Source organism: Neopsephotus bourkii, unplaced genomic scaffold (assembly GCF_033783945.1).
Source record: "Neopsephotus bourkii isolate Nb327-2 ecotype Australia unplaced genomic scaffold, CSIRO-AGI_Nbou_v1 NB_1624, whole genome shotgun sequence".
In the NCBI taxonomy this organism is placed as follows: Eukaryota; Metazoa; Chordata; class Aves; order Psittaciformes; family Psittacidae; genus Neopsephotus; species Neopsephotus bourkii.
This window is the reverse complement of record NW_026902099.1, coordinates 7,350,345-7,638,702: the sequence shown is the minus strand read 5'-3', so window position 1 is coordinate 7,638,702 and position 288,358 is coordinate 7,350,345. Positions and strand designations below refer to the sequence as shown.

Here is a 288,358-nt window from a genome sequence, read left to right as displayed (position 1 = left end):
GAATAGAGATTATTTTTAAAGTGTAGGATGCTTCTGAAATCCATTACAGGATGTTCACCTTCTCGCATTTTGCTTGTGAGTGCTAATGATATACCTTCTCAGTACTATATTAGTCAGCAGGGAAGAAGAAAAAGATGAATGATTATTGAACTTTGCAGTAATGCCCTACTTAAAAAATCACTACTACAGGGCAAAACATCACCTCCAGTGGTTACAAATTGCCCCGAAGGAGAAAACTGTAGGCTGAACAAGAAGGTTTTGCGAAGTGCTTGTAATGGATTTATTGGGCCCCCACCTACTGTTGGGTAGTATAATTCTCTGAGGATCACCCTAGGATGCAAACTGTTTGCACTTCCCTCTCTAGCACCCATCCTGCTAGCATGAAAAGCAAAAGGGTGGTGCTATGCAGCATAAGGCTACTTCAAGTCTGGCTTTCAGTTGTAAGCTTGCAATTCCTCAACATATGCTGCTTCCACAAAGCTGCCTGATACCTCCTGCTTCCACAGAACAATTTCTGTAGATTTATATATGCAAAAGAACATGAAATGGAGACATTATTTCTTCTTAGTTGTAGTGTTTCCCTTTGCCTTCTGGTTTATTAATTACTTATTTATAGCATGTTCCAAAATAAAGTTTCTTTCACTTTCTAGAAATTAAAGCCAAACGCTGGGGAGGCTGAAGCCCTCTTTCATCCTGATAAGTAGTTCAGTGTGGGAAAGTTTGTGAACTAGGATAATACAGTTACAGCAGCTGAGAAGAAAGATCTGTGCCTGGAGAATCACATACATTCAACTTGGGCTCCTCTGCAGTGCAAATAAGGTGAGTTTTGCCATCCCAGAGTGAATTGACCATTTCTTCTACAATCAAGGTGCACAAGGTCAGAGGGTGGGATGGGATAGCTGGTGGAAGGGTCCAGGCAAGCTGGGCTTGCAGTCCCTGCAACACCTGGGGGTAGGGAGGGACAGAGGAGTGATTACAGTGGGTGTCAGAGCCACTTGTTCTGCAACCACAACCAGCTCACAACCCCTGCCCTCCCACTGACAGCAGCAAGAGCAATAGGTGGCCTGGCTTTCCTCAGCTCTTGCCCAGGGCCGGTGGATCCTAGGCTGTGACACTCCTTTGTTCTCCCCTTACTCCCCAGCAGTTCTACCCCATATCACCCCTGCCTCGAGGTAGTCTCAAAATAGGGTGGAACAGAGGTGACCAACCCAATGCCAATTTTCTGAAGAAAAGTGCAATTACAAAATAAAAGTGATGTAAGTTTTTGTAATATTCGATAGTAGGTGCAGCTTAGTGCAGAAAAAAAGACATAAAAATGAACACTAAAAATAAACCCTTTTAGTATATAACAAGCTTTTATTCAGCACTGACAGGATAATCTTCAATCCTACAAGGAAAGCTTTGCACACACTTTTCTTTTTCCAAGAGCACCATCATTAGTATTATTCCTTCATCTATAAAGTGAACTCATGACTCTGCATAATCACTCTCTCTCCTGTATGAAGCAGGATCAAACCTGAATTGCACATACCATTACTCCTGAAGGGCAGCTTCCAGAGCTGCATTTTGATTAGGGTGACATGTTTTGTCTCTAATGGTTCAAGCACACTAGTGGGTTTCTGAACTGTAATAACTTACTGCATGTCAGCCAAGGCAGGTGATTGCCAAAGTGCTTGCTCCTTCACTGGCATCTGCCAGGGAAAACATTTTTTCTCTTATTAGCTTATTCTGAAACTTGAGCTGAGACATTTTATATCACATCTGCAGTGAGGACCTCCAGTCAATTACCAGTAGCTTGTTAAACTGCAGGTGAAATAATCTTGTCTCTCAGTGTGGAGTGCTCACAGCAGAGCTGTGACATTGCCCATCATATTGTTGTTCTCAAGAGAGCTTGGTTAATGGGAAAGGGGAAAGTTCATCTTCCTTGCCTTCTGTTTCTTAAAAATGCATGGTAAATGAACCTCAAGTTAATTACATAGGTTTGCTGTCTGTAGGAGGAAAGATAGTTCTGTATGTTAATGATGAATTCACAGTCAGGTCATTTTATATGTTTTGACTATAAAATAGCATTGGGATTTTCTGATTCTGGCTCTTTCTTCCAATGTGCAGATACTGCAGTAATTTGGGATTGCAGCTTTCCTGTGTTACCTGGTGTCATTTAACCTTGCTCCAGCTTGTTTATTTATACAGAAAGTGAAGAAAGTAATCTTTATCTTTACCAGAAGGCCGTGAGGAAACTTTTATTGAATAATGGCTACAAAAATCCCTGGGAACTTTGGCTAGAAGAAATAACATAAACTGTTCATGTGCTCACATTATCTGAGGGTTTGTTTCTTAATGTTAGCATATTGGAGTATAAATTCTAGGATCATGCAGTCTTTCCAAGGAGACAACCGGTTATTTTTCTTTTGATGACAAATACTGATTTGCTATCCAAAATAAAGTTTATTTTCTTCACATTTTCGTTAATCCCACAAGCCAAAAAAGCACCGCATCTGTAAATTAACAAGGTAGGAAAAGATTGACATGCATCTTTTCCCCTTAAGGAATTTATACAATTTAGAGTGGGCTATTGCACAAGTTTGAAAAGCTCAAGAAGGTGGGAGTGTTATAGTTGGAAGTGTTGAATATATTCCTCTTGTAGTAAAACAAAATATATTTCAACTTTCTTATGCTGAAATTCTACAAACACAGGTGATGTATCTGTTCAGGTGGTGATTCACTGCATGACTTACTGTCTGAAGATGTGGTTGTCTCTTGGAACGGATGCGGGGTGCATATGCTTTTATCTGTGCTTTTTGAAGATGTGTCCGCACACATGCTGCACTGGCGTGTGAAAGCTCCCAGGCCTGGCAGTTCAGAGCAGGGCATTTCTGCATGTGCTTGGGAGCTTATCTCCCAAGTCCAAAGACTGCAAAGATAAGGTCCAGAGAAGCCATTAGGATTACAAGGTAGACACACAATAAGTGTAGATGCCAGATAGGCTTTACAAGTACAGAAAAGTAGGTGGTCTCAGTCGCATTATACCAAATTTCATTGTAGGTAGACACCTAAAATCCAGTTCTTAGGCAATTGCCACCTAATCCTCAAGGTGCTTTAAGTCCATAGGTATTAATGTTTCCAACATAAAGTATTGCCAGGTATTTGAAGTTTTTTCTTTGTAAGCTTTGGCATCTACAAAAGCTCAGCAAGCATTCCACATTAAGCCACACAATGATTTATAAAGTGGTATTTCTCAGCTGGGGGCTCAGCCTGGCAAGCATTTATATTATAATAAGTAGATCTCTCCCAGTACGTGGCTGGAAAGTGTGGTGGCAGTGCTGCTTTTCTTCTTTTTTGTGCAGATGTTCAAGGATTAACATTCAAGAGGAAAGAATTTGCATTCTGCCTCTTCTGCTGAAGGAGGTTGGAAGCTGTAAGCCTACACTCTCAGTAAAGCACCTGAAGTTGCTGTGTGTACAGTGGCACATGTTGTACTAGAGATTGTGGGTTCGTCAAAGCAGTGGGCATGACAGATGGGTATTGTGGGAATGAGTCAGTGATGTGATGATTCAGGAACCTGGGTGGAGACCTGACCTCTGGTTTGTGCTCTAACTTGTACACAAAGCATTAATGAGAGGAGAGACTGTCCTGCTTAGCTGTAAAGGCCTGATGGCACCACAAGATCTAGGCCCAGGCTCTTTTGTTAGGTGGACATTTTATCCGGCATCACAGTAAGACACACCCAAGAATCATCATAGAATAGTTAGGATTGGAAAGGACCTTAAAATCATCTAGTTCCAAATCCCCTGCCGTGGGCAGGGACACCTCACACTAAACCATGCCACCCAAGAGCAAGACCATTGACTCACTCATTTTAGACTAGTGGAAAACAATTTCTGTGCAAAGTGGGACTTTTAGGTTACATGATTTAAGGCTAATCACCATAAATGTGAGTAGGGGATCAACATCAGGCAGAGAAGCCCAGTTACCTAATCATTGCCAGCCAAGCACACCTACTCACTGGGTTACAACAGAGAGTAATCAGCCCCGCTGCCTGGTAGGCTCCCCTGGATTGACTGGGGATATGCCCTGCCTCCAAGGATATGAGATCTATTGTAGTATGCTGGGAAGAACATTTTGGCCATGCAAGAGATTTATTATAGGAGATTTGGGGGAGGAACCAATGGTCAGACAAGGGGAGGCATCAAGTTCGTTTGAGGAGCAACAAATGTGGAAAAATAGTTCAGAAAGTGGATAAAATGTGTAAACAGATGGTTGTGTTTAACAATGGCCCACAGCAGGTACGTGTTCTGGGAGGTGTGTGTGGTATGTGCATATATGTGTGAATGCACATGTGTGTGTAGGTCAGAGTACCAGCAGCTGGACTGGGGCAGTGTCTCAGTGCCAGTAGCAGGGGAGACTGGGAGCTAGGAGCAGCTACTAGTCATGTGCATATATATTTACGAATTTTCCAGTAATGGAATTTCATCCTGATCAGCCAGAGGTGGGAATAGGATTCGGCCTTTTGTGCTATGCTCACTGAAGTACTGTGTTTCCTGCCTGTGTGGCCAGCCATGTAGATGTGTAGATATATCTAGGTATATATGTGTATACGTGTGCATGTGTGTGTGGCTATCGGGTGTACCTGCTGGGGCTCACTACTGGCTGGATGTGGGGTCATGAAGCTGTGACAGCCTCACCTCAAGTGGGCTGCTGGCTCTGGCAAATTACAGCAGGTACAGTCCAAACCATGATCTGTGAATATGAGGACCCAGGAGAGAGTATGAATCCCTTTGCAGAGAAGAATAATGAAGACACCAACATCTCCTTTCCAGTCATAACTCTAGAAGAAGGCTATAGAAGCTAGGACAGGTTAAAACTCTTCAGTGGTGCCCTGATTAAGGTATTTATATTTCAGAAGGAAATTTAGGATATTTTGTAAGGATTAGCCCAGATGGCTACCTGTTCACTGAGCTCATTTGTCCAGATGATAGACTGCTCCCTTGCATTGAGGAAATTGATCCAGCCTGAAGGAGGGCCTTACTGCTTGGCTCACATAGTAATAGGCAATGTTATGATATTCTTTCTACATGCTTCATTATCATAGAATCATAGAATCATAGAATAGTTAGGGTTGGAAAGGACCTTAAGATCATCAAGTTCCAACCCCCCTGCCATGGGCTGGGACACCTCGCTCTAAACCATATCACCCAAGGCCTCATCCAACCTGGCCTTGAACACTGCCAGGGATGGAGCATTCACAACTTCCCTGGGCAACCTATTCCAGTGCCTCACCACCCTAACAGGAAAGATTTTCCTCCTTATATCCAATCTAAACTTCCCCTGTTTAAGTTTTAACCCATTACCCCTTGTCCTATCACTACAGCCCCTAATGAAGAGTCCATCTCCAGCATCCCTATATGCCCCCTTCAGATACTGGAAGGCTGCTATGAGGTCTCCACGCAGCCTTCTCTTCTCCAGGCTGAACAGCCCTAACTTTCTAAGCCTATCTTCATATGGGAGGTGCTCCAGTCCCTTGATCATCCTCGTGGCCCTCCTCTGCACTTGTTCCAACAGATCCATGTCCTTTTCATGTTGAGGACACCAGAAGTGCACACAATACTCCAAGGGAGGTCTCACGAGAGCAGAATAAAGGGGCAGGATCACCTCCTTCAACCTGCTGGTCACGCTCCTTTTGATGCAGCCCAGGATACGGTTGGCTTTCTGGGCTGCAAGCACATACTGAAGCCGGCTCATGTTCATTTTCTCATCGACCAGCACCCCCAAGTCCTTCTCCACAGGGCTGCTCTGAATCTCTTCCTGCCCAGCCTGTAGCTGTGCCTGGGACTGCTCCGACCCAGGTGTAGGAACTTGCACTTGGCATGGTTAAACTTCATGAGGTTGGCATCAGCTCACCTCACAAGCGTGTCAAGGTCCCTCTGGATGGCAGTCCTTCCCTCCAGTGTATCAACCGAACCACACAGCTTGGTGTCATCGGCAAACTTGCTGAGGGCGTACTCAATCCCACTGTCCATGTCAGTGACGAAGATGTTGAACAAGATCGGTCCCAACACTGATCCCTGAGGGACACCACCCATTACTGGTCTCCAGTAACGAGAAGTTCAGACTTGTTTAGTTGTGCAAAAACAGGAGAGGAAGAGAGAGAGTCATGTGCTGCTCATTTTTTTGAGTGGGAGAACTGGATGTTGCAGAAGTAGAAACTACTGTTTCTCAGGACTGTAAAGAGCATTCCAGCTGATACAAATGTCAAAATACAAAGGTATGAGCAGATAAAAAATAAGAAGAAAATTCAATGTCAACAATTAAAAGAAAAAGATTCCTGTGTTTATTGGCTGCTGTTATCTATGATAGTCTGGTCCTGGGGAAAAACCTACTATACATGAAATAAACGTGTGCTAATGTTCTATCCTCACACAAATCACATGGAATTTTATCACTTCAATGAAACAATTCCCCAAAAGTTCTGTTAAAATGTGCAGGGAAACTAATTGTACCTGATAGTATCTTGGTTTGGCTAAAGGTAGTGGGAAACGTTCCACCAAATTCTAGCAGAGAAGAATTTCTTAATGAGCAAAGCAAACCTTTGTTCTAGAAAAGTACAGGTAAAATACTATTGGGAGTAGCTGCCAATCCTTAACATGGCATTCATGGTACTGTACTGGGTTCAGTAAATAAATGTAGTACAGTTAAAACAGCACAGGGGTCCTAAAGATTAGCTGAATCGTGTATGGAGCCTTAGAGTAGGGAACCACGGAGGAGACATTTCCTAAAGTTTTGTTAGCTGACCTCTGACTGGAGTACTACAGTCCTTCAAAATACACTGGTCAGACTTTGCCTCTGTGTGCAATATTTGAGGCTTGTAAAAAGAATTGCAAGATTCAAATAAGCATTTGCTAATCTTTTCCTGATAAAAGTGGGAGTCTCCATCTTTGAGGGTAGGAGTGGAATCTCAACTTTCTAGCAAAAGCTATGAGAAGGATTTAAGAATTATACTAGGAGGAGAGCAACACAAATGGTAGCTTGCAGTATCTAGAGAAATCTTTTTGTTTCATGTCTGGTTTATGCCTGCAGTTCTTTTTGGTTATTAATATAAACTCACTAATAGAAGTTGCTTTGAATGTCTGCAGAAAAGTTTCATTATGGGAGAGAAAGGTTGTCGGGGAAAAGCTTTCTCAAAACAAACCTTAAGATTTGTGATTTTTATATGATTTCACATACCATTTTATTTTAATTCATACAGTTTTTATGGCTTCAGTAATGTAATTTAACTAGAGATACGTGCTGCAAGTCCAGTTCAAGAATTGCATAATGTATGTTCCAAGATGATTACATTCACTTGCATCTTTTCAAGTTGCACCCACTTTAGGTGATAAAATCTAAATACAATGAAAGGCAATATTTCCCCTCAGAGATTGCAATCACTAGTGATTTTGTCTATTCATATGGAGTAGCAGGCTCAGCAAGGTGCTGTCCTGAAACCTGCTGAGCACTTCAGAATGTCAAATTGACTCAGCTGCTGCCGAAGCCAGCATTGTGGAGCTGGCAGGTGTTTGGCATGTTACAAGACAAGCAGTGAAGTCACATTTTAGGACTTTTCCTTGTAATTACTTTGCCTATTGGGAACTCTGAATTTTCTTTATTCTTTTTCCTTTCACAGTTGATACAGTCATGTGAAGGTTACACATAAATGGGTCGGTCTCGTTTTATGAATATTTATCACCAATAATGTGATACTTGCAATAATGTACATCTGTATATATGGTACATATTGTAGCTGCAATTATCATGAACCGAATTTAAATTTAAAGGTCTTTTCTGTAATCCCTTCTGCAGGATATATAGAGAAAGAGCTGATTATTTCATCCTCTAAGGCTAGAGGGAAATGTCATTTATCCGAAGTGCTGAGATTTCTTTTGTACTCCACACTCCAACATGTACCCTTCATGATTTAAAGAGACTAAAAACTTCATAGACACACTCATATTCAAGCTTAGTGTGAAATTTGCTGTAGTAGGTCTATAATATTCAGCAGCATCTTTCATCGCAAAATCTCTTTATCACTCCAGTAATACTACTTATATTCATAGAATCATAGAATCATAGAATAGTTAGGGTTGGAAAAGACCTTAAAATCATCAAGTTCCAACCCCCCTGCCATGGGCAGGCACACCTCGCTCTAAACCATATCACCCAAGGCCTCGTCCAACCTGGCCTTGAACACTGCCAGGGATGGAGTATTCAGAACCTCCTTGGGCAACCTATTCCAGTACCTCACCACCCTAACAGGAAAGAATTTCCTCCTTATACTCAATCTAAACTTCCCCTATTTAAGTTTTAACCCATTACCCCTTGTCCTATCACTACTTGTCCTATCTTCATCACTAATGAAGAGTCCATCTCCAGCATCCCTATATGCCCCCTTCAGATACTGGAAGGCTGCTATGAGGTCTCCACGCAGCCTTCTCTTCTCCAGGCTGAACAGCCCCAACTTTCTCAGCCTATCTTCATATGAGAGGTGCTCCAGTCCCCTGATCATCCTCATGGCCCTCCTCTGGACTTGTTCCAACAGTTCCATGTCCTTTTCATGTTGAGGACACCAGAACTGCACACAATAATCCAAGTGAGAATAAACATGAATAATTTTATATAGCTTCTACTAGATGCCTGTCAGGTTTGGATAGTAAACTACTCCAACAAAACCTCTACTTTGAAATCAGGGTTTTTTTCCATAAGTAACAGTTTTCTTGAATGGTATATGTTGAGATTGTATATAATAATATGAGATATATTAATACTATATCTCATCCTCTTACCTCTGTTTACAACCCTTTCTGTCCCCTTAGGAGCCTATTACTGAGGTTTCTGAGGCTGCTTGGCAGCTGTGATATGACTCCAATTTTGCCTGTGTGGAAGAGAACTCTGAACTCAGTTACACCCCTGGAGCATCAACATGATGGGCTCTTTCACATTCACACCCACTGGGAATAATGCTGAGATTTATAAAAGAACTACAAAGATGGTACTTTTTAAATAAAGTAACATCTGTTCAAAATAAGAGATCCTACGTTATGAACTTTATATCCCTCTCCTCATCACTGTCGATATGTTCTGGTGATCTTTGTGTCATATTTTAGTCATCTCAGTTTGGGAGATGGGGTAATAGTATGTTTATAGCAAAAGCGATTTTTATGTAATTTATGAGGGAGAAATTATGATTATTATCAACAACAGCTCCTAGTGTTGCAGTATAATAATTTTATATTTTTATCCACAGTGACTGAAAGTAGGAGCAGAGGCTTAAAAAGGAATCTTCAAAGCTTGTGACTTGAAATTGCAGGTGATCATTCAATGACAGAAATCGTAAAGGTCCCTAAACAATCACAGTAGATTCAGAAAGGCCAGAGAAACCAGGCCAATGCACCTGCAGTGTACCAGAACCTGCACAGCACCTCCTACAACAAGCAAATTTCAAATATTTGCATATAATAAGCCAGAGGCATAAAAATTGCACAGGAACACTGCAGGAGAGACCAATGCCATGAGAACACCAGGAAGTTTGTTAGGATCTTAGGAAATGCTTCATGTTTCTGTCACGTACAGGAACAAACATTCCTCATACAATCTGGTTTAAGGGAATTCTTTTTCCTGAAGTCCATGACTATTTAAACTGCAAGAATATTCCCCAGACACAGCTATTAGTTACTCACAAGTTTCTCTGCTAACTAGTTAATCTTGCAAAAAATAATTTAAAACAGAATTGATGAATATCTGCCATCACCCTTTATTTACGCTGTCCCCTTGCTGTTTTGTGAAACTTTCCCCAGATTATCAGTGTTTCTTTCTATTTAACAGACAAAAAGTCAGCATGAATTGCCTAGATCAAGTCAACAAATTTCTGAGGGGTCATTTGCTAGAGATGAATGAAAAAATGAGTGAACTTCTGGCTTGGGAAAATCCAAAGATGAAAAAAAGGAACCTACACCTTAGTTTCATCTTATCTGAATTCTGCAGTTATGGAGACATTCAGATAAAAGCTTCCAAGGTCACATACTTTAGTGACTGCATGTGGAGATAAAAATGCAGGACTTGGATTCTGATCAGAGTCCTCTCACTGGGCCCTTGGCAGCTAGCACACTGAATTCAGGGATAGATTTGAAAGATACCGTTTAGATCTGTGCTCAGCATTTCCTTTGTGTCTATTTAAGTTTGATCCCATCTCTGTTAAACCATTATTCTATTAATCAAACTACCATATTACTACATAGCACAGTTATAAAATAGGCTTATAATCAAAGAATCCAAGGGGTGTATGTGAAAACTACAGCCAGCTTTCAGTAAGTTTGGGTTTGATGCATATCCTTTCAACATATGAATTACTCATTTATTATAGTGATGTTTGAGAAAGTTAGAAATCAGTATCCATCAGAAGTACACATATGACACGCTATGATGAACGGGTGTTCAAAACTGCTTTGTTTTCAGTAAAAGATTCTTATAAATCTTCATGAAACACTGACAGGATGATGCCTAAAGCATTTAGTTTAATAACTGCAGCTTGTGACAGTTGCTGGTGCTGTCAGTGCCATCTAGTGATGTTTGTGTGGAATTGAATTGTAGCTATTTTGACAGTATTACATACATGTTATGGATATATCCTATAAAAAAACAAACCTCTCCTAGACTAGCAATAATTTAAATATTTTTTCATGAAAATAACTCTAAATTCTGTTGTGCATTGATAATGTCAGAAATCACATATATATCAGCCATTTACTTCTAGACTGCAGTGTATTCAACTCTGAAGTGCAGACACTGGTGATGGGAAAACAAGGCAGTAATTCCAGCAGTCTTTCTAAAAGACAGAAATAATGCTAAATCCAATCTAAAGCAAATGCAAAACATATTTAAAATTAGTGAACCTGCCACATTTGAACTATCTAAAATGTAAGCTAGTGATATAGATGCTTGATGACCTGATAAAGCAGGAGACAGCAGACACTTGCTAACTTTGTGTCTTGCAGCTCTGGCCCTGCATCTTTTCTGGGTCAGTGATTTTCCCCCACCTCCTTTTCTATCTTTTCAGTGTCTGCTTTGTCTTCATAGACACCTTGAGAAAGGTTTGCTACTTAAAAAAAAATTAACTGAAGAAAAGTCATCACAGAAACTTTCAAGGTCCAAACCATGGGTGAGGAATTTACCTTCCACATTCAACACCATAATAACCCTGAGGTTACAGCCTTGACTGGTGACATTCACACGTGGTGTTCAAGGCCTATCTTTTAAACTTAAAATGGCTTGTTTGCTGTGTACTTACCTCTCTTTCTCTGGATTTTCTAGTGAATTGCTGAAAATCTTAAATACTGAGAAAAAGATCTTTTCTTCCTCCCTCTCCCTCAGGATATGAAAGCTCTTTATTGACCATTTTGGACTGTAGTGTTATCATGTCTGAATTTAAACCAGGTCATTTCTGAAATATTTATAGTATTACAGTCTTATCTTCAGGCCTTAGTTAGATGTCAATATTCTTTTATTGACTGAAAATAAAACACATATGAAGCGTGAATTCCTGTCTCAGCAGTGCACGCAGTCCAAGTCCTGAGTGCAACTGCACTTAAGTGGGCGTACTAACTGAATGGAAAAACTGGTTTTTTTTTGGAAGGCTGATAAAAAAACGCTAAAAGTGGGTCTATCTGGATGGTGGTGCAGATTTACACTTGCCCCTGCTCAGAACTGATGGAGCTCTTGCCTGAATGCCTGGGAGCTGAACTGAGCTGACATGCCTTTTGCAGGACAGGAGAGGCATCTGGTGGTGTCTGAATGTTTTGTATAGTGACACCCTCTATAAAATCTGTGCCAAGTGAACAGTTTTGTGTCTTGGAGAAAGAAAAGAAATATACAAGCAAGAGCTTATTTCCACTTTGTATTTAAACTGTATTTTAGCCCAATCTGTTTAAATGTGGCAGGGAAGAAGAACTCATTTCATAAATATTGCATGGGAGAGGGGACTGCTTAATATAGAAAACTTACTAGAAAGACCACTGGTTTCCCCTGGATCACCTAAACCTCACTGATGGGCCTGGGTCCTGGCACTGAAAAAGGCAAACTGTGAGAGAATGAGGAATTTTCCACGTTTATACATCTTTCATCTGCCAGATGAACTCATGAGAGAAATGGAGCCACAGACTGCATCAGTGCTCAATATTAACACAAAGCAAGTTGTATTCAGGGTTTTTGGTTTTGGTTTGGTTTCTTTGTTGTTTTGGGTTTGTTTTGTTTTGTTTTGTTTTGTTTTTTGTAAGACTTGGCACAACAACATCACCTCCTGTTCTTTGACAGGGATGTGTTTTGTGATTTAGAGTAATTAACCATGTGTCGACCTAACTTTCATCCGCAGCATCGCACACTGAGATTAGCTGAGTATTAGGTAAATTTGGGCTCAGAGTCCTAAAATACGTAGGAGAAGCATTTCATTACAGTTGCACACAACCTTCTCCTAGAGAAACTGATACGTTATGATCTAGACAAGTGGCCTGTGTGGTGGGTGGGGAACTGGCTGTATTGAGGGGGGTGAGAAATAGCTCTCTTTCAAACTGGAGACCTGTCACTAGTGGGGTCCCCCAGGGATCAATATTGAGCTCAGTGCTGTTTAACTTCTTAAGTTATCTGGGTGATAGATCAAGTGTACCGTAACAAGGTTTGACAACGCTACCAAACTGGGTGGGGACACAACCTCCAGGAGAGGCTGGAAGAGAGGGCTAACAAGAACCTGATGAAGTTCAGCAAGCACAAGTGTAAGGTCTTGCACCTGGGAAAATATAATCCAGGTGCACAGGCTGGAATCTACCCATCCAGGGAGCTGCTCTATAGAGAGGGACCTGGGGGTCCTGGTGGACAGCGAGCTCAGTACGAGCAAACAGTGTGATGCAGCAAAGAATGCCAGCAGAGTGCTGGGTTACATCAGCAAGGGGATCACCAGCAGTCTCTGCTCAGTGCTTGTCAGGCTACACCTGGAATACTGTGTTCAGATTTGGTCCCAGCTCTACAAAAAGGATGTGGACAGGCTGGAGATGGTCCGGAGACGGCCCACAGAGATGATCCAAGGACTGGGAAGCCTGCCATATGGGAAAAGGCTGAGAGCTGGGTTTGTTCAGCCTAGAGAACAGAAGGCTCAGGAAAGACTTTATTACCATGTTCCGGTATTTAGAAGATGGCTGGAAGGAAGCCAGAGATCCATTTTACAGAGAGTCACGTGGAAAAGATGAGAGGTAATGGGTACAAGTTATTCCCTGGGAGATTCCAATCTGACACAGAAGGAAAACTTCACAATGAGAACAATCAGCCTTTGGAATAATCTCCACATGGAAGTGATGGATTCCCCAACATTGTATGTTTTTAAGGTTTGGCTGGACAGAGTGCTGGGACACCTTGACTACTGCTCTTGCCAAGAGAGATGATCTTTGAGGTCCCTTCCAACCTGGTATTCTGTGACTCAGATCATTTGGGAAATCTCCTTTATGACAACAGTAGAAAAAAAAACAACTAACTGATGACATTCTAGCATCCCAGACAACCTATGACCGAAGAGCTTCTTTTATCTCTGATGTGAAGGGATTGTATTCCTTCCTCTCAGATGTGGTCCTTCTCGTTCCAACGTGTGTGAAATTATTGCATTTCTCAGCTGATCTTGGAGACCAAGTGGAAATTAAAATGAATTTAATGCCTGAATTGCACAGCCTTGAAGCAGTGCATCCCTGTAGCAGTATGGATATCAGATGGCTCCAGTCCTATATCATTGTCAAAGGGCTTGCCTTGACCTTTAAAGCTAGCAAAAATCTAGGTCAAGTTTTCAGAAAGGCTGACTGTTCTTTCGTGACCTTTGAAGCAAATAAAATATCTCTGATTTACGAGGAGGGGGAAGGAGTGAGGAAGGAGGCCATTTCAGGTTCTTTCCTAAAATATGGTCAGTGACAAAATATACCTGCAGTTGTAACAGGCAGTATCATCGGGCTCTGTCACAGCGCATATTACAAAAGAAGCTCATACTTACTGCCAAGTACAACAGAACTGTTAATATCTCTGAAGAAAGGATCCAATGGGATCTTTGGCAGCTGTGGATGGAGAGACCTGGTAACCTCCCTGCTGCTGCAAGCTCCCTCTGGGGAACTTAATCTCCTCATGCAGAGGAAGGCATTGGCACTGCTTCTTCTCCAGCCTTCTGTGGTAAGGGAGGCTCTCCTCTCTCCTTACCCTTCTGCGACCCAAGGTGCTCTGCACTCAACTCATCCATGTCAACTCTGCATTTCCCTTCTGGACAGAGAAAATTGCTGAGAGGGACAGAATAGACTGTGCAAAACATGGCACAAGGCTGGTTATGGGGTCTCTGATACTGCGATACTACTCTGATACTCTGATATGCCCAGGTTCCCTGGTGTTGTCTGGTGGTGGTTTAGCATTGTCTAAACCACCACAGCAGTACCTCTGTGTTTTGTCTGTGTGACATGGTACTAGACTTGGTTTATGCATCAATGTTTCATCAGGATTAACATCTGGCAGAACTCAGAAATTTATAAAATCCAGCTAAGCTTTCAAATTAACTTTGAAGCTGTCACAGCCACTAAGATAAGCCTCCTATCTCTTTCATGATGTAGATTTTTTTCAGTGGTTCATAAGGAAGTTAGCATTTCAGAAGGGTTTTCAGAAGGCAACTCATTAAACTCAACCGTACCAAGTTCAACTGCTTTCTGGAATGACCAGCATGTCAACTAAGCAAACCTTTTGTGAGTCCATTGTTTGTGATTAATTAGATTTCATCAGCCTGCTTCTTGCTTGTTTTCCGAAACCCATGGTAAACATCCATGACTTTCATATTCAGAAAATGACAGTGGCTCTATTGAACCAGACTAAAAGTTCCTGTAAATCCAGTATTCTGTTGCTGATACAGGCCAAAAGTGGATGCCTTGTATAAAAGCAGGAGGAGCTGTGCAATATATTCCCTTAGCAATCTCTGATCTCTAACCAGACCCTGATGCCTTCTAAGCTATATTCTCTATATTCTTTTTAACACAGATTATTTGTTCTTCAGAAACCTATCGAGCCTTCCCTTGAATCAATATAAACTTTGATGCCCACAGCCTTAAGCAAGGAGTTTTACAGCTTAAATACATCATGTGAGAAAAAACACCTTTTGTTTGTTTTGAGCTTGCCTCCTTACGGTTTCCTTGATATCACTTAGCTGATATACTGGAAGAGAGAGTGAACAGTCAATCCCTAGTCATCTTCTCATGCAATTCATCACTGAACACACCTCTTTCTAATTATGATCAAAACCTGTACTCTCTATTTCCATCACCTCTGAGTCTTGTCTGCATTCACTCCTGCTCTTAGCAGCAGTCTTCCCATGTCTACTATTAGCCTGGCTGCTTCTCTCTGTCTTGGAAACCCCTCCGGTACCTCTTTGCTCCCTTTCCTAACATGGATTTCTCCCTTATGGACCTCCTTTGACTTTAAGGCACAAAATAGATCCTCCTACAGCTGTCACACTGCATCTGTCAGTCTGCTGTTTATGCTATCCCTCTTAATGGTTAGTGTGTGTTACGCATGACACATGCAGCAGTACTGAATGACTGCTTTTCAGTATTCACAAGGCCCACTAGTAAAGCATGAGGCACTTTCCACCTTGCAGTATCTGAAGTCAAGACGAAAAGGTATAAGGACAGAACTATTGTTCTGATTAGAACAAATTGTTTCAATAATGCCAAGTTCTGGATAATGTAATCAAATTTTCCTGAGAAAGAAAAACACTCCACGCCGTTTTTCTTTTGCAGCAGGAAATCTAGCAGGCAGAGCATCTAATAGGATCCTCATCTAAAATTCCTAGTAGTTGAATAATAAGAAACCCTGATTACAGCCATGTATTGAGTCATACGTGGAATATTTAATGGGTTCTTTTTGACAGCTCTGAAGGTGGTTGCCATTTCTGTATGTAAAATTTGATGCAGCACAGGATTCATGCAGGTGGTCCCAAGAAAAAAAAAAGTCAGATGTCTTTGAAAAGCAGATGTCTCTATAAATCCCTGCTGAGTAGCTGAGAGCACTGTGGGCTGAAAGTCACAAGAGAAGGTAAAGCAGGTGTTCTGACAAACCTTGCTACTAATCAGAGCAGAAATAAGGCAACGACTAGTACTGTGCTTCAGCCAAACCTGTGTCTCCTGCTTTTGATTTAATAACTTTTTTTGCCTGGCAAGGTGCCTGCTGTGCAGTGATTCACTTCATATTTTAATAAAGAATAACTCAAGATAGAAAATGAAATATTGGATGGTAATGCAGTGTAGGGAGTTTTGATGACCTGCTGATGCACTGAATTCAACTTAAGTGGTTTGTGAACGACAACAAGCCCCTCATATTAAATTACAGTAGAGCATATATTTTCAATCATGCACTCTTTACTGTAATTTATAGCAAGAAAATAAAATCTATACCACAAACAGTACAGTAAGGCATAGATTTCTCTGCACAAGTATAAACCAGGTAGTTTGGGGTGATAATAGTACCTACCTCTGATTCATTAAAATGTAAATAAACACATTAACACCTTGATCTGTTTTGCTTGGAGCTGCTCCAGATGATAGATGAGCAACGTGGGCTGCAGAGTTAACCTGTGCCACAGCTGAACGGAGGTTTCTGTATGGTAGAAATGGAGTGGGTGGAGGAAGGAAGTTGTGTCCTAGCAGCAGCAGCAGCAGCAGCTGTGTTTTGGTATCTGATGTAGAAGTAGGATTATATTTGATAGAGTGAAAGAAGGATTACAGTGCATCTGACAGTAGAGGGGGCTTGCAGGAAAATTGCTTGCTATGGATTATGGGGACATAATCTTTAATGTCCCCAGTAAATGTTGATTTTGGAGGAAAGATAGATAAAGTGCATATTAATCTTTAGGGGGAAAGTGATTGTGTATGTAGGTTTCCGTAACAACCAAGTATGATTTTGATTTGCTTATTATTGAGAGGGATGATTTCATATCATGATGTTTGTTATACATAGAGCATGGCACATGTTTAAATATCACAGCTGTAAATAACAGACTTGGAAACAATCAAGAATGCTACATCTCTTTATCCAATACATTATTGATGTAGACTTCCTACCAGGAAGCCATGTTTTGAAATTATTCCATAATGCCTGTGAAGAAAAAAAAAAGAAAAACAAAGGTCGTGCTGACCCTTTTTATTTCTTCTTTTTAAATTCATAACTTGCTATCATCAGATAAGTAAAAACTTTGATGAATATGTGAATAATCTGGCAATGTTTGATATTTTCTTTCTTTAAAGAAGATTGAGCAGAAGTACATTTAAATAACCAGTATTATTACTCCACTTCTGGGAACTCATCCCCTAAAACTTGTGTGAACAAGCTTTTACTGTGGGGATATGAAGTATTAAATATCAAATCCAGTACAAGAAGATGCAAATCCCATTGAAAATCCTGCAGTTTCAATCTTGCCCCTTTCTCAAGTTTTCTTCCGTAAGCAAGCACTGACAAAGAGTGCTGGCAGCTCTGATGTGCACGTCTGAGTACATGCTGGATTGATGGGTATCCCTTGGGTCTCACACCTGAATAGCAAAACTTGGCTTACCTGCAGCTACTACTTGCTGCTGGTGAAGGCAGAGAGCAGTATACATACTGAGATGTTAAAAGCATATCCAAACATGGGCCAGAAGCTCAGGGCTCAGTCTGGTTTAACTTGTCTTTCTGACAATAAAGGCAATTGGCCTAATTTTTGTGATTGAAATCCGTGGGACCAGGATTTTGCTTTGGAATTATCTATTAGTATGTAATTATACACAAGAGGATTGTAGAAAAAGTATTTGAGGCTTAACTAGGAACTTTAGAATAAATAAATAAATAGAGAACAAAGCACTCGGTAAAACCATGTCACCTACCACAGGAATTTAATTAACGCCCCCCCAGGCACAATCTTCTTATTTGTATTTCGGTACTCAGAAAATGTGGGAATCACATCTGTTACCCCATAGCCTGACTTCCTTCTCAACAGAAAAAATCTTTCTCATGAGGATCAGAACAAATAGCAATGAGCAACTCTCTCAGTGAGCAGCCTTCCAATACATAAAGGGGGCATAAAAGAAGTCTGGAGAGAGACATTTTACAAGGGATGGGAGAGAAGGTAATGGCTTTAAACTGAAAGAGGATCGATATAGATTATATATAAGGAAGAGGTTCTTTACTGTGAGGATGGTGAGACACTGGAACTGGTTACTCAGAGAAGCCACTGATGCCCCATCCCTGGCAAATGTTCAAGGCCAGGCTGAATAGAGCCTGGGTGACATGGTCTAGTGTGAGGCATCCCGGCCCATGGCAGAGGGGGTGGAACTAGATGATCTTAAGGTCCTTTCCAACCCTAACTATTCTGTGATTCTGTGATTTTTATGATAGAGTTGCAATGCTCTGTGAGGTCCCACTAAAGGCTGTCCATGTCTGAGCTGCAGTACTTCTGCTGTTCAAACACAACACTTTAAATAGTGAGCAAAAAATGGCTCACTATCTAAATCCTCAGAGACCAAACTGGATGAATGGTTGTGTAATTCCTGCAAGACAGATGCGCTGTATTGTTATACCCCATCCAGGGATTTTATTTACTTGACAGAAGTTGAGGACAGTGAGTCTTCAAGCATCAGACCTCACATCTATGGCTGAAGCTCCAAACAAATCCTGCTCTCCTCAGGTTCTTGCTTATTGCTTCTGAAACCAACAGCAAACCTCACAATGACTTGCAGATAAAAGGAATTAGGCTCTTACGCCCTTTTGCAGACTATGGATGCATCTAATGTTAGTTTTGAGTAATGAATGTCATTTGCAAAAGCAGCTGAAATGCACGTGGCTGATTGTCAATGCTAGTACTAAGTTTTCCTCTGAAATATATTGCTTCTCATCTTCCAACCTTTTTCTGCACCTAATTAATCTACAAAACTTAAAAAGTCTTCAGGTATCTACATATTCTGCTTGATTACACTTCTATGGGTATGCAAAATTTATAAGAAAAGATTCTTCTGATTACACATGATTGAGGCAACATTTCTCTTTTCAAGGAATTTTTACTACAGCAGCTAGACCGTAACTAAAAATCATTGGCAGTGTTAAGTGGATTCCACTTAAACAATCACAACATAAGTGACGTTGATTGTCACAGAGTTTTATACAGCAGCATGACTAAATTTAATATGTGAAACAGAGCATTGATTCATTTCTCCTCTGGCAAAAAAAAAAATATCTTCATGCTTTTGCATAAGAGGTCATGGTAGTCTGCATCTTGAGCAAATGTGATCTTCAGAACAGAAAACATTCAGTTAAATATAATAAACTATGTAGACTCAGAAACCCTTTCTCTTTTCACTGGCTGCATTGCATTTCTGGTTAAAGAACCTCCTGCATGCTCAATAGGAGCTGACTGTTCCTGTGTACCTGAAAAATTGCCCATGGAAAGTAAATTCTCCAGGCAGTTAAATATTCGGTTAACTCTAGTTAACTGCTGTATTTGGTTAACATACTAGATGAGGGGTAAAGTGTCATCATGGTATAGGTACATATCACAGCTTCAAATTAGTCTGCAATAAAATTTCTAGTGAATTTATTTTCTTAAACAAGATAGTACTTCTGGTAGTTCTGTTGTGCTAAGAAATGAACTTTTATATTTACTGTAGAAGCAACTGATTGCAAACCACATTATCTTGGTTTGTGAACCTGTCATGGTCACATACAAACATCTGCCATCAGCGGGGCCCTGCTGTTTCATCAAGGTATATTCACTTTACCTGAAATGCTGTTGTATAGACTTTCTTGATATTGATGCAGGAAAATTACAGTCAGTCCACTAGCTGATTTGCATGTAGCTTGGTATTAAGGAATACATACTGTGAAGAATTTCAATAGACATTAGGGGTTTTATTTTTCCTTCTATAATTGCCTTTGTGTATGGATTTTAACTCATGATGTTGTATGATAAACAGTCCAAAGGAGCATGGCCAGCATCTCAAGGCAGGTGATTCTGCCCCCCTGCTCTGGTGAGACCACACCTTGAGTACTGAGTCCTCAGTGCACGAATGACATGGACCTGTTGGAGAGGGTCCACATGAGGACACAGAAATGATCAGAGGGATGGAGCACTTCTTCTGTGAGGAAAGTCTGAGAGAGTAAAGGTTGATCAGCCTAGAGAAGAGAGAACTCTGAAAGACCTTATTTGCAGTCTTTCAGTTCTTAAAAGGGGCCTATATGAAAGATGGGGAGAGACTTTTTAGCAAGGCCCGTTGTGGTAGGATGTGGGGTGATGGTTTTAGATTAAAGGAGGGGAGATACAGGATGGATGCGAGGAAAAAAATCTTTACCATAAGAGTGGTAAAACACCGGAACAGGTTGCCAGAGAGTTATTAGACACACTATCCCTGGGGACATTCAAGGCCAGGCTAGATGTGGCTCTGAGCAACCTGATCTAGTCAAAGATGTCCCTGCTTATTGCAATGTGATTGGACTAGATGAGCTTTGAAGGTCCCTTCCAACCCAAACTATTCTGTGATTCTACAAAATCATGCTGTTCTGGATAGGGCTTCGGGAATCATTTGTTTTTTTTTCTGTTCCTAGGGATAACAGGCTAAGTAAGAGAAACCTTAAGAACAGGCAGGGCAGTGCCATGAACACTGATGTTGTTGGTCAGGATCCTGAAGCAATGGGAAAGGTTGGACTTGTCTGCTTCAGCAGGACGGGAGAAAGCCCGGTTGCCACACTGTCACCTTGCAATAGTGGCTTCAGCAGTGTTTGGTCTCAAAAGTGATTGTGATTGGGTTTGGCAGCAAAACCCAAATGCCCACTGCCTTTGTTAGCAACAGAAAAGCAAAAATGCCAGGTTTGATGTCTGCAGGGAATCCTGGTTTAGTGTATTTCTTCTGACACACTGTAGCATGTCCCCAGGTCAGGAGACAAGGGGACAAGTCAGGTCTTGGTCACCCCATTGCCATTGTAAGAGTGGGAGCCAGCAAAGTAGTTAGTAAGAAAGGGCACTTCTGGAGGTCTACAGCAGCAGCAGGGCCACCTTGACCCCTTGTTTCAATGCATCAGGCTCTCTTGTGCGAGAAGTTCAGCTGTGAAGGTATTTTCCGTGACTTTCACAGGTTTTTGGCTTCACACCATATGTACAGCTGAGCGTAGGCTCCCAAGCAGCTGGCTAAATCTGAACACACACAGAAAATGACATAAGAATAAACCTAAAGCAATGGGGTCCAAAATAAGAGGTACCTTAAAACATGATGTAGAACGGTATGTAAAGAGCAAAAAAGCCAGGCATTTAAAGATAGAAAAATCACAGAATAGGTGAAATGAACTTGTGGGATTATACTTGCATGTTGAGCTGTAGGCAAAAGCAAGATTAACTGTATTGCGGTCAATAAATAAACCTCTCCTTCAGAAACAAATTACTTAATTTAGCTCTGTGGTGAGACAGAGCCATCTGCAATGCCCATCCACCATCAGAGGTTCTATAAATAGCTACTACTGTTGCACTAAAGCAAAGGAGGATTAAAGCTCTCATTTAGATCCCTTGCAGAGACAAAATACAAGTTTTTTACTGCATGTGAGCAGTGTAAGTGGTTGTTCAATGCCAGTGAATGATGGCTATCACAAAAACCTTCCCAGGGCACAGTGTGATGCCCTCATCTTTCCATTTGGAGCTAGTATTTCTAAATCAGGGACTGAAGAGAAAACCTTCCCAGAAAATAATTTATAGGAGTTAAAATGCAAAATGCAATTAAAAATCAAATCATTGGATGAGTTGAAACCTGGGTTACCAAGACAGTTTGGGACACAGAAAGGCTTTTTATGTCCCTTCATTTTTCTTCAACACATATTTTGATTATATAGGTGCCCTATCAAATGTCATAGAATCATGGAATGGTTTAAGTTGGAAGGGACCTTAAAGATCATCTAGTTCCAAACTCCCTGCCATGGACCAGGTTGCTGAAAGCACTCTCCAGGCTGGCCTTGAACAATGCCAAGGGTAGGGCATCCGCAACTTCTCTGGGCAACAAATGCCAGTGCTTTGCCACCCTCACAGTAAAGAACTACTTCTTTATATCTAATCTAAATCTACTCTCTTTCAGTTTAAAGCCACCCTGCCTTGTCCTATCACTACATGCCCTTGTTGAAAGTCCCTCTCTAGCTTTCTTGTAGGGTCCCCTTTAGGTACTGCAAAGGTGACTTCTCCAGGCTGAACAACTCTAGCTCTATCAGTCTGTCTTCCCAGGAGAGGGGCTTCAGCTCTCTGAGCATCTTTACGGCCTCCCCTGGACCTGCTTGAGTAGGTCCATATCCATCTTGTGAGGAGGAGAATCACCTCCCTCAACCTGTTGGTCATGCTTCTTTTGATGCAGCCCAGGACGTAGTTTGGCTTTCTTGGCTGCAACACACGCTGCTGGCTCATGCTGAGCTTCTTGTAAACCAAGACCCCAAGTCCTTCTCCTCAGGGCTGGTCTCAGTCCATTCATTTCCCAGCCTGTATGCACCCTCATGGCCTGTGCCATCCTCTGGGGAAGGTAGCTAACACAGATAAGAACTCTTCCTGGGAGCTTGGTAGTGACTGGATGGCATGGGAACGCAGATGTCACTGCTGGCGGCCCTGCCCTTACACTCTTTGCTTTACTAATAAAGCTGTAGCCCTGAAGACTGAAAGTGGCCAGAGAAATAGAGTGGGTGTTTTAATCTATCAATTATCTGGCAGTTTCTTGGTAAGTGGGAAAATTACTCCAAATGTTTTCATACCAAAATGTGTGCAGGACTCTTCTTTTGTATGTCTTTACAGCAGGATTTAAGGAGCTGTAAGGAGGAATTTTCAGCAGATCGCAGTAGAAAATAGTAATGAAAGGACAAAGAAGAGGCAATGTAATGAAATCAGAGAAGACCACAGGCCTTTGTCTTTTTTAAATATTTATAGATTCCTCTCCACACCTTTGACAATGCAGTCTTTCTTTTCTTCATCCTCTTCTTGTGTTTCCATCTCCTTTTCCTTATTCTTTTTCTCCCATTCTTATCATTAAAAATGTTTCCATTTCTTTTTTAATCCCCTTACTACAATGATTCTGCCTGCCTATTGCTCTCTGTCTCTTCAACCTACTGTTTCCCCCTCTGTTAAAGAATATTTCTGACAGTCACATGTTATGGGTAATCGACAGAAAACATTTCTATCCAAGAATAATAATTTTTCAGAACAAGAGACCAAGATTTTATTTTTTTTTTTCTTCAACATTATTGTCACGAAGCACTAAGGTATGATATAAGAGATTTTAAAAGATTAAGGGGTCAAGATAGCCTCTAGCAAGGAGTCTATTCCAGAAATGGATCATTATGGGAAAATATATTAGATGTTAAAAGTGGGAGAACCAACTGAAATTCAGGGAGCAATAAAGAGGAGATGAAGACCAGAGAATAAACATAAATGAGAAGGAGCCTCTGACCATAACACTGTGGAAAATCAGAAGGAATAGAGAGGTTTTATAATTTGATTTAAAAAAGTCAGAAGTCAACTCTGCACAATAAAGAGAAACTAGAAAAAGCCTGCATAAGTTTACATTATTCCCATGCTTTGTATCAAATAAAATTTTGGTTCCCTTAGTAGGCTCAAATCTGCTTACCTTTGACTGAATTTGGCCCATGTAATTTAGACAATGGCTGCTCAGATACGTCATTTGATTTCTAAGATAACTGACGTAATTAGTATAGTTAGTTTGCTTGTATACACATTTCAGAGTTCACACCCCTCACGGACATAGAGTTGAGTGCAAAGTTACTATTATGCACTTCAAAAGGATTGCTACAGTTCATAAAATTACAGAATCATTAAAAAAAGCTTTGGAAGGGATCTTTCAATATCATTTCATCTAATCCCCTGCTCAAAGCAGGTTCAGTTAGGTCACAGTGCTCAGAGCTTTGTTTTGAGTTATGACTATACCCTAGGTTTTGACTATAACCAAGGATAGACAATCCAGAACCTCCCTGGGCAACCTGTTCCAGTGTCTGACCACACTCACAGTGAAAAAACAAACTTTAAATCTAATTTGTATTTCATCTCTTTCAACTTGTGTTCTTTGCTTCCTGTATTGTCGTTGTACTTCTGTAAAGGGTCTGGATCCATCCTGTCATAACTTCCAATCAGATATTTGAGGATAACATTTAGATGTCCTTTCAGCCTTTTCTGCTTAAGACTGCAAAAACCCAGTTCTTTCACTTTCTTCTCATTATGTCCTGTCCTCCACCTCCCAGTGACTTTGGTGACCCTTTGCTGGACTTGCTTTGGTATGTCATTGCCTTTTTTGCATAGAAAAGACCCTAAAACTGGACTCAGTTCTCCAGGTGTGGTGTCAAAAGTGTCAGTAGAGTGGAATAACTATTTTCCTTGATCTGTTCACTACTGTCTTCCTAAATACAAATCAGTATTCAGCTGGGCCTTGTTCATGGAAAGGGACAACACTGCTGACTCACGTTCATCTTACTTTTCACCAGAATTTGCAGTTACTTTTCTTTAAAGCTATTTTCTACTCAGTTGGTGCCCAGCCTGTACTGTTGCATGAGATAACTCCCAGACATGGGACTCTTCACATGTCTTTGTTGAAACTGGAAGTCCTGATCAATCATTTTCCAATAGACATAGAGAAAGAAAATAACAGACATGATTCTCAAATGTAGTTGTTTGACTCATTTAGAAGAAAGGAGTCTTGCTTCCAGTATGGAGTACAGGGAAAGTTAAAATATCAAAAGACCTTAATAACTGGATTGAAAAATCATCTCTTTTCTCTGTTAGCTGAATACTGTAACTGCTAAACTATAGAATCCTATTATCTATCTGCTCAGTGAAACATGAGATGGGGCTGGAAAGAGAGAGAGTTTCATTCTAAAAGACTTGATAACTTAAAGATGAGAGCTGTGTTATACAATAACCTGATTCAAAGCTGCTCAGGAAAAGGAAAAAAACAAACCTAATTTGCTGTTGCCTGGACAAAGTCCACAACCACTAAGCCACATCATAAACATAGAATTATTTAACTTACAAGATTTGATAATTGAGCACTGATTCAGTCACTTATCTCCAGAAGAAGTTTGAAGACTATACATTATAATAGATAGGCATAATTTTGTAATCAAGGTTCATGTGTTTAACCTTGATGGCTTTAGTGTGATCCTCCCTCCACTGCTATTGCTGTGCTTAGATGCTAGCTTAGAGTCTTTCAGTGCAGCATGACAGGTTCTGTGGAGTAAGGTTTTATCTCATGCTCCTTGTCCGTGTAAGGCAGCTCCTTTAGGTATAACTCCATTGGGCTCCATTAGGTACCAAAGTCTAGTTCCATGTCAGATACTTTCGGGACTTTAGTTGTAATACCCTGGCGGTGTTCAAGGCCAGGTTGGACAGAGCCTTGAGTGACATGGTTTAGTGTGAGGTGTCCCTGCCCATGGCAGGGAGGTTAGAACTAGATGATCTTAAGGTTCTTTCCAACCCTTACTATTCTATGATTCTATGAATTCAGGGTGCAATAGCCAATGGAGAAAAAATTCCAAACAGTGGTTCATCTCAGAAATCTTCTGGACCATCCTTTGGAGGTACCATTGGCTGTCAAGGGAGCATACGATGCGGATGCTCTTGACCTAGCCATCTCAGGAAAATGTCTAAACATAAGTAAATTGATTCACAACCCTACTGTTAAAAGTCTGTGTAAATGTAACCCTAGTCTTAATGACTGGAATAGCTCATGGCAAGTAAGAAGACCCTCAGGGAGGATACAAACCATTTGGGGATTTTGTGCTCAAAATTATAGTAGCTGAAAATAAGCATTATAAATTGGCTGATGTGGGACTTCTTTTGTTTTGTGTATTTAGAATGGTTAATGTTGGATAAAACCTTCCTAGCTGATGGAAAATAAGCAAAATTTTATGTCTTGAAGGCATTACAAATAAGATACACAGTAACATCCATAAGGTTGTTGGGACTTCAGAAAAAAATAGTAGGCTGAAATTTGACAAATATTTAGCAACATTATAAGAATCTTCTGTGATAAATGATTTGGTGAATTGTATCAACACAGCGTGCTTGTCTAAACTGTTCTTTGATCATCACCCACATGGCAATAATGAACACTGAAAATAATATATGTTTTATTCAGCACATAAATATATTTTAAATGGTGTTAAAGTGAAAACTGTTACAGAAAATAGAACATGGAAATGCACTAAGTCCATGATATCAGAATTGCAACACTGACGAAATAGGAACCATTCTTTGACTCTAAGGGCAAGTGTTGTTGTGCTGCTTGAATTCACACAACTAAACAGTTTTCCTTTCCTTCCATAGACAAGGTGGTCTCATTCACACTTCCCTTTCAGATGAGTCCATGTTAGTACTGTGCACAGCACCTGAAATGGATCACAGTTGTTCCCAGGAACATTGAGTAATTAAACCATGTGGGCAACCATGAATGTGGTCTAACACGTATGGGTTATTCAGAAATCCATTCCTTGAGCCAGCTGGATTTTGAGTCTTGACCACATCTTGAATATTAATAATAAAATTAATGATGAATCTGATAATAAATTATTAAAATTAATATAAATATTAATAATATGTCCTAATATTCTATGCTGAGGGCAAGTGTCCCCTTAATTTAGGAAAACATCAGCTAATACTTTTTTCTGTTTTTCAAGGATAGCTATTTGTGTCTCGTTTATGACTGTTAAGTGCTAACCAGTGTTTTTATGGTGATAAACAGCAAACCTAATTTACTTCCGTTTCAAGTGGTTTCCATCCTTGTTTTCCCCCTGCAGCTTGCTCCTGTCCCATCAGCTAGAACAGAGACATTTGATTTGGAACAGCCGAGAGGATAGAGGTTTCTGGAAATGAAGCAATGCAGAACAAGCGAAGGGAAATTCTATCAGTGACTGTCAGGTCCCTGAGATGTGCAGCTGAATGTCAAATCAACTGTCTGCCTGGCTGCCTTTTAATCTCTGGTATGGGAGCGGTCAATAGGAAAAAGAGGGTTTTAATCTTTTTTTACTCCATATCACTTTGCAGCTGAGCTTTGCGGGCAAAATTAAAAGTCATGTTTCAACCCACAGATGGAATTGTTGCTGAAGCTATGGCTTATGCAGAGACCAGTTTTGATATCATGTTGTTAAAAGTCTCACTGGAAGGAAGATCAGAGTTGGCGTCCTGCCTGGATCACACCACTGTCTACAGAAAGGTTTCCATTGCCACCAGCTGCGCTAAAGCTCACCACAGAATTCTTCAGATTTCATGATCTGAAAGTGATTATGTACCTCTTCTTAGAATAACTTATCTGTACTCAGAGTTTACTTTTGCCTTCAGGGTAGAAAATTATATGGGAGCTAAGGGGGACTTAAAAGCTCCAGAACATAATTTTGTATCACTAAAATACCAATGAAAATGTCATTCTTGAGAAAAAGTGGCAAAGTAATGTTGCTTCTCAGGAAATGGAGACAGACAAGAGTGTTACTTTAATTGAGGTTAGAATAGAGGTTAGAATTTCTTCACTGCTCTATTTAAATACAGCAAATGCACTGCAGTTTCTGCTAATATTTGAATGTCAGAAACACTATTGTGCTAAAACAATTCAGGGATTAATAATTTCACTTTCCACACAACACTTGACAACTAATTTTTGCTCCATGTACCAACAGCACAACGTTTATGAGGGTCTTCAGGAGCAGTTCATGTAAAAGGTGTAGTTCACAGTGACAACATATTCCTACTCTCACACATGTGATGTTGAAGAAGATTTTAAGTCATTCTTTTCTCAGTTTAAAGAACTAAGTCCCAAAGAGGCTAGTGGCCTTTTGTCTCTCAGAATGGTGCTCCGTCGCTGCCTGTAGCTTCTGGGACTTTATAAGACTACTTGTGTGGTGTGTCCACGTCAAGGAGTTGATAAAAGTAGGGAAAAGCAGGTCCACATCAGGGAAAAACTATGGCTGAGGAGCTTTGATGTGCATGAGCATAGGTCTGAGACATATTGACTTAGCTGGAGAGGGAGAATTCAATTGTCTTCCAGCTTTGATCTCCAGGAATGCACCCAAAGAAATAGGATTTGCTATATTTACATTGCTCTGAGGCTCCTTTCTTGAAAGGATCTCCAACATGCTGTTTCATACTGTCAACCATGTTAAGGTTATTAACCTCATTATCCAAAGGAACAATGTCTGTATCCAGAGACAGTCCATCCCAGAGGAACCAACAAGCAGCAGCTGCCAGAGGCAATCTGTATCTATCAGTGAACGCTTGTACATGAGCAGGTTGTCAGCCCCTGTTTTAGTCCACTCCACTGTTCCATCCCACAGCTGACACTACAGACAAAAACTGCTTCTGGGTCTAGAAGTGGGTGGGCATGTCATTCTGGTCATGACAAACTAGAGACCCAAGGTACAGTGGTTTAGTGCTGGAATAGTTTACTGATTGCCATGGTACCTGGGGGCCTTACTGTGCCCATAAATGCCATTCATGCTCCTCAGAGCAATGTTCTATAATCATAAGAGAGACTATTCAGCACATCCTAGCACATCCCAGGACAACACAAGTTACCATAGACAACAAATGTGGAGTAGGATTAGTTATGCCTATATTGCATGTCAGGACCAGTGCCCTCAGCCTACGCTCCAGGAGCTTCTGCTGCCCTCAGTGAGACCTCTCTGTCATTTGCATCACTGCTGACTTGTCTGCAGCTTCTACACCTCCATACTTTACTGTGCAGTTACGCTTAGGAGGTTGCACATAGCAAGGCAACTTCGTGCCTACCACAGCCTCTCTGTGGCATTGTAATATGCTCTGATTTCTGATACTGAGGTCATTGTGAGGAAAAAATGCATTTTATTTTGAGAGAAAAAATGTTCTATTACCAGAAAACAATATTTTTTAAATACTTGTTTATTATTAGCAGATAATGGAAGGGAGAGAGCCAAAAATAAATTTCAACTTTTTTTGATTAAACTATGAAACAAGAAATGTGTCTGGTCCATTCAGAAGAAGACAGCCACCATTTATACATAGCTGTATATACAGTTCTAAAAATTCTCATAGACTCTTGAACTTCTGAAATAGAATAAATATATTAGCTGAAGGAGGGGAAAGAAAAGGTTTCCAATCTACACAAAACAACTGAAGATGTGTAATGGTGTTTGCAGGGTAATTAGATGAAGCATGAGAAAATTATCCATTATGAAGCATGAGAAAATTATCCATTATTCTGAAAGGCACATTTGAAAGAAAAATGTCAGCCTTATTATGTTATGAATAAATCCTGTGAGGTGTTGAGCAATAACCGGCCATCACACATCAGGATTTGGTCAGGATAAAGCCCTTGGTGGTCATGTCAAATTAGATGAACCTTCTTTAGTGTGCTGTTCAAAAAAATACTGGCAAATAAAAGTATTATGTAGTCTGGAACAACTAAGAAAACATATCCTAATGCAAATGAAAGAAGGAAGTGAGTAGCTGGTAAACATATTTGGGTTAACTGCTGAATTTTGGTTTGTTTACAGGCATAAGAAGTTTGGACATCATGGACAATAATTTATTCTTTTTCAGCTTTTTTTTCTGAACCAGAATCTGGATAAATTTACCAGAGACACAGAAAGATTTTTACAATGCATATTCATTTTAGTTTGCAGTGAAATTCAATATCTACTGAATTATTGGTGACTGCATGTTGGCACAAAGAAAACTGAAATAAATTATTCATTACAAGTAGCATAGAAGTGCAAGATTTCACAGGAGGGATTAAACTGCAGTGACTCATTCAATCTATCTTGGTGTTTACTGAGGTTTCAGTACTCTGGAAAGGGTGGAAAAATTGCTATGTGACTGAGGTCAGGTAAAGAGATGCTTTGAAAAAGTTAATTGTAACAGAAGTGTTTGAGTAATGCATTGTGTGGAGTACTGTTAAAAGGTATTAACAGCTTCCATGAAATGCTTCTTTGGCTTTAATTCAGAATAGCAGGCTAATCTACAGATGCTGGATATGTTAGGTCAATGAAACAAGCAATCAACTCTGTTCACAGAGAGTAACTTGAAACACCACTTAAAGCAACAAGATCATGAAAATACCTGATCAGAAGCTAGGACACAACACTGCTGGGTATCTGTATGCATTTGAGGCAGCAGGCAATGGCACAATCCATCAGAAAATAAAAAGCTTTCAAGAAGCAGCAAAACATTAGAATTTCTCTGGCCCAGAACTGCAGAAAGTTCAGATATGGCACCTGAAAGCAAAGAAATTGTCTGTTTCTTATATGCAAGAAAACACCTCTGTGTACATCCCCTGTAAGCAAGCATATTGCAGCAAAGCAGATCCAGCTCTTACCACTTGTCCCTCCATCAAAATTAGTCTTGCAAGTGCCTTACTAAAACCCAGATTAATGGGGCAAAATTATATTCAGAATCAAAAGACTTAGATGATGAGAAAGATGGCAACTTTTATAGTTCTGTAAGGGCCTTAAACATGTGTCTCTATCTGCCCATAGCAGCTTAAAGTCCTTTCCAAGATCATCTAATATCTCTCTGTGACATCCCAGAGTCTTTTACAGGAATTTGAAAGGATGGCAAGATTTTGACTGGAAGATGACTGTTAAAGAACGTTCTAGGATGCAAGTCAAGCTGAAGAGCAAAATTAGAGAAGAATTCATGATTAGAAGGCTATAGCAAGATGAAACTGCTAATAAGTATGTGTAATTTGCTGTGCAGCTTGAATTCTCCCTGGAGGTGTGAAATCGCTCACAGTTAAAATGCAATCTAAGTAAGAAGTGACAAGAAAAATTAAACTTCTCCAAGACTTGATTCTTGGCTGTGATCAATGCTCTGTAAACATATGCCCGATTTTTTTAATTAACATAATTAGTTAGAAGGATATTTGGTGCAAGAAATGTACTTTGGCCCAATGCTCTTAAAGCTAGTAAGCAATTTAAAATTAGTTGAATGTCTTTGTCACATTCTTAGCATTGATTCACTGCCTTGGATGATTTCTGCTGGTTTCAATGGTGTCAAAACCATCAGCTTACTAAATAGCAGCAGAGCAGCCATCTCTGAGTAAGCAAGTCCCCCGGCAATGGAACAGTATTTGTAGGTCTTGAAATACAGTGAAATTCAGGTGCAAATCTTCCAAGGCATAATTTTGTTACAAAAATGAATAATTGGAAGACGAATTTGATTGGAAAATGAATTACAGTAAGGAATTCACAAGATAGAGCCAGACTCAGGTATTCAGCACTGATCCTGGAAGCTCAGCAGTATGATGGGACTTTTTGCCAGGATGTTAAATAATTGTCATTTACGGTTATCAGACCATCTCAAGAACTCCTAAGTTTATTCTGTACTTCCAAAACCAAGAAAAATATTTCAAGGAGATTTGCTTAGTTGTGTATTCATCAACCTCATTTCTGCTCCACCTGCAGTCTGCAGAATTGCAGATGGTCAAAGTTTCTGGAACAAAGCTTCAGGATTTAATAAGTTCAATGATTTGTAAGACTTGTTTCCTTCGTATCTCTTGGGCTGGGACAAAGGATGGGTCTAACTAAATATTGCTGGTTTGGACAGAAGCATTTTAGCATTTTTTATGAATTCTGTATACCTTTGTACAAAAATTGAAATTAACATATGGATACAGATTTGATTTTCCAAAGAAGCTTGATTTTTATAGCTTTTTACTTTAAGTCTAATATTTCTGTAAATTATTTCAATGGCTACTGTCTTTCTCACCTTGACAGTTCAAGTTTTGGCCCCATGAATCAATCTTTTGATGTTACCTCATCAGTAAGACAGTACTGGTTTATGCATACACAACGTCAAGGTAACTGTATTTGTATTTGTGTTTCCACACTACTAAAAAAAAAAACCAAACCAACAAAACATGCTTAAATACAGTACAAGCACATCAATCATGCAGAAAAGTAGAACAAGAAGTACAAATGTGGTGGGAGAAACATCTGGATGCAACCATGATGGAGATACATCATCTCCATGCATCTCAGATCATCTGGAGATGCATAAGCCTCTGATTTCAGTAAAATGTTAAAAATAGAATCAGACAGTGATTTGAAATGGACTTCCACAGGTCATCCAGTTGACAAACTACAGGGATCAAAATAAGGTTTAGGCCACGTATACCTGTTTGGGGCTAAGACTCAGACCAAAAATAGGCCTCATGTTAGATTAGGGTTTTAGTGAGACAAAGGTTAGAACTTTCACTCACAATCTGCTTTTAATCTGAACAGTTGCTTCTGTTGTATTTGCAGTTTCTAAGGTGAGGAAACAAACCTTAGCCCCAGACCAGTGGCTTCATCCATCCGTGAAAGCATTAGCGCTAATGTAATTTATATCTGTCACAGCAAATATAATGAAAAATGGGAACAATGCAGCTTTTGATTTTCCCCAGAGAAGATCTGTTGGCCTTAGAAGCTGAAATGAGTTCAGATTTAGCTCAATTTTTTATGAGTGAAAGGAATTTCACCAGAATATGGAATTTTATCCTGGTTCTTAGTTTTAAACATAAGCTCAAGTACCACAGAAAAAAGTAACCGCATGTATGGCTAATTTTGAGCATCCAGCATTGGATTGTACTGATGTGTGAACATAAGGATTGATTTTAGCATGTATTAAGAGTTTGAAGGCTTATTTAAATTTCTTAGCACTGCTCAATCAGGCTCATTTTATATGAAAGAGACTCCTTTGCTGCACATGCAGGTTCTCCTGACATACTTAAGATGTTTTATTAAAGAATGTTCAAGCCACTCATATCCTAACACTGCATACACTGGAAGGAGAAAAAAAAAAAAATCCCGATTGTTTGAAGAGCTGAAATATTGAAAGAACAGAGCATATTCAGAAATCTCATGTGACTGTGAAGTCACTTGTCTGAAAAGGACTATAGCAGAAGCAGGATGGATAGAAAAGGCTTCTAATATCATCCATGTTAAATGGACTATTGAGTGCACACTGGGGAAACTAAGATAATTAGAAGGTTTCATAGTATGCTCCTAACATTTATAATCTTCCAAGCAACTGTCTCTACTTATTTTTTTTCTGCACTCCAAACAAAGAAAATCAAGGAAGAGGGCTGGTTTGGGAAGAGAAAAAGATTTTTGAAGAGCACATTACCGGTGTACATAAGGGATAATTTCAGTGATTACTGTGAGCTTGCCTGCTCACTTATATGCTTCTGGCATCTAGGGGTCAAGGGAAGGGAAGTCCTGAACACACTGTTCAGCTTTGCCTTCCCTTGGCTCCCACCTACCCTGTCTTAGAGTAGAAATGCACTCACACAGGAGATAATAACCTGTACTTAATCAATTGTCTTGTTAATATTGCTCTAAATAATGCAGAGCAGTATAGGCTTCACAGGCAAAAGGAGGTACAGAATAATATTATTCTACTTAATAAGGGCCTGAGTCTTCTTACCATTACAAATCCAGATCAATACAATTTAAATAAATCATGTCACTTGAGTCATGAGATTGTAGAGGAATAGAATTTGTCCTACAGCTGCGGGGGTCCTTACCCCTTAATCAGTTACAACTATGTTGTGCTACCTAAATCTGGTAGCAGAGACCACTATTCCCTCAAATATTCCTGGCAGGTGTAGATATAACCAAGAAAAGACATTACAGTGCATTAGTACTGCTCAGTGTTATAAGATGAGAAGATGGCTTTTTTGGTATTACTTACCTACTTCCTCCTCTCAGTTAACACTTCTGCTGTATCCCCACCTATACTGTTATCACATTGTGTAGACAGTAGACCTGGCTGTGAACTTTTGTTAGTATGAAAAACTAGCCCACATTGAATATGTATATGTTAGGAAATTCAACACTGCTTGCCAGCTCCCGAAGCTAAGTGTACCTGTAGGCAGATTTTCACTTTGACTTTAGAGGCAATTTCTCAAGAATGAGTGAACCTCCAGCTTTAATTATTTGTCCCAAAGCAGTGGGATGCAGGAGATTTTCAGGTAAAAATTGACATGTTACAATTTCCTGATCTCACTTCTGGAAACGAACCCTCAAATTGAAATTAAAAATAACCATTTTAGGTAGCCATCAGGACTTGACATATGTTTAAAGATTTCAGATTTGCAGTAGAAGAAAGGATCATATAATCAAAAACAATGATGTGAATTCCAGGCATCATTATAGGAAGCGTGCTGCCTATAGTGAAATCGGGCCCTTCATTAAACTATAGTTCTTAACCAATTAGAGCTTTAAACATGGTGTATTATAAAAATTATAGCAATGGCCATGATAATTAAGTAATCTGTGATTGCACATGATCTTAATGTCACGCTTAAGGCAGGAGGTGCATTTTATGCTTCAGAATGTTAATTGGCCTTTAGCAAAAGAAATATTGGACTTAATTTGAAGGACTAAATGGTACCTTGGACTGTGTTCCTAAGTAGTAGATTATAGGATAATAGCAACTGATCCCTATATGTCTCCATGACCTCCTTGGACTTCAGTAAAAAATATTTACCTGCATGCCTAAAAATTCATCAGTTTTAAGACTTCTTGCATTAAGCAAGAAGCAAGCCTTTTAGGCTGAGAAAGTTGGGGCTGGTCAGCCTGGAGAAGAGAAGGCTGTGTGGAGACCTCATAGCAGCCTTCCAGTATCTGAAGGGGGCCTATAGGGATTGTGAGGATGGACTCTTCATTAGGGACTGTAGTGATAGGACAAGGGGTAATGGGTTCAAACTTAAACAGGGGAAGTTTAGATTGGATATAAGGAGGAAATTCTTTCCTGTTAGGGTGGTGAGGCACTGGAATAGGTTGCCCAAGTAGGTTGTGAATGCTCCATCCCTGGCAGTGTTCAAGGCCAGGTTGGACGAGGCCTTGGGTGATATGGTTTAGAGCGAGGCCCATGACAGGGGGGTTGGAACTTGATGATCTTAAGGTCCTTTCCAACCCTAACTATTCTATGATTCTATGATTCTATGAAGAAAGACAATCACTCTTATTTTTTCTGTTCAAATTTTCAAGAATTTAAACATGCTAATAACAGTAGTTATTTTGTGGGTGGACATCTCTATAAACATCTACCATTAGTGACTGGCATGAGAACCTGGGCTCTTTAATGTTTTATGTTAACAGTAAAAACTAGAGAGCAAAGCACTGAGCTTTCAGGGAAAACCTTATATTAACTAACACTTGGGAGTAAAATAGGAGTCTTGCATTGTACAGGAAGTACAGGATCAGCCTGAACATATTTACAAGCCTGAATAGCCTGAAGGAGTCTGAAACAGCCTCAACAAAACTTGCAAAGCAGTTGTCAGATTAAAGCTAACTGAGATGTTTCCTTTCATTCCTTCTCCTTCCAATGGCCCGTGACTGCTGTGAAAGCATCACTGCAGTGTTCCGTCCACGCTGCCTTTGACATTAACTCATGGTCTCTCCAGCTCCTTGTTTGTCTTCATCTCTACCTCCCCATGCATGCAGTACTAAAGCAGGGATATCCATGCAGGTAAAATTATTATACTAGTATAACGGGTTTTTCACCTATGGAGACTTTCATTCCTTTTTTTGTTTATACTTTATTTTACTGTTTGTCACCTTGCTTTACACATCACATTGAAAATGTCTTTGTTCTCATCCCTGAGTGCACCTTTAATAACTAAAAGGGTCCTAATTTTTGTCAGATATCTCTGTAACTCAAGCACATAATTTGGCACACAATTTTCTTTGCTTTAGCTTGAGACTCCAGTGTGAGGGTCATTAGGCCACTAGGCTTGCTTGCAGGAAGAAGTGATGGGGGCACAAAGTACTTGTTGCTGCCCTTCTTAAATCCATGGTCTAAGCAGGCCTTACATGACATACCAGAAGCAGATGAAACTAGTTTACATGACCTGCCCCATTCTCTCTGCTCTGTGAGCAGAAAGACAAGAAAATCCATGGGTTTGCATCAGATATCCACCCTAATAAAAATAAAAAGCTGTTTGAGATGGTCTGTGGTATCCCACATTACCATTAGCTGGTGATCCAGAAATGCATGAGTCTTTCACAGGTTTTCAGTAGCTGTGTTTTACTGAGTCTGTTAAGCATCTCTCATCTGTTCCAGAGACAAGTATGTTGCTGGTACTTTCAGGTAAAAATCTGTGTTAGCTTTCCCCTCAGGCACTTGTTCTTTTCTCTGATAGAAGAGGAATGATCTTCTGTGAAGAGACCAACTTTATGTAAGAACTCCCTTAAGACATAATCTGCTGCCATACCCCTCAGTGGCTCCTGAACGAGTCGCTTCTAAAATGCAGTCTTCTTCCAGAAAGTGAGTAGGGACAGGACAAAGTTAGTGTTTGTAGGATTAGGAAGTCTTCAGAAATGTGAATAAACTTCCCCACCTCTGGAAAAGACTATCTAAATCTGCATCATCACCTGAATGAGGACATTCATATTCAAATGACCCCAGACTATCTTAGGATCTAGATAGATCTAGATCCCAAGGGGAGGTGAAGCTTGCTCCTACATCCCCCTTTTTCACTTTGTGAATTCTGGTAGACAGGATGCCTATATAGCTGGCAACCCTGAACATCTCACAAAGGAATCATCTTTTTAGCACCCTTTTTCCCTCCTACATTTTTGTTGCTTTGTATTTTAAGCAGCTCTTCAGAAAAGATTTCAGACTCACAGGGTCAGGTCACTTGAGGGGATACCCTTTAGGTTTGTTCCCCAGTTCATTCTGAGCGAAATTCACTTTTTTCTCCAGCGTCATCCTCTCTTTCCCCTAGACTCAAAAAACCTAGAAAGCTTAGTCAAAGAGGCAGAACATTAGTAAGAACGAGATGCTGACAAAAACACTTTGGCAGACACTCTGCTCTTATCCACAGAACTGTGCTGAATAAGAAAGTGATAGACAGAAGCATTCATGTTAGGTGCTTTCAGGATAAGGAATGTTAGAGAAGTGGTAAACAAAACAAGCATGGATAATTTAGCGTGCACAGCATGAAGCAGAAACTCTGGAGAATAGAAGAGTTAGAGCTGAATTTGTTCTCTGCCTCTAATGTGTGCTGTGGGCTCTGGCTTCTATTCATCTGAGGAAATTGAACATTACATGTAGGCATGCACAAAATTATGACTTTTTTTGCCTAAATTCTCAAGACCCTCTAAGTTTTAGCTCTCTCAAGATCCTGTATACTCAATGATGATTTTAAATTCTGACTATGTAGAAGCCAAGAAAACTGTATGACAGGTAACAGTGAAAGGGACAAGGTCCAAATATCCTCTTCAGCACCCTGATATGAGACTGTATCAAGATGCAAACACTATTACTGAGGCTATTTGGAAGTTGCTCATATTTTCTATTACTCCTTGCTTAGCCTTCTCTCTGTTTTCATATTGCAGTCTCTTGAGGGAACACAGCAGTCCAGTTCTGCCTGTTTCTTTCTTTTCTCCAGTGGATTTCTGGTCTCTCAAACCCACCACGCAGTGAGGTACAGGCTGCAGACATGCTGCAAGCTTCACATCTGATCCTGCTGCCCTGATAGCCACAGAAATGTTGTCACAGCTCACAAGGCTGGACTAGTGCCAGCTCAATATAGCTTTAATGGGATCACTTTCTCTGGTGACTGAGGAGGCTTAGCTGCCATATGGTCTCTTTAGGCTTCTTTTCTGCTAGTGCCATGGAAGTGAATTGCCCTGCCACAAGCTGCAGAAGGGGAGATCAAGAACCAGTGTTCAGAAAGAGGTGAAAGTACAAGACAACAGGCAGATTTATGGGTTAGCAGAGGAGTCATTTATCATGAAAACTAAGTCCTAGTGAAAGATGGCAGCAACTGAAGGGGCAGAAGACACAGTTCACTGTCCTGTACACATTTCCCTTCTAATATGGCATCTATCAGCAGGTTATTTACCTGTGTTTTTCTAGCATTTTCCAAACTCCTAAGAACTGAATGTTTAATATAGCACAGATGAGCCTGCAGAAAGTATCCAGCTGTGTTCAGAGAGCAGGCTTTGGCAGTTCCCACAGGAATACTGGGGAAAACAGTCCTAGCAAGGACCAGGGGTGTCCTGATGAAAGTAGCTATTGACTTTTCAGCACATCCTTGAACTGATAATTAGACCAAGTGAGATTAAGAACAAAGTAAGTGGTATTAACATGTAATCAGAGAGTGATAAATGCAAATGTCAATAATTTAATTAGTGCTATTCTTCCTTGAGAAGTAGCAAGTGAAAAAAATAAAATAACTGTAACCAAAACCCAAACTGAAACAGAAGATAGCAGTCTAGGACCAAATCTACACTTCAGGGCTGCCTGCTGTAGAGCTGAAACTCTATTGCAAAACCAGCTTTACTTTCACAGCTGTCCTTCCACCACCATGGCTGTTTCCTCATGGGAGACGTGGTTTAACTCTACCAATCCAGAGTATACGAAGTACTGAGACTGATGGAGGAACTGACTGAGACCTTCATGACTTACTGCTGATGGTATGGACTTACCCAAAGACTACACTGGCATAGCCTAAACAGTCAAGGCCCTTAGTTCATTGTTCAGAGTCAGTATCTATACATTAGAGCTTTTTCTGACTGATCCCCTTGAGGGAAACACAGGCAGTGCCTTGTTGAGACACACATCATACTTAGTGATGTTACCCTTGCCAGTGAAAGCATTCCTCCATTAGCCTGTTTCCACCTACATTAGCAGCTTTGTTGGCATAAGCATGTGAAACAGAGAATATGTTTTTTTCACACTCCCTTTGATGTCAGTATTTAATACAGCTGAACCCTCTATCAGTGTAACTTGAGGATCTTAAGCCAAATGCAAACAAGCTTTTGCTACGGTAGCAAGCGTTGGCTAAGACAGCATCCTCCCTAAGCAATTTGGTTACACCACCAAATGCTCCTTGTAGACCTGCCAAATGAAGAGTGGGGATTTTTTTCCCACTTTGTTTAGCTCTTTGAAGAGAGGTATGAGAGCTGCATCGTTAGAAAAAAACCTTTCCTGCTGCTGTTCCTCATTGCATCTCCACCAGAGGGCTCTGCTGGCGTACCTACATGGGCTCAGCCGGACTGGGAGCTGGATCCTCCTCCCTCAGATTCCTTTGATACCTCTGAACTGCCTGGCATCTATAGGACAGTCCCTCGCAAATCCCCAGACTGGCTGAGAAAACTTAAATACACCAAAGTCAAATGTGGACAAAAAACAAGAAAAAACTTAAAAAAAGCAAGCAAATCCACCAAAATCATATGTCCACCATTTTTTTCAGCCAGCAATGACAATTACAAAAGTCTTAACCCAATAAAGACGTGTGTTGTGGACTTCTTTACAATGTAAAGACCAAAGGTTGCCGTAAAGAGTTGAGCCCTGCCACAAAGCAAAAGACATACCCAATATGTCCCAAACTCTGCTCTCCAGTGCCTTTGGCTTTTCAGATACCAGGTGCGTTTTCCTCAGCAGTGTAAATACAGGTGTACAGAGTCTTCTCCCTAATGTGGACAGTGCAGTGCTTGCCCACTTCATGTGACAACCAAACTAGTGAGATCACTTTATTTCTCATTTGCCCCTGCATAACTGACCTCATACTCCTTCAGAAGAAGGTCAGTCTGTGTAACTGAGTGTAAGTGAAAGGAAACCTGAGGCTAAAGCTTCCTCCTGTGTACTCAGCATAAAATCTTCCTGCACTGAATGATGAGATTTCTGAAATGGAAGTTGACTCTGATTTGCAAAGCACCAGGAAAAAAGCAGAACACGTTTCACCATAGCAAGTGGTTAGCTCTATATATTGGAAAGTTGTGGAATATTATTTGTTTTCTAATAACAACTAATTCCTAGTTTTCTATGTAATAATTACAGTGGGTTTGCATGCCTAAGGCTTGCACATTTTTTTTTCTATTTTTGTATATATATGGAATATTGCTGTACTCTGAAGACTGTGTTTTCAAGACATTCTTTTAAAAACAGCTTCAGCAGTGTGAAATAACTGCAAGCCTAAAATCACCTTTGGTAATGTGGGTTATGAATTTGAGACTTTTATAATTTTATTCAATTGTCATGGATGCCACCTAGGTGAAGTTGTGAATATGGTTAAAGACATTTCTCCAAGGATCAACAGTGAACATAAAAAACAGCTGTAGTAGAGCTAACTACTGTCATCTTAGTTCACGGCCTGAGCTCTTATGTGAGCATAGAGCCCACACACCAGTTTGTACTCTGACTCATGTCTGCAATGAGACAGCTGGCTTCTCAGGCAAGAAAACTCATGTCTGGGCTAGATCTGCCTCACACGCTGATTTTGCCCTTCTAGGCAGAATAGGTACATCCAGCTCCAATTCCACAGCACCAGAAACAAGTATGAAAGTAACCACCAAATGTCTCTTATGCTTTAAATACGTGGGGGAGCAAAGCCCTGTGTGAGATTCTGTGTTTTCCTGTCTCAATGACTGTTGTTCTATGATCTGCATTTGAAGAATACCAGCAAATTTCAGCTGGTTCAAAATACAGAAGGCAGCTGCCTGCTCTTTCCTCAGCATATCTCCAAAGACATGCAGGGCACTGCATTGCACAGAGTGCCCTGGCTCCCAGGCCATTTCTAACCTACAGTCAGCTCTAGCCTATGGAGTGACATATCTTTTTGTCTTTGGGGTTTTTAGAATTTGTTGTCCCTTGTTCTGAGGTTAATGATGAAGTGCATTTTGGCAGCAGTGGTAGAACATTAGCGCTGAAATTAGGACTTTTATACAAACACAAATATGGTATAAAAATCTCACATAAAATTGAAGCAACAGTGTAACACTCCTTCCCCCAGCCATATGCCTTCTTGGTCTCTGTCACAGCTACTGAGTTCATTTGAGAAGACTAATCAGACACTATATCTGTTGATCTTCTGAGACTTAGTGATATGGTGGTCTCAAGGAAGGCATTCGAGTAGCACTTGCCTTAACCCTTCAGTGGCCTGGAGCTCTTAATTCCAGACTACGCTGAGACACCTTCCACTTCATCTGGCTTCTGATGAAGGAGGTTCATGATGAAGAGTAGCATTTTTAGACAAAGATGTTAAAATCTGATGTTTGGGGTTTTGAATTTTTTATTGTGTGACTCTGGATTTAATTGACTTTTGATATCTGTGTTTTCCCAAATGCTGAGATACATAATTTAATGAACTGGAAAATAAAATTGTAAATTGTCAGCATGACTGCTTAGAGATTGGACTGCTTAGTCACTCTCAAGCCTGTGACATTTTTAAAGGTTGCATGGGATTTGAGGTTGCATCGGTTCTGCTAAAGTCCTATCAAATCAGACACCTTTACCTCTCCCCTGTCAGCAACTAATAGGAGGAAAGAAGTCATCAGAATTAAAAGACCACACATGAGTTTGAAAAGATAAAGGCTTTTTCAGAAAACCTAGGGTGGGTTAAAATCTTGGTAGTTGGTCTGAAGATGTGAAGTACTGGTTAAAGAGAAGCATTTTTCACTTTACAGGCATCATTCCAGCAGAGAGAGACTTGCATCTAGAAGTGAGTATAGCCAGGGTATCTGTCAGTCTAGGTGTACGTAACAGCTTACTTCTGGTTTAAGGGGATTATCTGTAATTATTATGCTGGCATTTATATTATTATTTTAAAAATAAAAGAAAATGAAAGAAGAAGCGTGTCAGCAGCCATGTCAGTCAGGCATACGACACTCTCAGAAGAGTACGCAGTCTAATATTTTCAGGGGTAAACCCAATGCTAATCCAAATAGAAACCCTTTGCATCTACAAAGGTAGCCTATGGCAAACACCAGGCTGTGCCTTATATGATTTTTATTTATTTCCTCAAAATGCTAGGCAGGAATTGGGACAGTTTTCCCAAACCCACAATTTATACCTGTTCCATTTTTGTTTCAGACTGCAGGCTGAAGTCCATTTTTTTCAGGTTTTCAAATTTCAAACAGCTTTCTACAACCAGGTAGTGAGACATCGGGAAATCCCCCTTATTCATTATAGCAGCATGCTTAGCTTTGAAAACACAATCTCTACAACACAGCATGCAGGGGTTTGCCTTGCCTACTCTCTGAAATTCCTAGGATAATTCTGCTGTAGGTGCTGCTATAAAATTCAATGTTAAGAATTGTGTTCGAATGTCTTAATGACTTGCTCTTCTCATTCTTCTGCACCTAATTAGATTCAGATCAAATGAAGTCATAAGTGCCTAAGGATAAAGAATAATTCTTAAAGGGCAATTGACTCAGAGTGCAAGTCTCTAAGGGGACTTTGAAGCAAATGCAGTGATTAATTGGTTATTTAAACTTTGTGTGCTGAACTGTTCTGACAGGACAGGTATTTTCATGCCAACTGGCTGACTCCCTTGCAAAAGCAGTTTTGTTGTGTAAGAGTGCAGCAACGAAATGAAGAGATGGCCATATTATGTGCACATGGGGAGTGTATCATCAAAAGTAGCATATGGCAGCTGTGCTCAATATTTAATGAAGAGCTATAATAATTAGTGTAGGGAGCCTGAGAGTGTATTTGTAAGGCCTAGAGTACACTGAATGTTTGCCCCAAAATGAGCGAAGTTCGGAATGGTATGTCAAGTAATAAATATTTGGTTGAATAAATCTGACATCAGTGATTTGGAAGTAACTAATGGAAAATGTAAATTCTTTTGTATTATGATGAGAAAGTCTGAGAGAACATATACTGAACCAGCAGAACAATGGCACTGGGAACAAATGCAAAGTCCATCAGGACATATGGTATTATTGAGAAGCCATGTCCAAGCACTGGCACCTGCTCCCTCTAGCTCCTTATGGGGTTGACAGCGTGAGGATAGTTTTCTGAAATGTCAGTATGGTCCTGTTCTGCTCTGATCAGCCAGTGTTGAAAAGATACTCCATACTCTACACCTTCCATTCAGCTTCGCAATGCAAACTCTCAGTTTCTGTTTCATTTACTAACTTGGGAGCAAAACACCATTAGTAAGAGAAGGGATTTCACAACTTGGTGCCTTCCAGGCTACAACTGTACATAATTTCTGTCATATTACTTTGACCTTTTACGTATGCTGTATCAGTTGTCTTGTGAATGTACAGTTTGTTCTGAGTTTAGCTGCTAACAGTTGCCTCTGGGATTTCTTTGTGCTCCAGTACTGGAAGTACTTTGCATAACAGACTTTCTTGTAAGTGACTTTTTCCCATCATTCCCTTTCTGTCAATCTGCTTAGAGTTAGACTTGCATCCTGCCATCAGTTCCTTAGTCTTTCCTTGTTTTGTTCATTGCTCTCTCTTTCTTCTCATTTTTCTTTGCCTTCCCTTTTCCCTACTGCTGTGCCCTGTGCAGACACATGCCTCTTACTCTAACGTTGTGTTTGTCTTCTATTTTTATCTCAATTCTTTTTTTTTTTTTTTTTTAACAACATACACACTCAGGTATGCACAATGCCCAGACTAGCAAGACTCCTGAAGGAACAGAAAAAGAAACATAACAACACACTGTATTCTGGACTTGCTTCCCTTTGTTCTTCCCATTCTCCTGATTTTTTGGCTCCATCTGTCAGGAATAATCAAGCCAGATAAACACTCTGGAGTAGGTACTATATCCTTTATCAGTACAGCACCTAACACACTTTTGGATGCTATAAAAAGCTACAAGATGTGGTTGAAAATATTTGCCTTAAGAACTCACTGATATGGGTACTTAGCATTCAGACTTGATTATCTTTCTTCTGTTAGGCAATTGGCTCTGAAATAAGAACAGCAATAACAACATATGGAATTAGTCAGCTTGTATCAGTCAAGGGACTGCTCTTGGTTCATTTATAGCTTGTTTACATGGAAAAGAATAATCAAGGTACCTTTACTGTTTCTCTACAGCTTCTGCCTAGGAGTGGAATACTATTGCATTCAAGATTATACATTTAATTTCTAGAGGAAGAAGATCAGAACAAAAGCCTGTAAGGTGCAAATACTGCCCAAATTACATACTACATTTCTGTGTAATCGTGGTTCAGTGCTTTGAATTTTCTTGCTTTCGCAGAAGATTTTCCTACTGTGCATGCCCAGTGGTAAACTACAGGAGTGCCCTCATCACTAGATCCCTTCCCCAGGCAATCCCACCACACTCACAGTGCTTGCACTCCTTTTTAGTATATCTCGTGTTCAGCACAGGAGACACCAACCTTGCCCACAACTTGGTGGTTAGCAAACTTGCCTGGGATGTTTGAATTGTGGGTCTGAGTCTCTTCAGGTGCCTGTGCTAGGCCTGACAGACAAGTTTCTTCCCACACTTGCAGGAGTGCTGTGACCACTAGAATGTTTGCAGAGCATGGAGAGTATTGCAGCAGGCATGAAGAAGGCATTTAACTGTGCTGAGAGGGATAACAGAGAGATCATATGCCAGCTGCAGTCTCCAAGAGATACCAAAGAGAGGCAGAAGTTCAAACATAAGTTCCCCTTTGGATTTTGCTATGATATCCACCTACCCAAGTAGGTATAATCAGATATATAATAGTATAATCAGATAAATCTTAATTTCTATGCTACTATTCCTCTGTTCATTGCATATGAAATTCAATCAGAACTATTAAACACTGCCCAAAGAATCAGATAACTAACTGTTAGGATGACAAAATCAAAATCCTTCTTTGAAGCTGGTCTATAACTTTGTAACTGGAGTAGTTAGGCAGTGCATTAGACAGTGCACAGAGTGAGGCCTTTTCAAACTGATTCATTGCCAGGTATTAATGGCTTATTACAATTAAAATGTAATTAAAAATATTGAAGTGTTGGAAGAAAACAACAAGCCTGTTTTTTTTATTTCACCTCATACTTTTAAAGGGTATGTTTAAGAAATGCTTCATGTAAAATTAGCTTTAATGCATAACCTTTATGGAATTATGAATAATGCTACATTATTAAAAGTGAATCAGTCTGAAAAATACAGTTTCGCATTCTTGCTGCTGGCAAAGTTTTTGCATTTTATTCATCCGTTGTGACAAGTATAGACCTTCAGGTTATCATTTTGTTTCAATCTAGTCTTATATTTCACTTTGCAAACAGGACCAAGTTTTAGCAAGCACTGACTGGAATGTGGTTAAACTCCCTTTCACTGTATTTTTTTATACAATAGAAAAATGTGAATAGACTTCCAGTTTAGTATTTTTTCCCCAGTGCTAGACAACACAGCAAAGAGAACAAAAATAATCATCTCCTCCTCAGATAGGAGAGCTTTGAATCCAAAATGACATCATTAGATAATTTCAATGATGTTAATGTTCCAAGAACATTTCAGGACAGCACAGGTCAGCTATGATGCCAAGTACAACTGCCTGTCTTATATCATCCCTGGCCTTGTGTGGCTGTGGAGTGAGTACACAGGATCAGGGAATTGGTCTGATTAGAACTAAAGTAGAAATAAACAATTCAATCAGAGTCCCACTCTTCCATGTTGTGTGCCCCTTCTTTCCCCTTCCCTTCTCCCAAGAAAACAGTTATTTTTAATCCAGGTCAGTCTCCTGGCCACTTAGCAAGGTGAGTCCCTTGCAGGGTGTCTGAACCTCCAGTACAGTCAAGAGAGACCTAGGAAAGAATTTGGTGGGTGCCAACAAATATCTCAGATGCCCTAGGATATCTAAGGTATGTCCATGAAGCTTGCATGTCTGCTGCAAAATCTAGAGGAGACCTATGGCCTTCCAGATTGGTAGCTGGAGGGCAGTAGGTTAGTCTAGGGGCATACATGACACTAGATATATATGGTTAACCAACAGAATATTAATGTAGACACTTAACTGTCTTAACCTCAAGCTGAATCCCAACCCTAAACTACCTTAACCTACAGCAAGAATCCACTCACAAGCACTCCAGCACCAGGGAGAAAGGCATTGCAAGCTGCAGTTACTCTCAAAGGCAGTGGGAGTGAAAACTTTCTTTCTTACAGCAGAAAAACTTACTTCTGAGTTTTAAAATTGTGAAAGGAACAATGCTAGAGAGGTAAAAGAGGTTAAACAGAAATGGTTAAAGAGAAAACTCCTATTGACTGCTGATGGACACTAAACCAGAATGTTATTTAGACTATAACACTCCTTCACCTCTGCAAATCTCACAGATACCCAACGTATCTTAGCTTTAGCTACAAACCCAACAGTTTTAGTTTTACACTAAGCAGACATCCAAAGCGATCTGTACAGCCACACTACCATTCAGTACCTTCAAGGAGACTTCACTGAATTGAAATTTCCTTGTGTACAAGAAACAGTTTTTTATGAATATCATGCTATAGTAAAAGGAACAGCAATAACCTTTTTAACTTTTTCAGAATAGAAGAGGCCATTAGTTCCCCTTTAGCCTTGCAAAGCCCTCTGAGGAAAGAGGTCCAGCCCAGATGCACCTTCTTCTCTTGGCCTGCAGTTTCTATCTGAGCAAGAATTAGATTATTCTAGAATATTTTCTTGTAATTAATTTGAGCTTCTTTCTCCAGAGATCAGAGTCCCTGATACAAAGAGCTTCTGGACTCAGATTGTAAGGAGGTCAGCCAATAAGGCTTAGCCCCCATCAGTCTGGTAATGTCAGTGAACTCTGAGGGCAGTAAGAAAGTTGAGGTGAGGTTTCCTCCACTTCTAAAGCACTAAATTGACTGAAATTCAAATATGTGTGATTAAAAAGGATTAAAATTGTATTTCAGGGATGCAAACTCCTGCTGATTGTAGGATTCTACAACCAAATACATGGATAACCTGAAATGAGCAAGGATGAGAAGTCTAATTCTTCTAAAATTAATGACTTTCACTTTAACTCATTTTTCTTCTGAATTGATCTGAATTCCTCACCTTCCTCACCTCTTCCATAAAACTTATGGACAATAAGTTGGATTTTAATATTTCACCTCTAATGAAATCAAGCATTTCTACATCTTTCTGCTTAGGTGGGATTTCTATAAGGATTTTCCTACTGTGGGAAAAGAAGGAAAAAATCTGTTCATTTTGTATTATCATCTGGACCTTTCCTTCTTGGAGATTACTGCCTCATATCATTCCTCTTAATAGAGACTAAAAAAAAACAAGCTGAAAAAATGAAGCATTCCAGAAGCACAGAATCCTTCTTCAATGTAAAGTCTTTTTCCAGTAACCGTCGTTGCACAGTTTTTACATACATGAGCACTGAAGGCTCCAGACAGCAGTATGTAGCAGAAGAAGAATGGCAGAAAGCTTGTTCAGAGGGGCTGATTCAAGAGCTGGGAGCTGCCAGCCAGTCTCATGAGGCATGGGAAGAACGTTCTGGGAAGAGTTGTTGCAACTCAGAAAGTCACTGACTCGACTAAAACCAAACCTAGAAGCAAAAACTTGCCTGCAGGGACATCATGGGTAGAAGGAGAATTGGATATAATTCTCGCTTTCTTTTCTCCTCCTCTACTTGACCTTTTCATTTTGTATTTTCTCTGTGTAGTTAATTAGATCAGCTTGTGTAATTAATAATGCTTTTTGTCTTTAGAAGTTCTTTGGTCTTTGGAACTCCCACTATGAAAAAAAAGCTTAAGCCATGGGCTCAAAATCTCATTTAAACTCCCCATAAAATTCTCAGATAACAAAGTTCAAAATGTGAATTCTGAAGTGGTGAAGGAAACCATCACTGGTAGTTAAATAACAGGATCAAGAACTATGCGGCAACTTTGTAATAGCTTTACAATCAGAGAATACCAGGTTGAAAGGGACCTCAAGGACAATATAGTCCAACCTTTCCATTGTTTAGACTGCTTTTTTCCCTGGGAAAAGCAGAGTCTAAACAAGGTGGCCCAGCACCCTGTGCACATGAAGATTAAAAGTGTCATAAAGCAGGCATCTCACCAGGCATACTGAGAAGACCACGAATCAAGAAGCAAATTTGAAATAAGATAAAATCACAGAAGTATAAAAAAACACGAAATCAGAAACTATACCACATAAAATACAAAGTTATATCTTCCCTGGAAATCACCCATGGTTCTGTTCAAGAAGATGGTACATTGGGTTTACCTTCTGAGAATTACCTTCAACTGCCTACAATTGGGTAGGCATGCAGCAGTGCAACGAGAGCTTCTGCAGGAGACCTCGCAAGGATTAAAAAAGAAATAAATAAAAGTGAGCTTCCTCTTTAGCTCTTAGTCAGGCTGAACACCATCACGGATGACAGATGCTTTTGCTAAATACTATAGTAATTAAATATTTTAAATGGAGAGGGCCAACCTTTTTAGGAAAAGGCAGTTAATTATCTTCTCACCATACAAACAAACCAAGGGTACAGCTTTTTTTCTATTAACAGAAATGTTTTAATGTTATAGGTACAGCTACAATGTATTGAACATCTACTCAGAAGAGTCTCAGAGAAAATTCAAAGGTGCTTGAACCTGCTTGATCCAACTTAGCAAAGCGATGTAAATCATTGATTTCACAGTAGTTGACCTTCAAATATTATATGCACAGATAGTCTCCAAAGTTGTTAAGGGTGTTGAAAATCTCCTGACAAAAGTAGCAGAAAATAATAAAGTAACAGATATGCACATTCAAGATATTCTTCAGGTATGGTTTTCATTTAGGTCATTGCTAAATTGTTACTCTGTCTCATTTATTGTCAGCCAAATGCCAGCTCACAGAATAATCACTAAAATCAGCTTAGCGTATGTTTGCTAAGATCACCTAAATAACAGCTGCCTTCAGAAGCAGAGAGGCTAATCAAAATGGAAGATTGGTAACATTGAGCATAGCCATGCCCCTGTGCCTAACACTAACGTGTCTTTGACTTACAACAGGAGAATCAGAGCTGAACTGGCCTAAGTTTTCTCATATAGAGAAACTAGGAGAACACAGGTGCTTCAGAAAGTACTATAAATACATGTAACACAAAGACCTTGTTTGAAACTTGTCTGAATTTTTCAATTTATCATTACTTTTTGTTTTCTGGGAAAAAAAAACCAAACAAACCCAAACAAAGTCTTTGCAAGCAATTTCAGGCATTGTATTTCTCTGGGAAAAGAAATTGTACCCAGTGCTTCACTCGAAGCAGGACAGTATTTCTTCCAGATTCTTTTTTCACTGGTGCAATCTCCTAGATGCCTACACCCATGCTACACCTATACACCACATAGTGTTACATTATCCATAAAACTGAAATACAAAGATCATGTAGTTATCCCCAAAGTTCTTCGACTATTTACAGAAATTTGTTGAGTCTGGAAAGTCTGAAGTTCCCAAGATGAAGACAAAGATGTTGTATATTTAAAGACAAAAAGAAAAACTTGAAAGGATGAGCCTTAATGCTATGGAAGAGGTTGAATTCCTAGGACTTGATACTCTGACATTACAGAATTAAAACACGGTTTTAAGTCAATTCTCAATTTATTACCCTGGAGCCCTTTATTTTCTTGTCTAGCAGAGGACTTAGCTCATGATTTCTAATGTTAGCTTGGCAGCACTGATTACCCAGAGATGAGGTTAAACTTGACATCAAAAGGGCTACTTTCAAAATGAATCACATACTCAATGCATATGTGAAGCCAGAACAGGATTTAAGGAAAACGATAATGAATGAACACTTGAACACCTATCAGCCAGATGACTTAGGCCTTGATTCTTCAGACATTTTCAACATGTAGTACTTCACACAGTTAAATTAGTCACGTTGAAAATAACAGGACCGTTTGTGTGCACTGGTGTTTGAAAGACATGCTACAAAATTGGCAGGAGCTACTATGTATCTATTCTAAGTTACATAAGCTGAAAATCCCCAATCGTTCTTTGAATCCTTGACAATTTTGATTTTATTTTTCTCTTTACAGGTAGCGCTTTGGATGTCAGCTCTGTTCCTGCTAACTCAATTGTTTTGGTTGGTTGTCTCTGCTAGCCTGAAAACAGCAATTTCTCTAATCTGCAGCTTTTAAAATGTATTTCCCATAATCACCTGCTGTATAATATTTCTCCCTGCAGTATCTGCTCTGTAATTTGCCATGGATTTTTGACTGTTTCAGAGTGATCTGTAATACTAATACACTAAAATATTTTTGATAGATCTTCATGGGTATTTGATTTAACATCACATCTGTAGATTTTCACAAGAAAATGTATCTGGCCTCAATCAATTCCATAATCATTCCTTATAATATTTTAATTCTACCCCTTATGGATAACTAATACAGCAGTTGCATGTCTTTCTTTAACGACACTTTTTGCAAAACAGATACACTTAAGTATCTCAAAGAGGAAAATGCATCAAAACATTCTGGTTTTCTAGCTTCTAAAAATTCATGTGATTTCAAAGGCACTAAGTTTAACTGATTCAGCTCCCAGTCAGGAGTAAGAGGGACTTGTGTTATGGAATCTAACAATTCTCCTGTGAGAAAGGGTTTCAGCCTGGCTAAATCCAGCTACTTTCTACCATCACTTACCTCTGGAGGAGCCTAACTCCAGTGTATGCCTCATTGTTTAGCATGAAAGCACTTAGACACTCTAATACCTGCTCCTGGAAGGGGAATGCTTATTTCCCACTTGAGGCTTTTCTTCCTGGTAGTTCATTCAGATAGGCAGCATTTCAGTCCTGACAGGAGCCTGTAAAGTTAGTTGTGCTCAAAGCTAACAACTAATTTCTCCTGACCTACTGGTACCTTTTTCTTTCCCCACCCCTCTTTATAAGGATGTTTGAGGGGATAACTGAAAAGGGGCTGGCCTGCATGTGTGGTGTCTCTTCATTTGTGAAATATACCAAAAGTCACAAGTCCATGGACACTGGAAAGAGGAGTCTCCTGCCACTGGGGTTTTGCATTTTCTAAGAACAACCTGAAATTTACAGAGGACTGTTGCTGGGTAAAAACAAAACCAAGGCTGAAAGTAAGTTTATTTTAGATAGCAATTGCCATAATAATGAGACCAGAACCAGGCTTTAGCTTGACTGTTGTCCTCTGCCTTTTGCTCCCAGTAGGATGACACTCAGTTTTGACAGAGGAACAGGATGCCCTAATTTTCAGGCCAATGAATGACATGAATTTAGCTATTCTGAAGGTCTCAATCCTCTTTAGACTTGAGGATTCTAATCACCTAAGTCATCTCTCTTTCTAAGCAGTTTCATTAATTGTTAAGCTATTACATTAAAGATAAATATCACTGCTAACACACAGCTCCATTAAAGTTATGAACCTCAGAAAAGCAGGAGTAGAGTGCAACATGACTGACAGATAGCTAACATCAGCAATCTGACTCATCCCTCAAAGTTACCTAGATTTCCCACACAGTCAGAGGGAATTGCTTAAATTAAGCAATACAGGATTCAAACAGCATGGATTTTACATAACTTTTTTAATGGCATGGATTCAGAACCTGGGGGAAGCAAGTTCCCATCTGGCCACTGAACAACAGAATTGGGTAAGAGAGAGCTGAAATGACTATTTTGCAATACACATCATGATCAAACTGTTCTGTGATTGCAAAAAGTCAAATCAGGTGACTTACCCCTCTAAAAAAATCACATCTTGCTAGGGAGGGAGTTTTCTTATTTTGCACTATTTTATGTGTAAGATACTTCTAAAAAAAAAAAAAGGCACAGTGAAAGACCTTCTGGATGACTATTTTTCTATTGTTCTATTGTTCTTCAGGCATCCATTTATCTTAATGTTCCGCATTCTCTTACTTCTTTTTCATTAAGACAGGGAAAATGAAGGTCTCACAACTGTTGTGGTTCAGCTGAACTCTGTGGTTAGTTGCATTCCCTCCCTCTGAGAAGCCCCTTTATTTTAACAGAAAAATTATAGGAAAATGCACAGAGAAACTAACTTACTGGGGGATTCCTCCTATACTCCTTTTTCATCTTTTTAAAAATTTTTGCTTATGCAAGGCTAATAAGGAAAAGCAGTGCCGCTGTGATTGGATTGTCACTGGGTCAATGCTAATTCAGTGAAAGAAAAATGTGTTTTGCAGTATGGCAATGGATGCAAAAAGTTTACTTGGACTCTAGGGAAAAGACAAGCACTTGAAAAGAGGTTCATTACAGACTACAGAACCTACACTGGAAGCCTCCTGGACTGAAAATGGTCAGAGGCTGAGGGAGGTGGGAGAAGGGTACTAGAAATGCCTGTCCTCTTCTCACTCTTCCCCAGATGACTCCTCACAGTCACCACTGGAAACCAAATACTGGCTTAGAAGGAGCAATTGGGCTTTTCTTAGTGGATCCAGATTTTAAATAAAAAGTATTTCTGCCTCATAATTAACCAGAAGACTAAAAAATATATATCTCTAAGAAACATTTGAAGTCAGTTCATGTATCTAAATACGACAGTTAAACAAATTTTAACAATGAAAAACTTACTATGGAAGTCTTCCTCATCTCTGAATTTACCATTATAATATATACCTACAGGTCTGTAAGTCAGACCCCTTCTAACATATTTTCCCTCAGGAATTTTCACGTATTCTTTGTTTTCCTCACAGAGATTTTAAAAGCTTAGTTAAGAGCTTACAATGTGAAACAATTAAACAGTGTACAGTTACAAGAGTATTAACAACTACAACTGCAGCATTCTTTTTATATACAACCTTGTCTATAGTGTGTGAATAGTTCAAACTGTAATGCTGTGCACATGAATATGAATAGTCAGCAGTGAGACTGAGCTGTTACATCACATCCAGGGAACTAATATTTAGCATGTACATATTATTTTCATCCACAAAGAATTTCATGAGCAGCCATTCATCCCTGAAAGATGCTTCAAAGCCAAGCACGTAAATATTACCATATCTGCTTCTAAACATGAAAGACAGAAAGGATGGGAAAGTTAAGTAGGTGACTCACCCAAAGGCAATCAATAAAGTCAGTATCAGAGACATAATTATAAGCCAAACACACCTGATTATATCTAGACTTGCATGGAGCCTGAGGCCATGCAAGTTTAATACTTTCGTCAGCATTGAAAACATGAAGTGGTGGTGACTTTTGGATAAAGCCAAGGAAAGAAATTTTGGATTATTTTATCCTTTAGTGCAGCATGCCTGATGCAAACACCACCAGCAATGTTTCCACTGTTCCTTGCAGTATGATGAATGTACACTGAATTATGTGAGATCCCTGAGCACCTCTGCCCTGTGAGTGAGTGGGTTTTGTTGACAAAATAAAAACTCCTACTGTCAGCAGTATGGATTCATGAGATCAGTTAATGATGGAGAGCAAGCTGGGTTGAACCTGATGATTTCCAATCCTGAATGCATAAGGTGGGTGTGGTTGCCACTACTAGGTCTCCGGATTTGACCATGACTGCATTTTCCCACCCCTGCTCCTTTTATCGCTGTCACTTCCCTCTTGTGGAATCTCTCACAAATGTTCAGTCTTTTTTTTTGTATCTTACTCTTCCCTGCCTGTCCCACAGAAAAAGCCAAATCCTTTGTTCATACCCATGTGGAGGGTAGATGTGACTGTTGCCTATTGACTGTTACTTCATGATGAGGGAATTAAACTCATTCTCATAACAACATCATCTCTTATCTCTCATCCTTATTAGCTTCAGCACATAAACACTTCATAAGATTTCTACATTCTCCATAACCCATCTCCACAGCAACACAGTTCTACCTCATCTCTCACAAAGTTTATTAACCATTTTTTTAACTTCTTCTGTGCAATCTATCTCCAATCACATCTGTGCAGTTGATGTTGCCCTTCTCTCAATTCTATACCTGCAATTCACAGAGTAGCTAAAAAAAAATCTTGCTTTCTCCTCTCACTCTCAATCCTTTCACCCAAGCCCTCTGCACTTCAGCAAAAATCCTATCTCAGCACTCTTTCCCTCCTCACCAAAGGCTAAATACACCAAGGATATTAGCATAATTGAGCAACTGAGATGATTGCAACCAGGTGAAGGTTTGAGGTTCTGAAAAATCTTTACCCTATTCTCTTTAGCCTTAACCTCAACCCATCCTCCTCCACCCACACATAATCAATTCCTTCATAATTAATATCCTTGGTTTTTACGCCTATCAAACAACATATATCAGATTGTAGATGCAGATTGACTACACAGATAAGAGTTGCACATTTATTTGTAATTTTGTTCCTTGTAATTTACCATTTAAATGTGGTAAAGCCTAGAGCATTCAATGAACTGAATGAAGGGAGGATCTCCTTGCCTTAGTGGACGAATATCCAGAGCTCAGATATCTCTTTTCCATAGGCAAGAAAGGCAAGAATTGCCACGTTCTGCCAGCCTGCTTATTCACATAAAAACATATGCTTTCAGATCCACTTTCTTCTGTTTCTCTGTCTTTGTGGCCAGCACATGGCCAACTGTGAACAAATATACAGTGAAACTCTTTAATCATTAGCAAGCCCATTTTAATTGATTCATACCAGGGAACTCGTGATAAAGAAAATTGTAAAGAAGCAGTAAGCTTAAAGGATTGAATTCCCTAGACTTCAGAAAAATTCTTTGGTTTTGTTTGGTCTTCTTTTATTGTATTTCTTTTTCTTTCTTAGTTAATGAAGAATAGTGCAGCCTGGAAAGCTGAGCTTATCTCTGCTTTCAATGAAGAAAACTTGTCAGTAGAATTTGTCGATGAGTGAAAAAAGTGAAACCACAGAGACCCACTGATGGGATCCTTTTCTGAGATGAATCTTTTCTCTTTGCAGATATTTCCAACAGTTAAAGCAATTCACTACTGAAAAACAGTCTGAATGGTTGTAAAACACTTTGCAACCCTGCAGAAAACACACAGGAGACAGTATTTCCAGTACTGTAAATGAACCTACCACTCTCAACTTCAAAAGAACTAAGATGTTTCCCACCAGGTGAAGACCCAATCCCGTAGGAATTTCCTGTTGTGCCAGTGTTCAGTTTCTGTTGCACGTCTGGCTTCAGCTGATCTGGATCAAAAAGGTTCCCAGTCCCAGCTGCTTCTCACTGTCTCCTCTGAGGTTTATCCCCCTATTCCCCATGCTCCCCCTCTGATATGTGTACACAGTTGTTCCCTAACCCCATTCAATCACAATGAAACAGGTTAGGAAAAAACCCTACTATTTAAAGTGTGAGCTAACTGGATCATTTTGACTGAACTGGGTCAAGGAGTGATTATACGTGCAGTTATACCAGCTGAGTGAAAAGGAAGGGAGAATATTTGCTTGGCTTAGTAACAGTCAGAACAAGCCATAGGACTGCAGCTTTATGTGAACAATATTCATAGACTGGCTTTGGATGATAGAAACTGACATGTGTTCTAAGAGATGTCTCACTGTGCACAGCCACTTTCCTTTTGATGTAGTTTCTGCGTACCCAAAATGCCCCAGCAAATCCTCCTGAAACTGTAATTGAGGGGGCAAGTGGGCATTTTAGATCTCCCAGTGTGTTGATGCCTTGGGAATTTCTGCCACACACACTAGGTATGGCAAAACTCTTCAACCAAAATGGTTTAGAACAGTGCTGGGGGAGATTCAGGGCAAAACCTAACACATATGTTTTTTGAAATCAGCCCAACAGTTTTATTCTGGCAGGTAGAGGCAGCCTCCTTTCATCTGAACACGAGAAAGTATTCGCTATTAGCATCAGCATGTAAATATTACTGCATCCTGTCTAACAGATTTAACTATTCTTCAAGTGAGGAGAGTTAATGTACACATTTGGGTTTAACAGAAAGCAGTCTTTGTCAACAGCTCATTTTATATAACAAGCTTGTACTCTATATGACCTTTTATTTAGCAGAAGGCAAAACCATGACAGAGGCTGCATGGCCTTGGTTTTGTACATTTTGGGCATGGAAATCTAGGTCTTTCCAGAGCTAGGGCTAATATTATTACTCTGAAGCTTATTTTCTTCTTGCAAGGAGAAAAAAAATACCCCAAAAGCCTCCAGTGGTTTTGTTTGTTTCGTCTGTTACACGGAAATGTTCTTCACTGCAACTCCTCTGCCTCAGTTCTCCATTACTCAGGTACTGACAAGAGTAGAGTAACACTGTCCCAAATAAACCAACTTTCTAGGAATCATCTGGGAAATTACAAAATGGAACTCTAGAGAAGTAATACTCCTGCTTTGCCTAATTCACCCTGGTGTCTGCCTATCAGACTTGGGGCAGGAAACAATCTTGTCTTGCAGGCAACACCACCTGGATTTAGCACTACCATGCACTTTGAAAAAGGTCCCCTTGTCTCCAGTTCACTGACTTGCTGGCCATACAATGTTAGTTTAGTCATTTAACTTGTCTACACCTCTTTTGTAAAATAGTCTGGAGGATATCCTAGAACCATAGAACAGTTTGTGTTGGAAGGGACCTTTAAAGGTCATCTAGTCCAACCTCCCTGCAATAAGCAGGGACATCTTCAACTAGATCAGGTTGCTCAGAGCCCTGTCCAATCTGATCTTGAATGTGTTTCCAGGGATGGAGCGTCTACCACCCATCTCTGGGCAACCTGATCCAGTGCTTCACCACACACATAAAAAATTTCCCCCTTACATGTAGTCTGATTCTCTCCTCTTTTAGTCTAAAACCATTACTTCTTGCTCTGCCATAACAGGCTCTGCTAAACAGCTTGTGCTCAGCTTTCTTATAGGCCCTTTTAAGTACTGAAAAGCTGCTCTAAGGTCTCCCCTTCTCTTCTCCAGGCTGAACAAGCCCAGCTCTCTCAGCCTGTCTTCATAGGAGACATGCTCCATCCCTCTGATCAGGCTTGTCCTCTTCCGGACTCACTTGAGCAGGTCCATGTCCCTCTGGTGTTGAGGATCCCAGGAGCTGAACGCAGGATTCCAAATGGGGTCTCATGAGAGCAGGGTAGAGGGGCAGGATCACCTCCTTCAACCTGCTGGTCATGCTCCTCTTGATGCAGCCCAGGATACCGTTGGTTTCTGGGCTGTGAGAGCACACTGAAGCTGGCTCATGTTCAGCTTCTCATCAACAACACCCCAAAGCCCTTGTACACAGGGCTGCTCTGAATCCATTCATTTCCCATCCTGTATAGATATTGAGGGTTGCCCCAACCCAGGTGTCATGTACCTCGTATGGTGAGGTTAATGTGGGCTCATTTCTTATGGTCTCAGTTGAATTAAGAAGCTGAACAAGAGACAATTTTAATAATTTATTACAGATGCCCAGAAAATATTAATAAGCATTAAGTGTGGCTGCCAGTTCATGCTATTTGAAAATCCTCCCAAGAGCTTTGGTTCACAATTGCTCTCAAATTCAGCATTTTTTTCAGGCCCAAGGGTTAACTCCAGCTGATGGCAGTTTGCATGGGCACACTTGGCTGGGAGCTGTGGAGTGTGAAGAGCAGACACGTTGCATGCTGAACGGACTCTGAAGTGGATTGTTAATCTTTCCCGCAGGAAAAGGGTGGACAGCTGGAGGCAGTAACCTCTTTTGCCATTGTAGTTAAATCCATCAGAGACTGTGAATCAGAGCCCTTATTATTTTCCACATGAGTGTTCCCCATTTATGCTCTGATGAAATGATGCATTCAACAGAAAACAAAATGAAGTGCTGAAACCATTAAACTCTTTAATAACAGGAGACATGCAAGTTTTTGTCATTAATCTGCCATAATTAGGAGCTGCTGTTAATGTTTTTCAAAATACAGAATATTGAAATGTTATTACTGGAAATGTTATCATGAAATGATATGGTGGGATGCAGAATCTCATCTACACCATACCTTGCACTCCTGCTTTTGTTATGAATTAAAGTAGGAATAACACAAGCATAAACTTCAAACAGATGGTTTGAAATTAAAGTCTGATTTCCAGAATTATGGTTTGTTTTTTTTCCGAAAGGAAATTTTTCAAAACATAGGGGCTGTGAGGGGAAGATCACCTGTCTGACTGAAACAAAAAATGGCTGGTTTTGACTCCAAACTGAGATGAAATGAAATCACAACCCAAAATGTTGGAGTTCCAGGGCTTGAAATCACGGAAGTGGTAAGAATATGTGACATATCTATATAGAATGAGGAAGTTGTTTTCAGATTACCGATTTTAGGCCACATAAGTAGGACAAACTTGGCTACCTCTATTGTTACATACAATTTTTGTTGACTTTATACTTTCTGAAGCAGCACTGTGTGTATATGTGTGTCTGTGTGTATATACACATTTTATATACTATATATATATATTTTATATACTTTATATATATACTCCCCTTGTCGTGGAGAAAGAGCTTGCATACACTTCTGAGGTTGGGAGCTATTCTGGTGGTGGCACATGCCTCTGGTATGGTCTCCCATGCCAGACAGGTCCCAGCTGAAGGGTCAGACAACGTGTGTCCATGGGCAGGATGGGCTCACTATCCTTCGGACAACCATCCTAGGAGAAGGACAACTCTAACTTCAAACCCAGGCAGATGGAGCTCGTTTAGCTCTGTAAGGCCATCCAAATAAGAGAAGGACACTCTAACCAAACCTACGACCTGAGGACTTTGCTATCACCATCCAAGCTCTCTAGGCCCTGGCAGATAAACCTCAGGTGTGAAGGGTGGGACCAGTTCTGCCCACGCTGTGCCTCACCTAAAAAATCCACTGCACAGGCCCGAAGGGTTTACTCACACCTGCAAAGCCTTGTAATGACAGGAGAGGGTTGGTAGTAAGTGTGGGTAAAGCCCTTCCCAAATCTTCAGTAGCAAAGTCAAGCCATCATATATATTTACATAGGCATAGGTGTTTAGACAGGCAAGAACATCAATATAATAGTGTTACTTTTTAAATATACATATTTATGTAGTGTTTACAAGAATGACAGCAGCAGATAAGACCCTTTTCAAAGCAGAGCCTCTCAGATTTAACAGGCAAATGCAAAGCCAGTGTTGATTTGCAGAGACAAAAAAACAAAAAAGACAAAGATATTTTAAAAAATCCAGTCTGAAGAAGATCCTATCTTCTCCCCCAAGACTTTTCACTATTTCCAGGAAAAAAAAACCAAAACAACAAACAAAATGAACAAAACCCCAAACCACTTACTTATAAACAAAACTGAAAGTTTTCATTTCCACTGAAAAGCCTGGAAAGATGATTTTCCCTTCTTTCCCTCACCAATACAAGTTATGCTGCTGGCTCCTTTTGGAGCCAGGGTATTCAAACTTTCTGCCATACCTACAAGAGACAGAGAGACAAGAGAGAGGTAGAGAAGGCGCCAAGGCTTCCCACTAACTCTGCCTGTGGGTTCCCAACTGGAATAATCTTTTCAGCTCTCTTTTGTTGCTGGGTAAAAGCAAAAGTGGTGAGATACTGCTGGGCTTAGAGTTGTGATTTTAGTTTTGTGAGACGGAAATATTACTGACTATGCAAAAGGATAAAAAATCTGTTGACCCTATGCACAACCTTCTTTCCAGATGTATCACAGGAAATGGAATTAGTAAATAGTGTGAGGAGAGGAAGCAAAGTGAACACAACAACATTGTTATTCTTGATAGCAGTATTCATGCATCTCTTGATGGTTCTCTTCAATATGATTTTTTCATGGAAAATTCAATTTTCTTTTTGCAGACAGTGGAAATAGCATTAGGCATATGTTATCTTCTATTTTATTGCAAGATCTGTTTCATTCTGCAAGGCAATAAGACTGCTCACAACTAATTATCCTGTAAAGTCATATTCAAGCACAAAATGTGACAGAAACAGTGAAATTCTAGGAGATTGTTATGTATCATTTTTATTTATGGAATCCTTTGGTATTCTTGCCACTGTACAAGTCAGAAAGTCTCTTCCCTATGGAGCCCACAATCTATGGCTTACGCTGTTCAATTTAAGATAAACCTGAGCTTAAAGCAGTTGAGAACTGCCTCATTTCCTGCAGTGGGAACATGCCAGCTGCTGCCCTCCTTGTGAAGATAAAGCTTGCACATCTGGTGTGCTAAGACAGCTTTGCTGTTTCCTTTGGGTCAGTTCCATCCCCAGGGACACAGTGAAAATGTAAGATATAGCAGACCTTTGAAAGAGAAGCAAAGCCACCTTGAGGCACAGGCTATGCAGGCAGTTGTCTAGAGCAGCAGGCTGCTAAGCTTGCAAAATAGCCAAGATTTTATCATCTACCGTGTGCAGGACAGTCTAGATTTGCTGCTGCTGGCACTGTCACTGAGAAAGAGGTCAAGGTGGGTGAAACAATAGTTACTGGAATGTGGCAGCAACTCCAGTGCAATGCCTTTTTCCAAATGTCCCATTCCTACAGCAAGGTGGTCAGTCCATGACTTCCCACCTTCTGAGCAACAAAACTTAGATTTTCCTTAACTAGCTCTGAAAAAGAGAGCATGATATATACCTGTACAATTTATGCAGTGCTGTGTAGACAGCCCACTCTAGGGCGCGATAAACGAATATATGTTAATAGTACAGTACGTGGTCTTTCAGAGATATTAGCTTAGCTCCCAGAAGCATAAATTCATAATTTTCCACTGGGCAAGTTTGGATGATGCATCATTCTGACATGGCTATAACCCTCACAATTTTTCAGACAGTTCATTTGCAGACAGTTTGGGTATGCTACATGCTGCTACACTGCCTAATGTGGATTTATCCTTTGTGATCTTCCTGCCCTCACAGCCTCGATAGCTGAGTAATGACCCACCCCAGGCAGGTCCTAAATTTGCTAGAGCAGCTCAGACACTGGATATACTGAGTAAGCAGATGGTATGCCCAAATCAGAGTGGTTTAGATGTCATTTTTTGATTAAAAACTGCGTAGTGCACATAATTCTTGCAACAGACTACTCCAGTCACCAGTTAATCAGTTTGAAGGGAAGATATAATCTATTGCTAGTGTTTTAACTGTTGTGTACTAGCTGCACAGGTAACAGGTTATTTCTTCCCTATAGTGACAGAATGAATTGGAGGACACTTTTGTCATGTTCTTCCAGTCCCACAAATGCAGCTATATATCCCACAGTATGTATTACACAGAAAAAAATTGTTGACCAGTTACCTAGCTCTTGCTTTCTACAGAAGCCTGAATTTATCAGACTCAAAAACCCCAGTGTTCTTTCAGGAGCCATGCAAGGATAAACAGCAATGGTTCACACTACACATATGTATATTCATTGATATGTATTTTGGTTCTCTTGTGATACCTTCATGAAATTTTACTTTCTTTATAGGAAGTCATGGTCAATGCAAGTATTAATGTTCCATGTTTCACTCCCTGAGAGGACACGTCAACTTGCTAAATGCAAAAAGGCTCCTAGGGTAAAGTGATGTTTTGTCTCAGTTCCCAAATTCTCCAAATATGAACAATGACTCAGAACGTGTAAGTTGAGATCCAGGAGATCAGTTTTTTCTGAAAGTTAGGGGCTCACGTAGTTGTCCCTAAAATTGCCATAGCCTGAATTTTTAAAGTACCTTTAAAAATGCTCTTGGTGTTTCTTCTCTCTGCTTTCAGAATGTTTTGCCTAAATGCCCTTTCATATAGATGTCCTTCAGGATCCTCCCTACAATAAGCACACCTAAAAGTATTCAAACAAAAGCATGCTAGTCTCACTGAAGGTGCCTGGGGCTGCCCTATATAGAATATCCCATTGGTCAGGCACTCATCAATAGATGTTCTGTATTTCTCTTGACTTGAAAGCATTCAGACCCACAAAGCCCAGCTCCCAAGAAAATCAGTCATCAGACTATTATCAAGTTCCTTCCTTTTTAGCTGAAGATGGAATCACAATGGAAAAAAAAATGCAAACTTCAGGATGACAGAGAAAGGGGGTCAGATTCTGTAGCAGTTTTCTTCACATAATGGAATTCAACAAAGCAGACAAATAAACAAGATTACTCAAGGAATTTTGATGTTGAAAATTCATTAATATATGCAAAAAACATGCTACCATTAATTATGTAACTATCTCAGAGATGCTGCATTTTTTTCTCCTTCATAATACACATGGTACAGATATTCACTACTGAAACTATTATTAAATCATATACTGATGAATGAGCACAAAACTATTAATGGCACATAATTTGCAGTGCACATGTCCACTAGAGTATCTAGCAATCCATGTAAATCTTATAGTATGCCCTATGTGCTTTGATTTTCTCTGTTAGATGATTAATGAAAAATATTCATTAAGAGATTTCTCTAATGAGCTGTATTCAAGCATAAAATAGGCCACTCCTTTTATAATTTAAGTGTGGGGTTTGGAATATAAATATCCTCTGATTCCCTATAGGAACTGGCTTCAATTAGGGATTTTGTCTTAACACAGATTTCAGGATCTTTGAAGGGTCTTTGAAGTTTATAATTGGGTCCAAGCTGAAATGTGATGTCACTCACTCAAAACACTGGAGTTCTCATTACTTATGGTTGGTGGAAAAGATGCACTTTATTTTTCAAGATATATCCCAAATATTCTGTGGATACACACTTAGGCAGAAAGTTGGGAAAATATTCACATTACTAAATCAGTACAACCCACACTCATACACACACACACACACACACACACATCAGCCTCTGGTCAGTTAATCCTGGATCCCATTCATACAATTACATGAGCCCTAGCCTCTTTGGTTTTCATTAATTTATTAAAGATAGGGGGTGTTTTGCCTTTATTTATTCTGTTTTCATGTGAAAGGCGCTGAGAATGCTTAAGCAGAGCAATAGGCATTTTAAAAGAATATACATAAAGGCCAAATCTTATTAAAAGCAAAATAGCCCTCTCTCATCTACACAGGTGAAAAGCACAGTGTGAAACAGCCCTCTGAAATACCAAATGTATTACTCCTGTGTCTTTCTGAAGTCTGTTAGAAGTAGGAGCCTTTACAACATGTCCTGAGAGTGAAACAGATCTGAGCTTATGGCCTCCTTGGGGAAGTAAGCCTAGCTGAGGACATTGCTTGTCAGAAGTGGCATTTCTGAGCTGGATGAGCTCACTGTGATTTGCTGTCCCTTTTAAATGTTGAACAGAGTGATAGACCAGGAGCATTCTGCTTCAGTGAAGCTAAATAGCTAGTTGTATGTTAAAGTGAGGGGACTGAAGTACCTTTCCTTTGCTATTTCCTCTTTAGCCATGAACGATTCCTAGCTGTTGTTAAATTGAAAACTCACTTTAGCTTCAAACTCCCACCACAGCTGTCCAGCTAGGCATCAAGCCGGGTTACTGCACTCATCACTGCCTTGGCTTTCTCAAGTAGAGACAAAGGAGCCTTCACATGTTGGTAAATAAAGAAAACCAAAACCACACAGAAACAGAGAATAGACCTTGTCACAGAGATCTGACATTGGGTGATAGCATATTATAAGAAAAAACCCCCAACATTTTGTAACCTGTTATGTCTTCCAGTAGCTCAAAGAGAAGCACAAAACAGTGATTCAATCAGAATTAGACTGAGCCACCTAACACAGCTAAAGAGAGTTTGGTTTTAATCTAATGACTTATCTGGAGGGACAAGCATGGAAGGGCTCTGATCCCACAAGAATGGTCTGTCAATTAGGTTAAAGTTAGTTTCCTCATACTTTCTCTTCTTTTGTCTCTGTGGTCACTGGCCTCCTGGTGCACATTCGCATCCTCCTGAAACATGGAATGTATGAATTCAAGCCACTCTTCAGCTCAGAAGTCATTCTTCCTTGGCAAGTACCCAAGATGATACATTTTATGGTAAAGGATAATAGATGCCATCAAATTTAAGTCAGCCATGATTGTAGGTAGCCATCCAAACAGATTATGACAAAGAAAAAACACACATATTTGTAATGTAACGTATCAAGATGATCAAAATCTAGTATCAATCCTAACAACTTTTTTCTTTTTCCAGCAAAAACACTCTGGGGACAATTCTGATACTGTGTATGAGCATACTGTCACATCATAATTTAATCATTTCTTCCTTTTCCTTTCCTGGAAAGTCATCTTGAATGGTGTCTTCTGTGATGAACGCTACACAATCAAAATCCTATTATACTGTCAAGACGAAATTCATTATACTTCCCAACTGAATGTAGACAATTGCTCTTCAATATCATTGGTGTGGTCAGAATACTTTTTCAATTAATTTTCTATAAGAAAAGTCCAGGATTGGGAGTGAGCAGCAATTTGTGCTCCTGTAGGTCATATGTGCTTTTACATTGCCTCGGTTTTATGCAAAGGTTCAAAGACACATTTTGCAGTTCCTGTAAACTGGCAGTTTGTTCACTGAGACACAAGTGAACAAGTCAGGTAATTAGGCTAATCTTGACAGTCCTATATCACCTGTGCCTTCAAACCTGAAATTGGTATGAAAGCTTGTTTCTCAGACCAGAATTCAAAGAGACAAAACAGCCATTTTCAACATGATAAGCAGCTCATTTTCTTTTGAAGACACTTTTGATTGTTGCCTTCTATTTTTCTCACATCACTGAAAACAAGCATGAATTCAGTGCCCATACCTTAATAAAACTGACAGCTTTACTGCCTGACTAATCCACAGCCATTGCCAAGATAACCAGCCATTTTTAACGTGTATTTTGCTGCAATAAATACCACAGTGATCAAACTTCTGCTTGTTCTTTAATTCTCATCACTCAGCCAAGGCTTTCCAGTGGCTGCTCACAGTCCTGTGTGGGTTACAAACATCCACCATTCATTGTGAGAAATTCACTGTACTTCCTTAGTCATCATTCACTCTGGCACAGTTTTATGCCTTGAGAATACTCCATGAATAATCCACTCAGATCCAAGCTTCGCTATGGAAGCAGCTGAAAAGTTCTAGTGAAATGGGTACTGCTAATTGCAGGCACCTAAACGTTTTGTGAGCTTTCCCAGTGCTGGAGAAACCATGCTGCAAATAGTTTTCTACAAACACCTGTTTGATAAAGGAACATTTGGCAGCATTATAATATAAGTCTTATATTTAAAGTGCTGCACAGAGGGATAAAACTGTGCAGTGTGACTGGCCAAACATGCCAAAAAAGACACAGTAACTTCCTTTTTCTCCCTACATTCTTCTCTGCAGAAAATTCTGTATTTGAGGGCCCCTCTTAGTCATTATACCCGTGGCCAAGAGAGATGAGAATTCAAGTCACTACTAATCAACTAATGTCAGTTTATATGCTCAATGGAAAGAAGTACATGCAATGACAAGGTTAGAAGGACTTCAGTCTATAATTGCACAGATTTTATGTCTATGCGATTGAGCCAGTAGCTTGGGGCTAATACATGAAGAGCAGGTAAGAAAAAAGCAAAGCTTGCTCTACTTTTAATACCATACTGAATTACAAAGATGTCGTGCCTTCATACTGGCTGAATATGGCTTATATTCTGTTTCTGTACGAAGCATGAGAATCTCATTCATTCCATGAGGTTTTCAAATCCAGGCAGTCTCACTCGGGGCAATGCTGCAATGTCTGTGGCACTTCAACACATTTGTTCATTCTCCTTTTCACTCAAAGGCAGCTCACAAGACAAGTGGTATGGGGTTGCACTTCATCATGAGTTGGCAGAATTTGTTGCTTACTATGGAAAGTGTACTTAGTTGTGCTTAAAAGCTCTCCAAGTTCTGATCAAGCCTACCACTGATGTGACCAGACCTTCACTGTGTTTCTCCATTAAAAGGGGACTATAAGAAAGACAGGGAGAGATTTTTCAGCAGGGCTTCTTGCGATGAGGGGTGATGATTTTAAACTAAAAGAGGGGAGATTCAGACTGATGTAAGGAAGAAAGTTTTTACAGTAAAGGTGGTAAAACACTGGAGCAGGTTGCCCAGACAGTTGGTCGATGTCCCATACCTGGAGACATTCAAGGCCATGTTGGATATGGTTCTGGACCACCTGGTCTGTTTCAAGATGTTCCTGTTCATTGCAAGGGGGTTGAACTAGATGAGCTTTGAAGGTCCCTTCCAACACAAAGTATTCTGTAATTCTGTGATTCTATGTTCTTTTTTGAAGATGATTACTTTTCTGCAACTGAGGATCACTGTCACGTTCAGAAATGTAAGCCATCTGTTAACAATCTAGATCAGGGGCAAGAGAAGGTTTCTAAGGATATGTGAAGGCCAGTGTTGAACCAGGAGATGGGAATTTCTTAGTCTCCTGTAAACATGAAGATATATGATAGATGGCCTGGTTGGCAAATATCTGCCTGTGACAAATTCAGCAAGAGAAGAGTTTGTTATGAAAAGTCTGAATGGGGAAATGAGGAGATGTAAGAAAGATACAGGCTATTCTGACCTGCATATGGGAGGGATGTAATGGTCTGCATTTGGGTAAGGCAATTCTAGAAGCAGCAGCAGAGCCCTTGAGGAAGTACACAACGTTTCATATGAGCATCAGGCAACTTCAGCTCCTGCAGGCACTTTGCCTCTCACCGTCTATGGAGCAGTTACGACAGTGGTGGGCAAACTGCATAGGGGCTTCAGAAAAGCTTCAGCTGCAGTCAGCCACACACTCTATCCATTAGACCTCAACAGCCCGATTCCCCTGTCTGTTTCTCCATTGAGACAGGACAGTTTTCATTGTGTTCTCCTGCTGTTAGGTAACAAAGACTTCTGTTGGGCTGGCAGTGTAAAGTAGCATATGTACTGCAGCTACATGTTGTGGGGAAACTCTGTGATCTGAAATGACCTGGAAAATGCATTTTGTTTTTCAGATATGTTCTGGCATGCTCCAAAGCACACACAAACAGCCTCTTGCAAACCGAAAGGCTTTTTGGCATACCGCTTCAAACAAGCTTATCGAAGAAATACCTGTGGGAGATATGTCTCTGGGCAAAAACCCCAGAAGGAATTAATGACCATCCTCTGCATTCCCATGTATTTTACCACCTTGGAACTAACAGTGGTTTAGGAACTATAACTGTAATACTCCAGCAAGCAAGAGAGAAGTATTATTCTCCACTTCAATAGATGAAGAAGCTGAAGCTCAGACCAGGGAGATGACTCACCAGTGTAAGTAGGCGTATAAAACATCCCTGGAGTAGCTGAGATGAAAGTAACAAAGCAAGGCTAACAAAGAGCTTCATATGTGTATGTAACATAATTCCTGACAGTCACTTTCACTTGAAAAACATTTATTTTTGCCCTTTTTACTGTTATCATTCATCCTGCTCTTGCTCTAAATCCACAAAAACTGTACTAATTGTTCAGTCCAGTCACTTGCCATTTTTGTCTCACATAGTATTTTGTACTTGAGAAGTTTAAGTTGAATTCACCACCGAATCTCATTGTAGGTGGTCTTGCAGACGACATCCACTGACTTTCTGAAGTAATAGCTCATAAATTCTTCTACTCTTCCATTGTGTAGAAGCCAAGAACACTGGGAAAATCATTTTTAGTTAGCTTTCTGGTTCTTCCTCATTCTTTCTTAGGATTCTCCCTGAATAGTCTACTAGTCCAGCTGCTTTCAAAGAAATGTTATGCTATAATTCTGTTTCATTTGCAGCTTCCTGAACACCTTTGGGGCAAAGCAGAATATAAAATCTGTACCTTGATTCATTAAAATTTGCCATGGCAGCCCAGCTCTGAAAAACTTCTCTTTAAAGGCTAGCACATGTTAAACGTCTAAACAGTTCAATGCTGTTGCCTTTGGATACTGCATAACATGGTACTAAAATACGCGAAAGATACAGAACCAGAAATGCTGCACAGAAGTGCACTAATTAGATCATTGCTTATTCAAGGGAAGAGATCTTTCATCTCCAGGAACTCAGGCAATTAGGTGAGGTCCCTCACAGTACACCACAGGGGCAGTCAGCTGATACTAATGAGTTTTGTGCTGTAGTTGCGTAAACAACTGGTCATCACGGTCTCATTAAGGCTCTTCCATTTCCATGTTTTCTTATCAGACGCTGAGCTCTGTGGTCTGGTAATGTGTAAACGCCTTGTCATTACTTTGTGCCTGTACATATTGCTTCTGCTTTTTCCTTCTACTCTGTGCCCACACTGTTTTGTCTGCAGTGTGGGACTGGTGCTGACCCTGCCCATTCAGCCCTCACCCCATCCACATCATTTTTTCACATCCTAGCACAGCTTCCACTGAAATCACAAACCTGCTTATAGACCTGCCTCTTTCTTGAGGTTATTTTACCAGCAATGAAATTTCCAGTTACAGAGAATAACTCAGTCATGATCAGCTACAATGCTACTCAGGACAACAGTCATCACAACTTGATGAGTTTCAGGCTATTTTATAATGACCATCTACCATAAAGGAGCATATTTTTAAGGTACACCGACAGCACTTCTACTTCAAGCCATTCAATCACTTCAACACAGCTCATTTTCAGTACACCTCTTGAACCCGTTGATTGTTTTTTTATATATCAATTAATATTTTGTGGGTGTTTTTTCCAAAATAAAAATATCTGCACATGAGAAAATAACTAAAGTCTGAATGCAAATCTGCTTTGACATTTGAACTCATAAAGAAAGCAAAGACTGGCTCTAAAAACAGGTACACAAACAAATTTGTGGACTCTGGGCCAGACCGTGCTCTCCAGTGCATATCAGCCACAACTTTATATGGGAGTAAATGACAGTGCAGATGTGTTATGTGAGAGGTCATAAGAGGCCAGAATCTGAACAGCAGAGCTGGTCAAAGAATTTGGGGTAGCACTAGAGACTGATGGAATCGTCCATTCTGTTGAAATCTAAGAATTTATCAAATTGGATCAATATCACTTGTATTTTATTTTCAAAGACACCTAGACTACATTAATATACTGTTTTCTTAACCAGGGCAGTAATTCAATTCTTATTTATAATATTTCAACATAGATTCCTTTTCATAAGAGGAAATAAAAATATTTTCAATGAAACCAAAGATGTAATTCAGTTACTTAAACAGAGGTATCTATTGCCATTTAAGATGCACTGGCTGCATGCTGTTCTTCCAGAAAGGAGAAGGTTTCCTTTGAAGATCTTGTGTGCAATTAATATAGCACAGGTAGATAGATATAAATATATGCATAAGATGTTTCTATTTGAGCAACCAAATCACAGCACCAGTGACTGTCAATAAGTGCCTGGATACTTTTCAGCATTAAGATTAACATCTTTAGGTTTCTCTTGCAATTAAAGTATTTCCTGGTTTTACGGTCCTTGAAATTACCCCATAACATTTTCCTTAAAACACATTTGCTCCACCTCTTCTACATACTAGTCACTCTGATGCTTCTTGAGCTATAGAGGATAGTATTCCATTGTTTCTAATCAACAATAAGTTATTTTCATAAACAGATTTTTATAACATCTATCTTCATAGACTTTATTTGGGACTGCTTACCTTAAACAAAAAAATCAAAATTAAAACACTTAATCCAGGAGGAAACTATTTGGGAAATAGATAATTCCAGGAAAATGTGTTCTCATTTGAATAAGGTCTGTGCTTAGTCTTATACTTAATTCAATAGTTTTGCATGTATATACAGACATACATACATGTGTATTCCATCTTAATCCAAGGTAATTTTCAGATGCATGCAAAGCTGTAGCTATTTGCATTTAGTTATATGAAACAAGCTTTTTCTTGTTGTATGCTTTTCTTTCCCAACCTTTTCTTTCTTGAAGTAACCTAACCCTTTCAAACAGAAGCCTTCCAGACCGCAGAAGTCTGAAGTATCATTGAATAGGTACAAAGAGCATAAAAATGCCCAAGAAGTATGCTTTATATAAGCAGATTTAGGGAGCAGAACCTGTCTCAACTCTCAGCTTGAACATATTTCACAATAAGCAAAACAAAACATGAAACGGTGGGGAAAGCAAATGCCCACCTGTTTTAATGCCCTTTGAAATGGTAGTTTACTACAAAATTAACTTTAAGCTGAAGAGAGCCACTGACCATTCAAAGCATACTCAGCCACCAATTTTTTAAAATAGAGAAGGTTTTGGTTTGTTTGTATTTCCTTATGAAACACAAGGATCATGAGGTAAAGCAAAATGCAGAACTTTTTAGTGCAGATTCAGAGCTCGGTTTAAGTTTTGCTCTACCAGAATTTTGTAAATAATTAGAGAGCTAGACCCTATATGGAGTAGACCCATAAAGGGAGCCTTTAAATTGACCCTCAGACCTCTGCAGCCCATGGGCATGTGCTGAATGTTGACAGAGGTCTCAAGCTGGCTGCAGATGCGCAGAGGAGAATTCCATGTTTCACTTTCAAGAGATTCTTGAGGATAAGTTGAAACATATCCGCACTCCACTGACAAATGAAACCTAGTATAAACAGCTGAACCAGATGATTTCTGGGCAGGGGAGCTCCTAGATGGCAGACAGCTGAACACAGGGTCTTCCCCAGTCAAAAACCTGCCATACTTGCAAAGGATGTGCAACTGCATGTAGAGAAAGAGACTGAAGAAATGTCTGCCCCGCTTCCCCTGGCTCATTTATAAAGGCCTCTGATCTTTACAGCAGAGACAATTACACTTTTACACTTGCGAAGTAGGAGCTGTCTATGCTAGATTTAATGAATATACACTGCAATGTCAAAGAGAGGGTCAAGTCCAGTCATTTCATGTGGCTATTTTTTCTCATAGAGTGAGACCACCAATTATTTTTGCCCAGATAACCAAAAAGCTGTTGTGGTAAGGATACGGCTGGTCTTTTTTCAACTGAGCTGGGCTACCGCAAAAGTCATTGACCTGAAAGTGAGATAGCCGCATACCTTTATCCATCCGTGGATAAGTTGTTTTTTATCATACCTTTTTCTAAAGAATGACTAAGAATTGCTACTCACTTTTTTTAAAATTATTAAAAATTGAATTCTGTTCTCATTTACACCAGTGTTAATAACACCATGGAAGAATCTGATCCACAAACAAATGGCAAATATTTTCTCTGATATAAACACAACTCACTTTTCTGTTATGTAACTTGAACATATTTTTAGCTTTGTTTTCCTTTGTGGTTATTTCTTCTTTTTTTTCTATAGTTGTAGCATGAAAACAGATGGGAGTTCGGGTCAATATAGATACCCATGAAAGAGAGATAATTTTAATGCAGTGGCTTTAGCTATTACATAAATGAATGACTGTCCTGATCTTTGGCTTTTCAGTTATTTTTCTTTGTCTGTGGTTTACAAATGAACTTTTTTTTTCTTTAGTAGAAAAGGTCATTGTGTTCCTGTAATTTTCATGTTACATTTATGAGGCACATCCTGTTCATTATACCCAGTCACTCTTAACCAAAGCACCAAAAATTAAAAATACAACACTGCTTCATGCATGGGTGAAACACAATGAGGAACAATCCAACTAGGCATTGAAAATATTAGATAGTGTTGCAATGGCAAGAAACTTATCTATCAATTACAATAAATGAATTCCAGAAGGACACTTAGATACTTTAGTTGATACAAAGGAAAATACAGATACTTATCCAATTACAGGTAACATACTATTACAATCACATGGCTTCCTTAAGTGCCTTGTTATTGCATGCAATGTCTAAATAGACTATAACTATATTGAATAGCACTCTATAATGCAATATAGTATAAAGTAAAACTCCACTGTCATTATCATAGAAAAAACTTAGAAAAGACATTTCATAGTGAGTATTACATCTAAAAAAAAATCTTTAAAATGCCATTATTACTTTATCTGTTAAGTTTCCAAAGTTATTTCCATGTTAACCTTGTTCGCAATTGTTTATAATGTTCTGAAAGATTCTGTTTTCAGACTCAATGTCTCTGTGTTTTGCCTCAGATAAATAATATAAACTGTCTTCTTTGTGATCTGTTTTCCTTATAATACTTATGTCTCCTTGTTTGTTCTTTCTCTTTTCCGACCTCAGCTGAAGTGAGCCTAAGTACTGTGGCCTAAAATTACATTGAACAGCAAATCTTTGTGCAGCAAAACTCTAAATGTGTGCACTGACCTTTAAAGATTGTGCACAATAAATTCTAAACGCACCTGTGATTTTCTGTAAGCCACAAATGAAGATCAGCTTTTATGAATAATTGTGTGCAGTGACAGGTCTACTTCTTCACCAAAGGCAAAGCCTCTAACTCCACATACTGTTACGGTTCTCAAGCTGATAAAACAATGGGTTTATATATACAGAAGGAACTACATCCTATATTTCAATGTTGGTACTCTACCTCCCGTTCTGGTATCTGAAGTTGCATCTTACTGGCAAATAAAATAGAGGAGGTCCCATTCTTAGCAAGTTGCACCATGTAGATCATATATATGCAGCTGTTACATTACTATCCCCCACCTCTGAAAGACACTGTCCTTCCCTATACTCCTTACTGGAAACAGCTGTTGGTCTAACCTATTCCACATGCTGGGAGTGTTTGCTGGTTTAGATCAAACCAGTGTAAGTGTTTTAGCAATGTGAAGTGCTCAGTGCTGTGCTTTGGCCTAGTTTAGTGTAGTATTACAGGCAGCTCACGATTTCTGGTACTTGTTTAATTGGCATTTGATATTCAGTTGTCATTCATCATTTCTGCCTTGCAATTGTAGTTTGACTGTCCAGTATTACATAATGGATCATTTTTCCATGATGTTCAGTACACTTCCCTAGGTCATAAGAACTCCAGAGGAATGTAAATAAATCCTAGGGCATTTTCTAACTTTGTATTTGGATGTCTTTCCAGAAAGCAGATTTATCTAGATATATATTTATATTAGATATATTTATCTAGATAAATCTGCTTTCAGAGTATCTAGAGTCTCTGGAGAGAATGTAGACCTTCAGTGATGGATGTGATGCTTCTTCCCCCAGTGTCTTGGAAACAAGATATAAACTTTGTATAATACACTGCAGTTCCACCTTCCTGTTTGACCTACCCTGCATATTGTAGGGAACAATTCAGAGGATTAAGGGTCTGAATCTGTTTTTAACCCCCACTCTCAAACCTGAGTAAGTCCTGTGTTATACTAAAAGTATAGCATTGAGGAACTGCCAATTATGAATGATGTTAAATAATCATCAGTATGCAGTAAGTAACACAGTGGTATTTAAATGTGATGCTGAAGAGCCATGAAGCAAATGACTCTTGATTGTTAACATGACATAGTTATCTCCTCATGCAATGTGATTTTTATAGCAGGTAATGAAAGGCCTTTTCTGTAAAATATAACAACTGCTGCCACTAAAACTAACAATGAAATCTACATAGAGATACCTCTAGGGGAAAAGGGGAAACAAAATCTTTTTAGATAGTATGGGGAACATAGTCTCTAAATGGAGGGCTGACTCTGAAGTTTTTACATCATAACCTTACACAACATATTTTCTGGTTTGTGTTCTTCACTGATTATTATGATAGCTAAGTAATATTGTTTTGGAGTTGATATCATTAGACCAGAGCTTATACCTTTTTGCCTAGAGTGCTTAGGAGCCCTCAAGTATCAAAAGTTTATCACTGTATTTTCAGAGCTCAGTCCAGTCTGCTACCATCACACAGAATTATAAACCTGCAAACGATAAACAATTAACATGTTAGTGTTCAACAAAAGCCATGTGTGCTCTTAAGTTTTCTTGGAATGAAGAAAATGAAACATTTTATGTTTCATTATCCAAGACTCACACTCAGGGTTTATTCTTGAGTGCACCATGATAACTGAAAGTAAGCAGATACAAGATTTTAAAGTATTTCCAAAACATAAATATTTTATCATAAACATACACAGATCTAGAAAAAATAATTACACAGCTTCCAGAATTTCCCTTCCTCAGTTCCCTTCTTTTCAACCTTCATTGGATATGCTTCAGTGTCCGCTGAGAAATCCAGGGTCCTCCCCATACTGAATGTGAAAGCTCTCACCACACTCATGGCCTCTCTCAAACTCTCAAGCAAACGATTTTATTTCTTCTTTGGCTTGTCTCACCTGCTGTGGCTAACTATGGGGGATGGAGCTTAATGATGTGCTGTAAACTTTGGGCTTAGAAAATCTGCTAATGGCAAACCCACCTGAAACATATCTGGTTGCAATAACATCAGTTTATAAAAGCATTTTATGAATCAGTTCACAGGGAGCTGTAAAAATCTTGAAATAGAGAAAGAAATGAGACTCAGGTAGTTCAGGCTGCTTGAGGATGATTTTGAATATAATTGTAGTCATAGAATCATAGAATAGTTAGGGTTGGAAAGGACCTTAAGATCATCTAGTTTCACCCCCCCTGCCATGGGCAGGGACACCTCCCACTAAACCATGTCAGCCAATATACACGTGTGTTGTATGAATTCACCCAATATAGACTTGTGTTGTATGAATTCATGTCCCTTTTCTTCTGTCCAGCATTCCTTCATCAGTGTTATTTCTCCTCTAGTTCACCACATTTCAGCTATGGCACTTTTCACAGGCAGCTGTTCTACCCTTGGAGAAATCTAGCAGATTTCAGATGTTGGTGTGCTGCAGAACAAATGGAGAAATTATTTTTTCCTTGAATTTCTCAATCTCATTTCAAAGAGTTTTCTCTGGGCTATATCACCAACCCTTTATATCCTGCTCTAGTAAATAAGCAAAGACGACCCCCATATTCAAGCCAAGGTTGCAATCTGAACATGGCACATATAGGAAGTTCCAAAGTCACATCAGTGTTATAGTCTGCATTTAGATTAGGTGTTGATTATAAATTAAGGCATGCATTTATAGTTTTTAAAACCCTTAACCCAGTAATTTCGTTTACATAATTAAACAAGAAATGTTTTCATGACAATAAACATAGGCAGCAATTGCTTGTTTATTTCTTACAAGATGTGAAACAAAGTCTCTTGATAATCAGATTTCATTCATTGTTCTAAGGAAGAGTGAAGAAGGACAGTTGCGTTACATGCTTTTCCAAAAGTATTCATAATAAACTAAGAATATCCACATTAAAACCTTTGCTAACCACCACCACAGAATTTTCTGTCTGTTTCTGCTAAAGACAGCCCAAATAACACTTTATTTTAAGAAATTAATAAATAGTGGGCAATCTTGCGCTGGTTTTAGAATATCTGTTAGAATATCACTTGGGTTTTTTTGATGACAGTTGTCATTTATTTCTTTCACCTGGGAGAGGTGAATATTTAAAATGGTCATAATGAAGTTAGGGTTCAATCTTTGTCCTGCTTAAGTCAATGAGATACTACCTTCTGCATTTTTTTGGTAGTATTTTCACAGAATGAGAGAATAGTTGAGATTGGGAGGGATATATGGAGGTCATTTGGTCCAGCCCCCTTGCTCAAGCAGTCACCTAGAGCAAGTTGTCCAGGGCCACTTCCAGATGACACTTGAATATCTCCTAGGAGGGAGACTTCACAACATCTCTTTGTAAGCTGTGCCAGTTGTCAGTCATAGAGCACTGGATACTCAGGTCTTTTTCTGTAAAGTCACTTTCCAGCCAGGCAGCCTCCAACACCCTCCCCAGGCACAGGCCTCCATGAGGTATGAGGTTCCCTACAGCCCATTTCTCCATCTTGTCAAAGTCATACTGAATGGAAGCATGACCCTCTGGTGTATCTACTGTATCTACTGTAGCCACTTCTCTCCATTCTGTATCATCAGCAAAACTGTTAAGACTATGTTTCATCATCCAGATCATTAATGAAGATGTTGAAAAGTATTGTGCCCAATATTGACTCTTGGGGTACATCACTAGTTGCTAGGCTCCAATTAGACTTCATAACTCTGACCACTACCCTCTGATCTCAGCTGGGGTAGTTTTCAGTCATGTCACTGTCATCCCATCCAGCCCCTATTTCATCAGCTTTTCTAGAAGGATCTTACGGAAGACAGTGTTGAAAGTATATTGAAGTCAATATTGAAGCCCCCACTGCTCTCCACTCACCTACCAAACCAGTCATTTCACCATAGATAGTCACGGGTTTGGTTTGGGTGTTCTGATTGAGTCAGCAACAGGGGAACTGGTCTGCAAGTAGCAATATTTCACGCTGAAGCTTTCAGGGCTTCTGATGTCACTGAAGATCTAGAAAAGATTAGAGACAGAGTCCTAGATATAGCCGAGCTTGAACACTTAGAAAGGAATATAAGTTGGTTTCTGTCCAAAGACCTCCATAAGCATGAATGCAATGGTACAGGAAGGGACAAATCTATACAATTTTTTTAATTGAACAAAATAAGGTCTGAGAAAGAAGACTGTAGTGTTCTTCCTTTTCAGTTACAACAATGGAAACACTATAAGAGGACATCTAATTCTGTCTTAACTGACAGTAGAGTTAGTGCTAAATGAAAACTATCCTGAGTCAACACAGTAAGTAGTGGCATAGGTTTCTTGAACTGGCAGGAGACACCTGATTAAACTAACACTACCCCTGCTATAAAAATCTACTTCACAAAAAAAGAAAAGATCAACTGGAAACTAGAAAATAACTATTTTCAAAGACACTGAAGGAACTGAGACTACACTGCCTAGTTGTCTGTGTTAGGTCATGGGCAGGTACGTAGAGGTGGCTGTGTGCTTCCAACTCATTAGAAAGCTATTTGCAGAATCTTGAGATCTTTTTTTATTTCCTCATTTCAGTTTACCACAGTTTAAAAATCATTTGCTACCAGAAAATTAATTCTAATGGTGATCTTTGCAGTATCAAACTGCTCACTGAATTCTAATTTATTTATATATTAAACTGCAAATTCTATGCAAATGGTATAACATTACCTAGGTTGAATTGCCTAGGGAGTTGTCAGGGAGTAATGTGAAAAAAATCATAAAAGTAATAGGGTTTCATGTGTTTCAACTGATATGTCAAGGGTGGTGCTCTTTCCTTCCGGAAAATACGTGTTGAATTTTTCCTATTAGCTTCCACTGATGTTATTAAATAATAAAAAAAATCTAGTGAGAGATTTTAATAGTTCTTTTTATGTTCTTACTTAATCTTCCACATCATTATATTCTATGTCAAAAGTGGTTAAGAACAGAAAACATGACTGTACTAAGGCAATACAATTTTTTTGGCATGAAGGACTTACGGCACCATCTACGGTAATATTATACTAAAAGGTTATTATAGACAGGTTGAAAACTGTCACTTAACATTTTTTTTTAAGTAAACATGCCTATTCTATATGATGAAAGTGTAGCTATTAGAAACACAATCCAAAAATAGGTCAGCAGTGGATTACTGTGATGTTGTGGAGAGCACAGGTTTGCAAATGTTAGTCTTTAGGGGTCCTTTGAGAAGCTAGCTAAAAGTGATTTTGCTGAGCTAAACTAGATACACAGACCTTCTCAGTTCAATGTTCCCTAGTAAACATAGCCAAGAACCATAGCAGCAATTGATAGGAGTGACAAGTCCATGGGAATATAATGTAATGGCAGCTCTTACACTGATTTTGGCTAACGTCAGGTACAAGAACTGAACAAAGATGGATATTCATTAAAAAAGGCAATTTGAAACTGCTTTGTTTGGTTGTTCTTTTATTTTTTTCCCATGGATAGAGTTTCAAACAGGAATGATCAGTTAAACAATACATTTCTAATGAAGCATTAGCAAATAAATATACGTTCTTCTTGTGGAGAAAGGTATTTTCAAGTTTTACTCATCCAATTTGAGGAGGAAAGGAACATCATGTGATCAGCATGTTGCAGCACAGTTCAGATTTTGCATATTCCTGCCAGCAAAGTCTACATAGAAAAATGATTTACAAGAAATATCTGGCAAATAAATTAGAATTGCCAAATGTTTAATTAAAAAAAAACACAAACCCACAAGAAAACAAGCTATTTGACTATGAGAAAGAGCTAAAATAGCCAAATTATTAACTGGGGATTATCTACTTAGATTTACGTGAGACATTTTAATAGCTCGTTCTGAATAGGATAGCAGTTCAGTCTTTGTAAATATCACAGATTATCACTGAGAAAGATCAGTTGATCCAGGTAGTCAGATGATGGCATTGATATATGTGTAAATAAAAACTGAAGTCTTGTTGAGCTTTTCTAGTTGCTTATCATTTGATTCTGAGGGTGATTGCTTTTAAATATGTTAATGTTTGTATTAAAAGGTAAATAATTACTTATCAGATTCTTTTCTGCAAGACAACTGCTTCATATGTGTAAGCTCAGGCAGGCTATACTGACAAACAACATGCCCATAATCTGCCCAAGTAACTTACTTAGTTTATAAAGGGTGATCAACAGGTTTTCTTGGGTTGGGCTGGTTTTATTTCAGCATGTATGAAGAGTTGATTTCTGTCTTATGTAATGTGCTCAGTACATTCTTTTTCTCCAACAAGCAAATCTTGCAGTACCACATGATAAACACACTGTTTCTCAGCTGTTCAAAATCAGTATTTCATATCATAAATTTATAGCATGACACGTTACAACTGTGTCATTTTTCTCCATTGTCTGAAACTTTTTACAGGGCACTATATGAGAAATTATATTTCTTCTTTGAAAACTTCACCTCCCTTACCTCTGAGGAAACCATAGCTAATGAATTCAAACCAGCTACAATTTTTCTTTTCATTTGTAAAAATGTCCGTCAAATCTGTCCAGAATCTGACCATATCTAAATGCAGTGACCATCTTGTGGATTGCCCTCCTCTCACTCAATGGCATACTCATGCTATAAAATTCCAGCAATGCCTTTCACTGAAAATAGCACTGGCATAGTACTAGTTGCCTTTCAAATTTTTCAGTGAATGAGAAAAAGAAAGTTATTAACTCAAGTAATTGCTGACACAGGAATATGGATTCATACTCAGTATTAAGAAAAAATTCCAGTAATATGCTTAACCCTATACCTGTACACTTAGGAACTTTTCCACAGTCAGGAAAGGAGTGACACCAGTGACAACATCCCTGGCCCAACATGTTAAGGGTCTCAATATGTCTCTTAACAGGTGCAAATCCCTGATACTGGACTGTAGTGCAAGCACTGATCAGACTAGCTGAGGACTCAATATTTTTTCACAATGTCTTTCAGCAGCCTTCCAGTATCTGAAGGGAGCCTACAAGATTGTTGGGGAGGGACTCTTCATTAGGCACTGTAGCGATAGGACAAGGGGTAATGGTTAAAACTTAAACAGGGGAAGTTTAGATTGGATATAAGGAGAAAGTTCTTTACTGTAAGGGTGGTGAGACACTGCAATGGGTTGCTCAAGGAAGTTGCGAATGCTCTATTCCTGATGGTGTTCAAGGTCAGGTTGGACAGAGCCTTGGATGGCATGGTTTAGTGTGAGGTGTTCCTGCCCATGGCAGGGGGTCGGAACTAGATGATCTTAAGGTCCTTTCCAACCCTAACTAGTCTATCATTCTATGATTCTGTGATACGTGGAGGAGATATTGCCCTGGGTGATTTGAAAACATCTAAGGAGAAATTGCTATACACACATGTAAACGTGTAATCTGAATTCCTCTATAGAGAGCATTGAATGCATCCAAACACAACTACAGCAAATAATTCAAGTTTTAGATCAGTTTTTTAGTCTATACAGAAATACATTATCTGTCTTAATGTTGGATATTTCACTCCATTCCACTTTAAAATGTGACAAATTTCTTCTGAAGCTGAAGTTTTGTAGCTGTTAGCTAGAAATGTAATCTAAGTGAACCTCTCAGCTTTAACTGTCAAGACCTTAGAGGCCAAATAATTTGCTCAGACCTCAGTGACTAGGGTCATTTGATACTCCCTGGGGCTTATAAGTGTATGTGTATTTAGTTTGGCAGATGTGGCACAGGATCTATAGGAAATTTGATGGAGTGGCAGCTATGAGGTAAGAAAGACATCTTTGGGCAGCTTAAATGGAATTGGATACCCTCATGGAGACAGTAGAATCAAGATCTTGACATTTACAGACATATGTGAAGTGAACCTTTTTATAACTGTGATTGCTGATTTAAGTTCACCACACATTTTGCATTATTCTGGCACTGGGTAAAACTGTCCACTTAGCATACTAAGTTGACTGACTTTTGGGTTGTAGGGAATCTCTAAGGCCTTTGTGAAACATGTAGCAGCCAGGACATCATTATGCTCTAATGCTGTTAGAAGCTTTCATACTTCTCAGAAAACAGGGTCTTTGAAGATGGTGTTTTATTGGTCACTAAATCCTGGTGGAAGTGACAATAAAGCCATTAAAGCATTTATTAGATGCATTTAATTTGTATCACCTATATTTCAAGACTGATACCAGAAGGAAAAGATTTAGATATTTGACCTTTTTTTCTTTCTTATTTCTTTAAAAAATAACCCCGAACAACAACAACAACCAACAACAACAAAGTTTGGCTCCCATTTCAATTTTTAGATATCTCAAATTGGATTGTAAGGAGGACCAGAGAAATAGAAATTTATGTGGACTTCCTGGGTCTACCACAGCCAGCTTTTTTTTGCAGTCATGCAGTATACATATGTGACATGCGAGAACAAGACGACTGGAAGGCATGTTTATGAGTATATTTATGCATGTTTGCTTTGAATTCTAGTACACAGCAAAAGAGTTATGTGCAGAAAAAAATGTTTTATTGCTTTATGTGCAGAGAAAATGTTGAGCTGAGTATTGCACTGGTCCTGCTGTTTCAGGAATAAAATCTGAATGGTTTTCACAGCCTCTGCATGAAATGCATGCTCACAGGTCCTCACAATTACCACTGTACCTCACTTTGTTCTTGTTACCTTCTCTCTTCTCCCTTTTGCACACCTTCTTACCTCACATCCTCAGTTTTTAATGGTGAAAAAGAGGAAATATAAATATCCAGCCACAGTAGCAGAACCAGAAATTATTATCAAGTTAAATAACGAAAAAAGGGTTTTTCTCTGTGTCGGGGCATGTGTGATATTCTCACATGCAGAGAAAAGCAAGAATAGGTAACGTGTTGGAGACTATTGCATTTGGAAAATGTTTTGTTAGTTTTCAGGTAGGTTATACCTCATGTGATTTGTGGAATTACTTTCACTGTTTCTTTTTCATCCTAGTTAAGAGCAAAGATTTAAACACTATAAAGCACGTATGCTACAGAAAGGAGGTTAGAGGAATTCTCTGGTTATAGAAGTTCACCCAACTTTTTCACCAATTAATTTTCAAAGCTTTTCAAAAACCACTGCTGGCTTGTAAATTCTTGTTCTCTCATTATTTACTCTGCCCTGTGTGTAGAACCTGCAGAACATGTAAACACTCTGACATACTATGCTTATTTCTTATTTCAGCTAAGTGAGTGTCATGCCAGTGATTTTGGTGGAGTCATCCTTGTTCTAGGCCAGTCATGAATAGAAATCAAGCCTTTCAATAAAGAATGTTTGAACAAAAAAAGCATAATTGAGAAAACGGGAATGTATTATCAGCTGATTGCTTTCTAATACTTCTGCCTTCACACTGGTTGTGGTAAGGATGATGAACATCTTGTTCAGTTATACTTGTTAATGAGTCGGAAAGCTCTGAGGTGGGCAGAAGTGAAGCTCTATGTAAGACCCAGCCCAGCTATCTCCTCCTGCAAATCTGCGTCAGAATCTTCAGGCACAGAGATTAAATACAAATGTTTCTATTTTGGTGCTTTATCATAGTTGCCAAGGTTTGAAAACATTAGCCTAATTTTCTCACATATATTGTAAGAGAATTTTCCTTGGTCTTTTTGTAATTACAAATCCATTTTGTTTTACCCTCTGTATCCCCACCCCAATGTCTGTTTAGTTATTGTTTTGGGTTTTTTTTTTTGGTGTTTTTTTAATATAAATTAACATTTAAACATTCCTCTTGTGGAAAAGCAACTCTACGATGTAGGTATGCTACTTCTCTTTTTATAGCCATGTTTCTTTACTAGCATGAAAATTTATTAAAAATAATATAAATAATCATCTTTGTGGCATCTTTACACTCAAAGCCCTTTAGAGAGGCAAGAACCTCAATTTTCAAACAAAATCCAGTTTTTCAGAATGCCACTGGTTTGCACTTCTTCTAAGTGGCCTCTTGGAGGAAGCCTCTGTTTAACATCAAGCCATGAAACACACATGCTTGCAAATTGTTTTGGAAAATCATAGTCCCTTCAGTAAAATTTTATGTGTATTCAGCACCTAAAATAGGACAATTGAATGGCTTTCTAAAGACCTGTTTCCAAAGAACATGCTTTTTGTACCAATACCTAAAAAAATCTATTTCTAGGTAGATACACCAAATCACTAAGGGTTTTTTTTAATATATTGCTCATGAAAGTCCAGCTTCCATATGAATTCACAATCTTCATATGGTTTCCTTCACTTTGCACCTGGAAAAGTGCAAGACATTCTTATCATTTACTAAGCGATGTTGGTGGTGTTGGAACTTTCAAAACACATGGAAATGTGATTCTTGTCTTAAGGCTCAGTCAACCACAGAAAATGGTTCAGACATGTCTGAATATATGAAAGTAAGAAGATATTTATTTATATGCTTAATAAAGTGAGTGTGCTTGAAGGAATTGTTTGGTTGCAAGTTGGGAGCAATTCCCTGCAGGTAGAAGATCTTCCCATTTCTCCAAGAAAAGGTGGAAAAAGTTACTGCTACAAAGCTGAAGTCCCTAAAGCTCTTTAAAAAAAAAAAACAGAAATGTTTCCAATAAACAGGTTTAGGAAGCCAAAGTTGGTGAAGGACAGTTTTTTTCCCACCAGGGCAGTTTCTCAACCCAGCCAAATTCTAATGTGGGCAGTAGCAGTTTTCCCTGAAATCACTCACCAGGCTGAGCAGTGAGCCACCAGGCTAATTTAATTCAATTTTGGTGCACATCCATGAGAGAATTTAATAGTTCTTTCAGCACAGAAAGAGAAATACCACTAGCAGTTGCAGGGAGCCAGAGGCTATCTGGCTTTTGGAGTAGCAGGGAGAAGTTAAATAGGCTGGGAGCTGGCTGCAGAAAGAGGTCTTGGTAGTTTGGGTATTGGGATGAAAGTCTCAGAGCTGGCATGAGAAACAGTATGTTTCTGGTAAAGGGGCTTATAATAGCCATGAAAGAGCCTTGTGGGTGGCCCATTAAGAAGGGGGGTTACAGCTGTGTCTGAAGGAGGCTGGCAGAAGAGGGTTCCTGGATGTTGAGTTTGCCAGCCTGAGTATGCTTGTAGCAAGGCAATGACCTGCAGGGAGCTAGCTGGACAAAACATTTCTGTACCCAGCAGGCGCTGGGCTGTCTTTAGGGCTGAATGAAGTGTGGCAATTTTACATTGGTTGGTAGTCATTTGTATACACAGAATATGAGAAGAATATTCTTCAGAAACAAAGGTTGAGAAAGGGTACCTTCATTTCAATAGGATCAAGTGAACACAGCATTCCTGAGAAAAGCTTATTTAAATACATCTGTAATCCACCTGGTACTGAGGTTGCACATCCTCTTTAGATTAACTTTTCTAATTCTTTACTCATCTTAAAATTATAGAGTAATTCCAAATAAATAAAAAAAAGCATATTAAACTATTTCCTCGTTGCCCTACTCTCTGTGGACTTGGAATACAAAACTGTTACAGGATTGAAAGACTTTTAGTGTCTTTCCTCTCTTGTATACTTTGTTTATCTGTATGTTAAATATAACTGTATCTTTTTTATGGGTTCTATCTTCTGAAGAGCTTTTTTTTTTGCTATCTTTAGATTTTCTTTGATTGCATCTTTCTTAAAATAGGATGGCTTAGTTCAATATAGTACTCTAGCTAAGCCCTTACCAATGCCAGAGACAGCAGGACACCAAACTTCCAGACAATACAAAATGGCACATGCCTTTTTATAAGAGCATGACATACATAGTGAATTCTGAGTTAGTCTGTGAAGCTTTCTAACTTTTAGGTCCTTTCTGTGTTACTGCTGCCAATCACTTAATGCTGTCTTCTGTATTAAATCCCCAAATGCAATATATTGAATTTTACCTTTTATTGAAATTCACCTTTTTTAAATCAAATGATTTTTCAGACTATCAATCAAGATCATCTTTAGTGAACTTTGCTGCCATCTTCACTCACATTTTAAAGAAAATAAGTTCTTTCCTCCAAACTGTTAGAATACACTGAAGAATATTAAGCACAGGACAGAGACTTACAAAACCTAACATAACCAGTAATGATTGACAAATAGCTCTGAACCAGATGTGTGCTTTTAGCTGTGAGCCTGCCCAAGCCATCATCTATACAAGACTTTCTTAAGAGGGTGACATGTGGAAAGATCTCAGAGGCCAAAAGTTAAGATATGACCTCCTGCTGCCTCTCTTGCTGTATATAACATGTTTTTCTCTGAAAAAGAAAGGAATTACAGTGAATATGTTTAACCCTTCACAAATCAGTTGTCTTTTTTTTCTTATTATGTGATTTTATTTTAGATACTTCACAAGCTGCTTTCAGTAATTTGCTTTTGAATCTTCCCGGCCATCAAAACATTTTACTTTTATAATTCCATTCCACTCATTTCAAAATTAGAAAAACCTTTGCTCTCAGGTTACCTTGGCTCCCATGATCTCTTTAAGAAAATTGCTCCAATGTTGGGGGCTGCTGTAATACACCCCATCAAGACCTCCCACATTTGAGAATTTCTAAAATATTAAAAGTATTTTGAGCCTTGGTTCTTACTTCTGGTTTTAATTCTTCTTATTTTAAACATATAGAAAAAACAATTTTTCACAATACTTGAAATAAAAAAGATTTTTAATTTCTCAGCCTCTTTTCATCTATTACTTTCTCCCCTTCCCTGATTCCCTTGTAAGTACTGGACTTGTTCTTATCTTTTCCTTTCATTTGATTCTAAAGTACAATTAGAAGTTTTTCTTCTTGTTTATATTCTCTTGCTAGTCACCTAAACTGAAGCGTTTGATTGTATGCTCTCAATCAGTTGATTTTTTAATAATAACTTTAACAGTAATAATAAGCTGAACTATCTCAGCCTCCTGGCTCAATTACATCATTACAGCTTGTTCTACTTTAATCCTTCCCCAGAGTCCTTCAACAGATATGCTTCTGGTTTCTTGTAAGCCGTCACCTTAAGCTATTATTTTTTGATATATTACAGTGAAATATATGTTATATTTACTATGCTCAGGTACTTATATGAAGAGTGTCTAAGGAACAGAGGATTAGTGTGTCGTAAGAAGGTGGTCTCATAAATTATGGTGATTAATGGTCATAAAATCATAAGCATACTAAAAACGTAGATGAAAAAATGTGTACTGCTTTGCAACTCAATTCTTAAATGAAAAGAGAACTCCAGCTATATTGAATATCTCTTCAGCACACATTGGACAATTACTTTCTCTGTAAGCTAAAGTAACTTCCTGCACAGTGAACCAGTTCTCTTTCTCTTCTGTTGAGATTCCCATTCCCATGAGGAAGGAGAGCTGAGTGTCTTTTGTATTTTCCTGTGCCCTATGCTGAACAGAAAGCCTAAGGTCTTGCCTAGCATAAAGGAACTGAAATAAGTAGACAGTGTATGCAACGGTGGCTTCTGGGAATGGTTTCAGGACTTTGTATTTCCTACTTATTTTGTGCTTTTTTGTCAACGGGTAAACATTTCAAGCTAAATTATTCAGAAAGGATTTAGGAGGTGTTTTCTTTAAGTTCTGCTGAATACAAATGTGTGGAGAGAAAGAAAAATCAAGCATTCGGGTTTGGTTTTGTGTTTTTGTTCACTGGTTACACTGAGATCTTTGAGGAGAAGGATTGTATAGATGTATGGGGTAATCCAGTTCCCTCTCTTCCTGAGTAGGGTTCTCATGGAAGCCGCTCCAAACCACTACTTGAAGAGGGCTATCTCAAGCTTACTAAAGGAGAGAAAACAAAAATCCTGGCCTAAAGGAGAGAAAACAAAAATCCTGGCAAATGAAGACCCATGATAAAATCTGAATTGACTCTAGCATGAAGGCCACTATACTAGCCACAGTTCTTCAACAAATAGAGGGCACTGAGTACTTTCCAGGAGATGGTATTATGGAAAATGGTGTCATATTTTAACACTGCAAACACAGAATGAGGCCTCAGAATGTACAGTGAATTTGTCTTTCTGAAAAAAGATCTTCTTTACATGTAAGTGAAGGGATGTAGCTCCTAACTAAAAGTATAAGGCAGAAATTTAAGTAAGAGCCATGTGCTTCTGGATTATCACACTGAGAATACAGTGTATGCATACACCAAAGTGCTTGTAATTTAAACAAAACCAGCATCAGTAATTACTGGAACCATGACATACCCCAGCACATATAGTCTGCATGAAGCCAGAAAAATAGCCATTTGACCCCATACAGTGAAGCCTCCCCATAGGGCTGCTGGAAATGCCATCTTCCAGACTTGTGCTTCCTGCAGTACATGGGAGCAGATGGCCCGCCAGCACCCTGGGTTATGACCAACTGCAAATGAGGGCCTTGACTATGGCTCAAAATTTGTAATATATGTGTTTTGATATTTGTGAAGATGCTTATATGGGAGGTGACTGAGAGGGGAGCAGGAGTTCCTCTCAGAAAGGAGAAAAAATTACACAGTATTGTGCTCTCTAGTGATACTGAGGACTTAAGGCTTGGTTATGCTAAGCAACCTGCTGAACCTGTGTGCCTTGGTTAGGTTGAATAAAACTGAATGCTCTTAATAAGGTCACTGTCTCCCTTCAGTGTGCTCACAGTGTAATTTCAGTAGTGGAAGAAATATTAACCCCCGGAAAGCTATGTTCCCCATGGCAACCTGTCCCTAGAACAGTGGGCTGCCTCCTTTTACAATTGGGCTTTCTGGTACGCTGGCGTTCACCCATGCTAAGCATTATTCCTCTTATCTGCTATTAGAGATTTGACCTAATTCCATGTGATACAGAAGCATGTGTTTACTTTTAAACATGTGAACCACTATGCTGACTGCAGTACAGTTACTTTTTAACAACTGACCCCAGGACAACAATTCTGTTCCAAAGCAACATATTGTTCCAGGTATTTTTATAATGATATTCTTTCATAGTTCACAAAGTCATAGGTGACAAGGTGCAGGCACGCACAAGAAGTTGTGTACATACTGGTTTTTCAGACAGGAGATCCAGGTTTACCTCCCTGTCCTCTATCTCAGCATGATCTGTGATTGTTTAAGGCAGAGTTTTCAAGCTGGGACAGCTGTTTCTGGGTTGGTTTCCAGTATGTGACTGTGAGACTTGCTTGCTTGGAACCTTCTTGACATTAACTCTATTAAAATAAATTTTGGAGCTGCAAGAGAATACTACTCTTCCTGTGCTTAAAATTAAGTACATGCTTCACTTGTCTGAACTTGTGAATAAGAGTCCCCCAAACTAATCAGAAATGGGAGCGAGCTACTTATGAGAGAGTCCCAATGCAAAATGTAGTATTGAAAGATAAGGATGAGCTTGGTGGACAAACCCACAAATACAACCAATTCTCTTTATGACATATCCTTTGTAGATTCTATCATAAGCTTGAAATGTTGTAGCAACCTTGGAAGAATTTTAGGGATGTCCCTAAGGAAGAAATTATTTCCTAATTTGCATAGAAAGGGAAAGGGGTAAGGAGAGAGGAAAACCCTGCTGCTATACATTGCTTTTGATTCTTAAAATTCCTTGCCAGAAGTCAAGGTGTGAGACATGCAAGATTTGTTGGAAGAAAGCTAGAATTACATTTTGCTGTTTTGTTTTTCCCTTTGCCACTTTGTTTCCAACCCTGATATTAAGAATTTAAGATTTGCCTTTGCTCAAATAAGGTTGCATTAATTTTCCCCATCATCTTTCCCAGTGCCGGAGTTAAGGACAAGAGAAGCTGACAAATTCAGCTCATGTTCTGTTTGCTGGAGGTAAAGTATGCAAGTGCCAGCCTAACGCTTCCCTTATGAGGTGCACCCTGACATGGGCTGAATGCACTCAGCCAGCCTGGAAGGGTCAGCCGGGGCCTGGGAGTGCCAAGCACTGTATTGAGAAAGTTGTTGCTGGCAGTGCCAGAGAACACCCCTTCTTCCAGGAACAGGTAACAAAGAGAGACCCCTCACTGCAGACCCCCGGGGAACTTTTCAAACCAGTCCATGGCTCCAAGGGAAAATGCAGCAGCTTTCAGCACAGGAGAGAATGTTGAAACTGAATTAACTAACCGAAAATGTTGCACCACACTGATCTGTGAGACTTGTTTTTGAAAAAACAAAATTTACAACCCCTTTCTGCAAAGTTGCTACTACTGTAAAATATTCAGTAGAAGGTGTTTCCAGCAGAATTAAGAAGCAGCTCCCTTAGTGTAATCATTTTCAGGGAATCTAGTTCCCTTGACAACCCTTTGACCTGAGTTCCCTGCTGTAAAATGCTAGTCTGTTCTACCTGTTCTGAAAGGTATCTAGCAGTTTGCCCACTCAGGTAGGCAGTGTGACCATGCTGTTGTTTTTGTCACTTCAGTCCTTAAGGCTTCTCTCTGCACTGTCACACTCAGGAAAGTCACCAGGGGAATTATTTGAAAGTCTGCTTATAACCAAAACTCAGGTTTTGTAGTAGGTCATTAAACGCTAAGAAGCAGGCTACCAGGGTATAATCTTTTCATGGAGGTTCTCAATAAATAACAGAATACGGATTTTAAAAATATGTCTTACAGATGCTAAAGTGTATGCTACCTGATACTTATGCCAGGTCTCAGCTTACTTTCTCCAATCAGGTCCATGCTAGATGATAGACCCACCTGTACTCAAATCATAGTTCATTAAACTATGGTTGGATCTGTCATTTGACTATTATATTTCTTACTCCTTCCTTCAATAAGTCGGTCCTGTTTATGAACCATTTAGCGGGGGGGTGTGGTGGTGGTGGTGTTTCTCTAAGAGACGAAATGCCTTATATAAGTCTTTCACCTAATGAGCATAGGACAGCGTGTTTGTGAAATGCCATGTCTTCTCTGTTCCACATGGGAAAAAATAAAAAGCTCAACAAAGCTGTTTGTCTAATGAGAGCAGTAGGTAAGAAATAAAAACAAAAAAACCAAATGATGTTAACTGTAAAGAGCCATTTGTCTGAAACCTGTGGAATAACCAGTTTGTACTCATATTTCCATATGAAGTGCAAGCAGCTCTTGGAGTAAATTATGAACATGAAAGCCTGTGAAAAAGTATTTAATGCCACATAAACCCTGATATTCTTCTCAGATTTAAAAGGTAAACAAGATGTGGAGAGAGTTGTTATTTTTTCCTGCAGAATAGGTGGCAATTGCGCTGACATTGTTTTATAGCTGCTGTTGTTTTATAGCCATTGTTGGATTCTTTTTTAGGTTGGTACCAAAACAACAGACGCAAAAGATAAGATTATTTTAGAAGAGACTTATACAGGAGTGCATAGCTCCTCATATTCCCAGGTCCTTTAAAAAGATTATACTCCACTCTAATGGGAAACAAAATGTGCAGAAGGACAGTGCATTTCATTACAAGGAACCCAAGAGAACTGTCTGAGTATTCAGCCCCATATTAAATCAGTGTTAAAATAGAAACATGAACATTACATTTTCTAAAGACAATGGTGTGAAATGTTTTCCCTTGAGATGCTTTAAGACGAGATATCACCAATATTACCAAAAGGAGAGTGTCTTAAAAACTTATCTGATATTTTGTGTTTGTACTCATATACTTTTCTCTTTCCAATCCTTTTGCCTAATATAGGCAAAGCATTTAAAATAGAAAATGCCATATGAAAAAGTGCACATTGTGCAATAACATAAACAATACCACTATTTCAAATCACGGGAATGAAGTTGGAAACCAGGATACGCAGGGTGCATTGAAAGTAGTTTTAAAAGCCCTTCAGAGATATTAATTGCTGCCAAAATAATCAAAACAACTTTATTTGGAAGAAATGGAAACCAACAGTGTGGAAAGAACCCTATGCTCTTTGGCAGAAGAAATTCAAGTGCAGAACGCAGAACTGAAGTGATAGTAATTGCAGCTTGAAATGGGAAGCATAACAAATGAAAAGGCTTAGCTTAAAATAATAGTGCCCAAGGTCTTCCAAAAGGTCCTAATTAAGCAAAAAAGAATATTAGCCTCAGGAAACAGCTCCAGTAACCCGAGAACCATGACAGTGTAATTGATAAAATATTAAAGTGGTGGTTTTAATCCAACAGCAGTCCAGGTTAAGTCATGAACTTGTGAGGTAAGTGTGTGTTACTGAAACATCAGAACCTAAATTTACTCATAAAATATACAGTCTCAGAGAGGTGATCATACAGAGAACAAGCACACATCCACTGAAAGTAGGCAGCCATGCATGCAGAATTACCTCCTGTCTGTGTGGTGCAAAGGCGCTACTTAGATCTCTTCTGTGTTTCTTAATGGGGCTTAAAGAAGAGACAGCTTGGATACTGTGTATTGCTAATAATTGAAAAAGGTGCACTGGAGCCTGCATAACTAACTGTAAGAGAAAGGGTTATAGCAATGCCTGTGGGCAACTACAGAAAAAAATAGAGAACACTGGGCTGTAAAACATAGCTCATACTCCTCTTCTGTAAGGCTTTTTCTTACAACCCTAATTAGACACGTGCAAATAACTAATTTTTCAGTTTGGTGGCTGAACCTAAAAAATACTTCCTAATTTGTTGTAGGTCAAGCCTGAACTGATTTCCCTTTTTTAAACCAACAGCAACATGTGGGTTTCAAGAACTTTTTGAGTTTATGAAAAGAATTTTGTAGGTACTTTTTTTTTCCCAAATGAAATAAATGGGATTTGACTTCTGCAAGGAATAATCATTAAAACTTCTATTTCATGAAAACTTTTATTTAAAAAGAAAAATAAAAATTGGAATTTGATCCCATATCCACAAATTATTTTGGTAGACCTAAAACCTCCCTTCTCATGCAAGTTTTTCCCCATTCCAATGTGAATGAAGACACAATCTCCATTTTGAAAAGCCTTTACAGGTTTGTCTTCTAATTTCATGTTATTACACTTAACTCTGCCTTCATGTAAATGGAGCAACATAGCTTTCACAACCACAGGGTCCTGAATCAGCAAAGAACTTGTGTATTCCCTTAACGATAAAGAACCTGAGAAGTCATTTTTATTCTTTCTTAAAAACTGGGTCAACTAAACAAAAATAATAAGGTGAACATAATTTCAGCAGTTTATTTCTGCATTTGTGTCCCCCCCACATTGGTGTCTGCAATAAATATAGAAAATCTTCTGTGCCAAAAATCTTGTCTGTCCTGTCGGGGGTCCCCACAGCATACGCTGAGGGAGAAGTGATGGAAGGCGGTCTATAAGCTCCCAGTCCACACCACTGATTCTTGAACTGACGAGCCCTCTGGTTACTTCTGGTCTCCAAGGTCTAGATCCACACTTTTGCCACAAGCTGATTTTATCTTGGGGTGATCCCTGACTGTGTACAGCTCTTGCCACACTGATTATTGTGTGGAGGAGATCCAGGCATATGGGCTAGATGAGACCCAAGGGAGATTTAAGTCAAGCTGTCAGCTGGGTGAACCAGTATCCCTGAGTTTTCCCACAGTGTGAACCTTCTGCAGTTGAGGAGCTGTGGACTGTATTCATCCCACCATTGTCCCAGCAGTTAACCCCTTACAAGAAAACATCCAGGAGGTGCACAGTAAGACAGGAATTGACTGCATTGGCAAATGGGGAAAATTGACTTTGTCACTTGAGCAAAACCAATAAAATGAAGAACAGAAAAAAAATTCCTTAGCAATAATGGCTGCCACTTGCATCAGCAGTCCCCAGGACATTTAAAGAGGGATAGTGAGTGCTATACTGCTTCAACAAGTTGTCCAAACAACTTTATATTCTTTCAGGCTTTTTATTCTTTTCCTTATTTCAGTTACACATGAATTGTAGCTAAAGACAAAAGTAAAAACATTTCCTCCTATTTAGGGTGTGCTAGAGGAAGCTCAATTCAGGACATTAAAATCTCAGCCAGATCCAGAGCCCTTTGATAAAACCTGCTTTTGTAGCATCCAGACCCCTGCTGCTGCCTCTTTTCTGAAAACTGTGCCACTACTCTTGGCAAACTGGGCCTCCTCTCCTGTTCAGAGGATCCTCATTGGATTCAGACTAGGAAATCCTGTTTCTGAGTGGGGAATGAGGCAGTCCTTGCCATCTGCTCTGCCAGCTCTGTGAGTAGCACTTATTTTTCCTTTCTGTCTGTTCAGGCTCAGGCCCAGAAGTCTCTGCTCCAGACAGGGCTCATGCAACGCTCCTGTGCTTTAGGCCCAGCTCTGGTTCATGATCCCAGACCCAGTTGCTAATCAAACAACAATACATGCCTTCCTACTCTCAGTCCCAGCTGAAGTACAGATTTTGCCCCTTCCTTCCTTCCAAGTATTTATCAATTCCTATCCCTTCTCCCCCAAGCATTTAAAATTTGAAGATAATACTGATGCACAAATGTTAAAATCCCACAAAAGGGTCAAAGAGGTTTCAAACATCAAAAAGAGGTTTCTCAATGTGTGTTCACATCTCTTTTTATGTGTAAATCCATGTGAATGATGAAGAAGGTGAACAAACAGTGCTGCAGTGTCTGTGAGTCCTTCAAGATTCCCAGAGTTTGAAGGTGATGCAAAATGGGGCAACTGGCTTAGCTGTAGAAGAGAAACAAATCCAACTGAGTCATGCTGGCTTATTATGAAGCCACAGGTTTTCATCAGGTTTGTCACATCACTTGACTTAGATTTTAATAAGTCTGTGTCTGTGCTCCATGACAAAAATCTTCACAGCACCAAGACAAATACTGAACTTTGTTTCCCACAGTACTAGAATCTGCATGCATGTGCAGCTGACATTTATTACATATTTGGTACTGGCCTCCATGTCTTCTGCCAAAAGAGTTTTTCAAGGTGTGCATTTACAATGCATTCAAACAGCCTGGTTATAGCCTAATCTGGGCTGATCACTGTCTACACAAGCTGTTGCAGTGGACTACTATGTGGAACAGAAAGTAAATAGAAGGCAGAGGTAACCTGACCCTGGTGAACTCAGGGCAGTATCTGGGAGGAAGAAAGTCATGAAATCAGTCTCTATTCCCAACATTTCTTGCACATTTTGTCCAATAAGTGTTAAGCGCACTCAGCACAGGCAGTAGCAGCATGCGGTACAGCAACAATTACACAGGACCTACCCTCTCTCTCGTTATAGAAGCTCTGTACTGAAGGACCACACAGTCAGGTCACCTCTTAGTCTCTTTTTCACACAGGCTCCTCTAAGTGGTAAATGTCAACTTGTGAGCTAATGTCTGAGCTCCCGCTATAGTCAACTCTATGCATTCACCTAAAGATAAGCACCTACTGTTATTTGAGATGCCCTGGAGTCTCTGAGATGCCTGCACAGGTCTAGCAGGTATGAAGCAGGACTTATGGTAGTTTGGTGCTGAGCACTCCACAATACCAAAAATAGACAACCAAATGTGTTTAGACAACTGAATCCCATCCTAGACATCTAGGTGGCAGTGACAGTGGAAAACAGAAAGCATTCCAAATGTCTAAATATAGGTCAGCTTAAAAACAGTCTATCTTATGAGCTGTTGACTCAATCTACACTGTCTTTTTTGAGAGCTTCAACACTTAGTTAAGGTTTATAAGTAGACACCTAGTTTTAAGAATCTTACCTAGAGCTGTAACTATAGATGTATGGTCTTTTTTTCACAGCAACTTTATGCTGGCAGGTAGGACATCCAAAATGCTTAAACTCCATGACTGAAACTATATTGGCAATTGAATTTAGAGCCATACAGGCTTGGGTCTGAACTACTAGCTAATTTAGATAAACTAGGTTGTCAGAGTCCAGCCATTATTTCTGGATGCTACAATATCTAAAACTATTTGTTAGATTTATAACAAATAGGGTCAGATGATTTTAGAGCAAATGGAAAGAGCTGTCTGTGAGACTTCTGATTGAGCGCAAGGCTGGGTGCCAACATTTAACTGAAGCTTCTTGCAGGGGTAAAAAGACTTGCATTTATATCAAAGCCACTCATTCAAAACTATTATAACATTATAACCAGCTGCTTTTACTGTCTCACTGCCACTCAGTAGTGCCCATATATAATGATCACAGTCTATTTGCTGCACAAGGAGGTTCTATCATTGCAAAGGCTCCATTCAGCTCCCTCATACATAGTTTTTAAAGGAGACCAAAGAGAGAACTGTTACTAATGCTTTTACTCAACCTTGCAAGTTAGGCCTGAGCCACATTCACTGGACATTGTGTAAGGATAACAAATTGTATCTTTCCAACGTGTTTAATATGTGTTTTCTATTTCTAATTTGTCAGTCTGATAGCCTTCACTCAAATACCCATGCACATAAAATGAATACATAAATACAAAACAGCAGCATTATAATAAGCAGTGTCAAGAGGCTCTGAGAGAAACAGTAGATTACTTCTGACAAAAATATCTGTGAGCTCCAAAATGACAGCTGAAAAAATGCCAGAGGGGCAGGGAAAATGAGATCTTTTCTACGAGTTCTTAGTCAGAACCCGTAGAAAACTGAACTGTAGTGAGAAAGTTTTCCCTAACCTGTAATAATCTTAGCAAAAAATGAGGTCTACCTATCTAGTCTCTTGTACCTTGACCTCTCAATACGATGTCAAGCTTTTTTGCAGGTAAAGATATAAAGTAGAAAGGCAAACATTTTTAGAATGAAAATCTGCGGCTTATTGCAAACAGACTGACTTTGCTGTAGGAGCAAAGCGTCATTAAGTTGCCAGATTCTTTTCCAAAATAGCAAGACATTATTCCAAAAATGAAATCTAAGTGGTTTATCTTGTTATCTATACAGCTATCTATACTGTAAATTCAATTCCCATTCCCTCATCAAAGAGCTTAAATCTGAAAAATGTGGAACTGAAACTAACACACAAAAACTATGATAGGGAAAAGAGTGACAAGTTTAAAAGGGAAAATTAAACCCTGCAAACCATCAGTGGAATACAGTGTGTTAAGCACAGATTACCCAGACAGCTGTATGGGATTTGGGGAGTTCACTGTAGGGCAGGTTCAACCTTGTGCTGTCCCCCAGAGTGGGGATGTAACTGGTGATGTTCAGAGCCTGCAAAGAGCAGGGGCAGTAGCTATAGCTAATCCTCGACTCCAGGTTTGCAGATGAAGGTCACTTGTGATGGCCCAGGCCTCCAGCCTGATTCTCCTGTAAAGGACTGTCCTGGAGCAGGCAGGCCCTTTTCACTGAAACATACAGAAGTTACAAGCTCCAGTGAAGCAAGGTAAGGGTTACAATGGAAATTAAAAATTCTAGTGAAAAAATGTCTGAGCCAGGCAAACTGGAGAGGAGAAAGGAGTTGGGAGAAGATCCGCATAATGAATTATAAATAAGACACAGGCAACTTAGCTGCAGAAGACTCAAAGAAAAGCATCAGGTTTAGACAAAAAACTTTTCAAGGACAGGAGTGCTCCTGCAAGTCAAGGGTCAGTGCTGAATGCAACAGGAACGAAGAGTGATTCTTGTTCTGATACCTTGTTCTTGACCCTGCCTAAGTCCTCTTCACAGCATAACGGCAGGAAAGAGTTGTTAAGTGCATGAAACAGCTGTTGCTGTGCCTTCTGCTGTCTCACAGAGTCCTTTGATCACCAAAAAATATAAGCAGACGGCCAGGTTCATTGCTAAGCAACAGCCTGGTTAAACACATAGCTAAATTCAAGTGTGTCACAAAGTTCTGTTCATGTTGGTAGGACATAAGCTTGTAACTCATTTTAAATCCATGTGAATGTCTCGCTGAATATGGAGGTGAACTCTGCCCAACACAACTAATGTCAGAGAAGAGGTTACACAAAGCTACAGAGACATCAGACTTTAGCTGCTTTCTCAATGCTGCTTTTGAGCTCAGTGTTCTTAAAGGTCCTTTCTAACCTAAATGATTCTATGATTTAGCTTCAGCTGCTGCTGGTTTATGCCTGTTCATTCATTTTCCACAGCAGTTTCTGAGTTTCCCCTTGTCATGAATTAGGGAGAAATGGACCATGAGTAAAACATGAGAACATAACACATGAAGGGATCACTGGATCATCTAGTCCCATTACCACCACCATGGGACACCAAACACTAGGCTTTCAGGATCAGGGAAGCTCTATAGAACATCATCTCCAGCACCATAATCCTGGTTTATTGGACATAATATAATGTATTGCCCAACGTAGGACAGATTAATTTCTTGGTCTGTGCTGCAATTCAGCTCAAGCCAGCAGTCAGTGGGCTGGTTTAGGCTGATGAAATTTCTTCAAGGAACACTTGGGAACTTCTATTGGCATTCTGTTCTGAAATCACAGCTCATAAAAAAGAGGGGGAAAATGACAATGCTAATTCTGAAGCTGACTAACCCATGGGAAGACTGACACAGAAGAGAACAGTGTTAAAATGTTTCTTCTACTTAGATGAGACAGAACATACCTTAAGCCCTCTTGCAGTCTTATCACAGCAGAATAAAAGCTGTGTGAAAACCACAGTCTGAGAGGTTGAGGATTCATTTAAGGGCAAGTACATGATATGCTCTTTCCATCCTCCTCTATACATTGCCTTGGCTACCAGTTTCTTTCCAACATCAGTTTTGTTCACTAAAACCAATTTTTTCTGCATTTAGATTCCTTCTTCATGCCCCTTTCTTCTGCAAGAGGGGTGAGAGACACGATTTTTATGTGTAATTATGTGCAAATATGTCTGTATACAGAAATAAACAATATATAGACAAATATATGCATTTACACAGCTGCTTGCTTTCAAAACAGAAACATGAGAAAAGGAAATATGGGATCTGCTGTAGGATTCATGCTTCCTTGCCCAATATTGACTCTACTATTTGTTACATTCACTCTTCAGAGCACTATAGAAACAAGTTTATAAGCATTTGGCACCTAAGAAGTGCAATTCTGTTCAATCTCTCAAATCAATTGTTCTAGATGCTGCTTAAAATCTGCAAATGAATTAGTTGTATAACAGCCACTAAAATTGTCTTGGGGTAAAAAAAACTAACTGACCCATGATCTAAAGGAATCACAGATTTTCACAGTTATTCTATCTATTTTTACTAAAATCTACTAACAAAATGTACAAAGACAACAAGATGATGGCACCAACAGCCATCTGGGTTCTGGGCAAGCACCTTCATGGCTGAGAATGGTACCAAGGTTTTGGCAGCTGTTCTTCAAGAGACAGGAATAAGAACAAGAAATGCAAAGTCTCCCACAGAAGGAATTCCTCACAACTCATGCAGATGTTTGTAATGTAAATTCCTGTGTTTGAGGTAGCTATCCCCAGGTAATTTTACCTGGAGACAGAACATCTTCCCATTGCCAGATCCAGGAGTCAGCCTGACTCATCAGATGCAAGCAATGTGTAATTATATAGGCTAATTGTGGTTGTAATTTTCTCTGGTTGTAACTTTATTGTTATAAGGTTTGGAGATCTATTTAGTTCACTTGAACCACACCTGCTCAGAGAGCAATTCTAAAACTTTGCCTCATGTTTTTTTTTACTACTATAATGATTGTAATTATCACCCCACTTCAGGCAGCAATGCTTTTGATGTGGCTTCTGAGGGCTCAAAGTTGACTGTACAGCAAACAATATTCCTTAAAAAAAATGCTGATTTTTACTTATGTTAAATATTTCACACAAATATGAGTGTCATTCTGGACCCATCACTCTCTTCTTGCAAGTAGGAGATACATACAAGCAACCTTAATAAAAAGAACAGAGCAGCTCTGATTGAAACTAACCACAATGTAGCAGAAACAGTTAATCTTCCCCTCCACTTTTAACACAATGCTCACTTCAACAGGTCTGAAATGTATTTTGTCTTGATCAAAGGAAAAAAAATCATTTTCATGTCATCATTTCAATTATTGTGCTAAATGTTAATGTACATTCTTTCATAAAGTTAAAAACAATTTTTGTGTTTTATTGAAAGTAGACATAACACTGGAAGCAGTTTAATCTTATCCAAACAGACCACTGTGCATGTATGATGATGAAACAATCCAAGAAGACCAATCCAAATTTTTTCTTCTTTAGAATTTTGAAATATTTCGCTTCTCAACCCGTTTCATATCTCAGAGATCCTTCAGGATGGAAATTCAGATGAAGCCTGGTGAAATTCTTTTGGGAAGTAATATTCAAGTTCTCTGACGTTTATTCAAAGTCAACTACAACCCTCTCAAAGAATCATGCAGAATCATTCTTTCTAAAACCTAGATGAGTTTTTCAATTTGTGTGACTGTGGCACTCCATTAAAAAAATCCATACGATATAAATCAAAATCTCTGAATTACGATTACTGAGAAGACATAAAAAAATTTTGCACAGAAATAAATGAAGAGACAGTGCTTGATTTAGGTCTTCTCTCTGATCTCTTGGTATGACTTGGCGAGCTTATAAATTTAAGTCCCAGAATGATCAACTCATTACTGGTATTTTCAGTAACTTTAGAAAATGGTAATGAAAATCAATTAACTGGAAGCACTCAAAACAAAGTACTTAGATGTTATTTCAGACTCCAATTATAAAGACCAAAGAGCAAAACCTTCTAGCAATCACCAGCATCATGGGAGATCTTTTTACTAAGCTCATTTAAAACATAGATTTGCACCTAAATCCTTCTCATGATCTTCCTTCTGTCTAAAATTTCCCAGAAGCATAAATGTTGAGGCACTGGTGTGCAAACGGAGCAATTAAAAGTAAGATTAAAAGAAATTTAAAGAACATATTTCCTTCATAACTCCTGTTATAACTGCCCTGAATTTCCTCTAAGTCTCATTTGATTTCCCCGATGTATTTTTAGTTTTATTCTAGTACCAATATCAGTCACAATCTCTCCCATCAGAGTAACACATCTATTCTCAGGGAAAGGAAGGGCAGACACATAGAGAGCCTCTTCTAAATCAAGCCAGAAGTTTTGTGAACTAGTTATTCATTTTGTTTTCCTTCTGGCATTCTCACTGTAATAGAGAAGACACAGCAGGTAAAGAGGCACTCACTGTGGATAGAAAAATATCACAAATTTTATAAACTACAGTTAAGCCATGTGTTTCTCATGAAAGTCAAGTGTATTTAAATAAGCAGAGCTCACACTTATTAGGAAGAAATAGGTTTTGGTTTTGCTATTTTTTTCCAAAGGCAATTCAGGACATCATTTTTTTTCACTGGATGCAACATAATGAACAATTGGTTTTAAGACTGGAATGATCACAAGCAGTTTATAGGTATAGGCAATTTTGCTGAAAAAAAAAAAAGAAAAAACTTTATGAGAAAAAATAGCTATATTTGCCCCAAAGAATTGCCTTATTTATTAAAAAAAATTAAATGGCTTAAATTCTTGAGGAGTTACCTGAGCTCTCACCTTCCTAGAGTACAATCCATAAGCAAGGAACCCAGAACTGACCCATTTGAGTTTTAAAGCTCTTGCATAACTCTTGTAATTTGGACAACTCTGTTGCTGCTGAAACAGTTTGATCAATGTGATCTCTACAGTTGCCTCATATACAAGTTGTAGTCAATGGAAATAGAAGAGTCAGCACAGTTATTTAGGATTTTATTGCCAAAATTGCTTCCCAACTTGATTAGCCAATGTTAAAAGGTAGCAAAACACTTTCTACCACCTTTAACAGCCAATACACTACATCCCACCCCTTAGGAAAGAACCCAGCCACAGCCATATAAGTTTTAGTTCTCCTGCTTGGGTCTAGATGCTGAGACATGGTGAAACCTTAACCTCACATAGTGTGCAGCAGCTCATCTCTGATGGGCATAAATTTTGAGAACAACCTGAGGTTCAACACAGCACCTGCAGTTGTCTCCCTTTCACTTAAAAGTCACACTGACACTGTGGGCTGTCAAATGTTTGATTTGTATTCAGCAGACTTGCTTAATTGCCTTCAATTGTTTCTGTATTAACAACTGCATAGTTACTCTTCCCTTAGACAATTAAATCGGCAGTGCCTAGGAAGTGCAGGGAAAAAGCAAGATCTCCAGATGTGAACCAGCATAAGAGAAATAGAGAGAAATATAGTAGAAAACACGATCATGCTTAGAATAGACTATAAAACATCTGCAAAAGGCTTAACAGGATTTAAGAACCAAAGAAAAGAATGGAAAGAATAAGCTACAAAATAATGTACAAAACCCTGTCAAACCATGAAGCAAAAATGAGTTCCATTATGCTGTCCACTATTGACAATACTATGCAATCCATGGCTAGCATACTGAAAGCCTTAGTGCCTGAAAAGAAAGTCAATATGAAGCAAAATGACCTTATCCTTTAATCACTTCTAGAATTGCTACAGTTCAACTTACCTAAGCCTCATAGCTATCTTACACTGATTGGCAGCAAATCTTAAACTGTCCAGAGATTAGGTGCGGAAAGACATATTAAGTGACAAAATCTACCTGCTTATCTTTACAGGATTGTTTCCTAATAATTACTCTTCATCAAAAGGGTTACAATCCATTCTTACATGATTTTGAACTCAAAATTAGTTTGTGCTGATTACCTTACTTACTAAATGTATGGTACCTTACAAGCCTTTAAATAAAACAAGAAGAAGAGTCATTTATTGCAAATTTTTGGATGAAAAATTGACCTCAACAATATTTTAGTTCCCAGACTGCACTAAATCACATTTCATATTCTCCATATCTTCTAGATAGGTTATTTAAAACTTTCAAAGGTTCACACATTGGTTCTAAGATATTCCATTTCTAAACTCCAGCTGAATGAATAGACTTAAGCGCATCTCCGCACTGAGCTGTACTTCTGCTCCTTTGACAGTTGTAGGTGGAGTGAAATGCAGTTTCTTCTTGGGTGCTTCTGCCCACTCAGGATGTGAAAACAGAAATAACCCAGTAGTGAGCTGTAGTAGTTTGTGAGGTGAAACATGACATGCTAAATGCCCTTCAACTCAAGTTTTCTGTCAGTTTGTTGATCCTGCTTAACACCAGACCCGACAGTTTTGGGTTTTAAGCAGTCTATTTGGATGGCTGTATTCATTCAGCCTTTGAAGGAAGCACAGCAGGTAGGTGGTTGATGACCCAGACAATGGCTTCCAGTTACTAAACGGGAGCTGAAGGTGATGTGGTTAACATTTACAAAGTTTATAATAAGGCAATGCTGTACAAGTCATTATGAGACACTAAAATAATCCTTCAGCTTTTCTGATTAGCAGCATGGCTCTAAACCTTTCAGCTTTCACTGTTGCTCCACCTTTCTTCTTACAGGCATTGCTGTCCTTGTTCTCAGTGTATATACGGGGTAGTTAGTTCCTCCATTCTTTCCCTGAAACAAAAAAATTCTCACTTCCTTTTCAGAGCAAAAACCAAGGTAAATTTGGAATTCAGAGTATACAATAAATGAATGAAATGACACATAATTTCGTGACCACCACTCCTTGCAGTGTTCTGCAGGATAGCATCTTACTTGGCGATCAAATGAGCTCATGTTTGCTTTGAACTCTTTGCTTCCTTGGGAGAACAGCTCTGACTCAGTATATGACTCTGTGATGCTACGTATACTGATCACATAGTTTAATTTGGAAGCAAAACCAGATCAGTCAGCAGCAATCTGCTAAGCTCTCAATGCACTTGCATAGATAACATCAGTACTACACCTGTTCTGTACATGCTGGCCTCTGATATGTTTTAAAGAACTATTTCTAAAAGTTGTACTAGCGATAATTTATTCTAGTCTTCACAGCTTATGTTCCGTGCTCTTCTCCTGACAGTAAAATAACCATTAGAACAACAAATTGACTGTGGCATAACATACTAGAAAATGCTATGCACTTATATATTTGCTGTAGCTAGTCGTATTTGTAATTAATAACCAGCCACAGCAAAGTCTAAGTTTGTATTCCATTAAGAAGTTCTAATAACATCAGAAGCCATGAGTCTAGAGCTTAAGTTATACAGACACTGGAAACCCTCTGCAGAATTATATCTCCAATTATTTAAAACAAGGTTATTTTTAATATTTTATACTAACATAGGTCTGAGCCAGGACCTATGACCTGCCTTTATATCTCCAAATAATTATTTATAATGCTTCTCTTCAGCCTGGAAATATTTTCCATCCCTTCCTAACCATTTAGGACCTTTTCATTGCCTTCAGAGTATTTATTCCTTCATGTAGCCCACTGCTGCATCTGCTCTCAAAGCTTCCAGAACCGCCACTATACTTTTTCAATACACACATCACCCCCTCCAGATGCTCTGTTTTCTGTCTGGATTTTTACCTTCTCATTGGAATGGCAAGTCCTCTAATAATTCATCAGCTTAAGAAATTTCATTCTTTCTAACCAAATCAGAAGTTATATTGCCACAAAGTTTGCTACCAGCTGGGTGCTGAATTCCATGAATCAAGATAAACTAACACTTCTTCAGAATTTTATTCAAGAATGTCTCAGGTCTTACCCTACTGCTAGAGCCATACTGATGTGCCCATGTGACTATGCTTCTGATGTTGTTATAAAGTGTGTTGAATTTATGATTCATTTCTATTTTGAAGATAGTCACACATGCACACAAAAATCAAAAGACTTGTCATCACTTAACCTTTTCAAATCCAATTTACTTTCTATTTGATGTCAAACACAGAAGCCTTGTCTGATTGTAAATGTTGAATGCTACTGACCATGAGTCATTTTTGAAGTGTCAGCATGGTAAGAAGCTTGAATCAGAAACTGCTGGCTCTTTTATTGAGGATCATAAAAATGCAACAGGTATTGCTTATTAAGTGATGTGAGGTATAAGAGAAGGAACAATATACTCTACTCCTTCATGAGTCAGATTCTGTGCAAGATAACTGCATCTCAATAGACCAATCAGATATCAGAGGTGAATGCAAACTGTTAACTTTTACTTAAGCTCATGGTACTTGCATATGCAAACTGTTTCAAAAAAAGGATGCTGTGACATACTCCCAAATCCACTGAAGTTAATGAAAGGCCTCTATTTCCAGTGAAACAATTTCAAATCCTATGACAAAAATTTTTGAAGTTATACATTCCTGAATGCCAATTTTCTCAAAAGTACAGCAGTTGTGATATTTCATTAGTAATTTTTGCCATAAATTACGATTGGAAAATACCAAACGTCAGAACTTCCCTGTGAGCACATGTGCTTCTGTGAAGTTTAATGAACAATGGTTTTCATTTGTGGTTTTTTATATATTGGTTTGTTTACATTCTCATTCTACAGATGATTTACATAAGTGGAGCCATGGAGGATTAGTTCATGCATACACACAAGAGCGTAGATGTCTGAAGTTAGGTGGATTGAATCCCAGTTTTGTTACTCAGAAGTCATGACACCAAAGGAGACATACAAGACAGCATAACATCTTGCCCTACACAGGCTACAGAATATTATCCAGTGATCTTTCCTCCAGGTCAAGAACTTCCAATATCTGAAGGGGGCCTACAAGGATGCTGGAGAGGGACTCTTCATCAGGGGCTGTAGCGATAGGACAAAGGGGAATGTGTTTAAACAGGGGAAGTTCAGGTTACATATAAGGAAGAAGGTCTTTACTGTGAGGGTGGTGAGGCACTGGAACAGGTTGCCCAGAGAAGCAGTAAATGCTCCATCCCTAGCAGTGTTCAAGGCCACGTTGGACAGAGCTTTGGACAATATGGTCTAGTGTGAGGCATTCCTTCCCACGGCAGGGGGGTTGGAACTAGATGATCTTAAGTCCCTTTCCAACCTTAACTATTCTATGATTCTATGATTCTAATAGATAACTGATAATCCACCTGCTGAATGAAGTAAGTGAGAAAGTTAGGCATAGGCAAAGAAATAGACAACACATAATTATATGTAATCCATTATTCTAGAGCCAAGAAAGACAGTAGATCATTGACAGCACTACAGTGAACAATTTTGTGTCAAAAATACTATCAAGGCTTGAAGTTCCAGCCAGATATCATTTCCCTAGTAGTTTTGTTAGAACTAGCTCAAAGGTTAAAAATATATAACCTCTACCTAATTATCTGTTTTAACTTCAAGACACTGCCTTTGCCTGCTAGATTAAAGACTGATTGCATCTACTGATCTCTCCTTGTTGTGTACATATATATGTATGTATATATTTATGCTTACATAAATATCTAAGTTGTGTGCTGATTTTCCTTTTGATCATTTAGATAAATTAAGGATAAATCCCTCACTGTAACTTATGAACACTTCATGAATTGTGTTACCTTCTTGATAAGTGGTGGCAAATGCTATCTGCTTTAATGCAATGTCTTCACTAAAGAAAATAAAAGCAGAAATACCATCCCCTATTCACTGTAATGAAAATTTTAGTGTCTGTATGCAGCTTTACTGAGTGCAATTTAAACTCTAGAAAACAGCACTTAATAGGATCAAAACCCCCTTTCTGGTTTTAATTTTCCAAATGCACATCAAAGCCTCCCACTCCCTTCATAGGGCTCTCAAGCTGCTGTATAAATATGTGGTCTGTCGTTTGACAGTAAAGAAGAAGGAATGTTTTGCCAATGTGATCACTGCAAAGCATAGTATTGCAGGTAGGGGAAAGAGAAAGTTTTACTGTGAAGGCATCATGAAACTCAATTGAGCTAAAACTATTCTACAATTCTATGAAAAGCAGCTGAAGAATAGATTAGAAATATCAAATGTCCTGGGTTTTGTGCCCCTTTTCTTACCAGCTACTTCCATGGAATTGAACATATCCTGCAAAAAACTTCCCAAGGAATGAAGCCTTCCTCTTACCTGAAGAGTTTTGTCTTCATTCCCAGATGCTATATTGCAAAGAATAGGGGTCATTACCATGAGGTCGTCAAAGTGTACAGCTCCAATAGCAAAATGCATCCTTCAGCACAATGTAAAAACCCAAGATAGACTAATTCCTATAAAGCTGGAAGGCATTACTTAAAGTAAAATCTTCAAAAGGGCCTAAATTACTTAAGGTGTTAAAGTCCCATTTTCAAAAATAACATAAGCACTTAGAAATGTAAATCCCATTGAAACCACCACAGTCTCCTGATTACCGTAGCATAGTAAGTTATTTCACACAACTGAGAAGCTATAACTACTGCACTTATCCTGCTAAGCTCTGCAAATAAGGCTTAAGCAGTTCTTCCTTTGCAGGTTAAGTGCAGTCAATTTTTTCTTACTTCCCATGTAGTATGTATGCAGCCTCTTACAAAGGCCTACCTGACAAATGGCAGATTATTAAGTTGTAGTAACTCCAGCATTAACAAATGAAACTAATAGGACTTCGGAAATTCTGAATATGTAAATTCAGCTTGTGAGAGGTTTTTCAGTCATATCCCAGACAGAATTTCACCCACCAGAGGTTCCTCCAGCAATCCCACAGTGGCTCTTTGAAGACAGACAAATGCACACAGAAGCTTGCTTCTTTATCCTTAGAAATAGTTGCAGATGTTTTATACTCTGAAATATTATTCTGAATATTCTTACACAAGGGCATGTATTTTTTGCTGAGAGCCTGTTGATCTTTCTATTCCTTTATTTATTCTACCTACGTCAGGTTACCCAAGATTTTGAGTAGGTATGTGCCTTCTTTGTGTGTGTGTGCATGTGTGCGTATGCACATGCACGTGTATAAGTTAAAACTATAAACAATGAAAAATGCTTTAAGAAAAGACACACTAACAGGTAAACCATCCATATAAAACTGTGTGTGGGTGGCTAAATAATTCATTTGAAATATAGCTCACTTCTCACCCACTCACAAAGGTGTTACTGAAGGCATGATTTTTCTTTCATATCTGAGAACAAAAAAAGACTTATTTTTGGCTTTTACAAGAAATGCTAAAAACAATGTGAGAAATCATCTTTTCAAATACACAGAGTTCTCACAGGCTTTTATGCAACATCTGCTACTGTGGGTTGAGGCTAGTAAACAGTAATGTTAATACCAGCTAATAATATAATATTACTAATAATACAAAGTAATAATATATTTCTAATGCTTAGGGCATCTACAATTGTGTATCCTAAAGCAAAGCCTGGATTTCATCTCAAGAGGCATGCATTGAAGAATTGCTAGTTTGATGGCAGGGTCACACTAGTTAGGTCAGAATATGCTGGATGTAAAAAGATTGTTTTCATGAGCATGGTGAGTTTTCTTATGGTACAAGCTGCAACTGAATACCTCACTTTAATGAGAAGTACACAGTATTCTCTATTTACAGAATGTCATTGTTTCCAAACTGCTGGTGTTGGATAACAAAAGCTTATGAATATTTTATATTCCTGTGTATTAAAATTCTCAGTCAAATAGGCTTGAAAGGGAGCACCTTTGTTTTGCTTTATCAGGTAAATATACCTCCCATACCCCATGAAGCATGACTACCATGCTGTTTTCTTCCACCTTTTTTTATGTTACTTAGGTAATTTTAGTTTAAAAAGAGCCATGATACTCAGAAATTACAGGAAATTATATTTTCATATAAGAGATGGTATATTCTGGGAAATTATGTTTTCAGAAAACAAATTCTAAATCCAGTGGTTTGACATTTTAGAATTACATTGATAAATTGAGGAGAATGCTTCTGACATAGGGAAGGTAGGCTTAACCTTCAGATTGAGGGAAGTGATATTTTAACTACATGGTGCAGCAATCCTGAGCCTCTCTCTTCCAATGAGGCACCGGCTTTCTGGCAGTCACTGCACAGTATAAACATGCTTAGGCTGTGTTTTGTGCAAGGGTTGACATAATGAGATTTCCCACTTTATCTTACAATTTGGTATCTTGCTCACCGGCTCATAAAGTGGGCACTGTGCATCACAGGAAAGCTGTCTTGCAGGAAAGGGTTTTGTGGTTCACTCTTTCTCTACTCAGACACTAATTTCTCCTCTATCTATTGTAATACACAAGCAAATCCATCTAAGTGAACTCTTCACCTAAATGCAGCCCAGCCCCTTCATTTGTGTAAGTCTATCTTCACCACAGATCCAGTTCAGACCCAACTGTACTGAAAGGGGGTCTTTCCACTGTGTTTTAGATCAGGTTGACCATCCTGCCTAGGACAGCCCAACAGACAAACAGGTAAAAGCTAGATTTGCTCTAGGTTACACAGTGGTACTCTACTGAATAAAACAAAAAATGTACTGTTTTTATATATATATATAAGGCCTTCTAACTGCATTCTAGTTTCTTTCTAAAAAAAATCTTCCTCTTCTATCAGGAGGTATTCTGAAATATTCTCATTTTCTTCGTGATGTGAAATTACAGTACGTGGTCTTTATGGGCGGTGTATGATGTGACTGGAAAGTGCTAAATAGCTGGCCACCCACTGTGGAATAATGGTGGATGGTTGCAAAAGCACAGTGAAAGTCCATCAAATAAAGGACCAGAATTCCTTAGACAACAGTTAAAACCCCAGGGATAAAGCAGTCGAGCATCACTTCCTGCTTCAGATAGATGACATTACTATCCAATGGAAACAGACCTAGACTCATAGGGGAAAATGTAGACCAGATCCTGAGATCTAGATGTGCAGGCACCCCATTAGCTGCACTTACTATCTGTCCACAAAATAATGCATAAATCTGTAGTGCCTCCTGTTTGGAAAAATAAAAGCAGTATATATACCAGTTTATAATTTTTTTACAGCTCCTCATTGCAGCTGGCGATTCCTAAAATAGATGATCTCATAGTCTACTGTGTGCCTGCCAGATAGCTTGCATGCAGATAAATGCCTTTGTGTTGCAGACCATAGAAACCTGCATAAAATTGGCCTTCTTTCCTTAATAGAGCTGCATGAACAAAGATGAGTTTGTTGCTGACCAAGAACTGAAAGCTTTGTTTTGTAAAACTCTCTGAATGTGTTGCACTTTGCCAAAGGAGAAGGTTGTTCGTAAAAAGAGAAAGAAAAAGAGAGGGGGAGAGAGAGAGGAGGAAAGATAGAAAACAAGAGAAAGAAAGAAGGAAAGGAGAAAGAAAAAGAAAGAGAAAAAAGCGGAAACCAAAGTGCATGCACTTCTGGCAGTGGATATTTGTGACTAAAGTGGGCTGAAACCTTTTTTTTTTTTTTAATACTGGTCACATTTCTTGAGCTGAATGAAAATGAAGGAACTTTAATTAATGGGATGCCTTTTGATTTGTAGAGCAAAACTGCCAGAGCAGATGTACCAGCAAAGAGGATTAGATTGTCCCCTCTCTGATGCACTGAAAATTTCTTTTTCTCCTTGTAGTAACCCCCATTGAGGAGAGGCTGTCTTTAGTGTCTAAGATTCAGCACTGCTAAAGAAACTGTTGTATTTGGGTACAATGGGCAGCTCTTACAAGACTAGACAGAATATGTGAGGAGAGAGCTAATATTCCTTTAAATCCAAGGTTGATTCCACTTTAGTATTTAGAAAAGCCTAAATAAAAGAGAATTTCTGAGTTCTTTCAGATCTTATTAAATATGTATTAAAGTGAATCCTGAAACAGCCACGACTAATATTCATCCATTTTAAAAGCTCAAATAAGTTAGATAAAGTCTTGAATCCATTTTTGTTTTATTTATATTAGCCCATCAGTTCACTTATTTCTGAGATTTTTTGTCTCCAGCTGCATTCCTTCGTTAAGCAGGCAGCAATTAAGTGTGCATTTAACTGATTAATTTTATACAAACAAATTAGGCTTGATTAACAAATTCCTTAAGTATTCAATTATAAATAATTAAAATGATGCTTTAAAAATTATGGGTTTCACTTCCATTTATTTAACTGCCTTTATACTAGCTGTGAGATAAGGTGTATATTAAAAAGTCCTTTTTCCTAATGCTTTCTTAAGTTCAGCTTGAGTTTCTTCTATACTGAAAAGTAGCAATAAAAAAAAGCCACATTTTATTGGAAGCATGTCATGGCTCAGCAGTGCACGTGCTGAGGTGGTGAGTATACAGCAGCCTGATTTATCCTAAGAGAAACTGAATGGCTAAATGAATTAAATACTTATAGGTTTTTTCATATATTTTGTTCCACCTACAAACAACGCACATATTCTAAAGTGAATGTGTGCACAAAAAAGAGGGGCAATGAAGCTTTCTGGGGCTTCCTTTAGTCATTTGCTTTGAAGGAATGGAAAAAAGTAAAATTTTTCAGGCCACAGTGATTATTTCTTGACTTTTTTGGATGACTGCTGAAATGGAGCAGGCACACTGAGCTTCAGTTTATATTTTATTTCCTTTTCAAGGGATAGTAACTTTGGACTACACTTATTCCCACCTTAGCCATAGGCTAACCTTGATGTCAGCTTTCATGAGGATGTGCCCAAAATTATGATCTTATTGCTTACTGGTTGATTAAGTGATAATTTTCTTCCCTGACTGGTATTTTTCTGCTGCTAGACTAAACCAATATTTTTCCATTCAGAAACATATCTCTTTTTCCAAGAAGAATGATTCTTATATTGTAAAATTATTTAAAACAGTTCAAATCCTCTCAGCAAAACTCATAAATTCTGATATAACTGAGTCACGTACAGAGAGGCAGAACAGCATATTTACACTGTGAAGCCAGAAGAGAAATTTAAGATAGGTAGTAAAAAAGAAACAGTTTTGTCAATGTAATTTCAGAAGTCTTGTAAATCAATTCTCAAAGATGAACAGGAGATATCCTACTGCAGAGGAAGCCTTACTTTATTTTACCTATGTAAAATTCTGCTTTTTTTCTGCCAGTGATCACAGGGAATACCTCTAGCAGGCTTCTTTTCTAGTCTCAGCAATATCAGATATTTTATACATGACTATCAAGCACCTACTTGAAACGAAAATACTAAATATTTACCAAGCTCTTCATATCCTACTGGGGCAGTGCAGCATATAACAGAGACACTGAGGAAACTTTAAAAAATTTGGTTGACACCCTGAGAATTTTCATTGAGGTCTAATATTTTAGGTATTTTTGTAAATCAGTGGTAGCACTCACTGATTTATATTGTCAGTCCCTTTGCTCTGAAACACAACCTCTAGAGGGCAAAACCAATGGTGGCCAACTCCTAGCACTTCAGTTTCTGGGTGGCTAGATCAATCACCAGTTGAGGGCATAGCTGGGGTAAGGCTTAGGACAATGCATGTGCCAAGACAGGCATGAGGAAGAACAAGAACTGTAAAGTAAAAAGGAGCTAGGTCGGAAAGACACAAAGACATCAGCAGTTAGAATCAGAAGCATGTAACACAGTGATCCTCCTTAATTCACAGGCTGGGACCTGTGATGGTGTCAGTGTCATCCTTTTGAAAGAATTAACAAAAATAATAAACTGACATGATCACTGGGCAAATTCTAGTGTTGCTGTCGCTCTGTTTTCTTTTAGAACCAACAGTGACAAAGGACAGGGGTCCTCCAATTTTTGTTCCTTGAAGGTCATTTTGGCCAGTCAGGCTGGGGACCACACAGCAAATGACAGAGATCATCCACCAGCACCATCAGCAACATGATGACAATGAAGAAACCAGTACAGAAAGTCACTTGTGGATGGGAGTGTGTCCCTGGGGTCCTGCTGAGAGTCAGCTCCTGGGTGGTTTGGTGACATGAGGGTGCTGTGAGCTCTGAGGACCCTGGACCTCATGTGCCCAGGCACAGTCTTCAGTCTCCAAAGAGCTGGAAGAGACTCCAGCCTTGGCAATCACTTGATTCCGTAGGGAACGAGCATATTCTTACGGGTGACCTCTCTGAGAGCCACGTACATCAGACCTGGGGGCTACAGATTACTACGGTTTGGCATTACCAGGGCTTCTTTAAAAATTACTTTCAATATATCACTTCTATCATGTTTACTTCCCCAGAATGGCTTCTATTGACAAATGTCAAACAAAAATCAAAGCCCCAGTGTTTTCTTTCATCAAAACCAGCATCTTCTGGTGCAGAACTTGGCCATTTATTGCTTTCTCACAGGCGAAGTTACTAGGTGGTTTAGGCTATGATATTGAGAAACACAGAATCATAGAATCATAGAATAGTTAGGGGTGGAAAGGACCTTAACGTCATCTAGTTCCGACCCCCCTGCCATGGGCAGGGACACCACACACTAAGCCATGTCACTCAAGGTCTGACCTGGCCTTGAACACTGCCAGGGATGGAGCATCCACAGCTTCCCTGGGCAACTCATTCCAGTGCCTCACTACCCTAACAGGAAAGATTTTCTTCCTTATATCCAATCAAAACTTCCCCTGTTTAAGTTTGAACCCATTAGCCCTTGTCAGTTCAAGTCCTAATGAAGCATTTTAAATTTGTTTCTTTTTCTTGCAAACCAGATTAAACGTTATACTTGGCATAATACTCTTGTTGCTACTATAGTGTCAGAAGCTTTTTATTGGCATAAAAAATATGTATATCTTTTCTCACAGAGACCTACCTATGAACAGCATATGCATTATAGCCAAGGAACCAGAGCTTTTATTTAGCCAACTCTAAATCCTGTAGAACACAGATCAAAAACCAATAAAAAACCTTGGCAAGTCAAGTTATCAACAGCAACTTTATGATGTTATTAAGTTGTTTGTAAAACCTCTCCAACATCAAGGCTGTGGATGGGTCTCTGTGATGGATGTAATGGAACAACTAACACACCGGCAGGCAAGTTATCTCAGGGAAAGGGCTTATTAATAACAGCTACTTCCTGTGTGCATGTAGTTTACAGTTCTTTCTTCCACACTTACATCACATACCAACAGAGAGTAAAAATGGTCACATGGATTATTTACCACAGAACAGTAATACACTGCTCTCCCCTTCCCAGAAAGAGCTTGCTTGGTTGCATATACCCAGTTGTTGATCCCTACCCTCAGCTTTGGAAATTAGAAAAAGACGGACATGAAATCAGCTTAAAATTGTTACCTTTTGGTAAAAAATGAGTATTCTTAGGAAATGTCATCAGGACAGCAGATACCTAAACTGTGCATTCTAAAACTTGTTAGATCACTACAACACAGACATCTTCCAGGGCTTTCCCCACTCTGTAACAAAAATCCACGATTGGCAGAGACAGGGATTACAGTTCATATAGTGCATGGAAGAGCAAATACGTAGACTCATTTTAAGAAGTTATTAACATTTTAATTAGTAAGATGATTGTGGCTTGTGTATTGTAATACTTGTGTAATAATGATGAGTAGCAGAGAAGTCAGGCATAAAACTAGTTTTCTTTTCCCATAGATCTCCTAAATGTTGCTAAGATTTCCTTCAAGTCTATTCCCCTTTCATTTTCAACATTTTTCATGTATAATTTTATTGCTTCATTTTTTTTAATGCAGTTTATATCACCCATTGATATAAAGATTGGCTATAAACTTGTGCTTTTATTTGTTTAATTGTAAGTATAGCATTTATTAGGAAGAAAACCACAGCTTTTTAATAGCCAGCTATTGAAGGAGCTACAAAGCATGTCTTCTTTTATACTGGATTTGTTACATCTGTAGTGGCACAACTAAACCTAGCATTCTGGGCTTGTGCATGGGAATTGAATTAGCAACAGAATGTAATGTGAATAAGTTTATCATAGTCACATTTCCATAAGAGCATTACAACCACTTTACTTGCACTTGCTGTGTAATTAAATTCATGATTCAGCCTGTTCTGTTAAATTACATTCATGTCTACATATGCAAAGGCCTGATTCTTTTTCTTTTCTTCTTCTTTGCTTTTTATTCTGGAGCAGAGTTAAGATGGAGCCAGTTAAATCAATGCTTGCTTATGAAGCACTACACTAATTCTTTGTTCCTTCTACTCTTTATTTTCTTAACTCTAACTTGTTTGGTTGGTAATAAATACAGCCTCTGTTCCAATACCTTATCTTTACTACAGTGGTTTAGTTGTTTAGTTGTTTGTTGATTTATTATTTCTTTTTTTTCGGGGGGGGGGGTTTGATTTTTTTTACTTCATGTACCATTTCCTATATTTGTACCACGTTTCCTATACTTACATATTCAGATAAGATAATGCAGTATCTACTGATAGGGTAATGCAGGCCCTTTATGTTCCAGTTCTCCAGTTAATGCCAGCTAATGCCAATTAATACTACTTGTTGTAGTCTATCTACCTAGGTATTACATGATTTATTCCCCTTTAAATATCCTTCAACAGCTTGCCTTACTTGGTTTCTCTGTATTCAATCCCATCCCAGTCTTATTGCAGACACATATATTTTGGCATCAAACTCCAGATATTTCAATTGACTTATAACTCCAAGCCATATACAGATAATATTCAGTCATTTATCTCTCAAAATACAGACTATTCTAAATGATTCTGAAACAACTAACTCTGCAATTCATGTTGTAGTGGCTAAAATAGACTTTTTCTATAACATATCTTGTTTTTCTTTTGCTCCTCCCTTCAAATACAGCTTTGCAGGTTTTGCATTTGCAGCTTGAGAACTAAAAAAAAAGAAGGTTAATTTGTGCATTACATTATTTGATTTAGACACTGCACTTGAAAACTGATATGTCATGCCAGGAACTGGAAAATAGTTGATCATTAGACTTGTACCAGAGGTGTTCTTACCTTCGTACTCTGTGACATGTGAATGATGAGCAAAATAAAACTTACTGATTACTACCCTGCTCCCGCTGCATTGCCACAGCATGACTACTGGCACATGAAGTGAAATCAAACAGACGTGGAAATATGCATTCATGGGAGAAACTTCACAGTGGCACTTGATATTGTCAAATCAACTTGCAAAGCATAGACTTGGGTTGCCAGCAACTGTTACTCAATGAACAGCAAAGTATCCAAGGCAGGGCTATAAGAACAGCTCTTGAGGGCTGCAGCCCTCAGTTAATTTGGCAAAGTGAGCATATAAAAGGGTTATATTAAGGAGAGGAGATATGGGCAGAAATTCCAGGTGAAGGCAGAGGCAGAAGTAATAAGAGAGAGAACAATGGATTTTACTACAGGAAAGAAAAGCAAAGCAGGTGGGAGAAATATCAAAGATCTACCTGTGTTGCTGTGTGATGGCAACCCACACATGAAGTTATTCTCATTCCCAGCTCCTTTCAAATATTGCAATATAAGGGATGATATAACATTTAGAAACAGAATGTATTCCCATCCCCTTTTTAACATAGAGACTAAGAACTCAACTTAGGTGTGATATTCAGTCATAGACACACTTCCACTTTAGGTGCCTGCCAGGCAGGAAAGAGCAGAATAGGGATGCCTGAAAGCAGAAAGATGTCATCCCTTTACACAGAAGAGAACATTGGCTTCCCTTGCCTTATGCAAAGCTTACCACCCCTTTGCAAGGCAGCTTAAAGGAAGCCAAATATGCTGTTATTCAGGATACCACAGGTTTTGGGGGCTGGCCATCCTTCAATACAGCCTGAATGGAATCGAATCCTTCTCAGATAAAGAAGACCTGAATTCAGGCTTTGCTATTCCCAAGGATGAGCACTAACTGGTAGTGGATGCTGCAAAGAGGACACAACTGCTGGTTGAAGCTCAGGATGGGAAATGTCTCTTCAGCACAAATGTATGTGAACGTTGAGAAATGTTTTCTAGCCTTCCTTCAATGACATGCCTAGGACGATCATTGCCTAAGGGGTTAGGAGGTAGCTAGGCTGGAAAGATGCTGCCCTGTTTCACCTGCCTTGCACAAAAATGTTTTATTTGTATTTATCACAAGATCAAATTCTGCCAACTTAATTGTCATTGAATAAGCACCTTGATCCGTGAGCAAATCCATCAAAATCAATTGGCTCTTCTCACCTACTGAGGTTCAATTCAATATAACTCAGAGTAACATAGTCATGGCCTTCAGGAAAATATGACTCACTTTGTTACTCTCTCCACCTCTCCAAAACCCCACTCATTATAGGCTTTCTGGCATTGAATCTTCCTCTTTTCAAGGTTCAGTTATTCTTTAAAATGTGTCTTAAAAGAACTCTGCCATTTTCAAAATTTGTAGTTGCCATTAGGGCACTTTATAACCCAGAATGAAAGGTCAGGACAGATTCTAAATTGGTATCAATTGGCCACAATCCATGAGCTTCCATGGAGCTGAGTCTATTTACATCACATGCCTTCCTGGCCTTTTGAGAACAAGATTTTATTGTTAATATTATTATCCTCTTAAAGGCTACCAAGGCAGCAACATTTATGCAATTTGTTTCTTGAAACTTGGATTTGTAAAAATAAAGGAAAACAAAACCCCCCTACTTTTTCTTTATTAATTTTCTAATTAAATCCACATGGAGAAAATTGCCATTCTAAAAATATTTGGGTATATATTCTTGCTCTTACAAGCATAAAAAATTTTTCAGCAAACATGATTGCATGAAACATCCCTTATAGTAGGCTCAGTGGTTCTCACAACTAATTGTGATATTATATCATAGGAAAAAGTCCATAATGCTCCTCCACCACTGAACCAAAGAAACAAGCATATTAATATATGCAGAAAAGTTTTCCTCAAGCTAAACCCCTGCCTTTTGCTCAGAGTCTGAAGCTGCTGCTATGCCCCTGCTGAAGGGAACATCATTCAGAGCAGAGCCACAGCAGCCACATTATGTTTAGAACTATTTTACAGTGCCAGGAGAATGCATGTTGTCTCTTGGCTCCTACATACAGAGACTGGGATTTACCCCACCCCGTAGCATTGCAGAGTGCAGTAAAATGCTATTTACCCTGTCCAGGTGACCCTGTGAGGCCCTCACAGCTATGGCAGCCTTTCTCCTGCCCACAAGCAAGTCTTGCTCTTGGGCTGAGTTCCCGTAGCCACTCCTGCTCAACAACAGCACAAATTAACATGGGGCTGCAATAGCAGATGCTCAGTTTTAGACAGACTAACAGTTTCCAGGCAACACAGTGACCTTTTTTGTTCAAAGGTATCGTTTTGTTGACCGTAATTGTATATACCATCTCCGCTTTAATGAGAGATACCTAGTAAATTATACAGGGAAACATTTCACAGAGGGGAACACAGGCACCCTGAGAAGCTCCAGCTGTTACACAGCAACATTTATTATTCATATGCCATTCGGCTTTCTGTGTGAGGCACTTCACATTACAACAAAGCAGAAAGCATAGATGCTATTGGTTGACATCTTGCAACTCAATATAAAAGTTTAACTGTTCGATCCTATGGGCTTCAGGCAGGTTACTTTTGGCTTAATAGGGTTTTCAATGCCTAGTGAATAGTTTACAGTAGATAACCAAATGAGTGCAAGAAATTCACCAGAACTATAATCGGCTTCATTTTTCTGATGGGTAGCATTAAAGTTACACAGTATCTTTCCCTTTCTTCTAGAAAAGAGCAGAGGATATGACAGGTCAAGAACAGTGTTGCTTGCTACTGACAGGCAAAAAGCATGTGCCTATATGCATGTGTCCATCCGTGTTGTTATTACATCTCACAGTTATTCATGTGCATGCAACAAATATGGAAAAGGACCATAACGAAAAGGTAAGAGAATGAGAGGGAAAAAAAATAAATTTCCTTCCTTTCATCCTCATCTCTGTCTGACTCTGCTCTGGGTGCTGTGGTAATGGGAAAATCTCAGAAGCCCAGACAGAGACAGATAAACCAATCTGCCTACCCACAGCTCCCTATTATAGGCATTGAACAGGAGCAAATTAAACTGATAGACTGAGAAAGATGACCCCAGATGACCTGCAGCATGGATGTTTGATTTCATGGGACACCATATTGAATGAACATTCCCAGGCCAGCTACACAAATCATCTTGATATGCTTTATTGGAAATTGTACTTCCCAGAGATGGCATTTTGGGGACATCTTATTGCCTGTTGCTCAGAGCTTTAGAGACCAGGTAAGGATGGGTATAAAGAGGAAAATTTCCCATATACTGCAGAGAGTGAGTGATGATTGAGAACAGAAGAATTGGCATCACTTTAATTAAGCCTTCAGGTCTGTGGAATAGAAACAGTGGATTCATGATTAATAGCCAAAACACATAACGTTCTCTTCAAAGAACAAATGATGTACTATTCAATAACTCCATGGATACAAGGAGAGTGGGCAGAGCTGTGGTGAGTAAGGGAGAATTATGGTGCCATATGGCAGCAGAACCCACACAGAAAGAGCAGCTGCAAATTCACAGCAGCAGCAGCTGCTGGAAGGGACTGAGGGACAGGGAGCCCCTAAAAAAACCCTGGAGTAGAAAACCATGGTGGTGTGGGGAGTGCCCAGGCAGCTATAACTCTTCCTAGAGTTGTGAACATGGATTAAACACTATTGTTAGACATTACAGTGGAGTGGTATTTTCCTGGTTATGACTTTTTGACACATAAAAGCTTCTCAACTGGCTCTGCCATATTGCTGTGCCCTGTCCCTCCATCCTTCCTAAGGTGATTCATGCTCTTATGATGGGAAAATAACCTTGAAAAATCAGTTCTGTGTCAAATCTGGAAGTTCCCTATATATAGCTTTGTGACTAGAAGACTTTCTAATCACAACATAAATACAATAAATTGTATTTATTACACAACCAACAGTAGAGCAAAGGAGCCATGAGTAGCTCTCAGCCTCCACTTTTCAGTCCCTGCTCTCTGCACCTACTTGTGGCCAAGGAGAGAGGGAGATACATATAGATCAGTGTTAAAGAATAACCCTTTACCAGAGGATTGTTCCACCTAAAAGAATGTTGCAATGGCTTCTGAGTATACAAACCCCTATAACATTTCTAACAACAGAGAAGGAAAAAGCAGAGCACTGTGCTGTATGAAATACAACCTTTTACAAAAGGAGGCGAAGAGTATTTTAGCTACGATTTCCTGTTTGAATGTGCATGTACCTTTTCGAAAAGCAGCCAAGCTTAAAGAAAAGTCCCAGAAATGGCAAATCCATCAATACACTGAGTAAGTTGTTACTTTGCTTCATTAGCCTCACCATAATATGCTAATCAATAGTAAAGAATTTTTTTTAAAAATTGTGAAGCCTTTAATTATCCACAAGTTTCCTGTAAATCATCCCCATCTCCAACCAAGCAGTAACATACCCACTAATAGCTCTGAAGCGTCATAAAAATCTTTTGTGATTTGACTGTGTCATCCTCCAAGAAGCCAAGCCTTGTCTCTCCAAAGTCAGGTACTCAGAGCAAATTAGCAGATTTGTAAAAGATCAGACTATAGATCGGGAAAAAGGTGAGTTTCACCCATGTCTACCAGGCAGAGCTGGGCTTTTACATACATGTTTTCTCTTTTGCTTAACACATGCATTTCATTTGTGATGAAAAAAATTTATGCCCTCATTTCATTTTCTATGTAGTACATATGGGAGAAAGATTCCATGTGGCAGCAGTGATCTTAACAGATGCTCCCCTTTGGGCAAACATTGTCTTTTAATGGAAAAAGTGCTGAGTGAGGTGCCAGGTACCTTATCTTGATGGAGAAAATTCATTTTTAAATGAAAGTTTAGTTTATCTTCAGTGTTCCTTATTTATGATGTTAGCTGTTAGCTGTTATTCTGCATCAGAAGCCATCTTTAACTCAAAAATATTCACATCAGATATAAAAGCAGGGAACTTGAAATTAAATCAGCTAATGAGCACAGTCTATTAAATTGCCAACTTAATCCATGAAAAGGGAGATTATAATTGGAGTTTATCCTTCATACGTCATTCGTTTCTCTTAAGGAAAATTATTGTTGCTTTTTACATAGAGTCATCAGTTAGACTCATAGGTGCCTGATGAACTGTGATAAAATGAACGTAGGAAACATAAAGAGTCAAATCATTCATTAATTTCTCTTGTACACCACTTGTAGACAAGGTGCCAGCTGCAGGAAAATCTCTCTCTGCCCCACACTTGAGTTGCAATAGGCCTATTATTCAGTGCCAGGCTATGGTTTCCTAACTTTTCCGGCAGTAGCTTAATAGTAGCATCAGCTGGGCATCATGCCATGTACATCAGCTATGCCTCATTTACCTTCCTGCTCCCAATTAGCTTGATCATGATGATAAAACCAGGAGAAAGACCTTTGGATAGAAGGCACATATTTATTTGGCCAACAGTCTAGTAAAAGGAAGGAAGGATGGGGAACTCATAAAGGGGAGGAAGGATGGGTTGTGATCTTGGCTGCTCTGTGAATGCTCTGCGTGACTGCCACTTCTCCCAGCCTCCTCTTCTCCCTCCCCCACAACAGGGATAATTATTTGCTTTGCTCATGGAGTCTTGTGAGCCACTCAGATACCACAGTGACAAGACACAGAAATTACTATAAATGTGGGAGTCCAAGAACTTTAAATAGTAGGATTAAACACTCATGCTTACAAATCTAGTTACTTGCTGATGTTTGTTCATCAAAAATCTTTGTTGAATTTCTTGTCATCATATTTTGCTTGCTGTGGCTGTTAGGTTGTGAAGTAATCATCTCAGCTGTAAGTCAAACAGCTGAATGTGGGTATTTTGGGGAGAGGAGAGAAACCTTCTGCTTAAGATCTTTGTGCAAGAGTTATAAGCCACAGTAATAGAGCTGTGAGAAGGAAAGCTCCTTGATTTATCCAGCAAGTAGTGTTTGCACTAGCATGCAAGAGCATTACTCCTTACAGAGGTACCTAGATTTGAGATACAAGCAGGAATTACTATATTCTGGATATGAAACGCGAATTTGCAGTTCCCTGATATGGACTTTGCTATATTACTTAAAAGAGGAAGCACAGATTACTTAAATGCAAAGTTTCTGTAACTCCCTTTGAACCATAGTAAGAAAAATGCTGTTGTCAGTTCCATGGCAAACAAATTGAGGAAGAGATACTAAATGTCTCCCTAACAGCTACAAAAGAAAATCTTCACCTTGAAAAACTCCAGAGTTTATGATGTCCTTCATTTTGGCCTTTCAGCCTATTTTCTGTAACCTGTTGCTCATTCTTTAAAAAATCCTTTTGCCTACAGGATTCATGGACTTCTGAAGAAATGTGTTCTGTCTGAAGATAATGGAATTGAATTAATGTTGTGTGAAGTCCTCCAGGAAATCTGCTGCCTATCTGGTCATGATGGATGTTCAAGGCAGGCACAGCCAGTCTGGGAGTGCCAGCACCCAACAAAGGGCATATTGCAGCCACAGACCATGGAGACACAGCAAGAGCCAAGGTTAAGGTCCCATTCAGGCTAAATTTCTGTCCATTCCAGGTCAGAAATGTGGTGAAAGTCAACTGCAGATGCCATTTGATCAGGTCTAGTTCCTGTCCCTTCCTACCATCTTTAAATGATCAAGCTGGACATGAAATGAGCCTTGGTCCTTGTCCAGGCCCCAATCATTTCTCATTGTTCGTCATTTTAGTTGTGCCCCTCTATTCATCAAAGTGAGTGACAGTGGAAATGAAAGAGAAAAAAAGAGAGATCAACATGTGATACCATTTTTATGCCATCTGGTAGTAAGTATGGGGACGCATATGGGCAAAACACTATTTAGAAGGCTTCTGAAAATGTTTATGTACAGAGATCTGCTAGTTCATTGGTGCAATCTTTCCTGACAAGAATAATTCTCAGAATGACTATATTCTTTAGAACTTGTAATAGTATTTACATCTACATTATTTAGAAGTAATGTCCATGTTCCACCTAAACAGGCTTTCTGTGGGAGGCACTGAATAGAGTGCAAAACATATTTGCATGTGACTTTTGCTCTCCTGATTCAAAGATTAAGAATTTGTTGTGCATAGCAAGAAAGCATCCTACTATTTCACTGCACTAAAAAGTTTCAGCTATTCTTTAGAAACCAAATACAAATCAATATCAAGTCAATAGGAATCAATTTCATCTACATTGTGATAAACATCTCTGCCTCTCTTCATTTTTGTTTCTTTGCCAATTGGAGACTAACACATTTGTTTCTTTCTAGCAATCATAATTACAATCAGGTTCAAAATTAACCCAACGTTTCTTTGAGAGTCTTAAGTTCTTATCCAGAAGACTGATTTTCATCTTCAGAGTGTGCTTAGAAACACTTACCCAATCTTATTCTAGGGTTCATGTAATCCCATCCCTCTTTAAAGTAGCTGTCGAAAAAGTATATACTATGATGCCTTGAACATGTTCCTAACTTTGCTCTCATAAATCAATAGCATTCACTATCACGTTTGTAGAATTGGGCACTGAGTTTCTACATGATCTGAGTACATAATGTAAGTATATAACTTCCAGCAAACCGTTTAAGTTAATAGATTTACTTTGTTACAGAAGTAAAATACACCTCTTCCTAACATCCCCAATCTTTCTTTCACTACTGTCAGCAAGATAGAATCTCAGTGGAAAAGACGCACCTTAGTTTCAGCAGTATTTGGAGTGCTTTCCATTTTTCTTTCAGTAGACTTTCTACCAGGGCATTGCAGCCCCAAGCACTCTGTCATAATTACTCAAATAATTAACAAGGAGATCGTTTAAGTTGAGCAACTCTCTGAATACACCCATTGCTCTCTAACATGGGAACATCCACAAAATGAGATGGTTGTGCAATGGCATTTGTATGCAATATTAAATAATCTGGAACACCATATGAAGAATATACCAAAAGTCACAGACAGGATGTCTCCTTTGCAGCCAAAAGAAAATGCTGGTTTACAACTGAAATACGAATTAGAAGAAATGCTTGCTTTCTTTAAAAAGTACTTTAGTGCCAAACATTTTGGAGATATTGTTGAAGAACAGTCCTTCCTCACATAGAAGTTATCCCTGTGATGCTGCCAAGGTCGGTGCCTGAGCAGTGATTTGCCAAGGAAGTGCCAGTTGTGTAATGTATGCTGTAGCAGGCATGGAAGCAGATTTTACTTTCACACCCGCCTTCTGAATTGGCATTCTTTGCCTCTTTTGTGCCAGTGTTGCTTCTCTTTCCCATTCTGTGCCCTCTCTTTTCACTGGAATGCCCTCTCCCCTCACATATAAGCTGAATGTCCCATTGTTTGGTATAAAGCAAGACTTGCTGAATATGAATTTTATGGCAGTCACACAGGAAAGACAGACTGTATTACTTGCTACATACCTTATTCACACAGTGACCCTACCAAGGGTATATTGTTTTTTTTTAAATCTCATGTTTTGTCGTATGTACTCATCTGCCTCATGTAACAGGGATGAAAATAGCTCTTCTATTCCTCCTGAGTTCTTCTTTCTTTCTCATCAACCAGTTGCATCTTCCTAATTTCTGAATTTTGTTTCAATTTCTTTTTGCAGCCAAATCTTGATTGTCTTCAGATGTCTTCATTTTAGGTTTGCAAATTTCCACCGATTAAATAAATATTTTTCTACTCTTTAGTCCTCAACCATATGTTCGGATTCAAGTCTCTGACAACTCCACACAGAACTTAAGCACATCTTTCTAAATGCTGACACTTACATGTTATCCTCTCAAATAGGCAAACTGGGCTTACCAAAGACTTTTTAGGAGCAAGAGCTAATAGGCAGATATGCTTATGCAGTCAAATGCTAGGAATTGTGCAATGTTAGGAAATTTCTGAAAGTTAGATATATCTTTGTCTGGCTGAATTCAAGAGTGAGATCCTTGTTCTGTCTGTGTTGCTTTTATCCCAGGCTTACAGTAGATGACAGAAGTCTCATTTTTTGCTACGGAAGCATGGCAGGATGAGCAGCCTGAACAGGGGTCATATTTCAAAGTCCCACACCTACCTCTTGGTGGCCAGAGTAGGAGATCAGCATTGCATACTTTGAAGTTGCAAAGGATTCCTTCCATGAGCCAAGAACAGGCTGAGGAACAATAGTTACTCTGAGGTCTTGGATGTACATACAGGTTACCTTACCTCCACAGGTCTTCATTCATCACTCAAAACAGCCGTTATCAGTCAAGATGCATGCTCAGGTCCTGGGGCAATCATTAGGTGTTTTGACTTAGTTTGCATCTCTTTCACTGTGGCCTAATCTTATTTTTGTTGTTATCATAGGGTGCATACATAGACAATTACTGCCGCTCAGCCAGTGCTTGGTCAAATGTCAAATATTGTAACATGATGTGGTGGAGAAGCTCTGAGTCATAATACCTTTACAGAATATTTTTAAGATGGATCACTTAAGCTGCTCCCTGCTCCCTAGCTCAGGAAGGAGTCCAAATGTTAAGCCAACTGAGTAGTGTATTAAGGTATTTTATATGCATCTTTTAGCCAGAAGAGACAGAAGTGATCTCATTGTGTAGGGCTCATCAAGCCTTCAGGGATTTGTGAAACCCAGTTAATACATACTTTCAGGGGTGGCTGCTGCCAATGCAGAGTGACCATTCAGCAGTCATATATCTGGTGTGCACAGTCAGTGAAGTCTTTGGAATGCAATGATTTTGCCATGGGGAATTCTACTTAGGAGAATTTTTCTTTGGAGGCAAGTATTAGTTACTCCTCTCTTAATGTCTGCTATCCATGGGAAACAAACAATAAAGACACCCTGCTGAGGAGGGGGAAAAAAAAAACAACAAAAACAAACACAACAAAAAAACACCCCCAAAATCCAAACCAAAACAAAACAAAAAACCCATCACATTTTGAAATGTCTCAATAATGTTCTTTTTTATTTCTGCCAAAAGCTATAGCTTCATCTAAGCATACGTCAAAGGAAGCTATTAAGAAAGAGTAGTTAACTCAGTTTAGACTCCCTGTCAGGCTTCTCCATTTCTAGGTTCATGAACACACAGAAACAGAGGGACGTTGAGTACAGCATTTGTACAGGGAGAGAAGGCAACTGAATAGAAACTCATTAATTTGTTCGGAAATGTTGTTATTAAATAGGTCAACTTCTTTAACAGGGAGGAGGAAGTCTGCAGATGCTAATCTTTGCTGCACTTTGAATCACACGTTCCTTCGCAGAACACTATCTGCACTTTGCTATAACTGAACTCAGAAGAATTGCAGTTGTAGCCATCTACTATTACTGTCAGAAATAAAAGTAAGCAGAAACCTTCTCCAAGCTCACCAATATTTCTTTGTATAATTGGATTGCACAACATGTCTTTAAGCAGGTTAACTAATTTGGAGAAGAAATCCCCCAGACTTACAGAGCACATGAGAAAGTATTCTTACCTAGGGCAAAATATATTTCATACTGATTTAAAATTATCTTTTGCTAAGCTGACTTTGTGAGTTATTTTCTCAGTGGGAGATTTTATTTCTCCAGTTCCTCCCACAGTAAATTGGTTTTTCTTTTTTTAATAGCCACTGTTTAATAACTTCCTTCCTATCAAAGATTGTAACAGGATGTTCAAATTGTCTTATTCAACCAGAGACTTCACTTTATCTCAGTATTTCCACATTTATATTACCCAATATATTTAACATCTATGTCTAATTTGTTAGTATGCATGAGCACAGGTTTGGTGGTTCTTCATGAATAAATAAATAAGAGCACAATACGTTCAGTTTCCTTTCTTGCATTTTCTTAAATTCATGGGAGGTAATAAAATGTAAACGTGTGTTTCTAAAAGAGGGTTTTCACTGCCAGTTAATCCATCATCTTTCCTGTAACTTTTCTTGGCCAAACTTTGCTGGAATTTTCATCTCTTTCTCTTCCCCTTCTTGCTATTGCTCTTCCCCTTCCTCTTCCTTTCTTCTTCAGCTTCTCTTTCTTGACACAGGTTCGATTCAATTTATAGGACACTTGAAGGTGGAAGTCCTACTCTCACAGATTTTTAGGCAGCCAAAAAAAGACTCAAGCTGATCCAAATTATACAATATACTAAAATTACTCAAGAGGAACTAAGTCTCCACAAGTCTTCTGTGTGTTGGAACCCTACAAGCTATGGCCCATGACGCTGACTCCCATCTTATTACATGCCAACACTAATATAGAAACTGCTCTTACAGCTGGACTATTAAGCTCAAAAAGCAGATGAGAATTAAGATAGGATAAATTTAGCTTTTCTTTAGTTAATAAGTTCCATTATTTTTTTTTTTAATTTTGAAGTTTAAATTAATTGGGACATAAGTACATAGACAGAAAACCACTAATGTGTCTCCACTGATAACCTGACTTTATCCTTGTTACCCAATAAATACATTTATTGCTGTTAAGGGCCAACCATTAAAAAAAGCTTAATATTCACCCATCAGTGCACATCACTATATTCTCTGTCCTCCTTTTGGAGTTTAAGACAATACTAAGTTACACGCCTTGAGTGCTTGTATTTCTCTAACCATACTCAGAGTTACTCTGAATGGTTACATACAAAAGGTTACATGTTTGGTCACTTCTGTGACACTCCTAGTAAAATTTACTTGTACATCAGAGGTCTGTAGGTATCAGTCACTTTAGAGAGCTATCACAACATTTCCTGCTACATGCTTCCTGCTCTGATCTAAAGGTATAGATATAACACTGAAAGCACCAGGTTTTTTTGCTGGGCTAATCACCAACTCCTCTTTTAGGCACCCATCATCAGATACATCCTTCAGTGGATTTGAAACCTTCTCTACTTTCATTTTGAAGACTATTCCAGTATACAGTGTAACAAGAACTGGGCTATTGCGATTTACAGGGTATTCAGAGGAAAGAACAGAAGTTGAAGAAGGATGATGAGGAAATCAATCTATCTGATAAATTGCTTGTTGGGGTTGCAGCCATTCTGTAAGTAGTTTTCTTCATAAAAAATAATTTATTTTTGCAAGTCAGGAGTCTGCTCATGTTATTATCTGAAATGCAATACTTGAAGCATAGGGGAGTGCAAATGTGAGGTGAGAAATTCCTAATACCATTCATTAGTGTATCTAAGCAACCAAGCAGAAGACTGGATGTGCTCTCTCATGGCCTTCTGAAACTTTACAGTACCTGTCACTCACCAGTGTGGCCCACTCTAAAAGACACAGACATGGAAACTTTGATAAATCTGACCTCAGGACAAGCAGTATGACTAAACTGTGTTTTAGCATCATAGACCAATCATATAAAGTATTCAAAAGAGCTGCTACAGGCTGAGAAGAATAAACTTTCTATCCCTGCTTCATTCACCATGATGTGCCTCTCACTGCCTTCTTCTCCTCAGCCCTACTATCCCCTCCTCCTTCCCTTTTCAGCTCCTAATTCTTTCACTGCTTCCCATTCAGGCCTTGCCCTCTGCATTCAGTTTCTGCTTCTCATTCCCCTTTGCCCGATCCCCACCCTGCCTGTTCCTTTTTGGGTTCAATTCTTCTCACTTCAGTCTTTTATTTCTCAGAGGGATTTGAATAATCACTCCTTCTTTTTTGATCTCATTGTCATCTCAATAGGTCTTGCTGCCTTCCACCCTCTCCTCAAAAGGTAGGTTTCCAAAGAACGTATTCCCCCCAGAAAGGAGGAAAGGGACCTCTGAAACTCACTGACCCTTTATAAATTAGATGCCCCATTGTATATCAAAGAATAAGGAATTTTTCCATTGTATGAGAATGTTAACTTTGTTAGTGAATATTTTTTTTTAATGAGCATATTAAATTCCTCCTTAGCCTTAAAAAGATGCAACTTTGTCTATGACTCTATCATCGTCATTTTTGTCTCAGCTTGACTGATGGTCCGTTTTAAAAAGGCTGATTTAGTCATACACTAACTTTTATGTAAAATGTAAAGGAAGGAGTAGTCTTTTCTAAAGGCCAAATAAATGCTTTTTATAGTGTGTGAGCCGGGAATCTAAGACAAGGCTGACACATAGCTTATACTCTTGACCGTACTTTGAAAATGCCCCTCAAATCTGACACCTGCAACTGAATGCACTTGAATGCAGCTATGCACAGCTCAGCATTTGATCACACTGCTAGGTCAGAGAAGTCTTTCACATCTGTTCTTGTTCCTTGCCATAGGTCAGATCAACAAACCAGACACAAACACTGGGTATCTTAGAAAAAAAAAAAAATTTACGGAGGTATTTTAGAGTCATACAAGAAATTGGAGAATAAGAAGAAAAGATAATAATAATAAGAAGAAAAATAAAACAGGAAACATCTTCTCACTCGATGTGGAAAATTAAACAAAATAAAATTCTCAGAGATATGTTGAGGACACAAAACAAGTCCTTAAGCCAAACTTCTTCAAAGGTCAAGGGTACAGTCATAAGATACTCAGCTAGGCTTTCTGCTCCTTATGTATTCTTGCAAAGGTTTACAGCCCTTACAGCTAGGGCAGGAAATGTTAAAACATTCCTTTTTCTCCTGCAGTACCCAATTGCCAGGGTACTAAATAAGCATTCCAGGATAAAATGAATGCAGAACCATATGGTTAGTTCTGACTACCATCTTGCAAGAAAAAATCACTCATGTTTCTGTTCTGAACTACAGATGGTTCTGATGGACAGCATCATGCAAAGCTACATTTTTATTGCTGAGGAAAATGTGAAGATAATGCTGAAAATCTATTTATGGAACATAATATTCTTCTATTAGACACAGGAATAGGTAACCAGAAAGTACCTTTAAAGAGGTGCCATTTCTATTCCTTATTCTGCTCCATGTACTATCTGATCATAGAAACATCTTAGAAAATGAAAAAAACTATCATCTTTTTACAAATGCATTGCAGAATCCAGCCCTCAAGATTCCATTTCCTTTTATCATTTTCATCTGAGTTCCCAGAATTCTCATTTCTACCTGTAAGACTAAGCCTAGGGTTACTTGACCTTTTTGTGCATCAGAAATTATGGTTATTTTGTCTTGGTAAGCCTGACTTCCTGGTCTTTTGAAGCAACATTGGTCTTTAGTTGCATAGTTGACATATCTGACTCATCACCTTAAATATGCAGGCTGTTGACCAAAGAAAAAAAAGACAATAAAAATTAGTCCAAGACTGCTTTTCCTTTAGACTCATAAATACCATTCATCTCAACAGTATTCTTGTTAATGGGTGATGTAAGCCAATGAATAATTTTAACTTTTTAGGTGTTCATTTATAGTTTTCCTATGCAATAGGACAATAATGTCCAAAAAAGTTCATTCTATAGATATCACAATATTGCCAAACAAAATTTTATTGCAAAACATATATATTTACATTAAAATATCTCAGAATGATCTCTTCACAAAACATAGGAAGACTCATTTTAACAACATCAAAAACATCATTCCCATGTCATCTGCCTGTGACCATAATATTGTGAATTTCAGTCTGCTCCCCCCGAACTCAGAGGAAGAGAAATCCAACCCATTCTCCCTACTCCCCCTCTTTACCCTTTGCAAGAATTAAAGAAGATTTCCACATCTACTTTTACCCCTTACATTCTGTTTCACAAATAAGCTGTTTTGTGTAAATGCAGATACCACACGTTCATAGGCATTCCTTATCTACATTCAGTTCTACCAGTTTGCATAATTTTCTCTTTAGGGATTCTTACAAAAAGTGACAGGGGGATGGAAGTCTTTTTTTTTTTTTTTATTCCTCAGCCATGAATTCCATCTGTTGTCATGGCACTGAACCCAGTGTTGAATAGCAGCCAGCACTGCTTTTGATGTTCTGTAGGATTAGTAGAGATGTCTGATGTTATTGTGTAAGATTATTCATAGGAATAGCTCTACCTGAGCTTTATGCAAATGTTCAGTTGCTAAATTGATAGACAAATATGGTATGTCATGAAAGTTCACATTCTGGGGACATTCCCTTGGACCTTTATTATTTCCATAACAGCTCACAGAAAGTTTTTACAATTCCTCTCACTTCTACAAACACAAACCAAATGTATGTAGCATTTTGTTAGAGGCAGTTGAGAATGACGATGAAATATAACTGATGATCTGTAGCTGATGATCTGATGAGGCAACACGTATTTGTGTGATCTTCTGTCGTGGTTTAACACCAGCCAGTAACTAAGTACCACACAGCCACTCACTCACTCCCTGCTTTCTCCCTGGTGAGTGGGAAGGAGAATTGGAAAGAAAGGTAAAACCTGTGGGTTGAGATAAGAACTGTTTAATAATTGAAATTTAAAAAAAATAGTTAATTGTAATGAAAGGGAGACAACAAGAAGAGATAAAACCCCAATAAACACAAGTGATGCACAGTACAATTGCTCACTACACACTGACTGATACCTAGCCTGACTTGAGGAGCTATTGGCCCCTCCTGGCCACCTTCCCCCAGTTTATGTGGACATGACATGCTGTGGTATGGAATACCCCTTTGGCTAGTTTGGGTCAGGTGTCCTGTCTCTGCTTCCTCTTGGCTTCCTGTGCCCCTCCTCGCTGCAGAGCATAAGAGATTGAAAAGCACTGCTCAGCAACAACTGAAATATGGATGTGTTATCAGCATTATTCTCACAGTAAATCCAAAACACAACACTGTAGAAAGTTATCTCTACCTCAACCAAACCCATGACATCTTTCATCCCAAATATTTTGTGATTTGGCTCTACCTTTGACTCTGATGATTTTTACTTAACTATCCACTAGACAAACTTGCTGGTGATCCTAATTGTGGGAGGAGTCAAATAACCAATAATTAAAGGTATTCTTTACACATTAAAGACATTCAGGTTAGGACATTCAGGTTGTCCTATTTCAGACCCTCAAATCTCTTGACACACGTTAAACAAAGTTTTGTAAATGCCCATGGAGTTGAAGAACACTTTTTTTTTTTTTTTGGTTGGTTGATTGGTTGAGGGTTTTTTTGTGCTTTATTGTTTGGATGGTTTTCTTTTGGGGGATCGGTGCTGCTCAGGAGTTTTTACTACCTTTTTTTTTCATCTGAGGTTGTCAGTCTATCAACCTGTCTATTTAGAAACATTTCCAAGTTTCAAGATGGAGTTTCTGGTCGAAACAGAGAACATCTCAGCTTGGCATGAGCTCAAGAAAAGAAGTATAAACAGTTTTCAGCAACAGATAATCACAAATGGCAACAAATGAATAGAGCTCTACTTCTTACTTTTCCTGTCTCTGAGAAACCAAGTTTGCTTGTGCTTCTTAGGGAGTAGCCAGGTTATATTATGCCAGGGAAATAGCTTTCACCTTGAGGGGAAGAAGAGGTAACAATTGGCACCTCCTGTACTCAATCATCCTTCCCCGCAGGAGCAGCAAGCCCATTTACTGTGCTGTTTCCTATGAAGAAGCAGTCTAGCCCTTCAACCTTGGAACCCAAATCTTCAGTTTTGTCTCTACGGTTATGAGGTCTTGTCTCAGCTTTGTCCCAGGAGAGCAGCCTAGTGGATGGGTGTTCCTAACAGAAGTGGAAGACTTAGGTCTAAAATGTAGAGCAGTCTCAGCAGAGGTGTAGATTTGGCATGCCACAACGCAGTGCTACTGCTTCAATAAATTTATTTAAAAGAGTGCCAGCCTGCACTCCTGCATCCTGAGAAGAAAAACAGGAACTAGATATTTATTTTCTTTTCTAACTTCTGGAATATTACTGATCTGCAGCCCCTTAGATTTATGATATATTTTGAGATAAAAAAGGGCCTTTTTCTTTTGTGTAGGTTCATGATTTTCATATCAACAGCCTACAAAGTTCTTGAGAATGGGATTGGATTCTTGTAAGTGTTTGCAATTTACTCTGGTTTTTTCACATGTGAACGCTCTAAATAAAAGCTCAGCTGATGTTTATGTGGAGTAAATCCACTAATTTCTGTAGTAATATCTGAGCTTATTTCAGTGCAAATTAACATGTTATTAAAGTAATTATAGAATCATAGAATCATAGAGTGGTTCGGGCTGGAAAGGACCTTAAGATCATCTAGTTTCAACTCCTCTGCCATGTTCAGCTTCTGATTAGAAATGCAAATATAGAATACAGATATGTTGCCTTGCAGTTCAACAGCAGTATGCTGAGGTTTCCTGGGGAAAGGATAACTAAGTATGGTTGGGCCGCTTGGGATACAGGATGGAACATAGAATGGCAATATGCTTTGCTGGGCAGGTGGAGTTTCAGCTGTGGATACCTTCTCCTAACTAGTAAGTCAGTAAGGCTAAACTTTGATAAATATAGTGAGGCTAGGGAGCTTTAAACTTGCAGTAAGATATACACAAAAAACACCTGTTAGTTGATAGAGGCAAATCCTTGTTTAATTTGAGAAGAAAGAAACAAAAAAAATCAGCCTAATTTAGCCTGCTAACTGTCCTGAAGTTGGCAGGCAGTGAACTGGCATAAAGAAGAAAGTCATCATGGCCCACAGTACTTTTTCTTCTTCCTATAAAGGCTTTTCAACTTCTTCAACTGAGCCTATTAAACACATTTGTTTTACAGCTGATGTACCAGCATCTATACACATGCAGAATCACATGTAGATGATTGGGATAGGGCTGGATAGTAAATTGGTTTGAGAGCAGCACCGCTTACCTACTGGTGACACATGGAGCAGACACTCGCTTTATACTAATCCTTAAATCTTATCGCTGTGTGACTCCTCAGTCCCGAGCAGCTACAGCCTGCAGGAGATGTGTAGTATGGGAGTGGCGTGAGCCTGGAAACTTTGCTGAGCATTAGCTACAGCCCTGCTCACCTCTGACTTCAACCTGGTCACCTTTGTGAGAGCAATGCAGTATGCTCAAATATTTGCTGTACAGGCTCTGTCCCCAGGGCTTCATCATACATCCTTCAGCAGGACTAAGAAAGAGATTACCACAGCTGGAGATAATGGTGATAACTGCATCTTTGCTTTTCAGCAAAGAGATGAGTCAAGAACAGACCATGACTGCGGCAAATACAGAGTACTGTACCTAAAGCTGCCCTGCTGTGTGAGTGGGAGTTCCTTCTGCTGCTCCATAGTATGAAAAGGGAGATAAATCACTAGCAGTGATAGCACTACAATGACCCCAGTCCAAGGTCAACCACAGCTGCTTTACTGGTTTTCATGTGCTACAAAGGAAGGGGAAAAACAAAGAGGCCAATAATCTGGAGTTCATTTGCAGATTAGACTGAAACTCATCAGAGTGAAAAATGTCTCCTTGATATAATAAATACCATTTAGTTCCAGTATTAAGCATGCAGTACAAAGAATACAATATAGATGCATATCATTTGTAGTCTGTAAAATTAAAGATTGTCTTTTTGCTGATTATTTGATTTATAAAACACATCCTCTGTAGGCTCCCTGTGCACAGTAGTGGCTGAATATGAGCCCTGAAGCTGCATGGTAAGGAAAGATGCACGTGTATTAGCAGCAGGTTCTATCAGTGAAATTGCTTTAATTTTTCACTTAGTCCTGTGGGTTAGACTAAACTGCCCTTCAGTAAGCAGAGTAGGGCCTGGTTCACCACTCCCAAAGGGAATAAGTGTCATGATATCTGTGTGAATTTTACTCAGTTTCATTTTTCAAGTCCTTATTATCTCATGTAGTCCACAGATAAAATATAACCACAGAACGAACATATACGTACAGGACCAGAATAATCCTGTCTCCTCTCAAAGAACCCTCCTCGGCCACCAAAACATTTATCCTCCCACTTTAGAAAATCAATGAGTTAGTATCTTTTTAAAAAATAAAAAAAGAAATGTGTTGAATGTCTTTTTTTTCAGTGTTTTAGTAACTACACTTTATTATTTGCACTTTATTTGGCTTTCCACTGCACTGAGTATCTTCAGTGATAGGAACTTAATTGATAAAAAGCACAGCTGTCTAATCTGTGTCAGTCATGCTGATGGATGCTGTAGATAACTTGATATTACGGTGCTCAGTACTGTCAGATGAAACTTGCAGATCAGCATAAAATTATATTTATAATGAAGTTGGGAGTAAACGGCAATTAATATCTACTATTAACAGGTTTTCAAAAAGTGGCAGGAAGCCTACTGCGCTCTCTTCTCACAATAGATCACCAGCAAAAGTTTTAGAGATAACCTGTTTTCAAAAGGCAGAGAGGCAGCAAGATAGCAAAAAGGTGAGACAGAGCTCTATTAAAGCAAAAGCATTTAGGACCAGATTATGAAGCCTTTACTGAAGTTGTTCAGTTGTCAAGTCCCATTACCTTCAACTTCTCATTAGCATGAGAAAGAGTTGCACAGTTTGGCCTTTAGTGAGATAGTAGGATTTAAAAATACACATTTGTGGACTTCCAGCTGACCGGTCTCACTAATACTGATATCTATTCAGACTACTCAGACTACTCAGTTAAAAGAAAAGTGAATAAAGTACCTGCAGTTTTTTTTCTATGTACTTGTGTACACAGGGCTGAAATCCTTTTCAGTTTAGAGAATATAACTTCTAGTCTAAGATTTAAAAAATAATCACCATCTGCCGCATTTTCTTCCTCGAATGCTAGGCAATGTTTCTGAAAAGCGCTACAATTTGGATTCATTTTCTGAAATCTACACAGATTTCACAGGTATTCCATAATATTTGCTTTTTACGTATAGAGAAGCAACATAAGTCTTAACAACAACTGAATATTTTGGGGCAAAAACTGCCTTCAGTATGTTTGTACTAGGAAAAAAATCTGTTTCTTGACATAAAAAGAAACTACAGAGAGCTTTCCTTCACTCAATGTTAGTAAGAATTAGCTTTTTCCTAAATTTACAAGGATTTCAGAATTACATGATGCAGACATGCTTTTTTTAAGGCTGCCCAGGCAGCGAAAGGAAAGGTGCTGTTCCAAAAGCTCTTTTCTGTATATTCTTGAGGCTATTATGTATGCCAGACAAATCACACACCAGAGGCTGAATGTGTACTGGGATAGTCAAACATTTCAGGGTGAACTTTCAGGGCCCTTACCTCTTTCAGTAATCCTCTGTTTTAATACATGAACACAATTCAGACTGGTTTGTCCTCTGAGGATTTCCATAATTGTTTTGGAAGATGAGTGTACCGTTCCAGTTGTTTTTAGATAGAATCCAATTGTATCAGAAGATACAATAATACAGACATGTCTCTAGATCAAAAAAACATGGTAACATTGTTTGTCTATGGCATTTAAGAGATAATGGAGATGAGATCTATGCAAATTTCAGGGTGGGGATAGGCTGGGTAATACAGATTATATGTTTGACATGTTTTAATAGTTGTAATTACATGTTTTAATTATTCCACCAGTATTTTTCCTACGCTTTCTCACTTGTTGCTGTTAAAGAACAACATGTCTCAATATGTGTATAAATCTTCCTCTCCGATTGTTCTGGAGAGATTATTTCTCTGCCTTTGAAATCTGGTTTTCAAAAACATTTGCTTTGCACCTGGCCTCTCCAAAGGCAGAAGGGAATGACAACATTTGAAAGCGTAAGGGCAGCACCTATTCTGCTAACAATTTCAGAGCTGAGCAGGAGTCTCCAAGTATCAAAGAAAATGAGGCTGTAGTACACAAAGGTACTTTACAAAGTACAGGGTATTAGATTAAACCATGAAAGCTTGTAAACAGGGGAGCTGTACCACTGACTGCACCAGAGGCCAGGATTTCATCCACATTGCATTCCATAGAAGATTTATAAATGCTCCCCTCCATGTAATCTGAGCCTGAACTGTCCTCATAAATGATGCACCGTGTTTTGTAAAGACGCAATACTCTTATCTGAATGGAAATGAAGATAGATTTGGAGTGGGAAGATACCGTGCTACAGTACTGTCAGTCCAAGGCCTAAAATTCACAGTGTATTTTTACAGATATACCTTGGGACCAGACAAGGACTGTCTTGCCTGTACAGATCCTGCCCTTGTTATTGTCCTACATAAACTTGCGTGAACATTCCTCACAAAGAGGTAGTTATATGGGGTTTATACAGGATAATGTAGGAAATACTGAGAAAAGAAAGGACATCTATATTTTCAAGGCCTTCTTATCCCAGGCTTGACCTAAAGCCAGCACGATAAGGCTACAGTACATGCCAGAAGGATTGCTTGGTTTTAGCAACAATCATCTATCGTGTGGGAGAGAAACATATCAGGAAAACAGCATTTAATTTTACACAGTACAGTTCATAAAATCCACCAGTCTGAGAAAGAGCAATCTGTATGCCTCCCATACTAATTTATAGCAAGTCCTACAGTAAGACTGGAACAATTCAATAGTTCAACGATGAAAGAAATTATGTTCTAAATTTTGAACTTACCCATAGTACATTTCTCACAAAGGAAAGGTGTGTTAATGTGGCATTTTAAAGAATCACGGTTTATGTTCCGCTAGAGTTTCACAGCCAGTTGACAAGTACAGGCAGCTGGAAGATGAAAACCCTTGCTCTGAGTACAAAGAGACTGAATGCAAAACACTTCATTTTGGTCTTCACTTACCATATATACCAAGAAACTGTGAAACTGTTCTTTCAAGAAGAAGCCAAGATGTTTTATAGCTACTGCACATTTGTTGCCTGTCACAATTGGACTTAATCCAGCACCACGAGATTTCAGTTACAAAAATTCATTAATTTTATTACAAACATGCTTGACTGTATCATAAATTGGTGGTGATACTTCATTTTAATAAAAAATATTAGAGGTGCGAGCCTATTTTCTGGTATGTGGGAGCAAATTGTGCGTTTTCAGTTGATCTGAGCAGTTGACATAACAAACCACAGGTTTTATTCCAATCTGTGGTTTAATCAGACGCTTTCAGCATGTACTCTAGAAGTAGGGAAAAGGGCCATTGTTTTCAGAGTCCTACATCTTGTAGTTATGGAATTTGTCACACCTTTACACACAGAAAGTCTTTTTTAATGCTTCTGCCAGCTTCAGGGCAATTAACAGATAAGGGAGATCTTAGCAAGTCTGACTGTCCAGCTCAGCACTGCTCAGGGTGAGCCGAAGTACAGAACAACCTACACCACTCTGGCTACAGCTGGCCATAAGGGAAGAACTGTGTAATTTGTCCTCATGTTTTAGTATTTATATATATTCTTCACTGTTAATGGAGTCTGAAAGATGATTTGAGATTAAAATATAAAAAAACACGTGGGAGCTTGCTGTGTTCCACTCAGACGCACATACACACACAGTGGTCTGCCCTTCCCTCCTCCCTCCCCTGGTAAAGTAGCTATCTATCTTGCACATCAAAGGTTTCAGGGTATTTTTGATACTTTCATAAATCACTCAGGAGATGAATGAGCTTACTTGTTGCAAATGATGGAAGTTCAAAGTATTTCACTTACGCTAATGTAGCCACTCATGTGTTCTAATCCCATTTATTAAGCCTCCCTCTCTCCTATTAATAATAATGTAGCAAAATATGAGATGTTTCAACAAGGTTATTCATACTTTCATATATAATTATGCTAGATAAAGGTGTAGGATTTTGATAACGATCTTCCTTTTCACGAAGTCTTTAATCTAAATAGAGCTTGGAGTGCCACAAATTGTACTAGGTGCTGCACATGCTACATTTGTCTGAAAGACCCCTGTAACTGAGCTGTCTGCAGAGTTCTTATCTCCAAAATCTATGTGAGTAGAGAAGGGCTGTTATCTTTCTCAAGCAGATAGAAACCTGTAGAGCAGAAAAACAAGCAGAATCCACAAAAGCATTTACACAACTTAATGGGTCCCAGGATCTTAAGGCAAACTCTGGGAGTGAAAAGAAGCAGTGAACTTTGCAAATAAGGTGGGCAAAGGACCTAGGTGTTCTAGTCCCTATGTGAGAGCTTCTGTTCATACACACAAAGTGGCCATTTCCCCTTTCAGCTGTGCTTGAAAAGTGAGCCAATTGTCTGTGCCTTGAAAGATTATTTAGACCAAGATAGTTAAGTCTTAGCAGCCATGGTTTCCAGATCTGTTTTAGGACCTGCTACAGCTTTGCTTACCTCTTTTATAAGTAGTCTGTTATTTCTTTCATCCCCCACACAAGTAGTCAACTTCATTTTTCCCCTCTCCAAGCCCAAGAAAAGCCCATTTCTTCCTCCTCTGCCATACAAGTATTACATCTCCCCTTCCCCCCCAGCACAGTTCTGCCATCTCATTGATCTTGTTTTGCATTTTCATACAGGGTAGCCCACCCTCCCCATATAAGCACTTGCACAATCAGTCCTCAGATTGCATTGTGCGAACAGCTTACCTTTCTTGCCATCTTCGTGGTTTCTGGCAACATCAGCCTAACTGCATTCTCCCCCAGCCATCCTGACAAACACCACAGCAGGATGAAAGCTATCTCTTCATCTCCAGCATGGGGAAGAAGGGGGCCAAACAGAAGCATCCTCAATCCCAAGTATATGGAAGGGCTGTGACCCCCATCACACATGAGCACCAGTGAGTCCTGAAAGGAGGACACTGATCTGGAGAAAGAGAGAATGTCTGCCCATCCATAACCCCTGAGGGGGGTAGCAATTACCTCAGCATCATGAATGGTACTCCAATAACCAGGCATCTCAAGGCAGAATGGAATGAAACTCAACACTTATGCACCAGTGCCCTTTTGAGGATTTAGCTCCTAGCAGTACCCTCAAGGTGACAAATCAGGGAGAAGATTCAGCTGAAGATGATGGCTGAGCGCATGTACCTATGTATAAGCATCTGGTGACACCTGAGATATTTTATGAGTTTCATGCTACTCCTTACAGCTGTAAGCCATCTAAGTCCCGAATCAGAGAGTTAACAGCACAATGTGCAGGTCATGGAGCTTCTCAGGTTCTGAAATACCACTAAATATACAATACTATAAAATATACTATATATACTATATATATAATATATTATAAAATATACTAAAATTAGGAAACTGAATCAAGCCTTTAAATGTCTCCATGTATGAGAGGTTTCTAAGTTCTCACAGTAGTCAGTAAATATCCAAACCAAGACACACTATGGCATTTAGAGAGCTATTCAACATACTCTGCAAAGCAGACACTGACATTTGGTCAGAAAACACTGACCAGTTCTCCATGAGCTATAATGGGAGCATAGTCATCTTGGGTGCCTTTATATTTATGTGTCTTCATTTGCAAACTATAGCTTCCCTGTCGAGACAATCTAAAACAGAATCAGGAATTCAGCTTGGCCTTTTCAAGGACAGCCACAAACAAGACAGCTTACTGATTCTGGTAGGGTGATGTCATATAAACTGAGGTTCAGGAATGACTATCATCCCAGTATCTTACAGTATTTTAAAGCAGTGAAGGATCACAATAGAAATGACAAGCCACCCAGCTTTCACAGGACTATTTGTAACTTCTAATAGCTTCTCACTCTATGTTCATTACATCCCACAACATAATGTCTCATGTCATGTTCAATTAGCTGAACCTCCAGCCAGGGCACAGTCATCTCCCTGCATACCCTAGAGTTGGCTGCTTAGTGTTTGCTTAATTGGTCCCTAACCCTCACCTTAACCATAAAACTTACTTAGGGATCTTGCTTTCTCTTGAAATTTATTTCCATGGAAATGATTACATTTTCTCCAGATGTAGTTTAAAATAAACAAAGGACATTTGATAAAAACATAACCTAATGGCGTTGCTCATTAATTGCAGACAGCATATTTTGATGTTCTGATAGCAAACCCCATTGTTATGTGTTTTTTTTCTCCTCTGGCATATTTAAATGTACTATAGTTTATACCATCACTCAGGACCATACCTGCAGTTAACAAGACCTCTGAAGGCCTCAGCTGTCGGTGCTGAAGGCACCTATAACAGTGTAAACCAAAAGGGTCATTTGGCTCAGAAAAAGCAACTATTCTCTCTCCAACTGTTAGTAGATGCCTAGGAAAGAGAAAAGCAGTTCTGGTATATGATACTTTCCCCAAGTAACCACCAGCTAATTGAGTTCAGGAGATTTACTGAGACTGATAGTACATGTCCCTTGAGTAACCTCTAATGAATCCTTCAAACTCTTGCTGGTCTGCCCCTAAACACTCATCAATTCACCGAGTTCAGAATACATTGCCAAGGCTCTCCACAGGCCTGACACTCATTGCCTGTGTCAGGAAAGAGGTTCACAGTCTTTTTTGAACTTGGCTCATGCTAGCTTCATTTACTGCCAACAGTTTCTTCTGTTGGATATGTAATCAGTCATTTCCCATCTACCCTCTCCATGGTCTGGTCTGGTTCTATACAGACCTTGATCATAGGTTTTCTCCTTTCCAGACTTAGGAATTCCACCCTCTTTGTCTCAAATTTATCAAATGTATCCCTCCTTCTTCCTTAGACATAGAAGCTATCCCACCTCACTTGCTGCTCTTCTGAGAAGAAAATTTGTGAATTTGAATGTGTGTAGTGAGGGAAAAAAAAAAAAAAAGAAAAAAAAAAAGATCCTAAAGAATCATTTTGGATTCAATCTGAGCTAGAAGTGGCAGGAGAGAAGAGGATTTATAAACCCGCACGAGTAATGCTCTCTGTCTTGTTCCCTATTCAGTTTTTAATTATTATCAATTTTTCTTTTTTTGCTTTTTTTGTACATCTACCAGGTACTGAGCTAATATTTTCACACAACTATTTATCATAACCCCAAATCCGACTCCTGAGTGGTTACAGTAATCTCAGAACTTGTCATTTCCCATTGGAACCTAAGATCCTTTTCTCTGCATCACAGTTTTTGATGCACATAATACATTTTATATATTTCGATTGCTGCATTTGATAGGCAGCTCTGAATATTTAATAGCAAATGAAAATATATTTATGTTTTCTGATTAATGTTTTTCAAATTTAAGAAATTACTCTTTCTAGCAATATATGTTCTGAGATCTTAAAAGCCATTACAATGGAATGACTGCCTTAAATATTTTTAGATGTTAAGGAGGAATATTGTTTTACTTAATTATTCATTTCCCTACTTGAGAAACTTCTGTGTTTTGTTGTTATGTGTTAGAAGCCATCATGTCTACTTGTGTTTATTGTCCTGTCAATGTACCAACAACATTAATGGCACTGTCAAAAGAAGGATGAGTTTGAATAGTTTATTTTGCAAATACATTGGATGCTGACAAGTAGTGGCTATTTTTGAGATAGGTTATGGCATATCAGCATACCCTTTTTCTGTTTACCTTTATCTGCAGGTAAATGGCAAACAGCAGATGTATTTTGAATAGCAGATTTAAAAAATGCTTACATATTTAAAAGCAATGAGAATAATAACAGGTCCGTTCCATAATCAAAGTTGCTTTTAGTTCCAGTTATAATTGAAACATACCCTCTAAAAGTGATTCAATTTTCTACAAGCAAAAATATGCAGAAAAACATAGATAAACATGCATTTAAGAAAAAAAATAATCTGAGCCTCATTTACCATCAGTGAAGTGTTCCTACCATTCAATATGCATTATTTGAAAAATCCACTGTGCAACATCATCAACAATGCTTACCCAAGCATGATGATTATGATAAATTGTTCCAGGGACTTCATATCTATTGTGCTTGTGGGTCAGCACTTGCTGTAATAAGAAGGCCAACAGATTAACAAATGAAACAGAAAAAAACTGGTAAATGCGATGTCAACATAGGAAATACTGTTTGATTAGATCTGCAAATGAGCCAAAACAACCTGCTTCTGGCTGGAAATGACCTAGTAGGTCTCAGTTTAATGGCTGGCTACAGGGGGAAAATATTTATTTATTAATTTATTTACTATTAAAAGGCTATTGTTAAAGACTGACACATACATAGGAATTGTCTGTTTACTCTGCATGATCAACTGTTTGAGTCTATGCATGCCTTTAATACACAGCTTAAGCATCACTGGAGTTTTCCACTTTGACTTGCTGCTTTTGTAAGTGTACATTTTGGTTTTACTTGTCTGAATTTCCTGTCAGGATGTATGCTATCTCTAAAAAGAAGGCAGCAGAAAAAGACCCTTTAATCATCCACAGAAAATGGTGCCTTATTCTGCAGTTACTGTTGGAAAGAACCTTCTTCACTGGAATAGAAAATGTTTCTTTACACTCTGTAATGAGAACTGAAGAGGAAGGAGACCCATAAAATTACTTGTAGACACAGTTCACTGCATGGATGATGCAAAGCATGGTGGGTTTCTTACGTGTCTCTAAGTGGAGGGCCAAATTCAGTTCCTGGATAAGTTGTGGAGGAGCTGGGAGAGGCTTTGCACCAGGCTCCCACTGCCCCTGGCATTTGGGCAGACCTGCTTCTACCTACCCCTCTGCAGAAAGACAAGCAAAAATAAGACCTCACAGAAGGTCATTCTACCCTCTGTTTGGAACATGGGAGGAATCAGATGTTAAATAATTCACTCCTGCCCACTCTTCATCTATCGTTTCAGGAGTTAACTTCATCTGTCTCTGTGGGAAACTAATGTGTTGCTAACAGGTAACCATGCAGTGAGATGATATGTTAGTGTGGTAGTAGCTGTGCTTTGTGTGCCCAGTTTTACATTTAATAATCCAATTAGAAATGAATAGTAATACTAAACAGGAGTATGAAATATTATTTTCATTTTCTCTGCTGCTGCATAGCAGGAGGGAAAATAACCAAATGCCCCTAGAGGCATATCCATTTGTCTAGAACATGGGAAGGGAGTTACAGCTGGAGTCAGAGCATTTAACAACACAGCCATGCTTTTCACAGAGCTGAAAATACAGTCAGAAAGTCAGCCAGTGGTGCATCTTTCTTCACAGATAAGTTTTGAGTGGAAAACTAGCACCAACCCTCATGGAAAATGTTAGAAACACTTGTTTGCAACATGTGTTGAGTAGTAGTAGTATGTGTTGAGTAGCAGTGTTAAGTGCTGCATTGCAGAGAGGTAAATTGTAAGTGAACAGCCACAAATGAATATGAAGGAAATGTAGAGCAATTTAAATCAGTGCTTATGAACATATATATAAACCAAATCTGTTCAAGGTTTGCATTTCAGCCCATCATTGCTTATTTATCATATTGTATAACCACTCTACTCAGTAACTACTGTGGTTAGGTCATTCTTCAGCAGATTTAACAAGGGGCAGCTGTTTTGAGAATCAGCTAGGTACAGACTGGTTTTGCCAGAAGAGACAGAGTTTGTAGAGAGATGTGGTTTTTATTTCAAGATGAGCTGATAAAGCTGTGAGAAACAGACAGCTAAGATTTCTAGCCCAGAAACCTTTCATTAGATCATCTGCCTACCAGAATAAGTGGTATTGAAGCCTTTTTCGTGGCTAGGCCAGACATAGCTTAAAAAGACAGGTTTAACCCTGTCTTCAAGGCATCTAACAGCTCAGCTCTTTTCAACTGGTTCTTATGGAGAAGTAAAATAATAAAACTAGATTATGTGAATAGACTTTATATCTCATCTAGCTCTTTCAAGGGTTTGATGGCACCTGGCTGCTGTCAAACTGTCAAATTCTGATCTTTTTCTCTGAGAGGAAAATACACTCCATCTATTGTCCTTGGTTTTAGATTCAAAAGCAGTTGATTTACATCTTCTGTTTAGTAAACGGCCAAGTAAGAGGTTCAGTGTCATATATTTCTTGTCTCCCTGTCTTTCTGTGTTCTTGGAGGCAACTGAATTGGAAAAGTAATGCCTCAGAGCAATCCAAAAGAAAGGAAAATAACTACAGAGAGAAAAAAAAATGTAACTATCTTAAAATATAGAAACAAAATTGAGGTAGACAAAAATACTAGTTGTACTTTCCTTTTGTATCTTAATATTATAAAAAAGTAAGACTTTGGAATGCTATAATAATACTTCCCTTTTAACATTAAACATTAAATACTTATGGGAAAAAGTTCTCTGAATAAAACAGTACTCTAACCAGGCAGATCTGACACATTTGACTTCAGCATGACACTTGAAGAATTTGGGGTTTGGTATTGTATTATATGTCTGAATGATTCTTAATGAAGGGAGTTGTAACTATTGCCAGGACAACACACCTTTTGCACACACCTTTTTAATACTTTGAGTTTACACATGGGTTTATCCAAAGTTAGAAACTAAAGATGGAAGTCCACCAGATTCTTTGTTAATGTACTGTACCATACATATCAAGACATGCTGGTGGTATAGCCCTCATCTAGGAAAAAAACAAAAAATAAAAGCTGCATGTAAATACAAAAAAAAAAAAAAAACAAACAAATATCAAGGACGTAATGTGAAAGGCAAACATATACTACAAGGAGAGAAGATGAATGCAACAAGAAATTGACATTAGTCTGAAAAAAAAACACCACCAAACCTGAAAACCAATAAGCACTCAAAATCAAGCTAGGAAAAAAGCTGAACAAGTTATGCAATGACTCACCCTAGAAAATAACAAGATTGTCACAATACAAAGGAAAACACAGTATCAACACTGAGGAGAGATTCATTTAGACTGAGAAAAATGATACCATGGATAAAAAGAGCAGATCTGAAGAAACTACTCAATATAAAATGAAAAGAGTAAAAGAAAGCTCAAAATGTAAAAAGAAAGGGCATGCTTATCAAAAGGGGAAAACGTTAACATGGAAGTCAAACAGGGACCAGTTTCTCATCAAGACTTGTTAATATTCCATAAAAGGACAAGTAGAAATATTGTGTAATGAAAGAGAAGCTTTCTGTAAATCCACAAGATATTTACTAAAGGGTACAGTGGTGAAAAGAAGTCATTTTCATTGTTAAGTCATCAATCAGAATAGTGAGTTTTAAAGAAATAGAAATCTGCCATGTTAACAAGTCTTTTTTATGTCCTCTTGCTATTGTATCATGCTGTGGGTTATTGATACTTCAGTAGAAGGAGGAAGCAGTAATAGAAATCATGTTGTTAAGAGCTAGTGCATTGATTTCCTTGTCAGATCTCCAAATTAATTTTAGTTAATTTGGCTTGACAGAGCACAAGCTAAAACATCATGACCTGACAGCTAAAGGTGCACAGTGTAATCCTATCACAGCCAGGCACTTAGACTATAGGGAGAGCTTCTTTACCAGCCATTCATCAGCCCAAGAACCAAAAGGGTACTGTAGGAAATGGCCTTTGGCCTGGTGTCTTTTCTAAACTATTGACACTTGTTCAAAGCACCTGTAAAGTAATATCATATAGGGATATTATCATTTTATTCTCATGCTGTCTGGGTATGCATATACACTAAAAAGACAGAGATGAACCTTCTAATCCATCCTTATTATCTCTGTATTAAAAGCTGTAAAACTGCAAATTGAGTTCCTTAGTACAGACATTTGTGATTATGTTTTAAAGAGACTAAATTCTTGATGTAAAAGTTATAAATTATGGAGAGTCTAACACAATAAGTGGTGATTGTCTTAAAAGTTTATCATTCACCTTGTAAAATATTACAGTGTGTTATCTACTGGAAGTGGAAGTTAACTGTTGGAATAACGACTGTCAGAGCCAGATTCTCTGTGTAGTAATTTACTGTGGAAAACTAGGAAATAGTTCTGCCATCTATGAATGCTGTGCTTGTTCTTTGGTGCGGGGGCATTCATGACGAGTAACTTGTCCATAGTATAAAAAGGGGATTGATTATTAAAGAAACCCTCTAAGAAAAGGAGTGCACTGACCTATCTAAAGCTTTTCCAGCACCTACCTGGGTAGCTTAGCACCAAGAGCAGCTGCTAGAGGCAATCCTTTAGCCTTGTCAGACAGTCACAAAGCTTTGGCCTGGAGAGGAAAAGGCACCAGACTGCTTGAAAGCTGGTCCTCACCTGGGTGAAGAGAGGAACCTGGAAGCTTCTGCAAGCACATGTGCACTCAGAACCAGCACAATTGAGTTATGTCTACTTACCAGCTTAAGAGGAAATCCAAATGGAGCTACAGCGCAAGCGCTGCACATTACTGCAGTCTTGTGGGCACTGATTTTATACTGTATACTAATACTATATGTGATACTATGTAATTCTTATTCCTACTGAGAAACTAAGCCAGTTACAAAATGGTATTTGTGCTGGAGCTTGTCCCAAATACGTTATCCACAGGTACTGGTATTTTATCTTGAATATATGGGTGTGTTTGTGCACATTTCGATGGGTATGGGTTTGTAAACCACTGCAGTTATTTCCTGGCATCTAGGTTCTTTCAGTAACATGCAAATCAGCTGACTTAAAGTCTTGTCCCTTTGGACTATCCTAAAATAGTTTTTTCATTGGTGGAGCTCAGCACATGGAACATGTTTCTTCCTGTGATACCAAAGTCCATTTAACAAGAGCTGGCATTCAAAGTTAATGCTTCTCCTAATGAACCAACCTCTATTGTATATAAACTATGTAGTACCCTGGAAGTAGTACCCTTGGATGAGAAGACACATCCCCAGTCTGTTTTCCAAACACAATCAACTGCTTGAGCATCTTGCACTCTGGTCTCTAACTTTTGTTCACTCAGAAATTTTCAGTTTGCTGCATGTCAAGATAGCTCACAACATCCCAAACAGCCAGGTAGAGTCTGCAGACACGGAAATGAAAAACTGACACAAGAGTTTTTTCTTTGTTTTCCCTGAAGGACAAGCTGGCAAAAGCACTCCTGTGCCTGAGGACTAAGAGTCTCAGTAGAGCTGGGTACCTATAAAGCACCAAATATTTTACACTTAGGTTACCCACCATTAAAAGTCACATCACATCCATGCTGAGTAGACTTTCACTAGGGTGGGAACAGTATCTCAAACACAGAAGTCGTTCACGGCTCCTAAGCAGCACCTCGGTAGACCTGGGGCGAAGCAGAGGATTGTGTGTGTCTAAAGCCTGGGGTGTTTGAAGGGACGTCTCTGGCCCCCACCCACCTTTTCACTCCAGGATCGCCGGGAAGGCACCTCAAGACCGCAGGGAGGGCAGGCGCAGCCAGGGGCAGGGTGGCCGCTCCCCTGGCTCGGGGTGCTGCACAGGGCACGACGGCTCGGACGGGGCTTCAGGCGTGTTGCTCTGCCGCGCGGGTACCTCGTCTCGGGTACCTGGTGCTCATTTCCCTTAATTTGGGTATTTGAGGGGATTTTTCTTTTTCTTTGGTCTTGTTTTGTCTTCCCCAAGAAACGGTGCCAGTGCCTGAGCCCTGACCCACTTCTACGGCGGATAATGATATTCCGTGGCTCCAGCCCCTTTCCCCGCTCCCCCGCCTGTTCCTAGGGAACGCGAAACCATCCCCTCCGCTCCCCGGCCCTGGGAGCAGCCTGCCAACGCCCCCTGCTTACGGGCTGGTAGCGCGGAACAGCCCCGCCGGTCTCCGCTCCTGTTCTCACGGTTACCCTTAGCAGTGAGCGCCTGCAAACCCGGGCACTGAGATCACGGGTGGAAACCGTCCCCCAGCCGGTTGCTTCTGCGTGGGGCTCCCTGTCTACGCGCTCGGCGGTACCCCCGCAGGGGTGCCTGGCCCGCACCCACCGGCCCCTCACCTCGCTGACTCCCGAGACCCCGCCAACCCCACAGCCCCTTCCCCGCCCGAATAAACTTTTCGTTGCACAGTGGCTGTGCCCCGGGGAGGGGAGACACGGCACGCGGAGCCGCTCTCCCCCACCCTGGCGCTACGATGAGGTTCTCAGCCCCGGGGCTGCACTTCGGCCGCGGCGATATCCCCCCTCCTTCCCCACCCGGCCAGATCCTGCCCACCCGGGGGAATGGGGGGTTCTGCTCCTTCCCTCCCTCTCGTGGGTTCACCCTGCCTCACGCACACGCTCACGCACATTCACACGCGCGCAGACACGCGCACACGTGCGATCTCCGCCCCCCCCCCCCCCCCGCGAGCACACACAAGCACACACACATCAAGCAGAGACCCGCACACCCGCCCGCGCGCTCCTTCCCGCAGGTACTCCCGCCCTCGGCAGCGCGGCCGCTCAGCGGAGTACGCGGTGCGGTGCGGTGCGGAGCGGCCCGGTCCCCGCCATGCGCTGAGCCGCGGCCCCGTCAGCACCCAGCGCCGCTGATCCCGCCCGCCCGCGGCGTGGGGGCGGCCGCCGGGCGCGGCCGCGGCGCGGAGCCGGCTCCCCACTGTGGAGAGGTGCAGCTGCCCGCGGAGCAGGCGGCAGGCTTGAGAGGCGGTGGGGCAGGCAGACGGACGGACGGAGGAGGCAGAGGACGATTTGGACATGCTCATTCTAGGGCGCTTGGTTGCCTGCATCCAGCTCGTCTGTATCCTCAGAGTGGGTGAGTGATCCCTGCATTAATTCATCTTGGGCTTCCACACGAACTTTTCTCCCCGCGCTCCGGTGGGGTTTTGTCCCTCTGCTCCCTTCCTCTTAGCGCTGCAGGCGCGAGCACCGGCGGGCGGTCCCACACCGCGAAAACACGCTGCCAGCACTACGGGTGGGAACGTTCCTCCTACCCCTTGTCACCTCAGCCTCCCGCTGCCGTGCTCCGCGGGTGCGCCCACGTCGCCCCGGCACAGGCGGGCTGCTCCGCGGAGAAAGAAGGTGACCTCCGCTCCCTCCGAGCCCTCCGTAAGGGTCTGTCCCCGCTGGGCATCCCGCACCCGCGGGAGCGGCAGTGCACCGGTGCCGGGAGGGAGAGAGGAAGGGAGCAAACCCTGCCAGGCAGCACGGGCACCGAGCTGCTCGGTGGACGCGGGATGTGAAACGCTATTTCAGCCTCTCGCATGGACTGTTTTCGGAGGGAACCTGGGATGGGCGCGGGATTTCAGCCCAAAACAAGGCTCGCCCTCCGAGAACCGGCAACGTCAATTATTTCTGTAAACCCAGGTGTAGCAGCTGCCTCGAAAAGCTACATGCTCGTCGTTCGTTCACGTGGGACCCTGCCTACAGAGTGTGGTTCATATATAGATTTTAGTAGGACTACTTACATAACCAAATTAATTTTCCAGCTCATTCAGATCTGTGCAAGCCAGGGTGCATCCTGAAAATCATGCAGTGCTTAGTTGTCCTGTGTTACTGTTATAACCTGTGTCAGCCAGTTGATGCGGTCTTAAATACTTTGTCAAATACATATTAGGAGCTTAAGTGTTGATGTTTGTATCGTACTGAATTACCGCTTTGAATTTGTACGCTCCGATCAGATCGCTAGAAAACGCTAGTTGTTTGCTTGTATTTAAACATGAGGAACTTAGCTTCAGCTCATTATGTGCAAACCCAGTTTTACAATAGGTCTCTCGTGACAAAGTAGGCACTAACCTACATTTCTTACCCAATAGGTGGTGCTGCTTCTGAAACCATGAAGCTCTTATAAACAAAAATCGGTGTTAGGTTACTCGGAGGCAAAACCATTTCCTACCAAGTCTTGCCAGTTACAGGAAAACTGCTTCCTCAGATTTTGTCCTGCGAAAAATATATGTACCGCCTTTCTGAAAGTTTAGAGCTACAAACATGCTGAATGTAACTGACCTGTAATTAAAAGATACGATCTTTGTAAGGGCATTTATAGAATTTTAATGTCACTTTTAAACTAACCTCTTTCTAAAACCAGGGTACTTATACTAGAATAATTTTCTTATATTAGTTTGGCAAAGAGTGGCTTTTGATAAGTTTCCATAGCATCTTTCTGATGTTGGCAACCTGTTACCTAAAATCAGATGTATTCCCAAGTCTGTTTAAAGAAACAAATTAGCAGGTGTTTGTATATGTGTGTGGAGGCATGTGAAAACATGTGAGCAGAGAACAAGTAAACTGTGATATGATCAAAATGTAATACAATTCAATTTGGGAGGCTAACTGCCATGTTCAGATGATCCTAATGCATTGCAAGCAATGCAAGACAGAGACAGAACTTCTGTAATAAAACCCGTGGAGTTTTAATAATTTAATCTAGTACCTTTCTAGAAATAAGGTGATTTTGCATAATGTAATATTCAAATACATCGTGTGCATGTGTATGTTATATTAATGAATTTAGAAGATCTGTCAGAATGGGAAAACAAGGTTTTTACTCAGACATGAGGTATAAGTGCACCTATTTCTTTTTTTTTTCTCTTTAGCATGATACAGTGTTCTTTTTATACCTGACCTGAAGGGGACACCCTTTCTAGGTGTGACGGATGTTCAGTGACATGATTGTTCCCAAGTATGAATAGTCTGTACAGGTTGTTAGACTTATTTGATCAGATTTCATTTGAATATGTTCCTCTTTGAGTATCTTTCCTTAACTAAATCTGTTCTCATCTGATAGTGTCAGTTCATAGGAGTAAATATTTTATTAGAATTTTGATACTTACTTTTTTATTTTTTTCCCTGATTAAAAAGTAAAATAAGTGATATCACTGCAGTGTTTGGTTCCTAGGGCTTGGTAAGAGAGCAGGACTGGCTCAGACAGGCTCCCTCTTATCACTGGGCATTTCTGGTATGGAAGAAACCAGACACAGGGCTCTGTGAATGGGATGTGGCTGAGGAGCATGGCAGTCTGCCTTCGCATTCTGGAGGCTGTGTTCACTGGTTTGAGGGTAGGCAACATGTAGATCTCAGCCTCATTTGCTTGTAGTTTCAAAAAATGCTGTGGAGTTCTCCACTGGTCACATATAGAGCTCTATAGGAGGTCCTTTCTAATGCATCTGGTTGGGAGGTTTGCTCTTGCCTCTGAGAGACCGAGCAGGAAAATCTCAGTCTCATATGTGTTTGGAAGAGATGAGGTGGTCAAATCAATCTAAGTAGGTTCTGGGAATGACAAGACAGAGGCAGTTTGCTCCCTGTGTTATTGAAGAAATGCTCAGGGGCTTGATTCTAGTATCTCTGCTGAGATATGAATAGCACTTTCCTCCACAGTGTTACTGAAGCCAAGTACTGGTGTAATTGTTTATGGAGCAGGGTATTATCTGACTTCTCAGTGAGTGCCGTTCAGTGAAGTTCAGTGGAACTACTTGTGGAGTGAAATGCTCTTCAGTTGCAAGTAAGGGTACATGAGAATTCCTGTATGAGTATTCGTGGACACAACTCTGTAGTTAGAATGGAGATGTTGTATGAAGTTCTTTTTGTCACTAAAATTAAAGGAGAAAATATATAAATCTTTAACCTTCATCCTACATAGGTCTCAGGCTGAAGATGTTCTTTGAAATTGTGTCCCAGCTTACTGATGTGTTCCGTATAACCTCCTAAAAGTCGACGGGGTTTGCCTTTTTTGCAGGTTTCGTCTGATTGTGCTTATGGAAAAAATATCTGGAATCTTTTCATAAGTAGACTACTTATGAATCTGTATAGGCAAGAAAATGTTAATAGAAAAAGGACTATGCTTTAATAAATTATATTATAATTGTGGCTAAATTTGAACCAAAGAGTTGTAAATATTTAGGCAATACTTAAAAAATATTCCCTGCTCTCACTAGCAAAATATGTAGGTAATTTCCCCAAATAATGTAAGAAGTATCTCCAAAATTAGCTCATCTACACCTTACTACTGTCACTATCTGACCTCAGCCAGGGTTTTGCGTTTCAAAATGAAACCAATTAAAGTATTAATTGTTTCATTAGTTGTATCTCACTCAATTTTTATTTTTTTAAGAGATTCCTATATTTTTTTAGGTTGTTTCTGGCATCCCGAGTACCATGACTTTACTTATAGGAAAGTAATAACATTTATTCTATATATTCTAATTTGTTTTTTTATAACTGACATCAGGACTCCATTTCCAAGCTAGCATGAGGCATATAGCTCACTACCAAGAAGAAAAGCAACTCTGTGTGCTTTTGGTTGGACAGCCTAAGCTAATAATAAAGAAAACCTGAAGGATAGCTTGGCCTTCTAAATCCAGCCACACTTTCTGTTCATTCTCGTGTCTGCATGTTTAGATCCAGTAAGCCCTTAGACTGCTAAAGTACTATGGGTTCAGGTCCTTCTATTTTGCACTAACCTCTTTATTCTGACAATATTCTTGTAGGCCAGATACCTCAAACTCAGTTACATCACAGTAATATTACTGTATATTATATTTAAAGGTTTAGCATACTTTACACTTAAGGAAGATGACATGTTCCTTTGGATAATGATACATAGTTTCTATGGAGAAATTTAGTCCTGTTGTATCTAAAATGTAAGAGCTAAAACAAAAGTAAGAATTTTAGGACCATTAAACCATCTATTTAACCATCTATACTGTAGCCATTTATATGTTGCATATTTTTGTGCCATAGAGATTGATAGATACCAAAATGTAAATATACAGTATGGATTTATTTTAGGTTTAAATAGTGGCATGTATGAAAAGTTGTGCAGAAATGAATGACATTTAAAAAGTTAATGTCAGTGTAGCCTAGTATTTATTCAGCACACTGGTCTGTAGGATATATCTAAAATAGTTAAAGCTGTAATTTCCAATGTTGAAACAATACAGTGCATAAGGAGAGTTTTCTAAGTTGGATTTGGCATTACTGCATCTCTAAATGATCTCCTATCTGAATTCCTGGAGGAAAAAAAAATGTATATATAAATAAAGTTGTCCTTTAAAGTTATTGTAATCTGGATTGTAAATCAGGATGTTCATTTTTTAAGGAAGGTGTTTTCCTTCATTTTTTGCACTCATCATTTAGGTGGTCACTTCCCACTATGATTTCTGTAATTAGGAATTTAAGGTTGAACAGATTCTGTTCTTTCGCTGACAATTTCAATTCCTCTTCAAATGTGCTATGCTTCTCAGTATTCCCTGTAGGGCCTGGAAGTCTGTGGCAGTTCCGGAGCCCCCTGCTCCCATTTAACAGCTTGATTCTCACAGCTTCATGCACCATTTATGTGGCTTTCCTGTGTGAGACATCCTTTGGCTATTCAGTAAGCTGCTTTTCCCATAAAGACAAAAGTTACCTTTTTGAATACATGTCAAGGCTTCTGCATTAGAAAGATAAATCAACAGGAAGAAAAGGACTTACAGTATTAAGAAAACACAAAATCCAGTAAATGAAAGATAGCAAATTTTTCAAAGAGGCTTGGACTGTAAATGAAACTTGGCTCCAGCAGGTTGCTGAGGAACTTTTGGCAGCAAAATACTTTTGTAAGAAGGTATGGTGCAGGTTGCTTGTGGAATACAAATCATAGAATCATAGAATAGTTAGGGTTGGAAAGGACCTTAAGATCACCTAGTTCCAACCCCCCTTCCATGGGCAGGGACACCTCGCGCTAAACCATATCACCCAAGGCCTCGTCCAACCTGGCCTTGAACACTGCCAGGGATGGAGCATTCACAACTTCCCTGGGCAACCCATTCCAGTGCCTCACTACTGTCACAGTAAAGAACTTCTTCCTTACATCCAGTCTAAACTTCCCCTGTTTAAGTTTTAACCCATTACCCCTTGTCCTGTCACTACAGTCCCTACTGAAGAGTCCCTCCCCAGCATCGCTATAGGCCCCCTTCAGATACTGGAAGGCTGCTATGAGGTCTTCACGCAGCCTTCTCTTCTCCAGGCTGAACAGCCCCAACTTTCTCAGCCTGTCTTCATATGGGAGGTGCTCCAGTCCCCTGATCATCCTTGTGGCCCTCCTCTGGACTTGTTCCAACAGTTCCATGTCCTTTTTATGTTGAGGACACCAGAACTGCACACAATACTCCAAGTGAGGTCTCACAAGAGCAGAGTAGAGGGGCAGGGTCACCTCCTTTGACCTGCTGGTCACGCTCCTCTTGATGCAGCCCAGGATACAGTTGGCTTTCTGGGCTGCAAGCACACACTGAAGCTGGCTAATGTTCAGTTTCTTCTTGACCAACACTGATGTTGTGATTCAGCCTTGATTTCAGGTGGAAATAACTGGAGATTTTGGAAACAAGGTGAGAGCTTATTTTACTTATTTTGCATTGCTGGCTGGTACTGTGGCAGTATTTGGTTGAGTTGAAATAATAGACTTTTTAAGAAAAACAGGCTCTGTGTAAAAGCCTCATGGATTATTCTAGATGAGGCATGCTTCTCAAAAGCTCTCATTGCCTTCTACTTCTTGCCATACTTGACTTAGGGTTTTTTTGATCCATCAGATTATCTGTTTCACCCTACAAATCAGTATCTTTCATTACTAATTGAAGACTCCAGGAGCTATTGTTTGAGTTAGCTAATTTCAGAAATCATTACTGTGGTACATCCACAGTACAAGTCCCGTGGATGACAAAAATACTGTCCTACCTCTGATAAGGAAAACTAAGCACTGAAAGTAGGATGCTGGTGTAACTTAGGTGTGTGAACCAAAAATTCTAACTAAAAGTGTCCCTGACTCAGCTAGTACCTTTCAGGGCTTTCAGAGAAGCTTTCAGGCATGTACAGTTCCATTTCTGCATTTGCCTTACCTGACCCTATTATGTGCAACTCAGTGCTTCTTTCCCTCCTAATTTTAATTTGGATCCAGATCCAAATGTTCTTCCAAATGATTTCCCTGATCCCAAAGTCAGTAAAGTTTCCCTGAATAGAAGCTGACAGGATCAGGAGTTTTGATCTGGCTGATGCTGCTACTTCTGTTTAAGACAAAGGACAAGGCGATGGCTGTGCCACCTTCTCATGGGATTGCAGTGTTAACCAACGCAGTCCAGAAGGATGACCTGTTCAAATCTGAGGATTTCAACCTACTTTGCTTGTCTCCAAACTTCAGGTTTTGTCAAATGAAAGGACTCTGCATAATTCTTACATAAGGTGATAAGATGAAGCATATGGGGTTTTTTAAAGGTCAAAAGATAGGAAACTGCATGGAAGGAATAGTGAGACAAACAAATAACATCAATTATGCCACTGCATAAAATCATAGCTAGCCTACTTCTTAAATATCGTGTACACTTATGTTCCCCTCATCTCATAAAGGGCACAGCAGATTTGAAAAAGAAAAAAAAAAAGTAAGAAAATGGCAACAGGGTTATCTGTTTGGAGGCATGACTAAACAAGCTAGGACTCCTTGTCAAGAACAAAGACAACTTAAGATTGTACATTATGAACTCATGAGTGATGAGAATACATTCTTCACTGACTCTTCCAGTATAAGAGCAAGGGACAGCAAATGAAGGCAATAAGAGACAGATTTGAAAAGAAATAAGATAAAAAGGTAGCTATTCCTGCAATAAGGGACAGATGAAACTCTGCTGTAGGCTGCTGTGAGAGCAAAATGTTTTGAGAGGATACTGGACAAGATCTTGAATGAGAAATGTACTGAGGGTTGCTAAGCAAATGGAAACCACATCCATTTCAGGAATTTTTAGAGCTGGAAGCAGAGCCTGGGAGAGTTTACAAGGGAATTTTCAAGTATCTCACATAACTTCGCTGTTTTCTTACTGTTCCTTAAGCATCTGCTTTCAGGGTTTTAAAGGAAGGACTCTGAATTGATAAGATATTACAGCAAGAGAGGAAATGCGAGTTCTTATGCTTTCTTCTACTCAGTATTTCATTATCCACTTCCTTCATTACCACTGCCTTTTCTCTGGTTGTACTCTTAAAAGAGCAGGTTTTATTCTCCTGTCAAAACTTCAGCTGCTCTCCAGAGGGAATTCTAAGCTGTGCTTCTGAAGAACCAACCTCCCAAAGGTGGGCAGAGCTCAGATGCATTTCTTCCAGCTCACCATTTTACACCAGCTGTCCTGGGCAGCTGAATACCATTTGGGTAAGCCAGTTGGTTGTTACAGCACTCAGCTGCCTAGCTCACCAAAACGCAGTGAAGGAGCCTAATCTTCAAGGCTCTGGAGCCTACTACTAATGCCTAATAGGTGAGTGATTCAGCTAGATGCCACCTTATATCTGGACTTCTGTCTAAGTGCTCTCAAATATATCATTTACACTGCACCTTCAGATTCAGCAGCTAAAAAATGGGCTAGACATGGCTTGACTACTTGGTAAATAAACAGTGTTTCCTTCTCTAGATTTTTATAGTATCCAGTTGGACACAGAAGGTAGCTATTACCTACAACCCTTTATGTTTCACTATACTTTGAGACTGTAGTTACCTAGAAAGTTTTCTGTGTGATGTTGAAATACTAAAAGTCCTACTGTGTAGGTATCATTCAGCAATTTACATTTCTGCATGAAGATATTAGGACTGCTTACCTGATAAGTGAGAGATTTCATTAGGTATTTTCAGGAGCAGCATATCTATTAGTACCTTGACTCTGAATTGTCATCCTCATTGCCAAAAGACTTTTGCTAAGTGCAAAGCAGGTAGCATTTGAAGAAGTATCCCTCTTCACTGTCTTATTTATCTCTTTGCTGAGACTGGATAACAATAAAAGCAGTGAAGAGCTGATTAAATAATAACATCAGAAAGAGTGACATAAGAAGCATCTAGAGTACTTTTACTGTATTGAAATTGTGTTACAAAATTGGTTTTTGAAATGCTATAAATAAAGGATGTTGTAAATTAAATCAAATATACCTTAGTGAGTGAAGAGGTATGTTTCTCTAAATGGCCTAAGAGAATTTGGCTAAGAATTCCTGACTCATTTAAAATTCTGGTGGAAATCATGAGATATTCTTCAATGGAGACAGGTTTTTTGGTTTTGTTTTTGTTTTTTTTTTAATATGGTATCCAGGCAAATTTCCTAAAGTAAATGGAAGGATTTATTGACTTCATTGAGATTTACATTGGTTTGTGTCATAATTCTTCAAAATACACTTTCCCAAATATAATGCTATTTTTCAAAGCTGTCAGAGCTTTGGAAAACTAAAAAAAAAATCATTTTCTGAAAGGGCAGCTTATACTGAAGAAATTGAAAGCTTTTTGAAAGCTAAAGCAAGTATTTTGAGGAAAAATTAAGCCTTTAAAAACAGTATTTTAAAAAAGACTTGGTTCTTCAGTTGCTTTACATGCTGAACTCCATGATTTCAGCAGAAGTTCCCCAAAAGAAAAAACATCTGCTTGCTTAGACTAAATAGCTAATGATCAGTACAACAGCTGGCTTTATAAAAATAACCTAGTGTTACCCCAGGCAGTTTGTCCTCTAGTTCCATGCCCAAACTGACCAACTGTCTTTTCATCCATTTCTAGTGATTTGGAAAAATCATTTTGTTCCAAGTGCATAGCAGTTGCTTCTATTGTTTTCTTTTGTAACTCATATTCTGATAGGTGTAAGTAAGTATAATAATTAACAATTTAGGCAGGCTGGGACTTCCTTTGAGGCAAAGGAGGCTTCTGCCAGTGCCCTGGAGCACTACTGTTAGGTGTGTGGGACATTTCATGTTATTTGGTGTACTCACGGCACAGACCATCCACCCGTCACCTGTACCGAGTTTGGAGTGAGTCCTGTGTGGTTTGTGCCTACATCTTTCTTTGTAAACTTTGATGTTTGGGTAGTAGCTTTGCATTGCATGTATCGTGTACTGTTACAGGTTCCCGTTGGGTTTTGTTTTGGTTTGTGTTGTTTTGAAAAATCTAACATTTGTGTTAAAAAAGCCTGCATATTACTGTAGATACACAGATCACAACAGAGTTACTTCTGGCTCACATTGGTGGAACTGTGCCTGAATAAAACCTGGATGAGCACCAAGCAGAAAGAGATTGTGTCAGGATAGTGCTGACACAAACCCAAATGGGCATAAACTGGCAATGTGCAAATTTAAGCTGAAAATGAAGAGCACCATGGGTTTTGCCTGTATTTTTTATTATCACTGACTTTCTCCCTTCTTTATTTGGGATGAAGAAAAAGAGATTCATATTTTGCTTACTGCGTTAGCTGTATGAGAACATATAAAAAAAAAACCCTGAACATGTAAATCAATATAATATGTATTTGATCAGAGATCAAGTTAGCTACTTACAAAAGAATTCATTTGGGGATGCTTAGACTAGAAATTATTCTTTTAATCCATTAGTGGAAAACCATCCATACAAAAAGATTATGGGATGATATCCTTTAATCTGAGTAATTTTCACTTTTCTGCCCACTATGGGATTTGTAATGTGTGAATCAGCAGAGAAAATACGTTTCCCTGCAGCAGTAGTATTCACTATCTTTGTGAGAAATTCCAACCTTTTTTTTATGAGGTGATCAGACTGTGGCACAAATTCTGTCTCAGAAGTTGCTGTACTCATGGAACTAGATTATCCTAAGGTCCTTTCCAACTCTAACCATTCTGTGATTCAATGATTCTATGATTCAGAGAGGGAAATATGACAGCAGGAATAGATATACTGTTCATTAGGAATATGCTCACACCTAAATGATTGCTTTTGTAATTTTTTTTTACAGTAGGAAAAGATTCATTATATTAAAACAAATTGCAAGCTTAATTTAGAGCAGACTAAAAATACCCTTATTGCCCTGCTGAATGGGAGAAGACAGGATCATTTAATTAGGTGAAGCTAATAAGGTGGTGCATAATGGATAGTTTCTGATTACACGTAGTTTAGTGAAAAAAATGTATATGGAGCAAACAGAAAATAATACTCTTGGTTTTGGTGAATAAGGTAGTGTGAATTGATCAGCTTTTTCTAATATGATCTACACATTCTATGACAATTGTAAATAGTACACTTGAATAAAACTGTGATCCAGGTTTTAATTGAATAATTGCAGTTATTGAGGGGGTTTTGTTCATTAGCTAAAGAATTCCTTGCATATACAAGAGTTCTTCTAAATGCATGAAACCCTACTCTCCTGAAATCTGCTGTTCATTTGAAAGCAACAGGAAATTTGACCCACTCAGAGTAGCTTCATGGTTAAATCAAAGAACAGGTTTAGTCACCTTGCAGTGGAAGTCAGAATGCCAGGTCAGGTATCCTCCTTGTCATGTACAGAGCATGAGAGTTACGGGCACCTAGACTGGGAGTCATAGCAGTCAGCATGTTCAGTGCCTTAAGATCAGTGTAGATACGAAAGAAAGCATAAACAAGTAACAAACTGGGAAGTGCTTTTTCAGGCCTCATATTGGGAATTAATGAAATATTTTGTGCACATGGCTAGACCTGACAAAAAATACCTTGGAATTCAGAACTCTTGATCTCACTACTTATAAAACAGCCATAAGATTATGATACCAGAGACTTTTCATAATCATCTTATAGTACAACATTTGCCAGAAAAAAGGAGATAGGAGATGGCAATCCTAAATCTTTCCCATGTAAGAGTATTTGAACCACAGATGTGAAGAGCAGCATTGTCCACAGGACGACAGAACACAGCAATTGAAGATGGACAGCAGTGGTAATCTATACACAGGATGAAGATGGAAACAATAGAAAAGTTTGGAAGAGGCAACCTAACTCTGTCCAGTATAATGGGCTAGATAAATTGCTCCAGCATTGCACCATTTCAAGGTGCCAGGCTAGATTTTTACCCTCTTCACTGTGCCCCCACCATCACCTACCCAGGAGCATCAGCTGCTGCTGTGTGTAGGCAGCAAATCCCTGGTCTCCTGCTTGTGCTGTAGTAACTCCATATCTCTCCTTGCCACTTCCCCACACATCACTGTCTTTCTGTGTCTGCAATAGTGCATCTTCCTGCTGTGATGGATGCAAATGTGGATGAAGGCATTTGACTTCAGAGGCAGCCTGTGTTGCTGGAAAGGCCACTCTGTTTGCAATGGGAGATAAGAGACAGGCCAGAAAATGCGGTCTGTAGGCTGGATTAAAGCCATGGGTCAGCAGTTAGACCATGCTGGATTATTTCTCTCAGTGAAAGGAATGAGACAGGGGGTTCCAGTCCCTGTCAGTTTGATTATTGCTGTCTTTTATCTAGCTGCTATCCAATGTAAAAAACACCAGGATTTCTATTGCCTCCTGTAGTTTTGAAACCTGCTGAAGAATGCTAATGTATCTCCTAGATGGGTCAGTCTGATGCTTATCTAGGTCTTCTGGGCATCCCTGAATAGCCACCTATTTACCCCGGGTCAGTGAAGTCTGTCCATCTTTCAGTCTTGGACCAGTTCCTATTTTTTTTTATGCTGCAGAAACTGAAGCAGTTAGGCCCACAATGTATTGTATCTCCGTCAAGAGAAAACCGTGTAGCTGTATCGTTAGTCTGTGTAGGAAACGTGCACATTTGCACCACCCCTTTTGGAGCAGCAGGAGGTTTTCTGCCGCAGGCAGGTATGGCAGCTGAGTGAGGAACAGCTGCAGTGTCCTGGAAGAAAAGAGGAAAATACAGCATGTGCTCCTTCCTGTAGCAAATCAGCTGCTTTAGATGGCATAGAGACAACAGATTCATTTCCCCAGTGAGTCACTAAGCCTCCCTAAAGCCCAGTATCTCCCAAGGCTTTCAGCTGATGTGAAGCATGTTACACCACTCCCAATACAGCCAAAACCTTGAAGTCTTAGTCAAACCTATAATTAATTAACGCTTGAATAATACTTAGAAGATACAACTCAGTAGATGAACACTAAGGCTGTTGCTAATGATTTAAAATCTCTGAAGCAACTTCCTAAAAACCTTTGAAACTGGCAATTAAAATGTTCTGTTTTAGATGGAAAAGCTTTGATCACTGCGGAGCAGGAAATAAATGACTTAGAGTGGAGAGGGCCAGTGAAAGAACAGCAACAAACTGCTGAATACACTGGCATGGCAGAGGGCCAGAGGAAGATTTGCTGTTCTTCCTTCCAAAACTCGATTTGAAGCCCTTTCAGTATTTCTGTGTTGCATAAATGACTGTGAAAGTCCTGGGAAGTCTTCAGTTCCATGTGCTTATGGTCTGAAGATAAAGCTTCAGTGAAGAATTTTACTTTCATGCCCTCTTCAGGTTTTTTTTTTTTATTATTTCGATGAAATTATAAAGCTACATTCTAATACTGTGCTAGAAATGACCCTAGTGAAAATACCCTGATCTGTCTCATGCTCCAACACAGATACATTATTAACATTAGTTTAAAAAATGTGTCTGAAAGCCTGTTGTTTCTTGTTCAGGGGTAGGAATATCTTGTAAAAAAACTAACTAATGCCTAGAAGCTTGATTTTGCTGTGGTGTTTTCTGAGAGCAAAATACGTGAAGCTGTGGTCTTTGCTTGACTAATGCTGTTTGCGCGTTCATCAGTGACATTCACCAAACTGTTAAAGCGTTTCCCTAACTTGTTCAATTTTTCATGAACTGATTAAAATTTAAGTTGTTCTTTGGTATAAAGCAGTGTAGTCTTTCCTTATAAACTTTCTATACTGCCTCAAATAACTTCCAGTTATTCACGGGTAGAAGAAAAAAAATAAGGACATTTTAAGAAAATAACTTTTAAGGATGTGTGGGTATTTTTATGCTGGTGTAGTGCAGAAATACTCTTTAAGTTGTTTCTTGAACGAACAAATATTATTGTAATGGTTTTATGTCATAATAACAAAATAAAGTTACATACAAGTAAAATAAGGACTCTTCACTGGAGGAGTAAGTGTTGGTACTATACCTATTGATGCAACATCAATATACTTATGAATTCGTTCAAACATTAATAATTCATTCAAACATTTAAAAATATGTAACTGGTTATGGGAAATATAGCCATTTAAATTGCACATTGTATTTACTTAATTTGATAGAGAAGTTAATCCTCTAAATGGGCTTTCACACATGTTGGATATATAAATAAAAATGGAATCTGGTGTTAAACTGACTTGTGCAGGTGTTGTATAATCAAGGCATTTCTATCATTTAATATTTATACATTGATAACATCTAAGTGCAGGGGTTTCATTGCATGAGGTAGTGTGAACACAGAGCAGGAATATGACACACAAGGGAATTTAGAAATAAAATACAAAAAGACTGGCTGATAGGACAGAGAAGATGGGAGGAGCTGCTAGAAAAAAAAAAAATCATACATTAGTCAGTATAAAAAAAGCAGTTCAGTTGGTGAAGCAGCAATCTGTCACATCTTTTCTAGATATTCCTGCAAGTGAGAGGTGTTAGAAGAGGTATTGAACAGATCTGTCCAGTTCCTTATCTGTATGGTAGAGGTAGTAATACTTTACTAAAAAGTGTTTTGTGTGAACAAGAGATTGTTCATGTTTCTGAAGTTCTTTCAAGTGATAAAAGGTGTCCTGGGTTCAGCAGTAGCAGTCATTTTTCTCCTTCTTAGTAGCTGGTGCAGGGCTGTGTTTTTGACTTTCAGCCTGGGAACAGTGCTGATAACACCGATGTTTTCAGCTGGTGCTCAGTAATGTTTAGCCTGACCAAGGACTTTGTGAGCCTCATGCTCTGCCAGGGAGGAGGGGAAGCCGGGAGGAAGCGGAGACAGGACACCTGACCCAAACTAACCAAAGAGGTATTCCATACCACAGCACGTCATGCCCAGTATGTAAACTGGGGCGGTTACCTGGAAGGGTTAGATCACTGCTTGGGTTGGGCTGGGTACTGGTCAGCAGGTGGTGAACTGTTGTATTCTCTTCCCTTGTTATTTCCCTTATCATTATTATTACTCGTAGTAGCAGCAGTGATTTGTGTTATACCTTAGTTACTGGACTGTTCTTATCTCAGCCCGTGGGAGTTACATTCTTTCAATTCTCCTCCCCACCCCTCCGGGAGCAGGGGCAGGAATGGGTGGGGGAGTGAGTGAGTGGCAATGTGGTTGTGGGTTGCCAGCTGGGCTTAAACCATGTCAAAAGGTTAGCTCCACATCTTGTGCTATAGGGCAGGGTTCCGCTCTGGGAAAGTTGTGCACATAGTCTTTGGAGTCTCTATGTACCTAAAAAGTGCGTGCAGGCAGGTTGATTTGCAGTTACCTGGAGCCCCTGATGCAGCCCCTTGCTTGCCATGTCAGCCCCAGGCAAGGCTTACAGGACAGGAGAAGCATTCACCTGGAGACCTAATGTATTCTGGTGAATCTGGAGGAAACCAAAAATCATAAGATCTGGGAACTGAACCTCGCAGACAGTGCCAACTTAAGTGTGTTGTTAGCTGTCTGTGGAGCTGAGACAATATCCTGAAGTCAGTTCAGGACCACAGGCACTGTGTAAATAGTAGAGTGCACAGATAGGACACTGTTGACAGCACTGGCATGTGAGGAGCTGAGGTATGCTGCTTCTGGTGGCAAGATAGCCCTTTCAGCATGAGCACAGCCTTCATAATGGTGTATGGCTTCTCTTAAGTGAGACTGCATGTATATTTACACCTGACAGCTTGGGTCAAAACAGCTGATCCTGAACATTTATCATATGGTGGAATTTTTATCATCATAATCCTAAATGGAAATTCTTACCCTGTGTGACCCAGTGGTACCATAAATTGTGGACTGTGACAAGGCCTGATAACTCATGGTCCCAGCCTGAAATCACAAAAATGTGGCAAAATCTGATAGGTATTTGTTGTATAAAACAAAGCTTTTGACAACTCACAAAAGGAATAGTTATACTGCACGGGCATACCTTTGATGTTATTTTATCTAATTTCTGTAATTTAATGTTCATATGCTCTGTATAGCCAGAAGTGTGGTAAGACATCCTAAAAAGTTAGGTTTTCCCCTTGTGTAGCAGTCAGTAGGGTTTGGGTCTGTATGTCATGTTTGGTGATGATTATGATATAACAATAACCATATCATCCTTTCTCATTCTTTTTATGTCCTTATTCTGTGAAGGTTGGAATGTGAGCATGGGTAGAGGGCTGGTGGCTGTTGGCAGCTATTTTCCATTAGCTGCCATCTCAATTTCTCAATCTCTAGTATGACACATAGTCTAGTTGGTCCCTGGTGCCAGATGAATCTAGTGCAGGTTCTGCTCATCTCATTTTTTTAAGTGTGGTGCTGTTGCAATCTGTAACTACTCACCATTTGCAACTACTAGAAGACTGGGGAAGCAAGTTAAATTATTCCTGCTGTGACTTTCACAGGCATTGCCTCACCAAACCCAGAGAGAAATGAAGTGACTGAACAATCTCAGGTATTTTTAATGACTCTCCTCCACACGAGGTGAAAAATGAAGAGAGCAATGCTACCAATTTCTTATAAAAAAGGAAAAAAAATGCAGGTGGGTGGAGCTTTTTGCACAAGTTTTTTGCACAGTTTTTTCACAGTTTATGACATGTTCATTCATCACAACAGAGAAGAAAACTGTTCAGAGCAAGAGATGAGGAGTCTTCATATATTTGCATTTAAAAGGAATTGTTTATATAACTTTCATAGCATCATCACCACAGTGATCTCAAAAGATATGTAGGTATATAATACTTCTAACTGATACATAATAAAGGAATTATAGAAGGACATTTGTTGACATTGGCAAGAAGTTAAGTGATGCAATGAGAAGAGCAGCAATGGGTTTGGGAAGGAAGAAGACACCATGCCCCTGTCACCTTGCCTGCATTTCCTCACTGCCTTGGTCTCTCTCTGTGGGTGACCCACAACCCTTCCTTTTTTCTTCTTATAGGGAACCTTATGCACTCCCCTTCCCATTCTTCTCTTCCTCAACCCCATATACGGATGTGACCCAGATTTCCCTTCAGAAAATCCTGTTCTTCTAGAGGCAAGGAGAGTTCTTGTCTCACAGGGGAGGAGGGAGTGCTGCAAACCAGATTCTGAGTATTTTTCACTTGCTGCCTGTGGCAAGCATCCATATCTAAGATTATCATTTAAATTCTGTTTATACAATATGCAGTCTCTATGCAGCTAGAGTTCTGAGGATAGTCTGACAATATTACAAATAAATCATAGTAATAGCTGTTAATAAGTGAGTGCTGACAATGATATTCAGGCTGTAATGACCATTGTAACCAAAAAAAACCCAAGGAGCTTTACTGTTTTCAAGAGAAAAATGTATATCCTTAGGCTGAAAGGTAATTTGGTTGGAATGGTACATTTCATTTGTAATGAATGCATCCAGTCTTAACACTGCCTCCTTGCACAATATGCAAACCCAAGATTTGACAGTAAAATTCACTGCTCCTGTGTGTGGCACAGTGCTGCCTCTATGGGCAGAATATAGTTATGTGTTAGAGATCAAACAGAGACTTCAATAGTTTTCACCAAATTGCATAGACTTTTGGCAATAACCAGTTTAGTCGGGGAACATCTGAAGGAGAGTTAAAAACCTAGGATTTGTAGGAACCATGGCCAAGAAGAGTTTTAGTGTGCAAAGAGGAATGGACAAGCTGGTGTGTCATGTAAGCATAAGTTATTTTTCAGGGAGATAGTCTTTGGAAATAGGTTTCCTCTAAATTTCACAATTATTTTAGTTAAACAACTCTAAGTTCTTTCTGACGTAATTTCTATAATAAGTGCTATTTTAAGAATCCACCCAAGGCTCTAGTCATGAAGAAACATGTGCTTGACTGGGTTACATTCACTCTAGAAAATAAAATCCATTTGCTGCTTGCAGCTATTGATAGTCCTTTCCACTATTGTGCCTTGTAATACAAGAGAAGGGAGAGTTAATGCTGATCCTTATGTTCTAACACTTCAGGAGCCAGAAGTCTTTCCCCTTTGGGATGAATATTAGAACTTCTCTAATGTAGACTTTGGTACAGTTATTTATTTCTTGTTGAATTCAGTTACCTATAATACATGCCTCATGAGAATTTTCAGAAGGCACCATTTGCAGAGATCGTAGCCAGCACACCAACAACAGGTGTGCCTTACTCCAAAGAGAGGACTTCCTACTTGCTTCCATATGTCATTCTCTTAGAATGAAAAAGTTTGATTTCTTAATTTCTTGTCTTATTTTGCTTTGGTATACTTTTGCAGAAACCGATGGTTTGGGAAGATACAGTACTCTTCATCATACATTATATATAACTTCAAAGCTAATCACTTGTAGCTTGGAAAATTTGCATTTCCCATAAATGAAAGTTTATAATTTATATATTGCTTTCGCATAGCAAAGCTATTTCCTTTTTATGGGGAGACTGATTTTCATGAAAGTTCCCTGAAGCTGATGGTAAAACTGAAGTAGCAAATTAATGGTAAGAAGTACCAGAGAATATTCTATGAAGTATTGAATGCTAAATTGAAGAAAGCTATGTGGATGTATGAAAAATGTATAATTTTGTTGATGGTAGGTGTTTATGGACTGAAGAAAGAAAGATTTTTCCAGTTTCCTCTCCCAACTATCCTCTATTCTGTGCATGCCCTTGGAACAAAGATCTCTTAGAAATGCAGGATTTGTGTCTTTTTCAGATGAATGTCAGGATTCTCTGATTCTTCCCAGATTAATTTTAAGAGCAGAATTTAAGGAACAGCCTCAAGATTAGGTTTGAAGTCCCAGACAGAGGTCACTACATGTATGCATGCATGATTATTGATGTCGGTTTAAGGATTTTACTAACTAGAATTCTCTCTCACACACACAGTGAATGGTTGAATAATTTACTCAGAATATCCAATGCCTCCTACTAATTATTTTAATTTACTATGAAATGTGTTTTATTGTTTAGAAATAATGGTTAAACCCTGTATTGGGATGAGCAGATAGTTTAAAGCATATGGGGAACTTAGCTTTAGAGGAGAATAGGTAAAAGTTTCTTCGGCTCATTTGTGTAAATTGTGTTCCAAGCTATTTGAACTGAGAACATTTTAGATAATGTTATGAGGGGTTTTTGTGCTATTAGATCCCACTTGAGCTTAATAGTCTTAGCAGAATCAGTGGCAAAACTTCCTGGTCCTTTAATAGGGCTAGTTTTCTTAGAGAGGCTTGGGTGTGTAAGGGAGACAAGAAGGAGCTTTGTAATTATTTTGTTATATGGTATTCTGACTTAAAGTAATTTGCAGCTTGTCAGAGAAACTAGCAATTAACTGTGAACCCTGTAAAATTTCTGTCCTTAGATGTAAAAGAGAAATCTCTTCAATTTGCAATTATCTTTATGGGCTGTAAAAATAGAATTCCTTTCATTGAAGACTATTAGTTTGGTAAAATGGAAAGGGCTTTACTGTGGATATGTTGGTCAATTTAAAACCTCAGTGCAATTCTGTTAAATAAATAAATAAAACCCTGGAAATTCCTTCAGCATCTACACAACAGAATCACAGGGATGGTTTTGCAGGAGCAGAAGCTGCTGAGAAAGGAGCCAGTAGAGTGAGGGTTTTGTGGAGGGAAGACACAATATCGGTTACCCTAAATGAGCTGAGAGGAGTGGAAGACTAAAGATTAGATGGCAGTAAGCTCACAAATAGAAGCTGAAGCATTTGGGACAGGCTGTGTGTCCCTCATTGCCTTTGGAGTAAGAGACTATTCAACTAAGACACTGACCTTCATGGTGTGATACACTGTTTCCCAAAAGGTTCGTGTAACAGGACTGATCCAAAATCCTCAGAAACATATGGTTTTCTACTCAAGAGACATTGTGTAACAGGAGGTATATTGCTGCTTTTCAAGAAAAAAGTTTTAAAAGAATTCATGTCATATAGGTGTGCCGTATCCAGTAGGAGCATTTGAATTTGGAACACTGGAATCTCCCACTCTTTTTAGAAATTAATTCTTAACAATGATGAATAAATATATTTGCAATAAATCCAGTACCTGGGAGACCCTGTCCTGGACTCTTCTCATTCAAAGTCCTTGCATGCAAAATTACAGTGATGTTTTATGGACCACAACTGATTTCAGTGAATTTTTTTAAACAAAATTTATCAGAATGGGTGTCAGGGCAGTAGAAGTGCCCTCTTTATGTTCACAAGAGCCCATTTATGGCAAAAATTCCTGTCATTTGTAATAAGGTCAGCAAAGCCAAATTGCTCTGAGGATTCCTTGTTGGTCAAGTGAAGATACTATATTTTATGCATGACAGATGCACTGCTGTGACTTGCAGAGTGATTTTTTGACAAAAAAGATCACTATTATGTCATAACAGAGTAGCATTTTTATTGTACATAGGATGTTTCCAGACTATTTTGATTTTGCAGCAAATTAGGCTAAGGTAGGTAGATACTGATTATTTTAGTTTTAAAATTACCTAAAATATTTTTTTCTTACTATTTAACTAATTTGCAGGTTTTTACTGTAAACTGTATTTTAGGATACAAAAGTATGTATTGTTTGAAAGTTTCATCACAATATTCATGCCAGTGAAAGCTTGGCTGCCTGTTTTCTCCACAGACTTATGTAAATTTCTAGGGACCTTGTGTGAATGGAAGGAGTCTGAGTTTGTGTCCATGGTAATCTGTTCAATGTGTAGAGGAAGTTACAATGGCATTAACCCATGAAAAGGACCAGTTGTTTTCATGGAAAGCAGTCAAGACATACTTTGAATTCAGATAGTCAACTTAATCAGAGCTGGACATCGTTTTTTAAGGGTTTCTCTTTGAAAAAGCTTAATGCTGGTCACCTGCTAAGTGAAAATACATTATTTATCTTTAAAGGGGCATAAAAATTGAACAGTAAGCTGAAGGATGGGTACATGGGTACAAAAATTATTAAATCCCGCAGTTATTTATAATCTCTACTTGGGCATTTAAAAGCATGAAAATACCATAGCTGTCCTGGCTTGTTACCTGCCGTCTGCCACTGAAAGCTGAGTGAATTAACGTGGAGCTTCTTTAGGACTGGAAATTCAGCAGTGCCAGTTCTCACTGCCTTGCTGGCTGTGGTGGGAGTCCTGCCCGAGCAGGGGTTGCCAGCACACCTGAGAGGGCAAGACACAGAAGTGCTTGAGCAAATATGGCAATTAGGGGTCTTCTATCAACCTTCATGGGACATAACAAGAATTCTGGTCTAGTTCCACACCTCACCTAGCTTTTTGTCAGACATAATCATGGTGCTGGATTGTCTGTCCTGGAAAGGAAGTGATTAAGACATTCCCTTACCTTTACCAAAAGAAATCATACATAGCAGCCTCATTTGGGTTTTTCTCCTGCATTTAAATTAAATTACAGTACAATGCTATGTTAGGCGACCTGTGTTTATTTGGCTATTCAGCAGAGTTTTAGTTTGCAAAATTAAATAATACTTGTCTCAGCTTCATTTGTTTAAGCAAGTGAAAGTAATAGATCCTTCTGCTTTGTATCTCAATTAATTTGCTACAGGATATTTCCACAGATTAATGGTAGACTTGTATTAGGGATGGCTTGCTTTTGATGATGATGAATGAGGATGACAAGGTTGAAAATAATAAATACAATTTATGCAAAAAAATAAAAAGTTCAGTGTCTGCAGTTCCTGTAAGTTTTTTTATAGTATCTATCTAGTGCTACTTGAACCCTTTAGACCAGTGTTAACTAAATAAATTTGTTGTATTTGCTGAGTGAAGATGCGTTTAGAGAGCATTGTAACTCCATTTCCTGGCCTTCCTTGAAAATGGCATTACCCAACAGCTTTCGAAGCAGGTATTTCAATGCAGAGCTCTGAATTAACACAGCAGGAACAGCTGGTATTTGCACCTAGTCCAATTTAAGAGCTGTAAGTTCCCAGAATTATTTTCATGAAAGCTACTGTGCCTTGTGTGTGTTCACCAGTGAAGATGTTTGGACATTAAAACTATAATGAGAAACACCGTTAACTGCTCAAGGCATAAGGGAGAAGACCACTGATGCATGATCACAATTTGAAAATACTATGACTTTATAGAAAGTGTACTCCGTAGTGTTTCTTAGGCCAAAATCTGCTCTATCCTATTCTCTTACAAGAGGAGTGAAAGGCAGTACTATCTAAAACCATCATTTGATCTTTGAACATGGTGGATATTGGAACATGAAAGAGTCACATAATCCCTAGTTCTGTAAGCAAGCTGCAATGGATGGATCTGAGATTTTTCCGTTTATTAGATACATCAGTTCACAGTCATGTTTTGCTGTCTCTGATGGAATTTGAGACTGCTAAAAAGCATCTAGGAGCACACTCCCTTGAATTTAAGCAAAGGAAGAGTCAGTCACGTCACTTGCTTTAGCCAACTTTTTGAAGTTAACTTTGTTGCTTACCTGGATCCAAGTAGAGCATCTGTAATAGAACAGTATGTGATGTTTATATTAAGTTTTAATAGTAGCTGCATTTCATTTAGGACAAGCATTACTACTGTTTCAGATGCTGTGGGTCGTTCATGTATAGTATGCAAATAACAGGAATAGCCATGTTCAGTCATACCTAAATTCAGTATTGTCTGACAGAGGCCAGTGCAGATGCTTCAGAATAACAGGCATGAAGTCCCACAGCAGGTAGAAGTGAGATGCTTCCCAAGTCTTTTCTCACATCTCATGTGTGATAGGTGCCTTTATAAATGTATTGTGATAATTCCAAATACACTTGATATCTTTACACCTGTTTCAGTCTTCATTTAGCTGTTAGCCTCAGTGATTTCTTGCAGTGATAATTGCCTAGATGTGAAAAAAATGTATTCTTTCACTGGTTTTCTTACTGTCAGATTTCTCATAATGCCTCCGGGTGTCCTTGTTCTAGCGAGAGGAGGAACAAAAGTTCTCAGTCTTCATCTTAGCAACATTCGTTAGTCTTTGTATTTGTTTTCTTCCCAAAATAAGCATTCTTAACCTTTTCTTTCCATCTCCCTTTATTTGGAACTGTTCCATGGCCCTTTCATCAGTGGTCCCTCTCACCCATGTTCTGCTTAATTGTTTCTGAGAGGGCAAGACCAGCACAAATCCAGTTTTCCAGATGAAACCACACTGATGATTTGTGTTAAGGTGCAATAATGTTTTCTTCATCATTTCTAATTTCTCCTTGGGCTCCAGCTATACACTGAGTGAAGAACTTGATTTAGCCCTGGTCTCTTCTATCACCTTATGCAATGAATTGAAAACCCAACAAAGTAAAAGTATTTTAGTAGTTTTCAGTGCCCCTTCTCCCCCCCCTTTTTTTCCCCTTTTTTTTTTCTTTTTTTTCCTTTTTTTTTTTTTTCTGTCAAAGATGAACAGATGTAGCAAAAGCTGAAGTTGAACAGATGGAGCAAAGCTGAATCTTTCAGCATTGTCCACATTTGCCTTGCTTGTTACATCTTTCTGAACTTCCTCGAAACCCAATCTAAATAACTGAAACATCAGTGGATCACAGTATTTCGGCATACCCTCTTGAATCTTTGAATTTAACTAACTGTGTTCTGGAAAATCAGTAGATATTTTGAAGACTTCTAAAAAGTGTCATTTCTATCGAAACTGGAAATATTTTCTTTTGGGGATCTTTTAAAAACTTGTGCATTTTATTTGCTAAATGTTGGTGTCAGTGTACTAACTTGGCACCCTTGCTGTCCCTTGAATTACAACTTGCATTGCAGTCATCACTGTTTAGTGGTTCATCTGCTGTTCTCTAGGTGACCTGTCTGCTGTGCATGTTACACGAGTTTCTCAGGAATGGCCTCTGCTTGTTTCTGTTCAGGAGCTACTTTTCAGATCTGCATCTGCATTGTTTCTCTAAGCTTTGTCCTGTTGGGCCATTTGGACATTTTGCATATGGTCATTGAAATCTTACTGGTTTGTTACACTGTGCTGCCTGATAAGAATTTAGTTTACTTTTCTTTGCTAGACTTTGTGGTGTAGCCATATTTTTATGTATAAGGGCTCAGACTTTGCTCTGGTATAGAGTCAGTTCTATGTTCCTCTCCAGTTTTATTTTCCCCATGTGTTTTCAATGGCCTAGAAGTTTAAACCCTTCTTGCTCACTCAAGGAAGAGAGTTTTAGCACTCTGTTCATTTTCTGTTTGGGCCAGCACCCTTAATTGGAAGCATTCATAAGAAAACAGGCAGTGAGAGAGCTTCTTCTAAGTCTATATGTAAACTTCCAGGCCATCCCCTATTCATAACTTTGCATTACTAGGCATGATGTGTAAGTCAGGCTTCCTCCCTAGCACAATGGCATAAGTGTCTAAATAGCTCTAGGACAAAGCGTCCTAATTACGTGCCCAACGAATATTCACAGAAGACACTCTGAATCCAGTCTATTGAAGTTTTTCCCCATACCATAAAACCTTTATATAAATATTCATAAGAGAGGGGGAGACAAGCGCACACGCACTTCACAGGCTGCTAATTAATGCCTTTACCCAGGGCTTTAGTGCTCCACACCTAGACCCAGGGAAGGTGTCTCTTTATCAAGGGCTTTGAGGGATTTGAGAGCTTGCAATAGAAGTTCAGTGTTAAAATCTCTTTCTAGAAATTCTTTATCACTTAAGAGCCCAAACCCTTTAGCTCTGTTGGAAGTTAAGATCCAAACCAGAACAGAGTATGGCAGCTGAATTCTCAGTGTGGGAATGACTTTATTAGTCCTAGTCTAAATTCATAAGTCACTTTACATGCATTGAAACCTACTCAGAAGATTTAAGCATGTTCAAGCCATTAACTCGAGATACAGTTTTAGATAATGTTTACCCCTTATTCTGGTTGCTGTTAATTGGCAAAGCAATTAATTACTTCATTAATTGACAATAAAATAATTTAATCTTGGTAAATGAGTCATTGAAATTAATGGAACGCAAATTTTAAGTTAGGTAAGAGGCATTTAATTTCTTCATTTTGCAGTGTTTAGTTTGTAGTAAAAGTCTGCCTGTGAATCATAATGACATTCTCAGGCTTCCTGATTTTTGTTTCAAAGATTTAATTTCTTACTGTTAGAAAGTCACAGTCAATTTGCAGTTGGTTATTGGGTGTTGACAGCTGACTGCTGCAATATATGAACTTTCAGTTGTATTGAACTAATCCTAACGTAGGATTCCTGCAATGAGATTCTCAGTTCAAACTGTGTTATACACTCAGTATAGGATTGTAAGTAACGAGAGGTCAGAACCTCCATTTTGTGGTTCAGTGCACAAATTAAGGCTTTTCATGGAGTGCCACCACCACGTGAGACCTGGGAAAAGGCTTTTCAGTGCCTTAGTGAGAGGTGGATTATATGGGGAAATGGTTATTGTAGTAAGGTGAAATTTCACATTTACAATGATTGACTAAACCATGTATCTATCATCTTACAGGGCTATTATTTACACATTTTGGGTCAAATATTGCTTAACGAGGTTTATGTCTGCTGACAGAATTCAACAGGTTTTAGAACTGAAAGAATACGGAATAACAAAACAATGCTGTGGGTTTGGGTTTTGTTTTTTTTTCTGAAATCATGAAGTTGTATTCTGTTTCCTATTACTGTTATGTAAAATGTTCATGAGTTAGGCACAAGGAGGATGGGCAGGTGAGGGATGTATGCCTGTGCAGTGGGTTTGTGTTGTTTGCATTCCCGTAAACCTCATATAGCTTCCCAGGCAGATTCACCTCCCCCTCCTCCAGAATGAAGAGCATATTGATTAAATACAAATGAACATACAAGACTACATAGATAATGCAAAATATGTAATTAAAACACCTGAGTCTCCACTTCCAAGTATTGCTAGCATCTGAATTCCAAAACTGTCTATGAAGTTACAGTTTTGTGGGTGATGTGGGACAGGACTAGGATGGGACTTTGTTTCCCTCATGGTAGTTTTGGACATACAAAAACATGAGGCAGAATTTGCATCAAATTGTAGATACAGCATAGATAACAACGTACTGGAGAGAATAAAAAGATAAAACAGAAAATGTGACAAAACCAGATTTTAAATTGGTATGGCCTCATTTTATTTTTTATAATTATTTTTTAATTTTATGGAGAAAACATCTCAAGTGTTAATATTGCTGCAGTTAGCTACAATAATCCATCACCTCCATGTACCTCTTGTCCAGTCATTTCTGGTTCTAGGTTGTGCCATAAAAATTAAATTCCATGTGCATTCCAAATACGTTGGGGTGAAATCTCTGTTAGTAGTAAACTACTTAGAGTCGAGAGTTGTGGTTTGACCTATTCAACAGTGAGTTTTCCAGTGACCTCTGTAATGTTAAGCAGCAGGAGTCAGACTGAAAAGCAAAACTTACACAGACGATAGACCCTCAAGTACAAAGTTACTCAAGCCCTGAAAATACTGAAGAATCATTTCTGACTCCTCAGATAGCCCAGTTCTTAACCTGAAAGTCTCACAAATGCTTAAAATTGTGCTTTAGAATTTGTTGAGAGTTTCTACATCTGGATACTGTAGAGCATCTTAGAGCTTATTTTATATCTAAAATATGCTTCTAAATAAAAAAAAAAAAAAAAGCAACCTAGTCACCTTTCAGGCACCCTTTCAAAGTTAAACCTTGTCAGAACATGTTAAAACACACATTTGTAGTGTTAAGCTCCATGTAAGGCATTAGTGACACCAGTTTTCCTTTTCACTATATCCTGCTGGCTTGAAAATTCCATTTGTTTCCTTTGCTTCCTTCCTCTGCCCTGTGGAGATGTCAATCTACATGGCAGCTCCTCTTCAAAAGCACCCAAAAGGCAGATGGAACAGGAGGGAGGTACTGCCCTGTGCTCTTCCTGAAGGGAACCTAAGTGGAGGGGAAGAAAACACAAGTGACCACATGAATGTGTGTTCCCAGGATCAGTGAAGCTATGGGAAAGGAGTGAGCGTAGATTTTGGTTCCTCACCTCAGTGTATTTTGAAATACAGTAGCATGAATAAATTTAACAGTAATTGTAATTATCCTGATTATTTTATCTAAGATCAACCTTATGCCAGTTTAATAATTCTGCTGTATTCTAGTAAAAATAAAATTACTACTTAAAACCACCAAACAAATCAACACATTAAGTGTCTTTGTTTTGCCTTTAGTTTGTGTTTTTAGGGTGCCAGTGTTTGTAGCATTTTTGTCTGTTGTCTCTAGCAATCATGAGACATTTCTGTTTCTTTTCCAAATATATGATTATGTAATTGGTTGCAATAAGGAAGTGGCTAAAGGAGTAAACGTCAGATTTATAGCATGATACAATCATAAGAAATTGCAGTATGTATGTGATTATATTTATATACCCTTTTTGAGAAATTCTCACAATATGCATACATCTAGACATGTCAGGTTCTACATTTGTTTACCAGCTTTTTGTTGTATTGTTTGCATTATGTTGATATATTTTTTATCAAATAGAGATGTGTTTTTGTAGATGTGCAGTTGATATCAGATGTCCATGATGAGCCTTGGAAGTTTTCAGTCTTGATGTTGAGTGTAGAGCTTTCTCAAGGGAGCAGAATGTTTTTGGTATGGTTTTATAAAAGATATGTGGTATAATCCCCAGACTGGTATGAATACTTATACAAAAATCATCCAGAGCGGCTCCTCTGTCTTCCCATTTGTAGTTGAAAAAAGGATTTCACCAGGACATTTCAAGTAAATACTTCCCTGAAGCAAAAGAAGGTAATACTATCAAGAGAGCCACCTTTCAGGAAACTTACTGTAACATGACTGGAGGGATAATAGTTGAGTAGAATTTACAATTCCAGCATCAAATAAATGGGAAAGGAAAATACTTAATAATTAAAGACTTCCTCCTTTAGAGAATATATTTCTTTCAATATCCCCCCCACCAACACCTTCATAGAATTCAGTCTAAGCCTGTTCATTAGGGTGCACAAGATGATTTTAACTACTGAAATAGTTCACAAAAGAGAAAGTTTCTAACAGCTTGACTTCACAGCCCCTGCTGTGCTAAAAAGCATTTATTTCAGTAAATGTTCCTTTGAGATGACTTGCATAAGGTCTATTCTCAAGAGTTTTAGATATTACCAAAGCTGTACAGTTTTACTGGTCTGTAGATGTTAATATTATTAACAAGCAGAGAAGCACTGGGGGAGCATAGTAAAGATTTTTAATAACCTTTCCAACTAGCACTTCCTACTACTTTGGCTGTAGTCAGGGGGAAGGTGGAATTAGGTAATTTACATAGATTAGAACATTCCCCACATCGGAAAAAGCCCAGTCCTGAGATCCCTCCCACTTTCCACAGGCTGCTTAAGAATTTCAGGAGCATTTAAATGTAAAAGGCATTTAAAATTCCAACAGGGGTAGAACATAATTGGTCACACTGGGGTCCTTGCTGCTTTTGCATATACAAATGCATTAGAAAATTATGATTAAATGTGATTAATAAACCTTAGCTAATACTGCAGGGATTATCTTTTTAATTCATGGCACTATTCGCTGTAAAGTTCTGACAGGTTAAAGTTAGGAGTGCCGCTACTCTGCTGCTTACTGATAATTGCTTTTAAATGCATCCAATCAGTCTGTTTGGTGGGTTGTGTGGTTTTGGGGTTTTTTTTTTTGGTGGTGGGGTTTTTTGGCTTTTTTATTTTGTTAGTTTGTTTGGTTCTGTTTTGTTTGGGTTTTGTTTTGTTTTGTTTTTTTTTCAACAGATTTAAACCAATTTGCTTCAGTAAATATATCACAGCAATTGTCAAACTGTAAAAGGAGTTTTGTTTTAGCTTTATATTTAGTGCAGGGAAAGTCACACTTTTTCATCTGTATTGGAATGAGCATCCTACACTCAAGCATAATGAAGGGAACTGGCTATAGATACCCAAATATGTAGCAACGCCTAAAATATTGCTACACACAAGGAACTGTGGGTAAAAAAAGATTTATAAATTTCTCTACACAATCTCAGCCCCATCTTGACAAAAGGATTTTGACACATTGACTTTCAGGAGAAAGAACGTATGAAGTTTAGAGGTGGGTTATTTAAGCATTTTTGTGGTTTTAAGGATTTTATAGATCCCATTACAGAACTGGTACATCTTGGTAGCTTTCCATGGAGTTGGGTCAGTTTGTGTGACAGAATACCTGAAACTAGGTAAAAGTAGTCTTTCATCCTTCTAAGCAGTTTGATGAGTGTCTGGTCAAGCACAATATGTATGTGGATAAAAATTCTAAATCCACTTTGCTAGTTCATGCCACTTGTCTGTTGACCTGTCTCTTTCAAATAGCAAATGCCTAGGCAAGTGCATTAAAACAGGGCAAATGTGCAATGATTGTTTCCCACTATCATCCTCCCAGTTTTATCAGTGGACTTAGTGAGCCAAAAGTGGTGTCACTGTGTTTAAGAGGTGTCTGTGGCTCTCTCCTTCACAGATTTTTAAAATCTTCCAAAACCTGTGTAAGTTTGTGGTATTCACAGCTTCCAGTTGCTGCAGAGAGTTAGTAATTTGAGTGTACATAGAGGAGAGATCTCACGAGACACAAATTGTTTAAAACAAAGACTTCTGTATTTCTCAAAGAGAAAATGATCACATATTTTCAATGATTGCTCACATCCTCACCGGCATCCCAAGAGCTCCTGTCCTCTTCCTTGGCCTAAGATCAACAGTGTGAATCCTGCCTATGTGAATTGAAATTGCAATCAGTTTTAGTACCAACACAGCCTTTATCTCCATAACTGTAATAACATTGCTGGTTATCCACTTACGCTAAATGAATGCTTATGCCTTTAGTATCTATTCACTTTGCTCCCAGATTTGATTTTACTACAGGAGGAAAATACCAAGTGACACCTGGTTTCCCAGGACCAAACTGTGTTGGCAGTCTAAATGTGTAGTTAATGGTGTTTACCCATACTGTACATGCAGAACATCAGTGCCCTGTTATAAAAAATCTCATAAATGCAGATGTTACTGTGTTCCAATTCCAGTCATTCTGATGTCAAAATCTCATAAATGGTTGCTCAGTTCAGCCGAGTGAAGGTAAAATGATAAGGAGGTTGTCCTTTTCAACTCTTGAGTGTAGCAGCTGGTGTCTGTTGATGCTGCTGTGTCAAAAAGGACAAGCAGAAGGGGCTGGTAAAATTATAGCATGCTGGTAGAAATTGCAGTGCCAGATTACACCTGAGTTTGTATCATATCTAGCAAAGCATCATGCTGATTGCAGCATCCTCAAACATACCTTGTGTCTTGGTGCTGTCCTCAGAATACCTCAGAATACCCTTTTTACAGATGTTTAGAAAGGCCTCTGATGGATACTTGGGGCTTGTTGCCTGAGCATCTCTGAGAGGATTTTCTCCAACAGAATTCCAAGGTTCAAACTCCCATTTTCACTTCTCTGACTCATTTCCCTGGCACAGAGTGCCAAATCAAGAGGGTCTCCCTCACAGGTACATTTTTCTGTTAATCATGAAAGCTATTAATTTTTTACTTTTCCATATGAATAAATACACATTGAGGATAAGAATGTTTCATTCACATCAATAAATCAAAAGCAACTCAGCCAAGGCCTGGATGTATAAAAAGAATGTCAGACTCATGTCAGGAGAAAGAAAACCTGGTTATTTTTGGTTTTAAACAGGAGAAATATCTGCAAGAACTTATTATTACCATAACTATGCTTTAACCAGAAGCCCATCTTCTCTGTTCCAACGGCTGAACATGAGACAAGGTGAGCTACAAATCAGTTGGTCTAGCTACCCCTCATGAGCAGAAGAGCGTTTGCCACCATTATTCCTGGCTTCATGGGCTTTGGGCACTGGGGTGGTCACTGTTCAGACAGAATATGAAAGGAAACAGCCTCATACAGAAAACTCTGGCTTTGAAGAAGCATAGAAAAAGTGAGTAAAATGCATTTAATGATATCCTGCATGTCTCCTTGACAGGGATAGAAAGATAACCATATAACTGTTTCAATTATCATCCCACAACTGAGCTGCCTTGTTCTATGAATAAATATGCAATCTATGGAAACAGGCTCAACAGCTTCCCGGGATCAGAAAAGAACATTAAGGATTTTTTCTTCATAAAGCAGCACCTCAAGCAGTAAAATTCGAAATATTTTGGGCACTAACTGTAGATGTCAGTGTCACAGGAGTCATTCTGACTGTCAAGCTGATTAAGTATCAGTATCACAGATTTACATATAAACCCACAAATCTGACATTGGTTTTGCCTTCTCTTTGGTGATGTTCTCTTTATTCCTATATTAATTTAAATTAAATGTAAAGAATTTAAATACAGTATTTTAACAGCAGTATTTTGCTTTCATAAACCATGAGTAAAATGGGTGGCAATTTGTTAACTCTTAAGTAAAATAAAATTGTAGAAGAAAAAGATAATTTCCTTCCAGCTGGCCTCTACTTTGTTATCTGGTCAAACACTGACAGTTTACACAAAAACACTTTATAGGATGTATGGTTCTGTTTTGCCAGGGCAGTTTACACAAGTAGTTCACGGGAAGAGACACCAGCACTGTCTATGATTCTTCAGTTTCTTCTTTCACCAAAGGAAATTTGCTTTCCTTCCCCAATTTTGCCACATATTAGTAATGGAAAGAGGCAAGACCAAAACCACTTACAATCCCTGCAGATGTGGAAAGGCATATAGCTGTGAGTGTTCTGGGACAGGCTGTGGCAGCACAATAGGTGAATAGCAGAGAAAAGAAGGTGTATGAACTCCTAATGTCTCCGGTCATTTATAAAGACTTTCCATAAGATTTACTGGGTCTATAAGTGTGTAATGCACCAAAAAAGTGAACCTTGCCCCTTTTTTCTTGTTCATTGAAGCTATCACTCCTTGTCCGTCAGACCTCCATGTGGAATTTAAAAAGTGGTGGGACGCTCTCACGCCCAAACCCTGCTTAGTTAGCATATGAATGCTCAACTGATTGTTTGAAGTAACAATTAGGAGGACAATGGATAAAGGAGGAAACTGGAGACACCAACTAACACCTGTGAATCAGAACTTCAACAGCTTTCTTTTACATAATTAATTAAAGAAGGAGGCACAATGCACATTGACTTGAAAATGTGATCCAAGGGCAGTGCTGGTGCATGTAAATCCTTTTTCAGTGCCATTACTTACATGTGAGGTTTGATCTTTTTGTAAAAGTCTTAGTCATGAGTGTTAGTTGTGAAGTGTTGCAAGTGGGCTTTTAGGTGGGAAGGGAGAAAGGAAAGAGAAACACATTTAAGGGCAATCACAATTTCATGGAGAAAGCAGAAGCCCTGGTGAAGTTATTAAAACACATGGCCTTCAGAGAGGTAGCGGAAAGTCATTACAAGGCACAATATTTCTAACCTTGCAAACAGCAATTATGATTTGCCATCCTGTAATCAGAACTATGTAGTGCTCTGTATTAAAGAAAAAGAAATGGATGCTATGAAACTGTTTCATTAAATTTGTGTTTATTGTAGAATGCAAGCTGAATGCTATGGTGCTTTCTCAAAGAAGCAATTCATATGTGTGCTCAACTTACTTACTCATATGCAATTATTTCTTGAACAGGTTATATTGTACTCTCTAGAAGAGTATTTTATGAAGCTGGTTAACTTTATGACTCTCAAAATGACAGTCTCACAAAACCTATAGCTGCAATTTACATATATTAATAAGGGGGCATAGTCATCCATTTGCACGCATCAATAGTTGTGTAGCTAGAGTTGTACTGGCATAAGAAGGATAACAGTGAAGGTTATTCAGTGGTCAGAATAAATCAATGAGTATTTATACAGTTAGATATTTCTCTCTAGAGAAGTATAATGTCATTAAAAAGTATCTAATGTCTAGACTTCTCTCTCCATAAACTTTATGGAGATCCAAATAACTTCACATACTTCAGCTGTAATATTGCTGATCGTATACAGTGAAATGACATTTTAGAGTATTTTGTTCACTATCTTTAAATGGCATCAGTCGTACCAAGTTAGATAAAGTATGTGAAGTCCTGTGCACACTGAAGCAAAAGTTTAGCTTGCATGATTTCCAAGTAATCTAGATCTGTTCTTTCTAAAGGATATCACAGAATATGGTTTCTTCAAGAGAGAGTTGCATTAATTTTAACAGGGAAAGCATGGTTTTAGTGAAATGTGGAGGAGGGGAAAGCGGGAGAAAGAGGAAAAGGGGAGAGGAAGAAAGGGTAAACTGAAAATCATTTCCATTTTCTTTATGTGTTTTATATGCTACGACATTGATGGTATTTATATTCTGTTTAAACAATACTTGCCATTTGAGGGGCAAGATAAGGACAAAGTAGCTAATTAAGCAGTAAAACAGTGATGTTCTTGTCGGGGTGGTGGTGGTGTTATTGACATTTCAAGTTTCTTTTGGGGTCCGGTATTTATATTGCAAATTCATGTCTATTTTGCAGATTTGGTGTATGGATACTATAGACAACAGCGGAAATTGATTGAAGAGATTGATTGGTCATACACAGGTAAGCAAAACTGTCTACTGAAGAACTTAATCCACTTTGACATCTTCATATTCATTGTTATAACTGAAAGAGCCTGTTATATCCATATATTACTTACCATATGCCTAAACAATTGCTAAAATGTAGGAAATGGAATCTGAAAAATTACAGGAACTTTATAAGTTAGTTACATCTGAGAAGGTCCGTGTCTTTAAAACCTTAACCTGAGACACGCTTATTTGATGAAGGCTTGGCCAATAAATTAATAGGTGCTCATTTATAATCTGAATATTACTGTTCTGGCAAGTTTGAAAAACTGAAAGAAAAGCTGAAACGAGGCACAGCACATTACGTTGGTAGAAACATATCCGTATATTGCATATGATTTTCTGCACTTCTGAGATGAGAACCTGAGCATCCTTTACAGGTTACATCCTGATTGTCCTAAAAAATCGGTCATTTGGGCTCTGCAAGACCTTTGCCTCATCACAGAAGTACTATGGGAAATACGCAAATAGCCTCCTAGATTCTCCTGTAAAAGTCAAGCCCCTTTCAGTAATACTGAAAAGGTAATTTAGTCCTAAGCTATAGGCATATTTTACATAGAATGTAAGAACTTCCTGAGGATATGCATAGACTCTTACATTTTTAGTGATTTAAGTTACTGTTTCAAAAATCACTGATTAATGAAAAGAAATAAGCACTGTCAAATTTCAGTCTTTCATATATTTGGTTCAGAATATTTTCCTGTAGTTAAAGGAAGTTACACCATTCTTTTTCTCTCTCTCACTTTCTCATTTTGATGATAGCTTTTATCTTCCAGGGTAAAACATATCTAACAATTTTTGAGCCTAGAGGGAATTGAAACAGGCTAGTCATAAGCCCTTCAAAATGAAATTTATAATGAAAACTCCCACTTACACAGATTGTACTGCAAAATTCAAGTGTAAGCTCAATCAGTACAATATTTCATGTTCAAAATCCATACATTTTTAAATATTGCAGTCAGAGGAATGCAGGGATAAGCCTCCAGGATTACAGGTAACCAGAGGGCAATTTATGAGTTTACTTTAAACAATAGAGTATGGGGTTTGCGTAGGATATTGGAGGATTGAGCTCTTCCCTAGACTGAAAGAGCACACACCCTGCTGTGCAGCTGCTGCAGCAGCCACAGGTTATGTTTGCTGGGTATTTTGGATGGCAAAATAGCAGAGATTCTGCAAGCGAGGGGATCCGTACCTGTTGGTTCTCTCCCTTAACATGTGAGATAGATACCTTCATGTAATCATTTCAGTTCCTATGCCTTGCCCCAGTGATGCCACTGGCAAAGTCTTCCTCCCCATCCAAGACCTGTATAGTCAGGTGCATGTGGTGCATGGGGTGGCTGAATTTGAGAGGAGCCCTGTTCAGCACTGTGCTCCCTGTCCCAGCAGCATCCTACCCCTGCTCCTGCTGCCTCACAGGACCCTCTGCCACATGGGCTCCTTGTGCCCCCATGTGCCCCCAGCACTCATAACACAGCTGGCTCCACACCTGGTTGAACATGGATTTTCAAAGCTTTTGGAGGGGAGCTGCATGTAAAGCAGATACTTGGTGTTGTACTTGCTTTCGTGAAGTACCAGGCAATTGACTGAGGGTTGATATAATGCGGGTTGGTTTTGGTTTTTTTTTTTTTTAATATTCTATTCTATGTAAAGGGAATATACAAATCCAGCTTTCACTTAAAAAAGGACAGTCTTCCTGAACGGGAAGAAAAATCACAAATTTCAGCATTGTGTTGGAGACGCAGAAGTCTAGAGGCTGAGGCATATTGATTTTGATCTCATTAACTTATAATATTTTGTCTATTTTAATCTCATTGTTTTATCCCTGTGGCAAGTGATATCGAGTACTGTACATATAACTGCTATACCTAGCTCAGACTTATGGTTTTGAGGCACAGACCAACATGTACATTTCTGAATGGGTTACCAATGCTTTGTCAGTACAGCCTTTCCCCAGACACCTGTTACAGTCTTCTGTTTTATAACCTGCCTACTGAAAGACCTGAAAAATTAGACTCTGTGTGCTAGTGAAGTGTTACTAGTGGGCCTGGGGATCCTGCAACCATAGAGTTTAATCCATTATAACTAAGAAAAATCTAAGTGGCTTGATAAGCTAATTCGAGTTTGGGCAGATGTACTTCTTTATACTGAATTAAAAGTTTCAGATCCATTACCCACAGTGGGTCAATATGCTCCTTGTATGGTGTGAGATGAACATAAAATGGAACAAGAGAAATAACTTGGATCTTAGCTGCTGAAACCATATAGTTTCTGAAGGTGGAGTTTCATAATAAAGCAATTTCACATACTGTAATTTAATGTGAGTCATCAGATTTTGACCCTCAGGTAATGTCTAATGAATGTGTAAATGTAACTGGAAACATTTTATAGTACTTCTAAGGGCTCTGCTTTAAGCCATAGACAAATCCAGCTTTTGGAAGCAAGAATCTATATTTTTTTTGTGTCCTAACTTTGCATATATTTACATAAACAAATGCAGTGTTAAAGACATGGAAGGTGAAAATGCTCATTACAGACGCACCCTTTTTTTTCCCAGGAATAAGTGGCTCCTAAAGCTAGTTTATCAGCAAAATTATTTCATTTTAACAAACCTTCGTCATATTTTTCCTTAAAACAGTGATATAAACAAAAATTTGATAATATAATGAATATTTTCTGTATCTCAATATTAACTAAAAGTGAATCCAACCTTTTTTTGTTGTAGAAAAACAAGTGTGCTAAGAGAGTTCTTTTCCTCAAATCACTTACACACTAATTGATGACCAACAATCATTCAGAAATTATTTAGCTGTGCACTAAGGTTAGACAATCACAGATTATTTCAAACCGTAAAGTGGGAAGTGTGAGCTTCAATTATTCCTCTGTCATAGAAGTGAAAGGTTAATTTTTATTGATGCTTTGTTTACCTGCACTGTTTTTGCCAGAAGGGATGATACAATGCTGTTTTCTCTTGTTTGGTTGGGTTTTTCCAACATGGCTGGTTGACAGTAGTCCATGAAAACTCCAAATCTGAATGCTCATATGTAGAATTATCAAATTATACCACAAAGAAGCCTTTTTTTTTTTTTTTTCGTTTTGTTGGGTGTTTACTCTTGGCAGGGAGAGGAGGGAGAACAGCTTAATTCTGTTAGAAGCAGGAAATTCTAAATAATCTTCCAGGAATTCCGTGTAAATGAATAGCACAGCCAGTTCAGTGTTCTTTGTCTACTCATTCAGGAGTATTAAGTTCAATTTGTACTGCCATTCCTTATGTGATATGCTGATACATAATTGCCTTATAAACATTGGCAACTCTAATCTTGAGGAAAGGGTGATTTTAATATAAACTGTTGATTCTCTGGGTATTCAAAGAACAATTCTGTTATTTGCAAGCAGAACATGAGTCATATTTCCTTTTTCTCTGTAGGGAAGCATCATGAATCACAGAATAATTTAGATTTGAAGGGCCATTGGAGATCATCCTGTCCAACCCCCTGCTCAAATCAGAGTGAACTTCAGAGGTGAAGCAGGTTGCTCAGACCTTGTCCAGCAGAACATTGAAAATCCCCAAGGAGGGAGATGTTGCAGCCTGGGCAGCATGTTCCACTGTCACTGAAGAACTTTTTTCATTTATCCACTGCACTATCCCTTACTGCAGCTTGTGACCATTGCCTCTTGCCCTTTCTCTGTGCAATGCTCTGTAGATTGCCTTTACATATCAGTAGACTTTAGCTAAATTCCCCTTTTTGTCCCCAGCCTCGGCAAACTCAGGTGCCTCAGCGTCTGTCTCCTTGTACGTGATGTAGTCCGATGTCCTGATCATCTCAATAGCCTTTAGTTTGTTAAAATATATCTCATGTTGGGTTGAGGAAGAAGTCAAAATTGGGCTCTGCATTCTGGATGCCACCTCACTAGTGTCCAGTAGAAGAAAACAGTCACTTCCCTTGTCCTGCTGGCTGCAATCTTGCTAAGGTAGCTCAGTATGTTCTTTGCCTTCCTGGCTGCAAGGGCACACTGCTGACTCACACACAACTCATTGTCCATCAGGATAATTATGATCTTTTCAGATAATTTTTAAGATCTAGGGTATCTCAGTACTAAAACTTGGCAGTAAATTGATGAGGCTCTTGTGGCCCTTACATCAACACTTTCCACAGTAACAATGACTAAACATAATGGCTTGTTGGCTTCGTTTGATTTAACACCCTCTGGAGATATCACCTTAGTTTATCTTTCCCCATTACTATTGCTACAGTGACAAAGCCTCAGTTCTCATTTGAAAGGCTGGTTTTGCTACCCCAAGTCCTGGAAATTTGCAGTGATGGCTTCAAATGTTGGTGCCTATAGTTTGGCTGAGAAAATGAAAATGGCCTTATTTTCAGTGGTACTGAGAAAACATAATTCTCTTTCTTGCCCAAACAAGATCTAATGTTTTAATTCCAAATGTTCTGTCGTCTTTCAGTACTGAGGAAATTCTGCTGCAGTCACTGCTCATAAAGTTTATGGAGAAGTAGGTTGTTGGTTAGATCCATAATAATTAAGTCGTTGGTTAGATCCATAATAATTAACAGGGGTATTTTGCTTTTCACTCAGCTGAAAAACTGAGCAAGAATCTGCACTACCATCTCCGCTGCAGCTCAAGAGAATTAGTTTAACATTAGCAGCTAGTTCTACTTAATCTGTAACTTGTCTGCTGCTTCTATTACCCCACAATTTTTCACAGGTAAAATGGGAAGTTTCAGCCTCTCCCCTCATTCTTGCCCTGTGTTCAGCAGCCATCTCCTGGGAAGATGGACAAGGGCAGGCATTGAGGTGTTGCTTTCTGCCCAGCAGCTGCAGTGGAGAAGCTGTCATGAAGAGTGTTGTGAGCGTGGCCACCCCATGCATGCTCCTTATGAAATAGCTCCAGGAGGGGGGCAAAGGGAGCTAAAGGGTAGAGGTTTGGGTCCTATCCATTGCAGGCCAGGTGCAATGCATGGTAGAAGAGCCATTTCATGAGCCAAATCCTGACAACTGGGCTGTGTGGGAGTGCAGGAGGCAACAGCAGGAGTCTGCTGGAGGTGAGATCCGGGAGCTAGCTGATGAACTGATTTAATGGACAGTTCCAACAGACCAAACTGAAATGTCTCCAAGAGAGCCCTGGCCAGAAGCTGATGAAACCTCCTGCCTTCACTGACTGGATAAAATGATATTCTGGGGAGATGATGCATACAAAATTAAGTTCAACTTTTTTTTCTTGCTAGCTAACTACCATGGCATTATCAACATAACTCTGTGAGATGGTCTTTTTATCGCCTCCTGTGAAATAAATCACTTTGTGTTTTATATTCACCAAGTATAATCAAGACTGATGCGCTGCATCAGTTGTGAGTAATAAAGAAAAACCTATACTCTTGGGTCATGTGGGTTCCTTCTGTGAAGCATGCAGCGTAAGAAATAGCTCAGTAGAGAGCCTTTTTTAGTAGATCTTATGCTTCAGAGGCAGTCATAACTTTTGTAGCATGATAGTTCATTACATGTATTTACATCCCCCAGATCACAGTCACTCATGGTTCCAGTGTTTTCTCACTAAATTCACAGTCTCACTCATTAAAAAGGCCATTACATTATTACAGCTTTGGGAAGGCTGATGATTCAGAAATAGAAATTACAGTGTTATGCATCTGTTTACATCGAAGAGACAAGGTGTCCTCAAGTGGGAAGCTACGTGATAGCAGGTTGGCCATAAGGTTTCCTTTTAAGATATCTCAGTGTACTGAATCAACACCATAGAGAATGTTATTCAACACAAGTAAGTTATCTATTCAGTATATGTATGAATTTTGAGTTCATATGAAGTGATAAGGTTTGGAGTAGTTGGTTTCAAACATCCTTTTTTACAATCAGGAGGTCGGATTTCTGAGCATTAGAAGGTAACAAGCAGAAAAGTGCAATTTATTTAGCTTTCATTCAATCAGTTTCATTTCTCCAGATACCCAGTGTTGAATGCCCAGCGTACAGAAATGTAAAAATTAACTTACAATATCAGATATTAGGAAATAGTATCAGGTATTAGTTATATAGATATCAAACCATGACATATACTATCAGATATTTGTTGGAAATATGACACACCAGGGCAGCCTTGGATGCAGCAACCACAAGATGGTCGAATTTGAGATCCTTAGGACACTGAGAAGAGCGTGCAGCAAACTCACTGCCCTGGACTTCAAAGGAGCAGACTTTGCCCTCTTCAGGAACCTGCTTAGTAAGGTTCCATGGGATATAGCCCTAGAGGGCAGGGGGGCCCAAGACTGCTGGTTGATATTCAAGGATCACCTCCTACAAGCTCAGGAGTGTTGTATCCCAGCTAGAAGGAAGTGCAGCAGGAGGGCCAGGAGACCTCCTTGGATGGATAAGGAGCTGCTGAGGAAAATTAAAATGAAAAGACAGGCTTATAAAAAGTGGAAGCAAGGACAAGTGGCCTGGGAAGAGTACAGGGATGTTTTCTGGGATGCTAGGGACCAGGTTATGAAAGCTAAGGCCCAGTTAGAATTAAACTTGGCCAGGGATGTGAAAGATAACAGGAAGGGATTCTACACGTACGTAGCAATTAAAAACCAGACTAGGAACAACGTAGACCCCCTCAGGAGAACTGACTACACAGGATTTGGAGATGGCTGAGGTTCTTAATGACTTCTTTGCCTCGGTCTTCACTGGCAAATGCTCTGACCACACCACCCAAGTCTTGGAAGGCAGACACAGGGACTGTGAGAATGAGGACCTTGGGCCCACTGTAGGAGAGGAAATGGTTCGAGACCATCTTAAAACTCTGAATGTGCACAAGTCCATGGGTCCTCATGAAATCCATCTGCGGGGACTGAAGGAGCTGGCAAATGAAGTTGCTAAGCTGCTGGCCATCATATTTGAGAACTCATGGCAGTCAGGTGAAGTTCCTGATGACTGGAAAAAGAGAAATATAACCCCCATTTTCAAGAAGGGGAAATTGGATGACCTGGGCAACTACAGACCAGCCAGTCTCATTTCCGTGCCTGGCAAAATCTTGGAGCAGATTCTCCTGGAAGGCATGCTAAGGCACATGAAAAACAACCAGGTGCTTGGTGACAGCCAGCATGGCTTCACCAAGGGGAAATCCTGCCTGACCAATTTGTGGCCTTCTATGATGGGGCTACAGAACTAATGGACACGGGTAGAGCAGTTGATGTCATCTACCTGGACTTGTGTAAAACGTTCAACCCTGTCCCACACGACATTCTTGTCTCTAAATTGGAGAGACATCAATCTGATAGGTGGACCACTAAGTGGATAAAGAACTGGCTGGATGGCCACAAGCAGAGTTGTGGTCAATGGCTCAATGTCCGGCTGGAGACCAGTAATGAGTGGTGCCCCTCAGGTATCGGTGTTGGGACCGGTCTTGTTTAACATTTTCATGGCTGACATGGACAGTGGGATTGAGTGCACCCTCAGCAAGTTTGCCGATGACACCAAGCTGTGTGGTTCGGTTGATACGCTGGAGGGAAGGAATGCCATCCAGAGGGACCTTGACACGCTTGTGAGGTGGGCTGATGCCAACCTCATGAAGTTTAAGCATGCCAAGTGCAAAGTCCTACGCCTGGGTTGGAGCAATCCCAGGCACAGCTACAGGTTGGGCAGAGATGAGATTCAGAGCAGCCCTGTGGAGAAGGACTTGGGGGTGCTGGTAGATGAGAAAATGAACATGAGCCAGCAGTGTTCGCTTGCAGCCCAGAAAGCCAACGGTATCCTGGGTTGCATCAAAAGGAGCGTGACCAGCAGGTCGAAGGAGGTGATCCTGCCCCTCTACTCTGCTCTTGTGAGACCTCACTTGGAGTATTGTGTGCAGTTCTGGTGTCCTCAACATAAAAAAGGAGATGGAACTTTTGGAACAAGTCTAGAGAAGGGCCACGGGGGGACTGGAGCACCTCCCATATGAAGACAGGCTGAGAAAGTTGGTACTGTTCAGCCTGGAGAAGAGAAGCTGCGTGGAGACCTCATAGCAGCCTTCCAGTATCTGAAGGGGGCCTATAGGGATGCTGGGGAGGGACTCTTCAGTAGGGACTGTAGTGATAGGAAAAGGGGTAATGAGTTCAAACTTAAGCAGGGGAAGTTTAGATTGGATGTACAGAAGAAATTCTTTCCTGTTAGGGTGGTGAGACATTGGAAGAGGTTACCCAGGGAGGTTGTGAATGCTCCATCCCTGGCAGTGTTCAAGGCCAGGATGGACGAACCCTTGAGGGATATGTTTTAGTGTCTGGTGTTTCTGCCCATGGAACGGGGGCTGGAACTTGATGGTCTTAAGGTCCTTTCCAACCTTAACTTTTCTATAATTCTATGATTCTATATTAGGAAGAAATTCTTCAATAAGACAGAGGGCCTGGCACAGGTTGCCGAGAGAAGTTGTGGCTGCCCCATCCTTGGCAGTGTTCAAGGCCAGGTTGGACGGGGCTTGGAGCAACCTGGTCTAGTGGAAGGTGACCCTGCCCATGTCAGGGGATTGGAACTGGATGATCTTGAAGTTTGCTTCTGAGCCAAACCATTCTGTAAGACAAACTGACTGGAAAACTGTTGCAGGGAATTTTTAGGGAGGAGGTAAGAGAATTGGATCACATATTCACGGACTTTGAAAAGTTCAGTGGTTGTAGGACAGGTATGAAGAACCACACATTGGTATTCATATTTGGCTCATCAGTGGTAAAATTATAGCATTTTTCTTTCAGTAAAGACTTAAGATTTAAAGTCAGAGTTTACTGGTAAGGAACTCTAGTAAGACCTGTTCCCCCATTTTACTCCTGTAGTGCTATAAACAAAGGCAACAAGAGGGGTGATTTTCAGAAACTGCACAGCGTCTTATTCTGATCATCGGCTAGATTATTTAAATGCAGGAGGGATGGTTTCTGAAGTATAGAAACCAAAGTGTGAAGTGACACTGCTGTTTTGGTAAGGTCTGGCCTGGGGCCAGAAAAATGCAGAGACTACCCATTAAGTAAATGTGTTTTGAAATAAAAGGCTTTTTTAGGAATGCTGTCTTTGGGAATGCACCAAAGTGAAATGAAAAAAAACAGATTGTGGATATCTCATAGTAGACTACAGTCTCTCGTTAAGCCTCTTTGACCTTCAAAACAGGAATAAAAATATCCTCATGTATATACAACTGAATGTTTTCTCATTTACAATTGTGTTAAATCTGTGCTGCAGTGGGAAGGATATATTCTTGAGGAATATTTGCTTACAAAATGTGCAGATGATTGCTTTGAGATCATCTTCACCTCCGTATCAGTGTGATTTATGGATTTGTGAAGTTTAAAGGCCAGCAAATATTGTCCCATTCCTTATGTTTACAGACAGCCTTGCTTTAGTCACCTGTTATAGCCTATTTGTTCAGGGCTTTTTTAGGAACATTTTTACTTCAAGGCTATTCTACTTTGTTCATAACGTTTTTGGGTGTTCTTTGGGGTTTTTTTGAGTTTTATTTTTTTGTGGTTTTTTGTTTGGTTGGTTTTTGGTTGGGTTTTTTTTGTTTGTTTGTTATTGGTTTTAATTTTTTTCTTAATGTATTAAAATCACAATGACTTTGGTAGCCAGTTTGCTAATATACTGGAGTAAGGGCAATCTAATTCTCTGTAAGGTATTCCCAAATTTGAAGCCATTCACAACCTTGCTGTAACTCATTAATTCAATAGAAAATAAACCTTTTTTTGTATGGATCAGTAAGGGTTAAAACAGCCCTCAAAAGGCATGGTAAAAGCATGGTTAGACAAGTCAGAGTGGCTAAAATTTCAGAGAGGAGGAGGAAGATGAAAGGAAGAAGGAAAGATCCTGAGAAAGAAGGGACATTAGTGTGATGCCCCCTTCAACAGGAGAAAGCTCTTCATCTAGTCTCAGGTGCGTCTGAAGCCACATCAACATCAGTCTCAGTGATGGATACACACTTGGTATTTTGCAAGTGCACCTGACTTAGGCAAACAGAGCATAGGAGGGGCAGTACATGTGACTTCAATTTTGAAATTTTGAATGCTGAGTTATTGTAAATTACTGCAAATGAACTCAAACCACATTTTCATGCTGTACTTTGAAATTCCATTTTCAAATGCAACAATATGACTTTTTTTCCCCACAAAATAGTATTTTTTCTGAACTTTTCAGTTTGATAAAGAAGGGAAACCCATCAGCAGTTCTGTTTTGGATGAATCAGAGCTTTTTGGAAAACAAAAAAATTGAAACGAAAAACCGTAAAACACAGAAAAATCTGACCTTTCTAAAATTAACTTGTAGAAATGTCTCTTTCAGTTCCATGGTTCTGCCCCTATCACATGTAAAGCATGTCACCTTCTAATTTCAGAGGTAAAAATAAGCTTTTTCATATATTCATCTGCATGTTGGAGCCAGCCCAGTTTGCAGCATAGCTAGTTTGGTCTGTAGGCTTGCTGTAAGTGGTAGTAATTCACAGTAAAGAAGATAAATTAGCAAGGGGTAGAAATGATTTTTGTTTGTACACAGAATACTTTCTGTCAAGAGTTTCTGAGGAATAGTGTGTGGTGTTTATTTATTATGTTTATTTATGATGTGTGGTGCTTATTTATATACAGTTGTTCTTCATGCAGTATCATGGTTTGTATTGGCAGATTAGCACAGTTCTAAGAAACCTGAATTATACAGGAGTGTTATACAGTTTATTATTTCCAGTGCAGAGATGATACACTCTAGGGAGTTTTCCTGAAGAAGCCTGTGTTCTGTTTCTCTACCAGTGTATCAAGCTTTATACCCCACCCTGAAGAAGTGGTGGGCAAGTCAAAAAGCTTCTTAGGTCCCGAAGAAAGTATATAATCCAAATTAAGGCTCTGTGCCCCTGCACTTGGCCTTGAATTTCAGTCTTTCCTCCCTTTGCCTTTTTTTTACAGTTGTGATGCATATAAAACCACTCTTCCACATTGAAAGTCATCAATTCTTGTGGAGGAAGTCTTGCTGAAAGCTGTCAGTCTATAGCTGTTAATTTGTAGCAGTGCACAGGACAGTGACTGTGGCAGTGTACATCCGCTAGCTTTACCAGTGGATCAGCTCAACCGCTCCCTCCATTATCACTGAAGTTCTGTTCCAGGCATCTGTTTCAGCTGTGAAAGGTGCACAAAATCCTTTCTGTGAAAAGCCAGGTCAAGGCACCTACCTGCATGCATATTTAGCTAGTTCTTGCTAGGCTTTATCAGTTTGCTTGCAACAAACTCCGTATCTGGCCTGTAGCAATCTTTCTGCTCTCTTCCAAGAGGTTTCTTTATGAGAAATTAAATTATAGCTTGATCTGATATTGCCTGGCATTGATCTTATTTTAGGAGCCACAGAAATAATTGACTGTCTACTTTCATCCTTTGTCATAGATGCTGCATTTAAGAGCTAAGCTGTTTTCCTCTGAATGTAGTGTTTCTCTGTGAAGGCCTTCTCTGTCAGTGAGCTTTACCTGATGAAAATTGTGCTAAACAGAGACAGAGACATTTTTAAAAGGCAGTTAAGAAAATGAAGATATTAAAAATGGAGAAGCAAAGAGAGGGACAGTGTGCTGAATGCTGGAAAAGAGAAAGGAGAATTGTTCACATGTAAGGACTTGCAGATTTGTTGTCAAACTTCTGGTATTCTCTTAGCTGCTTAAGGAGTCCGTTCAGGGTTTGGGTGCGTGATCATAGACTGCAAACAATTATTTTTCCTGAGTTAATGGCAAAAGCAAACACACACCAACAAAAAGCCTGAGTAACTGAAAGGGAAAAAAATGAAAAAAATACTGTTATCGGAGTATTTAGGAATACTGAGTCAACGTTTTATAAATGTTTTTCTCCTGTTTCAGAATAAGGAAGATTTTCTGCGGCTCATACATGTTTCAACCGCTTTGTGTATAACGCAGTACAGCATGATCAATCTCATTTTACTTTTCCAGCTATATTTTTTCTGTCAGTTTTCAGAGAAAAAATATTTGTGGCTGGAGTGCAGTCAGGGAAAAATCACAAACAGATTCTTAAAATTATTATTATTCAAAGGCATCCTTTTGAAAACTAACTTTGCAATAGAGCTGGGACTGTGGCATGTGGGGACAGAGCTGTCTAAATGGGAGCACTAGCACATTCCCTCTTTAATTTGTATTTTACGTGCTTTCAGAATATCCAGAACAGATTGAAGGCGAACAGGACAAACAGGCAATAGACAACATGTAACATGTTTTCTTGCAGAGGGGGTAAATACAAGGAAAAAAAGGACAAAGGAAAGGAAAGGACGAGGGGTAATGGGTACAAATTGGAGCACAAGAGGTTCCACTTAAACCTGAGAAGAAACTTCTTCTCAGTGAGGGTGACGGAACACTGGAACAGGCTGCCCAGGGAGGTTGTGGAATCTCCTTCTTTGGAGACATTCAAAACCCGCCTGGACACGTTCCTGTGTAACCTTATCTAGGTGTTCCTGCTCCGGCAGGGGGATTGGACTAGATGATCTTTTGAGGTCCCTTCCAATCTCTAACATACTGTGATACTGTGATACTGTAATACTTTAAATATTGCAAACATTCATTTTCTTCAGCTGTAAGTACCCACTTCAAACAGATCCTGTACATGATCATAACTAATCTTTACCAACACATTTGACCTCCAAGAAGATATCTGTACACTTGCCAGTCCTAATGTGACCATACCATGTGTATCTGTTCAGAATGATAGCAATACTTCTTTTCCTCTGCATAAATGGAACCAGTGATAATCTGTTGAAGTGGCGTAATCACATATCTGAAGTTCCCTTTGAAATAATTTATTTTGTCTAGAGAAGCTGTGGAGCATGCTCTAAGGAGAGGTTTTTTGGATGACTTCCTGTGTTTTCTTCCTCCATCCCTTTCGCAAGAGAGGCCTTCCTACCTTTTCCATTTGACACTTTTTGTCATATTTTTTTATTTCACCTCTTATGGTGCAGCTATGACTTGTTTCCCCTTTGCATTATCAAATTCTTCTTTTTCCCACTGTCAAGTGATCATACAGGGTTTTGTTGCTTACTTCTCCGTGACATTCATTAATGGCTGCACAAAGTAACTGTCAGTTTGCTACTTTCTCTCCTGTGTTTCCAGGCTAAAGTCTTCCTCCTCCCAAGTAACTAATGGAGAAAGAGCTGGCTGTTTCCTGGACTATCTTGCAGTCTCTCCCAGCTGCCTTTTCCTAAATGTCAGGGACGCTCTCCAGCGTGGTTACCATGGTGCGCTCAGCTAGCATGCCTGCAAGGGTTCACAGGAACCAGCACACCCACTGCACCTCTATAGGAACATGCCATAAGGGAAGGCACTTACCTGCTGTATCACAGTTAAATAGAACATAATGAAAGGTGCTTTTTGGTGAATGTTCTGTATAAAATTGTCCCCAGTTTGGTACCATAAAACCCATCAATTTTCTTTGTACCTCCGTTTATGAGAGTGTTGGTATATCTATAGATGTGGTACAAGTTATGCATATAAACTGGCTCGGAAATGTAAATGGTGATGAGGAACAGTGAGATTTATATTGTGCTGTATTCATTAACTACCTTCTATACAAAGATTTGAAGGTGGTTTCTATTTCCTCATAATATATTATTCAATCTGAAACATTGTTACTAGCAAAGAAAGCTTTTCTTTGGTACGGTTTCCTGGTGTGAAAGTCAAAACAAATGAAGTACAACGTGCATCCAGCCATCAGAGAACACTGTTTTTTTAAACCTCAGGTTTATAGCTAGCAACCTGTAGATAGATTTGTAGCTGAAATAACAAAATCCTGTTTAAAACTCCAAGAGATTTAAAAACTCACTTTGAAATGCCATGCAACTGTGTCACAGTATTGTTGCTAAAATATGTAATTCACTTCTAAACAGATTTCAAACATAAACATGAAAAAATGCCTTTGTTCCAGATAATGCTACCAGTAAGTTCTGTTCCAGTCACTTGTTTCAGATTAAATTGGTTGCATTATCTTCAAGAAATAGTTAGACTGGAAATACATAGTATCAGATTCAGTGATCATACAGAGAAGAGCTCCGAGCTACAGTGTACTTTGGTCTGTCCTCTTGATAAATGTTTCATGGAAATAAAATATTCTTCTCCCAGTTGCACAGCTTTAGCCCTTGTGAATGAAGTTGGTAGGTTTTTCCAGTGTGATTAAGTTCCTTTCATTAAACTTTTCAGGTTTTTCTTACTGGGACCAGATATGAACTTCCCAAATCCCAACATCCTGCTGCTACAAACAGTCATGCCATCTACATCTTGTGCAAAAGCAACTGAACTCTGTTTTAAAAGTGGTTGTGTTATTTTAAGTCATAGTTCCACTGAGAGGCTATCTCAGAAACTCACTCCTGACTTTTAAAACTTACCTGGATTTCCAAGCTAACTGAACAAACCATTAAGGTCATCTGAGTCTTTTAGTAGAATTAATTTGTTTGTTTTTCTGAGAATTCTTTTCTATTGCAAATATTTACCTGCATTGGTATCCCTCTCTGTTTTGTTTTTGGTGTTTGTTTGTTTTTTTTTAATTAAACCAAAATTGTCTAAGCTCTTGTCCCCTTTTGGTTACTGCACAAGATTTTTTTGCTCACCCCTGGTTCAGCTAAAATTCTTTTGCCTTCAGCATAGATTACCAGCATCTCTTGCACTTATCGCAGATGAACTCTCCCCAGGACTTTGTGCGGAGACATTGATACTTCCTATCTTTACTAGGAGTTGCTTGGTTACAGCTTCAGAACACACTTGCCTTTCAATCACTTGCCTCTCCATCATACTGTCTGTTTACAGTCCTCTGAGACTGTCAGACATGGTCTGATTCTTTTCCTCCCCCATGTTTTTGCTATGGTGAGATTCTCATTAGTAACAAAACCTCCCACTAGTAGTTGCTGAATATATGGTTTTACAAATTGTGTTGTTGAATTTCATACCATTTCTACTACTCCAGTTCTCAGGGTCAGCAGTTTCTCCCACATGCTATACTGGACCTCTTTGTGATGGCATGTTTTCACACATCATGCCATGAGTAGGTGTAATTAGTAGAACTGAGAAACTGCATGCACAGAGTTTAGTACCTGCCATTTACTGCAGCTTACTATTTTTCTCCTGCTCTTGTATTTACTAAACAAGTGAATGTACTGGTTTGTTCCATACTGTGGTAACCAATTGGAGTATTTACTGATCTATTTAGCACAATTATAATTACAATTTTCAGTTTTTCAAAATAAATTTTTATTTTAAAAATATATATATATGAATAGATATTCATATTCTCATTCATCTTCCTTCCTCTCTCCCTCTCTCCTCCCTCCCTCCCTCCTTCTCTTTTCCCTCCTTCCCTCTCTTCTCCCTCCCTCCCTCCCTTCCGTCTTTCCTTTCTCTTCTCTCTTTCTTTCATTTCTCTCTCTCTTTCTTTCCCTCCTTTCTTCATTTGCATATTCCCTTCCTTCTCCCAAGATATCTGAACTTGGATACCAGCTAAACAGCTGGCTATATTCTCATTCATATTCTACAGGCAAATTCAGCCTCACTTTAACTCTATTGACATGATAAGCATGAGTCAATATAAGGAAGTTGCCTCATAAAGTGTTCTGTGTCCTACGCAAAATATCGCTTATGTTCAAAGTTTATTTCCTATTCAAGCATCATTAAATTCCAATGATTTATAGCCTTAAAATAAATGCTCGTATGAATATTAAATACCCAGTTAGCAGTTTTATTATGCTATCACCCACAGATAAATCCCATTTTGACAAATTCCTACATAAATAACATTGTAATTATTGCCATGTAAGTACTAAATTTTACAACCACAGCTAATTACCTACATCCGAATTTCAGACTTCAGTCTAACAGCCTCAACTAAAGCCAATAGAAATCAATGAAAAGATATCCCTTAATGAATCAGTCTTACCATATAGTTGCAATCAATTTATATTACATTAACAATGTTTTATTTTTCTAAATAAAATTTAGATGTCTAAATTTTAGCAGATGACGGCATGGGTAGCAGAACCACTCAGAAATGCGCTGCAAATATTTATTCTACTTTTGGTGCACAAAAATTATTAAATGGTTAAAAAACTTTTCATAGCAAACCTAGAAGTGTTTGGCAGTTAGGTGAGGAATCCCTCTCTAATACCCAGTAGCAATTAGCTGTCCGTGTCCAGACCCCTCATTATTTTACGTTATAAGAGAAATTACAAGTATATTAGCTTGATTCTACAAAGCTGATCATCAGTGAAAATTAATGTTGACATTTAATTGTCCTGAAACTTCATATTTAATATCTCACTAAGATGAATGGTTCAATTTACACTTTACAGAGCTATTGTTTCAGTCTATAGTACTACCAGATCCAAATTAATGCATGCAAGTATAGCTTTTTCTGCACAACTAAGAATGAGACTTTTACAAAATTAATGGTAATATCAAAATATAAAGTAATTTCAGAGAGCATATCAAGATATATCTAACAAAGCTTCTCTCTGGATTTGATGTAGTCAGTATTTTCACTAGTATCTTAGATGACAGAAGAAAGAGAGGGCATTTGCAAATTTATGGAGGACACCATGCTGGAAGTTGCAAGAATTTTGCATGACGTAATCAGAATTCAGAATGAGCTTAATGAATTGGAGAAATGTTCTGAAATCAATCAAATAGAATTTGTCAATGCAATGGTAACAATAAGAACAAAATACTCCAATTGGGAAAGAAAATCAAGCACATAGGTACAAAATGAGGACTGGCTGCTTAGCTGGCTATATGTCATTCTCTGTAATTGTATCTGAATTAACAATATGCTGTTGTTGAAAAAAAGGCAATCCTGTTTTGAGGTGAATTAACAGGAATGATGTATAAGGCATGGGAGGCAATTATTCTGCTCTACTTGTCACTAGGAAGGTCTCAGCTGTTCTGTATTCATCCTTGGGCTTCACTCTTGTAGAAAAGACAGTGACAAATTGAGAGAAGATCAAAAAAAAAAAAAAAAAAAGGAAAAAGAATGAAGGCTGTCTTAGAAGGCCCAAAATCCTTGGAAAAAGAACCTGAAAGAAATGACTTGGTATAGAAAGGGAGTTATGATAATATTCTTCAAGTATTTAAAAGTTCTTAGAAGTGATCAGTTGCTCTTCATTCCACTGACGTGACAAGGATGGTTCAGTTTAATTTGAAGAAGATCTAGGTGCAATATTAGAAAAAACTAACTGCAAGAATAGCTAAACTCAGGTTGCTTAAGAAGGCTGTGGAATCCCTCTCATTGAAGCTCTTTCAAAAAACAGAGAAGACAGGCATTAGTGAGGGACACTCTAATTATGCTTGATCCTGTAAGGAAGGAAAGGATCCAGGTGAACTTTCAGTCTCACAGAGTTGTGATGCTTTGGGATAGCTTAAGACCCTATTTAATAATCTTCCAAACAACACCTAGGTCGTTGCATAGGCAAAGAGAATACCACCAACGGTTCTTGAAGTTACCCAGATTTTCAGGTCTTTACTACTTTGATAATCATCAATCTAAGTCTAAGAAAACTATTTTCTATGCTAGGTTGTTTCCCCATTTTTGACTGTTCGGGGCTGTAGGAGGAAACACTATAGGGAGTATTCCAGACAAAAATACTTATTACAGTGAGACCCAGAAAAATTTAAAGCATCTCTCTTCTCTCTTCTGGGAAAAAAAAAAAAAAAAAAAAAAGAGGGGTAAGAAAAGAAAAAAAAAAGGCAATCTTTTCACAGAAAGCCCTAATATGGCTCATTTTGTATCTGGAACCTGGAATGATGAGGTAGCTTTTATTTTATCAACTCGCTTTCTGTGTAGGTCAGGTGTTTCTTGAGAAAGCTCTTACCACCATGCCCTGACATAAAATATGTGTTGAATTAATTTACTGGGTGATTTAGACTACCGTAATTATTTTTAATACAAATGCAGTAGAATCTAATGGGGCAGAAACACCTGTGTGAGGGCACAAGGCTTGTTTCTAGGCTTGAGTGATTTGCATCTACAGTTCAAATTTGACATGCATACAAGATTTTTTGTAGCTCTTAAATTCATAACTTTTTGTGGGTCTTATCAATCACTTCTCCAAAGCTTTAGAATCCCATTTTGAAACCCAAACTCATTTGCTTTGCATGGACATTAAAAAGAGATTAAAAGGAGATTTGCTTTTCTTTGGATAGTTAGTGCATACAGTTTGAGATTAAATTGATTTCATTTTCTGTGTCATGGACTACTGCAAACTTGCAGTCGTGCGTGCTCATTGCTCTGTCTGATTGAAAAGCTCTTTATGGTGGGGCTCCAAGGGCATCTGGGCTGGCAGCAGCTGGAACCTGCTGACCTTCCCACCAGAGCAGCCCAAGGGTTAGATATTTGTACTGCTTTTAGCATCCTCTGTATTTGTAGGTGTAGTGTGGGATAGCAGAGTCTGTCTTTTCATCAAACCTTCTGCAGCCCTGTCATAACAACACAGTTACACAGCATCATCTGTTCACCCAACTAAGAGCTTCTAGTGGATGTTCTGTGCTTATTGTAGCATTTACATTTTACATCAAAGTGATATGAGAAATCATCTTTGCCAGCATGCTGTCTCAGAACACCTCCACAGTTTCCTTCAAGCAGGACGATGCACCAATGGTGCTCACGCGTTTGTCCTTGGTGAATCAGTTTCCTTCATGTAACACTTTTGAACTTTCTGCCTAGCTGATGAGTTCCTTGTAATATTCCCAGAGGTGGTTGCACAGTGGTATGTGATGGATCTGTGTCCATGGGAGGATAATGTTTCTTTTGTGTGTCATCATACTGCATACTGGAGCCAGAATATATGCCTAGAAATGGAATAGCTACAAATAAAACCAACCTAACAATAGCAGATCTAGAAAAAAACAGTTGTAATAACTTTTTTAAATGTCAGGCTTGCACCTGTATATGCTTGTCAATCTTTTGTGTATGTTCTTTCAAACACAAACCACTTTTTGCTTGCTGAGCAGCCCAGAGCAATAACATCATTGGATGTTCTGTGCATGCTTTTATGATAAAATGGCACATTTGAAGAGCACATTTAAGTAAATGCTCTTTTAACTACACATTTAGGACCTGATTCTAGCTAAGCAGTCCTTTGGTAACTGAAGACATTGCAATTTGCAGGGTTACGCATTTGGGTCATTTGAAGACAGAGATAGATTCAGGAAAAAAATGTCTCTGTCACTTCCCAAACATCTTTCTTCTTCACTCTGACATCTTTCCATAACTCATGAAGTGGCTATTCTAGTTGTCAGAAACCACTGGCTTTTTTCTGGAAACAGAGTACAGAAGTACTGGTGTGTATGGGGAGCAGGGCTCTCTATCTCTGCATAAGGGCATAATTTTCATCAGCCTCCAGTATTACTTGTTGAGTTGTTTTGTTTTCAAAGGAAGCATCCACTGCTATTAATTAGTTAAAGTGAAATGAAATATACAATCAAACCAAACTTTTCTTTTAAAATGCTATTTGGAAGTGCATTCGGTTTTCTTTTTACCTATTGGTGTTCTCCATCTTCCACACACGAAAGTTTACAGCTTAAGTCTCCAAAGCTGCAGGCTCCTACATGAAGTGTAACTACTCTATGTAACCTCCTACAGCCCCTTTCTTCTTCCTACAATATGGTGCAGTTATCCTGCTGTCCTGGGTTCAGCAGTAGCAGTCATTTTTCTCCTTCTTAGTAGCTGGTGCAGGGCTGTGTTTTTGACTTTCAGCCTGGGAACAGCGCTGATAACACCGATGTTTTTAATTGTTGCTCAGTAATGTTTAGTCTGACCAAGGACTTTCTGAGTCTCATGCTCTGCCAGGGAGGAGGGGAAGCCAGGAAGCAGAGACAGGACACCTGACCCAAACTAGCGAAACAGGTATTCCATACCACAGCACATCATGCCCACTATATAAACTGGGGACAGTTACCTGGAAGGGTTAGATCACTGCTTGGGTCGGGCATAGTATCAGTCGGTGGGTGGTGAGCAGTTGTATTCTCTTCCCTTGTTATTTCCATTGTAATGATTATCATTATTATTACTGGTGGTAGCAGTAGTGGTTTGTGTTATACCTTAGTTACTGGACTGCTCTTATCTCAACCCGTGGGAGTTACATTCTTTCAGTTCTCCTCCCCATCCCTTCAGGCACTGGGGGGAGGAAGAGGGATAGTGAGAGAGCGACTACATGGTTCTGAGTTACTGACTGAGTTTAAACCACAACACCTGCAAATAAGAGCAGCTCACTGGAATCGGGGTTCCATATATGGTTTCCCCACTTCTCAAATTAGATGGTCTCTGAATAAAAAACAAAAACCAGACCTAGAAGAAGAAACCAAACTTCAGGCTGTTCCCTTGCCCTCCTTCCCCTCTGCTAAACGCTATAACTGGCAGGTGAAAATCAGGCTTCTTTTCACCTTGCAAGCTGAGGTCTCTTGCTGCCCAGAGGCCAACAGCAGCCCAGCCTTTTTTGGAAGGGACAGCCAGTACTTTCTTTTACTTGTTAGGCCTTTTCCTACTGTCTCAGAATAACTCTTTTAGGAAAAATAAGCCCAAGAACTCAAGTCACTGCTTCCTCACCCAGTGTTCTAACCGCTAGTGTAGTGGCAGCAGTATCTTATCTGTGGCCATCATCCCCATTACCATTAGGAGAGAACTACCTGGACAGATTGGTTTGCCCTCTGGAAGATGCTTGCCTTCAATATAGCTGGTGAAGAGAGAGACATTTAGGTGATGTACAAGACTCTTCACCTTCAGCTGTGTAGCATATTTTACCAATTGCACTAGATGTATTGCATTAAGCCTGTCCAAAAAGGCACTTTCCCTCTCAGTTTTCTCTTTTTGTTTAAGTGAGGCTATAGCGTATGGATGCTATGAGGAAAAACAAAAACATCTTTTAAAATAACCAATGAAATTGTCAAACCTCAAAGGCTGACAAATGTGATCCCTCAAACCAAGTAATCTGATTCTCTTGAAAATGACTGACCAGGTTGCAAGTTGGCAGCAAACATCCTTTAAACTTTATACAGGGCATCAAACCTTCAGCTTGAAAGCCAAAATCTTAAGCAGAAATGCAATTTATGAAATGCTGAAATGGCTAAATATTTCTTAAAGTTTATTTATATATTCACTTCTTATTTTCCATCCTCTCCTTCAATGAAGGTTGTTATTACATTCCACAGCTCATGTGGGAGGCTGTGCAAGGAGTTATTAATAAAATACTAATGCTGTCATCCCACAGGACATATTGTTTATACCATCACAGATGCAGATTATATCTCAGCAATTTTTTAAGAGCCTCTTTCTAAAGAAACAGTTGGAGTATGATTACAGTTGTCCACAGTAGTTATATCATCCGACAAATTAGGAAATATATGTCAGGACCCATTATTCTAATGGGAGGTCTTGTAAGATTTTTAAGCAGTGTAAGTAGATGTCAGGCTTGCAAACCGGCAGCGTGATTTGAAACAATACCCCCAGTAGAGAGGAGAGAACAAAAATACTGTTGGCTTGTACATAGCTGTCAAGTTAATGCTGCACAGGAACCCACAATACTAATCGCCTGTCCTGAATGCATGTTCTTCGTTTCTCTATCTCCCTCATAAGGTATCCTTTAAGCACTTATTAGGCCAACACAGCTGAAAATTGCTAAATTTGTTTTCAGTGTCAGCTACTGCCATTTCAGTGCTGTCCAGATATGAAAGAGACAGCACTATACTGCTGATGTCACTTTGTTTCCTGCAGTATTTGTAAAGAAACATTTTGGTTTCAAAACCCATTAAAATAGAGTGAGATCTTATATATTTATGTGCTAGCAAATACCTAGTATGTACAAGGATGAAAATGATAAAACTGTATAAGCAGAGGACGTAAATTCTCCGTCCTAAACGGCCATTTAAGTAGCACATCTGGAGAAATACAGCTGCCAAATTTTTAGCAAGCAGCAGCAGCAGCATTAACAAGGGAACCATTGTGGTATGTGTAATGGTAATATTTATTTTATGCAACTAAGATTTTGTCCAAATATCACATTAAATTATGTACCAAATTAAAGGCAAGATCGTGCTTTATGGTCTTTCAATGGGCTGTACATATGGAACAGGGATTTGTCAGACCTAGTCTGAAGCAGTGAGTTTATGCAGGTATACAGCTGCAGTCAAGTCAAATGGCATGGGAATGTGGAGGGGCAAGGGCAGGGAGTAAAGTTCCCATAGTACTCTGTGCTTGCAAGCTGAGGATGACTTGAACAGTGGTCAAGTGTTCTCAGGAAATGTGTTTCAATTAAATTCTGCTCAGCTAAGAAGTAAGACAAGGACACACTTGTCAACAAAATCCCCCCTTAATATGAGACTGAATGCTAGTATCATGAGTCCCTCACAGTGTCTTCAGTATTTTGATTTGGTAGGATGGCAGTAATGTTACAGGTTGATAGCACAGAGGCTGGCAAGGACAGCACTCTACTTCCTGACACTGCCAGTGTGGTCGTGGAATATAATTTTCCAACCAGTGGAGTTGTATGTGCAGTTCATCCCCAGGTTTTGTATGTTCCATAAACGAGGTGTGGTGCCAAGGATGGCCATGAAGAACATTTGTAGTACCCTAGGAGTGATAAGCTCTGGTATAGCTTATGCAGATCTGGTGAATGGGTTTTCTTTCTGACTTGGCATCACAAGTCCATATTATTTTTTTCTTTACAAGGTCCAGCATAATGGGAAAAGAATATTACTGTATATCTTTGTCAGCGAGCTAGATGAGGGGACAGCATGTACCATCAAAAAGCTTGCTGATGATATAAAACTAGAAGGACTGGTGAGGGACCTCAGTAGGCTGGAGAAATGGCCTGACAGGAGCCTCATTAAGTTTCACAAGGGCAAGTGCAAAGTCCTGCACAGGAGGAGGAACAGCCTCAGGCACCAGTCCATGCTGGGTCCAACCAGCTGAAAAGCAGCTTTGCAGGAAAGGACCTGGGGGTCCTGGTGGACACCAAGTTGAACACAATCTAACAATGTGCCCTTGCAGCAAAAACAAAGATTAATGGTATCCTGAGCTGCATTAGAAGTGTTGCCAGCAGGCTGAGGGAGGTGATTCTTCCCCTCAGCCCAGGGGAGGCCACACCTGGAGTACTGTTTTGGGCTCCCTTAGTACAAGGGAGCTACAGGCATGTTGGAGAGAGTTCAGGGAAGGTGATGGGCACAAACTGAAACACAGGAGGTTCCTTCTGAACACCAGGAAACACTTTTTTACCTATGAGGGTGACTGAGCACTGGCACAGGTTGCCCAGAGAGGTTGTGGAATCTCCATCCTTGGAGATACCCAAAAGCCAGATAGACATGGTTCTGGGAAATTGGCTGTAAATGACCTTGTTTGAGCAAGAGGATTGGAAGTGACCTCCGGATGTCCCTTCCACCTTCAACTGTTCTGTGGTTCTGTGATTCCGAGTAAGAGTCTTACACAAAAGACATCATGACTAAACTGGAGAAAGAAGGAAGGAAATAGAAGAATGACAAGCTAAGAGATGACAAGGGTGAGCAAGTCTCTAAGTCTGCATGCCAATTCTTCATGGAGTAAAAGAGTTTCAACAATAACCACTGGTTAAGGAATTATTTATCAGAACTGTGGTGCAATAGGATATTATCGAAAGTAGGAGCAGTATAGGAAAAACCCCTCATTTTCAAAAGATCTCCTGTGACTCACAGTCACAGACTGACAGTCTTTTTTGTGAAGTCAAAACCATCTTTTCTTTGTGGAAACAATTCTATGGAATCTCCACTACCTGAGTCTCCCCACAGGGAGATAGTCTGTACTGGAAAAGAGATTCTGGGTATTATTCCAAGATAAAGCTGATTCTTATGCAGGGAAAGGTTGTTGCTGCCTACAGCAGAAAGAAATTATTAAAGAAAGAGTTCACAATTACATATGCAAGAAGCTGTCTCTGCATTTTCTCAGAAACTTTCATTTACATAGTGCTTTTGCCTTGCTTTCCCACCCCCGAGCTCCCACATTTTTCTAATCTATTATGTTATTCCCTATCATGGAATTGATGAAGAATCATATAATTAACCTACAGTGGGTTTTTGATCATCCCCTTCAAATTGACTTCTTTGTGTAAATGTCATACAAGTTGTTCACAAGTGAGATTAATGTTTTTATATCTTCAAAACTACCAAGAGATATAGATTCAGTACTTGGGCTTTAGTATGCTTTAGATATGCCTCAGCTAGAAATTCTGGCCTTATATGTGTTTTAAAAAAGTAAGTGGTTCGTTTATACTTTAGATAATTAGGTGAAGTTTTCATCTCTGATTTTCTTGATTATGATTTTTATATGCAGTCTGAGTTTCTTGTTTGAGAATATGGGAATTAAGCATCATTTGATACAGACTTTGATCAGCAGAGGTCTTGTGACTTTGGTCACCGGAGGAAAATTTATCGCGATGAGAACAATCAGACACTGGAGAATAATCTTCCCAGGGAAGTGGTAGATTGTCCAACACTCGCCACTCTTAAGGTTCAGCTGGACAGGATACAATCAGACACTGGAGAATAATCTTCCCAGGGAAGTGGTAGATTGTCCAACACTCGCCACTCTTAAGGTTCAGCTGGACAGGATACAATCAGACACTGGAGAATAATCTTCCCAGGGAAGTGGTAGATTGTCCAACACTCGCCACTCTTAAGGTTCAGCTGGACAGGATGCTGGGACACCTAGTCTAGGTCAGGATTTGCCAGGAAAGATTGGACCAGTTGATGCTTGAGGTCCCTTCCAACCCTGTATTCTATGATTCTGTGATTGAAGAGTAATGGAACTGTGTCAGAAATCTCTTGAATTCATGCACTGCTATTTGATGTTAAATGCCATATTGTTTTCACTAGCCATTGTGTTTGAACAGCAAACATACAATTAGAAATTTATTGTATTTAATAATTTTTAACAATTATTTTCTCTGATTGCGTTAATAATAGTGGGGTTTGTTTTGCGACAAAAATAGTATATATTTATATGAACAGACTAATGTTATACAAGGTGTTTTATGGCTATTTCTTGACAAGAATAGCTGGCTGTCCACATGGATCTGGTTATGGGACTAAGGCCTTGTTCAAATGAGAACCAAAACACCAGAGAAATAATACAGAAGAATTAGACTATGACTTAGTGTTTATTGTGCCAGTGTAAACTATATGTGGAATAATCTAAGATGGAAATTTGAAATGTGGTAATTATTTTGCAGTAATTTCCTGTGTAGCCTTCACAAGTGCACAAAGATTTAGCATGTCCCATTGTAAAAGTATCGATCACTAGGGATCATAGGGAATGAATATCTTTCTTAATTTCAAAATTCAAGGTTAGGCGTCTACATTAAGCACCTAAACAACTTGTCTTGGAATCCACAATTAACAGAAAGGTGCTTGTGGCAGCTCAGTTGTGTCATCCCTACTGTTTCACAGCTGGATGCTCCTCCAGCTGCTGGTCTACAAAATCTTCCTTCTCTTTTCTCATCTTCTTGAATCTTGAATTTTTAGCCTCACCGTATCATAGCACTGGCAGTGATTTGTTCTCCCTCTTTTTAATATTCTCAGGCCTTGTCATGGGAAATGCAAAATATGGATCATGAATAATGTTTTGGTTTCTTTTTTTTTTTTTCTGAAAAGGGTATTTAACTCATGTTCTCCTGAATACACTCCTGGCTTTATCTGCTGTCTGCTGGGATATTGTATTAAAATGGGCATCCACTTGAATGCTGTTGAATGGCAGGAGGTGCAGCTGCAGAGCATTGTTTTCATCTTGGTGCTGTTGGCTGCAAAGTCTGAGAGTGGCTAGGTGCGTGCTGGCTAGTGCCTTGGGAGGTCGTGGCAAGTAATGATTTGTTTGTGAATCCAGATTTGGCTTTCATTTTGGCTGCTCAGCTTAGCCAAACTGACAGTGCCTCAGGGCACAGGCAGTGACCAGAGTATTTAGGGACCTTTTGGTGAAAAGCACTACAGAGCCCTGGGAGAGGTGGTTAGGGGCTCGGGAGCTCAGATGGTCTTTTCATCTATTCTCCAGGATACAGGAGAGGACCTAAAAAAAGCTAGGAGGATTAGCCAGGTTAATAAATGGTTAAAAGGGTGGTGTCATAGTCAGGGATTTGAGTGTCTTGAACACCGGACCCAAGTTTGTAGGCCAGGTCTAGTGAGGGCTGGTGAGCTGGTTTCAGCAGTTTTGGTAGGAGGCTTCCAGACTGGTTAAGGAGGCTTTAAACTAGATGTGTTGGGGGAGGGGGGCATCATTCCGTCCCAACACACACGGTCAGTTGCCACCACCTATAATAAATGCTCAGAGCAATGTAGAGATATTCCAGCCACTCCAGCCAATGAGCCAGCTTCATTTGGAGATTAGCCCAGTTGCCTCTATACAAACACCCGTAGCATGGGTAACAAACAAGAGGAATTAGAGATGTGTGCACATCTACCGGGGTATAATAGGCATCACAGAAACGTGGTGGGGTGTCTCCTATGACTGGAGTGTTGGAATGTAAAGACACAGGCTTTTTAGAAAAGACATGCCCAGCAGGCAGAGAGGAGGGGAGTTGCCCTTTATGTTAGGGATATAACGAGAGTATGGAACTCTGTCTGGGGACAGGTGAGCAGTTAACAAAAAGTTTGTGGGTCAGGGTTAAAGGGAAAACAGTGATGGGAGACATTACTGTGGGGATCTGTTACAGACCTCCTGATCAAGGAGAAACTGCGGATGAAGCACTCTATAGACAGATAGGAAAAGCCTCACACTCACAGGTCCTTGTTCTCATGGGGGACTTCAACCACCCTGACATCTGTTGGAGCAACGCCACAGCCCAGCATAAGCAATCCAAGAGGTTCCTGATTGTGTGGAAGGGACTCTTCATTACAGACAGGGAGTAATGGGTTAAAACTTAAACAGGGAAAGTTTAGATTGGATATAAGGAGGAAATTCTTTCCTGTTAGGGTGGTGAGGCACTGGAATGGGTTGCCCAGGGAGGTTGTGAATGCTCCATCCCTGGCAGTGTTCAAGGTCATGTTGGACGAGGCCTTTTGTGATACGGTTTAGTGTGAGGTGTCCCTGCCCATGGCAGGGGGGTTGGAACTTGATGATATTAAGGTCCTTTCCAACCCTAAGTATTCTATGATTCTATGAAAATTTGGGTACCTATGAACTGTAATGTAGCTTGGTCTCTTAAGCTTGATCAGTTACATTTCAGTTAGCTGCACAATAAATACATATCGGAGAGATTTTGTCCTAACAGCTTACAGATCTGGGTTTCTTTTCATTATGACTGTCCAGTTCCTCGCAGGCTGAACAAGAAGATTCTTCTCATAACCGTTTTCCTCTGGAATAATTCAGAAATTGTAAGTGCTTTTTTCAAGATAACATACCAAAATAACATTTACATTCAAAAATAACATGTTTAGGGTAGCATAAACTATTTGCTGAGCAAAAAATGAGTACTTTTCACTAATGGAGAAAAGGAAAGGAGAAGTAGCAGTAGTTAAAACTTGAATAAATCTTAATCTGGTTGTATAGAAGCCCTCCACAAATCTGGAAATGTTTGAATTCTTAAATACTTGGGATCACTTGGTACTAAAGTCACTTGTGTGCATCCAGCCCCTTCTTAGGACTGGCTAATTTCCTTTATGTGAATGATAGCTTAACTCTGTGACAGAAGATAACTGCTCCTCTGCACTGGGGAGAGATACAATGGTTAGACGACATTAATATGTCAGGAGTACCATATGTTCCTCTTCTTTCTGGCATACTATCTTCCTGCTTAAAATACGTAAATGAATCAAGAAACATGCCTTTAATTTATCCAGATGTGATAAAGTATGCTATATATATATACATATATATATATATATATATATATATTCCTCCTCAAATGGTTCACTTAGTAAAACATTTGTCTGCAGGGGGTAAAAAATACTCTACATATTTGATTCCTGGGGTAATAATATAAAGAAAGAAAGTAACATGCTTCTCTGATCCTCTTTACTTTCCTGTGTGTAGAAATTAAAGGAAAATATCTTTTACTCCTCAGAGAAAAGAAAAATGGCACAAATCTCCATGGAATTTGATTAGTCTGTGTATTAGCCTTAGATAAAAAGAAAAAAATATCTCTATGGAATTTGATTATTCTGTGTATTAGCCTTAGATAAAAAGAAACAAACAAACAAACAAAAAAGAACGAAGTACTAAGCCATTAAAGTGTTTAGTGAATATGAAGCAATACTGAGATGGAAACTGGGATCCCCACTATGAACTTTTGTCTCAGGGGGAGTAGGTGAGGTGACAGTTTCTATTTTAATTTTTTTTCAGTATGAGTAGTGCAATGAATTAAATCTTAGATTCAGAAAATGTGAGGTAAAAAGCAGTGCTCCTAAAAGCAGCATGACATTTTAGGCCAGTTTTAGCATCACAAGACTCAGAGAGGGCCAAGAACTTATTGTCTGACTGAGGCAGATGCGAGGCCACAGTTGCCCAGAGCTGCATGAGTTACATGTGTGCCTCTGTAGCATTTAATGTGACTTCCATTCTCATTTCAAAGAGTTTCCACCGTAGAGTATAATGGAGGAGCTGTGAAGCTATTAATAGACAGAGTTCCCCATCTGAGGTAAGATACTCCTGCTGCTCAATAGGTTTCAGCTATGCACTCTAAAGAATAATTAGTCAGCACAGAAAGTGACTGAAAGATTTACTGGTTCTGCCTTTTATAGACCTGCAAGGGAAAAACAGATATTCAGACAATGTATTTGTGAAAAAAATACTTGGAAGGAATATCTGCTGTGTAGTTTACATAATGCTATTATCAAGTCAAGGCTGGGTAAAACCTCGCTCAATGTAAGAGGTGGCTAAGAGAGGTTTTGAGGATGCAGTAGTCTAATCACATAATAATATTATTTAAATTTAACATGGAATATTATCAGAGGAAGGGTCATATACATCCACTGACATGTCTGTGGCAGTTCTGAAAGTATCTGTTATAAAGTCTGTGGACAAAATGGAAGTGTAATGATAGCACTGAAATTATACTTAGTCCAAATAAAGTAATACCATTAGTGCAGGCAGGTCTGTGGAATGTTAGGAAGGGGGTGGGTTTTCTGCATTTTTCAAAGGATTTTCTTTTAATTTTGGGAGGAAAGGGAAAGAGAATTTAAGTTTTTGTTATTTCAGTCAAAGTCCTTTCTAAAGAGCTCTTTATGAACTAGAATTGGCTTGTTAAAGTAGAAATAAAATCTGATAAGAAATTGTGTAGATGATCACACATACAGCTATGGCTCATGTATATGAAATCCATATGGCTCAATATAATACTATGTAATAAATTTCTGCCCATCAAATCCTCTTATCTTTGCCACTATGCAAACATTATATGTATTGAAATTCCCATAGAAGTGTGATAGCAGATTCTACTAAAAGATGCTGAAAAGAAATTCACATTTTCCTATGTTATTATATTCATCTGGAGATATGTAGGAACTTCATTTTATAAAATTTGAAGCTCTGTAAAAATGGGAACCTGGGAAGAAAAAAACAGAATTACTTCTATGTCCTTTTGGACATCAGGGTAATTTATCTGCTAGCAGTTGCTGACCAGTGATATAATCCAGTAATCCTTACTGGATTATATCTTTTTCCTTATGTTTGTCTCACTTCAGTTAATTTTTTGCCTTGCCCTTGCTTTTCAAAATGTTTCTGGTATTCTTTACAGTGGAAATAAGTCCCTTTTTGCTACTTGAGGGTAAATGCCAACCTCTTTCATGGCTATTTGTGGAATTTATGCATCCACAGTTCCACCGGTGGTGCTTAACAGCGATTTCTTATGTATGCACAGCTGATCTGATCTAAAGCTCAGAGAACCTACTGGTGATTTATTCATATACTTCATCAGGCTTTCGATCATAACTTACAGCTGTGGCCTTTATGAGATATATTATTCTTCTAGATAGGCTAGTACTGACAAAAGTTGTTTTTGTAGATGATAACAACATAATAATGCACGTGTTTGGTAAGAGGAACAAGTGCCCCTGTGGTATACCACCACAGGACTTTTTATGGAACTGAACAGAGTGCTCATTACCATTTAGTGGTCCGGGAGGAGGGAAGAAAGGGCAGAAAGAGAGGAAAGAAAGGAAGAAGGAAGAAGGAAGGGGGTGGGGGGGAGTGGAGTGGGGGAAGAGTTTTGGTTTTGGAGAAAGCTGAGATATATGGATAGATCTGTTGATCTGTTGAGAAGATGAGAAGGAGAAAATAACATGCACTCTTAAAAGTCATTGTTGCATTTTGTTTCTATACGGAGTGCCTGCTTCTGACACCCATGATAATTTCTAAAATACAGAAGAGCTTACCTCATAATAATGAGTGAAAAGCAAAGACTGTCATAGTGCAATTCATTAGACTTAGATGGTGATCTTTACTTTGGTAAACAAGATGTTTCCTCTTGTTTGAGGTGGGTTTTATTGTGCTCATCTCCTGGGACTACATCAACTCTCACTGATCAGATAGATGCTGAATGCTACACTTGAAATAGGTTGCTGCTTCCTTTTACTTTGCTCAAACTGATAGTCCTTTAAATCGCATCTTTTATTTCTGTTTAAATCTCATGCAAGCTTTGAGTCCACACAATTTTTCTCATATGCAGCCTTTATGTTTCTAATAGAATGGTACTTGAACGATATGGGACAGAAGCTTATGCCGTAAGCTTCATTTATGCCTGTGTTCACCAACGAAAATACAGTATACATCCACTACTATGCAGTAGCTCTAAGTTGGGGAGTAAGCTTTCTTTTAGGAAGTACAGCTGAACTGGGATGGGGCTGTACCATATTGGAAAGCTGTTGCTTTTATTTTGCAAATCAGGGGTGGCTTTAGACAACAAAGCCTGCAATCCTCCCATTTTATTTGTTCTTCCTTGCTAGCAGTGTACCAAACAGCTAAAAACCACCTGTGGAGTCCTCTGCCTGTGAAAGATTGTACAAGCCTTTGACATTTCCATGACACAAAATTGACGGCTAATTTTCTGATATCTAGCATGAAAAAAAATACAGCTACACTCTCAGGCCCTTGTTCACATGGATGACTTCAACCACCCTGACATCTGGTGGACGGACAGCATGGCTCGGCACAAGCAATCCAAGAGGTTCCTTGATTGTGTGGAAGACAGCTTCCTTCTGCAAGTAATAGAAGAGCCGACAAGGAGAGGTGCCATGCTTGACCTTGTGCTCACCAACAGGGAAGGGCTGGTTGGAAATGTGATGTTCCAGGGCAGCCTTGGATGCAGTGATCACGAGATGGTCAAATCTGAGATCCTCAGGACAGTGAGAAGAGCATGCAGCAAACTCACTGCCCTGGACTTCAAAAGAGCAGACTTTGCCCTCTTCAGGAACCTGCTTAGTAAGGTTCCATGGGATATAGCCCTAGAGGGTAGGGGGGCCCAAGACTCCTGGTTGATATTCAAGGATCACCTGCTACAAGCTAAGGAGTGTTGCATCCCAACTAGAAGGAAGTGCAGCAGGAGGGCCAGGAGACCTGCTTGAATGGATAAGGAGCTGCTGAGGAAAATTAAAATAAAAAAGAGGCTTATAAAAGGTGGAAGCAAGACAGGTGGCCTGGGAAGAATACAGGGATGTTGTCTGGGAAGCTAGGGACCAAGTTAGGAAAGCTAAGGCCCAGTTAGAATTAAACTTGGCTAGGGATACTAAGGATAACAGGAAGGGATTCTACAGGTACATTGTGAATAAAAGACAGGCTAGGAACAATGTAGGCCCCATCAGGAAACTATCAGGAGAACTGGCTACACAGGATTTGGAGATGGCTGAGGTTCTTAATGACTTCTTTGCCTCGGTCTTCACTGGCAAAGGCTCTGACCACACCACCCAAGACTTGGCACGCAGACGCAGGGACAGTGAGAATGAAGACCTTGGGCCCACTGTAGGAGAGGAAATGGTTCGAGACCATCTTAAAAATCTGAATGTGCACAAGTTCATGGGTCCTGATGAAATCCATCCGTGCGGCCTGAAGGAGCTGGCAAATTAAGTTGCTAAGCCGCTGGTCATCATATTTGAAAAATCATGGCAGTCAGGTGAAGTTCCTGATGACTGGAAAAAGGGAAATATAACCCCCATTTTCAAGAAGGGGGAAAATGGGTGACCCAGGGAATTACAGACCAGTCAGTCTCATTTCCGTGCCTGGCAAAATCTTGGAGCAGATTCTCCTGGAAGGCATACTAAGGCACATGAAAAACAAGGAGGTGCTTGGTGACAGCCAGCATGGCTTCACTAAGGGAAAATCCTGCCTGACCAAATTGGTGGCCTTCTACGATGGGGCTACAGAACTGATGGACAGCAGTAGAGCAGTTGATGTCATCTACCTGGAATTGTGTAAAGCGTTCAACATTGTCCCACATGACATCCTTCTCCCTAAACTGGAGAGACACCAATTTGATAGGTGCACCACTCGGTGGATAAAGAACTGGCTGGATGGCCACACACAAAGAGTTGTGATCAATGGCTCAACTTCCAGCTGGAGACCAGTACTGAGTGTTGTCCCTCAGGGATCGGTGTTGGGACCTGTCTTGTTTAACATCTTCGTGGCTGACATTGACAGTGGGATTGAATGCGCCCTTGGCAAGCTTGCTGATGACACCAAGCTGTGTGGTTTGGTTGATACGCTGGAGGGAAGGAATGCCATCCAGAGGGACCTCGACACACTTGTGAGGTGGGCTAATGCCAACCTCATGAAGTTTACCCATGCCAAGTATGAGGTCCTACACGTGGGTCGGAGCAATCCCAGACACTGCTACAGGTTGGGTAGATAAGAGATTGAGAGCAGCCCTGCAGAGACGGACCTGGGGATGTTGGTCAATGAGAAAAGGAACATGAGACTGCTTCAGTGTGTGCTCACAGCCCAGAAAGGCAACCGTATCCTGGGCTGCATCAAAAGGAGTGTGACCAGCAGGTCGAAGGAGGTGATCCTGCCCCTCTACTCTGCTCTTGTGAGACCTCACTTGGAGTATTGTGTGCAGTTCTGGTGTTCTCAACAGAAAAGGAGATGAAACTGTTGGAACAAGTCCAGAGGAGGGCCACAAGGATTATCAGGGGGCTGGAGCACCTCCCGAATGAAGATCGGCTGAGAAAGTTGTTGCTGTTCAGCCTAGAGAAGAGAAGGCTGCGTGGAGACCTCGTAGCAGCCTTCCAGTATCTGAAGGGGGCCTATAGGGATGCGGGGGATGGACTCTTCATTAGGAACTGTAGGGATAGGACAGGGAGTAACGGGTTAAAACTCAAACAGGGGAAGTTTAGATTGGATATAAGGAAGAAATCCTTTCCTGTGGGGGTGGTGCAGCACTGGAATAGGTTGCCCTGGGAGGTTGTGAATGCTTCATCCCTGGCAGTGTTAAAGGCCAGGTTGGACAAAGCCTTGGGTGGCGTGGTTTAGTTTGAGGTGTCCCTGCCCATGGCAGGGAGGTTGGAACTAGAAGATCTTAAGGTCCTTTCCGACCTCAACTATTCTATGATACTATGATTCTATGATATATGAAATGAAGGAATAGGTCATGCTCCTTATCACTGACCAAAAGGCATTGTCTATTTCTTACCCTAAAAGTGAGTGAGCTCCATGAATTCCCATTGTTTTCAGCTCTGGTTATCTGCGATATTGGAATGATCTGTGTCACTCAGCAGCGGTGTATTTAGTTCCATTATCTTAAGTATTACTGGAGGTTAAGGAAATCATTGTTACAACCTGAATTCCTCGGAGCAAGGTTTGGAAGTATTCAGGGCTTCAGAAATTGTTAAAGATGAAAGAAAAGCAGGGGGAAGAATATGTTTCTTTTACATTGGACATTTTCCGATTTGGCCCTGTACCAAATTTCCTTCCTTAATACTTTCTTGAAAAATATAGCTCAGATCTTAACGCTACATTGATTATAAAAAATTACATGGCAAGTTTTCATTATATATTGCTACATGATTATCTAGCAGCAGTTATATGCAAATTTAGGAGCAGTGGGATGAGAATAATAGAAAAGAGGTATTTTGAAAGGCTGACTGAGTCTCTTCCATAATCCTTCCCCTAGTCTAAACAGCTATCTCATTGAGTGCACTGCAAATGAAGCATCAATGATAATCTGTTTTTCTCTAGCATAGAAGTGTTTGATTATATATTTTCTAAGTACCTGCAATGGCCAGATTTATCAGAGAATGAAAGAAAGAGAAGAGGAATAGCAAACTGCTGATACACTGAAAGAAAGCTGTCCGTTGGTATTTATCCTCCTACACATTTGTCTCAGTAATTCACTTATTCCAACTATGAATCATCAGACTGACTTCCAGGAAGAAAAATCACCAGACAGACACTGCATTAATAATACTGATTGCAGTTTTCCATTGTATCTCAACAACTGTGCTGTGAGGTGTCCCTGCTCATGGCAGGGGGGTTGGAACTAGATGATCTTAAGGTGCTTTCCAACCCTAACTATTCTTTGATTCTATGAGTCTATGATTCTGTCTGATGGGGTGTTTTTCTGTGGGGATAAGGTAAAAAAAAAAAATAAAGCTGAAGTATTCTACTCAGTAATATGCAAAATTTAAACCTTCCTTTTTTTTTTTTTTTTTTGATAACCAAAATGTTTCCCTAGAATGCAGTGCCTTATGTCGTGTTTTTTGTAAAATATGGTATGGTAACATTCACAGGATTAGCATTGGCTAATTGGTTAATTGGCTTCTCTCTTTGTGCCAGTGGCACACTCACCCAGAGAGTGAATTGAAATACTTCTTCTGCCTTGGAAGATTAGAGACTGCATAGTGCAACTATTGCTAATAAGCAAAATGCCATAGCTATTAATGGTATGAAGTATTTTGAAGTTTGTTGATCTCCGTCTCCTCTGTTCATCCAGTTTGGATGCACTGTCTAAATAGTGAAGCAGAAATAAAGGGGAGGGGGAAGAATAACTACAGTTTGATATTCAGAGCAGTATTGATTGGGTATCTAAATTTAATCTTTATCCCACTACAAGTACCCACATCTTTTCATGGCCTTATTTCTGATTTCTCATATGTGAGATAAATTGTGTTCACTCTGCAAAAGCCCCCTTCAAATCATTTAGCACTTCAAAGTGGTTAGTAACATTTGATAAGGCAAATCCATTATTAGCAGCCCACACAGAAGGGATATCCTTCATCCTCTGTATGTGTCCAATCTCTATGTATAAAACTAAATATATAATTGTGAAAGCAAAAGCTGGTGAAAATCCCCCTCCTAATAAGATGCTGGGAGGACCACAGCCCACTCAGTTTCACAGCTTGTCTTCATCTGCACTCAGCCTTCCTGCTTGAAAAGGATACTGACACACAGAGTTGTCTGACATACTTTTTTTTTTCAAGTATTTTTACAAAATACAGAAGTACAGTAAGACCTCGTGGGCCAGGTCTTCCAAAGACAGCAGCAGAGGGCCAAGAGGATGATCAGAGGGCTGGAGCACCTCCTGTATGAAGACAGGCTGAGGAAGTTGGGGCTGTTCAGCCTGGAGAAGAGAAGGCTGCGTGAAGACCTCATAGCAGCCTTCCAGTATCTGAAGGGGGCCTATAGGGATGCTGGGGAGGGACTCTTCATTAGGGACTGTAGTGATAGGACAAGGGGTAACAGGTTCAGACTTAAACAGGGGAAGTTTAGATTGGATATAAGGAAGAAGTTCTTTACTGTAAGGGTGGTGAGGCACTGGAATGGGTTGCCCAAGGAGATTGTGAATGCTCCATCCCTGAGTGGTCAAGGCCAGGCTGGGCAGGGCCTTGAGCAACCTTGTCTAGTGTGAGGTGCTGGGACTAGATGATGTTAAGGTCCTTTCCAACCCAAACTATTCTATAATTTTACTATTCTATATAACTGGAGGCCAAAAGGAGAAATAGATACTTGTTGCAGGGATGGTCATTGCGACTAAGGATGAGGAGCAGATTTAGGTATGAGCATTTCCTAGATAGAAAGGGTAGGAGAGTTTTCTTTGGATATGCTACCCTGGCCAAGAGTGGTAAAGGTTATGGTATAGGCAGTCTTCCATTAACTTATAATCTTTTGTTGAGGTTCATTTTCATTCATTGTGAATTGTCAGTTATATCTTCTACACTGACAGCTTTGACAAACATTGCTTCCTTAGTGCACTCTTGAAGATATATCATGCACATTTTTATTCTTCTCTTATTTCCAAAACACATTTTGGGGGAATTCATTTTCAAAGCTCAGTTGCAACAATATTTTTCAAAATGGCTGGCATGGTTTTGATTTATGATTTCCATCGTAACACCTACAGTAAAGCAATCTGCTCTTGTTCAAAAACATTTGGTTCTTTCACTCGTGCTTTGGCTTTCTGCAAGTCATGTAAACTGCAGCAGTTTCACCAGCTGCTGTCTACACTGGATGCATTTATGTTAACAGTTTAGTTCAGACTGGGAGTGGACTTCAGAAGCAGATATCCTGGCTGCACCCCACTTGCAAGCTTTGGTCCACAAGGTAGAGTTGTGTCAGAGCATGACATAAGTTCATCTCAACTAATACTAAACAGGAGATGTGCGTCAGGGACTTATCTAATACACTTAAGAAGCCGATGGTTGTTCTGCCCATGGGACCAGAGGTAGGCTGAGGTAAAAATCTTCTGAAAGACATATGGTAGGGACATCTGGTCCTCACACTACAAATCTGCTCGTGTTGGTCTGCACTGCTTGCTAATGTAGGCACAACCAATATCTGCTCCAGAATTTGCAGAATTTATGCATAAGCATGTATTTTGATGCTCAAATATAATTTAGATCATCATGACTGAGCTCCAGTTCTTTCTGGAATTCCTGTGCTCCTGCACCCGCGTGGAGCCTGCCATTGATTTCCCGCACATCTAATTCCATTGCTTTGGATCAGTGCTACAACTACTCAGAGGTTATGCAAGTGTGATTTCCCTCTTGAAAGGCAAAATGTACACACATCTTGTTCCTCATTACTATGCTTAATATCATTTTTACCTTATACACTGTGTTTCTCAGTGCTGAGATCACTTGTACTTCTGCAACTGTAAGCAGTAATAGTGTGCTTTGCTTTTGTAGCTTTTTCAGCTACACCAGCTGCTGGACCACAATGAAGAAAACTGATTAAAAGTTGCCAAATACATATTCAGATTTGCCAGCAGGAGCATTGACTTGAGCATTCAGTTAATCTGTCATAGCTGGAGATCTTATCTCTTGTCCTCTGCAACTGTGAAATGCTTTTCATTTTTTCTTGGTTGATTTCAAGGTAACATTCATACAGATAGGATAGACATGTTAACTAGACTGTAGCTGAAACAGTATTTGCATCTTTTTCATACATAATATACATAGATCAGCTTCTTAACATGACTACTGGTGTGTGTATGGCAATATGTAATTACATGCAAATCACTGTTCTAAAACTTTCTTTGGAATATAAAGATTCATAAATGCTGTAAGAATTTAGTAAGTTGTAAACAATAAAGTTCTTTATGAAAGGAGAGACTTTTTATTATAATCACTTGTTTGAATTGCCTTTGTTTCTACACAGTAAAAAGGCAGAACATTTTCAAATCTTTTTAGGAAGCTCACCTCATAGGTGTGAGGCCTCCCTGGGGGATAGGAACCATAGACTCATACAGTGGTTTGGATTGGAAAGGACCTTAAAGATCACCTAGTTCGAAACCCCTGAAATGGGCAGTGGCAACTTCCACTAGACGAGGTTGCTCAAAGCCGCATCCAACCTGGCCTTGAATACTGCCAGGGATGGGACTTCCTTGGAAAGGAAACAATGTTGCTTATCATGCCTTCTAATTTCTTTGATTTCTTTGTGGCAATACTTAGGAAAAGCTTCACATCCAGAATGAAAGAGCAAACTTTGGTTTTTTTTTGTCTTTCGGGCCACAGCATCACCATAGTGTCTACAGCCAGCATCCTATGTAAGTCCACATGCCCTGGTTCCGAATGTTGTAACAGATTACAGTGTTGGCATGACACTGTCTTCTGGGATGAGCTAAGATTACTGTTGTTATCATTAGCTTCATGATAGTAATTTGTTCTATTACACACTGAGGCAAACTGAAGAATTTACATTCTGCATGACAAAACCACAAAATATGAAACTGAAAGTTGGAAGGAGAAGGTGGAATATTAGCCACTCTTTTCTTATGAAAAGCATAGTAGAAATCAGAATAGTGCATTATATTCACAGGTGAGATAAACTGTAACTGACAGCTGATGTCCAGGACAAGCATGGCTTTAGAAGGAGCTGGAAGCGTACCCCATGTGCCATTCCCAGGGGACCAGTTGCTCTTTACAGGTCTCTAACCCTCACTGCAGGACAGCCAGATTCATAACCCTGTGATGTAAATTTATTTTGGTTTGCTTGTCCCTAGCAGTTTCTCCTGTTGCTCTTTGCAAGAAGTAAATTGGTTTAGACATTGGTTTATAAGTAGTATACATACATTTTTTATGTAGTAATTCTGATGCAGCAAACTGATACTGGTAACTTGCCGGACTTCATACCTGTTGAATAATTTAACTCAGGTTTGTTTCTCAGTAGATAGCTATCCAGATAACCGTCTTGTATTTCTCTCTATTGTCATGGTTACAAGACTGGCTGTATCTCTTCTCACCTCTCTTCAGTTTTCAGTGCAATATGAGGGCTGTCCTTGCCTACGGTACAATATAGCAAAACTTCCACTGACAGGCTTGGATACAGCACAGTGGCCTGTAAATGAGCACTGGCTCATTTCAACATGCCTAATTGAATTAAAATGTGCATAGGATGAACCACTGTAAGCTCTGAACTGCCAGTAAGTGAGAAGCTAGCTGAAGCAATTACATTTTCTTAGGTCTGTGCAGTTAACTCTTGGTTTTAATTAGCTTTTTAAAACGTTACCAGAATTCCCTACCAGGAAAAAATATTTATATGTATGCAAACACATAAATATACACAAAGTGCTGTAGTATTTATATTATTATATTATATAAACAAAAGTTTCTCATAGCAGCTGCTAGCTCCTCACACTGATCTTTAGAATGCTTGAGCATTTCTTATGGAAAATAATCAGATCTTTGGTGATGAATATGCAGTCTGTGTCCATGTTGTCTACGTATGAATTGTCCACAGTGAAATGGTCATGGAGGCTCTGGGCTCTGAAGAAGGTGCAGGACTTCCTGGCTGCTCTTGCCCGGTGGCTGCAGAGTCATGGCTGGAGTGCATGGGCAAAACTGGACCGTAAACTTCTGTAGGTGTTCCTGCTCCGGCAGGGGGATTGGACTAGATGGTCTTTTGAGGTCCCTTACTAGCATACTGTGATACTGTGATACAACCAGGCTCTCCTACCACAGCATCAGTGACTTTTTTCTTTTTTCAGGATAGAGTCATTTCACTTTTTCCCCCTGTGTAAGGATTTTAAAAAAGATCTTACTGCTTTTATTTATTCAAAAATTATATTGGATGGCTGACCTCATTGGTCAGAATTAACGTTAATGGCATTCATATGATTGAAAGAGTTATTTGGAAATGAGGGTTTTGCAGTAATTCCCAAGTTTCCTTGAATGCCAGCTGCTTTTATCTGAAAGCTTCCCTTTCCCTATTTTTTTTTATATTATTTCTGTATGTTGTGTGTGAGGAGGGTTTTGTTGTTTTCTGCTTTCCCTAAAAATTCATAAGCATGTATGTATGATTTCTAAAATGGTCAAAAAGTGACTTAACTACTGAAGGTAGTATGCAGTGCTAGGTGTGCTTATTGCTTCAGATGAGGCCCAAAAGAAAGGCAGGTACTCTGATTACAGATTTCAAACAGTATTTAGACTGTCCCACACTAAAAATTGTGTGGATACTAGTTTAGGTTTTAAGTGTATTTACCCCAAATGTTTTGTTTTTTAGGAACTTTGAACCAAAAGAACTGGGGAAAGAAATATTCAGCCTGTAATGGTGCCAAACAGTCTCCTATTAATATAGATGAAGATCTTACCCAAGTAAATGTGAATCTGAAGAAACTTAAATTCCATGGATGGGAAAAGGAAACTTTGGAAGATACTTTCATTCGCAACACTGGCAAAACAGGTAAAATGTCAGATTCCGTGGAGTTAAATGAGGTCAGAAAAGTGGTGTAGGATAGACAATCAACCAAGAACTTTTAATTAAACGTTTTTATTTCGCATTCCCTTACGTGGTGCATTCTGAATTTGTCCATAAAACTAAAAAAAAAAAACAAAACAAACCACAACAGGTGATGACAATAGCCAAGCATAATAGAGAAATCACACAAATAATTATGTGCACAGACAGAGCCAAAGCAATCACATCATTACTGTTCTCCCATCACAGGCACTGCATTGAAGCTAAACATTAATTTAGCATTTGCTTCGAAATAATGATAATGGTTACTACACTCCTAGAATCTGTGACAAGTATACAAAAATGATTTTTTAAAAGTATGAATAAATTGTCTGCTCATCTGGAAGCACTTAATGGATGAGTTGTGCTTTCAAAAAACTCAGGATGGAATTCATATAACCTACACATAAACACCTATGAAGTAGACACTTCTGTCTCAATTACTCACTTAGACTTCTTCTTAAGTCAAAGAAAAGAAATAAGTACTTTTATGGTCCCAATTTGTCTTACCTATCTTAGAAATGTATTTTAGAAAGAAGTGATTTATACTTACAAGTGCTTATTTCTCCCAGCCATAAACCAAATTTATGGTGGCATTTACATCATTAGACAAAATTTTTTGCAACCACTTATAAATCTAGGATATCAGTAACTAAAAGCTACTTGTTGAAAGTATTATTTCTTGTTTTGGGCATGAGTATGGAGGAAGGAATCCCTTAACAACTGTCTTTGACCTTCTACCAGTTCCAGTGGAAGCACTAGACCAGCTATTTTGTTTTATTTTATATTGGTTTGTTTTCATCTTATTTTAGTGTCATTATTCCTGAGTTTTGTTCTTGACCCCGTTACGCACTTCCTACATACCACTCCACAAATCACTTACTTCCCTCTTGCCCTACCAGCTGAGATAGATAAGTAGTGCATGTGTCTTTTCAAGAGATCCCTGAGGAAGCAGATTTTAAAGTCCATAAAAGTGAACCGAGCTCTTCCTCACCTATGGAAATTCAGGTATTGTAAGAGGAACTGCTAAGCTCTGCAGTTAAAATTGTCTTCAAGGTTTTGAGGAAAGGAGTATAATGAAACTGAACTCCATTAGTGATGCTTTAGCAAGAGGTCAAACAATCCACTATCACTGGAAACTCAAATGTGGGGCTTTGGTCTATTCCGCCCTGCTCATTCCCTCCAGAAGACAAGCACTCCCAGCTACAGCATGTGTCCATCTATCTCCTTCTGAATACCTGTCATCACCTTCTTCCATGGGAGATTGTTCCACAGCTAAGGGTTATCAAAGACAGGACAGTCTTTCTAGGAACTAACTACAATTTTATTTTCCTGTGTTGCCACATCATTTGTGTCTAGAATTATGATTTTTGTTAAAAAACGAAAGCTTTTGTTAAAAAAAAAAGCTGCTTTCAGGAAGCTGTGTATTTCAGGGATGTGTTTTCTTTGACAGCTTGGTGGATAAGCCTTTTCTCTGAGTTTTTTAGTGTAGTTCTGTGGCTAGTTTCAGTGAACAAGAGATCAGTATAATGGTGCACTATATTAGATGACTATTCTGAGAATTGCAACATGAAATGAAATGTATTTCTCCATGCTAATAGTGAATTGCTACACTTTTTACTTAGTTTAAATAACCAATTTTCTGACAAATCACTTATGAAATACAGGGAAATAAGTCTATCTTATTTACCTTTTAGCACCTAACACTAAAATATGAGTCATAGATGCCTTGGCTGGCTTTTATATTTACACTTCTTTTTTTCTCTCTCTCTCTCTCTCTTTGTTCAGTGGAAATTAACCTGACAAATGATTACTATGTAAGTGGAGGTGGATTAGACACTGTGTTCAAAGCAAGCAAGATCACTTTTCACTGGGGAAAATGCAACGTGTCATCAGATGGATCAGAACATAGTTTAGAAGGACAGAGATTTCCTCTTGAGGTAAAGTACAGAACAGAGTTTGATGATTTTGAAGATTTGCATTCTGCTAAAAGTAACACTGTTTATGAAATAGCTTTGTTTGTCACTTGATAATGTCTATTTGCAAATATAATCATTCACTTAAATCCAAATTAAAATTATTTAAATGATGCATTTTAGAAGAGCAGCATAAGGCGTTATTCTGTGGCATGTTGAGAATGTCTAAACTGTGTTTTCACACATGTTGTCTAAAATTACATTAGAATTTGGGTCTTCTAATCTAACAGTGTTCAAGCTCCCACTAACATTTAGGCTCCTACAAGTTTGACCCATCATATTCCACAGCAGTCAGTTGTTTAGATTATAAATGAACTTTTCAAAGCTGGGCCTTTGCTGATTGCCCATGGGAGCTGATGAACATTACCAGAACAAAGTGTGACCTGTATTGCTGGGCTGGAAATAACTGCTGCACACCAGGAGCCACCATGTGGGAGCATTAGCAGGCACCCAGACTTCTGTACCACTGAGCGGTTTGGCAGAACAGTTTGCAGCAGCATGGGAATGGAGTGGAGAAGGGGAGAAGCTCTCACTGAGATCCATGGGGGCACTCTGCAGACCAAACTTTCAGTCCTTAACATGATGTTGTGATCATTTTCCACTTAAAAATATATGGTTATGCTAGGTGATTTTGCTGCTCCTCACTCTGAGCCCTTTGGAATTCTGTGTCAGACCAGAGCAATAGAGCCTAGGTTGTCCATGGCTCCATGGAGAGCTGTGAGCCAGGAACTTTCCCTGGGCAGTGTCATTTGCTTTAGCTCATTACCCATTTAAAAATTCCCACTCATACTCCACCTGTCCTGCCAAGGCATCTAAGAGTATTCTCTTCCATCATCATCACACAAAAAAACTAGTAGGAGAGTAGGAGCAGGACACTCCCCCATTCATGTTGGTCACCTGGCACCGGAGGAGATTTCCTTACTGCATCTGAAGAGAGGAAGGGGTGCAAACCCAGTGCCCACAATAGCAGACAAATGGGGGTACAAAATACCTGATAGTTGTTTATGGCCAATGCTTCTCTACACTTACTGCAAGACATATTAGTAGAACATCTTGCCTAATTATTCATGTTTTACTGGTGATTCCGGTTTTACCACAAGATTCATCTCACCTCAGTTCTTTAGGTTAGATGTCCATTATCAGCAGGTTGTCTCAGTTTGCTATATTATCCATGGAGAGCATTGTGTCCTTGAAAGGATAACTAACTCCTGCATACTTAGTGGTTTTTCAGGAGAGGTTATTGTTAGACAGCTAACAGCAGATGAATTCCATTCTGTATCTTGAGATAACGCATGAGAGATAGATAAAATAGACACATGTTTGTAATTGAATTTATTGCTTGGACATTTTTTCTCAAAATGGGAATACAAATAACCACATTGAATACTCTTTATTACTTTTCCATACATAACATTTGAATATATTTGTATTTGCAGATGCAAATCTACTGCTATGATGCAGAACAGTTTACAAATTTTGAAGAGGCAGTTAAAGGAAATGGAAAGTTAAGAGCTTTATCGATTTTGTTTGAGGTAAACAAAATATGTCTTTGTGTAATTGAAAAAGCTTTGAAACATGGCACATGTTCAAACTGAATTTAACCAGTTCCAATGTCTGATCACTGACTTAGAAATTTGCATATATCTTTCTAATTTTTTCTTACAAAAAAACAATTGGGCAAAATACATTTGCTCTGCTTTAATTCATCTATAATTTTGGTGATAAACTGCAACTTTCAATTTATTTTTTTTCATGAAGCCTGTACTGTTAAAAACAATGCTTTTTTTTTTTTTTTTTAACAGATTGGTCTAGAAGATAATCTGGACTATAACCCAATCATTAACGGAGTAGATAGTGTTAGTCGTTTCGGTAAGTCTGCCTCCATGTTGTATTGATTACTGAATAAACTAAATCTTCTTTTAGTGTAAATTTATGAAACCTCTAAAGGCATTGGGGAGCATGGTTCTCTAGATCTCAGCTATGTCTATTTTGTTAGAAACAACAAAAGTCATATGGATAGACCAATCGCTAACCATGTGAAATTTAACGTAAGTAAGTGCCAGATTCTGCTCCCGGCACAGGGTAATCTTCATTACATGTGCAAACTGGAGGATGAGAGACTGGAGGGCAACCCCATGGAAAGAGACGTGGGGTTGATGGTAAGTTGAATATGAGTCATGTATCCTGGCAGCCAAAAGGGCCAGCTCTGTTCTGGGGTGTATCAAGCACTCCATAACCAGCTGCTCAAGGGAGGTGTCCCACTCTACACTGCACTCGTGTGGCCCTACCTTGATTACTGTGTGCAGTTTTGGTGCCTCAATATAAGAAAGACATCAAACTGTTAGAGTATGTCCAGAGGAGGGTGACCAAGGTGGTGGAAGGTCTTGACAAGCCTTAATGAAGAGCAGTTGAAGCCACTTGGTTTGTTCGGCTTGCAAAAGAGAAAGCTGAGGGAAGAACTCACAGCAGTTTACAGCTTCCCCAAGAGAGGCAATGGTGGGGGAGATGCCAATCTCCTCTCTTTGAGGCCCAGAGATATGACACAGGGAAATGTAATATAGCTGCGTCAGGGGAATTTCAGATTAGTCATTAGGAAAAGATTCTTCATTGAGAGGGTGGCCATTCAGAACAGGCTTCCAAGGGAAGTGGCATGGTACCGAGACTGTCAGAGTTCGAGGAGCATCTTAGTTAGGATAACACTCCTAGTCGTGTGGTTTACTTTAGGGTAGTCCTGCGAGGAGCTTATGGTCCTTATGGGTCCCTTCCAACACAAGATAGTCTGTGATTCTATGATCTATTCCCCAAGACCAAGAATTTGTAACAACAGAAGTATAAATTGTAGAATCATAGAATAGTTAGTGTTCGATAGGATCTTAAGATCATCAAGTTCCAACACCCCTGCCATGGGCAGGGACACCTCGCACTAAACCATATCACCCAAGGCTTCGTCCAACCTGGCCTTGAACAACACCAGGGATGGAGCATTCACAACTTCCCTGGGCAACTCATTCCAGTGCTTCACCACCCTAACAGGAAAGAATTTCTTCCTTATATCCAATCTAAACTTCACCTGTTTAAGTTTTAACCCATTACCCCTTGTCCTATCACTACAGTCCCTAATGATGAGTCCCTCCCCAGCATCCTTAAAGTCCCCCTTCAGATACTGGAAGGCTGCTATGAGGTCTCCACGCAGCCTTCTCTTCTCTAGGCTGAACAGCCCCAACTTTCTCAGCCTGTCTTGCATACGGGAGGTGCTCCAGTCCCCTGATCATCCTCGTGGCCCTCCTCTGGACTTGTTCCAACAGTTCCATGTCCTTTTTATGTTGAGGACACCAGAACTGCACACAATACTCCAAGTGACATCTCACGAGAGCAGAGCACAGGGCTAGGGTCACCTCCTTCGACCTGCTGTTCACGCTCCTTTTGATGCAGCCCAGGATACGGTTGGCTTTCTGGGCTGTGAGCACACACTGAAGACATTTCATGCTCATTTTCTTATTGTCCAACACCCCCAGGTCCTTCTCCGCAGGGCTGCTCTGAATCTTTTTTCTGCCCAGCCTGTAGCTGTGCCTGGGATTGCTCCGACCCAGGTGTAGGACTTTGCACTTGGCATGGTTATACTTCATGAGGTTGGCATCAGCCCACCTCACAAGCATGTCAAGGTTCCTCCAGATGGCATCCCTTCCCTCCAGCGTATCAACCAAACCACACAGCTTGGTATCCTCGGCAAACTTGCCGAGGGCGCACTCAATCCCACTGTCCATGTCAGTGCCAAAGATGTTGAACAAGACCGGTCCCAACACCCATCCCTGAGGAACATCACTCATTACTGGTCTCCAGCCAGACATTAAGCCATTGACCACAACTCTTTGCATGCAGCCATCCAGCCAGTTCTTCATCCACCAAATGGTCCGTCTACCAAATTATGTCTCTCCAATTTAGGGACAAGGATGTCTTGCAGGACAGTGTCAAACGCTTTGCACAAGTCCATTATGATGAATAAATATCATAAAGAATTTGCAACTCTTTAAATACTAAATCAAGAGAAATGTCAGATTCAATGTATGAATTTTCTTATTCATGCATTTCTGGACTTTTATATGTGATTGGAAACCAAATAACCTAGTTGTAGCCATTCAAAATGTGTCTTAGACAAGGCTGCAAAGCTGTCTGAATATCAGTATTCATTAGATTCAGCTGAGATTAATGTGGTTTTTTTTGTAGTTGCTCCTATATAAATCTGAAATTACTAATTTTATTATATTTGTAATAACATTATTCAAACCAAATGGTGACAATCTGGTGTTTTAGAATTCCTTGTGGTTTCACGTCAGAGCATGTGGGCTTCAGGGTGCTGCACAAGGAGAGCTGGGCTCTGTTTCTAAATCAGTTTCATAGCAGCTTCACAGAATAATAAGCACAAATGAGCACTGTTGGTTATTTTCATACATCATAGCTAACATCATGACCTTAAGTAAATGGCTAACTTTGTCTCAGTTTTCCTATATATAGTGATGCTTGAGATTTTAAAGGCCCTTAATATAGATAGTTTGAAAGTGTAAAAAGTTATCAGCCCACTATTTTAAAAGCTTTTAAAATTATGGCACTAAAATCAAGATTGATTTTCTCTAGAATACAAACACCATTCTCAAATGTAAAAGGAAGCAATTTCATAAATCACAAAGGCAGAGGACAGGGAAATATAAAGCAGTTAAGATTCATTATCTTTGTGTGCCATCTTATATGAAATACAAAGGAGAATGAGTAATGCATCAAGGCAGACACTGTTCTACATTCTTGGAAGGAGCTGTAAAACTATCAGCAGCAAGATTCAAGATACAGCCAGTACATGGCACTTCAACAATGAATAGAATATAATTTTCCTGATCAAAATGCAGATGAGCTCTGAAAATTCAGGTCATTACTAAATCAAATTTTTCCTCCTGAAGAGAGGTGAATAGCACATGATCTGTCCTTGTCTGTGATGTGCATGATCTGTTCTTCTTAGTCATATCTGTACTGTGCTTATTTGAATACTGGTTGATGAGTTCTCAAGATCTGCAGAGTAACAGTCCTGTTTCTCATCATTCTTCGTAGGTGTTTGATTTTAGAATCTAGGCTGTTAATTACATTAAAATCCAAATGGCAGGATTCTTACTGTAAATGAGAAGTTTAGTGTCTCGTAAGATATCTATGTAAAATGTACTGGCCATTCATTTTACTGAAGGAAGAATGTGTTAACTAGACACGTACCAGACAGCAATGATGACTTCTTTCTGAAGACTGATTAACAAGTTGACAGAAGAAATAGGACGGGCTCTGCTCAGCACTGCCAAATGTTCCCCTTTCGTGACACATGGATAAGAGAGAGACAGCTCTTAAATCTTACCTCAGTGGAACAGTCACTGTATAAAGAAAGGCATCACTGATTTGTAGTCAACTGTTAATGTATTTGCTGCCCTCACCATATTTGTAAGAAATTATGAAGATAAAGATAGGTTGGAAATCTGTACAGGGCTCAAGAACTAATCTGTAAAACCACAAGTTAACATACAGTCTGAAAATTCATTAGGTATTTGTAAGTGAATACTCCTCAAATAGAGAGAAATTTAAAATCAGTAACTTTGCACTGAAATAAGGTGCATAAGGATCTATGTTATTTCAAGATATAAAAGCTAAGTATTATTTTGGATGCAGCAGACAGTAAGGCAGATAATTGTTACAAAATTGATAATTGTCACAGCCTAGAAAAATCTGCCAGTTGGTACCATTTCTGCCAATTTCTGTTGCTGGACCCTACTGCCATATCAGCATGAATTTAGGTTTCTGAGGATGGACTGCCAGCAATCCTCATGAATGCTCCCAGCTGGCAAGGTACCAGGTAAACTGCTGACCTGAAAGACATGACACTGTTTTCACAGGATGATGAACAGAATGGTCGTACTCTCCTGGAGGAGCTCTTTGCATCCTTCTCTGCTTTGTGTCAGAGCTGTTACATTTTTTCACTGTATTTTTAACCCCCCTGATCCATAGAAATTCTGCTTCTGGGGCAAGAGTAACACAACTCTCAGATCTAACATGACAACGATTTTCTGCAGACGTTAAGATCCTGTGAGAAACTCAACAATCTGAACAAATTCAGTGAGAGTTTGAAGCTGTGTCATGAGATCAAGAACAGAGATTTAACATATTTTTTTCTTTGAAGTTCATATGTGAGACAGCGACTTGGCATCTTTGACATTTACGAGTAAACTTGAACAAATTGTCATGAACCAACATACTGGTTACTGTACTTATTACTGGAGTAACTCATCACTACTTGCCAAGTAAATTAAGTTGTTTTGGGATAATATTCAAACTACATAGAAAAGGCTCAGCAATTTATTTTTATGCTAGTCTCTCTGGGTATCAAATTTTGAATGGCCTCAAAATTAGCATGTTTCTATAATGGTAATTCTTTTGAAGGGTTTATTTATTCATTCCTAAAATACATTCATATATGTATATTAATATATTCTAAAATACATTCTTATTCATAAATACATAAAATACTGTTCTGCAGTATTTTAACTGTATGACTATTTTTTTTCCAGGAAAACAGGCTGCCTTAGAACCATTTATTTTGCTGAACCTCTTGCCGAATGCAACAGACAAATACTACACTTACAATGGGTCTTTGTCAACTCCTCCATGCTTCGAAACAGTTGAATGGATTGTGTTTAAAGATACCATAAGTATTTCTGAAAACCAGGTAATGTGCTTAATGTATTCCAACCAAACAATAGTACATAATAGCAAAGAAAAGCAGTTGCTATGTATGTGGTAAAAGCCCATGGCATTCATTGCCAGCCCAACAACCTAGATTTTCTTCTATCTGTTTATAAATTTTTCATGCAGATGTGAAATTAGAAAGTAAATCTATTACTCCACTGTGTTATCTTTTCTCTTTTTTAGCTCAGGACTAGATTCTGAATCATTTCTTGCCTTAGAAGGGAGTAAGAGCACACTTCCTAATTCTACAGGCTGTCTGGACTTACATAGCCCAGATAAAGATGAGTGCAAAACACTCTTCCCATATTCCCCCAGCTAAAAGGTGGTGCTGGGCAAAGCATAGCTCCAACAGCAGAGTGATTGAGAAATACAGGTGTAGTAAAGCATTAGATATACTGCTGGTATAGAGGAACAAAAGTTCAGTGCTACCTAGGAGAGCTCGTCTGGGAGACTTTATCCGCCATCTGTTTCCCCAGGTCTTTTCCCTGTTAACAGTATCCGGTTAGTTTTTTATGACTTCTGACTTCTGCTTTTCCCTTGCCTCTTCTAGTTAGCTGTATTTTGTGAAGTCCTTACAATGCAGCAGTCTGGTTATGTTATGCTGATGGACTATCTGCAAAACAACTTTCGAGAACAGCAGTACAAATTCTTTGGGCAAGTGTTTTCATCTTACACTGGACAAGAAGAAATTCATGAAGCAGGTATTTACTGAACAGTCATTCCTCTCCACAGGTTGAAAGACAATTATCAGTAAAAGAATTCATCCTAGCATGAAGGTACTCATTTTAAATTGTGCAAAAAGTAGCACACTGTATTATTACTCATAAATCTATCACTTCAGAGAAAAAAAATAGCAATCATAAAACATGTCAGATTAAATGGAGTGGAAAATTAAACGCTTGTCTTGACCAAACGTTCAGTGAAGATCACGTCAGTTCAAACTTTCTTGCTCTGCCCTTTAAATCTTTCAGACTTAAACAAAGCTGCCTTTTCAGGGGCTGCAAGAGGATTTTGTTTTACAAACCCATTTGGTTTTTTGTTGTGTAATGTTCCAGCAAAGGCTGAAGTGAGGTCACCACACTAATTTCAAGTAGTCTGCTGTGAAAGCATTAGATGGAGAGAATCCCAGAAGCCAGATTCTGTTATCTGTTTTACCTAAAACCTCAGGGAGGTTTGTGACGGTTATCTGGCCAAAGGAAAACATTCTGTAATGGGAAACAAGATCTAGCGCTAAATATGGAAGTCAATGATTTCTATACTTACAAGCATAGAGGAATAAATAGTAAATGTCTATTTGTGAGGATTATGTTGCTACTCGGATGGGGATACCTGTAGATTCCTAAACTCAGTTGAGTCGTGCTTAATTAAACATAAACAAATGAGTGAAGCATGTGGTGTAGTTGTCTCTGGATGAGAAAGAAGTATGCCTTCATTTTAATTCACCTTAGTTGAGTGGATATGTTTTTTCCCCACTGGAAAAATACGATGTATAAGACTTACATACAAGCTAGCGGACATTCATCATTCAGAACTGCTGGAGGGCTGGGTCTGCTGTACAAGTACATGATGCTGTTTTGCCAAACTGCTTCACAGGATAACTTCACTGCCTCATTTCTATAACCAGTCCATGACATTTCTGTTTTGGCCTCAGCTTGTCATTAACCTCTCAGATGTCTGCTCAGGATGTGAATTGTTTTGCATTGGTCAAAGCCAAGAAATAGCTGTTCTGACAGGGTTTCTTTGTTCAGGTACTAAGTAGCACTTGATATTTTGAAGTTTGGAAGAGTATGGAACTCAGCTGCAACAATCAAGCAAATTAGAATCATAGAATAGTTAGGGCTGGAAAGGACCTTAAGATCATCAAGTTCCAACACCCCTGCCATGGTCAGGGACACCTCGCACTAAACCATATCACCCAAGGCTTCGTCCAGCCTGGCCTTGAACACTGCCAGGGATGCAGCATTCACAACCTCCCTGGGCAACCTATTCCAGTGCCTCACCACCCTAACAGGAAAGAATTTCTTCCTTATATCCAACCTAAACTTCCCCTGTTTAAGTTTGATCCCATTACCCCTTGTCCTGTCATTACAGTCCCTAATGATGAGTCCCTCCCCAGCATCCTTATAGGCCCCCTTCAGATACTGGAAGGCTGCTATGAGGTTTCCACGCAGCCTTCTCTTCTCCAGGCTGAACGGCCCCAACCTTGTCAGCCTATGGAGGTGCTCCAGCCCCCTGATCATCCTCATGGCCCTCCTCTGGACTTGTTCCAACAGTTCCGTGTCCTTTTTATGTTGAGGACACCAGAACTGCGCACAATACTTCTAGTGAGGTCTCACGAGAGCAGAGTAGAGGGCCAGGATCACTTCCTTCAACCTGCTGGTCATGCTCCTTCTGATGCAGCCCAGGATACGGTTGGCTTTCTGGGCTGTGAGCGCACACTGAAGCCAGCTCATATTGATTTTCTCATAAAAAAAAAAAAAAACCACAAAACCTTCGGGTACTGGAATGCTGCTATGAGGTCTCCACGCAGACTTCTCTTCTCCAGGCTGAAAACCCCCAACTTTCTCAGCCTATCTTCATACAGGAAGTGCTCCAGCCCCTTTATTATCCTCATCGCCCTCCTTAGGACTTGTTCCAACAGTTCCATGTCATTTTTATGTTGAGGACACCAGAACTGTACACAGTACTCCAAGCAAGGTCTCACGAGAGCAGAGCAGAGAGGCGGGATCGCCTTCGACCTGCTGGTCATGCTCCTTTTGATGCAGCCCAGGATATGAAAAAATTGATTGAATAATCATTGCAACAGAAGAGGTTTCCTGTAAATCAGGACCAAAAGATGACCTTATTCAGTCATATCTGATGTGGTTGCCCAACAGTCCTCTTTATAACATGCTTGTATTTAATTGACACAATTAAATACATTTATGTTTCTGAATAGACTTACAAAACACACTGTTGATTTGGCCTGACTTAAAGAAAGATTATGATTCTCCAAGTCCTTCCGTTTAATGAAGTTCCCTGGGAGAGAGACCACTTATGTCCATGTGTCAGTAGGAAATGAATCTTCTCAGTCCTTAGTAACTAGAAGTCAATCTACAATGAAAAAAATGTCATAGGCAGAACACCTTTGAAGACAGAGACTGGAACTTCTGCCACCTGCAATTCACTTGCCTCCTAGGTGGTTGCAATACAGCCATGACCTTGGCCTTGGCTCTTGTTGCTGCAGTAGAAGGAAACTACTTTCAGCTTTGCTATCCTAATCTAGATTTCCATAGAGATTCACAAGAGATAAAACTGAGTAATACCGTTTAAGACAGGTCCTTGCTTCCTTCTGGCCACTCCGTAGGCTGATACCTGAAGGAGTGTAAGTTAAAAAATCTGGCCATAAGCAAGGAGGAACAGAAAGGATCATGAAAATTTCAAGTCTACCTGTACATATTTCACATTCTGCTATTTGTGTACACTATGTAAACGCAATAAGATCACATGCACATACATAATACACATATTTATGTACATACATGCATTTATAAACACATGAATGCAATTACAGGATTTGTTTAGTATAGAACATTTGAGGAGCATTTATATTTTCACCTGTTTTAAGAAAAGGTAAATTAGAAGTCCTGGGAATTATTACATGTTGAGATGTAATAACTGTAACATGAATGCCCAAGTCCTCAAGAATAAATAAGCTTATGCATTTCATGGTTAGTATTCCAAAATTCTTGTAGTCAACAGAGAGAAAGCAGTCTTTGAAATCCCTTTAGACAATGCAAGAGGAATTACTAGAGTCGGTTGTACTCAAGTAGATAACTGAAAAATCTTGACCCAGGGGCATTTTCATCATTTTTCTGCTGAGGAGGGAGACTGTGAAAGTGGCTAGGTGGGCACATGGTGGCCACCCAAGGTCAAACCCTCACACATACTTTACTGCTCCACCTCCATCATAAAGATAGGCTGGGAATACTGAAAAACTACTTTTTACCAGAAGCTGGCAGGGAGCTGAAAAGCCCTTGAGTGTCTTAATGCAAATGAAGTGGTTTCACTCCTTCCACGAATGAAAACTGGATTTAAAAGATAAAAATCTCAAGCCCATATTCAACTAAAAGTAGAAGAAAGCAACAAACGTGGAAAAAATACCCTGAGTTATCCAGTGCTGCCTCAAAACTATATGTAGTTTTATTCCAACTCTTTCAAACTGATAGATGCATAAATCCAGGCTTTTTTTAAATATATATATATATATGAATAAGGCAAATTTGTGCATCTTATAAAAGTCTTTTTGTAAAAAAAACCAAAAAAACAGTCCAGGCAGTTTTTAAAAATTATTCCTCTAATGTAACCTGGTGCTACCTGGTGATGTAATTCAGTTTAAATTAAGAACTTCTAAATTACACAGGTAGCGTTTTATTCCACAGAAGAATAAGCAAATACAGGTGCATTATCATTATATGATATGCAAACCCAGCATCTCTGGTGAAAGCAGAGACCAGAATTCAAGCCCAGATGGGGCTTGGATAGGTCTGTGTCTTCCTGTGAATGAATCCAGTTGAATATCTGTGATTTCAGATTAGTAAAAGACTCAGTAACTACCTTTCTTGCAGTCTCCTTGCCCAGATTTTCTAAAAGTCAGTATCAGAGCAGAAGTCTTTAATTAGGTAAGTTGTTATGTGATGTCCTTGCTTTTCCCAGTCTCTTGGGAGACAAAGTGGGAAAAGTCAAGAACAAAATACTTCTGTGTTACTGAGACTGGCAGGAAAAGAAGCAGCACAGGTAGAATGACTGATGAAGAGGCATCCAGAAGAAGGGCAAGAGACAAAGAATTGAGGTGAAAGAGTATGCAGATGACTGTCACGTAGGAATATTGTTAGTCACTGCTGAGATGAACAGGAAAAAGTATCAAAGGAAAAAAAAAAAAAAAAGGAAGACACCTTTTTATAGGGGGGAAAATAGTAAAGAAAAAAGGAAAACTGAAAAAAATAATACTAGAATCACCAATCTTTTACCTTTAAAAGCTTTATAATACTGCTTAGTTGGCCTGAATACACTCACAACCAAATTCACTCAGATTAAAAAGGGAGGAAAAAGGACAGTAGAGTTTGAAATAGCGAGAAGCTTTGTACTTTTACTATGAAAAAGTGGAGAGTTATTTTAAACACCTTCAAAAAAAAACTAGCTGAAGAGCGTTTAGATTCATTATTAAAAAAAAAAAAAAAAAATTAAACCGGAGTTTGTCATCTGCCTTAAGGCTCAGAACTGAGAACTGCTGGTCTAATGATTTCCTTTTGCCATCTGGTGGAAATGGGGTGGAACGACAAGTTTTAGTAATGCAATGGAATGCACACAACTTGGTTTGGTTTTGGTTTTGGTTTTTTTGTTTTTTTAAATTTGCTCTTCCTTTATGTCAATTCAAAGAATTCCGTGTAATGACTAAAATGCTATATTGGATATATAGCACATGAGATTCAAGGCAAGCTACAGAATGTCACATAGAGTAACATTGCTTCTACCAGTAGCTCACACACACACAAAAAGAAACACTGCTTATTTTCCATTGACCAGCTCAGACCAGCACTGCTCAAACCTGCCCATCAACGTGCAGAATGGAAGAAACTGGCTTTAGACTGAGGGAGGACAGATTTAGTTTAGATATTAGGAAGAATTTTCCTGTGAGAGTGGTGAGGTCCTGACACAGGGTGCCCAGAGAAGTTGTGGCTGCCCCATCCTGGCACTGTTCAGGGCCAGGTTCGACGGGGCTTACAGCAACCTGGTCTAGTGGAAGTTGTCCCTGTAATGGCAGGGAGGGTTAGAAGTAGATGGTCTTTAAGGTCCCTTCCAAGACAAATCATTCTGTGATTCTACGAGGTTTTTTTTCAGGGTATCTTCTTGAGGGGTTTCAGTGCCCTCCTGTGTTCAAGTGTCAGATTGCAAAGTTACTGGAAAAAAATCTTTTCTCCTTTCTTCCAAAATGCAGTATTGTCAACCAAAATTGTTGCAGTATCATGGTGTTTGCTTCCTTTAAAAGAACTCCAAAGATTCTACACTTGTTTTCTTAATTAGCTAGATAATTTTTTTGCTTTCTTTTCGTAGGTACTCAGAGTTTGGTTTAAACAGATTATGACATTTGAAAAGTATGTTTCTTCATTTATTCCAAATAAGGAATGATTAAGTAACTACTGGTGCAAAAGTCAAGCTGATAGTTTTGTAATAAAAATATTTTCATCTAATCATTGTAATATGTAAGATTTAATTAAATTGTTGAATGATTCAAAGATTTTGAGAAGTCTAATAGATTAAATAAAGCAGTACAATAAGGTAGTAAATGAAGCAATAGACTGAATAGTATGCCTTTTCAGTACGTATGAAAGGAAATTCTGCTGTAAGAAAGGAACTTTCCAAAAGCTAGGGCAGGTGCAGATAGCCACTCTGATCATTTCAACCAAAATTCAAAACCCATGCAGTCTCAAAGAGATAAAAAGAGGGATTTATGCCAGGGATCCCTGGCCTTCATTCTGAGACATCAAAACAACTCAAGTTGCACTACTCTCAAATTACGGACCAAAAACTAGGAACACTTTTGACAGTCATGTCCATTCTTCAGTGCTGGGTCTTAGGACACAGTTCCCCCACCAACAGAGGGGATGAAGAGAGTGGGGGAGGGAGAATAATGTCTCAGTCCAACCCCAAACAAGCCATGAATGATGCAGCTCTATATAATGTTGCTTTATTTTTTCATGTATCACAACTTACTGGTCATTTTTCAATGAGCTTCAGCTAAATAATTTAAATTTTCTGCTAATGTCTTTTTTTTCATACAGTTTAATCTATATTTGGCCTTGTATGTTATTTTTTAACCATGCACAGGTACTCAGGCGATTTAAAAAACAAATTTCAGAGTCTCAGTAAATTTCTAGCACAGTGGTAATCAATATATCTGTATGTCTAGAAAAGTATTGAAACATGGATCTTGCTTGGATGAGATGAAAAAGCCTGGCAGAGGGGGGAGTCTGAAACACATGCAAGAGCAGCTGCCTGACCAGGAGTGCAAGTTCCAGGCTCACAAAGAAGGTGCATGAGCCAGGCCCAGGACTACAGCAGTCTGCTCAGACATTTTCAGCCTATGTCTCGATGGTGCCTTAGTATAGTATAATAACATGAAATCACTATCTGCTAGCTTCATCATTTTTGCTGAAGGAAGAATGCATTAACTAGACACATACCAGATAACAATGATAGCTTCTGTCTGACAGTTGATTAATGTGTTGACAGGAGAAATAGAAGCATGGGCTTTGCTCAGCATTTCAAAATGTTTCCCTTTTATGACACATCTGATTCTCCTCTTTGCCTTTTGTTTCTTCTTTGGTACTATAAAAATATTCAAACATCCTTGAGAGAAAATTCAAGTGTGATAGGTTTGCCTTTAACCTTTAAAAACGTCTCTAAGTAACAGGACAAGAGGTAACAGCCTCAAGCTGCACCAGGGGAGGTTTAGACTGGATATTAGGAAAAAAGTATTCACTGAAAGGATGGTGAGGCATTGGAACAGGCTGCCCAGGGAAGCAGTGGAATCACCATCCCTGGAAGTGTTAAAAAACTGTGTAGTTGAGGCCCTCAGTGATACGGTTTAGTGGTGAACTTAGCAGTCCTGGGGTAAAGGTTGGACTTATCATAAAGGTCTTTTCCAACATAGTTGATTCTGTGATTTTATGACTCTATGATTCTGATAGACCCATAAAAACATAGGAATGGAAAGTTTTCATCCCCAGGACATATATATGAATATGTTTTGTGGTTTACATTTTATTTCTTGTGAATTGGATATTAATATTTCACAAAATATGGTATGCGGGGTGATGACAATGATGACGCAATCCTCAAATTAACTTGCTTTTGAAAATCTATTGTTTAAATACTGGCTCTGTTTACAGTACATGTCATCTCGGGTATTTTAGTCAAAAAACTAAAGATGAGGCACCTGAAAGACTTGCACTAATTTTCTCTGGAGGTGGCTCTAGATCTCAGTAAATTCACTTGTATAATTTAAAAAAACAGTGTATTCTTTCCTCTTTCTTCCAGTTTGCAGCTCAGAACCTGAAAATGTTCAATCTGATCCAAAGAATTATACCAGTCTTCTTGTTACATGGGAAAGACCTCGGGTTGTGTATGACACCACTATTGAGAGATTTGCTGTCTTTTATCAACAGTTGGATGGAGAAGACCAGACTAAGCATGAGTTTCTGACAGATGGGTATCAGGACTTGGTAACTGTAAACTCTTCAAGTTTCATACAAAGGGGTGATGGCAAAACACTCACTGTTAATTATCTTAAGGGATTAAAGAGTAGCTGGGAGCTGAATCAATGAAAAATCACTTCTTTGGCTGCAGCTCACAGAAGCTGTATTCCATTCTTCGGCTGTGAAGCTACAAAGAGCAAGAAAAATAAACAGCCTGTCTTGCCCAAAAGAGAGAAAGCTTTTGCTGGTTGCTGTTCTGATTTGCTTTTACTGTCCCCAGAAGTTTATGACCATATTAATCTCAGAGCTCCTTAGCCATAAACCCCTTAGTCAGTTAATAGTGGTCTATGCTTTGTAGCTTACTGATGTGAAAGAGTGATCTACACAATCAATAAGATTCAGTACAGTCATACAGCTGTTACTGATTACAGCTTCATGGTGTTTTACTAATGTGATCTGTTCCTCTAACCCCCTTTAAAGACTCATAGCTTACTTACCAGAGATTATGTTACCTAAGCTAATGTTCAGCATTAAATAATCGTATAGTTTGGTGACCTTCATGTAAAAATTCCCAAGTGTTTTTTTTTTAAGTTGACTGAAAAACATTTGTGACAGTAAAATGTAAAAAGCATACATTAAGAGTCCTAGAAGAAAGTAGCTGTATGGTTCATATAAAAATGTGTTATGAAAAAAATAACATTTTCAAATATTTGAATCTTATTTGCAAGTAAATGATTAAACATGTTTTTTTCTTTTAGGGGGCTATTCTAAATAATCTCCTGCCCAATACAAGTTATGTTCTTCAGATAGTTGCTGTTTGCTCTAATGGTCTATATGGAAAATACAGCGACCAAGTCATTGTTGATATGCCTTTAGAGGACACAGGTAAGTGGTCTTTGGAGCTTGGTGATCACTTTTAGATAAAAATCTGTATTTGAAGAAGTAACTTGTTTGCAAACCAGTTAAATTTCACAACTACCAAAATATGCTAAAATGAAATTTCAAAATCGCTGCAGTTAACTTTCAGCATGTTCTTTGCTACTGATATTTTACCTGATGTAATTCTCCATTCCTTGTAAACATGACCTATGAAAGACTGCATGTTATTTTTTTTTTAATATTCTGAAAAACACCTACCTGATTTCAAATCTCACAAGTTTATCTCAGTAATGTAATGTAGGGAAATAAAGCCATGTTTGGTATTATTTCCCTATAGTTCAAGCATCCTCCCAAAATTAATCCACACAGCCAAAATATTAAAGAAACAAGCAGTACAAACCCAGTATATGACTTAGAACTTTATATCAATATGACTTAGAAGTCTGTATCAATTGATTTTGTAATTTGATTTCTTATGATTACTTGGAGTTTGATTTCAAAGGACTTGTGGTGATGGAATTCCCTTGCTTCTTAATGCTGCCTCACAAAAAATCAAAAGGCCTAACAACCAAATCTTACTGATTTCACGGCCAGATTTTCTTCTTCTGCCTGCTGGTAAATATGAAATAATTTGAAACTCTAGCATGAAGCTTGATCTTGTCCTTAATAATTCCTTAAATTCTGTGGAAGTTTTAGCATTAGACCCAGTTCTTATCAAAGTGAGTGAGAGCTGTGTTATTAAGAACCCTTACATTAATCATAGGAAAAAATCAAAGACTTTCCAATTAGACAAGAAAACATTTTTTACCTAAGGGCCTGAATTCGTGTGGTTTTTGTAAGTTCAGTTTTATACTTCATTAAGTGTGTTTATCTACAGCAAAGACCTTAGCAATGTTGTGATGTACTTGGGACAATAGGTCAGTTTTTAATTTCAAGGCAACCATATTTCTTTGCAGTGAAAAAGACTATGATTCTCACCAATCTCTATCTCACGAATTATAATCTAATAATGGTAATAGGCTTATAATAGTGCATTTAGTCTGAACGAGGGAGGTGCAGTTTCATGTATAAATTTTCAATAGATGTCTAACTTGCCTTTCAAAAACAATGTATTAAGAAGAATGCATTTTGGAGTCTTAAACTAATATCTGCCAGAATTTTCATATTTCTCTCCAGCTTTCTTAGAAGCTCATACAAAGTTCTGACATTCTGCCTGACATTTAACTTTTCTATTTATCCTTTAGCTACCTCTTAGATACTATATTACTTCAATTCCTTTCCAGAATTTACTGGTTTTGTATTTGAAGAATTTTCTCAGATGAAAGTTTGTCTATGAACCCCCACTACATAGATAGATAGGCAGGTAGATAGATGGTAGATGATAGATAGATGATAGATAGATGATAGATATACATACATAATCTCTATACCTCCATCCCTTTCTACATGGAATGACAAATAAGCAGCATGATGTCATTATTAAGCAACAGTTCAACAAATCAAGTCAGTGCAATGCTGGCATCACAGCTTGAAAATCTCTGCAAACAGACATTGCAAACCAAAATCCAGTATAGATAATGTCTATAGAATGAACCAACCTGCTAGTACTGTTGCATCCCTCCTTAAGGATGAGTTGCATACCACCCCACTTGCTGTGTGCCGTGAGCTCCTTTGGAAGGAAAGGTGGATGCAGAGGCAGGGGGGGAGACAGGAGCACTGGGGCTGGGTAACTGCACAGTGAACCCGTTGTGCAAGCAACTACTGACGGGGAACAAACTTGGCAAGAGGATGATGGGGTGTTCGCTAGTCTGTGGCTGGCTAGTGGCATAGGTACAGCCACTGGTCACGGCATCCCCACTGAACGTCTGTTGAAGTCAGGCAAAACAGTGGCTTTGCATTCATTTCAGTAGAAGGAAGAGCATGGGCCTTGCTTCGGAAACACATACTGGAAAAGTCATTTCACCTTCCAGCGTATAAGCAGAAATTTCTCTGAGATGTGTACTCTCAGACAAGATAATTTGGTGCAGTAAATGTTATATTTAGCAGTTCTGAGTGAAGGTCTGATGTTCTCATGCCTTTTTACCCAGACAATATGCTCTTGTTAAAGAAATGAGAAAATAGAGTACAAGAATACCTCGGAGGCGCAACAATGTAAATATGTATCTGTATAAATTATGAGCAGGTTATCATAACTTTGAGAATGGCATTTTTGTGTCTTCTGTCATTTGAACATTCAAATATGTCTCCTTAATGTTGCATTAATGCATACAAGTATATTCTAATCATGAGCTTTCTTGGTTTTAAATAAAACATTGTAAAGAGGAGAGTTAAATAATCTGCTTATCAGAACTGTAGAAATACCTGCGCTTTTCTGGTTTGTTTTTTTTTTATTTCAGGCACTCCTGAAAATTTGTAATAGATTGAGGTGTGTCTAATGCTTTTCATTTAGTTTTCCAAAAGCTTTAAAATTGAGGAAGATTATTTCAGGTCAAATGAAGTGTTTCAAGGGTATTTTACATTAAGAAATAAAAAGATGGAAAATTTTTAAAGTAAAAATGAAATAGCATAATTAATATTTTGTGTGTTTCAGAAAACTGGTTTTTGGGGATATTTCCAATCTGAAATAGACATAAAGTTATTAAATGTACTTTGTGTTCATTTATTTTCATGCTTCCATAGTAGTACATCTTAAACTGTAAGATAAGGAAAATTCAGGGAAAAAATCCCTCCTCTAATTAGTATTATTCCTATGGGTGTACATTGCTCTGTAAGTTTTATAGATGCTGTTGCAACCCTGAATATGATTTTAAAATATGAAAAAAAGCTTCTGTTCATTTCTAATATTAATGTTTGTTCGCATACTTACTTTTACTAATTATTTACCTCTGAATTAACTGCTGCAAATATTGCAAATATTTTCATATTTAGTACCTTAATATTGCAAGTATTATACAACAGAGATGCAAGAATGTAGATATCTAATGACAAAGATCTGTTCAGAGCAACTTGCTGGTTACAATTATAACTTCAAATTGGTTTTGTGATCTGCTTTATAGATCTTGAGACAAAAGGGGATTTCTTGGAGCTCCTGCTTATGAATTTATGAAAGAAAAGTTACCTTCACCATGAAGACATGAAATAAAATTGACTCACATAAAGCATAAACTAAAACTTTCATTTTCAAGAATTACTCTGATTAAGCCAGTTTAACTAAGATGAAATTCACTGCAGTCACCTCCAGACCCATTCATGTTCATGTTAAGAGCTAAAGTGAGGCATGAGTCATGGAAAAGCATTAGATGAGGCTTTTCCAGGAAGAATTCTGACGTTGGAGTGTTTACTTTTAATGAGGGAAGTTTGAGTATACTGTGCAACACAAATCTGGTGTTCAGAAAACTGAAAACCATTGTTTTAACTTTTTCCTTTTGAGATGCTTGCAAGAGAAAATGTTTCTCTTACCTTCTCCCCACCCTGTCTGAGTGCAAGTGGTTAGTAAGGGCTCTGCAGGTTCTGGGTGATCCACAGACCAGGTTTAAACCCTCTCATTCTCAGCAGTGTTTCATAAGAGGAAGGACCTCTTTCAGGCCATGCTCTGCCGCAGTTTGTGGAAGCCACTGGAGTTCTCATATGACATTTGGCAAATGATCATTGTTGAGACCCCTACTTTGAGAACCCTTCTGTTTTTTCCAGTTCAGAGTGGCAGGCTTTTATCTTGCAAGATAGTGTGTGTGCACACTAAAATGCTTTCCAGCTAGTTTCCACCTAGTAAATGTCACTGGATGTAGCTACACAACCTGCACTGAAAATGGTAGGAATCATGTACATAGTGTTTTAGTCAGCTTTGATAAAAATTCAGTCTTTATTTGCCAATTCAATTTTTTTTCTGGTAGAATTGTTTTTTGAATAACTAAATGTGTGCTTTGACTCTCTAGATAATATCTGTATAGCTCTAAAATTTCTGCAGTAGTTTATTGTGTAGTTAATACCAATGTTACATGCTTTTGCTGACATAGGAAATGATAAATAAGAGTATATCTCTCCTCTCATCTTCCTTTGTGTAGATTTTGGTTGTTTATAAAAAAAAAACCCATGCTGGGATAAGGCTCTCAAATGCTGTCTCCTTCATGGCAGCTCATGCTGTCAGCAATGCTTTGTGAGGGCCTAACTATGCAATTTCTTTGTAACTTGTCTTTGTGATTTTTGTCCTAAAAAAAACTAAGCATATATTAAATGTTCCATTTAGGGATGCTTTCTTCTAATTTTGTGTTGATAAACGGAGAAATCTGAAAACTAATTTAATCAGAAGAAACAGGCTTAACTTTTGTTCTTGCCACGCAGTTTATTACATAAGACAGTACAGAAATGAAAAGATCTTGTGCTGTACACGTTGTTCTACAATTACAAATCTGATTGTTTTAAGAGAGTTTTCTAAAGATTTGCATTGAACGTAAATGTAGGGAAATAGTCACCTTTTTTTGTCTGCTCTATCTTTCACTAAAATGGATTATGAAAAGTTATAAAAAATTTTCTAACTGATGATTTCATTATTTTATTTTAAAATGTAAGCTACAGAATACTCAGTATATGGTTCCATTAAAAATAAACAAGCTTGTTCATCAACCTACATCAATGGGTTGTTTTTTGGAGGGTGCGGTTCTTCTTGGCTGGGGGATGTTAGCAATTTGCATCATCTCCTGTCAAATCAAAACCACAGCAACAGGATTGACAGAACTTCTATAAGTGTGTGTCTCTGATGCTTTTGACAAATACATTTTCTGTGACCAACTAAATTTAAATAGGGTTTGTAAAATTCCTGAAGATTTAGTGCTGTTAATGTATATTTTATATATGGAGAAAACAGCAAGAAGCTGTAGTTTACTGGTGTTACATGAGATCACATACCCTACTGTATACTTTATGTGCATATTTCATTTTTCTGACTGAGTCTGACTAAAGCTCAACTCAAGAATAGTGACCACAGAAAGAATGGATAGAATTCCTCTGTGTTAAAAATATTTTTCAGAGAAGCCTATTGAGTACATACTATCTGGTATGGGTCTACTATGAGAAGACTTTCAAACTAATCACTACAGTATTTGATTTATATCATTGAGAAGCCAGGGAATATCATTATCTCCTCACCCCTTCCTCCCCTCTGCTCCCCTCCCCACCCTGCCCCGGAGACTCCTAGGCTTCCAGGAGTCAGAGGTAAGATCATTTTTCTCTATCTTGTTAATGAAAAGCTAATTCAGTACTCAGTAATTTATAAATGTTTGTTACAAAAGAACAACTTACGAAGATTTTGTGAAGCAAAAATTTGTTTACATGCTATAAACTACAAATAAAGCTGTATGAGCTTGTTAGTTTGATAAACTTTATCTAGTGTATGTTGCATATAACACGTCTCACCTTGTTTTGAAAAGTAGATACAGACAGACCAAAGAGAATACAAATTAAGTCATAGATACACATCTGACTTGCAGAGATAAGAAGTGTAAAGATGACATCTTTGTCCTAGTATACCAAAGCAACTTTATTTGGGAATTGTGGAGGAAATGCAGAGCTGAAGCTCTCTGTGATGCTATTGTTAGAATTGCTTCCCAGGCTTAGGGACTGGCATTTTCACTTAGTGTGAATCAGCCCTCAGAATGCGTGCTAGCACTGGTGCACAGGTAGAGCACTAGAACATTGCTTAGGAGAAAGGCTTAGAAAGATTTAGAAAGGGAATGGACCTTTCTGTGGACCAAAGTAGCAGTCACATGAGTTAATGCTATAGAAGGGGTATTAGATTTCATCACTGGAGATCTATGACAGTTCCTATTACAGATTTATAGGTTTCTTGCAACCTGCTTTGAAGCCTCTTTTCCTGACCACCATCAGAAGTAAAATACTGGATTTAGCTAAAAAGACAGACAGAAGGGTGAGAGACTAACTCTAAACTCAGACAGATATTTCACCTGGGCTGTAGGAGATTCATTTATTGATACTGTTTCAGCTGTTACTTATTTATCCTCAGGACAGTTAGAATAAAACTTGGCTACGGATGTGAAAGGTAACAGGAAGGGATTCTATAGGTACATTGCAAATAAAAGACAGACTATGGACAACATGGGCCCTCTCCAGAACCCATCAAGAGAACTGGCCTCAGTCTTCACTGGCAAATGCTCTGACCACACCATCCAAGTCTTGGAAGGCAGACGCAGGGACTGTGAGAATGAAGACCTTGGGCCCACTGTAGGAGAGGATATGGTTCAAGACCATCTTAAAAACCTGAACATGCACATGTCCATGGGTCCTGATGAAATCCATCCGCAGGTCCTGAAGGAGCTGACAAATGAAGTTGCTAAGCCGCTGCCCTTCATGTTTGAGAAATCATGGCAGTCAGGTGAAGTTCCCGATGACTGGAAAAAGAGAAATATAACCCCCATTTTCAAGAAGGGGGAAAATAGATGACCCAGGGAACTACAGACCAGTCAGTCTCACCTCTGTGCCTGGCAAAATCTTGGAGCAGATTCTCCTGGAAGGCATGCTAAGGCACATGAAAAACAACAAGGTGCTTGGTGACAGCCAGCATGGCTTCACTAAGGGGAATTCCTGCCTCACCAATTTGGTGGCCTTCTATGATGGGGCTACAGAACTGATGCAGAGGGGTAGAGCAGCTGATGTTATCTACCTGGACCTGTGTAAAGCATTTGACACTGTCCCACACGACATCCTTGTCTCTAAATTGGAGAGACATCGATTTGATGGATGGACCACTCGGTGGATAAAGAACTGGCTGGATGGCCACACCCAAAGAGTTGTGGTCAATGGCTCAATGTCCAGCTGGAGACCAGCAATGAGTGGTGTCCCTCAGAGATTGGTGTTGGGACCGATCTTGTTTAGCATTTTCATCGCTGACATGGACAGTGGGATTGAGTGCACCCTCAGCAAGTTTGCCGATGACACCAAGCTGTGTGTTTTGGCTGATACGCTGGAGGAAAGGAATGCCATCCAGAGGGACCTTGACATGCTTGTGAGGTGGGCTGATGCCAACCATGTGAAGCTTAACCATGACAAGAGAAAGGTCCTACACGTGGGTCGGAGCAATCCCAGGCACAGCTACAGGTTGGGCAGAGAAGAGCTTCAGAGCAGCCCTGTAGAGAAGGACATGGGGGTGCTGGTTGATGAGAAAATGAACATGAGCCAGCAGTGTGTGCTAGCAGTCCAGAAAGCCAACTGTATCCTGGGCTGCATCAAAAGGAGTGTGACCAGCAGGTTGAAGGAGGTGATCCTGCCCCTTTACTCTGCTCTCGTGAGATGGCACTTGGAGTATTGTGTGCAGTTCTGGTGTCCTCAACATAAAAAGGCGATGGAACTATTGGAACAAGTCCAGAGGAGGGGCACGAGGATAATCAGGGGACTGGAGCACCTCCCGTATGAAGCCAGGCTGGGAAGTTGGGGTTGTTCAGCCTGGAGAAGAGAAAGCTTAGTGGAGACCTCATAGCAGCCTTCCAGTATCTGGAGGGGGACTTTAAGGATGCTGGGGAGGGACTCTTCATTAGGGACTGTAGTGATCGAACAAGGGATAATGGGTTCAAACTTAAACAGGGGAAGTTTAGATTGGATGTAGGGAAGAAATTCTTCCAGTTAGGGTGGTGAGACATTGGAAGAGCTTACCCAGGGAGGTTGTGAATGCTCCATCCCTGGCAGTGTTCAGGACCGGGTTGGATAAAGCCGTGAGTGATATAGTTTAGAGTGAGGTGTCCCTGCCCATGGCAGGGGGATGGGAACTTGATGATCTTAAGGTCCTTTCCAACCCTAACTATTCTATGATTCTAAAAGTGAGGAGACCTCAAAAGCCTTAGAGTAGTTCTTCACTGAGCACCTCATACCTGTTTACTGGGGACTTCTTACGGGATGTGATACATGTGGGTTCATGTCCTTACATTAAATCAAGTGGAGGAGGAGTTTGAAAATGGCCTTACAGTGCTGGACTCTAGAAAGGGTGGGTCTCTTTGGTCTGCCCTGAAATAAGCAAGCAGCCCCACTGCACTGAACATGGTGGCATGGCTGTTGTGCTAGTACGTAACTCCAAGCCTGGGTGCACAGATTACCTTTTTTTCTCTCACTTATATTTCTGCATTAAACTGTACTTTCTCATAGAAAAGGTTTTCATAAACTTGGTTCTCCCTGACCAGGATGTGGTTCCTCAGTGCAGATCCAACCTGTGTTGCAGTATCAGACTAGAGCCAGGCAAAACTGTTGTGGCTGAACATCTCCTGTCTGAATGAACATTGCTACCCCTCAAGCTAGTCCTCAACACAATCTCCAAACACAAGCCTATAAAACATCTTAGACTGGGATTCAATAAATATATTAATTAATCAGTTGAGTACTTGCAGAATTAGTAATTCTGAGATTTTGAAATGTTGGATTATATGGTGTGTATTTTTGTTTTATAGAAGCTGACCTCATTCCTGAACTGAATGAAACTGAAGAATATGAGGTATAGCATTCATTTATATTTGAGTATTTCAAATGCATACATTTCAACTAAATTGAATTTATACTCCATGAAAATTTACAAAACTATGTCACCAGCTGAATTCTGAATTCTGCATTCATATATACATACTCATATATGCATATACAGCCTTCTCTTTCAGTTATATTTCTCTCTAGATAAGTAGAGATATGTCTCTGTTTAGTCCTGTGGTGCTGGAGATGCATGGAGAAGTAAGTGATAACACAGGGTATGCCTAAATATTTTTGAAAATGGAGCATCAAGTTACTGTCACCTTTGAATGAAAATGAATGACAAAATTGTTCATTTAGCAGAATCAAAGCTGGCACCCAACATTAGGCTTTCTAGTTTGTTTAGTGAGAAATCTGGCTTGGGCTTGCTTATGATTGCCCGGTTGGATGGGGCTTTGAGCAACCTGATCTAGTGGAAGGTATCCCTGCCCATGGCAGGGGGTTTGGGAATGGGTGATCTATAAGGTCCCTTCCAACCCAAATTATTCTATGGTGGACTTACCATGTAGTAAACTAAAGGGAAGAAGGCAGTTGTCCAAAAGAGTAACATTCACATGTGCCACCTATGAGTGTGCTATCAGGTGAATTTGACAGTTACTCCAGAATACTTGGAGGTTCATTTACTTCTAAAATTCAAGTTAGACATTACAGTATAACTCTGTTTTATACAGTTTTGGATGTTTTTGTGATAACCTCTGCAGACTTCATATTTGGTAACTAGGTTTCTGGTGTCCCAGCAAGGAGAGAGGTGAAAATACCACAATTATGTTTTTAACAATCTGTAATACCGATTTTAAAACATGGGACAGTTCCTTTGGTAAAACCTACATTTGTATCAAGTATTCCCTCTGAACTTTTATTTTATAGTTTCAGTCTATGACCACCATATTCTCACTGAGTGGCAAGTCCTTGTTAGTTAAATAGACAGTCTGTGCTTACCTGGCTATTTTTACCCTTCCTTGTATTTGTGGACACTGAGTAACCAATAATACAGCTATTTCTCTGGTAATGTAAGCTATGTAGCTAGATTGTTATATTGCATCTGTCAGGATGATAACTGAGTGCCAGTGAATGTCAACTGATTTTTACTTGAACCAAGAAAGTTTACAAGTGCAGGCATTGCCCTACAGAAAGTAGATTTTCAGAAACAGGGGCCTGTCTAGTCCAGTCTGGGTTTGAGGACACACAGTCTAGTTGCTGCTGTCCTGACATTTTACATATTTAGCTCTCAGAATGAAATCCAAACCTGAAAGTCATACCTGATGTTATATTATGTTAGTGCACAAGAGATTCCTGGTATGAGAAAGGGACATCAGTGTGAAGCATAGCGCTAGCCTAGTGGTTAAAGTTCTCACTCTGGTGTAACTGGCTAAAAGCTGACAACTCCTAGTAGTAAGGGCTCTAATTAACAATTTATTCAGCAGTGCTTTATCTTGGGCATTTCTTTCAAAGGCTGTTGATTTTACATTCTCCTCTCTGCTGTGCTCTGTTCACTTCGGTACTGGAGTGGGAGATCTACTCAGTCTAAAATACAGTGGAAACTGAGGATTTCTTAGACCAATAATCATGTCTCAGTCTCCTGTCTTCTGAGTGTTTTCTCTCAACACTACGCTTTGAATAAGGACAGGTTGGTATTGCCACCACATCACCAAGCCAGATCTTCAAAAGAAAAAGGAGTTGCAACTGTGTTTTGCAAGAGGCTCTGTCCTGCTGGTGTCTCTTAGGGCTATGTGTGCTATCAAATCAAGTCCCTTCAGAAACTGAAGGCGCCCCTCAATCTAATTTGCAGAGTGCTGCTTGGACAGGTTTGGTTCTGGTGCAGTTCTACATTGGAGCACAACAGGGAGCTGTGAGCAATGTTGTGTCTAGGTCAAAACAAAAATGCCTGCGGAGCAAGTTAGATGCTTCCAGATTGTGTTTTTTTTATTTGGGGCAGGGAAAGTTGGAGAGGGGGTAAAAAGGTTTGAACTTAGATCCTCAAGAACGGCCCAAATCCTGATTGTTAGGTCCCCCCCTTTGGATCTAGGACACAATGAAAATTCACAACACAGATTTTTCACAAGGTATCGTTATTCATGCTCACCAAACAAAGGATCATAACAGAGAGCAAGTGGTATCACTCACAAGACTTGTGAAACTATTACAGTCATGGTGACCATCCTGAAATGTTCTCCAGAAACTGAAGATTCAGCAGATTTGAGGACAGGTCATCAATATATTTAAAAAACCTCCATTACTATGTCAGATAATGAAGAGCAGGATATTAATGCAAATCTCTAAGAACTTCTGATAGCAAACCCATTTTTTCGTTGATGTGTACTGCATATACAGTTGCATTTTATTAGGAAAGAAGTAGAGCTTTTTTAACAGAGTAGATAAATACTGTGAGTTGGTTTTGTCTCTCAGGGTAAAAGTAGCACTATGTAAGAAATTGTTGTGAGACAGGATTTTTTTTTTTTCTACTGCGAAGTAATATTTTCAAGAGAGGATACCTGTTCTTGCAGCTAAATATTTTGCTTTAAAACTAAGAGATATTCTCAAGTGTTGTCTTGTTTTGCCTTTTGTTTTTATGGAGACAGAAAAATGTTTTTTTGCAGTTTGGGTTTTCATTTATGTACAGTGTCTATATTTTTAATTGTCTTCGGCTATGATATTTTTTCAAAGGATGAAGTTGAGAAAAAGGAAACAGAGGTGAATGAAGAAACTGCAGTGACTCCTAGCACTGACAGTACGGTAAACCAAATAAGGAAAGGCGTCCAGGTGACTACATCCAGCTACAGTCAAGGAAAAATGGGGACAAGACCCACTGAAGCTAAAACAAATAGATACTTAACAAGAGAAGAAGAATTGCATGGTAAGGATGATGTTTTCAAAGCAGTTTATTACCCTACTTCTCCACCTCTTGCTGAAATTTCTGAAGAAGAGGAAGATCCTTTTTTGGAATCCAAAAGAGTTACTGGAATTCCTCCTCAACTCATTGACTCCACCAAAGGCATAGAAGAAGAATACATATACCTTTCTTCAGGCACTGAACCAACAAGAATAACCACTACTGGCCATAGCGAGGAAGATTTCTTATTGACTCCTTTTAAACCTAACCAGGAATCTGATGACTTTTGGAGTACAGTTGTTACCACTTCTTCAGTACAGCTGGTTACAGAGGAGAGCTCCCAAGAGCTTCCTTCAGGAAGCCCAGATATAAGCATGCATGATGTTCTTTCCCAAGGCTCCATTAAGTATGCTTCAGAAGGTGTAGCACCCTCAACCTCTGATGAGTCTCCAAAGCATACTTCTTCCACTGATGGAAATGTATGGTTTCATAATGCTACGGATCAGACAGCTCAATCTGTTGATACATCGCACAGGAAGCAATTGTCTCAGACCATTTACACAGACGGTTATGTAGGGGGATTAAAGCCAGCTACAGTGCCCTATTCCAGCAGCCCAGTGATTTCACAAGACACTTCACATGCGGATTTAGAATTGCCACATTATTCTACCTTTGCTTTCTCCTCTGCTGAATTATCACCTCACTCTATCCCTTCAAGCTCTGGAGAATATGGTTCTGCTTCTGCTGCCAGTGAGGTACTCTCTCAGACAACTCAACCAGTCTATAATGGTGAGATACCTCTTCAACCTTCCTACAGTAGTGAAGTGTTTCCTCTAGTCACCCCTTTATTGTTTGACTCTCAGATGCTCGACACTACCCCTGCTACATCAGATAGTGATGTGACCTTGCATGCTACACCTGTATTTCCCAGTGTTGATGTGTCATTTGAACCCACCCTGTCTTCCTATGATGATGTACCTTTGCTTACATTTTCCTCTGCTTCCTCCAGTAGTAAAATGTTTCACCGTTTGTATACAGTTTCTCAAATGTTTCCACAAAGTGCTACTCCAGCTGTTGCAAGTGATAAGGTGTCCCTGCATGCTTCTTTGACATTGGCAGAGGGTGATGCATTAATACAGCCAAGCGTTGCTCAATATGCTGATGTGATGTCACATCAGACTACTCATGCTGCTTCAGAGACACTGATATTTGGTCATAATAGAACTCATATGTTTTCTCAAGTTGAACCATCCAGCAGTGATTTAAATATGCATGTACTATCTACAGTGTCTGAACTTCCTTATGCTTTGTCTAGTAATGTGGGCTCCCTCCAAAGCTTTACTGTTTCCTATGACTCTACAGAATTTGTGCACGATTCTGTTGACGTATTCCGTCAAGATCCTTTATTTAGCAGCTATAACAATGTACTGGTGCATAAACCTTCTTCTGTAATATCACAAGCTGATACTTTGCTGCAGCCTACACGCTCTCTATCTAGTGATATGGATTGGTCTGAAGCATACTCTGGTAGTGAGTCCCTTTTGCCTGATACAGATACTTTGATGGTACTTAACGTTTCTTCCTCTGATTCTGTAGATGAAATTACGTATGAATCATCTGGGTTTGATGATGTTAATAAGATACTTCAAAAAGGTGATGTTATAGATGGAGATGAGAGAGAACTGCACATTTCCTCTTCTTTAAGTGAAATGGCTTCCAATGCTGAAAGTAAAGTGATACCTGAACTTTTTATACCTGTTTCTAGTATTGATGTAATTAAGCAGAATCCATCTCTGCAAGAAAGCCTACTTCCTGTTTCTAGCACAAAGGGAATCCTTCCAGTCTCTCTTGCTTTTCCCACTACTAAGATATTTGATCATGGTATTAGTAAACTCACAGAAAACCATCTTTCCGTTCAGCCTTTGCATGTTACAACTCCAGCCTTTGATGACACTTTGCTTAAACCTATGCTTAGTGCAAGCTCAGATCAAGCTCTCTCTGCCCCTGCTTATAGCAAAACGTTATCCTCAACTCAGCCATACTTTTATGAGACCTCAGCTACATTAAATAATGAAGCATTACTGCAATCCTCCTTACAATCTTCTGTCGATGGCACTCTGCTTAACACAGCTGCAGTTGTGCCTAGTGAGCCAATATTGGCTGAAAGCTCCAGGGTTCATAAAGATAGTTCTACATTTGACCAAATATTGCATCAAATGGAACCAGGTTCTGCTACAACTGAAACCATGCTGCATTCTACGTCTGCACCTTCCGTTGACAACATGATCTCCAACACTTTTAGTAAGCCCACAGCACCACTTCAAGGTTTACCTGTTTCTCATGCAAGTGAGGAGTATGTTTCATCCAGTGTGCTTAACAGTGAAGATGTTCAGAAGGTTATGCCTTCATTGTACAGTAGCAATTTTTCATTCCAGCTGACCAGTTTAGAAAACACAAATGCCTCCCCCCCACAAGCAGTGAATGCTGTAACAACTCCCTTCCTAACAGGTGATAAGTTATCACATGTAGCTACTCCTGCAGACAGCCATATCTCTTCAAGTGTTGAAAGAAGTGAGGCTGCCAGTGTCTCTTCAAGTTCTACACTTGGTTTTGATCCTGTCAGTGTGCCTGCAGTTGTTTCTGGTTCTGGCGTGTCCATTCATCACACTCTTCCTTTACCAAATGTACGTATTTCTGTTACGGCTGTTCCTCCCAAAAGTGAGATCCCTGTAACTTTGAGTAGGTTGCTGGTTCCTTCCAGAGAATCCTCTGGTTTGTCTCCTAGTATAATGTCCAGTACTGATTTGTGGCCTCCTGTAGCTGAGGATGACTACGATGAATATGACGATGGCTTCCCTGTAAGTAACTGTATCTCATGCACTTCCCATAGAGAAGCTCAGGATGTGGTAGCTGAGGAACAAGATACAGAGGTAAACGATAACAAGGATCAGAGTAACTTAATTATAAGCTCACATTCTAAGAAACCTGAAGAAGACAAAATTTCAGCTGCTGCATCAGACAGTGAGATGAACCGTGCCACGGACAGGCATAATTATACATCCATACCAACTTTGACAGCAAGCATGATGCCTAAGAAGCACAACGACTCAACAGTTTTGGAGAACCATATTGAGACTGCTAGCGTCCCTTTGCAAAACACGTCAGAGTCTAAGTCTTGGGCTGTTTTTACAAGTGATGAAGAAAGTGGTTCTGGTCAAGGTACCTCAGATAGCCTTAATGATAATGAAACTTCAACAGATTTCAGTTTTCCTGATCTTAATGAGAGAGACACTGAAGGGGCAGTTGACGCAGGCAACTCAGAATTAACTCCTGGATCATCACAGTCATCAGCCTCATCTGTTATTAGTGATCACCCATCAGTATTCAACATCTCTGAGGCAGGTTAGTTATGGATAAGTCTAATGAATAGCATGGAAAGCTGTGAGAGGATACTTTTGTGCCATAGAGAATAAGAAGTTTATCTACATATAATAAAAGGAGAACATAACAGTGCCACTGGGTGTAATTAAAGAAGCACTGGGGAACAGGGGGTGCATGCTGACCTGTCTGTCTTGTGAATGCTACTTCTGGCTACTTAAAACTGCACCTGAAATATTCTTCAGTAAGAAGATTCATACTCTGCTTTTGGATAGATGTGTACTGTCAGCAGAAGTTGGGTGGCGCTCAATCTGAAACCAGAATTTGTTTTAATGTTACCTGTTTCATTTTAGTTTTAAAGGTTTAAGAGAGACCTAAGTTCTCTGTACAAAGACAAGTGCTGCCTTTATGGAAATACAGCAGAGGAAACCATGCCCCTGAGTTTCTGGTTTTTAACTTACAGCAGCACGTTTTCTCCTTGTGTTTTGTTTTGTTTTCTAAGATGTATTGGGCAAGGAAGTAGATGCTTCAGTTTGATTCTGATTTATCCTACTCATAAAAACAGCCATTTTCTTTCTGACCCTGTATGCCACCTTCAGATTTCAGTGAAATGCAGATTTTTTTGTGCCAGATTTGAATATTTCCAAAATACTTGGGGCCAGATTCTCCTGTACATATTTCTATTTAGTGCTGCTTTCCTATTTAGTTCTCTTAAAGTCACCAGCAGTATTTGTGATCTGTGATTCCAAGGATAAGGTCAGAAAGCGAAACTGAACCTCACATGGATAAAAAGCTGATAAATATAAAACATTCTTGTGTATTGAAAAATGCTTTATGGAAAACACAAAGTATTCAGACACATAATTTCCATTGTCTCCTGTTAGAGTATTGAAAATCCAAGAGTAAAGTCAGAAATTATCTATGATGTTTGGAAAAAAAGCGCAAAACAGAACACAGAACAATGTTAAACTGGTATTTTAGAAAATTAACTGAACTTCAATTAAGTACTCACGGCATCTGTAGAGGGCAGTATCATTCAACTAAACCCACTAAAGAATGGCATTCAGAGAGCATGGGAAATTTTCGGGCCAGTCCTACAAATGCGCAGTTAAATCACATGAGGTTGTATTACTCATGTACATTAGAGTTATATTTTCATATTAGAATACTAATATGAAAAAGTGGCAAATTTACACTCTGTGTAGCTGGGCCCAGTAGAATGTGAAACATGGAAAACAAAAAATCAAAACCATACTGAAATTAGTAGGAGTTCTAAGAAGGTAGGTGTTGTAAAATTTATCAATAAGTGAGTTAGTTCAGTAAGTAAGTAGTTACCTCATTATGCAAAATACATATTTCTTTAAAAATCAGAAAAAATAGCATCAATATTTCACAACCTATGGTACTAATGTGAGTGAGTGTTACCATTAGAGATTTATAGTTTACATATGGGTGTCATTTTAATTGTTATCGACAGTAAAAAGGATTATATGAGACTGGAGTAGTAGTGCAGCAGACTTAGAGTTTCTCTTGTAGGTGTTATTGAAAGACACTATACAGTATCATTTCATGTACATTATTTTATCCAATAAATGATGCCAAATACTGTCTTTTAATAAACTGAAAATACAATGTGAGCATGTCTAACATGGTCTCCTGTAAATCAGACATCTTCATTTAATTCAATTATAAAGAAATTATAAAAAAAATCCACAAAAAAAACTCGCAGCAGAGAACTCACTTTACATTACAGAGAATTCACCAGAAACTGATTAAGTGTCTTCTTGTTGTGATCATTACAGAAAAATTGTCATTTAAACTTTTCTCAGTTTTTGTAGTTGCTGATGCATATTTATGCTGGCTCTTAACGAAGGCTTTCTCCATAAGACCTCTATGGCTACCTAAATCTTTCATCTTCAGCTGAAAAACTGTAAGAGAAATTAATATAAAGAAATATACAAAGGATGCAAATACATCAATTATTAGGGAACAAAGATTCTATAGATGAGACTGCCTTTTCAGCTGCCATCATTGGAGTAATGGCCAAGTGGACAAGAAAATCTCCATTACAGGTGAAGCCTGCTCTTCAATTCCCTGTAGAAGGAATTCTAATAGGACTTGGTCATGCAGGTTGAAGGAACCTTGTCATCACACAGATATGAGCTGGGTTTTTTGTTGTGAATTAATCCAGAGTTGGATAAGCAAGTATGAATGCTTCAAAGGGATCATATTCTGATCTCTAATGTGTACACCTGGTTTCTGCTGGAATCGGTAGGAAATACTCATTTTAGCCTACTCACCAGAAACTTGGCAACAGTTTTTTCAGAAGCAACTTGTGCCTGCGATCACTTTGCCCACTGAGCTACATGACTTAAAGAGTAGTGATTGATTTGGGTATTAGAGTACTTAGAACTAAAAGCAAGAAGATGTTTGATCTCGATGTCTGATCAGAGCCTAGATGTTTTTGCATATAAAGCCCTGAAAACCTCTAAACTCAAGAAAATGGAAGCAAGCAAAGAGCTGCCTGGAAATCTACTGTGTGAAGCTGTTTGGGTTTTGACATCCTATTTAAAACATGTGATTTGTTGTCCTTTTTTTTTTTTTTTTTTTCCCCAGATACAACTCCATTCCCTCCTCCCTTTTGTCTGAAAGATTTTAGTTCATTAGAATTGGTCCCTTGAAATTCTGATGGAGTGCAGCTGATTTCTAAACAGCAAAATCCTGTTCCCATACAGAACATTCATTGAATTAGGGTTGTTCACAAAAGCAAGAAACAGTCTTAGAAAATCTAGCAGTTCCATTCTAACAAGTGCAAAAGTGCTTGTTTCTGTGCTTTAACCAATGTAATGGTCAGAGGTCACAGTAAACTGCACAGATTTAAAAGAATCAGTAATTTTTTGTCAAAATCACAGCTCCAAAATACTTAAGGTATGACAAAAATTAAAAATACAGGGTTGGTCTCGTTCACTGTTGTGTTCCCTTATTCAATGAGATTGTAAAAGATTGGTTTAATCTTCCTACAGATTCCTATGTCCAAATATTTCTGTCACCCAGCATTACAAGGCTGACAGAAATGTGAAATCTAGACATTATTTAATAATAATTTGGTCACCTGTAAATACAGAGGTAGGAAATTTAATTCTGGCTCCAGTATACTTGGGTGAGGAAGTACTACAATTGAATTCAAAGGCAGCAGGATATGTCTACAAGGCCAGGTACAGGATGGGCAATGAGTACTAGAACACAGAAGGCTTAACTGCAATGTGGCAAGCACACAGGGAGTATTGTAAGAAAATTTTCTATTAAGCCATTAACCAGAGAAGTGATTTGCATTATGTGAGTGACAGTTCAATATCAAAGTGTTCTTTACACATTCCAATATTATATATTAAGATTCTTTAACTCAGTTGGCTTTCAGCTAATAAACAGGTGAAATTAAAAACTTTGTTCTCCTATATTTTAACAACAATCTGCTATTCTTTAAAAGAGAAGTCTCCACTGCTGGAAGGCTGAGTCACATAAGCTTCAACACTTTGCTTTACCTTCTATCTGCTTTTTTCTGTAAGCTGGTTTGCAAATTTATGTACTTTCTGCAGTACATAGTAAAACATAGAGGTAAGTGGTATTAAGTAGGCTTGTTATAAGACACATTCACTCATGTTGTGCATTCCACAGAATTTAAACATGGACTGTTTCAATTTTCTCTGACTGCAGAGGCAAGTAATATTAGCCATGAGTCTCGTATCGGTCTAGCTGAGAGTCTGGAATCAGAGAAGAAGACAGTTATACCCCTTGTGGTCGTATCAGCCCTGACTTTTATCTGTCTAGTGATTCTTGTGGGTATTCTCATATACTGGAGGTAAGTGGTTTTTTGGTTGTTTGGGTTTTTTTCAGTTCTAAAGAGCTCTGATTTGAAAAATGTGATTGACACTGCTGCTCCTGGTTTACAGGAGGGAGACTGGATCTTGTCTCTTAGCGTGATACAAAGCTGACAAAATAAGGTGTTCTGTGTCCAAAATGCTCAACTACAATTTTTTGTTTGTTTTTTTTTGTTTCAGAGGATTGAAACATTGCAAATAGCTTATTTCCAGTTGAGAGGTTTCACTAAACAGTTAGTTTGATTATTAATGCTTAGAAGCCAAGTGACATAACAGAACACTGGGAAGAATGGGAGGGAGAAGAAAAATAATAGTATGGCACAGATTAGTTTCCTATCTTTCCAGTACTTTAACAGTTAAAAAAAAGGTAGTTGACAATTTGAATGAGCATCTATAGCCCTCAACGAGACTGTGTGACTACGTTCTTCATGCAGTAGGACTGTAGGAGTGTGCTGTACCTGACATTGTATGCAAGACAGAAATTGGGTAGTTTAATGATACTGTAATAGTGTAAATGCTACTGAGTAGCTCTTACAGTAGTCACGATGTTCTGTGACTGAAAAGTTGCTCTACTTTGTGATTCTGCCACCCCAAAATTCGCCTTTCAAACCATTAAGCAGGTAACTAAATATGCGTTTCATGTGCATGCACATGCTGAGGTTCTCTAATGGGCGTGTTTTTCTGTGAGTCAACAAATATATAAGCCAGGAAAAAATAGGCTAAAGAGAAGTGATAGGTGTAAGAAGTCATGATAAATAACTAGTGAGGGCAAAAGAAAATATCTATACTGTGAAATAAAACAGACCAGCTGGCATGGCACAAATCTCTAGAGCTGAAGTCTTTTCCCTCACAGTGGGGAAAAACAGTGGCTGCATTCGCATCACTAGCTGGAGATGGTCTCTATGCTGTGCTAACCCCAAACTGCGTCTCTATGCTGTGCTAACCCCAAACCGTGTCAAGTGTTACGTGATATAATGCAAGTTGGCCTGAGCTAAAAGCATACCTGGAATCTAGTTAGTATGTGGCAGTGCTCAAGCCTTTGGCTGTTTTTCATTGGTTCTAGATAAAGCCAGAGAATCTTCCTAGGAACATGTTTGCCTAAGTTCTCACAGGACTTTAAAAACCCATGCACAACCCTATCACTTTCTCAAGTGTGCAGGCTGCAAGGGAGGAAACAGTAGTGGATCAGAATGGGGCAACACGTTGAAAAAAATTCTGCCATAGAGATTCTTGCTGTGTTGTGATTGCCAGGAACCTAATGCTGTTACTGCTTCTGCAGTTCTAACATGTAAACTAGTACCAGGGAACAGGACCTTGTTCTTCCAGGAGCTGTATGAACAAGCGGGAAGGCAGTCCCAAACATCTTCCACAGCTTCTTTCTCCTTTTTTTTTTTTCTTTGTCCCTGCTCAATCCTGCTTAATCTAAATTGTATAAAAGTTGTGAAGAGCCAGGAACTAGACCTGGACCACCCTTCCCAAGCTGCTCACTACTATATTATCTAGGACATAACATTATGGTTGTGCATACTGACTTTTCCGCTAATCTCCTGACACCGGTTTCCTACCAGCCCAGCAGGAAGTGCCCCACATGGGGACAGAATACATCCTGTCCCTGAACAGACTAGACTTAAGAAATTGACTTTGAGCTTCCTTTGTTCCGGGCAAGTGTGCTTGTGAGTCAGACAGCCCTAGGCATGATTAAAGACACTTTTGAGCAATGAATTTTCAGCACGATTTCTTCTTTCGAAATAGGTAGTTAATTGCTGTAAGTATTACACAACTCATTTTTTACTATATGTCTAGCTGGATAATTACAATGTCCATCACAGGATTTCCAGCTAACCACTTTCATATTGAGAACCTTTTCCTGTCTTTCTTGTTATGCAACATGAACATTCATATTCATCTTCCCAGTGTTTCATCCCTGATGCTAAATAGTATTTGAAATCTATTTACTAAAGAGCAGCATCCATTTTAAGACCCAGATTGTACAGTGCAGTTTTAGTAATCCTACAAGTTACAAGCTTGTTTCTTTGCCGAATAACATTGTGTTCATTTTGTATTCTTTCTCTGGGAATGAACAATTCTTTAACACAGGTCTTTTCAAAATAAAACAGAAATCCCGTTAGCAGTAATATCTTCTTGACTTGAATTTAATCTTTTCTGTATTTCTGGTGTACTACAAAATAAAAAATGGAGCTCTTTTATTGTTAATCCTCAAGAAAATTCTCTTGGCATTATAACACCAGTAACATGTTTTTTGTTTCAGAGGAATCATACATAAACAGTATGTATTCTGGGTAGAACTTCATGGCCCCCTTTCAAAGGTGCCAAGACCCTCACTTTTTTTTAGAGCTTGGGAAAAATCAGAACATTACACCACTAAGCAGTTTTTTATTGAGTCTGGAAAACATTAGCATAAAGCCTGTAAGAATGTTTATGGTTAGATTTACTTTATTTTGAAATACGTGATGTAAGCTGTCAATGAGTTGGGTGTTTTTGTTTGTTTGTTTGGAGATTTTTTATGTGAGCCAACTAGTTTCGGTTATTAAAGTTCACAGAAAGTTTAGGTTTGCAAGAAGTAACTCTGCATTCCTTTGGCAAGAGTTCTCAAAAAATTATATTGGTGTACCCTAGCCAGGTATTTGAGTGGATAGTGCTTTGAGTTGTTTCTACTATTAGCTCCTAATTTGATATGCAAAAAGTGTGTTTAATATGCAAAAGGTGTGTTATTTGGTTTAAAACCCATGTAACTACCAAGAGTGACAAATTCCAGTCTCTCAAGGTTAAAAAAAAAGACAAAATTATTTTGTTCTTCACTTAAATGACTTATACCAGAAAAATAATTCTGTACCATCTGTTGTTTGGGTTTTGGTGGGTTTTTTGTACATGAAATTGTTAATCAGCGGTTGAGGAAATTCCCCAATCTCTTTGCTATCTCATTAGGCGCAATTTCAATCTTTCTGTGATAAAATATTCATTTCTCTGACAGGGTTGAAAACTTTTAATGGCAATATTGTCTAAAGGTTGTCTAATTGCCAGTAGGAAAATACACAATTTTGAGCTACTGTAGTTCTGTGTTTATAATTCAGTTTTCAAGCAATGTCATTTTCCTTTCATTTCTTCAGCATGATTAAGATTACAGTGGTATAAGTAAGGAGATTCTTTTGCCTGTTTAATGGCCTTGTTGTCCCGATAGATGTTTTTTTATTACAGCTTTAGAGAGAATTTTCTGTCCAAATCTCGAGTCTATCCATCTCTCTCAGTATCTATGTGCTTGAATGATTCCTTGCAGCATAGATGCAGCAGGGATATTTGAATCTCCTTCCCCTGCTCTTTAAATTTCTGGATGGCTTCAATTAACTGTATTTGTTAAGGTGACTGAAACTGAAGTTTCTCTCTGCTGACATATAACACACTGAGAATCACACGTTTTATAATGTTTTGTTTTGGAACAGTTTATAGAAGTCGCCAATGAAAATAAACCTGATTAAATGATGTATAGGAAGAAATGTCAGGCTGTTTGTGTAGATCACTTGTTATAATGGCTATTGCGAGAAGAGCTTGGAAAATAGTAAAATAGTAACAGTTGTTAGTGAGATTTGTACCATTCAGGAACCTTTTTCCACAAGGATATGTGAATGTCAGTAAAAGACTAGCTCTAATAATGTGAATAGAAAACTGCTAATGGAGTTCCAGCTCCATTTGCATCTAGAGACATACTGAACATCAGCTGGCTGTCATGAAGCCTCCTAGAAGTTATGTGACAGCAGTGCTTCAGAAATGACCAACTCAGGGACAGACAACACCCTGAGTAGTCATTTAATTTTTAACTATCCTCTACCACCCTTTATCTTTGAAACAGAGCTGTCAGAGAATGTTCATATTTTTGTCCATAATTTCAACCGATGCCTTGAGTCCTGTGTTAGGTTTATGGGAACAGAGCTGAGAACCCTCTCTAAGGATAGCACATGCTAAAACACACTAAAAACAGACTTAAATTTACAAAGGCTACACTCATCGCTCCATGAAGGAAATACTTCTTAACTACGTGACATCGAATTATAAATAAAAGTGTTAACAATATTTGGAAATTTAAATTTCAGTTAACAGGCATTCTAAAATTAATTGGAATAATTTAAAAAATGAGTAATTGGAATCACTGGCTCCATTGAGGATTGATTTAAAGAACTTTTGCATCCACTGGATCTCTAATGATCAGAGTCGTTTAAAAATAAATTCTAGTAAGTGTTCGCAACTACCTATTGGCCTCCTGTGAGCAGAAAAGACCCTGAAATCTTCTGAAAACAGACAGAAATAATCATGCATCTAAGACCATTCTGGGCAAACAGTGAATGCGCAAACCCATCCTGTCAGAGAAGCCTCTGACATCTGAGGTTCAGCTCCCTTCTTCAACCAGTGTGAGTGGTGAACACCCTGCACCATGCTGTGCTGCCTGCCTCCATGACAATTCCAGTCCACCTCTTAGCAGTCCCTGCCCCAGAGGAGAAATATGCAGCACATATCCTCATCCAAGGTCCAAGAGCCTGCACACCAGAAAAACAATGTCCTCTGCAGTCTGAGGTGTAATCTTGTCCCAAGTAGTTCACATTTAAGTATGCATTCAGATCTAGTATCTCTCCTGTTAAACCAAAGAGCTGCTGCTGCATGCCTTCCTGTACAGATACAGACACTATAATTAATTCAGTGGCTTAGCACTATCTTCATATATAAAGTGTGTGTTTGAAGAAGTGCAGTGTCTAAATTACAAATTACAGTTTTAGGTTGAAGATCTAAATGCTGTGATGAAAGGTGTAAATTAAATAATCAGGTTAACATTGAGTGATGGGACCTTTGTCTGGAAGTTTGAAATAGTCATCACTTTTTTCATTAACAACAAGTGATAATTAGCGAGACGTGGTTGTTAACATTAGATTTAGTCATGAAGGCTTTTACTGCTGATGCAGAAGCAGATGGAGTGCCTATTTATGAGTCTTATTACAGGTTAAGTCAACTGCTATGAATTTGTCTCCCAAATGTGCTAAGGGGGTAATTTATTTTCAGCCACAATTAACTTGTTAAAGATTAAAGATACAGTGGCTCAGTGAGGGATAGTGAATGTATGGCACATTATGAAGACATTTTAAGTACTGCTTAGATTTGAAAGCCATTATGATAATTAAATTATTTTAGCTCAAGCTTTTCTCAAGCAAGGAGGTGGCAAAATTCCATAATGTTAGTCCAGAAACTTCAAGATCATTCTATCTATGGTCATATTTCATAAGTGGTAAGCATTATGGGAGGACATTTTTTGGTTTTAGAGCTCAAGTGTCAGGCTGGTTGGCATGTTTTGTTGGTTGGCTGTTGCTGTTTTTATGAACACAGTACATCAGCCTTCTCTGTGTCAGAGAGGCAGGGACACACTTGCAAAAAGTGTTCAGTGATTTGAAGGACTTGTTACTTACCTACCTCTCATAGCCATTTCACACACAGACCTGAGACTGACTCTCATGTAGTGTGCTAGCATTGAGACAACTTCTCTCGCCTCATCAGCTGCTCTTTGGGGTGCTAATGTTACAGCCTCTTTAAAAAATAGAAATATGTCCCCAGGCACATGTGTCTGCATCCAAAATTGTCATAAGTAAAACTAAGTACATAATGGATAGTCTTACCTGCAAACATGTCGTGCAAAGGCAAAGCTCCTCTATGAACACCACAACTATGCTTTTAGAGGATTCTAGCTGGACTCCAAATTTGTCATGTGAATCATCAGAACTGTTTTGCATGCCACAGTTTTCCCTTTGATGTAGTTATCCACTTGTGTTTTAGGAGAATCTGCATTGTACACAAACAGAAAATTCCCAACACAATTCTAGAGTATGAGCATGTTTCCCAGAGGCTTAATTCAAATCAGCTTACCAAAGTCTTTATGATCTACAGTAGTGGTTCTGGAAAAAATGTCAACATCTAGATGTTCCTTGTTTATTTCTCAAAGTAGCTTCAAAATTTTATTCTAACAATTATATGAGGTACTTTATCACTGGAGTGTTACAGAAACAGTGCACAAGAATTGAAAATAAAAGCAATCACACAGAATAGCAGTCATACAATAGCTTCAGCTAACAGCTTTGAAGAAGCAGAATCTTGTAAATATAAAATGAGTTTAATATTTTCCTGATGCATACTTTTTTAAAACGTAATGATTAGTGAATAATATTTCAAATAGATTAAGTGACCCAGAGTAAGGATTGTTATTAGCATGTCTAATCAAAATGGAGATTTTTTAATTAAGGAGGCTTTGCAGTGCTTCAGCAGCAGTTGGTTATTGAGTCCCTTGAATAGCTTGGACTCTTAACAGATGCTATTCTTATTATCTTCACATCTGGATTACCTCACAGATACAAATAGTGTTGTGGGTCATAGTTAAGGTTGATTCCATTTGTATTCATACTCCTATGTTTTTGCAATAAAGCTAACATCTCCTGGAGTTATAAATTCCCCTGTTTCTGTTTGTCAGCTCTGGGAAGTCCTCCTTGGTTAAGGTGTGCCTCAGTGTTGTGATTAAATTATGAAAAGAATTGTTTAGCCCCAGTTGTAGTAGTTCCAGAGCTGCTGTTTTGTCTGTTACAGGACATGTTGTCTTTCACTGCATTGCCGTGTCTGCAGTAGGATCTATCAATGAATTACCAGCACTGATCTTGCACACTGCTCCATCTTCAGGCTAGCATAATCATATAAAAAGGAACAGTAATATGTGTGTGAGTTTGGATAAGCAAGGAAGACTATGGCATTTTTTGTACTTGGAGTTGTTATGAAGCATCTACAGTAGCTCCTGATGCAGAGTTCCTCTTTCAGCTTTCACTATGTCTGATGTGTGCTCTGCCTTCTGCCTCTGGTATGGGTAAAGATGCATGAACTATGTATTGTGCTGAGTTAATGTAGTATCTTCAAGTGATATGCATAATTTGGTGGCGTGTTGGGGGATTACTTACATTATAGCAGTAGTATTTGACACTCCGTGAAAACTGGTTTTTGAAACCATGATTTTCTTTCTTACTTGATAATGCCAGAATTCCAAAAGGTCTCAGGTAATGATTATTTTTTTTTCGATATTTATTTATGTTTTTTCCCCTCTAGGAAATGTTTCCAGACTGCTCACTTTTATTTAGAAGATAATACATCACCTCGAGTGATTTCTGCTCCCCCTGCTCCAATCTTCCCAGTCTCAGGTATTTTTTGTCAACTGTTGTGTGGATTGGTGCTAGCTATTTGAAGATGCAGTTTTGTCTGTGTCCATAGGTTAATTCTTCACCTAGTGGAACATCTGTAAAACAGAGCTTTGTACCCTATTATACTAATAAGCACAGGTGCATTTGGCACAGGCAGAGAATAGCGTTACTAGTACTCTCCTGTAAGTAAACACAGAAGAGAAATAGCCTCACCTTAGAGTTGTCTCAAAACTAACGCTGTGCCTTCTAGCCGTAGACTCACTAGGAATGGCTGCAAGCGTAGCCATGTGAGCTACACTAAACAGCTCCAGTTCACTGTCATAGAGGATTACACCAACAATGTATTCGGCTGCCTTTGCTTGATTTTGTCACCTATTCATAGAACATGACCATTCATTTTGCTAGCAGGACCCATATTTGGAGAAACTATTTTTTTTATTTCCTCCACAAAGAGTATTGGAAGAGCATGTGCAGCCCTCAATTTTTTCAGGAGAATGAAAAGCACCTTAAATAGATTTAATTCTGCAGTAGATCCCAAGCCACATTTTGCCCATAAGAAAAGGATATTTTGTTCTACAAGTAATGCTTTTGCGAAGTGTGCTTTTGCACAGGGTGTGAGTTCCCTTGGAATGACTAATGGAAGCAAAACCAGCCCTTGTGTAGATAACTAGCAAACACATTTCATTAAATAAACCCTAAACATTAGGCTGCTCCTTTAACTGACTTGTAGGCATCTTTAAATGCCTCTCATGCTGATTGGCTTTGTTAGGAGATGCATAACCATTTTTTAAATGGTTAATAGGCAGGGATATAGCTTCATATCAGAAAACATGTGATGATGTATGAATGGCAAGTGGCAACCATTATAGGATATCTCTGCTCTTACTCTCTGTCATTAACTATATTGCAATACAACTATATAATTTTCTTGCATTTTTTTCCTGACCAGCTCATCTCAGGGAAATAGTGTTTTCCATTGTCATAAGACAGAATTGCATTGACAGCTATTCTGAGTGCTTAGAATACATGGTCTAATGCTGGAGGTTTCCCTTCTGCAATACTGATAAATAAAAGTGTTTCTAAGTGACAGAAAGATACATAAAATATTTTACGGAAAAAGCTGCAAACACTGAGGAAATATTTGTCTTTTATTTTGCCTGCAACAGGCACCAAGTGGGCAGTTTTTGTGTTTTCTGCTACACAAGTGTTTCAGCAGCATGATTTTACAACAATTGGGACTAACTGCAATGTAATACTGGCAAAGAGCATGGAGCAGGGAGAGCATTTTGTAACTGTTGAGTTTAATTTTTTGTTACAACTGTGACTAAAAGCACACTTCACAGATCTCATTATCTGTTAAGTTTTCCTTTTCTGGATCTCATTATCTGTTAAGTTTTCCTTTTCTGGGGTTTCATTGGCAGAGATAGGAGAATTGAAGTTATTCACAGAAAATGCCCTGGCACTTCACAACATAATTCACAGATGCATTCAGAACAAATAACGAATTACAGGGTAATATTAGGACCCACTATCATCCATTAAGTAGTTTGAAGTGATACCTGCCATCCAGATAGATATAAAATATATTCCTGGAGTCAGAAGTGATTGAATTGTGAAATTATCACTAGCAAGGGAAGAAAAACAGTAATTACACCAAACCTGAGATCTCTTTATCCCTTACAGTCCTTGCTCTTAGGGTCATTTACCTTCCCTTCTGGTTTTGTGTTTGCATATTATTAGAATAAACACTTTATGCCAGGTTTCATCTCTGAAGTGTGAAGATAGTGTTACACATTTGTTCAGCTTCTCTTAGGCATCACTAGATAAATTCACTTTTTGTATTCAGATCCATTCATGTAAGTGGAAGACCAGATGGATCTCAATACAAATCAACAAATTCTTTGTAACTGAAAGCTAAAATTATTAGGTGGCCTAAATGCTGAACATCTGTTGATGTAAATAACAGGTCCTTATTCAATGTTTTTGATGTTTCTTTCTCATATGAAACAGCAACGAAATTGCAAATTATGAAATAAACATATTTTTAATCCATGGAAGACCTTAAAAAAAACCCCACCAAAATTATTCCTCATAACCAAAACTAGCTGAAATAATGTCATCTTTTAACAGGTAATTAACAGAACAGATGAGTCTGTTTACATAGCATATTTGCAGGAAAGAGAAGATTGAAAGTCCCAAAGGTTTTTGATGTGATCCCTAATGAATGTTCTACACAAGAGTGTTTTTCTGTATTTGTATAAAGTATAAAGGAGATGTCCTGAAATATAAACATCAGATGGAAGATTTGGATGCGGTATCACAACCCAGAAGTGCCTTGAATCACATTCATTGGTTAAGAATGTAGATACTGTCTTTATGGAAATCCAGAAAGTCTAAAACTTAACTTTTTAACTCAAAACTTGAATCATAAAGCCTGATGTGAAAATTTGCAGTCAGTACTCCCAGGATCAAACATAGCATTTATTAATAGATAGAATTCCTCATAGAATCATGAGGAGAATGGGGGGAAAATTCCTACTGGAAGTCCTCACTAACACAGTAGAAGATGAAAATTAGTTGTTGTTTGCTTTGGATGCCAATGCATCAGTTAAAATTATACTACTGGCATAATGCTGCATTATTTTAGTAGGCTTGAGACTGTGCAGCTAGTCCATGTACTGTATCAGAGTTGTGGTGCAACACTAACCAGCTGAAAGCACCGAGACAACTCTGCCTGATCATTCTTTCTTTACCGGTATTATTTAGAGCCCTGGTCCTACCCTTTCCCTTTGAATATCTTGTAGCAAACTACTAATCCTTCCATTTCCTCTTGACTTCACAGGGAGTTATGGATTCTCAGCAAGCTCAGCATCTTGCAGAATCAGCAACTTAATTTTGGGGTCTTAGAGACAGAGCAAGGCATTTTCTTTATATTCTTTCTGAATAATCATTAAGAAATGTGTAATTGTTAGACAATGATTTTAGAAAAGTTAATGGTGTTAAAGAGTGATTTTATTTTTGTGGGAATTGTATATCCAAAGTTCATGCCAAAATTTTTATTTCAGGATGTTGTGTGGATTGCCTACATATAAACTTCTTCATGTCACTGGCTTTTTATTTTGTCATAAATATATTTTTTGTCTTTTCCCACCCCTAAGATGATGTTGGAGCAATTCCAATAAAGCATTTTCCAAAACATGTTGCAGATTTACATGCAAGTAATGGTTTTTCTGAAGAATTTGAGGTATGGCTCTATGATGTCATCTTTCTTCTTAGCAATACAGATAATGTTAAATTTAAATGCCTGGGTACAGAGAACTGGGTGTTACGTTCTGACCTGGGGACTAATTTCATAAATACGAGAACTGTGAGCCCACTGAGGACTTGTTTTTTATAAGGACTAGAGAGATTTATAAAAGCTGACAGGACTGGGACACAAATGGGAACTTTTATCCCTGTGATAAAATACTGAAGTACTGTATGAATAAACTGTGAAAAGATAATGCAATCTATATGGTTTATCAGATACAGTCAGACATCTAAAGCTTTTCCAACACTAATGCCAATTGAATTTTGCAGAAGCTACCCACATTTGCTTGTTCTATTTACAGAGGGAAAAAAAAGGAAATAATAATAAGTACTTATGGCAAGACCTCTGATTAACAGGGGAGATATGTAGTCTTCATATATAGCAGCTTATGGTTCCTTTCTAAAGTATATGTTCATAAGAGGTATTTCAAAATTCTGAAACGTGCTGTCATCATTTAATATTACTATCACCGTATGTAACTAATGAGCTTCATTGTTTTTTCACATTCATATGCATTGCAAGAATTTAAAGCTAGGTATGTTCTAACTAAAGGTCACATAAAATAAACATTATAGCTCCCTGTAATAAACATTATAAACTGTAATTGAAAATGTATTATTAGAATTTGTGACAAGTGGTTTCTAACAAAATCAGTCATTTGGGATGGAAATAAGTTTTTAAGTCATCTCTATTAAATTAAACTATGATTGTAACATTCCTGCTGCAAAAGCAATGCTGAAAATAAAAAAAATCCTATCTGCTGGTTTTGCTTTTGCTTCCTCAGTCAATGTATTGTCATCTAATGGACCAAAAATTCCATGTAATTCACCCAGCCTTCTTCATCAGCATTTCTTATCCAATTCATTTAACATTAAGAATATCCACTTGATTGTGGGACCAAACTTGTAAATGCTTGTGAATGTCCAGGACAAGTTGAGCATGTGCATACGCACTGGCAGGACTGGGCTCCAGCTAGACTGGCTATTCACAAGAGCAGATGTTGAAGGACTGTGGGTAAATACAATGGTAACGAGCTTCTTTCATCATAAGTGAGAACAGCAGTATAAAAATCAAATTGTTCATCCTAAATTGTTTTTTTTTTAACTGAAATTGTTCTTTTCCTAAATTACAGCAGTGATCCAAAGACCAAATATACTGCCTCTCACTGAGCTACGCTTGCACCAACTGAAATATTTCAAGCTTAGCTGTTTCAGAAATCTCAGTGTCCTCATCATTTCTTGGAGATCCTTTTCAGCTTTACAGACTGTCCCAGAATTAGTGTCCTCGTCTTTTCTCTACTAATAAAGAACTTCTTAGAAGATAGAGAAAAACTGAAATAGAGTCACTGTCTTTACAGAGTCAGCATACATTTGGAGAGTACAGGGGTGTTTCAGGTTTCTTATTTATGTTATTATAAAATAACTCATATTTTGAAGCTAATTTTCAGACTGGAACCCACTTTTCTCATATATATGTATATTTAAATAGCTGAAGGTGATTAATGTTAAAACAAATCTTTAAAAAGTGTTGGGAAACATTATTACAGTACTTTTAACAATGACAATGTATTTCCTACTTAACAATGTGGGCCTTATAAATGCTTGAGTTTCCTGTCAGTTAAATAAATCAATAACAGAAAATCAATTATTTTGTGAGTCTCACAGACTTTGTGCCTGTCTTCTCAAGCCTGTCTCTCTCTTTATAAAAATACTAGATTGATTCATTGAGAAATTGCTATCAGACTGAGGATTGTAATGCTGTCCTTTAGTAGAGTATCATAGGGCTGGCTGAGCAGCTGCAGTCCTGTTCCAGTTGAATGAGAAGAGAGCAACAGCACTCTCCAGAGAAACTAATGCAGTTATAAGGACCAATAACAAGTCCAATGAACAGTAAAATAGATAGATAATCTGGCTAAAAGTCAGTGATGTTGCTCAGATGTATAAGCTTTCACCAGCCTAAGGTCTAACATTAAAGCTAAAGATAGGAAACCAGATGCCACTATCTTAACAGGAAAATTGTCTCATTTCGCTTAAGAGTTACATCAGAGTGTTAAGCTTTGTTGTTATTATGGAGATATATTTTGCATGACCATAACTGTTTTCCATATAGTAATTGTAATTTATATAAACACTTTTATCCATCTGTGCTGTGCTGTGGAATTTGATTTTTTTTTTACTTTTCTTGCATTCATTCCCTCATTAGACACTGAAAGAGTTTTATCAGGTAAGGAATTATTTCACTGCATTTTTTTTTTTTTTTAGCAATGAAATAGCTGTAAAATATCATAGATAATTGGGTATAAGGTTGTGGTTCTTTTTGTGCTGACTTACTGTATTTTAAGACAGTTTATGTATCTTAATGCTCATTAAAGCATGACATACATTTTATTATTTTTATTTCAGGAAATCCAGAGCTGTACTGTAGATCTAGGTATTACATCAGACAGCTCTAATCACCCAGACAACAAGAATAAGAATCGATACATAAACATCGTTGCTTGTAAGTAAATGGTTCACTTGATATTTTAAATAAATAAACAGTACACACTGAAAGCTCTAGCTACTGTTCAGAAAAAAGCTTGGGGGGAAGTAGCATGAGATTTCACATCTCTTCAAGTTAGCCCTCTGGTGTTCTGCTGCTTTGATGAGCATGTGTTAGCAAGACTTATTAGTGTTTTCTGTGATGACCCAAACAAATTTCGTTATAATGCCATTATAAAGCCAAAGAAGCTGTGTTTTTTGTTGCCAAAATTAATACATCTTTGAGCTGGAACAATGATGACTTATCTTGTCAAGGAGCTTTCACAATTCCTGAATAAATTTACTGTCAAATATAAATATAACTGTAAATGTAACTATAAATGTACTGGTTTTATGTAGTGTTGTGCCCTGCCACAATATAAAAGTTCAGCTTCATTAACCAGGACACGTTTTCCCATAACATCTCGCTTCTTCGCTATCCCAGATATTTCTTCTCTGAAACACATCTATTCAGTTTTGTTCTTCTCTCTTTGAAGATACTGTCTCTGGGCTCTTGATCATTTTGGTGAATCTTTTGAATCCTTGGATTCATTAGTTTGTTTTTTTGCAAACTTGACTGTTGAATATGATTCATACCTAAGCACAGGATGTTTGCGCATGTAATCGTCAATGTCTGAGTCCTATGTATTGTAAAAATTCATTCCAGTATTTTTAAAAAAGATGTGTTATAGAAAGAATATAACTCTTGCAGAAAACTATGCTCGTTTTCTCTCTTGTTTTACTCCAGATGATCATACTAGGGTTAAATTAACACAGCTTGCAGAAAAGGATGGAAAACTGACTGATTACATTAATGCCAACTATGTTGATGTAAGTGACTTTTTCTGTCTGCCAGCTTATTCATCTGTAGCCTTTTCTGTAAAAACTTGCACGGCAGTGAACAAACTTAATAAAAAAAGGAGTATCACAATTTTACAGATTTTGTTAAAAAAAACACAAAGCTTTAATGATCTATGTTAAGCCTACAGTGTTAAAGCACAGGTAAAAGTCCCATTCTTTCTTGAATGTATCTTGATCTTGTACCAGCTGCAGCTTAGTGAAAAGTTTTGTGAAACAAAAACTGTTCTGTAAGGTGTGAGTCATTTCAGAAGCATTTTGCATCTGAATGTTCTTTTTTATATTTTTGGTAAATGGTTAATTTTTCTGCCTGAGATAATCTCATGAGAAGAAGATGCTATTTGGTTGCAAGCCTCACTGACCCAACATTTATTCAGTTTTCATTACCTAGCAATTTACATGTGAATGATCTTGATTCATTTTTTTAAACCCCTATCATAACAGATGTCTCTTAATCACTATCATGTCAACATTCTGCCAAACCACAGGCAGTTGAATATATATCCTATTTGTTGGAATGATGAACATTGACATAACAGTTGCATTCATATGTCTTGTGGGTTTCTGCAATTTGGATAGTTATAAATTCAAAAGTACTTAAAATCTTTTGAGATTGTTTAAAAATAGATACATAAAAAGTCACATACTTCTCCCGACCTCCCTTTGGTCATGGACTGTGATTTGACAAGTGTCATTTGTTGTATTTCAATCCAGGGTTACAACAAGCCAAAAGCCTACATTGCAGCTCAAGGGCCACTAAAATCAACAGCAGAAGATTTCTGGAGAATGATATGGGAACATAACATAGAAGTTATTGTGATGATAACTAATCTTGTTGAGAAAGGAAGGGTATGAGTACCTTTGTCTATTACTATTTCTCTGATATTGATAGATCTACCTCTAGTAGACTCCTTTCTCTCTTAAAAATCTGGTTTAGGCATTTACTGAGCAAAAACCAGTCTGTAGTAGTTGCTTGTGCTACAACATGAAAGTATAAAGGTGCAGATTTGTAGTATGAACTAAAGAAAACATTTAAACTCAACTGTCAACAAGAAGTCTTGAAAATACCATATTCTAACTAAAAATACCCCCAAAAGTCTTACGCTGAAAAGGAGTGGCCAAACTGTGGACCTTGTGCCACATTCTGCTAGCAATCTGCTCTTGTGTCATTCTTTTTCTCAGAGGTGCCTTAGAGCTTGGAAAGGAGAAAACTGTCGTTCAGGTGATATTTTCTGGATATTGACTGGCTGCTCCTTGTTAGCATCCCATAGGACCCACAGTTCTCTTCCTACTACGTGACTAGATACACCTTTGTGCAGTGAGAAAAAATAAAGTCAAACCCCGTCACAGGATGTGTGTTTCTCCAGTTATGTGATTGGAGTTTACATGTACCTTCAAGTCACATAAGGATACATTGCATCACATTTGCCACACATTGGCAGCAATGCCTAAAATGCATGTAAGTTTTGTCATATGACCTATTCAGCATCTATCAGTGATACAGACACAGCAAATGCAGACAAGGGCCACACTGGGAGTACCACTTCATACATAATAACATGCTATAAAAACATACTCCTGTAGTATTCCGAGAGAAGGTTATACTTCTACATAACCAAAAGGCTAGACATCAGACTCTATATTCTGGCACACACAAGCTCACTCTTACCCTTGTTGATAAGATAAAAGTATCCTCTGCCCATGCTATGAGCCAACCAAACTCCACATACAACTATACTGATTTGTATATATTCCTATTTTTCCTATAGATTATCTGAGGGTTTTGTTTAGATTTCAGATTGCCTGTAGAATGGCAAGTTCCACTATACTAGAGCCCTTTAACTCTTATGATTTAAGCCTCTCTTTTTTAGTGTATTCCAAATAAAGAGCATCTTTGCACAGCCATCGATACTTACAGCACAAAATAAATGCACATTATTTGTTCCCTTGCACTGAAGATCATGGCTTACAGAGTATATTGAGAGTCCCTGTATGTTTGTGTGTTTGACTGTGCTTTGAAATTTGAACATTTCAGCTTGCTAGTTTGACATTTTATTTCCTTTGTCTTTTTCTCTGCTTTTCATTTGCTTTCTAACAGAGGAAATGTGACCAGTACTGGCCTTCTGAAGGTAGTGAAGAATATGGGAACTTCTTGGTAACTCAGAAGAGTGTTCATGTACTTGCCTATTACACTGTGAGGAATTTTACTCTCAGAAACACGAAGATCAAAAAGGTTTGTAGCATCTTGAAAACATAGTAGGCAAAAGGGAGTGTCACTCGGAATACTTTTTAAGGCAGATGGCAGCTCTTTTATGTTGTATATGTAAAACTGAATTCTGTAGATCTCAACCAGCCAAGATGCTTGTCAATTTGACCAGATCAACAAACTGAGAAGTCTCTGGCCTGTAGTACTGGTGCAACGTAAGACCATCAGGGTAAATCAGTGATCACATCGGAGAGCTGATGTGGCCTTTGCCTGCCTGGTGAGCAGGAGGATACATTTTGAGAAAGAGAGCAACTAGCAGAAAATGTGGTGTGAATTAAATTATCCACCTCGGATATCCATTTTCCTTTTCAAGGATAGGTGGATCCACACGTTTTATTGTAATCAGAACTAGCATGCTCTCAGCTCAGCAGTGTGACACTGGCTACTTTGAGGGGAATACTGAACTTTTCATTTATTTCAGCCTCCTAAATGTGAGACATGTAGTCTCTCAGCCTCCCTGTACAATTGTTGCATAATGTACAGCACTTACTGTCAAGTAGTTCATTCTGTCTATTTTAGAAACCAAGCTTTGAACAAGATGACCTGCTCTCTGAAGGTATCCCTGGTCTGAACTGTCACTGAGGGAGGGAACTTAGAAAAGCAGTCTGCACAAGCCTGCTTCCCTTGTAGGTCACTGAAGCTGGGTGAGATGATTTCTGTCCACCTAACAGAGGAGCAAATTGGCAGAAATAGCAGGAGACTCTCAAGAGCAGCTGTAATTTGTAGGCCCTCCAGTGTTCTTAACCTTTCTCTATGGCTTTCTAAGGGACAGTGCCATGTCATTTTTCCATTCTGTGGGCAAGCTGATGTGAAAGAAGGCACTGGTCCTTCCTCTTCTCTTTGAAAGGTGGAATTTTCAGCTAGGTGGCATGATACTAACTAAATTAGGACATGACTAATTCAGGAACTAATGGGTATCGAAATATTGCCAAGTTATGAAGAGAAGTGGTCTGCTTACATATGGAATTATTTTCCTCCTGCAGGGTTCCCAGAAAGGGAGGTCTAGTGGACGTATAGTAACTCAGTACCATTATACTCAGTGGCCTGACATGGGTGTCCCAGAATACACGCTGCCAGTTCTCACCTTCGTGCGGAAGGCATCGCATGCCAAGCGCCACGCTGTCGGGCCTGTTGTGGTTCATTGCAGGTGTGGTTTTTACTGCTGTAAGGTTCACTCTGCTTTTGTTTTGCAGAAAAAAAAGAATTTTTCCATGGTGGGTTAAGCAAAATTTCACTCTCACATTTAACAGTTCCTGATGGAATAAGATTAATTCCTTAGCTGATATTTCTATCCTTGGTAAGGCTAACTAATCAACTGTCTGTGCTATTTCTATATATCTCCATAAATAAGATGCTGCTGCTCTGCACTATGTTCTTTTTTCTTTTTCTTTTTTTTTTCAAAAATGCTTTTATTTTTACCTTTTTGCACATTTCGATACTACTCTCTTGACTGCTGTGAGCTTACCAGATGCAGATATGGCAGTAATTGTTTAATTTCTGCAAATGTGTCGTTAGGTTGTTTTTCGCTCATGCTTTCTTTGGTGCAGGGGTACTCTGTAATCCTAAGAGGAGCTCTGTCCACAAAAGAAGACTCACTCTATTCCTGGCTGAACTTCAACTCTGCTGTTTTTAACATTACTCTGCGCTCTAGCAGTCATTTGCAATGGAGGAGCATTCTGGGGAACGGTTTGAGGCCTGCATGTGCCTCAGTGTGCAGGCAGGTGTTCTGTCAGTGCTCACTAAAACTGGGCAGCTCAGGGAAAATTGGTTAAAAAGGGCTTGTAGGGCCTGGAATGACTTCACAATGCCCGTGAAGGACCGGGTTATTCTAAAATATATAAGCAGGTTCTGGTTTTCCACTGTAGTACCTCACCTTTGATGGAACATTTGGAAAGAGAACCTCCTCATGAATTCTGTCCTTCTGGAGCTGACTCTGAGGAAGCTAACAGGTAAAGTCGTCTCACAAATGCTGCAAATGAAGATATTTTATTTCCGGGATGATCTAATCTGATTGAAGTTTGTTTTTAGCTTGGAGAATGACAATTCCACATTTTGGTTGTTCTGCTGCTGTCTACATCCTGCCTGTTCTTGGGATGTTCAAACTAAGAGTTTCCCCAAAATGCCAAGTCTGAGATCTATGTCAGTGAGTTGAGAGATCAGCAATACATTATAAGTCAATAAAATTCAGTTCTTAAAAAGTGAATAGTGGAAAGTTGTGTGGCTTCAGTCAGACCTATATATAGATACAACTCATCTCTGTGTAAGCAGTTTTATTCAGCTTTTAGTTTATTGTCCCCATGCACTATGGAATCTCAAAGGAGTTATCCCATGTTAGAAATGCAACTTTCACTTATCTTTACAAGCTATATGGAGGACAGAGATGATAAACTTCATGAAACATTTCTTAGCTATTTTTATGCTTTAGTACTTTTCACGTTCAGTCTTTCATTACAAGTACAGATGGTATCTGGTAACCTTCATACTTTTTTGCATCTAATAGAGTGTTAATAATATGGACCTTTCAGTTTTATATCACATTTATTTAGACAGTTTATTACTGCAATCTGAGCTCACACTACCCATGCTTTTTGCCACCTCTGTGGTGTGGGTTTTCTCTGTGGAAGAAATTAGATGACCTATTTAGCATGTACAGACTGAGCTTGGATCTGCCTGTAAGGGACCATGCAGACCCAGTGCTGTGTTGCTGTCAAGTTACATGTACCAATACACATATGTTTCCTCATAACATAGAGGGAAATTACAACTGACTAATTCCTATATCTATCTAGGTAACAAAAAAATGACTTATTGACCTTGCACTCCCTACCCAGATATTTTATGAAAGAAAAGGTTGCATTTTAATTTTACAGTACAGCCATTTTAATGCTAAATGAGCCAGAGTTCGTAACAGGAGTGAGCTGATTAACCCTTGCTTATGCACCATTTTAAGAAGGGTTTCAACCATACCTTGCCACGTTAGCTGTGTCTAAAGAGCACTAAGCTTTTTCTTTCATGGGTGTACCTTCAGCAGCTCTGCCACTTCCTGAGCTTTTCCTCAGTCTGGAGTCCTTGAAATCTCCTACATCTGTAGTGGGTGGCATAAGGCAACTTTCCCTTTAAAGTGATGTGTGTTCCAGCATAGAGCAGCATAAGCATATTAACTGTGCCCAGATGCTGCTGGCCTATGCCACCCTTTCTAGACAAATTTAGCAAAGAATCCTAAAGAAATCAGAAGCCTGGAAATTGCAGACCTGCAGGAAACCCCTTAGTTTCAATTATTCAATTGATTTCAGTTATTTCAATTGATACTTTAAAAATCATTTGAGAAAATTATCCTAGATCTGTTCTTGCACAAAAAAAAAGTTGAGTTTTCAAGATTTTTCTTCATAACCATTCTTGAAGTTTTAGCACAGTATATCACACAATAAAATGATTTGCAGAGGAAAATCTTGCTTTCGCACCAGTTTGTTGAAAAAGCTGTGTAAATGAAACAGTTATTTTCATGATTGTTATACTTCAGGCTCAAGACTATTTTTTTTTTTTTGTAGTGCTGGTGTTGGAAGGACAGGCACATACATAGTGTTAGACAGCATGCTGCAGCAAATTCAGCAGGAAGGGACAGTCAACATATTTGGATTCTTAAAACACATACGTACCCAAAGGAACTACTTGGTGCAGACTGAGGTAAGAATGAAATACATATAGCAAGAGACTATTACAGACGATTTCTCTTTGCAGGAGGAGAGATAATGCAGTTCTCTTTTTGGCATCACCAGCCAGACTGGCAATCCATCAGCAGACTGGATTTTCCCTTTTGCTTCCCTCTTGTTTATAGAGGCATTCTTCTAGGCTCACTTAGAGCAGTGCACTAGAAATTACCAGTCTATGGACTCTTCTCTGTTTATTAGGGAGAACTCAGTAGAGGAAAAAGTCTGTTTAAGTTATGCTTCCCACAGCAGCACTTTCTTGTCAGGGAGTGAATTTTTGTCATAAGACTCTTTTAAGGAAGCACCATCATTAGGTGTTCAGGTCTTCACTGAACCTGATCAAACAGTTGATATTAGGCAATAAAAAGTAGAGAAAAAAGCTGTTTCAGACAGAAGATTATAGATGCTTTAAACTGAAGATTATAGATAGAATAGTGAAAGAAAACAATAAGGGCAACAGCAGGGCTTTTGAAAATCTATTTCAGGTTTCAAAGACAGATGGTTAAATTCCCCAGTGCTTTTCAGTAGATAAAAAGGTAATCAGCAACAGCATGGGCACTTGCTCCAAAGGATGTGAGAGAGAAAATGGAGGATAGCAGTAGGAAGTGGGAGTGGTCACTATTGTGAGAAAGGCAGGAGAGTCACATAACAAGCTGGCTTGAAACTTGACTCAAGGCTATGCTTGCATTCTTAACTCTGTTCTTTGAATATGAGATACCACAGGTGGTGGGGATTCGGTATCATATCATATATACATTGCGTGTGTAGTTCAGTTGTGCTTGTAAATGTGTACTGCCACTGCAGAGGGGCAGCCTTCACTGTAGAGGATCACTTCTGAGAAAATTCAGAACATCACACTGTGAAGAAGTATTGACAGCATCAGAAGTGGCAGCTCAGCCAGAGGTGTCCAGGGGAATCCAAAAATAATCAGATGTTTGTTATAATTTTCCTAGGAGCAGTACATCTTCATCCACGATGCATTGGTTGAAGCGATACTCAGTAAAGAAACTGAAGTCCTCGAGACTCACATTCATGCCTATGTTAATGCCCTCTTAATACCTGGACCAACAGGAAAGACCAGACTGGAGAAACAATTCAAGGTGAGCTCTCCCAGATAGCAATGTGAAAAGCTTTAGGCTTTCAAGCTTGAGTGACTTAAAAATATAAGTCTCTCAACACAACTTTTATGAGCTTTCTTTATCTAAGATTCAACTGCTGAGGCTAAATTCAGAACAATTTAACAAATTCATGCAGTCCCGTTGGAACAAAGTAATTATTTGCATATTCTTAAAGAGGAAATAAAAAAAAAAAAAAGCATGAGAAACAGGCCTGTATGTAGATTTTGGGAAACCTACCTAAATCTTTGCACAAAGACCCCAAAGGTAAAAAAAAAGCCTGGAAAGTTGTCATTCTGGGAAAAAAAATGTCATGAGCTATATTGATCAATCAATGTATTCCCCTCAGCGTACAGCTCTGGTTTGAAGAGAGACTTCACCTTAGCAGGCAATATGGAACACTCTGGCCACCCAGAAAAAGGGCAGACCCGGGGAAACAGCCCAGAGTCTATGAGAGACTTCTGGGAAGAATGAGAAGTCTGGCTCACTCCCTGGCTACCTTATAGAGGAGGCACAGAAAATCCTACCTTTTCAGATGAATTTGAATCCAGAGAAGCAAAACACACTTAAATGTTTTCCAGATTATATGGTAAAACAAACTTTAGTCTCTGTAATGTAACAGGAAATTAATTATTAGAACCTTTCTCTTTAAGTATTTCAGTTCTAAGGAGGATAGTGTGGAACAACGTATACTCTTTCTACAATAACCTATTAGATCATTAGTAAAGAATTTAAGCAGATAAATCTGTAGATAATACCAGTACATAATGAGGCTACGAACAATATTACTATTTTCTGATGTATTTTGGCTACACACACATAGTAACTAGTATTTCTTCAAGATAATGAACAGTACAGAGTAACAGAAGAAGAGCAACACACTGAAGGATTTCACACTTCACTGCCATTATGGCTTGAATGATCCAATTGTGTTGCAGTATTTTTTCCTAGGGAAAATGAGAGCCTCTTATGTCAGCTGTGATGTGCTTTGGGAAATAAGCATCCCACCTTTCCTACATAGATGAAAGAATAAAACATATACACGAACAGAGTATGTAAATATATGTAAGCATAAAGTGTGTAGTGCAAACTGCAGGAGCCATTTAGAGCTCCAATTTGAAGAGCTTGAATGTTATCAAAAAGGGATATGTCTCATTTAATCTCATTTTCCTTTGCAAGATAAAATTATTAGAATAATAAAAAAATGTGGAGTCTTGTTTTGCTGAAGAACTGTTTTAGATGAAACAAAATTCTGGTCTAACTCATTTTTATGGAACTTTCCTCGTTTGCTGTATGTTTTTCCAAGGCAGGCAGCTTCTGAAAGCTACACATGCCCAGCCCAAAACATCACAGAGAAGGCTTTCAGATTCTTTTGAGCATTCTGATTCATTCAGTTCATATTACTAGCAAGCAAAATAAATAAATTAAAAAAAAAAAAAAAAAAAACAAAACACAAAGAAACACAACCTAAAGCCTAGGAAAAACATGCTTTCCAAGCCTACTTCATGCCTAAGCAGTATGTATATAGCATTTTGGTGTATATATGTATTTATTCTCATACTCTTGTCTGTTTGAATTGTATTAGTTGAAACAAGTAAGTCAATGAGACATTCCCCGCATCCTATTTTCCTCTTACAGGTTTGGAGATAAAATTGGGAAATTCATAACAGAGACTTGGGATATCTAGAGATGCCTCACACAATGAGCTAATACTACCTTCATAGCAATGCAGATTTTTCTGCATAGACATTTACCATTCTCCAAGACAATCTGAAGTTACACAAATAGCTATGCAGGCAAAATGGAAATGACACCAGGATGGCAACAAGTACTGAGGGGCTGGTTATGGAATACATAAAGCAGGATTTCCTTCAAAGACATGCTTATCAATCTAGGGCTCAAAAATCACTTGAACTGATAAAACAGTGAAGAAAAAAATATTCTCATGATTTTCTAAGTAGTTTAGCCAGATAGCTACATACCTAAAGCTTAGAGGCAGCCAACCTGCAATACATGCACCTTCTGTTAAGTCCAGCAAATGAAGGAGTAGGGTTTGTACAGTCACCTGATTATTTTATTTTTTGTTTAACTTCATTGTTTCAGTTACTGAGCCAGTCTAACACACAGCAGTGTGATTATTCAACTGCACTCAAACAGTGCAACCGAGAAAAGAACCGAACTTCATCCATCATTCCTGGTAAGCTTGTTCAAATCGGCTTCTCTTTGCATGGCAAATTATTTATGAACTATGTGTATGTGTCAAGACTTTAATCTTTCCTCAGCAAGAACCGAAGACAACTACATTGGTGCACAGCAGTGTTCTGTAAAGTACTTTTAATGAATAAATTATTTAATTACTACACATAAGAAAACAAAATAGATGGCTGAATAGCACTTTACCCTGCTTGATGGAGCTTAGTGTTATCAGTATTGTGAGATAGGTGAGATAATTGCTGTAGTATCTGAGTCATTACAACATACATACTAGATAATGACTTTTGTTTTTTACAGTGGAAAGATCTAGAGTGGGTATCTCATCACTGTCTGGTGAAGGGACAGACTACATCAATGCTTCTTATATTATGGTAAGTCAGTTAACTGTATTGCTGAAAACATTGTCCCATTGTACAGCTGTTCTCAGAGCTGCCACACGTCTAAGTTTGGGTAGCACAGTCCTGATTTTGAAAGCTCCTTTCTTTCCTTATTCACTCTGCCTGAAAGAGTTCACCCAGGAATTATTATTACTGTTTTTACTGGTTTTAAGCTTGGTTAAATGCATTACACTTCAATGATCTTAGAACCAGAAATCCCATAATAGCTTTAAAAACCGGTAAAGCTGAATGCCAACTCTGGAAGAGTCTTCAGAGGTGAAATGAAAGTGTTAACTAACAAATTAGTTTTTAATGGCTATGCTGTGGCTTGCCTTCGGACCTGATCGTCTCACAGAGCTTTTGCAACTGGCACAGCCCAAGGCAGCATAGCTCATCAGCTTTCCATTATCTTTTTGTTCGCTGGGTTTTCTTCAACTCTTTTCCCCTTCATTAGCTGAGAGGGAGGAGTAAGTGCTTCCTGGACATTCAGGAAAGAGATGGGAAAACTCCCTGCTGTGCTTTGCATGCATGATCTTTCATCAGCTGCATTAGTGCAAAGGAATTCTCTATCGTTCTTTCCTGGTAAGAAGTTGATCTGGGACATCTGCACAAATTAAGAGAGCCCCCTGGGAGTTTTGCAGATCTTTCAAGTATTTTTTAATTTGTTTCAGGTTTCCAGCTCCTCTGGAACTGTGGCTCATGTAGAACAATTACCATGCGTGTATGAGTTAATGCGTTCTCATTCTGAGTTGGCTGTTCAAGTCTCCACTGATTTGTCTTTTTTTTTTTTTTTAATCAAGTTTCTTTAAGTTTAAAAAAATATTTCTTTGTGATTTAATTTATTCTTTTCAGCTGGAAAACACTGCATTGGAAGTTTTATATTCTTCTAATATTTGCAGGAAGTCAGAGGCACAGGCTGTAATTTATTTTATAGGCTTCTGGCTCTGTCAGCTGGAAGCCTCCTTTAAATGTTAATAGTTGGGCATCAGTTCTGAGTCTGTTGATGTTTGTTTTGCAGGGTTATTATCAAAGTAATGAATTCATTATTACCCAGCATCCCTTACTACACACTATCAAGGATTTCTGGAGAATGATATGGGACCATAATGCCCAGCTAATAGTCATGCTTCCTGACAGCCAGAATATGGTAAGTTTTGTGGCTGATTGATTGTTATCATTTTATGTATGAATATTATTAGTATTGCCATTTTGAAATGTGCCAGACAGGAGACAATACCTTGGATTTAAATATATATATATATATATATATACTTATTAATAATATTGCACTGAGTGTAAAATCTCCAAATCATCTACTGGAAATCTGGTGACCCTTGCCTGGGCAGATTGGAACTGGCACAAGAAAGTACTGAATCATTCTTGTATAATTTATAAAAAGAGTCAAGCAGCAGAAGTGTCTGTTGTGCAAGTTTGGTTTTCGCTCAGTTTCACTTTTACTTCAGCTGTAATATGGCTTCTTCAGCCATTATTAGGTAAGGGGAGAAATACGAGGTTGTTTCTTACACAACAGTGGCTGATGGGACCTGGGCAGGGTCGGGAGCAATGTCAAAAAACTAGCTGGATGGCAGAGCCCAAAGAAAGGTGCTGAATGGAGTTAAATCCAGTTGGTGCCAGTCACAAGTGGTGTTCTCCAGGGCTCAGTACTGGGGCCAGTTCTGTTTAATATCTTTATCAATGATCTGGACAAGGGGATTGAATGCACTCCAGTGAGTTTGCTGATGACACCAAGCAGGCAGAAGTGTTGATCTGTTGGAAGGTAAAAAGGCTCTGCAGGGGGATCTGGACAGGCTGGATCAGTGGGCCAAGGCTAGTTGTATGAGATTCAACAAGGCAAAGTGCCAGGTCCTGCACCTAGGTCACAACAACACCATGCAATGCTACAGGCTTGGGGAAGAGTGGCTGGAAAGATGCTTGGTGGAAAAAGAACCTAGAGGTGTTGGTCGACAGTGGCTGAACATGAGCCAGCTTGTGCCCAGGCAGCCAAGAAGGCCAGTGGCATCTTGGCTTGTATCAGAGGTAGTGTGGGCAGCAGGGCCAGAACAGCGATCATCCCCCTGTACTCAGCATTGGTGAGGATGCACCTTGAATCCTGTGTTCAGTTCTGGGCCCCTCACTACAAGAAGGACATTGAGGTGCTGGAAAATGTCCAGAGAAGATCAGTGAAGCTGGTGAAGTGTCTGGAGCACAAGTCCTGTGAGAAGTGTCTGAGGGAACTGGGGTTGTTTAGCCTGGAGAAAAAGATGCTCAGGGAAGACCTTATCACTCTCCACAACTGCCTGAAAGGAGGTTATAGCAAGGTGAGTGTCAGTCTCTTCTCCAGAATAACAAGCAAAGACAACAGGAAACAGCCTCAAGCTGTGCCAGGAGAGGTTTAGATTGGATATTAGAAAAATGTGTTCACCAAAAGGGTTGTCAGGCACTGGAATAGGCTGCCCAGGGAAGTGGTTGAGTCACCATCGCTGGAAGTGTTTAAAGACATGTAGATATGGCACTTAGGAACATGATTTACTGGTGAATTTTCCAGTGATAGCGTAATGGTTGGACTTGATTATCTTAAAGGTCTTTTCCAACCTGAATGATTCTATGATTCTCTTGCTCACCTCCTGAAGTTGCAAGCAAATATTTATCTGACTCTAAACAGCAAAGGAAACACATTTTCATCCTCTATGTGTAATTTAATAACAAATTAGTATGTTTTGCAGTTACTAGAAATGCAGGAATATCTTGAGAGCTTTTAGATTGGTACTTAGAGCAATCTTGAGGTGTGAAAGGACATAATGTTTGGTAATGAGTTTGGAGGAAAGCCATGTGTTGGAGAATCTTGCATGGTTGGAAACACATGTACAACTAAGACATATTTTTAAGTTAGCCCTTGTGATAAGGGAGGTTCTTTTGCCAGGAGGCAAATAAGAAAGGCACTCAGACCATGTAAAGTATCATTTAAAATGCTGCTTATCAGAGCTAACACTATAAAGGAGAGGTAAACTTACATCAGATAGATGCTGGAAACCCCAAGTTGTGAATTGAATAGGTCTCTTATCAAGGTACATCATACCATGCAGCTGTCATCCATGGAAGGGTTCCCCCCATTTTGGTCATTCAAACTATTAGAAGATTTTCATAAAAGAAAATAACTCTGTTTATCATTTCTGCTGTCAAACAGGCAGGTTGTTCTCTTGACAACTTTTACTGCACTTTTAGATAATCCCAAGGCCCTGGAAGTGGTGTACTCATCAGCACAGTGGGAGCTGCCTGTGGGCTCCCACATTACAAACCACAAACTCAGTTTATCCTGTGACCGTGGGGTGTGGGCAGCACAATACAACCTGAAGGTCAAACTGGACATGTGGCACAGCACAGCACATGTAGGTTATGTGAGTCACTATCTCCGTAGGATACAGCAGTTTTTCTTGATTTCAGTAGGGCATTTGATACTGTCTCCCAGAGCATACTCATAGATAAACTAAGGAAGTGTGGGCTTGATGATCAGGTAGTGAGGTGGATCAAGAGCTGGTTAAAGGGAAGAAGGCAGAGAGTTGTAGTCAATGGGGCAGAATCTAGCTGGAGGTCTGTGACTAGTGAAGTACCTCAGGGGTCGGTGCTGGGACCAGTGCTGTTTAATATTTTCATCAACGACCTGGATGAGGGAACTGAGTGTATCCTCAGCAAGTTTACTGAAGACACTAAACTGGGAGGAATGGCTGACACACCAGAAGGCTGTGCTGCCATTCAGCAAGACCTGGATAGGCTGGAGAGTTGGGCGGGGAGAAACTTGATGAAATTCAACAAGGGCAAGTGTAGAGTCTTGCATTTGAGGAAGAACAACCCCATGTACCAGTACAGGTTGGGGGTTGACCTGCTGGAAAGTAGCGAAGGGGAAAGGGACCTGGGGGTCCTGGTGGATAGGAGGATGACCATGAGCCAGCAATGTGCCCTTGTGGCCAAGAAGGCCAATGGCATCCTAGGGTGCATTAGAAAGGGTGTGGTTAGTAGGTCAAGAGAGGTTCTTCTCCCCCTCTGTTCTGCCTTGGTGAGGCCGCATCTGGAATATTGTGTCCAGTTCTGTGCCCCTCAGTTCAGGAAGGACAGGGAACTGCTTGAAAGAGTCCAGCGCAGAGCCACAAAGATGATGAAGGGAGTGGAACATCTCCCTTATGAGGAGAGGCTGAGGGAGATGGGTCTCTAGCTTGGAGGAAACTGAGGGGTGACCTCATCAATGTTTACAAATATGTAAAGGGTGAGTGTCAGGATGATGGAGCTAGTTTTTTTTCAGTGATGTCCAGTGATAGGACAAGGGGCAATGGGTGTAAACTGGATCATGGGAGGTTCCATGTGAACATCAGGAAAAACTTCTTTACTGTGAGAGTGACAGAGCACTGGAACAGGTTGCCCAGGGGTGTTGTGGAGTCTCCTACGTTGGAGATATTCAAGGCCCGCCTGGACAAGTTCCTGTGTGATGTGCTCTAGGTTACCCTGCTCTTGCGGGGAGGTTGGACTAAATGATCTTTTGAGGTCCCTTCCAACCCTTGGGATTCTGTGATTCTGTGATTCTGTGATCAGGATCACTACAGAGGTGTCTGAAAAGCATCACTTGTGTGTAATCTTGAGTGTAATCCCACTCAAATTCTTGTCAATTTAAATCTAGCTGGCTGCACTGATTACTTATTTATTATGTTGGATTAAGCTTGATTTTAAGAGCTCAACATTACTTATTTTTTTCTTGTTTTTTTTTTTTTTTCCTCAAGGCTGAAGATGAATTTGTATACTGGCCAAACAAAGATGAGCCTATAAACTGTGAGACCTTCAAAGTTACAATGATTGCTGAAGAACACAAGTGTTTGTCTAATGAGGAGAAGCTCATAATCCAAGACTTTATTTTAGAAGCTACACAGGTAACACAGTCATAAACATGTAACTCAGGACTTGATTTCTTAGAAGTAATGCCTACATTTTGTTACGTTTTCCACTGTATGTGAGTGATAAAATTCCATACCTTTGGGAGAAACCTCTATAGCTAATGTGGGTGTGATGACAAGGGGACTAGGTAGTCTAACCTCCACAGCAGTGGAATTCTGTATGTGTAAGCTGCATCAGGACTGAAATGGGATGAAAGATAAGAATAAAGACAGTCAATTTTTTACCAAATTGATTTATGCTTTTTTCACCCTTTTAGGATGACTACGTACTTGAAGTGAGGCATTTTCAGTGTCCAAAATGGCCAAATCCTGATAGTCCTATTAGTAAAACATTTGAACTGATCAGCATCATCAAAGAGGAAACTTCCAACCGTGATGGACCCATGATTGTACATGATGAGTAAGAACTGCAGCTATCAGCTTCTTTTGATATTTTTTTGCCCGTAGAGCTATCCTTTCATCTCGTTTAGAGTGAAAGCCACTGAAACAAGGCACGAAGTCTTCTCCTAACAACAGTGCTGCTGCTTCTGTTTCAGCAGCTTTAGTAAGAGAAGCATTTTTATTTTATCACACTTCAGTGTTCCCTTTTCAATTCTATCGTTTTGATACTCTGGGTGATTGTCAAGTAGGGCACTGGAGAGGAGATTGATCAGATCTTCATTGTTTCTTACTGAAAGAAGCTACACTATTCAGATGAGGTACCTTAGTCTTCTCCAGCTGTTTAATAATAGCCAAAAGTAATGAAACGTTGAAATACTGAAGGACCTGAGGCCTTCAGGATTTGCTTAGTAGAGGATTGTAGGGAAATAGCTCTAAGACTGGCTTTTAAAGACTCTCCAGAAGTTGTAGCCAGGTGCTGCAAAGGTTGTGTTCAGGCACTGCTTAGGAGGCCTCTTTCAGAAAGTGTAATGATCAAATGACAGAAATTAATCTTACCGGTTTACCCTGGATTTTGTGTGATCTCCAGCTGAACAAACTTGATCTGGTTTCCAGAGACTTATTTTTTATGTGTGTTTTGTTTGTGTTTCTAACTTTACAAAGGCACGGAGGGGTGACAGCAGGCACTTTCTGTGCATTAACAACACTTATGCATCAACTGGAAAATGAAAACTCAGTGGATGTTTACCAGGTAGCAAAGATGATCAATTTGATGAGGCCTGGAGTTTTTACAGACATTGTAAGTAATAAGTAAAATGTGTGCATATTCTTTTTCCTTTATGTGGTATTATTAGCATGCTTAAATCTTCAGGAAACATTACTGAAGTACTGGCACCTTCATTTCTGCATGAATTAATCAAAACTGTCTTCCAGAGGTGCTGTAGTAAACTTGCTGCTCATTCCAAACCAAAGTTTTTCCTGTGAAGTGGCCATCAAGTGGTTATCAAGAGGCCATATTCAAAACGTACAGAGCTGCCACCAACATCATAAGATCTGCACTATATCATATAAATAAAGGTTTTATTCAGCAGGAATAAATCCCTACTCCAAATAGACCCTGACGTAGTTACCCTAGTTTTCCATTTCAGGGTGGACTTTGATATTTCATGATCCAGTGAACGGTCACTTGACACCGTTGTCACTGAGTTTACAGAAAGAAAAAATAAACAAACCAAAGCAAACAACCTGAAAAGTGCAATAAATGAGACCTTCTCACTAAGTCAGTGTCCTGCAAATGAAAATTTCTTCACAGAAATGAAAAACTACAAACCCTGCCCCTTTTGTCAAGCCACTACAAATCTGACAGCTGTAGACCTACAGTGAGCATGATAAGAACATTTTAAGAGTGAAACTAGGGTTTGAGTTATCACATTTCTGACAGAAAAAACAGGCAATGACAGCAAAAGCAGGACATGACACAGATTGACAGATGTGTCCACCCCTTCCCCTGCCCTGCTAGACCAGGATGAGGAGCCTGGTGAACAATGGAGTGAAAATGGAAACCCTTCCCACCCCAGAAGTGCAATCAGAACCTTCACTGCTCTTGCCCCAGCAATTACCTGGGCATTATATCTCAGGTTTCCAGTTTCCCATCTGCTACTGCAGATTTTTAGATTTGTTGTTCTTCCTACCCTGTATCTCTTAATCCATCCTTATAGTCCAAAACCCACTCTATTTAGTTTGCCTTACTGTTTCTCACTCCTTCCATCATAGAAATTCTTTATCCTCATGTATCCATCAATGAACAGACAATACTCTCCTGCCCTGTCAGAGCATCCACTGTTACCTGGTGCAACACTGTTACCTGGCCTTCGCTCTCCTTGCACAGAGCCTACTGCTCTTTCCCCCTTCCCAGCACACACTGCAGGCCAGCTAACCTTTGGTACTCCCCATTTCCCACTGCACCTAGCTAAGCAATGGCCTCAGTGAATCTTCCCACAAAATCTCATCTCTCTTCTACGTCCTTTTCCTGGCAGGATCTTCAAAAACATAAACGCTAACTGCAAGTACCAAAAATAAAAAAGAGAAAAATTCTGCCCGGATAGAATTCAGAAGGCAAAAATGAGATCATATTCAAGGTGGGGGGAAAGCCCACAGACATGCAGTAGCCCTAATCCTGACCCCATTCAGTTAAAGGGAACTTTGCAGTTGACTTTAACAAGGATCAGATTCAACACACAATATTCCTTTTAAAACTTGGTTTCCTCCCTTACCTGTACTGTGTTCCTTAATGTGCTTTGCATTGTGTACAGGGGGAGACATTAGTCAGAAAATTAATAAAGCTGCTAAGTAACACTGCATTGTGGAGCACAGTCCATTAACAGCCTGACACATCAGCTGTTAATTAATTTTGAGGAACAATGTTAGGAGATAATCTAGTGTTACAGTTTCTGACAACGCATTGACTATATCCTCTTTTCTTCCCCAGGAACAGTACCAGTTTCTGTACAAAGCTATTCTCAGCCTTGTCAGCACAAGGCAAGAAGAAAACCCTTCAGCATCTATGGACAGTAACGGCTCAGCTTTACCTGATGGAAATGCAGCTGAAAGTTTAGAATCTTTAGTTTAATTAACACATAAAATTAAACACACACATACCTGTGTCACACCAGGTGCACCTGGAGTTTACCATTGTTATTTTCAGTTTTATACTTGGGGGGGGGCGCTCTGTCCAGTCAATGTATGTATAACCAGATCCCAACCATTGCTCAGTCATTTCTGTTACATATGACTTTACTGTGGAACTTCTATCATTAACAATGTGTGCCTTTTCTTGGAAGATTTCTTGTAATATGTTGTTACGTCTGGACTAACTTGATTGACTTTTACAGTGTTTCTAAGAATTGAATTGTGGTATGTTTTTTCAGTATTAGTTTTTGATTTATCTGGCTTTACTTTGAACTTAAAATTATCATATTTATAGATGTTAGGAATTCCCAACTACAAACATGTCATGGGTTTAGTATTTGATTGATTTGCTGTATTTATAACAATTTACATTTGCTAGAAATATAACTTTTAATATAGTAGAATGTAAATAAAATACTGTTCTCCATAACATTCAACATTTTAAGACTTCAATTACAGATTTAGAATAGCAATCTGATACTTACTGTAAATACTGCTACTTCTGTAGTGATCCATGGACCAAATTTATATTTATAATTGTAGATTTTTATATTTTACTACAGAGTCAGTTTTCTAGTTCTGTGTAATTGCCTTGTTAAAATGCTGTAGTCCAGTATGTTTTTATTTTAACAAAGTCTTCTCATATATAATTGTGCATCTTAAGCAATTAACCTTCATAAAGCTGCATGTGATTTTAACTTTTTGTGGGAAATAGAAATCATTCATTTTGAAATGAGAAGTTTTTATGAGAATAACACCTGTACTTGGCATTGTTAAATCGTTTTTACCTATGGCATTGCAAAAATAAATATAAATATTCCAGTCTGTGCTTAGCAGTCTTCCATATATAGTAAAGAGTCATCACTGTCACCTAGGATAGGTTTTACTTACAAGAGCTAGGACTCAAGGCTGGCCTGCAGACAACTGCTGTTCCCATGGAATCTGTGAGTTCAGAAGATGCTTTTGGAAAACTCTTGTTATTTAATCTCTCCTCCGCTTCCACCCCTAGCCATAGTGGTCACGTTAGCTCTTCTGTAAGTTTTCTTTGCACATCCCCTGTCTGGTCCCACAAGGTTAATGGGATGTCCCAGGCCTCCAAATTGCTTTAATTGTCCCCTCACAAGACTTCTCCATGCTGCCTTTGCTTCAGATCCTCCATTTAGGTGCTGAGCTCCTTGCTGCCTCC

General features: G+C 39.1%; 1 protein-coding gene across 7 annotated transcripts; it reads left to right on the top strand.

Moving 5' to 3' along the window:
* The first annotated feature begins 146,072 nt into the window (after nt 1-146,072).
* On the top strand, nt 146,073-287,994 carry PTPRZ1 (protein tyrosine phosphatase receptor type Z1). 7 transcript variants are annotated; one of them, XM_061372981.1, is made up of 31 exons: nt 146,073-146,402; nt 178,881-178,946; nt 218,875-219,054; nt 220,897-221,048; nt 222,521-222,616; nt 222,887-222,953; nt 227,678-227,835; nt 228,406-228,556; nt 235,935-236,119; nt 236,851-236,977; nt 245,416-245,459; nt 248,153-251,720; nt 255,411-255,555; nt 262,712-262,803; nt 265,962-266,047; nt 268,316-268,336; nt 268,516-268,612; nt 269,381-269,463; nt 270,205-270,339; nt 271,589-271,723; nt 272,737-272,903; nt 273,622-273,705; nt 275,305-275,440; nt 276,417-276,563; nt 278,682-278,775; nt 279,090-279,163; nt 280,188-280,316; nt 283,936-284,082; nt 284,364-284,506; nt 285,148-285,283; nt 286,973-287,994. In XM_061372981.1, exons 1-31 carry the CDS (start codon nt 146,345-146,347, stop codon nt 287,111-287,113), a joined length of 7,044 nt encoding a protein of 2,347 aa, XP_061228965.1. In that variant the 5' UTR covers nt 146,073-146,344; the 3' UTR covers nt 287,114-287,994. The 7 variants fall into 7 exon arrangements, with proteins under 7 accessions (XP_061228965.1, XP_061228967.1, XP_061228968.1 ...); XM_061372982.1 differs by having other exon boundaries at nt 146,075-146,402; nt 272,740-272,903; XM_061372983.1 differs by lacking the exon at nt 268,316-268,336 and having other exon boundaries at nt 146,074-146,402.
* Nucleotides 287,995-288,358: the final 364 nt, after the last annotated feature.

Bases quoted from the DNA above. Each gene is read 5' to 3' on its own strand.
- PTPRZ1 (XM_061372981.1), top strand. From the start codon at position 146,345: ATGCTCATTCTAGGGCGCTTGGTTGCCTGCATCCAGCTCGTCTGTATC. The intron at 266,048-268,315 runs GTATGGCTCTAT...TTCCCTCATTAG, and splicing joins GTTTTTCTGAAGAATTTGAG to ACACTGAAAGAGTTTTATCA. The intron at 279,164-280,187 runs GTAAGTCAGTTA...TTTGTTTTGCAG, and splicing joins TCAATGCTTCTTATATTATG to GGTTATTATCAAAGTAATGA.